The sequence below is a fragment of the Lepidochelys kempii genome, chromosome 25 (assembly GCF_965140285.1).
Source record: "Lepidochelys kempii isolate rLepKem1 chromosome 25, rLepKem1.hap1, whole genome shotgun sequence".
NCBI classification, from domain to species: domain Eukaryota; kingdom Metazoa; phylum Chordata; order Testudines; family Cheloniidae; genus Lepidochelys; species Lepidochelys kempii.
In genome coordinates this window covers 8470259-8757408 of record NC_136404.1, presented here as the reverse complement: position 1 = coordinate 8757408, position 287150 = coordinate 8470259, and the positions used below count along the sequence as shown (strand labels likewise).

Below are 287150 nucleotides of genomic sequence, written 5' to 3'. Positions count from 1 at the left end.
CCCTGGCTGGGATGGCTGGACCGAGCTCTCCAGCACCAGCTGCAACGGCTGCTGCGGCTCCAGCTTCCCTGCGCCAGTCCGGTGACTAATGGGTCCCTCCCTCTGAGGAGGTGTGAACCGTGAATGAGCAGGCCCCAGGGGAATGTGCTGAGGGAGAAGGCTGGCCTGAACTGCCACCCTATCATTTGGGCTCGCAGTAGCATGGTTTAAGTTGACACCCAAGCAGCCAGCCCCTGCTCATCTGGGAGCTGATGGCAGGTCAGGGTCATGTGGCATACCAGTCATGCTCTATTTTTGCGCCCTTTTACTGGCATCGAGGCTGTCGCTTCGTAAAACAGCCACTCTGTCTGGGGTTTGTGAAATGCTGGGCGGGTGGAGGGCTGGGCAGGCCCTGCGATTGGGAGGCAGGACTCCTGGGACTTGGTCCTAACTCTGCCGCTCACTTGCTGTCTGACCCTGGGGCGAGTGGGCAATGGAAACCGTGCCTCAGTTTGCCCCGCTGTAAAGTGGGTAGAAGACTGCCCCCCCCGGGGGTGTTGAGGCTGAACGTAAAGCGCATTGAGATCCTGGCTGACGACAATGGAGCTGGCTGTGCTGTTAGCTGCCTCTGCCAATCCAACGTGGGAGCAGCTGGCTTTGTTCTTACCACAGCTCGGGGAGAACTGTGGATTTCTTCTCTCTGGTTCGGTCCAAACAGCCCCCACCCCCTTTCCGTATTGCCAAGCTCTGGATCAACCAGCCTAACCGTGACTCCAGAGCCTCACCTCAAACAAGTGACCTGCTGGGTGTGCCAGACAGCTACTTCTACTGCTTACAACGATCCTGAGTCACTCCACCGCAGGAACCAGTGACCGGGCACTTCCATCCTGCCTGGGCTTCTGCGCTTAAGCCAGGAAGGGAGGGACAGGGAGCCAGCTTTCTGCTTGGGTTTATCTTAATGAGCAGAGACTGCCAGCTATGCGGGGATGCTCTCCTTGAAGGGCCCATTCTCTGTTCCAGAAACCAGTGTAACTTACCCACCTCAGTTGTCGGGGACCCTGTGCATGTTGCAGCTCTGATTAGTTGGTGTTGGGTATTAAATTGTCCCTCCCGCAAGCTAGCCACTGCCTCTGGGAAGGCTGTTACCAGCCGACCTCAGACTCCAAGGCGATTTTCTCTAGGCCTGCGTGTAAGGGTAGAAAAATGAGCTGGGCCATGGTGGAGGTGAAGGGGACTTGGCGTGACTGCAACTCCCGAGTACGCAGCGAGGTGTGTTGGTGGGATTCCCTTGCTGGGGGACCCAAGCCAGGCTGGTGGAGCCATAACAGTCTCCACGGGACTCATGTTAGCTGGCTGACGGGCTGGGATGAAGATATTCCAGGGGAGCAGAGCAGGATGTCGAGACCTAGGATAAGTGGCATGGAGACCCTCGGCAGCTACCAGCATGTTCGTGTGTGACTCACCCTGTTCTCTTCCATTCTGAACCTCCAGGGCCAGAACCCATTCGACCTGGAATTCTCCCAGTCAAGTCACCTGGATTCTGTCTTCAACTTTGAGTGCCCGGCCCGCCCCGGTGAGCTCTGCAGACTGCGCTTGACTTTAATACACGGGTGGGGGAGGGATGAAGACTGTTGAATGTTGGTTCCTTCTCCCCTCCTCCCTCTTGCAAACAGCCTTCAGATGCCTGGCCAGATGCCAGAAATACCGTCCCCAGCAGCTCTGATGCAGGGCAGTACTTAAGCACGTGTATGATTTTAAGCACGTGATGTGTGTAGCCTCCCTGAAGCCAATGGGGCTGCTTGCTGGCTCAGACGCATGTCTGGAAGATTGACACACCTTCCAAAATCTGTCCCAAGCTTAAGCCTCATCTCCTGCTGTTTGCTAGGATCCCACTTTCCTTCCCAGTAAATCTCACGACCTCCAGGGATCCTCTCCCCAAACTTCTCTGCTCCAATCCCTGAACTGTTCTCTCATATCATTGTCTTGTCCGCCTTGCGGTGAGGGCACCTGGAAGCTAGGGTCATATCTGACCATACAAAGAGTAAACCAAGCGTGCTATATTGGGTCCTGTGTGGCTAGTCAGTACCTGAATCCAGAGGGTGTATACGGGAGATGAGGGCTGCGCTGTATGGATGCTGGTGTGGTGTTAATGCTTTCTGCATGGCTTTGTTTTGGGACAGACATGCCTTCAAGTCAGCCCATCGATATCCCTGATACCAAGAAAAGGAACAAGAAGAAGAAACGATGCAGAGCTACGGACAGCTTCTCTGGGAGGTTTGAAGGTGAGAGGTATAGGAATTCGCGGGTCAGGGTGGTCCTGCTGGCAGTTCAGGGGGGAGCCGTTTGCCCTCAAAATCCTGGAAACCTCCTGCTCAAGCGGGCACTTGGTTTAATGAGCTTCCCACTTGCCCCAGATCAGAGCTGATCCAGTCGTGCGGACTCACCCATGGAGCAGAGAGGAGCAGAGCACGATGTCATTTGATCACAAGCCAGGCTCTGTAGCGGCAGCTGGGATGTGTGGCAAGAACTCTGTGCCCCGTCTGGCCTTGCAGCTGCACATCTGGGACTCTGCCCCGAGCGCTGGGGCAGGAGCTAACTTCTGCAAACCTCCCCACCCCCAGAAACCAAAAAACCAAAACTGTACTGAAGCGAGGTCCATTCTGCTCCCCACAGATGTCTACCAGCTGCAGGAGGAGGTGCTCGGGGAAGGCGCCCATGCTAGAGTCCAGTCCTGCATCAACCTCATCACCAACAAGGAGTACGCCGTGAAGGTATGGGCTCTGAGAGGCCACGTGGTCGAGTGGGTAGGGCACCGGGCTGGCACTGGGGAGAGCGGGGTTCTGTTCCCGGCTCCGGCAGTCACTTCCCTCCTTTGACTTTGCTTTCCACTCCCACCCTTAATTTGTCCTGTCCCTTTAGATGGCATGCTCTTGAGTGCTTAGCACATTTGCGCTCTGATCTCTGGAGGGATCTGTCGGCGCTACTGTGATACACATAATAATGAGGCTGGGAGACTTACCCCACCCCTCAGCCTAGAAGCAGGAGGAGAGGGCAGAGGGAGGTAGCTAAGTCTCTAAACTGTCCATCCACCCCAAACTTGCCTAGGGCTGTTGGTGAGAGGAGGAGACAGACAGTTGGTGTTGGTGGTGCCTAACGCTATGGGGCTGGCTCTGCTTGGCCTGTTTTGATGGGCTTCAGCCGTTAGCCTTCCAAGAGACGGGAGGATCTGAGCCAGCCGGGTGCCCATCAAATGGCCTGGATGGACCAGCGTTGGTGCTGGAACTTGCAGAGCGGGTGGCAGCACTGTGTGCCGAGGGGAGGGGAGACGGCTCTGTAGTAACCGCTTTACTGAGCAAATCAGAGTAGCTGCGGCTAAGCTCAATTAAAAGGGGTCGTCCGAAGATAGCCGGGGAAAGGAAGCTCTTGAGAAGACTGGCTCACTTAGTGTAGGAGATCCTCCTGGTCCAGTCCCTGTGAATTGCTGAGGGTTCGTCCCTTGTGTGCGGTGCCCAAGGCCATCCTGTGTGTGGGAGGGCAGTGCAGTTGGATCTTTACGCAGCCCTGAGTAAAAACCCAGGGCTCAGTGGCCACCCTGGTCCTGAACAGATGCAGCTGAAGATCCTAGATGTGGTCCAACTTAAACAAGAAGCCTGTGTAAGACTAGATCCCCCCGCAGACAGAGATGGGCTCGCTGCCTTTTGACATCGCTCAGCTTGTCGGCCCCGGTGTGGGGGAAGGCGGCCTTATAATTAAGGTGCGGGGTTGGGGGTCACGAGACCTGGCTTCTGCTCTTGGCTGTGCGACAGACAGACCTAAGGCAGGTTTCTTCACTTCTGTAATGTGGGCTTGATCCCTACCAGGCAGGGGAGTCTGGGAGGGTAAATTAGTATTCCCAGAGCACCTGGGGAGGACAGATGAGTGGGAAGGATTATGCTAGTGGGACGGTTAGACTCATTTGTGTGTTGGGCGTCTTGACGCCTCCCAGCAAGCGGGCGGGAAGCAGAACAGGTCCTGGCGAGCCGCCTCCCTGCTGCCTGTGTGATCGCCTGCCGGGCTGTTGGAACTCCAGACGAAACCTGTCGAAGTGCAGTTCTGTCGGGGCTCAGATTACCGCAGCAATGCGGGCTCCTCCGGGCTGGGAGCCATCGTGCCGAGTTCTTTGCAGGACTCCCGGGAAAGAGCGCCGCTGTATGGCAGCGTGCAAAGCTTGCCCACACCCAGCCTGTTCGGTCTGTGCAGCTGAAGCCTCAGCAAGCGGAGTGGGGCCAGCCGGTGCCCCTTTGTACTGAACAGCGATTGGCTCCTTGGCATCAGGCATTGCCATTGCGGTGTGCTGGCATCTGCACGGAAGCGATAGGCTGTGGCTGGATGCCTGTGTGGAGGGGAGGGCTGCGAGAGTGGGGGGCTGCGCGCAGGGTCATGCCCTTCTGAAAAAGGGAAGCGTGTTGGGTTTGGAGGAGAGCAGCTGTTGGCTGTTTGAGCTGCAGTCTCTGGGGAGCGTCTTTGCTTGTGCAGGGGACCGTTGGGCAAGCGGCCCACGGGAGGGGAACAATGCCGCCCTTCTCCAGCAGCTTGGCACGCCTGGTGCCTCAGCAGAGCAACAAGGGCCGTGTGTATCGGACCAGAAATCTGACCCTCCATTTCAGACACCGACGTTTTTTGCTACAATAGAGCAAAGGGGAGAAGCCCTTCTGGGCAGTCTGAGGCCGTTCCATGCGCCAAAGCTAGCAGCCTGGCATGGAACTGCCCTGTACCATATTCATCAGGGTGAGGCTCTCAAAGCACTTTACAAACACCTGAGCCTCAGGCTCTGTGCTGGGGGTCCGGGAAGTAGAATTCCCCATGTCCCCCATGGGGAAACTGAGGCACTGAGAGGGAAGTGACTGCCTGATGTCATGTAGCAAACTGGTGGCAGAGGGAGGCTCAGAACCTAGGAGTCCTGATTGCCAGCCCTGCACTCTGCCCCCTACGCTGTCTTGGGCGCTTCTTAGAACTCCCTGCCCTGAGCCGCCTTTGCAGGAGGCTGTACTCTGACCTCTGCTCTACTGGTGTAAATCCAGAGTGACTCCACTGCAATCAGTGCTTACTCCAGATTTACTCTGCTGTGGCCGACCCCAGCCTGTGGCCCGGCTTATCTTGTATATTTATGGCTGTCTTTGTACAAGCTCTCTCTCCACAGAGCCTGGGGAGGAGGGAGAAGGGGCCCTTATCTCTGCAGCCAAACCCCAGGGCTGCCCTTTGAAGTGTGTAGGGGCCTCTGTTTTGCTTGGCGCATTAGACACGTGACCCGTTGTTTGGCTGTCCCCCTGGAATGAGAGCAGCTCCTCCCCTGCGGAGGGAAGGGTGTGGAGGAGAAGCTGGCATGGCTAATGCTGTCACCTCCCTGAGGGGTGGGGGAAGGAAAGCAGCCTTCTCTGCAGCTGGTTAACCCCTTCAGGGATCTCTGAATGGAGCCACCCTGCCTGGCTTGGTCTCTGGGATCTGTGGACAGGGTGCTGTTTGGCTTGTTAACTGCTCTAGGGGTGTGTTTTGGCTTATGTAGCTAGGACGCTGTAGCAATCCAGTTTGGGATCTGAGCTCTGGCATCGTTCCTACTGGATCCCCTCCCTGTGCCCTGGGACTTTGGGGGGTCCAAGGCCCCCCCTCCTCAAGCAGCCTGTGGGGCCACGGTCAGTCTCCAAACTCCTCTCCCTACTTCTGTTTCAGATCATTGAGAAGAGCCTTGGACACATCCGGAGCCGGGTATTCAGGGAGGTGGAGATGCTCTACCAGTGCCAAGGACACAGGTATGGGGGAGCTCCCTGCTAGGCCACAGGCATACTGGTTCTTGGGATCTCTGTTGCTGGGTGGGTGGGCATTGCTTTAGCTTACGGCCAAGACTTGCCACCCCCCTTCTCTTTGCAGTCCAGGGTAAAGGTGGGAAGATGTGCTTGCTCCCACCTTAACCTTGGCGGGCCATGTGAGCATCTCTGGCCTACATTAACACCTGTTCTATAGCAATGAGTATAGATCTCTTTTTAGCTGCGTTGACCCACCAGTAACCTGCTGAATGCTGGAGATGACTCCGAAGGGCTCTTCCCTCTTGTAGGCCGCGTGCAGGGTTTGGGAAGAGGGGGTTTGTTGCATTTGTGGAGAGTTTAGTCTCACTGCGCAGAATAGTAAGACCAGCTCCCTGGATAAAAAGCTGAGCGATGCTCTTTCTCGATAGCAGCGTGTTGGCCAAGGGAAGCATCTGCTGACAATTAGGGCTGTGGTATAGCTAAGTCTTTGAGCGGGACACTGAGAAAACATCCCCTGGAATGCTGGGAAACCAGCTGTGGGCCCAGGGCCTTCTGGTTCCAATAACTGAAACCCAGTTCTCCTTGGCGCCTGTCCTGCGTCTGCACGCCCATGCACGCTCGTGGCGTGGAGGAGCCAGCTCTGGGAAGGCCCTGTGGCTGGCTGGAGGGGGAGCCTTGTGGGACAAGAGGGCAGAGCTGAGCTGATATCCCCCCCGCCGCTCTCCTTACAGGAACGTCCTGGAGCTGATCGAGTTCTTCGAAGAGGAAGATCGATTCTACCTGGTGTTTGAGAAGATGCGAGGAGGTAAATATCCCTGCAGGAGCACTGCCTCCTCCTCCCTCTTCGTGGCACCGTTCACCTCTGGCTGGCGGGGCGGGGGCTGTGTTTTCTAGGCCAGGACCTCTCAACCGTTTCCTTTCTGAGGTGCGCCCCCCCCCCCCAATATGCTAGAAAAACTCTGCAGCCCACCAGTTTCACAATTGTTTTTTCTGCATATAAAAGCCAGGGCCAGGATTAGGGGGAGCAAGCAGGGCAGTTGCCCAGGGCTCCACGGCACAGGGGGCCCCACAAAGTTGCTTGGGCTTTGGCTTCAGCCCCAGATGGCAGGGCTGGGAGCCCTGTGAAGCTTCAGCTTTCTGCCCTAGGCCCCAGCATGTCTAACGCTGGCCCTGCTTGGTGGCCCCCCTGAAACCTGTTCGCGGTCCCCTAGTTGAGAACCACTGATTTAGGCTCCCCTCTCCCCCCTGAGGCCTGATGGAGATCCCTTCCGCCAGCTGGGAAGCTCGCAGCTTGGCAAGGATGGGTCCCGTCATAGCCCATCACCATTCAGCAGCGCGCAATTCCCTCCAGACTCTCACGGCTGGCTCCTGGCCTGCAAAATCCCTGGTCCCTGCTTCCCGAACGCTTTGGTGGGGAGGCGCTTCGGAGCCAGGGGGTGGGATGCTGAGGAAGAAACGCGGGGATGAGGCCTTGCTAACAGCTGCCCTCTCCCTCTCCTGTGCCCTAGGCTCCATCCTGACCCACATCCACAGGAGGCGTCACTTCAATGAACTGGAGGCCAGTGTGGTGGTGCAAGACATTGCCAGTGCCCTTAACTTCCTGCACAACAAAGGTGAGGAGCAAAGGGCGGGCACTTGCTGGGCTCTGGGGGGAGGGCGTGGGCTGGAGGAGGTTATTCCTCCTTGCACTGGGAGAGCCCATGATCCTAAGGCCTGAGAGTTCATGCCCAGCTCCACCCCTCGGCCACTAGAGACTCTCCGGGAGGACTGTGTGGTGGTGCGAAGGGAGTGGATGGGGGCTCTGCGTAGCCCGTTCCCCAGGTTCCTGGGTGCTCCCTTCCCCAGGCAGACGCGGTGACGGGCTGCACTGGCCTGCCAGAGCTTGCAGGGTGTCTCGGGCCCAAGCACTTCTCTCGCCGTTGCGCTTCCCAGAGCATCCCGTAGCAGGGTGGCTGGGGCTTGCCGATGCGGGGAACCAGCCCCCCTAGTGTTCCCCGACCGTGCAAGCCCTGGGCTGCACAAGAGCCAGGCTCTGAACTGTCCCAGGAAAGCAGCAGCCCCTGTTGACTCTGGGGTTTCTTGTTTTTTAACAGGTATAGCGCACAGGGATTTAAAACCAGAAAATATTCTCTGTGAGAGTCCCGACCAGGTGAGTGGCAGGCTGCCTGGCTAGCAGCACGTCCAGAGACATGCCACTCTTTCATTCCCTGGCTTGGCAGGAGCTGGGGTGGCTTGGAGGAGGGGAGCTCCTCTCCAGCGGGTGGGCTAGCCTCTTGCTGGGACGTGGGTCTGGGCTCCTGGGGAGCCTGGGCCCTGCTTGTGTGGGGAGGGCACTGGTGGGAAGGAGGTAGCACGAGGTGGGGGAGGCAGAGAGTTCAGTGGGCAGCAAGGCTGTGATGTTAACCCTTTGCATGCAGGTTCTCAGAAGGGGCCTACCCCCCAGAGAAGGAAGCCATCTCAGAGCTGGGGAGGGAGCATGGCTGGCTGACTGGGCAGAGTTTTGCTGTTGATAACCTCCGGTGGAGGGCAAAGGCCAGATTTCAATTTGCTAAGAAGTGACTCCCGGGGGGAGATGCTGGGGTGATGCATGTGGGCCATGGACACGTCTAGTGTGTGGGGGATCTCCAGGTCACCTCTGGCCTTGCATGGTGAACTTCACAGGCGCGTCGCAGTTCAATTTAGCGATCGACTTCTTTGCCTCTTCTGTCCTGTCCTAGGTTTCCCCTGTGAAGATCTGTGACTTTGACCTGGGAAGTGGCATCAAATTAAATGGCGATTGTTCTCCTATCTCCACCCCTGAGCTGCTCACACCCGTAAGTATTTCTGCCCCCTCACTAATGTGTGAGGGAGTGGCCTAGTTGGCTTTTGCGGGGAGGATGGGACTGTCATGGAGAGAGAGAGGTCTTGAACCATAGACTGGCTAGCCACCAGCTGGCTTGTGGGAGACTAAGGCTGCTTATAGACGTCTGGGAAGATGACCAGCATTGTGCATTTGTGGCAGGAGTCCTGGCCACTAGGGCTAGACTTCTATCAACGGATGCAGCCCGCTTGGCGCTCTGCTCCCCTTGGAGTACCAGCTGGACTTCTGCAGTTACCTCTGCTCTGGCACCAGTGTCCATAATCTATTGTTTTTAGTCGCTGTTGGACTTTTCAACAAGGCTCCCTTTGCAACTCTGGCCCCCTTAACTACCCTGTACCGCGGCTGGCATCGGCCCAGGGGCATTCCTGTAACTGGTTTCCAGAATAGAAACTGGGGGTTGTAATTCGGCGGGGAGCCTGAGAAGTGTAGGCACAGCCAGGCATGCTGGGAAGGCCGTGGCTGAGGGACATAGAACAGCCGTCCCTGGGCACTGGGGGATTCCTGAAGTAGGCAAGCCTGACACTGGGTCTCTCTAGGCAAAGGGCCTTTGAAGGGGGCTGGGAAACAGACCCTGTGGAAAGTGGGGAGCATTAGGAAACTAGAGGCTGTGGGTGGATGATTGGAGAGAGTAAAGCACTGGGCAGGGTTGTGGGGCGGAGGGGGGTTGTTGCATACACTGGTTTCCGCCCCCTATGGGGATGGGGCGATCGGCTGCCAGGCGCTGCTCTCCCGAGCCTGTCCTTGAGAGGCTCATGCATTATTCATCCCCCTCGGAGAGGGGAGCGAATTTGAGAAAGGGTTACATAATGCGTTTTTTAGCATGCCCGGCTTGCTTTCAGACGGGGGGGGAGGGGGGTGGCGCACCGCCAAGCCAGTGCAGAGAAGTTAAAATCTAGCCTTAGCAACAGCCGGCCCCATTGGCTGCGGGGAAGGAGCCAGAGCGGCTTGGGCGGGGCGGGATCTGCCGTTCCCTGGCGGAAGCTTACAGAAGTGGGTCAGGCGAGATGTGGCTGGGAACGGGATGGCGGGGGAGAGGCGGGGGGGGGGGGGGGGGGGATGTCTCTGACTTGCAGCGTTGGTTGCACTGGGGTGGGGGCGTGGGAGGTAGTTGGGCCCAGTGCTTTAGATTTCAGCACCTCCTTCTACTTTCAAGGCTGGGGGGTGATGACTCCCTGCCCTGCTTTTCATGGAAGTAGGGGCTTTGGCACATAAACTTGCTTTTCTCCCTGCTGCCTGGATTAAGGCCAGGAGGGACTATTATGATCATCTAGCGTGAGCTGGGCCAGAGAATTCCAGCTCCGAACTGACCCCGATCTGCAGCCAGCAGAGTCCTGCAGAAAGGGTCCCACTAACCCATCCTGCAGCCGCCAGAACCCCTGGGGGAGCAGGGCTGTCGCTCACCCGGGATACGCTGCCTGGTTCTGGGAGGCAAGGACTGCCTGGCACATGGGGTCGGGCAGAGGCAGAGCCCCACGCCCTTGTTTACTGGCATCGAGGTCGGCTTGGGTTCACGTGTGCTTCAGAAGGGCAGCGCCGCAGCTGATGCAACGGTGGCATCGGGAACTTCTCCTGAGCTGAAGAGCGCTGCTCCCAGCTGGCCTGGGAACGCTGGGTGGGGGTGGGAATCTGGTGAGACATGCCAAACACGCCTGCCCTCCCGGGGGAACTCTCTCTGCCTATCTGCCCCCGTGTGTTTATCTCTGGGGGCCACTCTGCTTTGCACCTTGCCCCTCCGGTGCCGCTTACAACTCTGGCTGGGGTTTCTGGGGGACAAAGTTCTGCTTTCTGTTTCCTATGCTGTTGTGGGGGGAGGAGAAAAGCTGCTCGGGGCCCCTCGTGCGGGCACCAACCCTGCCTGGGGTTCTCATCTTGCAGAAGGTTTTTCTTTTCTGTGGCATCAGCTGTTCCTGTGCTCGGCTCTCATTATAAGCAATTATCTGATTGCTGTGGGGTTGTTTCCCTCCCCCACCAGGCCTGTGTGGGCTGATCCATCACGTGGGCTGGGGCTGGAAAGCCCCAGACTGCCTAAGGGCGGGAGGGGGAAGGGACAGGACTGTGGAGACATCTGTGGCTCTGGTTACATCAGCTGTTTAACTCCTGCCCTTCCCTTCACTAGCTCACTGAATGCAGGGCCTTCCAGTCCTTGAATTCTGATGTCCATTACTCTCTCCCACGGGGATCAGCTGGGGGCGGGGGATGAGAGGGTGACTCAGCTGGTTTTTGGCTGCTGTTCACATCTGGGGGGCTGTTGATGTAACAGGTGGAGAAGGATTTCCCCCTCCTTTGGTACAGGAGATGGTGGGTGGTTTCCAAACAGCAGCCCTCTCCCCCAGTACGGTGCATTTCTCTGATTACCTCTGGTTTCCTGGAGGGTGGATCAAGGTGGCTGCGTGGCCCAAGGCACTGCACCAGGTTTGCTGCCTTTTCTGGAAGCGCAGGTTCAATACCAGCTTCTGGGAGAGAGTGGAGAATTCAATAGGGAGGGATCTTTTCCTATCCTTAAAGTCTGATTCTTGCGTAAGGGGCACCAGACATTCAGTTCCATTCCTGCTGCTCCCATTTCCAGGAAGCATGTGGGGGCAGAAGCTTCCCTCTCCCCCGGGACCCTTCACTGTAATAAAGAGGGAAGAAGCCTGTATAAAATGAATATGCTGAGTTCAGAGGGAAACCTGCAGAGTGGAAGGGAAGGGCTGGGTGTGGTCGGACGAGATGAGCTGTAACTTCTGTTAAAACAGTGGTCCCCAAACTGTGGGGTACGCCCTGCTAGGGGGGCATGGAGAAACATTCCCGGGGGGGGAGGGAGCACCACCCAGCCCTGCTCCTGGCCCTGGCCGTGGCTCCTAGGGACCAGATTAGGGAGGGAGACACGACCAAAAAAGTTTGGGGACCAGTGTATTAGAAGGTCATGTGCTATCAAGCTAGCGCCCATCAAGGGTAGAGTTGGGACATAGCATTCTGGGTCCATCCTGTGACTTCATCCAGACTGTAACAAACTTAAACGGATTTGAGTGGAGGAGGCAGGATCGTCTTGAGGTTGAGCCACTGAGTTGGTCCAGTGGGCTGAGCTCTAGACTGGGATTCAGGAATCTTGGGTTCTGTTCCTGGTGCTGTCACTGGCCTGCTCCTTGGGCATGTCACTTCTCTGTGCCTCAGTTTCCCCATTAGTAAAATGGGGATAATGATGCTAACCTCTTTTGTTAAAGCACTTTGCAATCTGGTCACGAAAAGTGCTACATGAGCGCTAGGTATTTATTATTAAGCTAGATATTTAGATACAGGATGGGGGACTTATAGAAGATTGCTTTTCTCCAATGATTAGACACTGCTGATTAGACAGAATACAGCCAGGGATGTAACTGATCCGTCTCTGCACGGCCTCTCCTGTGGGGACATCTGGGTGTCTTTACCGTGTGCTTCGTTCCCTGTGGCCCACCTGGTGGTCCCAGAGTCGTATCTAGTTCTTCACTGCTCTTCAGTGGCATGTTAGGACCTCGGGGGATGCTCGTAAGGTGGTTGTGTGCAGCCCTTCCAAGAAAAATGGGTCTGTTTATAGCTTGTGGTCATCTGCTCCTGCCAGAGCAATGCTTGGGAACAATTTCCCAGAGGGACTGTTGTGCATAATTAACCCAGCAGTTCAAGCCAAGCTATGTCTGGGAGCCTGATCTCAAGAGCCCCGGTCAGAAAATCCTGGAAACCCCAGTCAGTTATTTAAAGAACTTCTCATGTCCTCTACCTCCTCCCTCTCTGAATATGGACAGCGGGGCGGCAGGGGCTGACCTGGGGAGCAGAGGGGTGTAGTGGTTTTCTAAACTCGGCCCACAAAATAAGCCCTGCCCTCCTGAGGCGAGGTGCAGACGTTGTTTCCAATGCACTCGTGCAATAGTGCAGTTCCAGCACTCCCTGCTGGTGGAGCTTGGGTGGACAGGGGCACACTGCAGTTCCCAGTGCGGTGGCTGCATCCGCTACCACCCCGTCACCTCTTTGGAGGTTTTCTTTGTAAGCATCGGAGCTTGAGACTCACCCTTAAAAAGAGTGAGATTGGAGGTTCAGGGAAAGATGTCAAGTCCTGGGAGCAGGGTAAATGTACCAGCTGTGACTTTCCATTTGTCTCCGGCTGCTATAACTGGAGTAGAATCCCATTGCATGGCAGAGACGTTTGCAGACCCCGGGAGCTGGTGCTGCCTGCCCTTCCTTGGCCTTCTGTCTCTGCGACGAGCAAATCTCTTAGCTGAGTTATCTCATCTGAGGACAGGGTGGCGTGGCTCAGTTTGTTGCTTCTGCTCCTTGCCTCTGGCACGGCTGTTCCTTTGTCTTTCCCAGGTCCCTTCTGGCTGGAGCAACGCTGCCCACTTGGGCCTCGCTTCATTGCCAGCTCCAATCTAGGTTTTTAGTCTGTGTTTCTATTTGGGTGAATTTGGCGCTCAGGCAACTTGTCCAAACCCTGTGATCAGTGGTGCCAGTTGTAGCAAGGGGAGTTGCTGCACCATCAACAGGCTAACCTCCTGGTTACTGGTTCGTACCTACAGACGCTGCCGATTGCACCATAGTGGTTCTGTGATGGGGCATGAACGACTTGGTGATGCCCATCAGACCCAGGCTCTGCGCTCTCTCACGGCCTGCTTTGTAGGGGTCCTGCCTCCATGTTTGGGCCCGGGCCGGTCATGGATCATAATATTTGGAGTCAAACCTTCAGGGTGAGGGTTGGATCTGGTGTCTTGGTTTACCTGTGTCTCATGATAGCAGCGGACTGAGCATTTGTGATGACCTGTAGCATCTGGGGGCCTCTGTCACGCCTAGTCTTCCCTTCCCCTCCGCGGCATCTCGTCAGATCAGTGCTGGATTCTGGAGGCCCGATTGCCGTCTGAGTAACCCTGCCCTGCTCTCCCTTTCTGCAGTGCGGCTCTGCTGAGTACATGGCCCCCGAGGTGGTGGAGGCCTTCAACGAGGAGGCTTCCATCTACGACAAGCGTTGCGACCTGTGGAGTCTGGGGGTCATCCTGTACATCATGCTGAGCGGCTATCCGCCCTTCGTGGGGCACTGTGGCACTGACTGCGGCTGGGACCGCGGCGAGGCGTGCCATGCCTGCCAGGTGAGCCAGCCCCTCTGCCTGGCAGCCTGGCCCTTGTGTTAAAGGAGATTTTCTCTTAGCTAGGAGCAGTAGTAGGTCCATTATCCTGTCTGGCCCAGCCTCCCACACTGCACAGCCCATCTCCTTCAGCATGCTAAACCCCTGTCTGAAACAGCCACGTTGAAGTCGCCCCGTGTGGCTTCCGGTGCAATGGTTAAAGACGCCTCTCTCTGGCAACTAATTTTTGCTGGCCACATAGAGTGGCTTTGCTGGACATCTGACATCAGCTTTCCCTGCATACAGAGAATGCAGCTGGTAGGGCTGTGAAGGTTGGAGATTCTCTGCTTAGCTTCAAGCCTCCCACTCGCCTTGGGAGGAGCTGCCTCCTAGGTCTAATCAGATTGTGCAGAGGATCACTTTCACTTCTCTAAAAATAAACTTTGCTCGGGTGCCTCTTCTCTTCCAGAACATGCTCTTTGAGAGTATCCAGGAAGGGAAGTATGAATTTCCTGATAAGGACTGGGCCCACATTTCTTTTGGAGCCAAAGATCTAATTTCCAAGCTGCTGGTTAGAGATGCCAAGAATCGGCTCAGCGCGGCCCAGGTCCTCGAACATCCTTGGGTGCAGGGGGTGAGTACTGCTCTGAGGAGGTTTGATTGTTGGCTGCTGAGCTGCAGATCTTGGAAGACATTCTTCTAACTTCATACGATTCTGGACCTGATTGCGTGGGTTCTTGGCACAGCTGTGTAACACGGCTAGGAAGCTATGGCCACGCATAAGATCCATGGGTCGGGCCCAGACTGAGTGACCTGAGAGAAGAGAAAATGGCATTAAAAAATAACTTATCTGGAGCCTCACACTTCCAGAGAGAAGTTGCCTTAAACCAGCATTATGATCCTTCTTAGTACTTCTTTTGAGTCTCCCACCTGGGGTTGACAAACAGCTGAGCTTCATGATTCTGTCCCTCCGCTGCGCCCTGAGAGACGGATGTTTTATTCCCATTTCACAGCAGGGCAAAGTGAGGCACAGGGAAAGGAGAAATGATTTGCTGCAGGTCCTTTTCAGAACCACACTAAAGCTTGGGTCTCCTGATTTCTAGTCCTGTGCTCTAACCACTCAACTGTCTGTCCCTAAAGAAAACCTGGAGTCTTAGAGCCATCGATGCAGGATTTGTTGGTCTTGGGTACTTATCTGGCCCCATTGCTGGTGTATCTGAGTCCCTCATAATCTTTAATGTATTTCTTCTGGGAGGTAGGGCAGTGCTGTTATCCCCATTGTACAGATGGGAAACTGAGGCACCAAGCCACTAAGGCCACAGCGGTATTCAGGCTCCTAGTGACATGTCCAAGGTCACCTAGGAAGTCTTTGGCAGAGCAGGAATTGCACCCAGACTTCCCACAAGCCAAGCTCGCCCTACCCACTGGGGCCTTCTTCCACTAGGACACCCACCGCTTCCACTGGGAGGCGGGTTCACGGATGTTGACTGTAGGTCCCATATCCGCTCCGGAGCGATGAGCTTTGCCACCTGACTCTAAATCTTGCTTCTGTTCTATTCCAGTGTGCTCCAGACAACACTCTTCCAACCCCCATCATCTTACAGAGGTGAGCGAGTCCTTTCTCCTGCACCCTGGCTGTGTACGCGCGGGGGGTGGGGCTGCTGCAGAGGGAGACGGTGTCTCAGCAGCTTCTGCGGTAGTTAGTGCAGCCCTCTCCATAGTAACATGATGAGCTCATCTGCTGGCAGATCTTGCAGACCTGACAATCCAAAGCCAGAGTGCATTGGTATGACGCCTGCACCCCAGGGTGCTAAAAGTCCTCTGCCCCGCTCCCAGGAGTGCTGACGCTCACGCCCTGTCAGCCGAGGGAGGCTACAGGGGCCTTGGTGTGGACCAGGTGACCCACCCGCTCTCCTGGAAGGCGTGCCCCGTTGCCCCGTCACCTCCCTGGCACTTGTAGCCCCTGCTGGCCTGGTGAGGTGGGTCACCTAGACCCAGAACTTGAAGCTGGAGCACCCACGGGGAAAAATTGGAGGGTGCTCTGTGGCCATCGGCAGTTCCCTGCCACAGCTTACCTCCGCCTCCTCCGTGAGCGTGCCGCGTGCCCGCTTTTCCCCCCTCCCAGCGCTTGGCACTGCTAAACAGCTGTTCCGCACAGCAAGCACTGGGAGGGAGGGGGAATGCAGCATGCTCAGGGGAGGGGTCCAATAGGGGCAGGGAGGGAGCGGAGTTGGGGGGGAACTTTGGGGGAGGGGGGCAGGGTGCGAGCACCCACCGGCGCCATGAGAAGTTGGCGCCTGTGGTCCCAAGTCCTAACCAGCTGCAGGAGAACAAGACATTGGGGTGTCTTTCAGCCATCCTGTTCAGGTACCTACTCAGAACTTCAGGCCAGTTGAGGAGACAGACCTGGAATGAGTTCCCTGGGGATCAAACGCTGGGCCCGGTGCATGCTGGGTCAGGATGTCGGTGGGGGCGCTGGGTCAATGCTGTGGCTGCCCGTGCACCATGAACACTGATTAAGCTCGTGTTCCCCACTCGTGAATACTCTGCCTTGGTTCAAGGAGTGACGAGGGGAATGGGAGACCTCCTTCCAGTAGCTGCTGTCCGGGGGCGGGGTCTCATGCTACCTGTCCAGCCCCTGCTCACTGACCTTGGCCTGTCTCCCCTCCAGGAACAGCAGTGCCAAAGAACTCACCTCCTTCGCCGCTGAAGCCATCGCTGTCAACCGTCAGCTGATGCAGCGTGACGAAGACGAGGAGGAGGAGGAGGAGACGCGACCAATCATCATCAAAGCTACCTCACGCTCCATGCAGCTGTCGCCCCCTTCGGAATCCAGGCTGGCCCAACGGAGGCAGAAGAGCAGCATGACGAAGGCGGGGGCTGCGAGCCAGCACCTCGGCGCTCCGTTAGTCCTGGTGGGCGATCACGCGTGATCGCCTGCCCGCTGTGGCCCCCCCCACCACTCCCTGTACATACGTGTGTGCTGTATCCGGGCGTCGTCCTTCTTTCTTTTCTTTTTTTTTTTTTTAATGCCGTTGTTAGCTAGCAACAAGATCAGGACTCTGTCCTATTGGCTGGTTTCCAAGGTTTCACTGATCTTGCAAGTTGCTTTCTTTTGTTTCTGTTTAAACCCCCTTCTCCCCCCCCCCCCCTTTTTTTTTTTTTTTTAAAGGTATTAAATCAAGTGTGAGGTTGCTTCACCCAGGGCACATTTAAGGACATTTAACAGACAACGTATGAACTCTTCCTTGACTCTTCTTCTTTCTTTTTCTTTTTTTTTCCCCTACACCAAAGGACTATTTGTATAAGCAACACTTTTACAACTTCAGCTCATTTCATACTGTGAAAAAACGACGACGACGAAAAAGACCCTCGGTTGTATTTTTAACAACAAAACGTAGCATTTTAACATTTATTTTCCTACCGAGCTGCAGGGTTTTCTTTGAATTGGGGCTGAGATGAGTCAACCGTGGGGAGCTTTTTTTTTTAAAAAAAAACAAAAAAACAAAACAAAAAAACAAAAAAAAAGTGAAGAAAAAAAATTAATCATTCCGGAGCTGGAATTGGCTGATCTAAGCTAAGGTGTTGAAAAGCTAACGTGTCCAGGCATCGCACCTCTCAGAAAAAAAGGGGTGAGGGTGGAGAGGGATAGTCCTGAGCCACCATCCCTCCCAACGCTTCCCTTGCCGTAGGGACTCCAGAATGCAGTGGGATGCTGTAGTGTTGAGGGAGAGTTTGGTTGAAGCTCCGTTTGGGAACTGGATCTTCATCGAATGCCAGGGCTTGGCGTTGGGGCATGGGGGGGTTCCGTGGCATTGGAAGGGGGTGTCATTGTCACCGCAGGTGCCCCTGGTCCTGGAAGCTTAGTGCCCTCTGCTCCCGCTGAAGTCTGTGGAAGTGGGGGGGCGTTCTGCAGCTCATCTGGAGAAAGAACGTGGTGCTGGCAGATGGATTTCTCGCTAGAAGAGAGGGGCGAGCTGTGCTCATGAGGGCAGTTGATCTCCCTGGTTTGGATTGAAACTCAGCTCCCTGCTCTAAGATAAGCTATTTAAACCACTTGAGGGTTTTTGGTTTTGTTTTTCTTTAAACCGCCTAGTTGTGCTTTGCTAAAGCGAACCCTGCTTGAATAGGGCGTTGAGAAGTGTCTTCCTTCGTTCCCCTAGGTTCTGTCCTTCGGACTCGGACTGGGAACTGAGCTGTACTGGCATGGTGCTTCCTAGGGTTAGATGATGTGCCAGGTACAGCTTGGATATGGGGGAGCGGAGGTGGGGACTGGTGGAATCTCCACCAGTGTTCCCAGGTTTTTGAAATGTTCGCAGAGTTAGGAAGTAACTCTGAACGTGTTATAGGGCTGGTCCTGTCCTATGAAAGTCTGTAGGGGCTTTGCCATGGAGCAGGACCCAAGCCTCTTCTGAGGAATGAGTGTGTGCGTGTGTGTGTGTGGAGGGGGTCTCTGCCCCAGTTACCAGCTGCCAGTTTTGTGAGATCACACGAGCAGCTGGGTTCCCAGTAAAGGGCAGGATCAACGCCAAGCTCCTGTCCTTACAGACTGTGGCTGGCGAATCCCCTGCCTTGGAAATAATCTGGTGCTTTTTAAAAAGGAAAAATTTGTTCTTGCTTTCAGTGAGCTTTCTGTCCTAGGGCAACGAACTGAGCATTCAGGGAGAGGATCCGAGCAGCTCTGTCGCCGGGAGGCAGAAGCAAGTGAAAAGGAGTATTGTTTCCGTGGGATCTGTGTCGCTTAAGGGGTTCCATGGTGTATTTCATTTATTTTTTAAATGCAGATATTTTCCCAAGGTTCCCCCTCAAGAGGGAGGAGATGCTTTTTCAAGGTGTGATCAGCCTTCCTTTCAGGTGGGCATAGAAATCCGTCCAGGGCTTGCCCATGACTGTTGCCTGTGGGCTGCTTTCCCTTAGGAAATCCAGTCTCTGGCGTTGGACGGGCAGAGAGCTCCCACAGCGGGGTAGACCGGAGGCGGGTTTCTGGGTCTTCATGCTGAAGCAGAGGTGGACTAGAGGAGGAAGAGCTTTAATAGTCTTTGAGGGAGGCGTGGTCTCGTGGAAGTTGGGTTTTTGGGTTGAGATGCTTGCAGGGGAGCAGATTTAGTCAGCAGGGCCTCTCGGGGAGGTCTGAATTGGAGGGGAGCATGTGCGGTTCGAATGCGCCTTCCGGAGGTTCCATAGAAGTGATTTTTTTTTTTCCCGGAGTTTAATTGTGACACAAGCCTTCCCAACTGGAGGCTGACCAATCAGGACGAGTCTGTCAGTGGGGCTGGGGTCCTAGGTGGGTGGCAGCAATTCTCCTTGCCCAAGGTGTATCTCGTGCTTCCATTTGTTCTGAAGTCTCTTCCCTAGTTTCCTGATCCAACCTGGCGTGTAGCGCCTTCCCTTTGCTTGATTTCCTCTCGAAAAATGAGGGCTCTGGGCCTGATCTTTCAGAAGCGCTGAGTCTTAGATGGGGGCACGCTGGGGCTTGCGTACGCCCAGCTGTTCTGCAAATCAAAACCCCGTATCTCCCTGCGGAATATCGGGTCGGATTTGCCTGCCCTTGCCAGTGGTGCAGATGAAGGGTAGCACCACTGAGCTGAGCCTAGCTGTGCTGGTGCGAAACTGACAGTGAGTGAACTCAGAGGCTTCATTCTGCCTCCCCGGAAGCTCCTCTCTTAAACAAGGCCGACGTGTTTGTCTGAGTCTGTCCAGACTGAGGGAAATGTGCCCCCTGCAAATTACTGGCCTCCCTCGCTCTCTAACTGGACGAGTTACTGGCCTCCCTTGCTCGTCTAACTGGATGCATCAAGCTTTATATTTTAAAAGCCACCTCAAACTTCTCACGTAGGCACAGCTGGGAGGTTTTGGAACCTTTGAGTTGGGAATCCAACCTGCCTCCTCTGAATTTTGGATGCTTTCTCAGACTGCGGACGTTCTGGGTTTTTTCACACCCCCCCCCCCCCCGAAGACTGCTGACAGCAACACTATGCAATATATGTTTAGTTGATTTCAGGGAGGCAATTGTGAATAGCATCAGGGGTTAGCTGATCACTGGGTGTTTGGATCTCGATGAAGCTTTGGGAAGGGACGGGAATGTAAACTGTAACTGTTCCCTACCCTGTTTTGCAGAAACAATTTCAGTTCCATCTGTAAGTAAAACACCTTGATTTCCAAAATCCACACATCATCTTGCTTACAGTGATCAGCACTTGCTTCCCTTGACCGCAGAACTCCAGGGTAGCAAGGAGAATACGGGGGAGCACTGTATTGGAAGCAAGGGGGGTACTGTACCTCGAAAAACAGGCTGCAATACTCCTAGAGACCTCCTTTAAAAAAAAATCCATTATCTTGATTGTACATTGTTACTTTTTTATAGCTTATTTTGTTTTTATCAGTTGTAGATAATTCCTTGTTGTCTTATATTAAGAAATACTTGAATGATGTACAGTATGCGATGCCTCGAGCTGGTATTGTGAAAGCTATTGTAATGCTGCCGGCTGCAGCCTTTTAAAAAACAAACAAACATGGGAAGGGAATTGCAAGGGGGGGATGTTCTGGTTTTCCATGATTTTGTTGGCAAACATCCCCGCCTCCCACCCATGAAACCTTTTTTCCTCCCCTGAAAGGTGGCTTACAAAGGCAAGTGAACTGGGTTGACCTTTCTTTGCTGCTTTGAGTAAAGAAGGTCTGGGGTCTTCTGTCAGACCTCAGAAAAATCAGGGAGGCAGGCCTGGGGTTGCCTGGTTTTTGCTGGAGGACTAGCTGAAGATCTCTGAACAGATCCTCAGTTGGGGTCAGATCTAGTAATTTACACTTGCTGCTGATCTGCCTGCTCACATGTCTTGTGAGCTTTTTCTTCTCTTGGGGGAGAGGTTCAAAGTCACAGATGGCACTTTTAGGGCCATTAGGCTCTTATCTCCTGTCTGTGCCTCTGAAAATTCCCCCCTTTAAAGAGGGGACAGCCTCACTCCGTTGATTATCAGGAGAGCTTTTCTGACGGCTTGCCCGGCAGTTTGTTTTAAATCCACACCGGTTTAACTTGGTGTTTTAAAAGTCCATCCGAATACAGTTCACTTTGTTTCGTTGGCATGGTGCATCTATCTGTCGCAATGCTAGCAGTCCTCCCATCAGCCGAAGTCTTACAGGAAAAGCTGTAGACAAGACCCTGGATTGCTAATGAAGGGGAAACTTTGGAAGAAACACTTCCATGCCATTTAAGAATCAAATAGGCAGCCCAGTTACTCTTTCCTTTTTAGGTTGCCTTTAAGAAGCACACTTGCTCTGAGGAAGTGCACAGAGCAGTGTGTGTTTGGAGGGAATTGTGAAATGCCTTGCACACTTGGGCTCAGAGTTCAGCTTCATTTAGGCACCTCCATGATCAGACTTCATAGTATTTGGCCCCGAGTAGCTGCCATTATTCAGTGGGAGCAGAGGGCTCCATTGAGGGTGTCTAAGTGGGAGATGGATGCTCAGGTCTTTTGAAAAATTTGGTCCTTGGTCTGTAGGTGTTAACAAGACAGAAGAGACGCTAATGCTAGTGCCCAGGGTTGGGCCCGCATCCCACCTCCTTACTGGTTACTTTCCCTTGGTTTTGTTTCCAAAGACAATGCTTGCCCAGAATCTTTCTCTCTAGCACTTACATGGTTCTGTGCCCAGTTTTAACCCTGTCTTGCCAAAGTCCTTTTTTTTTATTTTAAACCCATGTTTTCCTCCTTTATTTTTTTAAAAGCCTTTTTTTCCTCGTAAAGCATCTGTCTTGGAGACTTTTTTTTTCTTTTCAAAAAGTTTCTTGCGAGTTTCAGCAGGAAATTAAAATATATATTTTTTTGCTTATTTCCCTCTTGGTCCTCCTTCAGTCAGTTAACTCAATTTAGAACTGGTTAGAAACTTTTACTGTGAATCAGACTTTTTTTTTATCAATACAGGAGAAAGCCCTTTCTCCACTTTACAATTGATGAAGACTGCCAAAGCTGGGTTTGACATAAAATCACCTTAACGCACTGTTGGTTTGTACAATGGATGCCTCGCGCCAGGGGCTGGTTTAAAAATAAAACTAAAGTAAAAACAAGAAATAAAAACAAAAATAAAAAAACAAGCACTTTATTGTATGTACCAGGTGAACTGATACAGCTCAATCGAAGTTTTCCTTTGTAACAACTGTTGATGCCAGAATTTTGTATTCTGTTTTGTAAGAATTTAATAAATGCGTTGAAACCTACCTGAGAATACTTGGCAGGTTTTTTTCTTATGTCTTGCAGTCGTGTCTAGGAGCCCCAGTCACGGATCAGGGCTCCGTACGTGTTTGTGGAACAGGATCATTATCGGTTCACTTAAACCTAAGGCCCTGCAGGAGATTCTGCGGTTAGGTCTTGTTCCTCTGAGCATCCTCATCAGTGATGTGGAAGGGGGAATGACCCTTTAGTGAAATCTGCAGATGATGGTAAATGGGGTGGGGGGGGGAGATGAGGGCAGTAAACAAGCCCAAGTGGTCAGAGAGATTGTACTTTTCTGCCTGCGATTCTAATGTCGCTAATACATCTAGAGGGAAACCACTCTGCAAAGCAGCCGAGGAGTGGGACGGAGAGGCAGGAAGAGCTGAAAGAAACGTTTGAGCTGCTAGACCAAATAAGACCCAGGTTTGCAACATGACTGGGGCAAGGCAGTTTTAGGCTGCAGATGCCAAAGGATCCTGGCTTGCAGCGGCAAGGTGATAATGGTCCCTCTCTAAGGTGCTGGTGTCAAGCTGTAAACTCTGCCCTCGCAAGGCAGGGCCTTTCCAGCACTGGTCTGGCAGCTGAGCTCAAGGCAGGGTGCTGCTGCTCAGCTTGATCCCCTCTGCCGTGGAGTGCCTGGCAATTGGCTGCTGGCACGCTTGGCTGGTAGCTCTTCTGCTTCTGCCCACCCTGAAAATCTGATCCCTGAGTTGAGAGTGAGGTATGGTGGCGTCGATTCGGCCTGCAGCTGGCGGATTCAGGCTGCAGCATTGGACCCACTCCTTCCCTTTAACAGGTGAGCATGCGGCATGTCACCGTGTGGCTACGCGTACGGGAGCAGGATGCTTGGTTCTGGCCTGACCACGCCTGGCGTGCTGCGTTTAGCTCTGGGTGTCCCGTTCGGAGAAAGGCTGACGGATGGGAGGGAGTTCAGAGAAGTGCAGCAGAGATGGTTGGGGGCTGGAGGGACTGACTTCAGGGGTAAAGGTTAAAAGAGCTAAATACACTTTGCATGGCTCAGAGGAGAAAAAGCTGCCACTTAAGCTAAGCTCTAAGGGGGAGGATTTCATTGGGTCACACAGGGCGACGGGGTGTCAGAGCAATGGGATGAAACTAAGCAAAGGAAGCATCTGGCTGTGTCAGCAAAAAGCTCCCTGCTACCAAGCTGTACTGGGCAGGAGTCACCTTCCCAGGGAGAAGGGGAGCACGGTTGCTTTGGGCTTTTTGGTCTGAACTGCCTCAAATGTGGTCTAGGGGCACAGCCCTGCCTTGGCCGGGGGACTAATTGGATGCTCAATACGTCTTCTCCACTCTAACTGCTGTGATTCCATGATCCAAGTTTACATGGCCAATCTTCTGGCCCCCCCAGCTGGCAGGGACTGGGAGTGTGGTACAGGCAGCATGCTCAGCCCATGTGTGGGCATCCCTCCTGACCTGCCTGGTCCAAAGGTGGGACAGTGTTATGGAGCCCTACAAAGAGCGGGAGACACACATTCATGCAGGAAGCTTACGATGCTGGAGCATTCTTCCCTTGGCGTAAATGATGCCTGCTGTAGCCTTTATTCAGCCAGACTTTATTTCTGATGACCATTTTCAGCAGTAGAAGTGAGAGGGGGCCCGATTTGTGCCGAATGGAGGGGCCTTGGGACTGAAATGGGTGGCGTCCCTTGCAATGAGGGATGTTTGAGAGGGAGGCTTGTGGGAATGTCTCTCATTGCTAAACAGTGTCCCCTGCCGGCCACTTCTGGCAGCACTGTCAAGCATCCCAACTACAGCCCTGCGCCGATGCAAAATTTGAATCTGCACCTGATTCCCCGATCCGCAAAAATGGTCCGTGGATTTGCAGGATGCTAACCCAGACCACCAGAAAGGGAGATAGCTGGGTGTGAATACTGCCATAGTGCTGTATGACTACTAACTAATCCCCACAGCCTCCCTCGCCCCAGAGGTTGTTATCCCCAGTTCACAGATGGGGAAACTGAGGCACAGAGCAGGGAAGCAACTTGTTGTACCCAGGTCCTGCCGTACAGAAGCCGATGAAGTTCAGACAGGCGCTCTGGCTCACTGCATGGCTCACCCAATTGCACAGCGGGGTTTTAATATGTGGGTGGTTTTGATGTGGTCAGAAAAAAGGAGCTAATTTCCTTTTGCAGGTGTGGGGGTAGGCTGTTGTTAAAAATGGAAAAACCTTGCTGGGACTTCCCTACCTGCTGTGCTTTTGTCAGATATGGCAGAGACCAAAAAGCGCTGCCTTGGTTTGTGGGATTTTTTTTAAAAAAATGGCATGAAAATGATGGGATATGGATGGCATTATGGGGGGCGAAAGTTGCATGCCGGAGAACTCCGGGTGAGTTCTCTCTCAAAACATTGCAAAAATGTTCCAAAAGGCATTGCACTGGACAGCTGCACAGGGCACCCTGGGATACCTTCCCATGGCACGGCACTTTACATGGCCACAGGCGCTCCGAGGGGGGTAAGCGCAGTAAGAGTGCCAACAACCAAGCATGCACGCACCTGCGCTAACTTCAGCAACTGTATGTCGACTGCACTTGTGTCAACTTATGATTGTAAGGCAGACAGAGCCTTCGGTTGGAAGCTCTTCGGGGCCGGGCCTGCATTTTTCTTGTACATTTGTGTAGGGCCTAGCGCCTATGGGACCAGGCCCCCATTGTGCTGACTCTGTGTGTGCTCTGGAGCTGGAGCTCTGCACTCACTGGCAGCCAAGCTCCCTGCCTTGCCTCCGCCTCCTCCCCACTCCCTCCCTCCCAGCGCTTGCCACCACCAAACAGCTGTAGCAAGCTCCAGGAGGAGCGGGAATGTGGTCCGCTCAGGGGAGGCGGCAGGGCCGGGGCGGCGATTTGGGGAAGGAGTCAAATGGAGCAGGGAGGGGGCAGAGTTGGGCTGGGGACTTTGGGGAAGGGGTTGGAATGGGGGCAAGCGGGGCGGGGATGGAGTCGGGGCAGGGGCAGGGGGCGGGGGTTGAGCATTAGAAGTCGGCGCCTATGCCTGGTCCATGACCAATAATAATTTGTTTAAGGGGGCCAATGATGTTTTTTTTAAAACAGCTTTTTATTTGTAAAAAAAAAAAGGGACCATTCTAGTTACAACTGTTCTCTGATGTGGGGGCTATTGGGCACCTTCCCCAAAGCCTGTTTTACAGACAGGGAAGCAAAGGGACAGAGAGGGTTAGTGACTGGCCCAAGACCGCAAATGAGTTGGTGTCCAAGAAAGGATTAGAAGCCATGGGGTTTCGAAAGCACACAGCGCTGGGCTAACTCTGCTGCCATCAAGTCAATGGGCAAACGCGCATCGAAGATTTCTGTGGCCTCCTCATTCTTTCCCTTTCAAAATATAACTCTTTGTACGACCTTGGCAAGAGTGTCCTGGGCAAGGCCTGAAATGGTCCCATCAACTCTCCTCCTCTCCCTGCAAAGTTTGAATTCAGCAGCCAAGTCAAACTAACACACTCAGGAGTATAACCAGAGAGACGCCATCTCGTAAACACGTGCTTCCCCATTTACCATTCAGTGATGCCACAGGCCAGGGTGATTAGCCATCAAGGTCATTTTAATGGCTCGAGACAGGTTTTCTCCCCACATCTCTCATTTCTTCCCTCTCCATTTTGTCCTCAATTTGCCACAGCTGCCTTTCTCCTCCAGTTACTTTGGTTATGCCATACCCTTTGCCCCTCTCCTCCTAACCCATTCTCCTTACCACTCAACTCCTCCCAGGTTTCAGTTTCATGCCTTCCAGCCTGGTGTCCTCTACAGGGAGGGTCTTCCAATTCTTGCCCACTGAGTTCTGTCCTTTAAATCACTCCTTAAAATTCTATACTCCCAGAAATCCTTTCTCCCTTGACCTCCTCCCCTACAATCTCTTCAGACTCTCCATGCCCTACATTCTTGCCTTTCTTTATCTCAGTCAGATGTCAGCTATGTTAAAGTCAATGGGAAGTTTGCTGTTGACTCATAGAATATTAGGGTTGGAAGAGACCTCAGGAGGTCATCTAGTCTAATCCCCTGCTCAAAGCAGGGCCAACACCAATCATCCCAATCAGGGCTTTGTCAAGCCGGGCCTTCAAAACATCTAAGGATGGAGATTCCACCACCTCCCTAGGTAACCCATTCCAGTGCATCACCACCCTCCTAGTGAAACAGTGTTTCCTAATATCCAACCTAGACCTCCCCCACTGCAACTTGAGACCAGAACTTCTTGTTCTGTCATCTGCCACCACTGAGAACAGCCAAGCTCCATCCTCTTTGGAACCCCCTTTCAGGTAATTGAAGGCTGCTATCAAATCCCCCCTCACTCTTCTCTTCTGCAGACTGACTAACTGCAGTTCCCTCAGCCTCTCCTCGTAAGTCATGTGCCCCAGCCCCCTAATCATTTTCGTTGCCCTCTGCTGGACTCTCTCTAATTTGTCCATATCCCTTCTGTACTGGGGGGACCAAAACTGGACGTGATAGAATCATAGAATCATAGAATATCAGGGTTGGAAGGGACCCCAGAAGGTCATCTAGTCCAACCCCCTGCTCGAAGCAGGACCAATTCCCAGTTAAATCATCCCAGCCAAGGCTTTGTCAAGCCTGACCTTAAAAACCTCTAAGGAAGGAGATTCTACCACCTCCCTAGGTAACGCATTCCAGTGTTTCACCACCCTCTTAGTGAAAAAGTTTTTCCTAATATCCAATCTAAACCTCCCCCACTGCAACTTGAGACCATTACTCCTCGTTCTGTCATCTGCTACCATTGAGAACAGTCTAGAGCCATCCTCTTTGGAACCCCCTTTCAGGTAGTTGAAAGCAGCTATCAAATCCCCCCTCATTCTTCTCTTCTGCAGGCTAAACAATCCCAGCTCCCTCAGCCTCTCCTCATAACTCATGTGTTCCAGTCCCCTAATCATTTTTGTTGCCCTTCGCTGGACTCTCTCCAATTTATCCACATCCTTCTTGAAGTGTGGGGCCCAAAACTGGACACAGTACTCCAGATGAGGCCTCACCAATGTCGAATAGAGGGGAACGATCACGTCCCTCGATCTGCTCGCTATGCCCCTACTTATACATCCCAAAATGCCATTGGCCTTCTTGGCAACAAGGGCACACTGCTGACTCATATCCAGCTTCTCGTCCACTGTCACCCCTAGGTCCTTTTCTGCAGAACTGCTGCCTAGCCATTCGGTCCCTAGTCTGTAGCTGTGCATTGGGTTCTTCCGTCCTAAGTGCAGGACCCTGCACTTATCCTTATTGAACCTCATCAGATTCCTTTTGGCCCAATCTTCCAATTGGTCTAGGTCCTTCTGTATCCTATCCCTCCCCTCCAGCGTATCTACCACTCCTCCCAGTTTAGTATCATCCGCAAATTTGCTGAGAGTGCAATCCACACCATCCTCCAGATCATTTATGAAGATATTGAATAAAACCGGCCCCAGGACCGACCCCTGGGGCACTCCACTTGATACCGGCTGCCAACTAGACATGGAGCCATTGATCACTACCCGTTGAGCCCGACAATTTAGCCAGCTTTCTACCCACCTTATGGTGCATTCATCCAGCCCATACTTCCTTAACTTGCTGACAAGAATACTATGGGAGACCGTGTCAAAAGCTTTGCTAAAGTCAAGAAACAATACATCCACTGCTTTCCCTTCATCCACAGAACCAGTAATCTCATCATAAAAGGCGATTAGATTAGTCAGGCATGACCTTCCCTTGGTGAATCCATGCTGGCTGTTCCTGATCACTTTCCTCTCATGCAAGTGCTTCAGGATTGATTCTTTGAGGACCTGCTCCATGATTTTTCCAGGGACTGAGGTGAGGCTGACTGGCCTGTAGTTCCCAGGATCTTCCTTCTTCCCTTTTTTAAAGATTGGCACTACATTAGCCTTTTTCCAGTCATCCGGGACTTCCCCGGATACTCCACGTGTGGCCTCATCAGTGCCGAATAGAGGGGAATAATCACTTCCCACAATCTGCTGGCAATGCTCCTACTAATACAGCCCTCAGCCTTCTTGGCAACAAGGGCACACTGCTGACTCATATCCAGCTTCTCATCCACTGTAACCCCCAGGTCCTTTTCCGCAGAACTGCTGCTTCGCCAGTCGGTCCCCAGCCTGTAGCGACGCATGGGATTCTTCCTTCCTAAGTGCAGGACTCTGCACTTATCCTGGTTGAACCTCATCAGATTTCTTTTGGCTCAATCCTCCAATTTGTCTTGGTCACTCTGGACCGTATCCCTACCCTCCAGCGTATCTACCTCTCCCCCCAGCTTAGTGTCATCTGCGAACTTGCTGAGGGTGCAATCCATCCCATCATCCAGATCAGTGGTCCCCAACCTTTCTGTGGGAATAGCATATTCCTATTCCCAGAAGCCTGTGGCGGGCACCGGACACCCGGCAAAGAGCGTCGCTGCCAAAATGCCACCAAGAATGGCAACATTTTGGCGGTTGGTTCTCCAGCGGCATTTTGGTGGCGGCATTTCAGCGGCGTGGTGTCTTGCAGACTGCCCTGGGGGGCGCCATTGCACCCGCGGGCACTGTGTTGGGGACCCCGGATCCAGATCATTAATAAAGATGTTGAACAAAACCAGCCCCAGGACTGACCCCTGGGGCACTCTGCTTGATACCTGCTGCCAACTGGCCATCAAGCCGTTGATCACTACCCGCTGAGCCTGACAATCTAGCCCGCTTTCTATCCACCTTATAGTCCATTCATCCGATCCATACATTTTTAACTTGCTGCCAAGAATACTGTGGGAGACTGTAACAAAAGCTTTGCTAAAGTCAAGAATCCAATGGCAGCAGGGTCACAGAGCTTAAATTGCAAGCTCTTTGGGAAATTCTTTCTTTCTCTTCCCCAAGCTTCCCCTTCCCACCTCCACGAGAGCCTGGAACTTGGAAGCCAGTTCAAAGCATGAGCAGAGGAGGACAGTTCTGAAAATAGCCCGATGCAACATTAAAATAGCTAAAGCAGTCGAATGGCTCGGGCATCACCTCAAAATAAGCTCCCTCAATCCGGGGGAGAGCTATAAATAAGTGTGCAGCAATTCGCATAATAAACTATTCCCCAGCAGGAACCGAGCAGAGCTCAGCCTTATGTAGAACCTGATCTCCTCCCACGCTGGACTGAGTTAGCGCAATGTTGATAACTGGAATTCGCAGGGTTATTTATCACGGTAGCACTGGAGAATGTAACTGCAGCACGGGTCAGTCGCAGGGCATGTGGTGTACAGTTACTTGCTAGATCGGGTGATCTTCGGGTGACCCAGTGGAACATATCACAGCTCTCCGCTCTTCAGTCTTAATCAGGTGCATGAGATCAGAATCCCACCCCAGTGTGTTGCCATTGAGCAGACTCTAAGTGCTAACAGCAAGGAGGAGGTCAGACTTGGCCAAACTGAAATAATTAGCATGCCAGAGAGGAGACAGGTAGCCCTCTGGAATGGGAGGCCATTCCGTCTCCATGCTCATCGCCTCTCACAAGCTAAGTGTGGCCGTTTTGGGGAGTGTTTAGACAGGAGAACTCCAAGGAACACCTGGATACTCAAGCCAGTGGGGCTGCTGTCTGATCCAGCAAAAGGAGGATGGGGGATGCTCTTGCAGCTGAAGGTGCTGCCTTTCTGTTGCGATGTGACACCAAGGTCTTGACCACCCGTGGTTATCAAAGATCCCACTGCACTCCCTGCCCCATGGCCACAGCCACATTCCAGCTCAAAGTTGGAGGTTCTTCTTCATGTTTATTAAGCTCATAGGCACCCAACTTTTAAGGGCCCAGAAAATCTCAGGAACAACACTGCAACCACAAAGTCTGAGTTAGATGCCTCGGCTCCTACACAGTGCATGGGGAGCGATAGGTGCCTATCTGCTAGCAATCCATGAACCAGAGGCAGATATGCATTCAGCTGCCTAAATTGCCTGTGGGACCTGAAACAAAGCAGCTTGGGAGTAGGCCCTCCCTTATAATCTTTAGCCTAGTGGCTAGGGTACTCACCCAGCAAGGGGGAGACCCTTGGCTCAAGTCCCCCCTCCTCCAGGGGAGAGAGAGGATTTGATGTGATGTACAGCAATCTGTCACCTCTCAGGTGGGTGCTCTAATCCATATGGAATATTCCGCTGCGGGGCTCCCTCAATCGTGCCTGTCGAAGTTGTTCCACTTTAATTAAACAATGGAAGATGGGAATGGTCATTGGACCAGAGAGCTGGTTAGCAAAAAGAAAAGGAGGACTTGTGGCACCTCAGAGACTAACAAATTTATTTGAGCATGAGCTTTCGTGAGCTACAGCTCACTTCATCGGATGCTGTAGCTCACGGAAGCTTATGCTCAGATAAATTTGTTAGTCTCTAAGGTGCCACAAATACTCCTTTTCTTTTTGCGAATACAGACTAACACGGCTGTTACTCTGAGAGCTGGTTAGAACGACTTTGCAGCCCAGAGGCTGGGGCTCTCCTCTAAGAGGTGGTAGAGGCTTGTTCAAATCCCATCTCCCCTCCCAGGAGGAAGGGGGACTGAAATGGGGACCAACCACACCCGGGGTGAGTACCCTGATCACTAGGCTAAATTGGGCCCCCCCACCCCCCGGCTGTTTCATGTGAACTCACGGGAGGGGCCTGACCTAGGTGTGCTCAGTAGGCACCTTCCGGATCAGGCCCTGCATGTGCCTTAGTCTGGCTGAACTCCAGACTTTCCGGCTGTGTAAATTGCACATGGGCTCAGGCAGGAGCCAGGCACCTGCTCGGAGGAAAAAACTTCGGCACACTGTTCGTTTAGGTGCCTGTATGGTTTGGTGGCACCTATGCGGGAGTTTTGTGGATCGCAAGAGGCACCTAATGACCTTTGTGGAGCCCACCCAGAGAGAATATAGCCAGGCCCTGCCCCAACACTGCTACAGTCTAAACAAGATGAGCGACAAGGGGCGGGGCTTTCAAAAGTGCCACAGGGAGTTAGGCACCCATTGAAAGTCAAAGGGTGGGAGGTGTCAAACACCCTCAGGTGCTTTTGAACACTGAGGCAGGAAAGTCCAGGAAGGCTGTTTATCATTATTGTTCACTTAGGTCCCAAGACTGTTTCTCCCGTAGATTGAGCTGGATATGCTGGTTTTGGCATTCCTTCCTGCAGTGTTGGTGGCGGAGAATGGCTGTTGTGTTTCCACCCCAGAGATGGCTGCACTTCAGTGACAGGGAGATAGACAAATGGCTGTATAAGGACTACAGATAACATTGACTCAAGAGTGATCACTGAGAAGAGGGGAAGTGGAGAAGGTAAAGTGCAGTAGAATGATGGTGACCGATGTTGTGCAGCTTCCAAGCCCAGCTTGTCCTATCTCTGCTCTGCATTATGGCATAAATGTCACGTACCAGGGAATGGGTAAGCGTCACCGCTGTCTTCCCCTGGACGGAATGTCAGACCTGCTAGTCTGGTTTAGCTCTGGCTTGGGGGCTCGGTAACAGGATAGGGAGGCTCTCTACTCGCTAGGTGACCAGAGTTGAACTTCAGTGCAACGGCGTGGGAGCATGTTCCAAAGATGTTATCGTCGGACCATTTGTTCGGCTGCTTGTGTGAAACGAGTTGGTGGTGATGGGGCACCGCATGGAGCAATCTCCCACAATTCTTTAGTGTGGTCCAGTCAGCCGACAGCACATTCACTGTGAGGTGAGAAGGGATGACCTGCTGGGCTTAGGAGATTCGGTGGCAGCTGGAGATGTGCAGTTGTGATACCTTCGCTGGAACTAGGCAGTTAGCTGGACGAAGATGAAGAACATAAAGTACTCTGATATTAGCAGGAGTGAGAGACACGGAAGAGGCAAGCAGAAGTTAGCAGGGAGACAGGTACAGGGGTCCAGCAGGGCAGACTCAGGGGTGTGAAATGAGGGAAATAAAAGGGAGAATCCAAAAGAAGAAAGCAGCAGTAGCCGGGGAGGAATGGGAACACCCGAAAGCATCAGTGCATTCCTGGTCCTTCTCTCTCACTTTGACCAACTGGAAGGGCTTGGCCTGTCAGCCTTTTGTTTATCGATAATTATTTTTTGTTCTCCAGTGAGTACATTCTTACCTGAGATGAGGAGAAGGGACTAGGCCATGGGGACTTTAGGTAAGGTGCGGTGGAGAGTTGAGCTCACAATCTTGACTAACAAAAATCGGCTCATCCCAGCCCTAATTACAGGTTGAGTCCAGTTCCTGGCAGCAAGGTGTCCACATCACAAAATAGACACCATTGCAGTTGGCCCCTTGGCTGACGGCCTCAGCGGGGCGGCCAAGGATACAATGGGCCAGAGAGACTGAATCGCCTCCAGAGATAGTTCCTCCCATGGCAGCCTTCACTGCTGCTTGTTAGGCTACTCAAAGATCTTGGATCTCCAGAGCACTCAGTCATGCACCTTTCATTAGCATGACAGCCCAGACAATGGTTGTCTTTAGGGTGAGGAACTGCCTTCCTCTCAATTTCTCCTGAGTTTGAGTCTGGTCCCTTTCCTGATGTGGTGGAGGATCATCTCTGGTAATGCTCCTGGTTGGGGCCTCAGGCTGCTCTCCTACACTTGTTGTGCCTAAAAGCTAAGTATTAGGGGCTGAACCACGGGGGAAGCAAGGACAGGGCGGTTCCCTTTGGCCTAATTTGGCAAGTGCTACCCATGCTAGCAGTGTGGCTCTTTGTCCCATCTAACGGCTGGTGGAGGGTATGGTTCAGGCAGAAGTTCATGCTTTTGGATTCAAAGGGGCTGAGTTCAATCACCCCAAACAGCTCAGCTAGGGATGGTGTTTCATGTGTCTTAATAACAATATTTAGCAACTAGGTGCTCTGGTGATGGCTGTGTTACAGGCAATATACATTAGGGACTTTCTGAGTTGGCTGGGGTTTTTTCAGACCCCCTGGAAAGAGACTCCATCTACTTCATTTAGAAGCCCTGCTATGCAACATGCTCCCGATGCCTCACTGTGGCACAACCTGATACCTCTTGTCCCGTCTCACTGAGCAGCTTGGGGAGTGATCACTTTAGATAAGCTATTACCAGCAGGAGAGTGGGGTGGGGGGAGAGAAAACCTTTTGTAGTGGTAAACACCCATTTTTTCATGCTTTGTGTGTATAAAAAGATCTATACTTTCCACAGTATGCATCCGATGAAGTGCGCTGTAGCTCATGAAAGCTTATGCTCAAATAAATTGGTTAGTCTCTAAGGTGCCACAAGTCCTCCTTTTCTTTTTGGGGAGAATGTACACTTATCCCTTCTCTTTTCCTGGCATGTGTCTGTCTGACTTTGGAGGCTCCTCTGCGAATGGAGCTGCCAATAGGCGGTGAGTCATTTTGAACATGCCTGGATCCAGAAGGCATCATGTGGCTGATGATTCATGTGTCTCACTTGTTTGACTGTTTAAATAAACTCTGATTCCAAGGGCATGTAGCTGTAAGAGAGCCATCCTGGGTTTCACTGAATGTGGAATTGCATTTCTACTCGGTTACATAAATTTATTTCTAGTGGGGTGTTTCCATAATGTATTTTGATTACTCTCTAGGTATCTGTGTATATGAGCACTGTACGGTAGTCACACTGCCAACTCAACCATCACCATACCAGGTAATTGTTGTAACCCCTATACTTAGGAGATCCATCAGTACCACGATCACGATGGAGGGACAACTACCGTGTCAATTTTGCAACAGAAAAGCCTTCTAAAACAGACTCCAATGAGAAGCTGCTGAACTTGAATTAATATGCAAACTAGGTTTCAGAGTAACAGCCGTGTTAGTCTGTGTTCGCAAAAAGAAAAGGAGGACTTGTGGCACCTTAGAGACTAACCAATTTATTTGCGCATGAGCTTTCGTGAGCTACAGCTGTCACTTCAAAGTGAGCTGTAGCTCACGAAAGCTCATGCTCAAATAAATTGGTTAGTCTCTAAGGTGCCACAAGTACTCCTTTTCTTTATGCAAACTAGATACCATTAACTTAGGTTTGAATAGAGACTGGAAGTGGCTGGGTCATTACACTAATTGAATCTATTTCCCCATGTTAAGTATCCTCACACCTTCGTGTCAGCTGTCTGAAATGGGCTGAGTCAATGGCGTTATCATAGTGGAAGAAAGATCAGAATCAAGCCTGAAAACTACAAATAAATCTGGACAATAAGTCCTCTGACATATACCCCCCCCCACCTCCAATGCTTTAAGCCTGCGTTTCTTGTGTGCCCCAAAATCCTGATGAAAGCATGTGAGGAAAAAAGATACACATTTTCTGCTGGACAAACGAATATAAGGCATTGTGTATTGATGACTTAGGCTATGTCTACACTAGAGATTTCACAGTGGCACAGCTGTACCACTGCGGCTGCATCGCTGTAAGGTCTCCCGTGTAGCCGATCTATGCCAATGGGAGAGAGCTCCGAGATACCATCATCCACACCAGCTCTTCTGTCGGTGTAACTTATGTTGTTCAGGAGGGTGTTTTTTTCACACCCCGACTGACAAAATTTTACTGACGAAAGTGCTAGTGTAGTCATATCGTTAGAAACAGCTAATTAGTGGTTCGCAAAAAGAAAAGGAGGACTTGTGGCACCTTAGAGACTAACCAATTTATTTGAGCATGAGCTTTTGTGAGCTACAGCTCACTTCATCGGATTTCTCAGTGAGGAAGAATCATTGAATGAGTCAGAGGCAGAGGAGTGGGATGTTAATTACAAAATTCTGTTCTCTCTCACTATTTAATTGTGAGTCTAATGAAAGTTGGTGTTTTTCTTAGAGACCCAGCTCCTGGAGTTCTGTGATGATGTGAGAATCTTATCTGTTATTTAAAAAAAAAACCCCAAGGTAAGTTTTTAGCAGGAAAGCCTGAAAAGATGAAACCTAAAGGCTCAAAAACCAGAAGGCAAATATAAAAGAACCCCAAACTTACTATTTCCAGAAATCTCATTTTTTTTCCGAGCCCATCTCTTTATTTTTGGGGTACCTGACTCACTATTTGTGAATGCTTGGAATTGGTGATATTGTTCTAAGCATTTGAAAAATGGCTTCTGGGCTATGCTGTCACATTTTTTACTAATTGAAATTGCATAACTGCCTGAAGTGCTAATAAGTTGTGCAACTATTGGGCAACTCTATAGCGTGATAGCTAGCGGGGCTGGCTTGCCCTCAGCAAAGCATTCTTTGGGCCACACCCAACAAAATCAAAGAGGGAAGGGCTGGCAAAATAAAAAAGATATACATAATAACTAGGGCTGTCAATTAATCGCAGTTAACTCACGCGATTAACTAAAAAAATTAATTGTAATTAATCGCAGTTTTAATCGCACTGTTAATAGAATACCAATTGAAATGTATTAAATATTTTGGATGGTTTTCTACATTTTCACATCTATTGTATGCTATGTTATAATTGAAATCAAATTGTAGAATCTTTATTTGCACTGTAAAAATGATAAACAAAAGAAACAGTATTTTTCAATTCACCTCATACAAGTACTGTAGTGCAATCTCTTTGTTGTGAAAGTGCAATTTACAGATGTAGATTTTTGTTTGGTTACATGACTGCACTCAGAAACAAAACAATGTAAAACTTCAGCCTACAAATCCACTCAGTCCTACTTCTTGTTCAGACAAACAGGTTTGTTTGCATTTACAGGAGATAATGCTGCTCTCTTATTTACAATATCACCAGAAAGTGAGAACAGGCATTTGCATGGCACTTTTGGAGCTGGCATTGCAAGGTATTTATGTACCAGATATGCTAAACGTTCGTATGCCCCTTCATGCTTCGGCCACCATTCCACAGGACATGCGTCTATGCTCATTAAAAAAATAACGTGTTAATTAAATTTGTGACTGAACTCCTTGGGGGAGAATGGTATGTCCCCTGCTCTGTTTTACCCACATTCTGCCATACACTTCATGTTACAGCAGTCTTGGATGATGACCCAGCACATTTTAAGGACACTTTAACTGCAGATTTCACACAAAACGTGAAGAAGTTTGAGATTTCTAAAGATAGCTACAGCACTTGACCCAAGGTTTAAGAATCTGAATCTGAGAGGGATGAAGTGTGGAGCATGATTTCAGAAGTCTTAAAAGGGGAACACTCCGATGCGGAAACTACAGAACCTGAACCACTGAAAAAGAAAATCAACCTTCTGCTGGTGGCATCTGACTCAGATAATGAAAATGAGCATGTGTCGATCTGCACTGCTTTGGATGGTTATCGAGTAGAACCCGTCATCAGCATGGACGCATGTCCCCTGGAATGCTGGTTGAAGCATGAAGGGACATATGAATCTTTAGCGCATCTGGCATGTAAATATCCTGCAACGCCAGCTACTACAGTGCCTTCAGAACACCTGTTCTCACTTTCAGGTAACATTGTAAACAAGAAGCAGGCAGCATTATCGCCTGAAAATGTAAATAAACTTGTTTGTCTGAGCGATTGGCTGAACAAGAAGTAGGACTGAGTGGACTTGCAGGCTCTAAAGTTTTACATTGTTTTGTTTTTGAATGCAGGTTTTTTGTACATAGTTCTACATTTGTAAGTTGCACTTTCATGATAAAGAGATTGCATTACAGTATTTGTATTAGGTGAATTGAAAAATACTATTTCTTTTGTTTTTTTACAGCGCAAATACTTGTAATCAAAAATAAATATAAAGTGAGTATTGTAGACTTCGTATTCTGTGTTGTAATTGAAATCAATATATTTGAAAATGTAGAAAACATCCCAAAATATTTAAATAAATGGTATTCTATTGTTGTTTAACAGTGCGATTAATCACAATTAATTTTTTTAATCGCTTGACAGCCCTAATAATAAATCACATGCTTGACAGCTGTTCCTAAATAAAACATAAGACTGAATATGCATAAATCCAATTCAAACAACACTGATTAACTCTAAAGTTTCATTTGTTTCCCTTCTTTTTCTTCCCCTTTGCATTTCTTTAGTCCCTCCTTCCCTCTCTCACTTTCTTTTCTTCTTAATTATTTACAATGGTGCCATATGTGCCGACAGCAATTTGCCAACATGTACGAAAACATAAGAACATAGGACCCCCTCCCCAGACTGGATCTGACCAATGATCCATCTAGTCCAGTGTTTTTTCTCCAACACTGCTTAGTACCAGATGTTTCAGAGGAAGCTGCAAGAAACCCCCAAATGGACAATTATGGAATAACCTCCCGCTATGAGGAATTTCTTCCTAATCACTTGGCAATTAGTTACTGGCCACCAACTGACCATATTCTGCTCTTGGTTATTTTGATATAAATCCTGAGTAACTCTGTTGACGTGCAATGTATTGAGTTGAAGGAAAAATAATATTTAATACAAGGGATGAGGCTGTAGTCATTAATTGACTTGATCCTCCAAGTGAAGTCAATGGGAGTATTGCCCAAGTAAGGGCTGCAGGATAGAACTCAGTGTAGGGGATCAACTCTCAGATTTGACATGTGGTGAATACCCCTTCCTACGTGGGATTGGGGGTAGGGACGAGCCACATCTGTGACATCACCGTCTGTCGAGGATGACTGGGTACAGGAACACAATGAGTCTGGGGAACTGCATCTGGGGAAGATGAGTAAACACACATCATCTGAGCAATCAATGGTGAACCCATGCAAAAAGTAAGACAGCCCAAGACACTTAGGGGAAAAAAAGTGGCTCTCCTACATAACTCCACTACCTAGCTTCTAGTCCCCTTTTCAGGACATATATGGCTTGCACTCCACTCGAGTTCATGCTGTCTGCCAGAATGGCTGCCTTGTTGTCTTTCTGTAACTTGACTTTTTTGCCAGGATAGGTTATTGTCCTGTCACTCCACCCCAAACCTGGAAGACCAATGGACTGCTTTCCATCTCATCCCTACCCTTTTGACATGTCTGGCTTGTGTGGTCCTACCAGGAGTTTAAACTTCTTCAGGCCTAGCTCACAGGGTCATTGGAACACACAAGCCTTCCCACCACGTCAAGGTGCAGTCCCTGTGGTTACAACAATGTATATGAATTTTTAACAAATGACAAGATTCATCACAGTGTCCAATAACCCCCATCTCCAACCTAAACAATAATCTGACGGCATGGGAAGGATTCCGATTCGCATTCATGCAGCAGTCTTTAGCTCCCCCTAATGTTCAGCTTCTGCGCGAAACATCCAAAGCCATCATGTGACTGCAGTTGGAAAGCTTGTGTTGATACTTGCAAAGATGCATAAAAACAACACATCATCAAAATGGCCCATCCTGCAAGGTGTAGAGCAAACAGCGTAAAAGCCAGAACATAGATGAGGTTTTAAATCTTATTTTGGTGTTCATTGCTCTGTTATATTAGAATGAGAGAGAACTATATTTTTAAAATAAAAAAGAGTGTCCCTTTAAAGTAATGCTTGTATTCATTTAATTCTCGGACAATCAAATCTCAGTAGCCACCAAACCAAGTACAAAAAAAGAAACAACATATTTGTTAAATGTAACAAACTTAATAATTATAATCCATATAGAGATCATCTATATTAAAGCCAATTCTGCTCTTTGCCATGCGTGTCTCTGAGTGCAGAATTTAGGGTCCGATCCTGCAATCACTAACTTTGATCATATGAAGAAAAGGAGTACTTGTGGCACCTTAGAGACTAACCAATTTATTTGAGCATGAGCTTTCGTGAGCTACAGCTCACTTCATCGGATGCATACCATGGAAACTGCAGCAGACTTTATATACACACAGAGAACATGAAACAATACCTCCTCCCACCCCACTGTCCTGCTGGTAATAGCTTATCTAAAGTGATCATCAAGTTGGGCCATTTCCAGCACAAATCCAGGTTTTCTCACCCTCCATCCCCCCCCCCCCCCCCCAAACTCACTTTCCTGCTGGTAATAGCCCATCCAAAGTGACAACTCTCTACACAATAAGAAAAGGAGGACTTGTGGCACCTTAGAGACTAACCAATTTATTTGAGCATGAGCTTTCGTGAGCTACAGCTCACTTCATCAGATGTTTACCGTGGAAACTGCAGCAGACTTTATATACACACAGAAATCATGAAACAATACCTCCTCCCACCCCACTGTCCTGCTGGTAATAGCTTATCTAAAGTGATCAACAGGTGGGCCATTTCCAGCACAAATCCAGGTTTTCTCACCCTCCACCCCCCCACACAAATTCACTCTCCTGCTGGTGCTAGCCCATCCAAAGTGACAACTCTTTACATAATCAAGTCGGGCTATTTCCTGCATAGATCAAGGTTTTCTCACATCCCCCCCACCCCCATACACACACAAACTCACTCTCCTGCTGGTAATAGCTCATCTAAACTGACCATTCTCCAGGTTTAAATCCAAGTTAAACCAGAACATCTGGGGGGGGGGGGGGTAGGAAAAAACAAGAGGAAACAGGCTACCTTGCATAATGACTTAGCCACTCCCAGTCTCTATTTAAGCCTAAATTAATAGTATCCAATTTGCAAATGAATTCCAATTCAGCAGTTTCTCGCTGGAGTCTGGATTTGAAGTTTTTTTGTTTTAAGATAGCGACCTTCATGTCTGTGATTGCGTGACCAGAGAGATTGAAGTGTTCTCCGACTGGTTTATGAATGTTATAATTCTTGACATCTGATTTGTGTCCATTTATTCTTTTACGTAGAGACTGTCCAGTTTGACCAATGTACATGGCAGAGGGGCATTGCTGGCACATGATGGCATAGATCACATTGGTGGATGTGCAGGTGAACGAGCCTCTGATAGTGTGGCTGATGTTATTAGGCCCTGTGATGGTGTCCCCTGAATAGATATGTGGGCACAATTGGCAACGGGCTTTGTTGCAAGGATAAGTTCCTGGGTTAGTGGTTCTGTTGTGTGGTATGTGGTTGTTGGTGAGTATTTGCTTCAGGTTGCGGGGCTGTCTGTAGGCAAGGACTGGCCTGTCTCCCAAGACTTGTGAGAGTGTTGGGTCATCCTTTAGGATAGGTTGTAGATCCTTAATAATGCGTTGGAGGGGTTATCCTAAAGGATGACCCAACACTCTCACAAGTCTTGGGAGACAGGCCAGTCCTTGCCTACAGACAGCCCCGCAACCTGAAGCAAATACTCACCAACAACCACATACCACACAACAGAACCACTAACCCAGGAACTTATCCTTGCAACAAAGCCCGTTGCCAATTGTGCCCACATATCTATTCAGGGGACACCATCACAGGGCCTAATAACATCAGCCACACTATCAGAGGCTCGTTCACCTGCACATCCACCAATGTGATCTATGCCATCATGTGCCAGCAATGCCCCTCTGCCATGTACATTGGTCAAACTGGACAGTCTCTACGTAAAAGAATAAATGGACACAAATCAGATGTCAAGAATTATAACATTCATAAACCAGTCGGAGAACACTTCAATCTCTCTGGTCACGCAATCACAGACATGAAGGTCGCTATCTTAAAACAAAAAAACTTCAAATCCAGACTCCAGCGAGAAACTGCTGAATTGGAATTCATTTGCAAATTGGATACTATTAATTTAGGCTTAAATAGAGACTGGGAGTGGCTAAGTCATTATGCAAGGTAGCCTGTTTCCTCTTGTTTTTTCCTACCCCCCCCCCCCCCCAGATGTTCTGGTTTAACTTGGATTTAAACCTGGAGAATGGTCAGTTTAGATGAGCTATTACCAGCAGGAGAGTGAGTTTGTGTGTGTATGGGGGTGGGGGGGATGTGAGAAAACCTTGATCTATGCAGGAAATAGCCCGACTTGATTATGTAAAGAGTTGTCACTTTGGATGGGCTAGCACCAGCAGGAGAGTGAATTTGTGTGGGGGGGTGGAGGGTGAGAAAACCTGGATTTGTGCTGGAAATGGCCCACCTGTTGATCACTTTAGATAAGCTATTACCAGCAGGACAGTGGGGTGGGAGGAGGTATTGTTTCATGATTTCTGTGTGTATATAAAGTCTGCTGCAGTTTCCACGGTAAACATCTGATGAAGTGAGCTGTAGCTCACGAAAGCTCATGCTCAAATAAATTGGTTAGTCTCTAAGGTGCCACAAGTCCTCCTTTTCTTTTTGCGAATACAGACTAACACGGCTGTTCCTCTGAAACCTCTCTACACAATGTGCATGATAATCAAGTTGGGCTATTTCCTGCACAAATCCAGGTTCTCTCACCCCCTCACCCCCCTCCAAAAAACACACACACAAACTCACTCTCCTGCTGGTAATAGCTCATCCAAAGTGACCACTCTCCCTACAATGTGCATGGTAATCAAGGTGGGCCATTTCCAGCACAAATCCAGGCTTTCTCACCCCCTCCCTTTCCCCCCCCCCCCGGGGACGGACACACACACACAAACTCACTCTCCTGCTGGCAATAGCTCAATAGCTCATCCAAACTGACCACTCTCCAAGTTTAAATCCAAGTTTAACTTGGAGAGTGGTCAGTTTGGATGAGCTATTGCCAGCAGGAGAGTGAGTTTGTGTGTGTGTGTCCGTCCCCGGGGGGGGGGGGGGAAGAGGAGGGGGTGAGAAAGCCTGGATTTGTGCTGGACATGGCCCACCTTGATTACCATGCACATTGTAGGGAGAGTGGTCACTTTGGATGAGCTATTACCAGCAGGAGAGTGAGTTTGTGTGTGTATGGGGGTGGGGGGGTGAGAAAACCTGGATTTGTGCTGGAAATGGCCCACCTTGATTATTATGCACATTGTAGGGAGAGTGGTCACTTTGGATGGGCTATTACCAGCAGGAAAGTGAGTTTGTGTGGGGGCGGGGGTGGAGGATGAGAAAACCTGGATTTGTGCTGGAAATGGCCCAACTTGATGATCACTTTAGATAAGCTATTACCAGCAGGACAGTGGGTGGGAGGAGGTATTGTTTCATGGTCTCTGTGTGTATATAAAGTCTGCTGCAGTTTCCACGGTATGCATCCGATGAAGTGAGCTGTAGCTCACGAAAGCTCATGCTCAAATAAATTGGTTAGTCTCTAAGGTGCCACAAGTACTCCTTTTCTTTTTGCGAATACAGACTAACACGGCTGTTACTCTGAAACCTGTCATTTGATCATATGAGCAGTTTCCTTTAAGTCAATGGGGACTATGCATGTGAATAACTTACATGTTGTTCACAGTGGTGTTGGAGCCATATCGGTTCCAGGATATTAGAGCAAGGTGGGTGAGGTAATGTCTTTTATCTCCAACCACACAACCCTAGTTGTCACCTGCTATCCCACACTGGCACTTATATGGAGTATCATTAAACAATTACAATCCATACAAGAAATCTTTCATAGACTCATAGAATAACAGAGTTGGAAGGGACCTCTGGAGTCCATCTAGTCCAACCCCCTGCCCAGAGCAGGACCAATCCCAACTAAATCATCCCAGCCAGGGCTTTGTCAAGCCTGACCTTAAAAACTTCTAAGGAAGGGGATTCCACCACCTCCCTAGGTAACGCATTCCAGTGTTTCACCACCCTCCTAGTGAAAAAGTTTTTCCTAATATCCAACCTAAATCTCCCCCACTGCAACTTTCCTCACCCACCTTGTATTTTTACATATATGTGTGTGCTTGCAAGATTGGGTTCTTATCCAGCAGAATTTGTCTATATACCTCATATATATATATACACCTCATTCTTCTTCCTTCAGTGTCAATGTATGTCACGCAGCAGACTCCATATATTTGTTACCAAATGAGCGTGTAAGCTTTTGATACTAAGGGCTTGTCTACACTGGCAACGTTAAAGCGCTGCCGTTGTGTAGTCACAGTACAGCATTGGGAGGGAGTTCTCCCAGCGCTCTAAAAAACCCACCTCCACGAAGGGCGCAGCTCCCAGCCCTGGTGCACTGTCTACGCGGGCGGTTTACAGCGCTGAAACTTGCAGCACTCGGGGGAGTGTTTTTTCACACCCCTGAGTGAGAACGTTGCAGTGCTGTAAAGTGGCAGGGTAGATGAATGCAGTAATCCGGTATTCCTTAGCAATGGCGGATGCAGTGATTTATCTGTGCAACTCCAGCAACACACAAAAGTCTTGGAGCTTTGGACCAATATAAACAGCATGTCATTGTGTATTAAGCAAACGATCATTAAAACCCCAGAAAAACAAGGAAAAGAAAATATACCTCGTGGCTGAGCAGTTACTCAACACGTGGAACCAAGGACGAAAAGTCTGCTCTCAAATGTGTATGCATGCACATCCATGGGCAGAATGTCATCCACAGAACGGATAAGAGATTAGTGGCCTTTCAGGTTCCTCCTGACCTCCTGCCATTTTCTATGTAAGGAATACCAGCTGGCTATGAGATAAAAATCTCTTTATCATGCACATCCTGCTGTGTTATCTTGCAGTGCAGTGTGTGGGAGAACACTAACATTCCCACAGATCTCCATGGCCACAGCAGCATGTAATGGAGCGAGGTGCAAGGCGGGTGTGAAATACACTCTTACACAGCAGACGTTAAGCATGAAGTATCAGTTTATTGGCGGGCAGGACAGCCGGTACATCAGCCACAGACCATCAGTCCCTTGGCCTAAGGATTGTAAGGGATTACAGAGCACTCATCGACCCAGCCTTGAGGTGCCAAGGAAGTTTTGGGTGTCTGGTTTTTAGAAAGGCTTGGTTTGCACGTGTGCAAAGAAGGTTACATTAGGCTTATTCTTCAGGGGATAAACTGAAGTGTTGCTCATCCCCAACAGGCTCCCTAACCTTCCGGAGGAGCTGCCTCCTCCCCATAAGCCATCGACCCCCAGGGTCAGAGGTATTCACCTCATGGGCCCAAACTTGCAAGGTCAATGGCAACCTTCCCGCAGCCCCCCACAGGAGTTGTTTTGTCTCCAAAAGCTTTGATCCCCCCTATTAAAAAAAAAGAAAAAGAAAAAAGAGCCGTGTCCTCCCCAGAGGAGCTGTGACCGTGTCCCCCTAGTTCCCACCTGGAGTCTTCACAGGGGTGGAAACAGCAGGGAGTTCCTCAGGCTCCCCATTGCACGGCTCCCTCCAACCCCTAACTCCTTCCCCCACCCCAGAACACGCCCCCCTCTGTGCACGCCTAGGCCCCCACACCCCTCCCTCTTGCAGGCCTCACAACTGACATACCCCCTCCCTCCTGCTCCCCACACCTCTCCTCATGTCTCCCACACCCTTCCCACCCTACTGCTCCCTCTGCAGTCCTCACACCTGACATACCCCTTTCCCTGCATTCCTTGTGCCCGCCCACCCTCCATCCCCCCTCCTCGTGCCCCCCCACCCCTCCATCCCCCACTCCTCTTGCCCCCCCACCATCCCCCACCCTCCTCATGCCTCCCCCCACCCTCCTGCCCCCATCTCCCACCCTCCTTGTGACTCCCCCCACACCCTCCATTCCGCACCCTCCTCCTGCCCCCACACCCTCTTGCCCCCATCCCCCCGGCTTCTCCTTCCCCCCTCCTCGTGCCCCACACCCTCTTGCCCCCATCACCCCCGCTCCTCCTTCCCCCCTCCTCGTGCCCCCCCACACCCTCCCTCCTGCCTCGCCTCCATTTCCCACCCTCCTCGTGCCTCCCCCATGCCCTCCTGCCCCCCATCCCCCCCACTCCTCCTGCCCCCCATCCCCCACACTCCTCCTGCCCCCCTCCTCATGACCTCCCCCATACCCTCCATCCTCCCCTCCTCCTGCCCCCCCACTCCCTCTTGCCCCCCATCCCCCCACTCCTCCTGCCCCCCTCCTCGTTACCCCCCAACACCCTCCATCCTCCCTTCCTCGTGCCCCCCACTCCTCGTGCCCCCTCCTCGTGCCCCCATCCCCCCTCCTCGTGCCCCCCCACACCTTCCTGCCCCGCCTCCAGTCCCCACCCTCCTCGTGCCTCCCCCACGCCCTCCTGCCCCCCCCACGCCCTCCATCCTCCCCTCCTCGTGCCCCCCCTCCATTCCCCATCCTCGACCCCCCCCCCCAAACTCTACCCTCCCGCTCCCTCCGCAGGCCTCTCCCCTGCCCCCCAACTCCCCCATGCCCCGCCCCCTGCGCGCTCCCCACCCGCGCCGCGCCCCGAGCCCCATGCGCCGCTGCTGCCCGGCCCTGTGTGTCAGCAGCCGCCGCCCCGCCGCCGCCGCGCCCCCCTCGGCGGGCCCCGCCGCCGCCGCCGCCGCCGCCGCCCGCCGGCCGCTCGTGCTGCTGCTGGTGCTGCCGCAGCGCCGCCCACCCCCGCACAAGATGGCGGCCGGTGGCAGCGGCGGGGGCCCCGGGGGCCTCTCCTCCTCCTCCTCCTCCGGCCCGCCGCCGCCGCCGCCGGGCAACGGGGCCGCCGCCGCCGCCTGCACCAACGGCCCGCCCGCCTCCCCGCCGGGCCTCACCTACAACCAGTGCGGGGCCGGGAACCCCGCGGCGGCGGCGGCGGCCGGGGGTCCCGGCTCCGGGGGCGCGGCGGCGGCGCCGGCGGCGGCGGCTCCGGGCGGGGCGGCGGGCGGCCCCCTGCAGCGGGAGCCGGTGTACAACTGGCAGGCCACCAAGCCCACGGTGCAGGAGCGCTTCGCCTTCCTCTTCAACAACGAGGTGCTCAGCGACGTGCACTTCCTGGTGGGCAAGGGCCGCGGCTCGCAGCGCATCCCGGCCCACAGGTGGGCAGCGGCGGCCGGGGCCGGGGGGCCGGGGCGGGGCGGAGCGTCCCGGCCCGCAGGGAGGGGCCGGCCGGAGGAGCGGCCCCGGGGGTGGAGTGGGGAGGCCGGCCGGCCCCGAGGTGGGGCTCGGGCCGAGGGACCCGCCGCTCCTGTCGCGGGCCGGGCCGGGCCGGGCTGGGCTGGCGCGCGGTGGGCCGGCATGTGGGAGGGCCCCCCCCACTCGGCTTCCCCCCCCCACACCACCCCACCACTCTGCCCTTCCCCCCCCACCACACCCCACCCCACCCCACCACCACTCTGCTCGCCCTTCACCCTCTCACAAGGGTGAAGCAAGGGGGAGCAAGAAACGGTAAGACAGGAGGACCCCCCCTTCCCTTCCCTGTCTCCCCCCCCCCCTCTGCTATACCTTGCTGGTACTGTCGCTTGCCCCCCCCCCCGGGCCCTCCACACTAACCCCCCCGGCCCCTCCACACTAACCCCCCCCCACCGACGCAGCCAAGATGTTGGGCCTCCTCCCTTACAGGGACCCAGAGCTGGTTCCCAGGCCTGCTGTGGCTGGGTGAGAGAGACCAGGACGCTGACTAGTTGCCAAATCAGCCTGGGCCCGCAGCCCCCAAGTTGTCTGGCTCTCAGGCCTGCGTTACATGGTGGGGGGGGCTCTGCCCCTTAGCGGGGCGTTTGGAATGGCTGCAGAGCAGTGGTGGGTTAGAGCACACGCAGCCCATTGGGCACCCAGCCTGGTGTGTCCCCCCACGGGCACCTCCAGAGCAGGAAGCCTGTTTCTTTACAGCGGGAGCCGAAGAACCGGGCTCAATAGCTGGGGCTGTAGTTCTGTGTTGACTGGGCACAGAGAGAGACATGTAACCAACTGTTTGTGTCTGAATGGCAGTGGCAGGGGGGTCGTCCTAATGGGGCACAGAACAGAGAATCCTCATAAAAGAAGAGGGTGGGTAGCCACTGACTCAATATTGGTCCATGTATTGGTGGGGATCCATTTTCTTAAAGTGTAAGCCCTCGTGTGTATGTCCCGCCATCTGACTGTTCTGTCCAGTACTTCCTTCTGGGGAGGTAATATGAAAAAATTAGGGTTGCTACCTGGTATTCTTTCATGTAGGCTGGTCTCTCTTGTTCACCTGCCTTGATTTTATTCCTTTCGCTTAGTTATCAGATTACCATCTGATTTTACCTGCAGCTAGGAGGTTACAACACTCGCTCCCAGAATACTAAGAATGTACACAGACAGGGCTTTAAAAACATATGGTTCACCTAAACTACACACATCTGTGGGTGGTATTTACAACTTGTTTGTCTCCTGACAAGGTTAATATGCTGGGGACATGGTGAAGTCCCATCTTGAAGCACTGATAGACTAAACTGCTACAGGCTTGGCCAGAGGAGCATTGTAGCAAGGCATAGTTAACTCTTGTGCACAAGATAGAGCCCTCTTTTAATGATGTTGTGTCCAGTTCTTCCAGCATGGTACAGTGGGGTGGTTATGGTGTAGACATGTTCCAGAGTTAATGCATCTTTTTGCACTGCCTGTTTAAAAAGAAGCATCTCAGAGGATTTCAGTGGAGGTTTTGGTTGGGGGATTTGGTGTAAAACTTCAGCTAAATAAAATTCCACTTATGAAGTAGTGTGTAGTTTTTGCCACTTTTCTTCAACTGCAGAACAGGGCTTAATTCCCACAATTTTATAACTTTTTTCTAAAAGGCTTAGAAATGGGAGAAATCTGTTTTGAATAGACTACAGAAATACAGTAGCATAAAGAATCCATAGATTCTACTTTGAATCAGTTCCAGGAAAAAAAATATTTTGAAAACAGCTTGCTAAGCTAAATCTTTAGTGAAAAATGAAAAAGGAGGTCTGGGCAAAATGTGTAAAATACTAGAAAGATATCCTTTTTATTTTAAAGGGAAACTTTTTAAAAAGAAAATTTTCTTTTCCTGCTAACGTTGGCATAACTTTGTCTATTGAAGTCTTTACTAAAAGCTAGTTGTAGCTGAGTGATATGTCTGTATTTGGTTTATATTGGTTTTGCGATAGTCTGTCGCACTAGCACTGTACAACTAGAAAATAATGTTAAAATCACCCTTTCAACTGGATATGAAAAACAGTCTAGTGAAAAGTAAGCACCTACTCTGCATTGATACTTTTAGGCTGAATAGTAATTTAAGAGCTTGCAGTCCCCAAAATGGTTGTTTGCGGAAGAATTTGAATTTGTCTTGATATTGGATATCTGATTCAGTTAAATAGTAATTGATGCTAGACTTGACTTCTCTGACTTTCCTCCTTTGAAATATAGTGGTGAGTTTACTGGCATTGGTTGCCACCTACTGCTTTGGGAGCAAGTACTCCTGTTCTAATGCGTTTCGTCATTCAAGTGAAGAGTGAGTGCAATTGTCCCTCATTTTAACACTGAACAAAGCAGCCAGGGATCCAGTGAATTCTTACATTATTTTTCTTAAAATTAATGCTTTGCAAGGGAATTCTTCCTACAATACCTTCCCAATTTTTTCTTTTGTCTTAGCTATCTGTGTAAATATATTGTCTAGAAACTTTTTCCCTCAAAAAATATGTCTCTAGTTTTCTATTTTAATCCAGCTTCTATTACATTTGTTGATAGAGTTTAGGAAAAAAAGAACACTCTCTTTTATGTTACAACTAGAAATTATCAAAGTAGACATCCTTAAAGATGAGCTTGAAAGCAAAAGGGAAATTTGAGTTAAGCATATTTCTTTTCTGCATGCTATGCTAACCAGGTTGTGGGAGACTTTCAGCACAGAAATAAGTTGTAAGTAACCTTTGAAAACTTCTTGCCTTGAAACTCTCCTGGCACTTTCTGGTTCCTTGAAGCTCTATCACATAGCATCATGCTGTGACATCACAAGTCTAGATTACATATGTTGCAGTAAGACTTCTGGTGTTTGTGATCTTGCATTCTGGGATACATTGGTGATCCAGGAAGTACCAAGAGGATTTGAGAGGCAATTAGTTTAATTTTTGTTTAAACAACTTCTGTGCTGAATGACCCTGCAACAACCCCTCTGGTAGAGGGCATTCAGCACAGAAACTTATTTAATTCACAGTTACTTCGTGGTTCACCTTTAATTTTGTCAGTTTATTTGAGGGATGTAATGCTTTTCATTCACTAACCTGTTTGTGAAAACAGAGTTCCATGGCTGTGCCAGTTTTTTAAATAAATCTCAGAATTAGGGCTTTCAGACAATGACTAAAGGTTATCCAGACTAGAAGAGATTTTTTTTAATCAATTGATTTACAAACCAAGCCAAGTACAAAAAGTGGGTATGGGAGGGGCATACTCTAGTACATGAAAGTTGACTTGGCTCCTGCCTATCTGTTAAATGTGGCGTTAGCAGAGCTATTCTGTTGTTACTTGCTCCCCCAGAAAGTGCATTGTAGAGGGGATGTATTTGTAGTTTTAACTGGTAAATGGCGCACATACTGAATGATTGTGGTTTGCATTGTTGTGCAGTCCAGAAGTGGTGGGGGAATGCAGAGGGGATTACTGGGAACTGTTTCTTGTTTTGTCCCCATGGCATTTCTGGGACGATAAAGTTGCCAACTATCTATGCATGATACAGTTAAGAAAACTTGACAGAAATTCAAGCTTGAAGTTTCTGTTTTTAATATAGTCGTAGCAAGAAAAATCAATATCAGATGGATCAAAAATGGTAGCCAAACCTTCAACTAAGATCCTTTATTCCTCTGTCAGCTTTTGTGAAATACAAAGCCTGCACCATCTTCCATTATAGGATTTAAACTACCAACTACTAGTATTGTAGAAGGAATGAATCAGGGAGGTAGTATGAAATGATATAATATTCCTGAGTGGTTTGTAGAACAGCTAGGTGATATTGAGTTACAGATATTCTGGCTCCAGGAAAATATTCTTAGAAGCTTCCAGAAACTTCACAGATGGATGGACAAGTTAATTTAGCCTTTCATGAGGTTTCTGTGACTTTCTTTACATAATCTCTTAGCTTTTGGTACATTACATTCCTAAAAATTAGATTCTTGCATCACAAATTTTCAGACTCCCTTAATGTTTCCTATTGACAAAATATCAGGCATTACTATTCACTTTCTAAATCTTTTCATGCTGCTTCTGTCACTTACAGTAAACTCCTACATTTGCTTAATTTATTTTGGCTACTATCTTTGTATGGATTGTTTAAAAAAAAATCTATTTGTGAATTCTAATTGTGTCAAATGATTATTAGTAGTGAGAGATTAGGACACTAGGGACCTTTTGCCCCTTTTAAGAACAGCCACATATGAGTGTGAACGCTTTCTTTGAAGTTAGAAATAGGAAAGACATCTGGATTATACAGCTCATCTTCCTGCCAGCCCTAGTGGTTCGTTTAGTTTGGCTCTAAAGGGACATCAATTTGAAATCTAATCACTCTAAAAAAATGAGTTAAAAATAGTTTCAGGTGTTGCACCTTCCTTTGAGTCTCTGACACTTTATGGTTTTGCAATCACACTTTCCCATTTTTAAAAATCTTTCCAGTTACTGTTTGAAAGACCCACATAAACAGGGGAAATTGACTGACTATACAGGGGAAACAGTGAAACTAACTACATACATTAGACAACAACTGTTTTTCATTTGTTGCTAGTAATCTTGAGTTTTACTTGTAACATTAGTGGTGAGCAATTTTCAGACTGACATGTAATGTTTAAATTGATGGTGTTTCTTTTTGAAGTTCCACCATTCTTCAGATTTACCGTAATAAAGTTCCATTCTTTGAGTCTTGTGCTTCCAATGTGAGATCTGCTGGGACATCCCCTAGCTAAGAATTTGGAGGGCTCTCCACTATAAACTAACCAAAGTGATCTGTCCATTGAGTGAAATGCCAGCAGGAATTATGAAAAGTTTTAAAACTTCAAGTCCTTTCAGAATGGTCTCTGAAGGTTCCTTATCACTTGGGGCTGCATGTGCCATGACCTTGGAACCCTCTCAAGTGCAGCTATAAGCTTGTTATTTTCAATAACAAGTAAGGTATGAAACTTTAATGTGACTGTTCCATTAAGTTTTTTACTGCCACTTTAAATTAAATGAAAGCATTTTTTGTGTGTGATTCTGGTATCATGAATCAAGTCTCTTAAAAATTTGTTCTTGCGGTCCAAAATTATTCAACGAAATACATCCTTATATACATTATTCCTTTTAGTGTACTGCAGTTTGCTGCATTCCTAGCCCTTTGACGAAACCAGAATGCTAGGTAATAATTGGGGAAAACAACTCAGTAGCTAAATTAGTCTTTCTCCTTCCATTAGAGGAAAGGGTTCTTCAATGGTACAGTGACCCCCTTCCCCGCCAGCTGACACAGCTAGCAGAGTGTCATGAAAATTTGCAAGTCAAGGGACAATTTCACTTACCTTCCTAAAAAAAAATTAAAGATTTTCCTGAATCAACTCCTGCTGGTGAGAGGGACATGAGACACGCTTTCGAGTTACACAGAGCTCTTTTTCAGGTCTGGGAAAGGTACTCAATGTCCAATCTCGCTTGTTTTCTGTAATATGAATGACCTAGTCATCAGCAGAACCCTATTTGAACATTGTGAAATTCACAAGCTGACATTGTGTTCTCCAAATGGCAGAGATAAGAACCAGATTGACCATATCATGATCAATGGGAAATGGCGACGCTCATTGACAGATGTGAAAGTGAGGAGGGGTGCAGATGTTGGCAGCAACCACCACCTTGTGACAGCCTCCATCAACCTAAAACTGAGATGTGTGGGTCCACCAAACAAGGGACATAGACGTTATGATATTGACAAGCTAAAGTCCCTTTGAAATACAGAAAGCCTTCCTTCTGCAGTTAAAGAACAGGTTTCAAGCACTTGCAGACCTTGATGAAGAAGAGGGGAATGCAGATGAGGAGATCAACAAGAAGTGGGACAAAGTAACAACAATTTATAAACAGAGCAGTGAAGCCTGTCTAGGCTACAGGCAGAAGAGAAGGAAGGAGTGGATTACACCCAACACATGGAACGCCATGGAAACCAGATGAGCCCGGAAGAAAAAAGTTTGACATAAAATCCTAGAACCTAAAGGACAAATACCACGAGCAGTTCAGCAAGGCACACCCGGAGGTCAAACGCCTTGTGAGAGTGGACAAACGGCATTATATTGATAATCTGGCAACACCAGAAGAGGATGCAGCTGCTTGTCGTGAACAAGGAACCTTCTACAAAATGACGCGGCTTATCAGTGGTAACCGGCAAACATGAACAAACACTCTCATCAGGAACAAACAAGGACACCTACTAACAACCGAAAAAGAACAAGAAATGTGCTGGACAGAGCATTTCAAAGAATTGTCGAACAGGGAGCCACCTAAAAAGGAAGCAAACATCCAGCAGGCAGAAGAAGATCTTGATATCAACACAAACACCCCAACTAAGGAAGAGATCATTCAAGCCATCAGATCCTTAAAAATTGGAAAGCTCCTGGCAAGGATAACTTGAATGCAGAATTGTTCAAGGTAAATCCTACATTAGCAACCTCTGTCCTGGCCCCTCAATTTACATCAATCTGGGAAAGGGAAAAAAGTGCCAGATGTGTGGACCAATGGGGTTATAGTGAAGATACCAAAGAGAGGAATTCTCAGAGATTGTAATTGGTGTGGTATCACACTTTTTTCTGTGATAAGCAAAGTAAGGTCATAGTCCAGCGTATATCAGACGCAGTTGATAGCATTCTCAGAAAAGAGCAAGCTTGTTTTTGGAAAGCGCATGGATGCACAGATCAGAGCTTTTTTCTTTATGGAACATAATAGAACAGTGCTTAGAATGGCGACGGCAACTCGACATAACTTTCATAGATGATGAGAAGGCTTTTGATAGCATTCACAGGACCAGCCTAGGGTACATTCTGTGAGCATATGGAATTCTTTTCCGTATAATCATCATCAAAAGCTTCTATTTCAGCTTTACCTGTAGTGTTGATCATGGTGAGCTCAGTTTTGAAGTCAAAACAGGAGTACGTCAGGGGTGTGTCATGTCCACAATCCTCTTCAACATTGCATTGACTGGTGGCGTACAACAGAAGACATGCCAACAGGCATTAAATGGGCACTCTTCTCATCCCTTGAAGACCTGGACTTTGCAGATGATGTCGCTCTCCTATCATACTCAACACCCTATAGAAGGAAAAACAACTGGACTCAATGCATTCAGCAAGCAAATTGAACCAGAAATCAAGCACAATAAGACAGATCATGATCTTTAATATTGCCTCACCATCACCAGTATGGATAGAGGATTATGTTCTCACCAGTGTAGAAACATTCACATACTTGGGCAGCACCATCAGCCAGGACGGTGGAATAAGCCAGGACATCCGGAACAAAATCAATAAAGCCTTCAAGAGCTTAAATACAGTCTGGAAATCATCAAAATACAACACCAAAACCAAACTCAAGATTTATCAGAGCAGCGTACTTTCTCATTCCTCAGCATTCTGCACTATAAACTAGTGTTGAAAGTATGACATGTCCAAATTGTCTTAATTTCATAAACCTGCCTCAGAAAAATCCTCCGTATTATTTGGCCCAGATCAATCTCAAACCAAGATCTGTTGACACAGTGCAGCCAAGAGGATCTGAGCGCCATCATTGCCAGGAGGCGCTGGAGATGGATTGGCCATGTGCTTTGAATGGAAACTGATTCCATCGCCAGAGTAGCAATAAGATGGACACCTGAAGACAAGCGAAAATGAGGCTGCCTGAAAACAACCTGGCGAAGAGCTGTGGAAGCCAAGCTGAAAAAACTGGGACACAGCTGGGGAACCATTGAAAGACTTGCCAGAAACAGACAGGAGTGGAGGAGCTTCATCACTTCCCTAAACGCCACAGGCGTAATAGGATGATGATGATGACCTTTGCCATACCTAAAGAAGAGCTCTGTGTAGCTCGAAAGTTGTGTCTCTCACCAACAGAAGTTGGTCCAATAGAAGATATTACCTCACCTACCTTGTCTCTATAACATGCTGGGACCGACATGGCTACAACAACTCTGCATGTAAGGATTTTACTAACTTATAAAGTACTCTGCATAAAAGAATTGTTTAATTTGCTGAAAGGAACATCTTTTTTACAAAAAGAGAAATCTTATCGAGGTTGCTGTACAGGGAAAGGGTGTCTTTAAAGCTACCACATACACAGAATTCACACTCTTGTGTCTCATGCCTTCTGTCATACAGAGAAGCCCCATAGGTCTTGAGACTTTTGGACCTTTGATGCACCAGCTGGGTTGAGGGCTCTGTTGTACTGAGCATGCTTCAGCCTTAGGGGCTCCAGAACTTTCCAGCTCGTTCCTTTATGACAACAGTTGGGAAGTGGTTCCAGTACTGTCACAGCTCCAGCTTTGCTGGTACAACAAATTCTTCTGTGGAAAGAAAACTTTGATGAAATACATGCACTTACTTTAGTGGTCCTCACTGTATTTGTGATGCAGAGGCTATTAGTTTGCAACCACTGAGGAAAAAATGCGTGAACTTGTGTCTAAATTTTTGAGTACATTTTTCAGAACTTAGTTTCGCTAATGCATATGGCAGGCATCATAACTTTCATATTTGCATGTTTCCTAATGGACCAAATGCTCTAATTCTTAAATGTCTGTTTAGCTAGACGTGCCTGTCAACAGATGAAGTTGGCTTGCGTTTACGTGAGAAAATTGTAAAGAACAGTTTCTCTAGCATCTAAATCGTTTTGAGACAGCACTCCAAACCGATATCCTTCAGGATAGGGAATGTGGCTTTTTGTGTTAATTGCAGTGTAAACTTATGACAGTATGTAAATGGCTTTTGTGTACCCACCATTACCACTTTGTGCTTGCATTTAAAGGTTACCTATAATATAAAATCTTTATTGGAGTTGTGTGACCAGAAGTAGTAAACATCCCTACAGAAAATGAGTCTGGAGCACTACTTTTTGTTGTTTTTTTTTCCTTTGGAAAGAGTACTAGGAAAGCTTGTTCCTCCCAGAATGCAGCGCGAGCCAGTCAGTGCTCCCCGCTGCTGAATATTTTTGTGGGACGGTTGAGTACAAAACTGTAGGGAGATGAATACATTTCAGACAGCTTGGAGGAGGATCTCTGTCTGGTGTGGAAGGAATTTGCACATTTGCTTTTTAACTTTGCTTCAATCAAAAATAATTTTTAATGTCTCATTGCTAATGGGGAGATAGAAGGATGGAAAACAGTCTTGTTAAGTAAAAACAAGAGTCCTTGTGGCACCGTAGAGCCTAACACATTTATTTGGGCATAAGCTTTCGTGGGATGTACCCAAATAAATGTGTTAGTCTCTAAGGTGCCACAAGGACTCCTCGTTGCTTTTACAGATACAGACTAACCCAGCTACCCATCTGAGTCTTGTTAAGACTCCTTTTGGTTTTCTGGGTGTGATGTGCAGTATTTTAGAACAAAGCAATTAGTCAGGACTTTTAAGGTATGTCTACACTGCAATTAGACCCCTGTGGCTGGCCCGTGCCAACTGACTTGGGCTCAGGCTAAGGGTCTGTTCAATTGTGGAGCCTCAACTTCGGCACTTCAAGTTCAACAGCCACTTAACCCCAGCCCTGTGAGCCCAGTTAGCTGGCATTGCCTGGTGGCGGGTTTTTAACGGCTGTTTAGATATACTCTTAGGTTCTGTTCCCAGCTCCCGTGGGGCACCTTGAGTTATTTACCCTCTTTTATACCTCCATTTCTCAGTCTGTAAAATGGGCCTACCACATAGGGTTATGAAACTGTAAAGTGCTTTGAGGTCCTCCAATGAAAGTTGGTACATAAGTGCAAACAATTGCATTAGCACATGTATTGTCTGTTACAAAATGCATGAACTCTGGCTTTACAAGAGCCATTATGTTTTTTCATTGCATGCTGGGCTGAGGGGGAGGAACTTCCAAATAGTAGTTTGCAACTTTGTCTGGTGTTACTGGTAATATAGTAGTGATAAGGCCTAGAATAGAAGTGGATTGCTTCTGAGCACTTTGTTAGTACTGTCAACAGTAACTGATGGGTAGGGGGAGCAGAAACTAAAATGGGATTTTTTTTTTCAAAAATAGCAAAATGTAGTTTAATGTAGGATTTTTATTTTTAAATGTTAGGTTTGTGTTGGCTGTGGGCAGTGCGGTCTTCGATGCAATGTTTAATGGTGGAATGGCCACAACTTCTACAGAGATTGAACTGCCGGATGTGGAGCCTGCTGCCTTCCTAGCTTTGCTAAAGTAAGCCTCTTTTATTGTACAGTGTAATTAATTTATAACTGGGCACAGGTTATTGTGAACAAGAATATTTCAAATACAAATAATCCATTGTACCTCTTGGTTAAAACGGAGATAGTCAAGTAGCTTACATCAAATTTTTATCTCAATTGTTATCTGATACAACATGGTCTTTAAATACTAATTTTTGTAAATCCTCTATTCCATATCTGATAAACCTTTTTAAAACAGCCATTGTTTATGTAAGACCTACACAAATGTCTTGCACTTCTGCTGGTTCTTCTGCACAGGTTAACTAAGGACATGTCTAAATAGTGTTTATACCTCTTTAACTGTATTGCTTTAGAAGCTGATCTAGCTGAAACAGTGTGGCCCCTGGTATGGGCACCGTTACACTAGGATTGTAGGAATAAGCTATACTGATAAACACCTTCATACCAGGTTTCAGAGTAACAGCCGTGTTAGTCTGTATTCGCAAAAAGAAAAGGAGTACTTGTGGCACCTTAGAGACTAACCAATTTATTTGAGCATGAGCTTTCGTGAGCTACAGCTCACTTCATCGGATGCATACCGTGGAAACCGCAGCAGACTTTATATACACACAGAGAATATGAAACAATACCTCCTCCCACCCCACTGTCCTGCTGGTAATAGCTTATCTAAAGTGATCATCAAGTTGGGCCATTTCCGGCAAAACCTGGATTTGTGCTGGAAATGGCCCAACTTGATGATCACTTTAGATAAGCTATTACCAGCAGGAAAGTGGGGTGGGAGGAGGTATTGTTTCATGGTCTCTGTGTATATAATGTCTTCTGCGGTTTCCACAGTATGCATCCGATGAAGTGAGCTGTAGCTCACGAAAGCTCATGCTCAAATAAATTGGTTAGTCTCTAAGGTGCCACAAGTCCTCCTTTTCTTTTTACCTTCATACCAGTATAACAGTGCAGTTTCTCAGGCCTTGTCTACACTTCCTCTTTATAGCACTGCAACTTTCTTGCTCAGGGGTGTGAAAAAACACCCCCATGAGTGCTGCAAGGTTCAGGGCTGTAAACCGCCAGCGTAGGCAGTGCACCAACGCTGGGAGCTGTTCTCCCCTCGTGGGGGTGGGTTTTTTTACAGCACTGGGAGAGCTCTCTCCCGGCGCTGGTGCTGTGATTGCACAAGCCACATTAAAGCCGCTACAGCAGCACCACCTTAACGTTACCAGTGAAGTCATACCCCCAGTGTTGGAAGATTTAACTATATCTGTCAAATCACACCCTTATCTGAAATAGTTAAATTGGTACTAAACTGTGTTTAGATCAGGCCTAATAAATCCTGTTCCTAGAGCTGGCTTGATATGGATGGTAGTGCTCTTCAAAAGAGGAGGAAAGCATATAGCACTCTTAGCATTGTATGGGTTACAACTGAAGCTCAGTCGGAAACTGGAGGAAAACCTGTTTCCAAATGAAAGGATTTAATGGCTGGGTTTCAGCTGGTCGAATTCTGTTGAAGTCAGTGAAAGCGTGAGAGCTGATGCCAGCTGAGGATCTGGCTCCAGGCCTCTAGTATTGGATAACGAAAGTAAGACAAGAGAATTCAGCAGTTAATGTTTTTAAACTTGTTTCTGATTTGTATCGATTTTAATACATTTTCATAGCAGGGCTGCAGGGGGCTCCTTGCACAGCCGCAGGGCCAGTGTGAGTTTGCGCTTGCAAGGTGGGCTGTAGTCCTTGTAAGGCAGACAGAGACTCCCAGCCAGGACTGCGAGGAGGAGGAGGAAGAGTTCCCAGTATGAGGGAGGACTCCCTACTGCTGGATACGCCTTGCCCCCTTCTCCGCCCTTCCCATGGGGGTACAGATGGCTCCCCACATTTCTGGTACGGGGGAGGCTATTTTTAATGACTGCTGTTATATTTTTTTCATCCATTTCTGTGTCAGGTGAAACTGATGTTTACTGATGACTAACAATTTAAATCAAATTCTGCCAACCCTACCTATAACCTAAAGCCGAGTGTCATTTTTAAAGTTGCCAGAAAACTTGGAAGCTCCTGTGGCTTTCAGGTGCATACTCACAGCTCTCACTAAAGGCAGTGGGAGTGCTTTGTGCTTGTTAAAGGACCACATTTTGCCTGCAAAACTGACGTCTTGGAGCTTGTGTGAGTCCTGGTACCTAAGCAAAATGCTGTCAGATGTCCAAAGGAATAATTTTTCATACATGGGGTAAACATTAAGAACTGATCAAGTTTTTCATGCAATGGGCATACATTTTTTTTTGCTTCCCTTTTCAGAAAAAGTGCTTCTGCCATAGATAAGACATCAAAGAGAAAGCAGAGCCTTAAAGGCTAAAGTGTTTCCCTAGAATGAAGGGTTAGAAATGCTCAGGACCCCCCTTTCAACTGATGCATATGATTTAAGAGAAAGCACCTGGAAACACCCCCCCCCCCAAAAAAAACCCCCAAAACAAAAAACACCAAAACAAACCAGTGCTTCCTGCTTGTGGAACTAAGACCCTTTGATTGGTTCAACTTCAGTTCATATCCAGACGAACAAAGCTGGTGTTTTGTTTTAACATCTGATTTGTAAAAATAAAGCGAAACTCAAATAGCGATTTGAGTTTAAGAAAAGCTGAAATTTGAGGTTATTCAAGGATATCTTCTGAAAGCCTGAGATTTTAGTGTGGTTGCTGAAAGGCCAGTAAAGTGGTCTTTGAAGGGAAGATGATCTGAAATGATCATTCGCCCAATACTTGAGATCAGTCAAATAACAGAAAAGAAAACACACTTTTTTTCGCTATAAAAAAGAAAAATAAGGCTTGGATAATGTAATGACTCTTAACACTTTAATCATCCATACCTTATGACTATAAGTTCATGCTTTACTTGTGTGGTGCAACAGTGTTCTAGATAACTTTAGACATTGACAGGGTTCTTGCCTCAATGGGCTGTCCGTTTAGAAGTACCCAGGAAAGATGGGAGGTATGTTCCCACAATGAGCAGGCTGATTAATGAAGCTTAAGTGCTTTGATTAACAATTTTCTTGGAATTTAGCACTTGTCTTCATGCTAATTTTGATGTGGAAACAAGTGGTCTCCTGGATGTGGTTCAGAGCATGAGCTGATACCATGAGGAGAGGAAGAATTTTTCACCAATGTTCAGGATTGCACTTTCTGCTAGCCTTAAAGTTCAGTTGCAGGTCACTGCCAGGAGCTGGACTCCAAACTTGGCCGACCAATGATCTAATGTATGGTTGTCTCTGCATAGTAGTCCTCCTCTCTTGCTAATATTTTTGTTAACTCAGAATGGGCTCTTGTTTAGGTTTATGTAGCCTCAATCTGCTTTTCCATTTGGATATTGGCTATTTTAAACTTTTCTTGGCTCTTAGCAGTGTAGATACTTGAAGTCAGACTGACTCCTAAATTTTTCTCAAAGCCCATTATATATCCTGGTGTTATTTCCTTGGCTTCATGTATTGTTTCTGGGCTTGGTACTAAAACAAAACAATTAACATAGCCATGGCACTGAATAGCACAGTATTGTAGTACACATAATTGGTCAATTAATTTTTTAAAACTAGCTTGCAATAAAAGGATGCTAGCCTCGTAAAAATAGAAGATTGATGTGAGGGAGAGGGACAAAAATACATAAACCAGTGGCTTGATGGTGTTAACAACAAATACTAATCTCTAGAGCACCTTACAGTAAATTCTCAATGTACTTTACAAACCGCCTCAACCTACTTTAAATTGCTGTCCGGGACCTGATTTCACACAGTAGTTTGAGTTATATTCTTAGAGGAGCCTAGCAAATAAAAGGTCAGCTTAGTGACCTATTCTGAGTTTGAGTGAGGGTTTAGCTGCGGACATCTGCTCTCTGGCTTTCTTCAAGGTGGGAAGGCAGAAGGTGTCCCAAGTTCTGCTAATGGTGGGAGCTGGGAATAGAAATTAGACCTTTTATGGCTGCCATCAAGGATCTTTAGTAGCTTTTTTATAATTGGCCCTTTTAACTAGGCAGACTCAACTTTGGTGGCTGTCTCTTGTGGCTAGAGCTGCGTGCAGGGAGAAGTGTCTTCAGAAGTATTGGCATGAGCATCATATTGGCAATCCAATGGCAGCACAGCATACCGATATCACGGGTTGGGTTCTCTGCCTCTCAGGAAGCTGGGCTGTGGGCATAAGCAATGCCTTACCTTAGTCTACCACCTGCTGTGGTGATGGGCCTTTTTTTTGAGCCATATGCCCCCCACCCTGAGCAGAAGGAGACTGGACTGTAAGTTCCCCAAGGCATGGTCCATATCTGTGCGTTTGTACAGTGCCCGTAGAGGGGCTCTGATACCGAATGGGGCCTCCAGGTGGAACTATAATGTCAGTGGCACCGGATTGCTAGGGGAAGTTTGGAAGACCTGGCAAGAGCACAGTGGAGAGGAGTACTCAAGCATTATAAATGAATTAACTGTAACGTCATGTGCTTGGTGCATATTTGCCACTAAAGACATTCGTGCCGTTGGAATAAATGCAAATAAATTCTGCATTAAACCACTGAAGTTTCAAAAAAATCAGACTGTTTTATTTACTACTCTTCTGTCTTAGGCCCAGTCCTGTGCTAACGTATGCAGGTGGTCTCATTGACTGCAGCAGGACATAACCCTCAAGTGTCTTCAGGATTGGAACCTCTCTTCTGTGCTGTAAACTCCACTAGACTGGAGCCCTACCTCCCTTGAGCAACTTGCTTGGATCAAGAGTGTCCCTGTATGTCTAGGCAATGTGTTTGTGTCTGAGATGAGGGAGGGTCAGGTCAGACCTAAACCTTCATGAAGGCTGTTGGTTTTCCTCCTTGCGAAGGAAAATTACTTTCTCACATCACTAACTCACTTCCCAGTGGAATGGGTTGCTTCCTTTGGCTAGGTTAACTTACCAAGAGAGTCTAAAGCTCAGTGTTCCCAGCCTTTGCTGCTATGAAGAGTGAGACCAAATCTGAGATTTGACCTGGGGGCTTCATTTACTACTAAGCCATCACTTGATTTTTTTCATTGTAATTAACTATTTTGCTTTCTATTTCAACTCAGTTAATTGAGTGATCTGACAATTGATATAATTTGCTAGCTCAGCAATAGTGAAGTGGAACATGAGTTTTCCTACTGAAGAACCATCACAGTAAGGGGGTGTGAGAGTGTGTGTGTAATGCGAAAAATAGGTGAAAGAAATATCACATTGCATTAGGTGTAAATCTTTGAATGTTTCTACCACAGGTTTTACCAATAAAATCATTCTTATCCTCTGAATTTGCCTTGAAACTGTGTACATAGCACCATCTTAACAATTAGTGACTAGTCACGGCATGACTGAAGCTCTGTTCTCATTTAGTCTTTAATTGAACAGTCTGAAACACTTCAGCTAACTCGGCGTGGACAGGCCAAACCCAGGCCAGGCTAGAACAGTTTCTGATTATGCAGCAGGCCAGTGTTTTTTAAACCATTTAGCATGAGACGTGTTATAGTTTAAAATATCTCTCAAATGCTCCATACGTACACGACCTTTAATAGCAGAGTTGTGGTTATTCCAAACTGGAATGGTGGTTTATCATGGTAGCAGAGTGGGGAAGGGTAATAGCTGCTACTAAAAGTAAGAAATTGCACCAGCATGATGAGAACACATAATGGTCTTTGTGAACTAGAGTTCTCTGTCCTGACTCTTACTGCTGTCTTTCAACTAGCTAAAGCAGGCTTACGGAGCAGTACTTGTTTGCGTACTTCCAGATTTCTTTATTCGGACGAGGTTCAGATTGGCCCAGAGACTGTTATGACAACACTTTACACAGCTAAAAAATACGCTGTCCCTGCACTTGAAGCCCACTGCGTGGAGTTCCTAAAGAAAAACCTCAGAGCAGACAACGCATTCATGCTCTTAACACAGGTACGTTCTGAGGCTATTTGCATTTCAAGTCCTTTTAAACAGGTGCAACAGCTTTATATTATCTAGGCTGATGAGGATGTTTTGGACAAAGGAGGTGGCATGGCTTGCAGTGGAATGGGTTACTGTGCTCCGGTGTATTGTTTTAGTCCAGAATTCTCTCATGACTAGCAGGAGTTCTCTTGTTAAAGAAGAATGATGTAGTCCTTTAAATAGTAAAGCATAAATTGGAAGTGCTTATATCAATTGCTGTCACTATTCCAGAAAGAACCTTTTTGGTATGCCAAGTGTCTTGTTAATGCCATGATGGTGAGAACGTAGTAAATTGCTCTGTAACAAGAGAGAACTTTACTGAGCTTCATCCGCCTGGAACAAGTATTATAGCCTGAAGAAGGGAAACTATAAAGTATTCATGTGTTCAAATATAGGGCAACTCCAGGAATAAATATTCACTGTATGGAGCCTACTGGCAGCCATCTAGAAGGCCCCTTTTTTGAGGGACTTCTTTATAATACCAGGATTCCCCCACTTCTGAAGAATGCAGAAAGCCCTCAGCCCTTTTCTCCTTAGGGTAGGAGGTGGGAGGTGAGTAAGATGGGACAGTTATTTGTTGTTGCAAGTAACTGGATGGTGGCCTTTTCCTCAACAAGTGCCAGCTTGGATCTCCACTGCAGGTGATGTGCACAGATGTGGAACCTGTGGATGGGGTGTTGGTTGAGGCTGTGTGACCCTGCCAATGTCCTCTTTTGAGGCTGAGCTGAGGCCGCAGCTGTCATTCTTTTCCTTCTGACTGCTCTAGACAGAAAATCAGCCTTTACTGGGTCCTTCATTACGTCTGCTGATTTATTTTGGGGAAGTTAAGTCTTTCTGCATAGGAAGCTTTTTGTTGTGATAACTGAAAAAGTTAATATTTTGTAAAATTCTATGCCAGTTTTTACCCCCATCAGGAATTTTGCTCTTGTTTAGGGATCCGAGACTTTCCTGGGCCACGAAAGGCCTTTCTAGTCATGGCTGAGGACAAATCCATGAGTTTCAAACCATAGTCCTCCTGTGATGGCACCCTGCGAGTTCTGGATAAACTCACTTCGCTTGTTCGGCTTCAGAGCAGGGCATGTCTGTCTGACTGTTCTGTGCAGGTCTCTTTCCGGTCACATATGCAGTGGGAAAGCTGCCTTAGACTATCGCGATTCTAGAGGAATCAACATTAGTTTCCCTCTGCTGAGTTGGGAGCGGTTATCAAAGGGGATACATGCCTTAAGATAGTCTGGCACTGATGGACTTGACCAGATTGTCCTGTGCAGGAGGCTTTGATGCCAGGAATTGTTAACTTGCTCTGTGATCCTGTTCCCTGAATCTAGCACTTAGTTGGGGGAGGTTTAGGTTGGATATTAGGAAAAACTTTTTCACTAGGAGGGTGGTGAAACACTGGAATGGGTTACCTAGGGAGGTGGTAGAATCTCCTTCTTTAGAAGTTTTTAAGGTCAGGCTTGACAAACCCTGGCTGGGATGATTTAGCTGGGGATTGGTCCTGCTTTGAGCAGGGGGTTGGACTAGATGACCTCCTGAGGTCCCTTCCAATCCTGATATTCTATGATTCTATGACTCTATGAACTATTGCACTTAGGTCCACCTTAATAATAAGTCATGATACTGGCCCACTGAGTCCTTGCGGGGCTCTGCTTCCCAGCATTGCTCTTCAAAGCTACAGAAAAAGAAAGTCATCTTCACTCTGGTCATCTTGGTCACTGCATCAGTGTCTGGCCCTTCATTGGTTCCAGAATCTCTGGTGTTTGCTGTCTCTGGTGCCTCAACATCTGGAGCATCAGTGTGAGTTGCTCTGCCTGGACTGCTTCAAGTTTTGGTTGCCTCTTGGGCCAGATGCTCTGGTTCTGGGATCTCTGGCACTTAATGCTTTGGCTTTTGGTGTCTTTGGTGTCACCACTTAGGTGAACGTCGTTGTCCCTGAGCTTGATTGCTGGGTAATTGCTGCTGCACTCCCTGTTCTGTTCTGTTCTAGGTGCTGGTCATGAATAAGGGCTGTCTTTCTGCATGCCCTCCTAGGTTGGCTCTGTTTTCTTCTTTGAATCAGAGCTTCCTCTTATTACATTTTCCCCATACCACACTCAGGTCAGGTTGGTATTGGGACGTATGGACTGCTAGATTCTACCTCACTGTCTGGGATATGGCCTGGTGTGCACTCTGAGATGCTTTTCTCCTGGTCCCCTCAACTCAGGTTATGTTGTACCTGCATCTTGGCTCCTGTCTGATTCATGGATTCCTCTAGGGATGAAACAGTCATAGAAGTCCTAAGGATTAGCACCCTAGCCCTTTTGGCCATTTGGGCTAAGCTGCCTGAGGTCTCCAAGACCAGAAGTCGTTGCCCTGAGCTGGAAAGAGACTTTTTTGTTAGATCTGTTTCCAGAGACTCCTAGCTTTGTCAGCAGCTGTCACCTCGTTTTCCATTTTTTCAGTGAATGGGAGAAGGAAGAGATTATAAACAGTCCTTCTCAGGAAGACCTCTCATGGTCATCTTCATGCGATGATTTTGTGTTGTCCACATCTGGCTCCACACTGGATGACTGCAGAGATTGCCAGGGCAGGATAAAACTTTGTCCCACAGTAATTTCCTCATTTGGAGTCAGATGTCCCTCTGCAGTACAGGAGGAAGGGGTTCTTGTTGTATTAAAGTCTCAGAAGACAAAAGATATTGAATACCAAAGTGTCCATTGTCTCAGCAATACACTGGTTACTGAAGTTTCAGATGGACACACTGGCTTTCCATGTTCCTTTTTCCATTTCCACAAGATTGGTTCCTGGCTCTTGACTTAAAGCACCCTTCCTATCTTGTGATCTACCTAGGTGATCAGAAACATCTTCCATTCTGTGTGGGAGACAGTAATCACTAGTATCTGTACTTTCCATTCACTCTCCATGGCCCCCCAGCCTCTTAAAATGTCTCGCAGTACTGGCAACCTTTCTGAGAAAAACAGGCATATTTATGTTGAGCTGTATCTCAATGACTAGCTGATGAGAGATTCCTGGCTCCAAGGCCAGGTCCAGTCCTTGAGCCTGGGAATCCACCTCAAAAGTCCATTTTTACCGCAACACAAATAGTTTTGAAATGAGAGTTCCAGACTTTAGATTTGCAAAGGTATGTCTCCCACAAGACTGGTTGCAAATAATTATCTGGTTCTGGAGCCCCACTCATCCTCAGACAACTATGATTTGCATTTGTGACACTCCTGGTCAGATTCTGTTGGAGATCATTGCAGGGCTGGTTGAGATGACCGAGATCAACAGAGGCTTGACAACACTATCAGTGTAGCTGAACCATCTGTTGATGGCTAGCTGTCTTCATTGTTTGTGCTTCATAGTTGACCATAATGTGCTGGTCCAGATGTGCTTGCAAATGTCACTGAGCAGTGAAGAAATGCAGAGTGTGCTTCCAAACACTGAGACTCCTGTAGGTCTCTGATATGAAGCGACCTTGAACGTGTCAGAGTCTAAGATGGCCAGGACTTGTCCACATCATTGAAAGTGCTGGCACTCAGGCTTTCCAGTGTGCTTAGCTCGGTTGCTTCACCACTGAAGAATTTGCTCAATCACCAAGGGTGCTAAAGGAGTTGGCGGATGTGATTGCAGAACCATTGGCCATTAGCTTTGAAAACTCAGGGCGAACGGGGGAGGTCCCAGAAGACTGGAAAAAGGCTAATGTAGTGCCCATCTTTAAAAAAAGGAAGGAGGAGGATCCTGAGAACTACAGGCCAGTCAGCCTCACCTCAGTCCCTGGAAAAATCATGGAGCAGGTCCTCAAGGAATCAATTGTGAAGCACTTAGAGGAGAGGAAAGTGATCAGGAACAGTCAGCATGGATTCACCAAGGGCAAGTCAGGCCTGACTAATCTAATTGCCTTCTATGACGAGATAACTGGCTCTGTGGATGAAGGGAAAGCAGTGGACGTGTTGTTCCTTGACTTTAGCAAAGCTTTTGACATGGTCTCCCACAGTATTGTTGCCAGCAAGTTAAAGAAGTATGGGCTAGATGAATGGACTGATAAGGTGGATAGAATTCTTGCTAGATCATTGGGCTCAACGGGTAGTGATCAATGGCTCCATGTCCAGTTGGCAGCCGGTATCAAGTGGAGTGCCCCAAGGATTGGTCCTGGGGCCAGTTCAATATCTTCATTAATGATCTGGAGGATGCTGAGGGTACAATCCACACCAAGGTTGCAGATGATGCTAAACTAGGAGGAGTGGTAGGTATGCTGGAGGGTAGGGATAGGATACAGAGGGACCTAGACAAATTAGAGGATTGGGCCAAAAGAAATCTGATGAGGGTCAACAAGGACAAGTGCAGAGTCCTGCACTTAGGACAGAAGAATCCCATGCACCGCTACAGACTAGGGACCGAATGGCTAGGCAGCAGTTCTGCAGAAAAGGACCTAGGGGTTACAGTGGATGAGAAGCTGGATATGAGTCAGCAGTGTGCCCTTGTTGCCAAGAAGGCTAATGGCATTTTGGGGCTGTATAAGTAGGGACATTGTCAGCAGATCGAGGGACATGATTGTTCCCCTCTATTCAACATTGGTGAGGCCTCATCTGGAGTACTGTGTCCAGTTTTGGGCCCCACACTACAAGAAGGATGTGGAAAAATTGGAAAGCGTCCAGTGGAGGGCAACAAAAATTATTAGGGGACTGGAGCACGACTTATGAGGAGAGGCTGAGGGAACTGGGATTGTTTAGTCTGCAGAAGAGAAAAATGAGGGGGCATTTGGTAGCTGCTTTCAACTACCTGAAAGGGGGTTCCAAAGAGGATGGCTCTAGACTGTTCTCAGTGGTACCAGATGACAGAACGAGGAGTAATGGTCTGAAGTTACAGTGGGGGAAATTTAGATTGGATGTTAAGGAAAACTTTTTCACTAGGAGGGTGGTGAAATACTGGAATGGGTTACCTAGGGAGGTGGTGGAATCTCCTTCCTTTGAGGTTTTTAAGGTCAGACTTGACAAAGCCCCTGGCTGGGATGATTTAGTTGGGGATTGGTCCTGCTTTGAGCAGGGGGTTGGACTAGATGACCTCCTGAGGTCCCTTCCAACCCTGAGATTCTAGGATTCTGTTAAAGTAGGAAATTCTGCCATATTTCAGTTCTCTGATGCACTTGAGGTCTCAGTATTTGAAGCTGGTGTTACTAAGTTCTGTCTCAGCCTTGCACAAGTCAGAGGCAGGAGGCACCAAGAGAACCAGCAGCTCCGTGAGTGCAACCCTGTCTAAGCTCCTAAGTCAAAACATCTTTTTAGCCATTATTTGTATTACGGTAGTGAATGGAGCCCCCAGCACGTTGTGGCACTGTTGTGCTAGGTGCTGTTTGTGTTTAGTAAGATCCGTGCTCTGAAGAGCTTAATCTAAATAGAAAAGACAAAGCGTGGTGGATAGGAAGTATTCTTCAAGGTGACCTCTGCATATGCCCACGTGTTCTGAATGGCTCCAAGAACCCTGATGGTACTTATGCTAGGCATAGAGATGGTACCAGATGGATTCAGGATGTTGGTGCTACCCATGCTGGGCACAGAACAGCTCTGGTGCTGGGTCCTTGGAATTCAATCTTTTGGCGCCACTTATGCTGCGCATTCAGCCACTCTGAGTGTCTCCAAACTCTGAGGACTCTCGTGTGACCAGACTTAGTCCACTTACACTATTGTGAATTTCCTTACTGTAAGTAAATCGATCTATTTACACCTCTGCAAACCCTCATGTAGACAAAGTGCACTGGCACAAAGCAGAACTTTTATGAGTGCAGCTTGCTTCAGTATGTTACTGGTTTCACTTGCATCAGTGTGGGTTTCACTTTGCATCAATACGCTGTCTACATTTTGGCATTTTCACTTGATGTAATGGCATCGGTGTAGCTGTACAGTGCAAATTTCATTAATGTAGATTGGCCCAATTTACTCAGGCACTATCTTCCCCCTCTTCTGATGTAGCAATCTCAATTACACTTGCTCTCAGACAAAGGAAGCCCTTCTACAAAGGGCTTTCTTACATTTAGTTTGATTCATTTTTTTTTAATGAAAGTTAAGGGTTTACCCCACTATCAGCTGACATGTCAAACCTGACTTGTCCCTGTCTCTGCTGCCTGCAAAGTTCTAGTTAACATAGTGCTAGTTAACAGGACTCTTCAAAGTCTCTTTCTAACTTGATGTAACTCTTGAGTGAAGATGTATTCAGCTAAATTGGAGCCAAGTTTTCTTCCAGTATGTGTATTATTACTCTTCCTTAACTAGCTGTGAAAGGCTAAGCTATGTTGTTTGTGTCATGAATTCACTTGGTTTGCAAACTAGTGGCAAATCCAGTAATTGGAGAAAGATGCTTTAAAATAAAATATCCTTGATTGGCTGCAAATAAGGAACTGAGAACAACTTTTTCTTTGCATTAATGATGGATGCTTCGTTGTTAGGCAAGACTATTTGATGAACCCCAGCTGGCCAGCCTGTGCCTAGAGAACATAGACAAGAACACATCAGATGCCATCAATGCCGAGGGGTTCACAGACATTGATTTAGGTAAGCTTTGTTTCCTTTCTGCAGACTCTTGTTACAAGCTTGACTTTTGGATTACACAAGTTTCTTTACCTGGCAGTTTGTCCTTTTTGGTTTGGCCCTAGCTGTCTAGGGACAACTTCTCAAGGGACTGGAACTGACAGTCCCTGGGCATAAGCATATAGGGGCAGGGGATTCTCAGCAGAACTCTTAGAACTAGACACTGGCATTCACATCCCTTTGCTCTATAGGGCTGTGACACTTTGATCTCTAGGGCATAATACAAAGCCTATCCCTTTTGTTGCTGTTGGCTGGCGAAGGGTGGGTGTAACATACCCTCTGTGGGAGGAGTTGGCAGTGCTTTGACTTGAAATAAGATTCAGGTGTTAAATATTTATGTCCAGAGACATTGTAGTGTGCACGTTTCATAAATGGAACTTAAAAGTCAAAATATTCATTTTCTATTGCTAATGGGCTAAATTGTCAAATTAAGGCATGGATAATACAAACTTTTTGGCTCTTATCCTGTTTATGTTCAAGTTTGACTTGTAGGTAACCAGAAATTCCTTTTACTGTGCAGCAGTAAATGTATCCACTCTGTAGGCACTGCTTGCTGTTGCAGTGACATGCCTACTTGTGGAATTACTCATCAGGTTGTGGGCATACAGCGCTCAGGAGCAGCCCTGCAGTTCTGAATTCCGACGCCTTTCCTCGCCTTGGGATTCTGCATTGGGAACTTTGGCCACTTAAAAATCAGGACATATGGGTCAGTGCCTAAAGTTGTTGCTGTCCTGCCTTACAGACACCCTGGTTGCGGTGCTGGAGCGGGATACCTTGGGGATTCGGGAGGTTCGTTTGTTTAATGCAGTGGTTCGCTGGTCGGAGGCAGAATGTCAGCGGCAGCAACTTCAGGTGATTCCAGAGAACAAGCGGAAAGTACTGGGCAAAGCGCTTTCTCTTATTCGCTTCCCATTGATGACTATTGAGGAGTTTGCAGCAGGTAACTGAATAAAGGCGCTTCTGGGAGACCTGGTCTCCACTTCCAAATCTTAGAGGATCAAGTATATTTTAAAAAAAGGACTTTCATAGAATATCCAAAACTGCTCAAAATACTTGTTAGATATTTGTTGTTGGACATCAAAAGCTACAGGTACATCACACAGTTTATCAGTAATTTAGTTTTAAACATCCCATGGAGAACCTAAGATCAGTAGCTCTCTAAAAGTTAAATCCTGTTGTTTCTGCATATTATCTGTGTTTTTACTACTGACTACATGAAAAAGGAAATAACATGATATCTGAATAGGAATATACTTTTCCTGTTCCCTTGAAAGAGTAGACTGCAAAAAGTACTAACATTTAGTATTGAACTGTGGTGGTAATGGTGGTGTATCCTATTCCGAAAGGTGACTTACAAAGGGAGGAGGAATTGTAAGCCATTCAGGCTTTCATCATAAAGAAACACAAGAATCACTTTTCTGCTTCCCCTTAACCACAGAAGGGTCAGGAATATCTAGTGTTGTCATCCCTGTTTTGCTAATGGACTCTCCAGAGTAGACACCTGGAATGGCAGCTTTCTCAGCCCTCAGTTGAAGGGAGAGAGGTGTTAGTTATTTCACAAATAACACTTTCCCTAAGCCTCCGTCACGAGTGCAAGTTAAAAAGATGTTCCCTTGGTTTAAACAATCTGACTAAAAATGTCTTCCTTTCTCACTTGCCCACTTGTCTCGTGTGATTTCTTATCTCAGAGGTTCTCCAGTCCTCCAGGGAGTAAAGTCAACTTGATGTTTCTTGGGGGGGGAGAAAAAAAGAAAAGAAAAAAAAAAAAAAACCAAGCAGAAGAGCCATTTAGAAACATCGAGAAGTTCCCATTCTACATTATAAAAAGCAGAAGGGGGCACGAACACAACTTTTTTTTTTTTTTTGGTAGGTCCGTTCTAAGGAGGGGGTGACTTCCATTCCTTGATGATGAATTTTGACCTCTGAAAAATAAAGTTGGTAATAACGACAGCCACAATAACCAAAAAAGTGTGTAATGTATATTTAAAGAGATGGGTATACTAAAAATCAGCAGTAACGGCCATGCTGCCTGTCGCAGAAGTGACTTGGACATTGTCTGACATGCTGACCCTTTTGTTGGTCAGAGATTCGGTCCATTCTCACTGAGTGGCTCAATCCTGTTGGTCTGCTGTACATATTTAATGGCTTTCCTCCACCTTGAAGTTGATATCCATGGTCACAATGTGCAGTTTGTTCCTTTATGTTTGAACCACTGCTTAGTTGGGTACAGGATTGTTGCATCAATTCCAGATCTGATGTAGCATCTGGTGTGACTAAAGAAAGCACGTTTCTTCTTGACAGGGTCAAAATTCTCATCAGTAAAAGCAACAGTTTCTGCCTGTTCTGTCTTTTCCGTCTGGAAGGTGCTGGATTTTTCTTCCCCTTCAGACTTTTATGGATGACAAGTTCAGTTATGTAGGAGGCTTGCATGGGTTTTCGGTGTGCCAGGGTGAGAAGTTTGACTCTAGGGAAAGCCAGGATCTCTGTTCTGTGTGGTCTGTTATGAGTGCTTGTTTGAGCTGCGGCCTCTCCAATAGCAGGGAAATCACTGTTGCTGTCTTGTTTTGAGATTACATATAGGAAATGTTCTTCCAGTGTCCATTCCGGTCTTTAAAATATCCTAACAATTTATACTGTCCAGCCCCTCCTTCAATAAGGATGAATAACTTGGATTTGCTGCACTTTTGTCCTCTAAACTAACATTGTCAGAGCAAGGCCTCTTGCGTCTGTGTCAACCACAGTGGAGGTGGGAAAATGGAACTGGTAGCCTATATGAGAGGATTTTGGAAGCTGTTGGTTTCAACTAAACCAGCTTATAATTTAGTATAGAAAGTGGAGATCAAAATAAATGCATCTTGGCTGGCTAGTGGGTCAGTCACACCCCATTCCCTTAGAGCAAGTAATTTGAAACATTCCAGAACCAGGAATTGCGGCAACTGGGTATGTTTAGACATGATCTGTTTGCAGTAATTTTTTGCTGATCAAGGTGTCTGTAAAGCCATTTAAATGGTAACCATACATATTTCTTTAAATTCTATTTCATCCTTGTCTCTTGCAGTCATGTGCCGTCTTACACCTGACTTTCAAGACTATTTAAAGGGGCACAGTTAATTTACAAGTCACTGAATGTAACCAATCATAGTTACAAACAACACTTAGGATGACTAACTGGAAAAGAGGTGGAGATTTTTTGTTTGTGCATTTGACAGCAACTTTGTGTGTAATCAACTTCATTGTTGGGTGTTCTCTCTCTCTCACTCACACACAGAAGTTTCTTTTAAACATAGTACCAGAAAAGCTACTCTGCAAGGAATTAGTCAGGACATGCTATTTAAAGGGTGCTTTCGCAGCAACTGGAACCATTCAATTAAACTTTTTGGAAATTGATTGAGTTCAGTGTCCCTTTAGAAGGCATACCTAAGATGACTGTAACAGAAAGATAAGAGGAATTGTTTGGGTTTATAGTTTATGTAGTACTTTCTGTAGACTGTTTAACTATAGTCAGTTTTCTTTGTCTGTATGAAAGATGCATACTGCAACAGGCAGAGAAATGTGGTGTTTTTTTTAAAGTGGGAACAAAATCCCCCAGAATGGCAGGGAGTTCACAGGTGTAGGTGGTATTACCTGAAACCATGTCCATCTCAACAGTTAAAGTGGGCTACCTTTCACATTGACAGCATATTTTTAATTTCGACATCTCTTCCTGCTGTACTTACCCCATTACATCATCCCATCTAGGGTCTTCACCGCAGTGGTAATAAACTAAATGAGTGTAGATCTTGTAACTGTCGCATAAAATATAAATACTGATCTCTCAAAGGGGTAGGGTTGGGAAATTAGCTGCATGCCCTTGATATTCTTAAATGTTTGTGGTAGAACTTGGGCCAATTGAATAAATAACAGCATGTTGGCTGAATGGAGGTGTGTATTTATAATACATGCCAGACCAGATGCTGATGTGTAGTGTCTCAACATGTTGATGTGCAGGTAGAAAGCGGCCTGGTATACACTGTGTTCTCAGTGAAGCTAGCTTCCTTTCCTGAGGGAATTTAAGCATGTGTGGCATTCCTGGTGTATATTATGTAGGAATCACCTACTCGTATTCTCAGCATAAATTTACCTTCCATTGTAAAACTTGCAGCAATTTTTGCTTTTTTTTTTTTTTTTAATTTTTTTTTAAGTCCTGACAGCGTTGCTCTCTGTCTGCTCCTTTGCAGGGCCTGCCCAGTCAGGAATTCTGACTGACCGGGAAGTGGTTAGCCTGTTTCTCCACTTCACTGTCAATCCAAAACCCCGAGTGGAATTCATTGACAGACCACGCTGCTGCCTGAGAGGGAAGGAGTGCAGCATCAACCGTTTCCAGCAGGTGGAGAGCCGCTGGGGGTACAGTGGGACTAGCGACAGGATCAGGTCAGTTCTGCTGCTCATCTCTTCCTGTTCTGTTGAGCTTTGAGTGGTCTTAGGCCTGGCCTACACTAAAATGTTCTACCAGGATGACTGCTGGTTAGCGTGTGGCCCTAGCATGCATGCAGATATGCTAGTGTTAAGGTGCCCTATACTGGTATAACTTAATTTGCTTCCCAAAATGGAATAAGCTATATGTGTATAAGCTCGTTTATACTTCGTATAATAACTATGCCCATGCTGGGTGGTGGGGAGAGTTTGCTGCTTTAATTACACCTGTGTAGCTTAAAACGGCTCTACTTTCTAGTGTAGACACACCTTAAATGCACCCAGTCGTTCTTTTTGACAGAGTAAGTATCACAGACCCTTGTCTAATTGTTACCTGTAGCCTTATGCCAAATCATGGCTTGTCTTTGGGTGACTAGACAACATGTGATTCACCAGTGCTCTGTTAAATCTGGGCCAGTTCCCTGCTACACTAAGATCATGCACCAGCTTTTTTACTAACATCAAGCTAGCTTCTGTAATCTAACTTGCTGTAGATTCATAGATGCCAGGGCCAGAAGAGGCCATTGTGATCATCTAGTCCGACCTCCTGCATAGCAGAGGTCCGAGAACTGCCCCAGAATGAGAGCATCTCTCTCTGAACCACATCCGGACTTGCTTTAAAAATTGTCTGAAGGAGAATCTATCCCAACCCTTGATAAATTGTTCCAATGGTTAATTTCTTACTGTTATAAATGTATATCTTATTATCAGTCTGAATTTGTCTAGCTTGAACTTCCAACCATTGGATTGTTAGACCTTTCTCTGCTAGGCTGAAGAGCCCATTATTAAATACTTGTTCCCCCGTAGATACTGATGAACTATAATCAAGTCACTCCTTAACCTTCTCTTTGTTAACCTAAATAGATAGACTCAAGGCGCTCAATAGCTGTAAGGCAGGTTTTCTAATCCTTTAATCATTCTATAGATTCATGCAAGGTCATTTTAATGGGTACAGTGAAGTGAAGGCTGTCTCAATTAAAGGCTCCACTTACTGATTGCAGGCATTGTGGCCTAGTGATTAGAGCAAGGCACTGGGAGTCTAGGAGAGCTGGGCTATTCCCTTATTTGCTGCTGACTTGCAGTGACTATAGGAAGGTTGTTTAATTTGTCTGGTTTAGTTTCCCCATCATTAAAGTAGGGTAAAACCTTGTGTTGGAGAGGCTATTACAACAGGAAACTTTTAGAGCAAAGATCTAACATTGAGAAACCTCTTGACACCTCTCTGTCTTTGAGTTAAAGTTGTCTAACTTATTTTAAGTGAAACTGTTTGACAGTGTCAGCTTCGAGGTGCACGTTGAGCCAGGCTGCTGTGTAGTTTTGGTATGCGATATTTTACACTGCTGGCAGATCAACTTTGAATGTGCCCTGGATGTGCATTGCTAACACGCGTTAACATTGCAGCTGTTGTCTGAGGGGGTGAGGAGGTGGTGTTGGAAATGGGGTATCCAATTTTGGTATCCATGGAGGAGAGAAAAGCAATCTAGTGTTTTTGCAATGGGAAGGCAGATGTATTTCCTTTTCCTCCCTGTCTTGGGGGTATGGGGTGGGGGGGTGAAGGTAGTTTTGAATAAGGTGTGGTGTGGGAGTTGTCGGAGTTCTTATTCTCTACCCAGGCAATCTTGACAGCAGCTAGCTGTTCCGCTGCAAATACACCGAGCAATTATGTACAAGTATATTAACTTAATGATTCTGCTTCAGTGATCAGGTGTGAAATATTTAATGTTGACATTTAAAGTATTCTTACTTGGCTTCAAAGTGTTAATCTCATGGAGGTGAGTAAGAGCAGTTCATCTCTCTTGGCTTTATTTTCAACCTCTCCAGATTCCGGCAGACCACTGCATCAGCTTTGACTTGGTTCACATCTTGGAGGCTGACTTTGCAGTCCTAAGGGCTAGAGAGTTCATTGTTTTTTAATGAAAGCTCATATGTGACAATGTACATAGCCACCTAATCCCATTTTGTGTGGGGTCAATCTGAGTGTTAATGGTGCAGTATGAATTGCTTATGCTGTTACTATGGAAGCAGAATACAAAATTCTATTTTCCTTTAGTGCAAATCATTAGCTATCAAGGATCTAAGACCTTATTGAAAAAGCACACTTAAAATACAGTACAGAATTCAGTAAGTCTTAGACCTGAAAACAAATTGTGAGCTAAGGTCACTATGCATCCTCCTTACTTTAGCAGACCAGTTTGCCATTTTTGTGCTGACTCTTCCCTGTTAACCTCTCTCTAAATCTTACAGGTTCTCAGTAAACAAAAGGATATTTGTAGTTGGGTTTGGACTGTATGGATCAATACATGGGCCGACAGACTACCAAGTAAATATACAGGTATTAAACATTCTCTCTTTACTGTACTAAACATGCCCTTTATTTGCTGCCATATAAACCTCGCCAGTGTAGCGCTCAGTGAAATATACACCAAACTTTTCAACTATACAGTTAACTCCTTTTTATAAAAAGGCGTCTTCATGTTTTATAGAAATACTGGTTAGCTGAGCAGAGTAAAGAGACACACGGGGCCTAGGAGGATTAGCTACTTTCATAAGCCTGTTTCTGTTCTGCTATAAATGGCATCCATCGCTGCGGTATCTCAGTGCTGCCATGTTGGGAGTTTAGTGCTCATAAGAATGTATAATCTGACCGCATTGAGGCAATTCAGGTAAACGCTGGGGTTAGGGAAACACATGTTTACACAGGCGTCCTTTGAGTGATTGTGTGTGTCATTCCACTCCCAATGTGCAAGCGCCTTTGCATGCAGTTGTCAGGAAGTTTTTTCCTCTCAAGTAATACCTGTCGTGGCAACTTGTACGCTACTGCGTGGTGTATAAAGGGCCCACCCGCCCCGAGCCCTCTCAGTTCCTTCCTACTCACAGATATGAGTGTTAAAAAAAATATGTTTAGACTTTATGGAATACTTGTAGGATGCTGCCGGTATTAATCTTACTTATATTATAACTATACTATGGGATATAAATATTGAGTGTTTGCATTGCATTGCAATGGTCCTTGGAATTGCTCGGCTTGCCTTAGCAAGTGCTCTGTGTGTTCATTGTAAATTAATTGTAGACAGTTTTCTAGATTCATAGAATTAGTACGTACCTAATGGTGTAGCGAGTGTAGGTGTTTCCTCAGTCCCCAGTTGGGTTTTTTCATGTTGTGTGTGACTGAGGGATGCCTCGGTCCCTGGGCTTCAAGCTCTCTCTCTCGTGGTAGGCTGAGGCCCGTGAGCAACCCACACTCAAGCTGCTGAAAGCGTTTCGGGGAAGCTCATATTCAGGGTTGTTGCCAGATCTACAAAGACTTTAAGCCTTGGATGAGGAAAGACGGAAGCTAGGCTAAAGTTTTGGCTCATGGAGGTGCTCCTTTGGCTCAGCAGTGGTCTCGGGCACTGTTGGGAGGAGCTCCCCCTTGGTCAGCAGAGGGATAATAGACCTCCTCTGAATCAGAGATTTGCTCCTTTGTTTCCCAGTGTGAGCCAGTTTCACTACTCTCCACCAAGGCACTGCTAGGGAACCTTCAACGGGAGTGCCATCAAGTGTGTGGCCAGGGAGTTCCTGGCACCCACCTCTGTCCGGTGGCCTTTTTGAAACCCGTGGGGTTCCCCCCTGGTTTCTAGGTCATATGAGGCATTCCTGCTCTGTGTCATTGGAGAGAGGTGGGGAGTCTATTCGCCAGGCACCGCCTGTTCCTGAGTCCAGTACAAGCAGCAAGAGGCAGTTCACAAAGACCCTTCTGGACAGCTAATGGAGGAGCCTGTGCTGGCCTCTTCTTCGTCCTCTCCTGATAAGGCAGTCTGCTCGGGACGTTTCACCTGCCCCCAGTGACTGAACCAAGAGCTGCGAAAGAGGGTGGCCTTAAGCCTGGAGATCGTGGTGGAGGAGGTTAAAGAATCCTCACACTGCCTTGACGACGTTTTGGCCACAGCAGGGCCTTCATGAGTGGCCTCACCTATTAATAAGGTGATTAAGGACCCTGCTAAGGCTCTCTGGCAGAACCCCTTTATCTCTTCCCTGCCTCAAAAAAGCAACAAACATAAATATTCTGTTCCGTCCCAGGAGTCTGAATGTCTCTATTCTCATCCCCCCACCCTGCCATCCTCTCTGGTGATATCCACAGCCAGTGAAAGGGAACAGGGGCAACCCCTGAATCGAAGGACAGGAAAAAACTAGATCTGTTGAGTAGAAAAGTTTATGCTACTTGGGGATTGCAGCTCAGGACTGCCAATCAGCGAGCGCTTTTGGGCTGGTACGATTTGAGTGTCTCTAAACATTAGAGACTTTTAGAGTACAAAATGATGGGGTCTAAATTAGCTGTTACTCCAAGATCTCTTTCTTGAGTGGTCATTGTGGATAGTTCTCCGAAAACATCGTCTCAGGATGCAGTGGCAGTCAAAAAACTGAACAATGTTAGGAACCATTTGGAAAGGGATCGATAATACGACAGAAAATATCATAATGGTACACCCATATCTTGAATACTGCATGCAGATCTGGTTGCCACATCTCAAAAAAGATACGTTGGAATTGGAAAAGGTACAGAGAAGAGCAACAAAAATGATTACGGGTATTACTTCTGTATGACGAGATTAAGACGACCTGGGACTTTTGAGCTTGGAAAAGAGGTGACGAAAGGTGGGGTGGAATATGATAGGTCTATAAAATCTTGGCTGGTGTGGAAAAAGTGAACAAGGAAATGATATACAAAGGAGTAAATAACACAAGAACTAGGGGTCACCCAATTAAATTAATAGGCAGCAGGTTTAAAATGAACAAAAGGAAGTATTTCTTCACGTAATGCACAGTCAACCTGTGGAACTCATTGCCAGGGGATGTTGTGAAGGGCAAACGAATAACTGAGTTCAAAAGAGAACTAGATAAAATCATGTAAGATAGATCTATCAATGGCTATTAGCCACGATGCACAGGGATGCAACCCCATGCTCTGGGTGTCCCTAGCCTCATTGCCAGAAGCTGGGACTGGATGACGGGATGGAGGACCTCCTGAGGTCCCTTCCAACCCTGATATTCTATGATCACTTGATTGCCTGTTCTCTTCATTCCCTCTGAAGCACCTGGCATTGGCCGCTGTCGGAAGACAGGATACTGGGCTAGACAGACCATTGGTCTAACCCTGCATGGCCTTTCTTATGTTCTTCTGAGTGTGGGACTCTGTTTCAGAGTTCATAGACATGCTTCCAGAGGACATTAGGCAGGAGTTCTTGTTGATGAGAAGAAATATGTAACGAGATCTTTGTTGCAGGCTGTGCTGGGTGCATTGGACTTTGTGGCTAGATCCGTGACTTCTGCAGTGGCAAGGCTGGCGTGCTCAGGCTTCCACAAGAGTCCAATAGACTTTACAAGACCTGCCCTTTGAAATGTCTTTGCTGTTTTCAGAGAAAACTGACTCTAAGCTCCATGGCTTGAAGGACTCTTTAAAGTCTTTGGGGCCGTACGCACCAGCCCCATCCAAAAAGCACTTTCACCTATAAACAGACTCACTGTTGCTCTGCTCCTGCTTCTCAGCAGGGCCTGCAGAGGAAGAAGAGCAGGGGTTATAGACCTAGACACCCCCTCAGTCTGTCTCTGCATCAGTGCCTGCTCCGTCTTGATGCCTAGTGGGTGCTAAACAGCTATTTGGATGGGATGCTCGAGGCTGTCCTGCCAGATTCCATTTTCCCTATATTTGCAAAACCGCTTTTCCCACTTCATCAGTGCTTGGCTCTGGATTACTTCAGACGGCTGGGTATTAAGATCTATGGAAGTAGAATATACAGTTCAGTTTGTTTCTGCTGCTCCCTCTCCCCATCCCTCTTCAGGAGCCACTCTCACAAGGAGCTCTTCTTCCAGCAGGTTCAACCTATCCTTTGGTCATAGAGGAGGTTCCCCAGAGGGAAGTGGTTCTAGTCCGAAAGCAGAGGGAGGTCTCAGATCAGTTTTGGACCTGCATCAGCTCAACAGATCTCTCAAAAAGAAAGTTTAGCTTGGTCACTCGGGCTTCCATTATCTCTCCCTGGATCCTGGTATGCTGTCCTCGATTGAAAAGACGCCTACTTTAATGTGGCAATTTATCAAGGTTACAAAGTGTTTTGGGTTTGTAACAAAGCAGTCCTGTGACCAGTTCACGGTGCTTCCTTTTGGCATGTCAGCAGCTCCCTGGGTTTTCACAAAATGTATGTCTGTGATAACTGTTTTCCTGATGAGGCTAGGAGTACAGGACTGCTCTTACCTGGGCAACTGGCTAGTCAGAGGCTGATCCGGGCTCAGGTACTGTCCAGCGTACATCTCATCCAGTCAACTTTTGAAGCTCTAGGTCTGCCGATCAACTTCGACTAGTCTATGTAGACAGGTCTAAACAGCTTCGTTTGTCAGCCCAGCTGTTCATGGCCATAGCAGACAGAATGGAGAGTCTCAAGGTCTCCTTGCAAAGAATTTCATCTTGCATAACTTCCTGCCTTCGTGTGCGTTATGACGTGGCAGGCGTTTCCCTGGTGAGCACCACAGTATCGCAAGAGGCCTCTGCGGTGTTCCTTGCACAAGTCCCTATCCTGGCCATTTGTAGGGCGGCAACCTGGTCTTCAGTTTACACCTTTGCACCCCAGTGTGCCATCGCTCGGTACTGCAGAGACTCTGCTAAATTTCGACAAGCTATACTCCAGTCTGTGCGCATGAACTTGGATCCCTCCTCCTACTTTATGGCCAGTGAGTGGCCAAGAGGGGAATGCAATCATGCGAAGAAGAAGAAATGGTTACTAACAGTCTGTAACTCTTGTTTTTCAAGATGTGTTGAATGTTTCAATTCCACAGCTGCCCTACTGCCCCTTTGCCTTGGGGTTGTCCAGCAGGAAGGAACTGAGGGGGCTCAGGTGTGGCTGGGCCCTTTCCGCCAGCGCACAGTGGTGTGCAGCAGCAGAAAGCACTTGAGCTGCCCCAACGGGTACCACGGAGGGAAAAATTGATGGTGAGTGTGCATGGGGCACGCTCACGTGGGATGGACACGCGCAACACCTCTTGAGACCAACGCTTGCTGAAGGTTAGTAACCATAGGGACCGAATGGCTCGGCAGCAGTTCTGCAGAAAAGGACCTGGGGTGACAGTGGACGAGAAGCTGGATACGAGTCAGCAGTGTGCCCTTGTTGCCAAGAAGGCTAACGGCATTTTGGGATGTATAAGTAGAGGCATTGCCCGCAGATCAAGGGACGTGATCCTTCCCCTCCATTCGACATTGGTGAGGCCTCATCTGGAGTGCTGTGTCCAGTTTTGGGCCCCACACCACAAGAAGGATGTGGAAAAATTGGAAAGTGTCCAGCAGAGGGCAACAAAAATAATTAGGGTACTGGAACACGTGACTTTTATGAGGAGAGGCTGAGGGAACTGGGATTGTTTAGTTTGCAGAAGAGAAGAATGAGGGGGGATTTGATAGCTGCTTTCAACTACCTGAAAGGGGGTTCCAAAGAAGATGGAGCTCGGCTGTTCTCAGTGGTGGCAGATGACAGAACGAGGAGTAATGGTCTCAAGTTGCAGTGGGGGAGGTTTAGGTTGGATATTAGGAAAAACTTTTTCACTAGGAGGGTGGCGAAGCACTGGAATGGGTTACCTAGGGAGGTGGTGGAATCTCCTTCCTTTGAGGTTTTTAAGGTCAGGCTTGACAACCCTGGCTAGGATGATTTAGTTGGGGATTGGTCCTGCTTTGAGCAGGGGCTTGGACTAGATGACCTTCTGAGGTCCCTTCCAACCCTGATATTCTATGAAAGATTCCCTTAAAATGTGGTATAAACCAAAACAATGAGAGGGTGGGGTGATGTGGTGGCAATGCACAGATGGGCACTTGTTGGACTGAGCAGCGTTATCTGTGGTTTTACCACAATCAGTCCTGGCATTGTTCCAGAACAGTACCAGTAGACAGTTGGCTCATCACCTAGTCTGTTCTTTCAGTGCAATCACTTTGCAAAGTGCTCTAGGATCCATTTGGAAGAAGTGAGTTGGAATGGCACATTAATACCTGGCTCAGGAAAGTTGAACACTGCTTATCCTCTGGGGGTGGGTAGCTCAGCTTCAAATCAAACCATAGCAATCAAAAGAGCAATTGTACAAAAACGTATCTCCAGTTCCATTGCCAAAAGGACAGGAAGTACATAAGCTCCATCTGACCAGCGAAGAAAGCATTTGCATTGAAGGGTCTCTTACTGAGAACACTGTCCTCAGTCCCCCGTCTCCCCCCAGCTCCAGACTAGAGACCTAAGCAAGAATATCCCAGCTGAAATCAACTATCAAGTTGCAGTGTAAGGGGAGAGAAGGTATCAAAGATTGCTGGGATCCAAACCTGTGCGACTGTGTAGATCCATATCTGTATTTAAATTGGACCCAGAAATAACTGGAAACCAGTGCAGGCTACCTAGCACTGTGGAGTCTCATACGTCACTAAATCACCTAGTCCCAATGACCCCCGTTTTGTTCTGATTAAACAGTTCTTTGCGAGGCATATTCAATCTCGTCAAGTACTGTTTGTCCCTGTCTACGAGTTCACTCTAACTTGACTCTAACAAAAGGCCCCTTAAATCTGAGTATGGAAGGCATTGTGAGGGCTCCTCTTCAGAATCTTGTTCCCTGTCGTTTCCCTGTACTGACTTGTGTTGATGCGTTTGCATTTCAGTGTCGTTGTATTTTTCTAAAAGGTCTGACTGGTGGAGTCGGCAGACTTAACGCAGCTAACAAATCTGTACCAAAGAAGCCTGTGTAAAGCTACCTTATCTCTCTTCACCAGTCCAGAGAAGCGTTTCGATAATGAAGATCTCCGCTAATGGGCCTAATGTGCAACTCAGAGAGGAAATAACTAAATTAAATGCCAATCCCATCTTTTTTTTTTAAATAAGTTTACTTTTCTTATCCATCTTCCAGATCATCCACACAGACAGCAATACAGTACTGGGTCAAAATGACACTGGGTTCAGCTGTGATGGATCCTCCAGCACTTTCCGGGTCATGTTTAAAGAGCCTGTTGAGATTTTACCTAACGTCAGCTATACAGCCTGTGCGACACTAAAGGTACTGTAATGGGGCTCTAGCTGCAGTATGTGTATGGGAGGGAGAATTAATGGGTTTGCTGGTCTCGTGGGAAGTAACGTTGATCCTATTTTTAGACCTCCAGGGTCTCTTCCTGTTCTTTGAAATTTCGCACTTATTGTTTAGCTCCTTACCAGTAAGCAAGTGGCACGTCAGGGGTTAACATTCAGAGTTAGTTTTGTTTAGTAAATGTTTGCTAGGCAAGCTAACTGTGCTGGCTGCATTAGTGCTGAAATTGTGTTTTTCTGGCCAGTGTAGATAGTCTTGGTTTTGTGAATTTATTTATAGTTATGCGCATTCTACACTAAAGAAGCAATATCCGTACATACTGTCAAGAACCGATAACATCGTTATATGGGTTAAACGATGCAACAATGGCCCTGTATACACTAGAGTTCAAACGTAAAAGCAGTTTTTGAAATGGGAAAGGGGCCTTCATTCTACCTTAGATCTTATGAAAGGCTTGTTCAAAATCTTCCTGTAGCTACTTTCACCTTTAGTCTTTCTATTTAGTTTGTAAACTCTTCAAGGCAGGTGGCTTTTCATGTGTGTCTGCACAGCCCTTAGCATAGTGGGCCCCTGATCTTGGGTGGGGCTTCATGGTGTTACTGGAATACAGTTGTATGCAAGGTCTTTATTGTCTCAGTGCTAGGAATACTTAGGTGCAGCTAGTTTTCAACCTGAGAATCCTCTTTGCATGTGAGTATTTTTGTGTATGCATACATACTGACAGAACACATGGGAAAGCCTCAAAAACTTGACTCTGGTCCTAACAGTGCCCCAATTCCCTGTGGGAACATAGAAATGTAAATCTAGCCATGTGCTTCAGATGAGACCAATTAAGCGTGGTCATAATGGGTCAGTAGTTGGATGGGTGATGAAAAATCCGGTATTGCATGAAATTATTTAATAGTGTGGACATTGACTAGTGTTTGAATACTGTTAATGGGCAACATGGCTCTTGGAGGTCTCTTTCAGATGAGAATACCAGGGTTGTGAGCATTTGTCATACAGCGCTTGGAACTTTTTACAAGACTACCTAATTCTGAGTTCTTTTCAACTGGAAGCCTATGGCAGAGGGGATGTACAGTAGTGCTACTCAAAGTGGTGGTCCATGGACCGGTGCCGGTCCGCGAGCCATCGGTTGCCAGTCTGCGCGCACACTGGGAAAAAAACCAAAAGTTGCCAGTCCCCCACATCAGATAGCTTGCGAAGCACTGCTGTACCCGAAGAAGTGACAAGACTTCACAATAGCGAGAGAGAGTAGGGGGAGGGAATGGAAGATATAAGAGAGGTTGAATATGGGGTACAGGACGGATAGTGGAGTTGATGGAAGGCAGGGAGAGAAAAGCTGGACGAGCACAAGTCCATGGGGCCGGATGTGCTGCATCTGAGAGCGCTAAAGGAGTTGACGGATGTTATTGCAGAGCCATTGGCCATTATCTTTGAAAACTCATGGCGATCGGGGGAGGTCCTAGATGACTGGAAAAAGGCTAATGTAGTGCCCATCTTAAAAAAGGGAAGGAGGAGGATCCTGAGAACTACAGGCCAGTCAGCCTCACCTCAGTCCCTGGAAAAATCATGGAGCAGGTCCTCAAGGAATCAATTGTGAAGCACTTAGAGGAGAGGAAAGTGATCAGGAACAGTCAGCATGGATTCACCAAGGGCAAGTCAGGTCTGACTAATCTAATTGCCTTCTATGATGAGATAACTGGCTCTGTGGATGAAGGGAAAGAGGTGGACGTGTTGTTCCTTGACTTTAGCAAAGCTTTTGACACGGTCTCCCACAGTATTCTTGCCAGCAAGTTAAAGAAGTATGGGCTAGATGAATGGACTATAAGGTGGATAGAAAGTTGGCTAGATTGTCGGGCTCAACGGGTAGTGATCAATGGCTCCATGTCTAGCTGGCAGCCGGTATCAAGGGAGTGCCCCAGGGGTCAGTCCTCAGGCCGATTTTGTTCAATATCTTCATAAATGATCTGGAGGATGGTGTGGATTCCACTCTGAGCAAGTTTGCAGATGACACTAAACTGGGAGGAGAGGTAGATAGGTTACAGAGGGACCTAGACAAATTAGAGGATTGGGCCAAAAGAAATCTGATCAGGTTCAACAAGGACAAGTACAGAGTCCTGCACTTAGGACGGAAGAATCCCATGCACCGCTACAGACTAGGAACCGAATGGCTCAGCAGCAGTTTGCAGAAAAGGACTTAGGGGTGACAGTGGATGAGAAGCTGGATATGAGTCAACAGTGTGCCCTTGTTGCCAAGAAGGCCAATGGCATTTTGGGATGTATAAGTAGGGGCATAGCGAGCAGATCGAGGGACGTGATCGTTCCCCTCTATTCGACATTGGTGAGGCCTCATCTGGAGTACTGTGTCCAGTTTTGGGCCCCACACTACAAGAAGGATGTGGATAAATTGGAGAGCGTCCAGTGGAGGGCAACAAAAGTGATTAGGGGACTGGAACACATGATTTATGAGGAGAGGCTGAGGGAACTGGGATTGTTTAGTCTGCAGAAGAGAAGAATGAGGGGGGATTTGATAGCTGCTTTCAACTACCTGAAAGGGAGTTCCGAAGAGGATGGATCTAGACTGTTCTCAAGGGTAGCAGATGACAGAACAAGGAGTAATGGTCTCAAGTTGCAGTGGGGGAGGTTTAGGTTGGATATTAGGAAAAACTTTTTCACTAGGAGGGTGGTGAAGCACTGGAATGCGTTACCTAGGGAGGTGGTGGAATCTCCTTCCTTAGAAATTTTTAAGGTCAGGCTTGACAAAGCCCTGGCTGGGGTGATTTAGTTGGGGATCGGTCCTGCTTTGAGCCGGGGGTTGGACTAGATACCTCCTGGGGTCCCTTCCAACCCTGAGATTCTCTGATTCTATGACGGGGGGGGGTTGGGTGCAAAGAAGTAATGAATAAAATGAGTAGCTGCCCAGTGAGTGTGTGAATTAGCGGTGGAGGTCTGTGCTTGGCTTTTTTTGAGCCTTCCCCTTGGAAAAGGAAAACCATCTCCGAAGCAAGTCAGCGTCAAAACCTTGGACTGCAGAAAATAGCTGCTTGCTGTTGGTGTCTTAAAATATTTGAGATTTAGTAGCAGTGAGTTGCCGAGCGTCCTCAGCCCTGAGCACTTCGCAGAGCTGTAGGGATGCTCGTCACCCGGCAAGATCAGACCCTGAGTTCGTGACGGAGCTGCTGTAAGCAGCCTGGTTTCGCTCTGGCCTGGCTGTATTCCCTCTTACTAACGGGCTTGCCCCCTATTTTCTGTCACTAATGCAGGGTCCAGATTCTCACTACGGAACCAAAGGACTGCGTAAAGTGATCCATGAATCACCAACAACAGGAGCCAAAACATGCTTTACGTTCTGTTATGCGGCTGGGAATAACAACGGCACGTCTGTGGAGGATGGACAGATCCCAGAGATTATCTTCTATACATAGTGCAGCTGTTGGAATCAGATGTGTTGGAGGAACTTTTGTCTCCCCTTCTCCCTCTCTCCCACGCCCTTCCAAACAAAATCTCTGGCTGAATTCAGCCATGCCAGTGGGAGCCACGCTAGCCAAAGGTCTCAGTAAAATAATTGTAAAGCTCATGTTTTGCCTTGTGCTAGTGAAGCTGCTGCTGCTGCCACCCCCATGTACAGACTAACTGGTTTATCGGTGTCATTTATAGGTTGCCTGTGGCTAGTAACTCTTCATTTTACTGATAACCCTCTCTGATTTCATGGGTTTTTTATTGTCATGAATGTAGATGCTTTTACATCAGTTGGAAGCATGGAAACAAGTGGCTCTGATTGTGGTTAAATTCTCCACTAGGTGACAATCCTGCAAAAAGAAAATTCATATTGAGGATCATATTGACTTTTTCTTCCTCTGCCCTACTTGGGATTGGGATGAGAGGGTTTGCCAGGTCGATTCAGCTGTGCTGCCAAAATGGGGAGGTTTCTCTGAGAGAGGTTTCACTAAAACGTGCCTGCCATACTGCCAGGCTGTACATACCTTTGCTCTTTTCAGAAAATTAAGGAAACGGGTGTTAATGGAGGTTTTCCTATTTCAGCACTACGTATTGTGGGAGACCTCAGAACGGCCTCCCAGCTCCAGGAGAGAACTTCTGCAGAGATCAACCAGAGTTTTACATGGGCATTTTTGCTAATTTGAGACAATCCTTCAAGTTGGACAGTTAGTACAACCCCACGGAAACGCCCTGGGGCTAGATGACCCTGTACGTAGGTGGAGAGGCCCAGTAGATCAGCACTTAGCAGAGCACCTTTGCTACCTACATGCAGGCTCCCCTGCTTTGGCCTGGGGGTGCTTTTGCAGTTTTGTCTGTATGCTATTTAAACAAATGGGGGATGTTAAATATCCCCTGTGCAGCGTTTAGCAGCAGGGAATCCATACTGGTAGCTGCCACGCTAACTGAATCCCTTCCACTTCGAGGTAGCAGTTGTCGGTGGCTGCTTCTACCTGACAATGTGCCTCGCTTGGCTCCAGTGTAAAGTATATGGCTGCGGTCTTCAGGCAAGTTGCAGCATGGCTCTTCTACTGTCTTGTTTTCTTTGCTTCACTAACTGTTCATACTGGGTCAGAGCTCTGCTGCCAAAGAGGAAGGGGGTTTGGTGTTCAAGTGTCACTTCTTTAACCATCAGCAGATGGAGTGGGATTCATGAAACAGAATAGAAAACGACTGAAGAGTTTCTGCTTGTCCATGCACATTTGTCTGTCCCCTCACAGCTAGAGCCTGTTCAGTGGGTGTTTGGACAGACTGTCTCAGCATGACGCTCTTACTGGAGACTCCTGGTTGACTTAAACAAAAGCTTTAACACCAGACATCGATGGGGGTGCTTTGATGGCAAAAGAGCCTCCTCCTCTCCCCTTATCTCTGTTCAAAACTGGTTGCCTCTCGCCATAAACAGATGCGATTTCAGCTGAGCATGATGCTGCTTTGATGGGAAGTAGCTGTGTGACTTTGTTTTGTAACTGCCTGAATGGTCCCACCCTTGCCCTGACTAGCGAAGACTAAAGGGATTTTTACTTCCCAGCAGCCTGCCGAGGAGGAGGGTATTTGAAATAAAGGCTGCCTTCGTAAGCATGGGTGGCCAAACCATTCAGAGGTGTTGGTGTGGAATTAATTAGTGCATGATTGTGTTGTCTCTGATAAGTTGAGGTTCATTAAAAAGTCTTTGTGTGTGTGTCTCTCTCTCTCTCCACTGCTCCAGACATGGTCTTATGACAGGGCTCCCTTGTTGCATTTGTGATAGCAGTCCCTGAGCAAAGCATTACATGCTGGTCATCCTCTACTGCAATGGATGATTTGGTGCCTGTTGCCAGTTGGGAAATAGTATCCCATTCTGACACCACCACATCCCCCGGGCATGCCAGAGTAACCGGGTCTAGGTTCTGTGGCTGGCTGGCTGGGTAACTTTCCACCAGCCAGACAGCAAAAATAAAGATCAGGAATTAATGTCACCCAGAAATAATCCGTGTAGGTGTTAGATACTGTTGTCAGTGTGTTCTGTTCTTTAGGAAGACATTGTGAGATGTATATTGTGATCCTGCTTGAGAGTAGGCAGTTTTTAAAATACGGCCAGTACTGAAAATGGTGGGTCCACTACTCAAGTTATTGAACCTGATTCTGTGCAATGCAAACATATTCTGAAATGGATTAACAGAATGGAGATGCTCCTTCCTCCAAGAGGGAAACTGCCTTCTGTTGGAATGTACATAGCTGACCTGCCTGCTTTTGTGCTCCCGTTTTTCCCCTCTTCTTGTCAAAGGTTGTGGGAATACGTCCATCAGGGTTCAGGGCTTCTTTGCCCATTTTATTACTTTCGGTGTAACCTCTTTGCTGTGGATATAGCACTCCCTGAGCATTTCTGTATAAAGTGGTAATAGCAGAAATGATTGGACCCTGGAAGAAACAAATCTGCACACTGGTCCATGAAAATAGCAGGACACGTAAGGCATTTAGCCTCAAGATGTGGTTGAGGTGTAGACCTACCTGGTGGCTTTTTCCTTTTAAGGCTTATGTTTTTAATACTCCCTCCTTGCAGTCTTGCTTTCAAGCCACAAGGCAGGTAGGTCGCTTTAGACTATCCTGCTGAAAAATGTTTTAAAAAGAAAAATTAAACTCTGAATAACATCTGAGCAATTTTTGTTCTTAGGGCTTTATGCGGTTTGAGGCGATTTTGTCTTTTGTAGATTCATTGTGGAACATGCCTGTCTCCAAAGTATAAGAAGTTTCTATTGTATCATGTCACCTCAAACAGAGCTGGCAACGTCTAGACTCTAGTGCTATATTAATGAATGTATCAAATGCTCATTCAGTGTTCACGCTCTCTGCTTTTTGCCAGCTTTGTGATTTTTGTAAATAGGAAATCAATAAAGACATTGAGATTGTCTTTAATACAAAGTTTCATGAGTGGAAGAGAGCAGCTAGCAAAACAGAACCTGGCAACTTCCAGGAGTCTGTCTTCAACCAGTGTGGGAAGAGAACTGAGGTAGCTGATGCTGGCAGGGTCCTTAATTTATTTTCCCTGGGTGCTCTAAATGGCTGTGTAAATTGCTGTAAAAGTTCAACCCTTGGAGCAATGTACAAGTATATTTTCCTTTGTTCCCCTGGACATTCTGTCTTGAAAAGTGTTCAGTGGAAGAAGTTAATGCAGGGAGGTGGTGGTCTGAGAAATATGTGGGTATATACAAGAGAGAGAAAGTGAGTTGCCTTAAGTTTTCCTTTCCACCTCCCCCTCGTCTCTTTTATTTAAACCCAAGAAGGTAATGATGAAGCAGCAGCTAAACGGTCTTCAATTCCTCTCTTCAAACTATTTGACTAAAGCCAGGTTTTATTACTGGCTCTGCCATGAACCCAGAGGGGAGGAAACAGGGCCCCCCCAAGGGATGGGGGTGGGGGGGGGGGAAGGGAGAAGAGAAGCCAGTGTTGGGCAGGCCTAGCTGAATAAACAAAAGGCAGCTGTAAGTGTCTCTCTTCTGGACACACCAATCCTGTAGTGAGCAGGTTTTGTTTAAGGGAATTGTATGCTCCAGGTGAGTGTGCCCAGCCCTGGACTGTTAGTGGAGGGCTTTACCTAATCAAAGCACTGTGCAGCCATCTCTTCCCTCCAGGCCTGGGAGGCAGCTGACAAAGGCAGACTGACTTCTCCATGCTCATAAGCCTATTCAGAGCAGTAGTCAGCTTAGACCTCCTTGATTCATTCCTCCAGCATCCACAGCTGGGCAAGACCAGTCAAACCCCAGCACCAGCCTGGGCTGTCACTGATCAGCCTTAATGCCCTCGCAATCACTCAGTCCGAGCTGGTTTGAGTCTGACTGCAGACGTCCCTGCCACATCTATTTAGACCAGGCTACTCAGACCTCAGTGGTTCAAGAGCCAAAACTAGCAATCAAAAGAGCTCCTGCACTGTGAGTGAAGGGCTTCATTTACTACAGTAAATTCTATATACTCATAGTTAAACAGTATGAGGGGAAATATTTAGTTTATATATTCTCACAGCAAATAAATTTAACAGTGCACATGGATAACTTAATTGGGTAATAATTAAAGCAGTGTTTTAATAGGTGCTGCCACCAGCAGCGTGTGACACAAAAGAACCCCTTGCAGGCCTGAGCCCAGGCTGTGTATCCCTGAGCCCAGGATGGGTCCCACAAAGGTGCAGCAAATGCCCCACCTGACCATCAATGCTAGTGCCTGTTTACACAACTGTCTAATGAAGGAATTACTCCTGCCACAGTGAGATGAGATAGTAGCATCCCTGGAACACCCCCCTGGCCTTTCCTTAAAGCTAGCCTATCCCCACCTTGGGCTTGTATTCCTTATGCTAGACTGACTAAAACTCCCCACTCAGTCTGTATGTAAAATGCCCTTGTGTCTGTCCAGTGGGGATAATGTAAATCAGCTGCCATGACTAGCATCTCCCAGCAAGCCCCTGTCTGAGCTGGGCAATCACCCACCTCTTGGCCTGCTCTTTCACTCATGCCCCATCCCTGCCATTGCTTCACATGGAGGAGGAGGCATTATTGTCAAAGGCAACTCAGCACCCTGAACTCCCCCTCCCCCTGCAGCTCATGCTCTAAATTCATACTTTGCTCTGCTCTTGTCAGTCCTGCAGGGGCTGGTCTGCCTCCAGCTGGTAGATGTATGAGAACAGTACACCCAGGGCTTGGGGTGTTCGGCTAAGCCTCGATGCAAATTTCTATATGCTGGTTCAATCTGTTAATGGTCCCACAGGCCATCGCCTTCTCACAGCATCACCCCAAAATAAATCCTGATGGAAACTGGGGGGGTTGGATTTTTTTTTTATTTTTTTTTTTAAAAAAGCCCCTAAATTCTGTGGCTTCCAGGACGCAGCAGAGAAATGTAAATACGAGGTCTGTATGCTTTTATTTAAAGCCATAACTAAACTTGCACTGGAACCACTGCCCTTCTGCTTTGGAGCTACACAAATACAGACCATAGACCATGTGAGTACAGTGTCCCACTGCTCCCTCCAGCTCAGCCAGCCTTAGGGCCTGACCATTCCCTGGGGCAGGAAGAGAGTCAGAAGACAGAGTTGGGCAAAGGCCCTGGCCTCTTTCCCTTTTATTTCCTCGTAAGCCTGCAGGAGGTTTGTCTGAAAAGACAGATGGCAAATGGCAGTCCAAGTACGCACATGCACCCACTCACATACATACTTTTATTTTACACCTTCGGGGACTGGAAGAACAGTTCCAGTGAAGATTTAAGGCGGTTTCATTTGCATTGTTTGGGAAACAAGGTCAAACATTGCACATAACTAAATACCATACAAAGGTCCTGATTTGGTGGAATTCATTGAGTTGTCAAGAACCAAGCGCTCTCTAGCAGCTGGCTGTGCACTCCTTGTGTAGCTCCCGGTGCAGCTGTCCCTCCCCACCACCTTGGTTCTCTTGAGCACGACAGAGGCACTGCTGTTGAAGTAAAACTGCAGACAAGAATACGAGGCTGCGTCTGATTCACAGTCCCTAGGATCTTTAAAGGGGCACCGACCTTACAGCTTAGGGTGGATGCTGGGGAAGGAGGAAGCCACTTGAACTAGCTTAAGCCTGTTTTTAGGCATTCAGGGCTGATTTAAATGAAAGGAATTTGGCTGGAAGAGAGACAAAGCCGCTGTACTCCAGCAGGAATGGGAGAGAAATGGGCCAGGCTCCCCCTGCCTGTGGGCCCTAGTCCCCTCCCCTACAGCCATATATTCCTACCCCCAGCCGCCCACGTGCTGCAGCAACAGGATAGAGTAGCCCGTATGGCTCGCTGGCGAATCAGCCCAGGACCCCATTCCGAGGGCCTCTGCAGAAGAGTAAAGCAGGACGTACCTAGCACAAGTGGCGTTTGAGGACTTCCCACACGCTCCCCCTTTGCGCCTGCGAAGGATGGCAGTGTTTATTTCAGACAAAGGCTTTGATCCTCCTCCTGCACAACCTCAGAGCAGCTTCCAGCTCCTACAGCTCAAACATTACAAGTGTCATAATTACACAGAAAATAAAAAAAAACCCACATGCTACTCCCCCCCCCCCCCGCCCTGTAAAAAAACAACCCTAAAGTCAAATTTTGTTGCCGTGGTAAATACGCACAACCGAACACACATTCTCAGTCGTTTCACACTGAATTAAGGTTGGCTGTTGTGCCCCTTGTGGCTGTTTAAAGGTTTGTGTGTGTGTGTGTGTGTTTAAAAAAAAACCCCACAACTAGGAACTGCCACATGTGATCAGCTAAGGAGTAAGCACATGGGCCTCTGATTGTTGGATGAGCTGAGTGGGCCAGCCTAGGGCTCCAGCCCCATGACTGTACTGGCAAGCAGGCAGGGAGGGTTTCAACCTTCATAAGGTTCGCTCCAGCCCTTCCAGAAAGGAGAGTCAGTGGACAAACAGAATGGCCTAGCTGGGTCTATCCTAGTGGGGGTTGCTATTTCCCAGCAAGCTACAAATCTGATTCACTCCATGCTGCCCCTTTTGAGTGGGACATGGAACCCCAGGGAGTTTTAACCATTCCTCCCCAACTGGCCTCTCATCCTCCCCTTCTTCCCCCAGGGAACATGCACACTGCTTCCTTACTGCACTGGCTTGGTTTTGGTTCATTTAGGAGGCTCTTGGTCCTCCCGGGAGGTCCCTGCTGATCAGAATGTCAGTTGTGGGGAGATTCACTGGGTTGGGGGCTTGGACAACAGGAAAGTCTTTTTTAAAAAAAAGTCCAGTTAAGCAACTTCACATAAAACGAGGACACTGAACTCTCATGCCAGGAGTATAAGCAGGACTCAGCTATCCCCTGTGCTTAATAAAAACATCCTAAGCTGTCCTGTGCACCAGGAAGCAGTCCCCACCCCAAGGCTCATTGCAGGGACCATTAAGACATCCTTTTTCTACCTTGCTCTTCAACATCAAGTTTCCCTTTGGTCTTGGCCAGGTGCCCCCAAAATAGGCTGCCCATTTCAAATGGCTGAGGGCGTGGCTTCAGGGTTCTGATAAGCTCCCAACCATTCCTGAGACCCTAAATTTGGCTTCCCCCCCCACCTGCTTTCCCCTGTTAATTACTAAACTGTTAATTTCAAGACCAAACATCGCTTGTATTGCTAGCAAAAGTGCATCGTAAAACGAAAGTGTAAACGAGTCCCTCCTCCACGCATCACCGTACCAGAGACTCGGCTAACACAGCGATCAATCGCCACCACAAGGAAAGAGTTTTAACCAAATGGCGGAAGGGGAGCTTACAGGGAAAACACAATCTTTAAAAGAAAAGCAGAATTTCGTAACACTAAAAAGAGGAAGGTCAAAGACTGACAACTCAGCACTCTGCACCGAGACTTAAATTAACTTCAGAGACAAAGAAGCGACAGGGAAAAAAAAAATTCTCCATAGCCCACCGCTCTTGAAATTGTCTTCGGCTTCTTCTATGCCAGCAATGTTTTTCGAGTCTGTAGAGTTGATCCCCGTTTTCAAACTAGTTAATAGAATCAAAAGAAATTCACGTCGTGGGTTTGGTTGGTTGGTTTCCTTTTTTAAATAGCTTAATGCTCTCCGTGGACTGCACGATAGACGGGTGTGGGAACGTCGGCAAAGTCTGACTTGGTTTGAGTAAACGATCATTGGGTGGATGTGGTGGTGGTGGAGGAAAAGTAAAGCAGTTTGGGAACTTCCCTCCCCCCCTCCCCATCCACACGTGGTGCCAGGCGGTGAAGTCATGACGGCTCTTCCCCCACCCCCATCAAAATCAGAGGGAGGGAAGGCCTTGCAGATCTGATCAGGAATCTAGACCCATCCATAGCCAGAGTTAGAGGCGATACTGCACAAACTGATCCGTGCTGTCCCTGGCAGATCACTTGTGGCGCTGGATGGTTTTTCTCTTCCTCCTCTTGAAGAAACAGCAGCATCTGTGGAGACAGGCAGACTGTCATGCCCCTAGACTGCACTTGTCCTCTCTAAGGCCAACAGCAGGTTCCTCCCGATTCCAGAAGGGATTGGACATTGCAAGGGGGAATGAGAATATCTGGAATCGTGGCAGTTCATGACAACATGGTTTTTTGGTTTTTGGTTTTGTTTTTTTTTTGGGGGGGGGGGTGGCCTTAAGCTGATCTCTATTAGCGACCAGGAGGTGGCCTGTGTGGGGGCAGATTCTCCCACATCTGCTGCTGGGAGGTTCCGACACCTTGCCTCCAAAGCAGCTGGTGCTGGCCACTATCAGAGAGGGGATATTGGACGAGATGGACCATGAGTCTGAACTCATCTGGCAAGCCTCACACTTCTAAAGACCAGCGAGAAGTGGGTTTGGGTCCCATCTCTCTCTCGTTCCCTGGTCACTGAAAAGCCCAGACCTCAAGTCACTGGACGCTGGGGGTGGGGACAGTGTTTTTCACAGGAGTTAGGGGGGCACGAGTGAGATCGCGACCCTTCGGAAACAGACGCGTGCTCAGGCAGATGAAGATGCAATGCTGGTCAGCGCGAGAGCCCACGATCCCGCCCATGGCTGCAGCGCCCAGGCTGGGGTTTAGGGGAGAGCCTGCGTGGCCACGCAGCCTGCGTTCCTGGGAACTAGAATGAACCCCAGGGTCTGTCTCTGGCCAGGAACCTCAGCCCAGCATCCCCGGCAGATTTAAAATAGACAAATCCTGGCTCTTGGGAGACACCACGTGGTGACATTAGGCAGAGCAGGCTGCGAGCTAGAGAGAACGGCAGGGTGTGTCCGCGTCCAGCCGCCTCGGTACGGAATCCCCTGTCGATTCATTACAACTCAGTCCCCTCGATCCTCTACACAGGGGAGAAGGATACAACTGCTGCAGCCAAACACAGCAGCAAATAAACCCCAACAACCCATCCAGTGTGGCCAGTGCAGCAGCTGCCAACCCCCCACCCCCCCACCCAAAAAAAGCAAACGGCAGGCGCAGCCGGGTCCTTACTTTGTATCATCCGCTACCTCCACCTCAGCGGGCGCTGTGATCGGGGCATTCGAATGTCCCGCGGTCGGGTCGTCTGTGTTCAGTTCTCCGTTGGTGGAACTCATCACCTGGGAGGAAAAGTTGGACAGTCAGAGACTGGAGAGCCGAGAGCCTGTTCATTGGCCCTGCCCTGTCTGACACTGAATCCCTGCATGGAGTAGGGAAACAGGTACAGCCCAACAATGCCCAAACTGCCTTCCCCACAGGGCGCATTATATACGGCAGGGGGCAGGTCAAAGCAGCACCCCTGTAGAGAAACTGCCACAATGTAAGAGAGCCAAGTTTCCTTCCGAGCATCCGGCCTGGGAGGCGACCTAGAGCTACCAGCGGTTGGGGGGAGGGACATGCCAGTACCTGGGACTGCTTTGCCTGGGGTGGCAGCACTGCTGAATCATACCTGCCCCTGGCCAAGCTGGCAACGAGTGCCATAGGTGCTGGACTAGCTAGAGGGGCCGGGCCTCAGCCTCCCAGCACTCTGCCATTGAGCGAGCTTGCATCGCTTGCGGAGAGGAACGCCCTCCTGTCTCCTTGCAGCAGAGGAGGGGTTTTCAGGAAGGCTATTCGGCAGGGCCTGCCACACAACACGCCTGGGAAGGGCCCAGATTTCATTTTTGTAGCACGTTTTCAAACCCGGCTCTTCCTATGTGATCTGACCCAAAATCTGCTAGCCTCAGAAACTGCCTCCCAATGGCAACCCAGCGAGCCGGGCAGCGCTTCACTCCATGGCCATTCACATCCCAGAGAACGACCAGGCCAGTGGGGCAGCAGTGCACCAAGGTGGTGGTCATGGTGGTGAGGGGGGTTCTGTTCTGCTCCCAGTACCGGTTTTGTTCCTGAGCAGTAAAAACAAGTAGGGGAAGGCTAAAGCTCCTGGGCCCGCCCTGAGGTTTGAGCTATTCACATGCTCTGGATGCCCACTAACTTCCACTGTCCCAGACACGTTGGCCCGCCTTGGACCCTCGCCCTAGCGCTGTATCCTGTGCTCACACGCCGTTGGTGACCATCCTCAGTGCCGGCCCTTCCCCTTGCAGCCGCTGACGCCGGCTCACGCAGCAGACAGAACAGAGCAGTGCCACCAACGGCTGCCATGCACCAGGGCCAAGCCCCTCGCCCGCTGGCAGGTCCTGCGACCTCACCACACACCGCTACCAAAAGGAAACCGGCAGCTGCTTCCCAGCAGCTACAATCTCTAGGGAGCCACCGTCCCTGGGCGGGGATCGCTTCCGGTTTCGCTGCCCGTGCTCCTGGGAGACGGAATCGAAGTGGCAAGAGGAGGGGACGGGCCAGCACTGCAGTCCCTGAGCAACTCTGTTTGATCCCCTCCTCCCCTCTTCACACTGCCCTCTGGGCAAGGCCAAGTTACCTGGCTGATGTCCAGGCCTAGTACTTGAACTCGGCAGTCCCCACCTTGCCCAGCACTCGGGGAAGCAGCACTATGCAAGCTCACGCCCAGCCGCAGTGACACAGGCTGCGCCTTCAGGGCAGCGCCGTACGGTCGGGTCAGCGGCCAGGCCACACGTGAACAGCGCAGAGCGGCCGCCACATTGCGCCAGCCTCCACCCCCACTGGGGCCAGCCCCCTGGTGTTAGCAGCACCCCCACATTGGAGCTATAACTCCAGTTAACTGCGGTGAAGAGAAACCCCGAGACTAGAGAGCACGCTGAGGGGGGAGAGCACGTTTCTAGCGGCCATTGCCACAGGAAGCAGAGCTGTGCAGCGAGAACGGCGGGGGATAGTCTGGGTGTCCCTTGCCCACTCACGAAGGCCAGTGGTAGGAGCAGGAGCCAGGGAGAACACACACGACTCAAAGCTCTGCTTGGGAGAGTTAGGCAAGCTTTGCCCCAGGAGCCCCGTGGCAGGGGAACAAATCAAGTGAGGAGAGACAGACAAGCACAGGGACTAGTGAGGAACGAGGACAGTTGTGGGAAGAGTTATATGGAACGAGGGTGAAATTCACCGAGGCCCAGCACACAGTCCAGGGCCCAGCTAAGCCCGTGAATTTCTCCCTTTCACCACGAGACACACGAAGCAGAGGTGCCCCTGTTTGTGGCAGGGGGATTCTTGACCCTAGCGGAGACGTGCTTCAACACACACCCAGGACCATCTGCAAGGGGCTGGGGTCACAGAAAGCAGGAGAGGACGACGACTATGGGGCAGGATTAAGCACTGCCTGCAGATCTGAGAGCGGACATGGTTTCAAGCTCAGCTGATGCTGGAAGTGGAAGAGGGGAGACAGAGGAGCGGAGGGGTGAACCTGAGCACCAGAAAGGGAAGGAGAACCGTGGGATGGGCTTAAGGGACAAAGCCAGAGATTCCACATTCACAGATGGAAACAAAAGGTTGCAAAGCCCCAATCTTGGGGATAAGCACAAATCGCGCCCAAAGGATGCTGCTGCAGCCGGAGTTTTGTGGGACGGGGCCTTTCCCCGGTGGCCTGTCCCCCACTTTGGGAATACCCCCTCCACTCCCACTCAGCACACTGCATGTACCTGCACGGAACCCCCAAGCCTGCTGGTCGCTAGGTGAGTTCCTAGAGGTTCCTCGGCAGGCTGCTGACTAGCCTGAGGATCACACAACTCGTTCCCCTCGGGCGACTGCTAGTGACCGGCAGGACAGGAAACAAAACAGAAGAAGAAGAAGGATGGAGACGAAGGGGCAGGAACGGTGGGGGAGAGGAGTCAAGAAAATAAGACATGCAAAAGCAAAAATATAAACAGAGAAGCACTAGTGTGTTAAGGCAAATAAACCAGCGTGGTCCCCAGTGAAATCCCATCCGACTGGAATGGTCTGGGACTCAGAGCCCTTTGACCGGCTGCTGGTCCGTTGATTGGGTTCACGCTTTACTCACACCTTTGCTTGTGCACGTGGGCACGTTCACCCCCCCCCCCCCCCGCCGCCCTAACGTGTAAAGATCTCTTGGGGTCTCTGGAGCACTAGTTCAGAAAGATAAGGCACTTGATCTGCTGCCCTCCGCTTTGGCTAATGCTGAGACGTGCTGCTAGCTTTTGGAGAACGCTAGCGGTGGAAGCTGTTTCGCCATGCAGAGGGGACAAGCCGTGTTTTAAAAAGAGGTGGGGGAGCTGACGCTGCCTGAGGTTTGATCTTGCAGAGTGAAGACTGACAGAAATTAAAGCTACGGGTCTATCTTCCCGTCCCTGCAGGGTTTAAAGCTGGAGGATTCAGGAAAGATCAGGGCTTAGAGTAAACTGGGTGATCATTAGGAATCTAGATACAGCGAAGAACTGGCACCTCCTGTGTATCAGATCCTCTGGGATTGCACTGGGCCTCTCGTTCAGTAAAGAGCCTGGTGTAGTTACCACACTGTGGACAGCCTTCCACTGGGGATGTTACCAGTCTCCCTTCTTCCCACCACTGCTGGTGGCCCATCAGAGAGAGAGAAGGTCCCATGGATAACAGACTAGGGGATGAGCCAAGAGTCCTGGAGAATATTCCCTCTCCATAAAAGCGGTGGGACTGCTGGGTCGCCTGTGCCACCCGCACCCAGCTGGTTCGGATGTCTGCACCGGGTCCAAAAGCCAAACCCAGCTCCATTTGGCCAAGGTAGTGGTGACTTGAGGTCCCACCACTGCTCCTGAGCACCAGGCTTCAAGAGGATTTATTTGGTAAGTTAAGGCAAAGGGAACCCAGTTCTCTCCAGCTGCTGGCTGAGGAGGCTGAACCCTGACAAAGGCTGGATGTGAAACCCGCTGGTCCCCCCATACTCGGGGACGAGCAGTTTTTAAACTAAGTCCTGAGCATGCAGCATCGCCTGGAATCAAACCCCCTTTGTCAGGGCATGAGACCAAGTCACAAGAGAGCGTTGATTACTTGGAGCTCAGCCCGGTCACACTAATGTCCTCCCCACTCCATGGGTTTCCTTGGCTGTCCCATCTTCTGGGAGCATCACAGCAGGAGGCCAGTTAGCTAGGACTCTACCCTGCTTTCCTAGAAGCTAAGCCAGGCCAAGTTCCCTCCCCACCCCAACGCAGAGCCAGCAAGGGCACCCTCTCCACGTGGCCATTCCTCACTGGCCCCTGGGAAGAGCCGCCTCAGCAAAGTGCGCTCCTGGTTCCTAGGGCGAGGCTGCCACGTGCTGTTCTCTTGCCAGCAGCAAAGTTGGGCTCCACCGAACTGATTCCAACTCAGCCCAGCGGTGTCTCCCAGACCTGAGCTGTCTTCACCCATGTCTCTACCCCGCCTTCCCCCCCCAGAGAGAGAGACAGAGGCTGGGTCTCCTCCACATAGTGGTGACTGCTGAGATCAAATCACCTGCGGCTCTCCCCATGGGGCAGTATGGAGAGACTCAAATTGGCCGGCCAGCCCAGCTCCCATCAGAAGGGCTGGTTTAACTCAGCTGAGCACTCCCACAGTCCCCTTCATGGTCACCCAGGTGGGGTGACAGAATCAGGCTGCCCAGCTGATTCCAGTGTGGCAGGCTGCACCAGCGATCCCAACACAGCCCCATTCCCTTCGCCCACCACAGGGGGTTGTAGGACTCTGCCAAGGCAGCCTCAACACCAGATCAGGGCCTCTGGACTCACCAGCAGGGCCTTTCCACCGTCACCCCAAGGACCTGGGCATGCACTGGGGCAGGGATGTCACATGGGAGTCTGTCCTGGAAGCCACAGCTCTCCGGACGCTGCTCAAGGAACTGGACTGGGATCGCGTGACACCAGCACTGGGACAGACCCAAGAGGTGGTTCTGAGACTGGCCTGAAGGCCCGTCAGCAGTGAGCTGGTCTCACCCATGCGCTGGGCTCTAGTCAGTGCCGAACCCAAGGAGGACAAGGTCCCGACTGATCCCCAGCCAGGGCTCCATGACGCACATGGTCCCACCTTGCCGTCCACGCCCCCTGGTGCCTTGACAGCAGGTCAGCCATGTACCAACTGCCCTGGGGCCTCCAACACCCTGTCCTCCCAAAGCACCCAGGCCTCCCATGAGCCAGCCCAGTACCGAGAGCACTGGCCCAGCAGCGCTTGCAGGGCTGCGACAGGGATGCAGAGGCAAGAAACCTTATGGACTTGCACTTTTCATGGGGCTATGCCCCACCTCTCTGAAGAATCCTCCATATCCCTCCTAAGGGCTTTCCATTTCCCCCGCACCTCCACACCACCACCTTCCCTCTGGCCACAGAGAAAGGGACTGGCCAGCCGATGTCTCTCCTGGATCGGGCAGAGGAGATGCCGGCCTGCCTTTCAGCCTTCCAGTCCCCACAGGAATGGCTAATGATGTCTGGACCCCTCCTCCCCACAGCTTCCCCTATGAATCGGTTTGCTCCACCCCACCATGGCCAAGCTGCTCTGTCGCTGGGACCTGGCCCGGCCAGCGTGGCCGGGGGCAGGCAGGCGGGCGGGCGGCTCACCTGGTGTTTGGTGTGTGGCTGTGCTTTGTCTCTGTTTGGAGGCTGCACCTGGACGTCGCTGTGGATTGTGCCGATTGGAGTTGGCTGCAGATCAAGACACCAGGAGGAAAAATCATCAAGAAAGGCCCATAATCTCCATGCAGGCCATGTGTGCCTTGGGCTTTCACTACCATCCGGTGGGGAGAGGGCCCGGGAGCTGGGGGAGGGCCCAGGCTGACTATGTGGAGGGCAGGACTGTGGCTCATGTTATGAGGGGAGAGATCTCACTCCTGGGGGCTGGGATGGGACTGGTTTGGGCTGGCGCCACTAGAATGAAAATAAAGCCTGGGGTCCAAGTGGCTGAGACAATGTGTGTGTTCTGGGTGGGGGGCAGACAAGGGACTGAGCCGTGGAAAGGAACTAACAGGAGGATGGCGGGGAGCTAACCTCTCAGGAGCCAGAGGGGAACTAAGCAGCTGTAATCACACCCAGTCAAGCGCTGCCTGCTGCTCCCATGTACTTCGAGCCAGAGGCAGCCATCCAGCCCCTCCCCACAAGGGGCACTCGGGATCTTCCCCCTGCCCCACCTCCATTCAGCAGCACTTACTAGCGGCTTCCCGGCCCAGTCGTACTCGTAGTCAAAGACGTAGCCGCTCCGGTCGAACAGGTCCGTGAAGAGCTTGCGCAGATAGTCGTAATCCGGCTTCTCGAAGAAATCCAGCCGCCGCACGTAGCGCAGGTAGGTCGCCATCTCCTCTGCGGAGGCACAGCGGACTCAGTGTGGCCCGCAAGCTGTGCGGAGGGAGCACCCGGCGCAGGGGAGGAACGAGGCAGCAGGGAAATACCCAAAGAGGCTGGAGGGTGTTGGACCGAACTGCACAAATGCAGCCCTGAGACGGCTGTAAGGAACAGCCACAGGGAGAGATCCTACCCCACTCCGTCCCCCCACCCCACTGTGGCAGCAGACAAAGGCTGGGGGAGAAGTCCAGCAAGCCCAGGTTTCAGAGGTGGGGCAGGAGGGGGCGAGGCGGCAGTGAACGGTGTTGCAGGGGACCGAGCTGTGCAGTAACCCATAGGTGGCAGTGTAGCTTAGTATATAGTACACCAGACTGGGATTCAGGAGACCTGGGTGCTAATCCCAGCTCTGCCACTGACCTGCTGGGTGTCCTTGGGCAAGTCCTGTCCCCCATCCGTGCCTCAGTTTCCCCTCCCAGCTTCTGGCTGTCAGGTCTATTTAATGCGGGCACGACTGCCGGCCCCTCGCTGCTCTCCCAACTTGAGCAGTGCTCTTACCTGGGAAGTTTTCACACAGAACTTCGACGGGGGTAGCTCTTTTGGTATCTCCGATCTTCTGATACCGCTCCTTCAGTGTGTCAGCCTAGAACGGGGAGCATGGGCGAGAGCTCAGCAGGGCACCGTGGACAAGCGTCACGCCCGCCCGGATGGCCTGGCAGGAGCACACTGGCCAAAACCCTAAGCCAGGGTTTAGGAGCTGACTGGGCTTTTATTCAATATCTTCATAAATGATCTGGAGGATGGTGTGGATTGCACTCTCAGCAAATTTGCGGATGATACTAAACTGGGAGGAGTGGTAGATACGCTGGAGGGGAGGGATAGGATACAGAAGGACCTAGACCAATTGGAAGATTGGGCCAAAAGGAATCTGATGAGGTTCAATAAGGATAAGTGCAGGGTCCTGCACTTAGGACGGAAGAACCCAATGCACAGCTACAGACTAGGGACCGAATGGCTAGGCAGCAGTTCTGCGGAAAAGGACCTAGGGGTGACAGTGGACGAGAAGCTGGATATGAGTCAGCAGTGTGCCCTTGTTGCCAAGAAGGCCAATGGCATTTTGGGATGTATAAGTAGGGGCATAGCGAGCAGATCGAGGGACGTGATCGTTCCCCTCTATTCGACATTGGTGAGGCCTCATCTGGAGTACTGTGTCCAGTTTTGGGCCCCACACTTCAAGAAGGATGTGGATAAATTGGAGAGAGTCCAGCGAAGGGCAACAAAAATGATTAGGGGACTGGAACACATGAGTTATGAGGAGAGGCTGAGGGAGCTGGGATTGTTTAGCCTGCAGAAGAGAAGAATGAGGGGGGATTTGATAGCTGCTTTCAACTACCTGAAAGGGGGTTCCAAAGAGGATGGCTCTAGACTGTTCTCAATGGTAGCAGATGACAGAACGAGGAGTAATGGTCTCAAGTTGCAGTGGGGGAGGTTTAGATTGGATATTAGGAAAAACTTTTTCACTAAGAGGGTGGTGAAACACTGGAATGTGTTACCTAGGGAGGTGGTTGAATCTCCTTCCTTAGAGGTTTTTAAGGTCAGGCTTGACAAAGCCCTGGCTGGGATGATTTAACTGGGAATTGGTCCTGCTTTGAGCAGGGGGTTGGACTAGATGACCTTCTGGGGTCCCTTCCAACCCTGATATTCTATGATTCTATGATTCTATTCCCACCCCCACCATCCGGCTACCCCGCTGAGCCATCGCAGGTTTCAGGAGAGGCGGGGAGACTGGGCAGCAGGACAGTCATGCCCAGAGCAGCAGCGATACCAGCCAGAGAGGGGGTGCATATTCCACTCCCCTGACTACCATATGGCATGAGGCGGGAGAGCCTGGCTGGCGGCAATCAGGGACTGACAGGGCCGAGCTCTCAGAGACACAGCCGTGCAGACCTCGCTGGGCACAGCCAGGGACACAGCGTAGGAGAGTGAGGAGGGGAACAGCGGCGACTGGCTTGTTACCAGGGCCTCTTTGGAAACCAAACCCGCCTGGTAGCCCAACAGGCCGAAGGGCCAGCCACCAGGCGGGTTGGTAAGTCACCAGCCTGAGGCCCAGCACTGCAGGCCCTGACCGTGGCCGGAGCGGGATTCGTCGGAGAAAGGCTAACACAATGCATGTAACGATCTGCGCTGCAATACAGCCACCTCTCCGGCACAGCCTCAGCTCCCCACTGTGGACAAGACAATAACTCAGCAGCCACCCGGCCCCCGGGGAACGTGGGGACAGACCGAGCAAGTGGCTGGTCCAAGGCCACGGAGAAACAGCGACAGTGAAGGAAACAGACCTGGAAATCCCCACCCCTCGGCCAGCGCATCTCAGCCTCCGTCTCACCCCTGGGAGAGCAGCGGCCCTAAGGGCTTGGACTGCTTCGGGAGGCTGACCAACACCAAGCACTTCTGAGCCTCCCCCGCCAAGTCTCCCATGAGCCACAAGCTCCCCGCCCCCCCCGCACCTCCAGTAGGAATTTCCACACAGAAGGAAATTTAAAATACGAATGGTTCCTTGTTGCAGATTTAAGGAACCCGGGAGCTGGGGCTGGTAACCGATGAGTGAACTCAGCACTACGCTGCTTGGTGACTGACGGATGGACTGAGTTTGGGAAACCTTCGGGTTCCTATCCTGCAAACACCCATGCGAGGAACAGACTGGCATGCGTAAGTGTTGGCAGGATCGGGGCCCTGCTGTCTGTGATCCATACTACAGCGCCCAGCCAGCCAGGCACCTGGGCTCAAAGCAGAGCACCCACGCGAGTGTGTGTTGATGCTGTCAGGCCCCTGTTAACTTTACTCCATCCACCCTCGCAAACTCAGGGTGGGATCCGCGCCCCCCTGCCAGCCATGTGAGAGAGACAGGTAGGGCCTTGTGCTCGCTCAGCACCCAGCAAGGATGGCGGCCAGATGGCACTTACCTTGAGCCCTTGCCAAGGGAGGCTGCCCCGCAGGAAGTACATGAACATGTGCCCTAGCGCTTCCAGGTCATCCCTACGGCTTTGCTCTGGGCAGAAGAGGGAAACAGTAAGTGCCATGGGCAGATCCCTCAGAGGGCAGAGCTGCCCCGCGCCACACCCTGCCCCCGGCACCACCACCCCGTCGCGCCCTAAGGCAGCTCCTTCAGTGCAAGGAGCCCAGGGCAGCTCACGAGAGCGAGCGAGGCCCAGACTATTGCGGCATCTGGGCTCCCGGGGGGGCCCAGGGCTGGCACAGAATGAGACCAGGCTCTGGGGAGCTCGCTCGCTCCACCAGGACCAGGAGACGGGCGCTAGAGGCAGCCAGACTTGGGTGCATGGCATTAGCGGCTGGGTTTCACTGGGGTGAATGAAGTGAGCGACAGCAGGCTGAGCGCCTCATGGACTCTCCTGCCCTGGTCCTGGAGAGGCTGCGACCCGCGTGGACTTGCACAGAGGCACCCCCTGTCCTGCCCACGGCAGCGCAGATCTGAGCGGCGGTAGGGCCCAGCAGCCAGCGGCCTGAGCTCACTGGTGCTCGGGCGCTAGTGCTCCCCAGCATCGTGCTCGGCTGCAGACCTAGCCACCCCGGCCCATGACACCTCACTGTCAGAAGCAAATGCCCCCCTAGCTGCAGGCATCTCTCTCGCAGGGGCCCTTTATCCAGAGCAATACAGGGGGACAGGAACATTCCTGGGGCAGACACCCGCAAAGGCAAGACCCCGGTGGAGCAGGACAGGCTCCCCCACAGACCTGCCTCCCCTCCAGCTGCCCCTCGGCACAGAGCCAGGGAAACACGGGGCTGGAGCAGTGCGGGAGCCACTGAATTATCCACCCCCCAGTCTCACTCTCCCTTGGGCAGTGCCAGTGATAGCCGGGCACGGTACCTTTCCCAAGGTGCGTGTTGATGCTCATGTATCGCGCCGTCCCCGTCAGGCTCTTGTGCTCTCGGTAGGGGATGTGTTTTTTGGTCTCGGGGTCTATGTACTCCTTGGCCAGGCCAAAGTCAATGATGTGGATGGTGTGCTGACGCTTGCTGCCCGGCCGCCCCACCAGGAAGTTCTCCGGCTTGACATCTCTGTAGATCAGGCTTTTGGTGTGAACGTACTCCATTCGCGTGATCTGTGGGGGGAGGGGCTGGCGTCAGCGGGAAGTCGTGAGCGGGCTTGCTCTGCCGGCATGGACAATGCCCGGCCTTTCACTCCAGACCTGCTGGGCCCCGTTCTGTTCTCACCCCATCTCAAGCCGAGGTAACTCTGCTAAAGCCAGCAGCCACTCTGCTTGGCTCTCAGAATCAGGCCCGGTGGATCCCCACCCACCCAGCCAGCTCCAGGCGAGGAAGGACGGTCAGGGCACTAGCTAAGCCTGCGGGGCCCGGGATCCAATTCCCTGCTTTTCCACAGCCTTCCCAAGCGACCTTGGACGAGCGGCTGTGTGCCTCAGTTCTCCACTTAACAGCCCTGCCAGGGCCAGGAGGACAAACACACACACCCTGAAGCGCTTTGGGACCTAACCATGAAAGGTGCTGCATAAGAGCTTGGCCTTATTATATTTTAAAGCCCAAGCAAGGTATTGTTTTTAGGGGTGGAGCCTTACAGACTCCAGGAAACACCTCCAGCGAACCCAGGGCCAAGCTGGCAGGTCACCAGAAGGCCACATGCTGCACCTAGTGTGCCTAAACCAGAACCAGCTGCAGCCTGCCAGGACTCTGGTTCCCATGCCATGCTCCATCCTGAGCTGGAGGCTGCCCCCATGGAGCAGTGCAGGCTGGGAGGTGTAGTCTCCGTGGACTGTAGCTCCCCACAAAGGGCAGGCAGGACCAGGTCTGTCAGACACATGGGTTCTGAGCCTGGATTTGCTGCAGACTCCTGCCAACACCTGGGATTTTTGAGCAACATGAACCTACCTCCAGTTCCCAGAGAAATAAAGTGCCACTATCCCTGGAAACTGAGGCACGGAGAGATATGACTTGCCCACGGTCGCCCAACAGGCCAGCGGTGGAACCAGGAATAAAACCCAGGCCTCCCGAGTCACGGTGCAGCGCTCTACCCACTAGGCTACACTGTCTCCAATTCAACACAGGCATCCTGTGAGGGAAGACTTCCTGAGATGGGGCTCCCCAGCAGGAGTTTCCAGTCAGCCCACCTGTCTCCTAAGGATTCCCTCCTGCTCTTGGATCCCCACAGTCGCTCCCCTCCCTCCAGGGCTGTTCGGTTTGGTGCAGAACATGCAGCCTACTGATCTCCTGCCCGGAAGCCGCCTGCCAAACCCTGACTGCACCCCCAATAAGAACGTTACACACTGGGTGCTTTTGCCTCTTTCTTCCTTCCCCCCGCCTAAGCCCCCCACAGTACATTCTGGCTGGGCCCCCGAGGCATCTCCTCTGGGGGCAAACTGGTCACTGGGGATTGGACGGCAGGGCGTGCCATGCTTCCCAGCTGCATCGCGGGCACCATGCTTACCAACTGGATCGCTATCATCAGGACGGTTTTGAGCGTGAAGGTCCGATCGCACAGGTCAAACAGGTCTTCCAGGCTGGGTCCCAGCAGCTCCAACACCATGGCGTTGTACTTCCCACAGGGCCCAAAGTAATACACCTGAGGAATTCCTTCTGCAAGAGCGAGTGTGGAGGAGTCAGCGCCGAGCTGCAGCAGAGACGGGAAAATCCCTTCCCTCCCAGCGGCCACACCCCGGCCAGACGGCATCTAAGGCCAGACGCAGGGGGCTGGAGGAATCCAGGGCGTGGACGCTGCTGGGTAACCTCGGTACCAGGGAGATGCGGCTAGTACTGGAATAGCAGCCAATGCCGGGGGTTACCGAGGCAACAAATGCTTCCCCCCCCCTCCCTGGGCAGGACATTAATTGGGAATCGTTAGCAAGGGGGAGTTTGCCCCTCCCTTGCACCCCCAGAACTACTCTGCTGCATTATTCCTGAGCAGGGTTGGGTTCTCCCCACGCTCTCACCCTGCCGGAGAGGCACAAGCTGCCCTGTTCAGGGAGGAGGGGAAGAGGCTGGTCTCAGCTGCGGGTGAAACCTGGGCCGGGATGGATGTTGGCACCCCTGGCACTCACTAGGGACCCTCATGCCATTTTTACAAGCGGGTTAACAGGACTTGGCCCTCTGCCCCAAGGTGTCGGCGGGAAGTTTGTTTCTGTGAAAAACAGCCTGACAAGGTAGAACCAGAAAGACAGCAGCCAGGCACTGAGCAATGCACCTTGTGCATAATGACAACGCCCTGACTTCTGACCCACAGCCCCTGCTATTCCAGCCCTGAGCCCCCCCTCCCCCCCAGCTCTGCGATGCCCCTCACTCCCAACCCACAACCAATCCCTTCTACTCCAGTGCTGGAAGACTTGGGGACGCGAGGGGTGGGGGGGGGACGAACGACAAGTTCAGTTTCTGGATCCTGTGTGGCAGGGAGATGGAAGCACATCTGATGCACACCGGGTTCCTGAGGTTTGTTTTGGGGGAAGGAGATGACCCTTCCCAGTGACCCGTCTGACAATCCAAACACCATCCAGCCCTCTGGCGCTGGCCGGAAGGAGCTGGGACATGGCAAAAGGGTGTTAGCAGGATCTGAACCCCACAGGACTCCACCCATGGACCAGGAACAGAGGCTGCTGGCACTCAGTGGCCACCATTCTCCTCCTGGCTGAGATACTTTCCCACCTTCCCCTGCACCAGGAGTCCCAGGGTCAGTCCCAGCTTGGAGGGGTGACACCCCCCACCCAGCCCCATCACCTGGGGAGCAGGACACCCTGCTCTTTGGGAGGGGGGGTGCAGGGGAAGGAGGGTCCCAGATGACCCGAGGCAGCTCAGCAGCATCCCCGACACTAGCACAGAAATGAAAACAAAGGGGATCAAAGATGAGAAGCGTATGGAAAACCTGCTTTTGTCAGCCGAGCAGATGGGCCTCAGCAGCTTAGGCTGGGGATGGAGGGCAAAGCTGCAGCGTCATGGTTACAATGAGAGCTGCACACACACACCCACTCCTGTCCTTCCAGGCCAGCTGGGCCCCTCCCCAGCGCTTGGCACACACAGCTGCTCCTTACCTGCATTTCCAAGCTGTTTGTAAAACCGATATTCCAGATGCAGCTGTGGGGCTCGTGATTTTATCGGTTCCTTGAGGGAAGTGAGAGAAAGAGAGAGGAGATGAGCAAATGAGGCGGCCATGCAGGGTCTCAGGAAGGGTTGCTTGCTTCAGACGCCCCGACTTCAGGCAAGGCAAATGGCTGGGGCACATTTCACAGCTCACCCAAACGTTCATTACAGAGCAGAGAAGGGGTCTGGTCTATGGGAAGTTGGCATGAAATGGAGACCAACCCTCAGGGGTGGACATCTGATCCATTGGGCAATTTTCTTAATTTACAGGAAATGAAACAAAACCATAGAATGACACAGGGGAGAGAACGTAGGTCCCTACGTGAGAGAGAATGGACATGGCAGGAAATCATCCCAACGAGGGACCGGCATCACCACAAAGCAGAAGGCCTCAGTTACGCGAAAGCCAGGGTGGTGCAAAGGGGCCGTGGTTAATGGAGACTCCAGGCTGGAGATGATGATCTCTCTCCTCCGACTTTGTTTCTGCTCAGTCACTTTTGGGGCAGGGAGGGAGGGGAAAGGCTGGAGAATCTGTACCTTGGCAATCCCACTCACTTCTGGCACCATGGGCCAAGAGGCAGAATAACTAAGCAGGAAACCTGCCCCTGGGACCCTCCTTCCGACAGAATCTCTTTTAGCACCAGGAACCTCAGGGATACTGTATTCTGTCCAGCCTTTCATTTAAGGCCTCTCTGGGATACATCTGGCTCACGCTGGGCACGCGACTGGTCTGTGGCAAACTGCGCCGTACAGTCGCTTCCTTCCCAAAGCCCTGAGCTGAGTGGCAAGTCCACGTGGCTGCTCGAAGCCAGTGTGTTCGATGCCCAAACGGTTTTACTGCAATGCACTCCCCAAAGTGGGGGCCGGGCACATGGGGATTTGCCACCGGACAGCTCGGGCACATGGGGTGAGAGTTCCTAAAACCCTCGGGGTCAGCTGGTGCTTTGGGGAGTTTCACCAGCAGTTGCCTCGGGAGGAGAATTAGGTCAATGCCCCATGCTTTAGCCATCCCCTCCAGGGAACCCTGGAAGTGCCACGCAGAGAGAGCACAGCCAATTACACCGGACGAGGGGGAAGGCTCAGATTAGGATGCAGTGAGGGGCAATGTCTGTGCAGCTAGGACTGCACCGGCTCAGAGGCTGGAGCGCCTCACACAGGAGCAGTTCCATGAGCTCCGCAAACAGGTGGGGTTTTCATCCCCCACCCCAGTCTCCCACTCACTCACAAACCTGAGCTACAAAGGGACACTTGAGTTACTGCTGCTGAGTGGAAGGCTCTGCCATGCCTGGTTTCTCTACCCTTCTCAGCACATCTACCCCATGATACCAGTTCTGGGGTATGTGGACTTGGGCCCATTCCCCCCACCCTTCCTGGACTGCACTCCAGATACAGGCTGGCACCAGCCCCAACAGTGGAGTGCTGCTCCAAGCAGAGAAATGCAGCTTCCACAGGTGAGTTTGTTAGACACCTTGTGATGGGAGGAGACTGCAGGAAGGGAGACAGCATCAGGCTGCCTGCTCCCTCTGCTGCTACGCCAATGCAAGGGGAGGCTGAGCAGGAGGTGGCCTTGTCCCAGGTGGCATGGCAAGAAATGCAGTGCTGGTGAAAGGTGCCGATGGGAACCTAGGAGAGGATACTGAAGCTCTCTGGGTGTGTCTCATCCTGACCTTTCACTCTTGGTCTCTCTGCTGAGACTCCCTGTTGGTACCAATTGTAGAGATGGCTAGTGTATCATGGACAGACACTAGGAAAGTTCTGGAGTTGCCATGTTCAAGCTGATCCCGACTCAGAGCCACATGCTTCTCACGCCCAAACTTCATGGCTTGGTAACTGCATTAATTGCTTTGCATGCACTAGGTTCTCAAACACCACTTAACGCATCTTACATAGCCTCTATGTAACAACTGGCTCAGCTAGAGCTGTTTTAACTGATTAGTCAAAGGCCAGGCTCTGCAACACTAGCTAACCTGGACAGCACAGTGAGAGGGAAGGAAAAGAAACTTACCAATTTTATAGCTACGTATTCATTCGTGTAGAGATTCTTTCCTGTAGAAAGAGATGAGAGAAATAACATTGGGAGTGAGTGAAACTTACAAACAACCCCCATGTGTCAAACACAGGAGGCTGGGAACAAGCCAAATTCTCTAGCAAGCTCTTATTTTTAAAAGCAACCCCAGCGGGTCAGGTGGTTGACAGAGCAAGTGAACGGGGAGATCTTTGTTTCCTCGGCCCGTAACAAGGAACTGTCTCTGTACAGTTAGTGACAGGGCATGCTGCAGTTCTTTATCCCCAAGGCAGAGCACTCGGATTCACTTGCTATTTGGAAGCTACATGTTTTTCAGGTGACCAGTAAGGCGCTGGGAACTGAGAGGGCCCCATGTCCAATGTTCTCTCGGGATGGAAGCAATGCATGCTGGGACCTGTAGTCTTTCCAGGCCACATCTCTCCAACAAGTACGTGAAGGTACTTTCAATCTACTGCATTTCATGGAAGTTGGCGGGGTCCCCAGCAAGTTATCAAGGTGCCCTGCGCAGCTGACAAAGTCTGGGCATGGCCGTTAGCTCACCGGGAACTAGCGACGCGCGACTGCAAACATCTGTAGCAGGGAGGGAGGGGGGTTTCCTGCTCCTCCAGCAGCAGAGGGTCTTGTACAATAGCAGATGAGCCTTGGCCGACCTCACATCTCTGTCTCAAAATGGGACACAAGCCCCAAAGCCAGGACACCGCAAACAGCAGCCCAAGATGAGAACGGAGCAGGGCATCTTCCTTAAAGCACATCTGCTGCTCTGTGTTTGTACAGCACCTGGCACAACAGGGCCCTCAGGCACTGCTGTAATTACCACATTACTACTACTAATGAACCATCGCTTCTCTGGAGCCCCGGGGCCCAGTGGGAGCAGAATGGCTACTTGCTATGGTAACGGAGCTCCTCTGGGGAGACAGCCTGCACAGACCCACACTGCAGGTGCACCCACACACGAGCTTGGAGCCCCATGGGGCTACCCCCTGGCTTCATTCCCACCCCAGGAAACTCCGAGGGGCATGGGAACAAAGGGACTGCTAGGCTCTGCAGAACTCTGGCTTGCTGCCTGCGGCAGTCAGCACAAAACAAGCAGCAATTGGGATGTCCGCCCTTAGATAGCCCCAGGGCAAGGTTCCCCAAGAGACCGCTCCATTTAGAAAGCCCAAGCACAATAGCCTCCCTTATGGCCAAGCCATTGGGGATGGAACCGGGCACCTCCAGAACCGAACGCAGGAGTCTCTGCACCTGCAGCTAAAAAGCTGGACTCCATAGCTGGTGCTGTAACAGACCCGTACCCTCTGTGTACTGGGGACATGCAATACACTGAGCAGTGGGTCTCACAAGTTTACATGCAGCCCCTGCGAGGCAGATCCCGAGACCTCAGAGAGCATAAGGGAGCTCCTTTGAACACCCCAGTCCCTTTATTTACCTCAAGGCTCCAGTTACACCAGAGGATTAGTTTTTGCTTGATGTTACACTAAGGATGGCCAACGCTGCCCCCAGGGGTCTGTCTAGTCCCATCGCACTGGGGTCTTTTCCTGGTTTGTAACATCTGACAGCAAACAACCTTCATAGAATCATAGCATAGAATCATAGCATATCAGAGTTGGAAGGGACCTCAGGAGGTCATCTAGTCCAACCCCCTGCTCAAAGCAGGACCAATCCCCAACTAAATCATCCCAGCCAGGGCTTTGTCAAGCCTGACCTTAAACTTCTAAGGAAGGAGATTCCACCACTTCCTTAGGGAACGCATTCCAGTGTTTCACCACCCACCTAGTGAAAAAGTTTTTCCTAATATCCAACCTAAACCTCCCCCACTGCAACTTGAGACCATTGAGCCACAGCCTCCCCCTCCCATGCCTCAAAGGAACAACACCCTAGGGAGGGAGCAGTTCTCCTGCTGCTGCTGCCTCTAGGACTGAGCTGGATTTGATTGCAAATCTCAGGGAGCAGTAAGGGCATGACCCTAGTCTCCCCACATCAATACAGGGCCCTTACAGAGCCCCGAGACGGTGCCCAATGGTAGATAATGCACAAAATGGATTTAGTTACAATTCCAACGCGAGCAACCGAGTGGCTAGAGCACAGGATTCCTGGGCTCCATTCCAGCCTGACCCATTTGTGTCACCTCAGGCAAGTCACTTTTCCTGCTTCGTGCCTCAGTTTCCCCATCCATACAATGGAGATAACAATTCTTCAATCTCAAACAGCTCCTTTCATCCATAAATCTCAAGTAATAATGTTTTCATCCCGCAGAGGAGGAGGAAGGGTGAATCAGCGATGGCTTGTGATGTACTCCGAGATGGAAAGCTAAGATATGGGAAACTTGCCTGCTGGCCTACAGCTGGGGAAGGGGATGCTGCACAGCTGGGGCTGCTGGTGGAACCTTCACCATCAACAGGACTTGGAAATTCATTTATTTGAAGGGCAGCAGATTCTCAGTCCAAGTTCTAGATTTGCTACAGTTCTGATGGCGAAATTTCCTCTGTTTTTCCTGAATGGGGGTCAGGGATGTTCACACACATCACTCCCAAGCCCTGGCACCGATCTGGTTTATAACAACTGTAGTGCGGCATAATGCTCATGTGTGACCAGCCTAGCAGGCTCTGCCCGTTTCCAGGCTGCTCAAAAGGAGTTCTCACACTGCCCTGGCTTGGGACAATTCGGAGTCACACTGCCCCTGAAGGAGGCAGAACTCCTCACCTGCTACTAGCAACCTCCCCACAGCTCTGTGTGGTCCCAGGCCATGGCCTACCTCCTTCCCACCTCAGCTGGGGTGTCTGGTACCCTAAAGGTTGTAAGGAGGAAGCAATCCCTGTTGTCCAGAGATCTCCCTCTCAGGGTGCACTGTTATTTACATCACTCAGTTATCTGTAACAGCTGGACACAGAATACTGGGTGCCCTCTATCTCAGCCCAACCCACGCCCCATGAAGCATGGATGACAGACCCGTACGTGACCTTGACCTCCCCAGGGCAGACACGCAGTTAGGCGTCTCCTGGCTAGTAACCATTAGAGCAAGAGGGAAGTTGTCAATAAACAACGTCTTTATTGAGCGAGAGAAGGGACAGATGGGAACACACAGCAGCGCGGACCCTTGCGCTGCCTACGGCAACAGGGAGTAGCAATATTCACACATGACTAGCCGCAGCCAAGGGTTTCCCAAGTGACTAGTGATTTTAGCAAAAACAGGAGGACTTGTGGCACCTTAGAGACTCACAAATTTATCCGAGCACAAGCTTTCGTCAGCTACAGCTCACTTCATCGGATGCATGCAGTGGAAAATACAGTGGGGAGATTTATATACACAGAGAACATGAAACAATGGGTGTTACCATACACACTGTAGCGAGAGTGATCAGGTAAGGTGAACTATTACCAGCAGGAGAGGAAAAAAAAAAAAAAAAAACCTTTTGTAGCGATAATCAAGGTGGGCCATTTCCAGCAGTTGACAAGAACGTGTGAGGAACAGTGGGGGGGGGGGGGGAGGGGCGGAATAAACATGGGGAAATAGTTTTACTTTGTGTAAGAACACATCCACTCCCAGTCTTTATTCAAGCCTAATTTAATGGTGTCCAGTTTGAAAATTACTTCCAATTCAGCAGTCTCTCATTGGAGTCTGTTTTTGAAGGTTTTTTGTTGAAGAATTGTGACTTTTAGGTCTGTAATCGAGTGACCAGAGAGACTGAAGTGTTCTCCGACTGGTTTTTGAATGTTATAATTGTTGACGTCTGATTTGTGTCCACTTATTCTTTTACATAGAGACCGTCCGGTCTGGCCAATGTACATGGCAGAGGGGCATTGCTGGCACATGATGGCATATATCACATTGGTGGATGTGCAGGTGAACGTGCCTCTGATAGTGTGGCTGATGTTATTAGGCCCTGTGATGGTGTCCCCTGAATAGATATGTGGGCACAGTTGGCAACGGGCTTTGTTGCAAGGATAGGTTCCTGGGTTAGTGGTTCTGTTGTGTGGTATGTGGTTGTTGGTGAGTATTTGCTTCAGGTTGGGGGGCTGTCTGTAGGCAAGGACTGGCCCGTCTCCCAGGATTTGTGAGAGTGTTGGGTCATCCTTCAGGATAGGTTGTAGATCCTTAATGCGTTGGAGGGGTTTTAGTTGGGGCTGAAGGTGACGGCTAGTGGCGTTCTGTTATTTTCTTTGTTAGGCCTGTCCTGTAGTAGGTGACTTCTGGGAACTCTTCTGGCTCTGTCAATCTGTTTCTTCACTTCCGCAGGTGGGTATTGTAGTTGTAAGAATGCTTGACAGAGATCTTGTAGGTGTTTGTCTCTGTCTGAGGGGTTGGAGCAAATGCAGTTGTATCGCAGAGCTTGGCTGTAGACGATGGATCGTGTGTATAAAAGATCTTCTACACTTTCCACAGTATGCATCCGATGAAGTGAGCTGTAGCTCACGAAAGCTTATGCTCAAATAAATTGGTTAGTCTCTAAGGTGCCACAAGTACTCTGTTCCTGGGTTAGTGCTTTTGTTGTGTGGTTGCTGGTGAGTATTTGCTTCAGGTTGGGGGGCTGTCTGTAAGCAACGACTGGCCTGTCTCCCAAGATCTGTGAGAGTGATGGGTCATCCTTCAGGATAGGTTGTAGGTCCTTGATGATGTGCTGGAGAGGTTTTAGTTGGGGGCTAAAGGTGACAGCTAGTGGTGTTCTGTTGTTTTCTTTGTTGGGCTTGTCCTGTAGTAGGTAACTTCCGGGTACTCTTCTAGCTCTGTCAATCTGTTTCTTCACTTCAGCAAGTGGGTACTGTAGTTGTCAAAACGCTTGAGAGAGATCTTGTAGGTGTTTGTCTCTGTCTGAGGGGTTGGAGCAAATGTGGTTGTATCGTGGAGCTTGGTGGTAGACAACGGAATGTGGTGTGGATGGAAGCTGGAGGCATGTAGATAGTGGTCAGTAGGTTTCCGGTGTAGGGTGGTGTTTATGTGACCATCGCTTATTAGTGCCATAGTGTCCAGGAAGTGGATCTCTTGTGTGGACTGGTCCAGGCTGAGGTTGATGGTGGGATTTTAGGTGTCCAGCAAGAAAAGCCTGAAAGGGGCCTGATTAGAGGGCTCTCAGCATATTTTGGAAGACACCTTTAAGGCGTCTCCAGTAGGCTCCCAAAATCGCCCGTCACTTTGGAAAATCGTGGCCAGTGTCCTCAGTTTATAGTTGCTTCTTGCTAGTCACGGCCTCCCTGGCATTGGGCTGGAAGTCCAGGTCCCCTCCGCCTCCTGTCCCACAGAGCTGAGCTCAGTGCCTGCAGATGTCAGCCATAAGAAGCCAGGGCTGCCTCTAGCCTCCTCCCCTCTGGGGACATCAAAGAGTTTTTTAAAAATCCGGTTAACTGATTGCTCATTAACAGAAGTCACCCAGGCCACTCCACAATCGCTTGTTCTGGGCTCCCACACACCAGATGAGCAGGTACAAATGTGAGAGAGGTAACTCAAGTTACCAGGCAAATTGGTTCACTCCAGTTAAAAAGCCACTAGCATAAACAACCCCTTTTTCAGCTAGTGGGCATGGGCAACATTCAGATTCCAAGGCCACAAGGGATCATCTAGTCTGACCTCCTGCATGTTGCAAGCCAGAGATCCACCCCCTATAATCTCTGCATCAAGTCCATACCTTCTGGCTGAGCTAGAGCATCTCTCTTACAAGATAGCCAGTCTTTAAATCCAGATCGCAAGTGATGGAGAATGCCCCACAGCCAATTGGTCTAACGGTTAATTACGCTCACTGTTAAAAAATTGTGCCTTATTTTAGGTAAGTCACGAAGATTCTACATGGAGCGTCAGAAACAGACTCATCAACCCCATACCGAAATAGGAACCTCTCCCCTTCGAAAGCCAGCGACTCTAGCAACGCTGGTACTGGTTATTTTTATAGTGCCTTTTACTGGATATGCATATGTATACAGTATTGTGTCCATACACTGCGAGAGCGCCCACTTGCTGCTAGGGAGATGGTCCGAGACAGCGAACACAAGATGCAATATTCCCCGACAGCATTTTCTTCCTAACTCTGTCCCCCTATTGCCATTAGAACTCACAGACTGGAACTTCTGAAGAAGTTGGCCTGCGTTCCTTTGCAATGAACAACAGAAACAGCAGAAGGCACCTCCAGGCTGAGAGCACAGTACCTCCTGGTGCTTGGCTGGCAGGTGACCAGGGTAGGAGGTAGGGGAAAATGCCTTGTCCCTCTCCACCTGTTTAAAGGAGGAAGGGCCACAGTGGAAACCGAAGCAGTGAGATTACCTAAAATCTGTGTGTTGGGAGAGAATTAGAGTCACGTTAAAGCTGTGTATTTATCCTGCACGAGCAGGAAATGTGAATCATTATCATCCAGCTCAGCAGGACCACTGGAGTGTGCATGTCATACACCTGCAGTCTAGGGAAAGGAAAACCTAGGGATTATTATTACAGCCTAAAGCATCTCTGACTTTAAAAGCCAAAACACGCTTTTTGCACAAGCCTATCACCCTTCTCTCTGCCCCTTACTGCTCTGCACAACCTCTCTGGCAGAAGGCATGGATTTGTGAGCCAGTCCGAAAAGGTTCTCCTCAGCACGGTGCTTGATGCACACAGCTGAGCAAGAGGAGGCTGCTGTTCACAGAGCCATGAACTGGAGCTGGGAAGGGGAACCGTCCTTCAGAATATAAATTACAAGGAGGCTTATTTACTCAAGGAAATTTCAGCCAAAGCTGGGTACCTCACATTTAGCACCTCACTAAGTGGCCTGAATATCAAAGATGCAGCACACAGCCAACACCCAGAGGCTTTTAAAGGAAGCTGCATCATAATACAGGGTTTATATTACCACAGCCAGTGCCAAGCAGGCATACACCTTAGAAATGTGTTAAAGGATTCATATGGTATCACCCCTGAGCCTGGTTAGGCAGAGAATTCAGTGAGGTCTGTTTCCAAAAAGATCTAAACTCCCATTTCACCCATCTCCTTCCAGAATAAACATTTAGCTCTCTGAATGTATTGGAGCTAATTGTTTCAGTTTGCCTTTAAGAGGCAGACAACTGAACAGAAAGCCATGAGATTCAGGCACAGCTAAGCAGCGTGGGTATCCGATATTAGGTGCACAGGTCTCATTTCTGACTCGTTGTGACTGAATTACTCAGACACAGCTCTTGGTGCCCACCAGAGGTAGCAATAACCCTCTCCTTGTGACAGCTGCTGTGAAACTGTGTCCCCAGTAGAATGACGAGGAGAGGAATGCAGGGGAGATATGAGCACAATTGCTCCTACCGGGTATAATTTTCCATGAGGTGTTGGCTGGCCTTTCGAGGAGCAGAACCCTGCCCCATGACAGAGCAATGCTGCATTTCAAACCACTCCACCTCCACCACAGTAATAGTAGGAAGGATGGTTTAATGGACAGAGCGCTGGGCCTCAGGATATCTGGGCTCAATTCCCAGCTCAGCCACAGACTCCCTGCACAATCTTGGGCAGGATACACCACCAATGCTATGCCTCAATTGTCCATCTGTAAAGTGAGAATAATACTTCCCCTTACAGGAATGTGGAGAGTGATGCTGAACTGCTCAGATATTATGGTGAGGGCTAGATAAGTATCAGTTATCTATTCTAGACAGATGACATGAGACAGTACAGGAAGATGTGTGCACCAGCTACAGAATGGGAGCCAGGACTCATGGGGTCTAGTCCTAACTTTCACCAACACCAATTTTACAGCTGGGGAAAAAAAACCTGTCAAGGGGCCAAATGCTTGAACAGTGCTCCGAGGAGAGAGAGAGAGAGAGCGCGTGCGAGCGAGCACTCTGTAATGACCAATGCATGGACAGAAGGTACTAAAGCAAGGCAAAGGATTATGGGTATCAGCATTTGGAAGGGCCCCTCAGTGTGCATGAATTCTCTCATGAGCTAGCACTTGCCCCACAACTCTTAGGAGAAACTCAGTGGTTCTGCATAAGGTGAGAGCCCCTGGCCCAGTGAACACGTGGGCTGGATAGGAGGGGCCTTTGTGCAATCCTGAAATGCTTGATCTCTTCAAACTCTCCCCCCTCACTCCCCAGCTCTAAGCTCCTTTACAGTGGCTGCTGTCTCCCGATACACAGTACATGGAAACAGTCCAGTAAACAGAGGAACACAGGGAGGATTAACACGCCCAGGGAGCTTCTCTTTCATTCAGCATAACCTCAGCATTTTGCAGACGCCACAAGGGGGGTGGGGGGGCAGAGAAGTAAAAAAGTAAAAGGGGAGCCAGTGGCAGAAGCTTCTCTCCCCTTACTCCCTGGTTCAGGTGCTGGAACTAGGGGTGTGGCCGCACCCTCTGAATTGAAGTGGCTTCCATAATATACAGGGTTTACAGTTTGGTTCAATGGCTCTCAGCACCATCACTATACAAATTATTTCTGCACCACTGCCCTGGGTTGGACTGTGGGAATCCTTAAGTGCTATCAGGGGCAAGGCGGGGGCTGGCATCCCACCCCATCCTGGGATTGACTCTGGCTGAGCCAACACTGGGACTTGCAGCAGGTACAAAAGGTTCTGTAATGTAACAGAGTTCTTGAGTGCTCCATGGTATCATTCATACAATCATAGAATATTAGGGTTGGAAGAGACCTCAGGAGGTCATCTAGTCCAACCCCCTGCTCAAAGCAGGACCAACACCAACTAAATCATCCCAGCCAGGGCTTTGTCAAGCAGGCCCTTAGAAACCTCTGAGGATGGAGATTCCACCACCTCCCTAGGTAACCCATTCCAGTGCTTCACCACCCTCCTAGTGAAATAAATAGTGTTTCTTAATATCCAACCTAGACCTCCCCCACTGCAACTTGAGATCATTGCTTCTTGTTCTGTCAGGACCACCATAACTGCTGGACATGTAAAGTGGGGGCATCACCGTGACACTGAAGGGTGAGTTAAGTGGTAGTGGCAGGAACTGCCCTGGTCCTCAAGGCTCACTGCCATTTATGGGGGGTTACAGTCCCATTCAAAGGAGCTTTTCTCTCACCCGTTGCTGCGTGACAGGCCCACAGAAAACAGACCATCCCAGGGATCAGTGAAGCCAGCCATCTACACCAGGCTCTCACACAACAGGTCTTGGCCTCTCACCTCATTCTGTTTTAGTTCTCCCAGTCCCAGGGATTACCTGTAGTGAACAAAGCCCCCTTGAACCTGCTTAGAACCAATGCAAACTACTGTCTCCAGCATGCTGGATCACTCCACCCACCCCTGAAACGCAGCCATCTCTAGTGTGGAACGCAGCAGATTTTTAACAGCTATGTGATAATTGAGGACAGAAAGTGAAGGATCCACTTGACACTGCAAAGAGAATGTAGACATGGACAAAATCACCAACCCTAGACTTTTGCTGGATGATAGGGACTACAGCCTAGACCTTCAAAGGCCTAGAAATCAATGAGAGTTAGGTGCCGAAACACCTCTGAAGATAGAGGCCTAACATCCTCCCTCTTTCGCAAAGGCTCATGGTGAACAGGACCCTTCTGCTAACCTCTCCTCTGCTGGACTGGGGCATTTGGGCAGTACTGGCTCAACCCGAAAGACACCACTGCCTGGTTTTCCCCAGGCAATTTTCCATTCCACTACTGCCCAAGCCAAAGGCTGCTGAAGCTTTGAGGTCTCAGCTGAAGGGAGAGGCCCCAGTATATGACTAACAATGTTCAAATACAAACTCCACTCAGACTTTTCCAGGCTTGAATAAATGCCATGAAAAGGCTCTTGCAGCTCTTCTCAGCTCAGCACTAAGCCTGTGGGGCATTCAACCCTTCAGCGACCCCACGAGCACTTGGAGACAACAGCTCATGTGATGGGGATCACTATCCTCAACCTGCATATGCTGACTTCAGGTCACATCTTGCAGTTCAGCTGCTGCCGCCCTAGTTGCCTCGAGTCAGGACAACCAGCTGATTGTCAAAACCAGGGGTCTCAAAGTCCCGGCCCACGGGCCATCAGCGGCCCAAGAACCTCCCCACTGCGGCCCACAGAGGAGAGATGCATGCACACATGCTGCTGGCAAGGTCTGCTGCAGGTGCCGCCCCCCACTGCTCCCACTGGCTGGGGGAGAGGGACAGAGCTACCATCACTAGTTGCCGGGCAGAGTCAGCCACAGAGGCAGTATGGCTGCCCCCCACAATGAATATAAACAAGTCAAAATGCCGAACGCAACTATCATAGACTGTGTGTATCATAGAATATCAAGGTTGGAAGGGACCTCAGGAGGTCATCTAGTCCAAACCCATACTCAAAGCAGGACCAGTTCCCAATTTTTGCCCCAGGTCCCTAAATGGCCCCCTCAAGGATTGAACTCAAAACCCTGGGTTTAGCAGGCCAATGTTCAAACCACTGAGCTATCTGATGCACATCTTGCTGCAATCCTGAAGGTTTCAACTGCTCAGTCACGGAGGCCAAACATCCACAAACTGACAGAACTGAAGCGTTGCCAGGTGTCTGGCAAACAACAAAAAACTCTCTGGCAGGTGAAGAATTGTATGAGAAGTTGCATGACAGTTTTATTGTTTCTAAGAAATTCGAAATAAAATACACAATATAAACGTTCTCTTTTCTGAAGACTATCTTCAGTGACATTATTGGCCCACTGGGAGGACTTAAGGACTGGAACTGGCCCTAAGGTAAATTGAATTTGAGACCCCTGGGCCAAAACGATACAATTATGTCCTACTGGGGAGGGGGAGACCTGAGGTGGCCAATGCAAGGGGATTTGCCCCCTGCTTACACAAGACTGCAGAGGGAGGAGAGTGTAGGACATATCTTGACGGACACCCGACGGGGATGACAGGACCAGCACTCAGGATAAGTGACAGCAATATAACTGATGCAGCGCAGCATCCAGCACATGCAGGCAAATGCCCTGCTGGTGGGGTAGGGGTGTTGGAGGGAATGTAACTGTTCTAAATGAGAACAAGTTAGTGTGGATGGATAGGGATGCAAGTGGGAGATGTACCATCACTGCCCCCCGCTGGCTGAGTTTGTCAGTTGCCCAGTCTGTATCAGCCCCCTCGATAGGGTGTTATAATACACCAGTATAGAGCACCACCCTCAGCCAGGTGCTATGCTGGTGCACAGAGTTACATGGCACCGTGCTTACACTTCTGATCCTGGGACTGAATCACGTAATCCGCATGCAGGTCCGGAAAGGGCAGGTAAATTGTACCATAACCCAGCCAATCAGGACTAGTTCTGTGCCTCCAACAAAACAGCTAGAGAGGGGTGGGAGCATGGGGAAGGGTTTGATTATTAACTGTTGATCTAGCCCCCCAGAGCGTGCTAGGTGCTTAAAGACGGAGGCCTGCCCTATGGAGTTTGCAGTCTAAAGAAGAGTGGGAGGGCTGGGAGTCAGGCCTCCTGGGGTCTTTCTCCCCAGAAACTGCATCCACAATGTGGGAACCCCTCCTTGAGCTGTCTGCTGGAAGGGAGTTAGAATCACCCTGAAAAATGGTTCTGGTGGTTTGCTATTTTCCCTCCCCTCCTCTGCATGTTTCACAAAGAGAGAACTTTATTATAACCGTCCACAGGCAACCATAGGGGGAACCACACGTCTGCTAGTGACATGTCAGGAAGCGCCAGAGAATCTGCATGAGTGAATGTGGTTTTTAGAAAAAAAAACGTGGAGATGAGAGCTGCTGAAAAACAAAAATATTTTGGTTTGTGGCACTGGCTGATGCAAGGCGTTGCTTGTGCTGCACAGAAGCAAGACACTTGGAGGAAACGTCTACAGCCGGAGGAAGGTTACGCTGGGGTAGGACTACACCACAGAGGCATAACTAGGCACAAGAGCATTTAAACCCTCCCTGTTTGTAACAATATCACTGGTAAAAGCTAGGGTGTGTATTTCTCTGAACCCCTTAAATAATTTTCCCACCTGCCCCTCTCCCTTCCAAAATAAGTTTGGAAGTGCTATTTTGACACCTGCTTCTGTACGTCACACCAGCCTTCCTCTGACCTTTTATCACACATGCTGCAAGCATGAGGAGAGAAATGGGGGTCTTGAGGCTAAGTCAGTGGCCTGGGGACAAGGGCACAATTCCCAGCTCTGCCACAGACCCCGAGGGACCCTCTGTGCCAGTTTCCCATCCCACCCCTTGTCTGTTTAGATCATCAGCTCTCTGGGGCAGTGACCGTCTCTCATTATGCATACAGACAGTACAGAGCAAGACAGCCCTGATCTCAGGCAGTGCCTCTAGGTATACTAAAAAATTACACTTCCTCTTTCCTCACCGCACTGGTTGCATGAAAGAAACCAGCATAGCAGTGCGTAAAGGCAGGCACATGGATTTGCAATGAATTTGAAGAGGACAACTTAAAATTGGCCCCAAATGTAAATAATACACAATGGCTCCTCCAGACCTACAGAAAATGGTTTCCATAATTAAAAAAATAAACAGATCCCAATGAAAACAGCTTTCTTAAAACAACTCCCTCCCCTGCAGTGTCTGAAACCCAATCAGCACCAAGAACCTGAACATGAAACTGGTTTTCATTGCTTTTCAAGACAATTAAGTCCAAAGCAGACTACAAAGAGTTAAAAAGGGATCTCACAAAACTGGGTGACTGGGAAACAAAATGGAAGATGAAATTCAATGTTGATAAATGCCAAATAATGCATATTGGCAAACAAACCCAACTATTCATACAAACGGATGGGGTCTAAATTAACTGTTATCACTCAAGAAAGATCTTGGAGTCACTGTGGACGGTTCTGAAAACATTCACTCAGTGTGCAGCGGCAGTCAAAAAAAAAGCTAACAATGTTAGGAACCATTAGGAAAGGAATAGATAATAGGCAGAAAATCCCATGCACCGCTACAGCCTAGGGACCGAATGGCTCGGCAGCAATTCTGCAGAAAAGGACCTAGGGGTTACAGTGGACGAGAAGCTGGATATGAGTCAACAGTGTGCCCTTGTTGCCAAGAAGGCCAATGGCATTTTGGGATGTATATGTAGGGGCATTGCCAGCAGATCGAGGGACGTGATCATTCCCCTCTATTCGACATTGGTGAGGCCTCATCTGGAGTACTGTGTCCAGTTTTGGGCCCCACACTACAAGAAGGATGTGGAAAAATTGGAAAGAGTCCAGCAGAGGGCAATAAAAATGATTAGGGGACTGGAACACATGACTTATGAGGAGAGGCTGAGGGAACTGGGTTTAGTCTGCAGAAGAGAAGAATGAGGGGGGATTTGATAGCTGCTTTCAACTACCTGAAAGGGGGTTCCAAAGAGGATGGATCTAGACTGTTCTCAGTGGTAGCTGATGACAGAACAAGGAGTAATGGTCTCAAGTTGCAGTGGGGGAGGTTTAGGTTGGATATTAGGAAAAACTTTTTCACTAGGAGGGTGGTGAAGCACTGGAATGCGTTACCTAGGGAGGTGGTGGAATCTTCTTCCTGAGATATTTTTTAAGGTCAGGCTTGACAAAGCCCTGGCTGGGATGATTTAGTTGGGGACTGGTCCTGCTTTGAGCAGGGGGTTGGACTAGATGTGCTCCTGAGGTCCCTTCAAACCCTGATATTCTATGATTCTATGATCATAATGCCACTCTATAAATCCATGGCACACCCTCACCATGAATACTGCATGCAGTTCTGGTCACCCCATCTCAAAAAACAGATACTCGAATTGGAAAAGGTACAGAAAAAGGGCAACACAAATGATTTGGGGTATGGAACAGCTTCCATCTGAGCAGAGATTAAAAAGACTGGCACTGTTCAGCTTGGAAAAGAGACGACTAAGGGGGATATGACAGAGGTCTATAAAATAATGAATGGTGTAGAGAAAGTAAATAAGGAAGTGTTATTTACCCCCTTCACATAAGAACCAGGGGTCACCCAATTAAATTAATAGGCAGCAGGTTGAAAACAAACAAAAGGAAGCACAGGTTGAAGTGAGCTGTAGCTCACGAAAGCTTATGCTCTAATAAATTTGTTAGTCTCTAAAGTGCCACAAGTACTCCTGTTTGGTTTTTTTTTGGTTTTTATTTATTTAAAGGAAGCACTTCACTCAACACACCATCAACCTGTGGAGCTCGTTGCCAGAGGATGTTGTGAAGGGCAAAAGAATAACTGGGTTCAAAAAAAGAATTACGTAAGTTCTTGGAGGATCGGTCCATCAATGGCTGTTAGCCCCATGCTCTGGGTGTCCCTAAACCTCTGACTGCCAGATGCAGGGAATGGATGAGAGGGGATGGATCACTTGATAATTGCCCTGATCTGTTCATTCCCTCTGAACCAGCGATGGCTAATGCCAGGTGCAAGTCAAGATACTGCATGGCCATTCTTATTTTCTTATGCTTCAACCAAGAGAAATGCACAAAGTAAACAGGCCATAACTGGCATAGATCAGTGAAATGGATTAATGCGCTACAGTGTAATCAAGGGAAAGGGACCGGTTTGTAAGCAACATGTGGATTTTTTTTCCAGTCATCTTTTAAAAAATGAATTAAGTGCTTTTGAAAAAAAAGCATATACGTAAACTATAAATGCAGCGAAGAGCCCAATTCCCAGGGACACTGAAGGGTCTATGATGTTAACAGGATACCAAGGCAGCCTTCAAAATGACAGCCAGGTACGTTTTAAAGCAAACAGGAAAGTTTGTAGCTATCACAACCACTTTTCTGACTTTCTGCTGCTGAAACTGATGCACGTAGGGTATGTCTACACAGCTGGCGGCTGGCCCATGCCAGCTGACTCAGGCTCATGGGGCTTAGGCCGTTTCATTGCTGCGTAGACTTCCAGGGTCGGGCTGGAGCTCTGGGACCCTCCCACCTCGCAGGGTCCTAGGGCCTGGGGTGAGTCTGCACTGGCCTTGCCCCTGTTGCTATCACTAGGTCAGTTCCATCGCTGGTAGCAAAGGCATTACCATGAAGTGTGGACAAGGCACTGGACAGCTGCTGGGGCCTTACCTGTGCTATGTAAGCGTGCTCAGAATGGGTACGGATGTCACTGCCGCACCCCTCTGGTGGAACCAAGCTGGTACTGGCAGAGCAGGGACATTTTAGGAAAAAGGGCTTGGTCTAGCCAGGGCAGGCATTTCACTGGAGCTCTCTGCCCTGCTTCAGAGATGTCAGAGCTTTACCGGAGATGCAGATCAAGGCACGAACCAGGGTCGGGTTGGACCAAGAAAATTCTGGCTCATGTTTTGAAGTGCACCACGTTGTCAGTTTAAGGCTGCTACAACTGACTGAAACATCGCCGCAGGGAGACATTTTCAGCCAGGGACCTATGAAAGAAAGGTTTAACTTGAAATTTTTTAAAGCAAAAATCACCCCTTCCCTTCTCCCATCCTGCCACCCAGCGAGGGGCATGGGGGAGGGGAGAATTAAACGTTCACAGAAAATTTTTTGGGGAAAAAAACATTTCCAAGATTTATCACAAAATATAATTCCCATTTTTCAACTGGCTCTAAATCCCCAGCCAGTATTCTGTGGGGGCAAAGTCCCCTCTGTGCAGGCGACCAGCAGAAGGTTGATGTGAGGCCGCTAAGGGAAAATGCGGCTGCAAAGTACTTTGAACAGGCACTTGGGGAGTTTCAGTCCCAGCTGGGATCAACTTATTTATTCTCTGCCCTCCCCACCAGTATTTCTTTTATCAACCAGCTGAGAAGCAGGGGGCATTCTGGGCTCAGGAAGCAGGGCAGCATGCCCACTCCCCCAAAAGAACAGTACAGGACACCCTAAAAGGAGATAAGCCTATGAATCAGTCTGAGGTGAGCACACATCCCCTCCTCCTTCCTCTTAGGTCTCTTCAATAGACACTGTGACAAAGCTCTGTCCTTGCCTCCGTGGGTCCCGCGTTTCCTGGCGGATTTCGCTAGCCTCAGAGGCTCACTGTGACCCTCCACGTAACCCTTCTTTCTCTAGAGACAAGGGTCACAGTCTACTGAGTCATTTTCATCATAAGCCAGCAAGGGAGGTGAGGAGAAGTTATCCTTCCTTGCAGTGTCTCTGTTGTCTCCCAGTCTCAGTGATTGATCAGGGGGCAAAGGTGGGGGGTGAGCCCAGGCCCACCCTCTACTCCGGGCTCCAGCCCAGGGACCCTAATAGTATCAGCTATGGTAGCTGACCTTTTAGAAACATGACTTGTATAATTCCCTGGGCTACTTCCCCCACAGCAGCCCTCACTTCCTCAAGCTCCACTTCACCCTTACCTCAGGGCCTCCTTCCTTGTGCCTGATATGGTGTGTACTACTCAGCCTCTCCAACAGCGCAACTTCCTCCCACAGCTCCTGACATGCACACCCACCTGACTGACTGGGAGGCTTTTAACTAGTTTCAGCCAGCCCCTGATTGGCTTCTGAAAAGTTCTTAATTGGCCCCAGGTGTCTTAATTCACCTGGAGCAGCTTCCATTTCACTTAACCTGGTACCAGGGATTTGTTTAGCCTGGAGCTAATATATCTATCTCCCACTACTTTTCTATAGCCATCTGGCCTTGTCCCATCACAACACCCAATGGACAATACCCTACATGCACCTGGGCTTTCCCAGCAAGATCACCCCATGAGACTGAGCCCAGACATACAGCCACCGCATCTGGGGCCCAGACCCTCTGAAAGGCTGGATCCCAAATGCAGTAACATAGGTCAATGGGCAGCACCCTAAGCCCGAGCTGTGCTAGATCACGCCCTTAAAGCCTCTAGCACGAGGTCATTATCATATACATAAGATGGAAGGGGTGCAAAGGCTGGGAGGACACAGGGCAGAGTTAAGGTTCTTTGGGCAACCTTAACTTTGCAAAGCCACTTTTAAAAAAGTTTACTATTAACTTTGGACTTTCCAGACTAACTTTTTTTTAACAGACTCCTACAACACCCTCAGTAAAATGCCAATCCCTCCATCATGGATGGTTCCACAACAGATCCTGGGAGCGGCAGACACAAGTATCTCGCTCAGATGACAAAAACGTGTTTTAAAGTTATCCACACTTGCACTGCAAGGCCACTGCAGGAAATGCACAGACGAGTGAAGTCCTGTGCAAGTGGTTACCCAGAACCACTGATGGAGAGACACCCAGCTGGATAAAGGCTCAGCTAGAAAATAGACAAGCTGAATACCTGGGAACATGAGAGCACTTTGAGGCCGCACTCAAGGTCAATGGCCCAACATGAAGAAGACTCATTGCTGACCCTCCCAGCTTGATATCCCAGGATTTACATGATTGCTAACAGATTGGTCCTCATGCCCTTTGCCTGGACAGGAGGACACAGCCATGCACAGACACTGGGTCCTTGCAAAGGAGCGCTTGGTTAAAGTACTGCATGTGGTTTGTAACATTTCTACACTCAGAGAGCAGGGTAACCACCCTCCTGTGAAGGCAGAAGCCTCACTCCAGGGACTCAGGCTTCCATTCAGAGTCATGTGAGATACTCCCCTAGATTCCAAGGTGGGGAAGAGAATCAGGCCTTGATGCTCAGTATCCTACACAGCCATTGCAAACCAGGGCTCATAGCTGCCTGTCTTCCTAGCTGCTGCTCCTTGGCTAGCACTCTGTCATGCATGTCAGTGCTTTTCCTCTCTTCCCTTTGGGCACAAGCCACCCTGGTAACAAGCCAGTCTCCCAGCTCTCATCCTTAACTTGTGGCAGCCAGAGAAAGCAGATGGCTGCACACTTCACAACCTCTCTGCAGAGTATGCCGCTGGGCCAGAGCCCGGTGCCAGGGCCGCTTTGGAAGAGGTGGCACATGGCCCATTGGCCACCCCTGCTCTAAACAGCTTCCTCCTGTTTCAAATTTCAAAAGGCAGCAGCATTGGTCTCTGCCGTGGAAGCAGCCTGGTCAAGGCACCAGGCAGATTGTAGCCCTGGCCCTTGGTAACTAGCTGGAAGGGGGTAAGCAGTGGGGGATGTAGGGTGTTCCTGCAGTTCCCACCATACTCTCCAGCTGCAGCTGCTGCATTTTGAAACATGCCTAAGGGCAGGAGGTGGCCTCAAGTTTCCAGCAAAGCAATTAAACTGGTGGGATGGGGGAGGCGCTCGGATAGTGATGTGGGTGGGGTGCGCAGGGACGAGGAAGGCCACTGCTGCTGGCTGGCCTGGATGAGCAGGCAAGTCACCATGGTTGGATCTTTATCCAAGAGGAAACGGCGCAACCTCCTAGGCAGCCAAAGGATACCAGTGCTGGACACCTGGGAGCAACAAGACCCGGAGACTGTTTAAGCCCTGGACAGTAAGAGTGCGGACGTCCTCTGGAGACTAGATAGTTGTGTCTCCTGTCAGTTCCTCAGATGACCTCTGCTTTTCTACCAGCCTCGCTCACACAGAGTTTGAGGTGGTTGCTCTCCACCCAAGCCCTGGAGTCCCTCCAACATGAGGCCAGCAGAGCGACATCACTGTGGGCGGGCTGAGAAAGGCAACTGGAAGCACATTGGTGGCACTGCAGCAGCTTCTTGGTCAGTCTCATAAACCCAGCTCTCCGGAAGGACTGTTCATTTTCCTGCTGTCCTGGTTTCAATGTTTACATGGTTATAAGCCAGTGAAGAAGTTCTGTCTGTAAAGCCTGTAAGTTTTTTGGGGCTCTCTCAGTATGTGTCTGTACAACACCAAGCAAAAAAGGGACCTGATCTCAACTGGGGCCTTGAAGTGTTACTGTTACATACCTAGACCAGTGGTTTTCCACCTCTAGGTCCACAGACTATGTTTAAGATTTCCAAAGGGGTTCACACTTCCATTCAAAATGTTTTAGGGGTCCACAGATGAAAAAAGGTTGAAAACCCCTGCCCTAGACAATAAGAGACATTGGGAGCCAGAAACTCCTGTTGTCTGGCTTTCATTCCCCTTCTGGCTTTCAGCATATCCCTTAAGCTAACATTTTCAGAAGTGGCTTCTGATTTTCAGCACCTCCCCCAAGCGGGGCAATCAAGATCTAAGGCGCCTCTCTTCCCAAATAAAAAGTACCACCAGCTTTTAAAAGTCACATGGTAAAGCTGGTCAATGTTATAAACAAGGAAGTTGTGTGTGGAAAATTTTCCTTTTTGAAATGGACCATTTTCCTATGTTTTCTCCTCCCCCCAAACTGAAACTGTTCTCAAAACACCCAAGACAATTTAATTTTGGTCATGAAAAGTTTCTATAATGTTTTCAAAAGCAGCAAGTTTCCCTTGCAACTGGAAACATGTCCAAAAATCTGTTTTTTAAAATCCAAAAATAATTTTGGATTTTGCAACCAGTTCTGCTTTGGGTGCTTCATTTCCCCCAGGACAAATCTTACCAACTCTGCTACCAAGGACTGCTGCGGGGATTAGTGTGTGCACAAAGAGCACTAGATAGTCTCATTTACATTTGACACTGACTACATTGGTCTCTGTCCTAGGTCCTTCACCACGGCTGAAACAAAGATGAACTGAGCTGTAGCTCACAAAAGCTTATGCTCAAATAAATTGGTTAGTCTCTAAGGTGCCACAAGTCCTCCTTTTCTTTTTGCGAATACAGACTAACACGGCTGCTACTCTGAAACCTGTCAAAGATCTTTGCCATGATCTGCTGGCTTCTCCCACCTTGTCCCCCAAACCTTCCCCAAAGAGGGTGGCATTATTTGATTTCTCTCTGGGCAGGCAGCATTTTCTCCAATCATTTGGTTCCTTCACACATGCTCCGGCATGCACATGGATCAAGGCTTGCATTTTTGATGAGTGACTACTTTTATTTGGCTCCTGAAAGCGTTCTTGAGCCTTGAAATAAGTTAATGGCGTATCTGAGAAGGAAGTAAATTGGATTTTAGGAGCAAGCAGAGCAAATTGTACTGGGACACTCCCCATCCAGCCCAATGGCCTGTTTTATCATGCCATTTTACAGACAAGCATTAATGTATTACAGGATGCGTGGGCCTCCTAGAATAACTCCATGCAGGGACTTTAATGTCAATGGCAAGTAGAAATCCACACAACAAGCACCAACCTCTGCAGAATCCCAAATTCCAGTGGAAGAAGAAAACTTCCTTTTCTAGCCCTCATGGTTTCAAGCATAACCATGCATCTAGGAACCAATGCAGTGCCGTCTTCCTAAGTCTGCAAGCAGCTTGCTCCTGGGCCTCTACTGCTGCTCAGACCTTGCCAACCTGCAGCAAAGTGACTGCAGGCCAGGGCTTTACCCATTTCTACTGCTGCTATCACAGCTGCTTACAAGGCTCTGAAAACTGACAAATCTGGTCAATTTCTTTCTGCTGCATCTTGAGAAGTCTCTGATGGGCAGCAGATGCAGGAATTGAAGCTATTTACTGGGGAAGTGATCCTAAAGAAAGAGAGGCTGGGGAAGGGGCCCAATAGCAAAGACACTCACACTGGAGCAGCCAGAGGGTTGAGAGAAAGCAGACTGGAGACCCCTCCTCAATTGCAACAGACGGCGGGAGTGGAACAGTCGCAGAGCCAGTCCCATACAAATCAACCCCAGGCCTCTCAGCAATCATTTGGCTGGGAGGTGGGTAGAAGAGAAATCCAAGAGAGATAGTTCTTCTCACTCCCAGCAGGCAGAAGTGGTTTGTGGGTTGGAGTGGGAGGCTTCCCCTTTATCTCGCATATACTGGCTGAAGATTGACACACCAGCAAGTCTAGAAATCACTACCTGGCAAGGAAGTACATTTTACTACAGAAATTTGTACCAGACAAGTGATGTTCCAGGTGGAGCATATCAAGCCAGCAGGAGGGGGAGTCGGCAGGATTTCTCCACAGCTGGGGATCTTCAGCAGTCAGATTTCTTGCTTCATCTCAGCCACTGATTCCATTCAGTGCAGAAGCTGCAGGGCTGGGGTAGCTCCCTGCACTGGGGCTGTCTCACTCCATGCACTGGGAGCAGCAGGTGAGGGAATGGAGGATTTGGCCATGACACTCCCTGTTCCCTCATGACACTGTAAGGTGCTGCGTGCAGCCTGCCACAGCTAGTCTGATTTTGGGAGGAGGGATCTGAGCTGCTCCCCAAGATTCAGGGAGACAGACTTCCCACTTCCCCGAAGGCAGGAACCGCTTGGCTTGGTTTTAAACACAGCCTTTTCCCAAGCTTGGCAATTAAGCTGCAAGCACATCAGGGAGTTTGGGAGCTTGCTGGTTTGCCAAGCACCACCAAGTCTGTCGTGCTAGGCAGAGCTAGCATGAACTCAACGCACCCAGAGTCAACGTGTTGAACGCAGGGAGGTAGGTATGTTCTGTCCCTCCCTCCAGTCATACTGCCTCACAGGCTGCAGAACTTCAGACACCATCCCGCTTGCTGGTTCTTCCCACAGGCAGATGGTGTGAAGCGAAGCCCACATCTAGCTTTAGGCTCAGTCTGGAGAGATACAGGTTGGGGCAACAGGTGCCACTGGCGTCCCTGAGACTGCCAGCTCTCTCTTGGGAATGAGCTACATCAGTTCTCCCTCCAACGCAGTTAATTTTCCAAATATTCTCCGCCTGGGCCAAAATCTTTGCCTAGCAAATACTTGTTCAACACACTGAAGTCCAATTCACATTCCTAGAGGCACTGTAGAGCAACACCAGACTGCAAAGAGCCTTTCACAGCCGCAGGACACCAGTGCAGCGTGCGCCAAGCCAAGAGTTACAGCTTGGCGAAAACCTGCCAGTGAGGTTATTTTTTTTTTTGCTTTTTTGACAAGCAATGGCCCTCTCCACCTCCTTCACACTCTGAAAATTTTTTGCTTTGTTCAAAGTTTCCTGTTTTTTTTTTTTTTAAGACATGCCCCTCCCCCAAAAAGGAAGGTACCCAAGGATATTTAAAAAAAAATATATTTTTCAAAATCTCTCTCAGAAAATACTGTTTTCCAACCATCTCTATTGAGAGATGAACGCTTTTGGCTACTGCAGCTGTATGTTCTGTCTGATGGCAAATATTCATTCCCACCCTCTTCCCCATGTGCTGTTAGCAGATGCTCTCTGTCTCACACCTTGCCCCCACTCCATTCTCCCTCTGACCTCTCCTCCCTTCGAGGGCCTGCCCTTATAGGAAGCCACCTGGTAGTCAAGAGACTTCTGTCCAAACTCTTTCTTCTCCGCTGGGGAAGAACGATAAGCCGTACGCTGCAACCCATGAGTAACAGACATTTGCTGGAGTTTAGTGGCGCACATGATATAGATTCACAGATTCCAAAGCCAGAAGGGACCATGGTGATCATCCAGTCTGACCTCCTGTATAACACAGGCCACAGAACTTTCCCAGTACAAATGCATCTTTGTAGATACCTTGTGAAACCCATTCAAATTGGCATTGCCTCCAGGACTGAAAACGCTGGGACGAAAGGGATCAATTTCATTATCAGATCTTCCCTACTGATCACAAAGAGGGTGATCAGAAACCCCTTCTGTGACCATCAGCCCTTCTGCTTTAGAATGGGCTTAGAAATGTTTTAACTCACACCTTTCAGGCAGGGCTTCTGTGGTCAGGGAGTCCAGAGCAAGGACACTGGGGAGAAGACACCAGGGAGAAAGGAGTATTTCTGGGAGAGAGATTTTATGCAAATGAGGCAATACATATTTGTGAAATGCAAATCAGGGCATTACCTCTTGCATAAAAGAGCCAATTTTCTGGGCCTGCAGCCTTAATGCTGTCTGACACGGCTCCCTGTAAAGATCTATAGCAGGAGGGTGGGGAATGGTTCCTCCTGTTATTCTCATAAAGGAGGACGGCACTGATATGGATCACCCCTCAGCATTCCCAGTGGGGAAAGGGAAGAGCTGGATGGATTTCACAGTAGCACCACAGTGTGCAATCACAGCAAGGATGAAAATAAAACAGGCCCATCTCACCTAGACGGAGCTCCCCGAAATTGCCGCATCCAATCTTCTTCCCGACACGGAAGTTGGGGCCCACCATTAAGACTCCAGAGTTTGTCCCTGCGCTCCGGCTCCCATGGCTGCTCCTTCCTCCACCTGCCTTGGACATTCTTTTGCCTTCCTCTGTCTCCCCTTTCCCTCCTCTCTTATCAAAATCCATAAGTTTGTGATACCCCGGCCTCTCCACGGTTACGCTGCTGCCATACAAATCCCAAAGCCACCAAAACTTGAGGGGGGAGGGAGGGGAAGGAAAAATAAAAAAAAGCAGGGCTCTTCTCGGTCAATACACCATCACGGTCTGAGATGGAGGGGAGGGGGCTGAGGGGGTCACTGCCACCCACAGGCGCCGGGCTACTGCAATGTTAGTGCTTCTGAAGGTCCCGCCGGGATTCTCATCTTCGCCTGCTTTGGCCCGCTCTTTGGTGAAGAGCACATTCTGCGGAGAGGATCCTGCCAGCTTAGATCCTTCGGCTCCCAACTGTAAAAGACAGGAGGACAAAATTAGTGTGCATGCTTCCATAAAGTAGGGGGAGTTATAAATTATGTAGAGCTTTTACAGAGGAACACAGGGCGGGGGAAGGTACTGAAGTGGAAAAGAGCAAAAAGTGTTTGGCAGTCAGGAGTACTGGGTTCTACTCCCAGCTCAACAGAATGACCCCAGGAAACTCATCTGACTGACCCCTCTTCCTGCCTCAGTTTATCCTCCTCATTTCACAGATGGACATGTACCTGGCAGGGGGTGACTGAGGGTTAACTAGTTAACCATTAGGATGTGTGTTCAAATCCTGAGATGGCAGAGGCTAATGAAGCAGGGTTCCTTAGGGTAGCACCCAAAGAAACCCACTTTGGTCGACAAATGCCCTCAGATGCAGATTAAACAGCCTCCTGTTCGCTCTTAGCAAGAGAGGGGTGTTCGCGTATGTGTGTTTCTCCTGTCCAGAGGTCCTTCGGAAGACGTTTTTATTTTGCAGTGGGGGTTGAGGGTAGGGAAAGACAGCCAGACAAAACTATCCAGGCTGCTCTGAGGCCCCAGGTGCATTCTGGGCTCCTTCCCATGGCAATAGTGCAATGGCAGGCTCGCACTGCTTGGGGAAGACAGCCCCACACTACTGATCCTAGGGTCTCCAGCAGACAGATAAACACCCCATCCGGATAGCAGAGGGTTAACTAGAGGGATAGTATTTTGTATCAGACTTCCAAACCTTTGTCATCTTTCTACAGAGAAGCTCACTGGGGTGGTTTGGGGGCACAATGCCTAGTGAGCATTCCTGGAGGAGTCGGCAGGGGAAACAAAGAATGATGGACTGAAAGGGAGCCACCAGAGAGATGCTGCTTATTGGCCATACCTGATGGGACAGATGCAGCCCCAGAGAGGCAGCAGAAGAGGACATGAGTCACTAGACTACTTGGAACTATGGTGAAACAAAAGGACCCTGGGATTTACTATGCAGTCAAAAGGGGATCTTCCCTTCCACACTCCAGCACAGGAATTTCCTGGGTCTGAAGACATCCACTCTCAAGCTAACTCAGTCAGAGAACTTTTTGCTGTGCACAAGCTGCAATCCTGTAGTCTGTGTTCTGCCTAGCACTGTCTACACCCTATATCAGTTAGGGGTGGAATTATTATTATTTTTAAAAACAGTCTATAGATTAGTGCCTATAGGGGTAGTTACAGTGGTACTACCCCCCTACCCCCAAGTGTAGATGCATTTCATTGGTATAAAACAGGGCTTGGACTGGTTTACAACACAAACACATCACACTACTGTGAGCTCCTTTTCACACCAATGTGGTGCATCTGGGGATTTGCACTATCATGGCTACATTGGTGCAAAACCAGCCCCATCTGCGCAGACAGGGCCTGGGATTCTCTCTACTTCCTACAAGTTGTTAACAAGCCTTGTTTTTATTTTAAAAGCTGCAATAAGGCAGGGTGACTGCCAGGGCTAATCACTGCTGGGGCCTTTGATCAGAGTGAGGAACAGACAGCTGGGGTGCTGGGCCCGGGGACAAAGATTCTACTGCTTCAATTGAAAGCCCCTGAGGGCAGAAACTGCCTTTTTGCTGTGGGATTGTACAGCACTTGCACAGTGAAGTCCTGATCTGTGACTGGGGCCCCTAGATGCTACTGCAGTCTAAATAAATGCTGCCAGCTAAAGAATGGCACTATAGGACTGCCAAGAGGTTCCTGTGTAGCATTCAGAGGGAGGCAAAGCACGACGGAATCCCCAAGGATAGCTTCTTAGGGAGGGAAGACCACGCTCCACGTTCCCCATCCTGTGGAAGTGAAGGGAAGAAATACAGCTAGCGAGCGCAGGAGAAAGGGCAGCACAGGGCAGAGACCTGGAGTGGCAGGGACAGTGCTAATGGATTGCAGCCTGCTCTGCCAGACCCTTCGACCCCACAGGGTCCCAGTACTCGGGCTCCAGCCTGAGCCCGGAAATCTATACAGCCTGAGCTCCACAAGCTGGGTCAGCTGGTGCAGGCCAGGCGCAGGTTCTTCATTGTGTAGACATACACATAGAATCAAGGTATCCCATCTTGGGGGCAGCAAGCAGCCTTTAGCTACCCTGGGAACAAAGGAGGCAAGAGAGAGGCCCATGAAAAGACAGGTACAAGGATCATTGCAGCGAGGTAACTGGATGCAAAGTTAATTGGCAAGCACTGGGATGTGGCAAGGGGGTTCCTAGGGCTAGAGAGAGACAGCTGCAGGCAGTAGGTATACAACTAGTTCTATTGTTCTGGGATGGAAGCAGCTGCAGAGGAGCAATAAACTCAGCAACTTTCACTGGGGAGAGGCAGGTGGGGCGCGACTACCATGTGGGGCAGGCTGCCAGGGCAGGGGTGAGACAAGTGAGCGTCAGGATGAGCTGGCAGCTACAGTGCTGGACTGGGATGCAGGGCTGGGTTCTATGGCAGAGCAGGGAACTAATTCCCTCCTGGAAGACCTTGGGCAAATCACTGAAGGTGAAGTTTTCAGAAGGACCTATGTGACTTAGGAGCCCAAGTCTCAGAAAGCCAATGGGATATATGCTCCTAAGTCACTTGACAACAGTACTGAGGAGCCTAAGTCACTTCAAGGGTGAAATTTTCAAAAAGCACTTCAGTATCATTTTAAAGTGATTTTAGGCACTTGATCCTAAATCCTATTGACTTCCTATAAGACAGGCTCCCAAATCACATAGGCATGTTTGAAAATTTGACGGTCAAGGTGTCTGCGCTTCAGTCCCCACCAGTAAAATGGGGATAACAGTCCCTGCCACCCACCTTATGCCTGTTGTCTGTTTAGTCTGAGCTTTTTGGGGCTTGGTCTAATCTCTCACCATGACTGTCTACACTAACGGTAGCGTATAGAATACAGGCACTATATGGACAGCTACGTGCTCTAGTGAGAGGCTCCAGAAGGTGGACAGAGTAAGGAAAAAACTCTGGCAGGTCCCTGCTGTTTCCCCATAACGATCCTTTTCCAGCTGTCTCCTGGCAACCAGAGCCTTTCCCGTGGCAGGCACTACTTGGGCATACAGACAGCCATGTAGGGTACATACTCTGAGGGTTCAGGCATGTAGGGCACCCTACTCACAAATTCTGGCTCCTTCTCGGGCGCAAGTTGCCCACTCCTGGCGTAGATGGTGAGGCATGGTTTATCAATCTGCATTGCCGAAGAGCCACAGTAACATATCAGCAGCCCCATCAGCTCCCCCCCCAGCCCCCAGTGTCTCCCACCCGCCAGCAGCACTGCTGATCAGCACCTAACCCTCCATCCCTGCGCCTCCCATGCTCAGCTGTTTTATGGTGTGCAGGAGGCGGGGGGGGGGAGGGGGGGGGAGGAAAGGGGAGGATCAAGGGCATGGCAGGCTCAGGGGAGGGGGTGGGAAGGGGTGGAGTGGGGGCAGGGCCTGTGGCAGAGCCAGGGGTTGAGCAGTGAGCACCCCCCGGCACATTGGAAAGTTGGCGCCTGTAGCTCCAGCCCCGGAGTTGGTGCCTAGACAAGGAGCCGCATCTTAACCTCTGAAGAGCCACATGCGGCTCTGGAGCCACAGGTTGGCCACCCCTGGTGTAGGCGTATCTTATATGTACGTACAGCACCGACCACAATTGGGCCTCGATCTTGGCTGGGCCTTTAAGGTGCTACCTTAATACAAACAATGAATAACTAGACACCCTTCCCTTGAGTTTCCTTCCCGGGGAGATGGGGACACACAGAGTTCTCATCTCATTGCACAACGAATCAAAATGTTTTATTTCGTGGCCACCTCTCAGCTCCTCTTTCTCTACAACACAGCTCCAAAGGGAATAATTATCAAGCTTGCTAGTGGGCAGAGTAAAATTTTTCTGCTCACAAAAAGGTAGGCAGCAGAGCACATTAGTTTTGCGTGCTGGATGTTCAGCCTGGATGTGGAGTATAAGCTGGGAAAACTCGTGTCTCAGCCTGTTACAGCACAGATTGCTCAGATCAGTGATGGGAAGGAAAAAGTCAAGGGGTGAAAAGACAAGAGCATGTGTGGTGTAGAAGTTGGAGCAAGGCAATAGGGATCCAGATCTTTGCCAGGTATGTACCCTCAAGCAAGTCACACTCCTTCTGTGCCTCAGTTTCCCCATCTAAGTGGCGCTGTAAGGCTCAATTAAGTTGTTCTTAGAACCATCCTCTAATGAGAGATGCTTTAGAGAGCAAAGAGATCAGTACTAAAAACATTTTTCTTAAATACATTTGTAAAAAAATGCCCAGGGAGGCAGTGAAGCCCAGTGGACAGGGCAACAGACTGCGAGGACACCTGGGGTCTGCCACCGAATCAGTAAGTAGCTTTGGGCAAGTAATTTCATTGTTCTCTGCCTCAGTTTCTCCTGCTGTGAAATGGGGACTGAGATACTTACCCATCACTGTACAGCACTAGGTGATCTATGGACAGACAGAGCTAGATGGCACAAAAGAGCTAGACAGGAGTAAAAGGTCGTTATGTATCCTAACGACAGTTAATCCATTGTTGAGGAATGTTTGTCTGCAGGGGGCAACCTCACGACCATACCAAGAAAAAGCACCAAATCAGACAAGTAGGAGCAGGGTACTAGCATCTTAGAGGATTTTCCTTGAACAGGCATCCTCCCTGCCTTTGCCAGGCTGGCTAGGTTGTATTTCAGCAAACTTGGCTACACGGTGTAGGTTTCACACAGGGATCCTGCCTTCAGGTTAAGTTTCCAGGGCAGAAGTCTTATCTGTAGTACATCTGGCATCACTGCTTGGCCCAAATCCCTGTGTCACTTTTACAACTCTAAAAACACACAAGCTGCCAGACTGGATCAGTTCAGGGGTCCTGCCACCAATAACGGCCAGCACCAGCTGCTTTAGCGGAAGGTGCAGTGATGTGCTCACCTGCCCCCAGAGCAAGTTCCCTCCTGACCCCCAAGCGTCAAGGCTTGCTCATCCCCTGAAGCAAGGTCTCTCAGTGTTTACTCTGGATACCGGTACAGTGCAACCCTGTTGCAGTGCAATTCAAGCCCAAATCCTTGCCTCCCTCCCCTCCCAGAAAAAAAACAAAAAAAAACCCAAAACACAATCAGTTTACATGCTCTGGAAGCTGGACTCTGTCCCAGAAGGTGCACGCTCCATTCATCCGAGACACCCATCTTCACTCCACAGCGCAAAACTCCTACTGCTTCCTGGACAAAGGTCTGGGCTTGTTCCTTCATTAACCGAAACCACCACCTTAGAAATTCCAGGAAGCTAAATACAGTCTCAGAAGTGCAGAGGGTCAGCAGAAGCCAAATGCATTCTGGGACACGCTTTCCACCAATGTTAACCACCTCTGCTTTGTCCCAGCTCAGCCCTCTGGATTTAAACCAAACAGATCTGGAAAGTAAACTCCTCCACTAGCCCCTCCCCTGGCCCTGGGTTCCCTTCCCCAGCTCTGCAAGCTCCAATCACACCCACCTAAGCCCTGGCTCCATTTTCATATATTAAGCCGCTGCATTACCTATGGGTTAAACAAGCAAACCCACACCTTTCCAGTGCACAACCTCCAGGAAATGAGCACACTGCAAACCCTGAGGTTTAGCCAAGGCTCATAAAACTTTTTATAGCATCTCAATAGCTATTAATAATAAAAAGGGCTTTTTATGCTAAAGAATGTGCGAGGGGGAGGGAGGATACAGAAATACAGTGGAGGGAAAGAACTATAGGGGTCCCAGTGGTGTCAGGGAGGAGGCTGCTTAGCACCCAAACACTCAGTATCACTCAGGGCAGGGTTAGATTTGCAGAAGGAGGGGCATGATCTGACAGAAGCTTCTGGCTCCCCCTGCTCAGACTGATTCCCACTCTGACCATGGACATGTAACTCAGCTTGTCTTTGCACTGCACAAATTCATGGCCTCTCAGGTCAACTGCAGGGATAGAACCCAGATCGTCCTGCCCCAAAAGCTCAGGGTCCCGCCTCCTGCACTAAAGGAGAATCTCTAGAAACTGTTTCATAGAGTTGAAGACCAGAAGGGACCATTGAATCATCTTGTCTGATCTCCTGTATAATCACATGTCATTAAATTTCACCCACTACCCCTACAAGCAGGGCCATCCCTAGGCATTCTGGTGTCTGGTGTCCAAGCAGGCCCCAGGCCTCCGCAGGAGGGGGGGGGGGAAGAAGGAGCAGGTTTGGGGGGAACCGCCCCCCAGCATGAGCCAGCGGAGCGGATTGGGGCTGGGTCACTCCACTTCCTGCTGCCCAGTGAGTGTAAGGTGGGGGAAAGTGGAGTGACCCGGCCCCAGCCCGCTCCGCTCTGCTCCCCGGCTCCCAGCGTTGGGGGGCGGGGGGAACGCCCCCCAGCACTTGCCAGTGGTGTGGCTGGGTCGCTGCACTTCCCGCAGCTGGTGAGTGCAGGTCCGACCCCTGCTGCAGTCCTCAGGGGAGTGGGGGTGGGGCTGGGACGGGAAGAGGCAGGGTGGGGGCAGAGCTGGAGTGGAGTGGCGCTGGGGCGCAGCAGGGGGGCAGGGGCTTTGGGGAAGGGGTGGACCGGGGGCGGGGCTGGAGCAGCATGCAAATGTCCTGGTGCCCTACGCAGCTGTGTACTTTGCGTATAGGTAAGGATGGCGCTGCTTACAAGGAGCACACCCACTTCAGTCCTCAGGAGACTAAACTGTGTTCGACTAGCAGAAAACAGAAGAAATTAAGGGGCCACCAATGCCTGATGCCCCCTGCAACAGCAGGGAAGTGATGAGGTGAGATGGGCCCAAATGATCCCAGCAGGTGACTTGTATGCCATGCTGTAGAGGAAGATGGAAAAAACCAACAAGGTTCCTGCCAATCTGACCTGGAGAATATTCCTTCCTGACCCCAAATCGGGCTAATCAGTTACATCCTCGCCATCTGAGCAAGACACCAACCAAGCATCTAAGACAGGACTTTCTATATCACCTCAAACCATTAGCCCATTCCACCTGCCTCTAGCTGATTTGCTACTTCAGAGGAAGAAGAAAAGTCCAGATTACAACTGTGCACTGGGGGTGGGGGTTGGCGGGTGGAATTCCTTCCTGACCCCTTCAGGCAACCAGTTGAAGCCCTGAAGCATGAGATTAAAGTCCTCATAAAACAGAGCTACAAGTGTTCACCTTACAGAGCCTATGACACACTAATGAGCAGTTTTCAGTAGAAGGTAGTGGTGCACACACAACTCAGTTCTACTGCCCTTTACTACCTCATCTTCAGCACCCTCCTCACCCCACAACGCAGGCACCTCCGCTGACTCTTTCCTGCTGTCCTTTGCGCTCGGTACACCCTCCCCCAAACCCATCCACCTACCTTCCTCCCTCTCCGCTTTCAAATCTCTGCTCAGTCCATGTTCCTGTTCTCTCACGTATGGGGAGTGTATGGGGGCAGGGGGGAGAGGGGCAGGCAGAGAGCCAGGAGTTGCACAGAGCCATCCAGAGGTGCCCATGTCTTACTGAGTAGCCATGTGATCCTATTACAGTCCCCCTCCCCATCTGTATATGGCCCCCGCTGTTGCTTTGCAAGGGATTGCGACTGCTTCCTCTTCAGGGCTGGAATTCAAGCTGCCCAGCTCATGCTCCGACACTAGAACTACTCATCCCTGAACAAGGATGCTGCAAGGGTTAATGTCTGAAGATGAAAAATGCTATGCAAGCACGGGGTGTTGTTAGCCTTTGTTGCTGTCCCTCTGGGCGGGGCTGGGAGCCAGACGCGTCAGAGAGTCACAGCATTCTACAAGGCACCTCTGCTCTGAACCAGTCCCTGGCAGGCGGCCGTTCTGGAAGGGGAGCCAGAAGACAGTGGTTGATCTGTGTCACTCAGTGCTCCCTGTGTAGTACGAAGACCTGCCTGGCTCTGCCCACCGGGCTGAAGCCCTGGCACCGCAGTGGCCCGGCCCGATACTACGTCACACCTAGCTATAGCCGCAGACTGCAAGGCACAAGTCGGGCCTGCAGGTGATCTGGGATGCCTCTGGCAGCGTGAGAAGCAGCAGCCCAAGTTTTGCAGGACGGTGCGAAGGCAGCAGGGCAGGGGTCAGCAGAAGTGCTGTTCCGGTCACGGATGCATCTGGGCTCCTCTGCACGCTTGCTCTGCGCTGCACACACCACGGCTTGTAAACACAGGAAAGTCAGTCGCACATCCCCATGGCTCCTATTCACAGGCACTACACACTGACTACTGCCCTACATCCATGGGGGCTGGGGACGTGCTGATCTCCATGTCTCAGGTGGGGAAACTGAGGCACAGAGCAACCCGATTTGCCTAAGGACACCAAGTGAGTTAGCAGCAGAGCTGAGAACAGAGCCCATCTCTCCTGCTCTGCCCAGACTGCCGCCTCCCATCTCAGCAAAGCAGAAAACAGGGTGGGAAAAGTGGACCAGAGCAGGGCTTCCCTGAGCTTTGTTCTCTAAGCCTTGAGCATGCACACAGCGAGCACATGATGTCCTGTTCATTCTTCTCTTGCTTGAGAATTTCCTCTTCAGATTCAGCACCTGGAGTTGCCCCCTCTGCCCACCCCTCAGGCTATCTTTCTACTCCCCTCCCTTGCTTGCTTCTACCTTGTGCCTCCACAACGGACAAGAGAACCTTCTCCTCTGTAATTCCTGACATCCGGAACAGCCTCCCTGTTCTTCTCTGCTGCCACCTCCTCTTATGTCCCTCTGCCCCCATTAACGCTTGTCTCCTATGGAGCAGCGCATACTTCAAACTGGGGGAAGTGAGCAGGCGATGTGTGAACCATGCTGCTTCATACCCAGTTTGCATTTTGAATCAGACCTTTATGCTCAGCCCTGTGGAATTCCAGCGTCAGACTGTTTGCACAGAGCCAGGCAGACGACAGCCAGATTCTGCGAAAGGAATTCCAGCCCCCGGGTTTTTTTCACTTTTAAAAAGGGAGCCATAGGCCAGGCTGCGTAAGGGAATTTTAGACAATGAAACCAGACAGCATGTCCTACCAGAAGGGAAAAAATAAGTTTGTAGTCTTAATAAATAGGGCTTCCTGCGAAGCGCTCGGGGACTGCCAGGCTGTGGGAGGGCGGACGTGGGGGAAGAGCTGCACACACAAAGTAGCAGTGATTCTATAGCTCTCGCTCACCAGAACTCTGGTCTGGGCCCACGTGAGACCATGCATCCAGAGCTTGGAAATAACACTTCCACAACTGTCTTCCAATCCTGCCAGACAGATGCTCATGACTACAGTTCAGGGATTGTCTGCCCAGGGAAACTGACCAGCAGAACTACAGCTGTGTAATTATATCAATATAGCTCTTCATCTGGGCATACCATTCTGGAATAAATTGCCACCCTCCGAATTATGCTGGAATAAAGTCACTTATTCTGGAACAGTGTCTCTACATGAGAAGTTTTACTGGCATAACTATAGCAGGATATTTATCCCAGTATAGTTCTGCTGATCTTTTATGTGGATAAGGCTTAACTTTCTGACTGTGTGGCGGAACCTTGGATCTATGGCTGAACAACACCAAAGAGTTGGTGTTTTTGGACTTTGATGCTGTATGGTACTAGATGAACAAGGCTGATATCCAGGTGTGGTTTTTACTTATGCTATGCATTAGGGACATCCAGAGCAAGTTTTATATATTGCGGTGTGGGGAATGGGAAGAGTGGGGTACAGTTCTTACAGCTGTGAACAGGGACTCTGTTAGAAGCAGAGAGGTACTGGGTAATTTGGGGTTTCTGACTGCTTTAACGAAAAACCTTGCTGGACACTTTGGAGTTGAAGGTAGTAAGAACATAAGAACATCCATACTGCACCAGATGACTATTCTGTCTTCCGACAGCGGTCAGAGCCAAATGCTTCAGAGGGAATGAAGAGAACAGGGCAATTATCGGTGATCCATCTTTGTTGCCCAATCCCAGCTTCTGGCAGTCAGAGGTTTAGAGACACCCAGAGTACGGGGTTAAATCCCTGATCATCTTGGCTAATAGCCATTGATAGACCTATCTTCCATGAACTTATCTAATTCTTTTTTGAACCCAGTTATACTTTTGGCCTTTACAACATCCCCTGGCAATGAGTTCCACAGTTTGACTGTGCGTTGGATGAAGTAGTACCTCAGACCCCGCATCCCTCAGTACATGCTTTCCTCTTGTTGAGCAGTAAAGGCTTATACTGACCAACAATGTCACTATGATGTAGCCATTCCCCCCAGAGACGCACATAGTGACCTCTATACTAAACTCTTACAACAGATCATCCTCATCATAACCACCATATAAACTGCTGTCGAGGCAGGATTTTTTTTTTAAACCTTTACAGAGACCGACTTGATTCAAATTTGGATTTAAAAAAAAAAAATCTAGACATGGAGGTGGAGGGGACTTAAATCCAATTATTTTAAAGTTTGGTCGAAGAAATTCCAAGTGATCCATGGTCTTAAAACAACCAACCATCTCCTTGCAGTGTTTGCAACCTAAGTTCTATGATCCAGAGAAGCTAAAAGTGAAATAAATGAGAGAGACAAGTGTAAGTGACTGCAGCAGCCCAGCGAAGGGAAATGCTAAAAAGGAAAAACTTCAAACATTCAAAAGTATCATGAAACAGGTCAGAAAAAAAATGGAAAAATTGTTTTAAAAAATAAAAGCGTTGGATTATTTCTTTTTGCCAGCTGGGCTTCAAGCTTTTCTCCACCAGGAAGAGAGCTAGAGACATAAGGTGTTTTTTTGGTGGAAAGGAAAAGCAGCGATTCCCACATGATCACATGCCTCCATGAATTGAGGATTTAAGTATGACACCAAATAGGAAGAGAGACTAATAATAAAATTTAGAAACTGCATAAATATTCAAGAGTAAACTAAAATTTTAAAATTCTTTCCATTGCAGTAAAGCACCAACGTTAAAGATAGGAAAGAAGCCATTATTTTTCTTACAGTAACTCCTCAAAGCTCCAGCAGAGATCGGGGCTCCATTGTTCTAGATGCTATACATACACACAGTCCCTGCCCCAAGGAACTTACAAGTAAAATGGGCAAAACAAAGGGGAGGGGATAGGAAATAGACGAGGCACAGAGAGGAGAAATGACTTGCCCAGGGTCACACCACAAATCAGTGGCAGAGCTGAGAATCGAACCCAAGAGTTCTGACTACTAGCCAAGTGCCCTACCCACTGCCTCATGAGAAGGGTGTTTGTTTACAATCTAATTATTGTTAAGTATTAAAAAAATCATCTCTACTAAGCACCTGATCCCTGCACTTCACTGTCTACATTACACTTTGCAAGAAAAGGAACAGCTGCATCCAGAGGAAGAGTCTCAACAAGACTTAAAAAAAACCCACAAAGCAAAATCTCTTGGCATTAGCTAACCCATTGGGATAGATCACTGCAAATTAAAAGGCTAAAGTATTCACAACCACCCCCTCCTGGCCCCAAATAAACCAACCACCAAAGAGCAACTGGTACACTTACCTGGCTGGACAAGAGTAAATAGCTCAGGACGGGAAGAAGGGGTGGGAAATCAAGTGCAGTTAAAAGTCAGACTCATAAGCAGTTTTCAAAAGTCAAAAGAGTTTTTAGTTTACAACAGATAAACATCTGCTGGTTTTAAAACAAAGGAAGATCCAGCATGTTTTAAAATAACCTGCAGACAGTCCCAGACGACATCTAGGGAGGTTCATAGTTAAAATCTATTCCAGTCTTGAGGGCCGGCAGGAAACCCCTGTCACTACAACACAGGGAAAGGTGGCATTTGGTTCAGAGGCTTCCCAAAATGATTGTTCATGGAAGTTGCATATGGGATTTTTTGAGCATGTTTGCTCTTCTCCAGAGGAGACCATTTTAAATGGTTAGAACCAAGCACCAGGTTTAGAATGGGACCCTTGAGTTCTACTGTCAGCTGAGTTAGTGAATGGTGAGTGGCCCAAGGTGAGATCGCCTCTCAGAGTCATCTCAATTGTGCCATGGAAGAGAAAGGAGGAGCAGAGCACCAAAAACCAGCTGCATCAGAGTCTGCAAGTGAACAGGTTAGTTCAGCTGTTTAAAAGGCCTCTTGCTTGTGAACACTCCAGCCCAAGCAGGCCACGAACTCAAGTCTGCCGTCATGATCCCAGTGCTGACACAGATAGTCCGCCCCAGCTCAGTGCTCTCTTGCTTCTGCCTCACTGCAATTACGAAGTTGTGTGGTAGAGTGAAATTGTACCCTTCCTAAAATACACCCACATGAACAGCAGGAAAGGTGGAAGGGCTGAAGGTTACTAGTGCCTGAAATCATAGGAAGTCAAATCACCAGCGTAACACCTGCCCCATTCTACAGAGCACAACCCTCCCCATAGTCTGTGTGGGTCTCCAGCTCCACCTATCATTCTCCTATGGAGCCATCTACAGAGGAGCATCTCCCGACAGGCTTGGCTCTCCAAATGTTCAGCTACTTGTGCTTGGAACCACAGCTAGAGGAGGGGGGAAAATGCCAACAATTCCTGCTCACGTTTGAGTAGGGAAATGGCCTTACTTCTGTCCCCGCCTTGAAGAGACCATTCTTGAAATACAGAATCCCGTTCGGGGGCACACCCTTCAAAAAGGATGTTGACAAACTGAGAAGGATTCAGAAAAGAGCTAGAAGAACTATTTGAGCTCTGGAAAACCTGCTCTCTCTGATCTCAATCTGTTTAACTTATTAAAGAGAAGGTTAAGAGGAGACTTGCTCACGGTCCCCTAAATACCTACATGGGGAGACAATTTCCGAGAGAGGGCTTTCTAACCCAGCAGACAAAGACCTGAAGAGTCAATGGTTAGAAGGTGAAATGAGGCAAATTCAGACTTGAAATAAAGTGTGCTGTGTTTTGTTTTTCTCTCTTAAAAGATACATGGGTAAGAAACTATTGCAACAACTCACTAAGGGACATGGTGAATCCTTCGCCACTTGATGTCTTTCCATGAAGGGTGGATGTCTTTCTGAAAGGTAGGTTCTAGCTCAACCAGAAGTTATATGCTTGATGCAGGAATCACTGAATTACTGCGTTGTGCAGGTCAGACTAGATGGTAACACTGATCCCCGCTGGCCCTAAAATCCATAGCCCAAGAAGTTCCTTCCCACTAGCACCTTTACCCTCTGCATTTTGAGCAAGAGTGACTGCATCTCCTGTCCCATTTATACACCATGATGGCATCCATGTTCTTGTGCTTGGGTCTTCAGAAGGCTGATTCCATCAGCATCTCTGCAGGCATGCAAAGATTATTTTCAGAGGTTAAAAAGGCACATGGGCCTGATTCTGGGGTTAGAATCATAGAATATCAGGGTTGGAAGGGACCCCAGAAGGTCATCTAGTCCAACCCCCTGCTCGAAGCAGGACCAATTCCCAGTTAAATCATCCCAGCCAGGGCTTTGTCAAGCCTGACCTTAAAAACCTCTAAGAAAGGAGATTCTACCACCTCCCTAGGTAACGCATTCCAGTGTTTCACCACCCTCTTAGTGAAAAAGTTTTTCCTAATATCCAACCTAAACCTTCCCCACTGCAACTTGAGACCATTACTCCTCATTCTGTCATCTGCTACCATTGAGAACAGTCTAGAGCCATCCTCTTTGGAACCCCCTTTCAGGTAGTTGAAAGCAGCTATCAAATCCCCCCTCATTCTTCTCTTCTGCAGGCTAAACAATCCCAGCTCCCTCAGCCTCTCCTCATAACTCATGTGTTCCAGTCCCCTAATCATTTTTGTTGCCCTTCGCTGGACTCTCTCCAATTTATCCACATCCTTCTTGAAGGCCCAAAACTGGACACAGTACTCCAGATGAGGCCTCACCAATGTCGAATAGAGGGGAACGATCACGTCCCTTGATCTGCTCGCTATGCCCCTACTTATACATCCCAAAATGCCATTGGCCTTCTTGGCAACAAGGGCACACTGCTGACTCATATCCAGCTTCTCGTCCACTGTCACCCCTAGGTCCTTTTCCGCAGAACTGCTGCCTAGCCATTCGGTCCCTAGTCTGTAGCTGTGCATTGGGTTCTTCCGTCCTAAGTGCAGGACCCTGCACTTATCCTTATTGAACCTCATCAGATTTCTTTTGGCCCAATCCTCCAATTTGTCTAGGTCTTTCTGTATCCTATCCCTCCCCTCCAGCGTATCTACCACTCCTCCCAGTTTAGTATCAACTTGTTTTATACAGCTGTAATTCCACTCATTTTGATCGCTTCCGATTTATGTTTGAGTGAAATCATGATCACAGTTAGGTCCTGTATATAGGTGTTTCAGCTTCAGTTCAGTTTCCAGGGAGTTTCTCCTTGTTGCTGTTTAGTTCATACATCGATCCTGGCCCAAATCATTGCTATTCTATTGCACTTTCCAAAAATCTCTCCTCTCCGAACTGTGCAGTCTTCTATCCTCCCTGTTATCCAGCTAATTAAGATGTTCAGTTTAGAAGTATGCGGCTTCGCCTATAGAATCTGCACTTTCTTCAGGCAGCTATACTAACTTATCCAAAACCAGATGCAATAATCTCATGTCGGGCCTTGTACAAGAGCACACAAAACCATGGCCCTGCTTAGAACATCCCTTGTGATACGCTTTGGGTCTTCATTGCAATTAAAATTGAATCAATGGAAACTAGACATTTCAAACGGTCAGCAGAAAATTGTGGTTTTGACAAAATGAAGGGATTTTTGGTAACTAGCATCTGCTTTCCACTGAAATTTTCAATTTTCTCTGAAAAATCTGTGTCGGAAAACCAAAATGTTTTAAAAAAATGAAATACTTTGATTATGTCGAGAAACCCCTTTTGGTGAGGGACGGTGCTGTGTTCGTTGGAGTCCCACATGGGAGTTGTAGTTCAGATGCCTCACACTCTCATTCTTCTCTATGGGCTGGACTTCCCTGCCAACTACATCTCCCATGATGCACCAGTACTACCTTCCCTCAATGAAAAGGGGAACCATGGTGCATCATGGGAGATGCAGTCTGACCAAGGAGCCCAGCCCACAAAGAAGAGTAGGAGTATGAGGCACCTGAACTGCAACTCCCAGGAGCCATTGTGGCACAACTATTTCAATTTTCAGACAGGCTATTTAGATTGTGATTTTTGCCAGAAAGAAGCCCCCCCACATCCCCTCATTTTCTGACCACCTCTAGTCACAATTAAACAAAAAGTTTTCCCATCATCTTGTTCAAAACACAAACTGCTGAGTTGCTGCTATAGGAACTTTTGGGTTTGATTCATGATGTGCCCCTTTGTATTTCATCAAGTTAAAACTCATCGCTCGTTTCACAAAACACTCTGCTCAGCTATTTAAACTGATCTACTTCTCCATTAGCTAGGTTACTCTACCGACAAAACCCCTGAAGCAGGTAATCAGCAGAGCGAGTGTGCAGCACCAACCTCCCACTTTACTTCCAAATGCCAATGGATTGCAGTGAAGGGGTCTTTCGCTCATGATCATTTAGCCAATTTATGAATCTGCAATACACGCCCAGCATGGTGAGCGTAAGTATTGAGTGAGAGCTTGCCAAGCACCCACAATGCCAAGTGAAGCTGCTCAGCACCCTTGAAAATCCAGTCCTAGAGTTTTTCACTAGGAAATCCAGACCACACTTGCAAAGTTGTATTTGCCCAAGGCCAAGGAATTTAGACAGGTCTGGGGGGGTGAGAAGAATGTATGTCTGAGCAGATAGGTTTTCATGATCATTTTGCAAGGCTGGTGTAGGAAGTTGTCATACTTTCCAAACTCTCTGTATCGGATCAATAGGGGGAACTAGAGGCCAGGAAGGTATAGCTGGGTTCACAAGTTAAGGGCAGGTAGTTGGTAGCCCCATCTCCCACCCGCTCTGCATTGAAACTTTCCTTAAACCTCTAACTGGAATATACAGTTGTTTCACCAGGGAGCCTTGCCTCAGAGCCTCATAATTTAATGACCATTTGCACCGGGGGGAAATTATTTTGCAGAATTTCCAGAGGATATTGTAACACTGTTTCTTTAAATGCATACATTTCAACCTCATGGAGCATAATCATTTGCAATTTTGTGCTAGTTAAAAGCCAGCATGTGAAAATCTCAGTCAAAACTTGATCCAGTTTTATTTCCATCCACCACCAACTCCTACTCAGAGAGGTATTTTTGTGCGTTGCTTACTTTGCCACTAAGTAAGCTGGCATTGTTGACCTTAAAGTGGGGCAGGGAGAGAGAAAAGAGCTATCTTATTTAGTGAAAGAGATGGAGTGCAGTGGAGCATTGGGAACACCTTGTGAAAAGGAATATACTAGAGAGACTGTTTGGGGGAAAAGAGCTGGGTCTCTGGAAATGGAAAATAAAGACATCAAAAACACTGAGAATTCCAAGAGAGAGAGGCATGTTAACAACAAGTCTGTCACATCAATGCCAGGCTTTTATACGGCCCAGTCTCCAAAATGCTGTACAAGCTACACTAATCAGGCTTCCTAACATCCGAGGTGAGACAGGTGGATTCTTGGCTCCCATGATGGGGCTCTGAAGACCTCTTTCTCAGATCCGTAAAATAGAGTAACAAAATGTTTTTCTGGTGCACATGGGGAGCTATGGAATGTTAACAATAGGCTTCACGCAGAGTGAAAAGATATCTGCCATTCTAACACTGTGGTCCCTTCTGTAGCATAGGGACCCCTGCACCACACACAGGCATGCTTGGGGTCCAAGCTCGCTTTCCTGATGCACCCAAAACTCCCACTGCAGCCCATGGGAGTTTTGGGTGTGTGACGAAGGCAGGGTTGGGCTGTGCAGGAAGAGTCATTCTAGTCAAAACTGCAATCACTGCTGTGGTGCATGGATAAACAGGGAGAGACTTTCTGAGATTGTCAGAGCTGCCTAAAATTTATGGTAATTTGGAATGGAAAAGCCAACCTTCCTCTTCCTCACTCTGGAATGAGGTAGAAGGGTGGCCAAACCTTTTAGTTAATATTCTCCACTTTGGAATTTCCTGATGTCACAGAAATATTTCACCCCTGCATCTCGTGGCAATTTCACCACCCCAGTACTGACTGACAGGATACAGGCGAAGGAAAACTCTGCACTAAGCTTCTGCATTTTTTTTGCACTCGTCATTTTCCCAGAGAGTTATCCATTGGGTTGAAGTTTCTCAGGTCTGTTCTCACTACCGCTGAAAGCTTTTTTGAGAACAAGAAAGATTCCATATGGCTCCACTGGAGGAGGAAAGAAAATACTGCATTTTCCAATCTCTTTCTTGTGCTTGGAGAAATTCAGTTTTGGTTTAAAAAGCTCAGCCTTGGCAGGTACCTCAAGCTGATCTCCATGAGAAAGTTGCACTGGTATAGCCAAAAGTGGGACTATAAACCAGTGGAAAAGGCTACGTGGGCATGCTCTTATTTCATCAGGGTACATCTACGCTAGAAATGCACTAGTGGCAAAGCTGCAGTGCTATAGCATAGATGCTTCCTAGAGCGACAGAAGGGATTCTTTTGTCACTGTAGTAAATTAACCTCTCTGAGAGGCGGTAACAAGGTTGATGAAAGAATTTGTCCATAGACTTAGCGATATCTACATCAGGGCTTTGGTTACCTTAACTACATTGCACAAGACATGAAATTTTTCAGAGCCCTGAGCAAAGTAGTTAAGCTGACCTAACTTTGTAGTGTATACCAGGCCTCAACTTAAAGCAGATTTAAGTCTGTTATGAACAGGTTTAACCATGCCATAATGAGTTACACCTAGCAAGGGACATAAAAGTAAATAAGAAGCAGTTCTTTAAATACATTAGAAGCAAGAGAAATATGAAGGAAAGTTTAGGTCCTCTACTTAGTGAGGAAGGAGAGCAAGTTACTAACATCATCATCATCAAGACAGCCAAGGTGTTTAATACTTACTTTGCTTGAGTCTTCACTAAAAAGGTTAATGGTGACCAGATACTCAACATAATTAATGTTAACAACAAGGGGGAAAGAATGCAAGCCAAAACAGGGAAAGAACAGGTTAAAGAATATTTAGATAAGTTAGATGTATTCAAGTCAGCAGGGCCTGATGAAATTCATCCCAGTGTACTTAAGGAACTAACTGAAGAAATCTCGGAACTATTAGCAATTATCTTGGAGAACTCCTGGAGAACAGGTGGTATTCCAGAGGGTTGGAGAAGGTCAAACATAGGACCTGCCTTTAAAAAGGGGAACAAAGAGGACCCGGGGAGTAATAGACCAGTCAGCCTCACTGATACCTGGAAAGATACTAGAACAAATTATTAAACTATCCATTTTAAGCACCTAGAAGATAATAGCATTATAAGGAATAGCCAGCATGGACGTGTCAAGAACAAGTTACGCCAAGCCAACCTAACTTTCTTCTTCGGCACAGTTATTGGACTAATGGATTGGGGGGAAAACAGTAGATGCGATACATCTGCAGTTTAGCAAGGCTTCTGACACAGTCCCACATGACATTCTCATAAACAAACTATGGATATGTAGTCTAAATGAAATTACCATCAGGTGAGCGTACAACTGGTTGAAAGACCATACCCAAAAAGAGTAGTTAACAAATGAGAAGGCGTATTTAGTGGGGTTCCGCAGGGGTCAGTCCTGGATCCAATACTATTCAATATTTCCATTAATGACTTTATTAATACTTATAAAATTTGCAGACACCAAGGTGGGAGGGGTTATAAGCACTTTGGTGGGCAGGATTAGAATTTACAATGACCTTGACAATTTGGAGGATTTGGACAATTCAACGGGATGAAATTCAATAAAGACAAGTACTTTATTTAGGAAGGAAAATTAAATGCACAACTACAAATTGGGGAATAACTGGTTACATAATAGTACTGCTGAAAAGGATCTAGGGGTAAGAGTAGGTCACAAATTGAATGCGAGTCAACACTGTGATGCAGCCGTAAAATGGTTAATATCTTTCTGGGGTGCATTAACAGGAGTTTCATATGTAAAAGATGGAAGGTAGTTGTCACACTCTGCTTGACACTGATGAAGCTTCAGCTGGAGTACTTGTCCAATTCTGGGCATCACACTTTAGGAAAGATGGGGACAAACTGGAGAGAGTCCAGAGGACAGCAACAAAAATGATAAAAAGTTTTGAAAAACTGACCTCTGAGGAAAGGCTAAAATAACTGGGCATGTTTAGTCTTGAGAAAAGAAGATGGAGTAGGGAGCCCTGCGACTTCAAATATGTTAGAAGGGCTGTTATAAAGAGGATGGTGATCAACTGTTCTCCACGTCCACTGAAGGTTGGAAAAGTAGTAATAGGCTTAATCCGCAGCAAAGAAGATTTAGGTTCCCACGGTCCCTTCCAGCCCTACATTTCCTGGATTATATTTTCTAAAGTAAGCCACTTACACAAATAAGAGCATTTACACAGCTGAGGTAGAAGCGAAACTTGAACAGCTTAATGGGACTAAATCGGGGGGCCCAGATAATCTTCATCCAAGAATATTAAAGGAATTGGCACCCAAAATTGCAAGCCCATTAGCAAGAATTTTTAATGAATCTGTAAACTCAGGGGTTGTACCGTATGATTGGAGAATTGCTAACATAGTTCCTATTTTTAAGAAAGGAAAAAAAAAAGTAATCCGGGTAACTACAGGCCTGTCAGTTTGACATCTGTAGTACGCAAGGTCTTGGAAAAAATTTTGAAGGAAAAAGTAGTTAAGGATTTTGAGGTCAATGGTAAATGGGACAAAATACAGCATGGTTTTACAAAAGGTAGATCGTGCCAAACCAAGCTGATCTCCTTTGAGAAAGTAACAGATTTTTTTAGACAAAGGAAACGCAGCGGATCTAATTTACCTAGATTTCAGTAAGGCGTTTGATACTGTGCCACATGGGGAATTATTAAATTGGAAAAAATGGGGATCAATATGAAAATTGAAAGGTGGATAAGGAATTGGTTAACAGGGATACTACAGCGGGTCATACTGAAAGGTAAACTGTCAGGCTGGAGGGAGGTTACCAGTGGAGTTCCTCAGGGATCGGTTTTGGAACCAATCTTATTTAATCTTTTTATTACTGACCTTGGCACAAAAAGTGGGAGTGTGCTAAAGTCTGTGGACAATACAAAGCTGGGAGGTATTGCCAATTTAGAGAGAGACCAGGATATTATACAGGAAGATCTGGATGACCTTGTAAACTGGAGTAATAGTAATAGGATGAAATTTAACAGTAAGAAGTGTAAGGTCATGCATTTAGGGATTAACAACAAGAATTTTAGTCATAAGCTGGGGACGCATCAATTAGAAGTAACAGAAAGAGGAGAAGGACCTTGGAGTATTGGTTGATCACAGGATGACTATGAGCCGCCAACGTGATATGGCCGTGAAAAAAGCCAATGCGGTCTTGGGATGCATTAGGCGAGGTATTTCCAGTAGAGATAAGGAGGTTTTACTACCGTTATACAAGGCATTGGTGAGACCTCACCTGGAATATGGTGTGCAGCTCTGGTCTCCCATGTTTAAGGAGGATGAATTCAAACTGGAACAGGTATAGAGAAGGGCTACTAGGATGATCCGAGGAATGGAACACCTGTCTTATAAAAGGAGACTCAAGGAGCTTGACTTGTTTAGCCTAACCAAAAGAAGGCTGAGGTGAGATACGATTGTTCTCTATAAATATATCAGAGGGATAAATACTGGAGAGGGAGAGGAATTATTTAAATTCAGTACCAATGTGGACACAAGAACAAATGGATATAAACTGGTTATCGGGAAGTTTAGACTTGAAATTAGACAAAGGTTTCTAACTATCAGAGGAGTGAAGTTTTGGAATAGCCTTCCAAGGGAAGCAGTGGGGGCAAAAGACCTATCTGGCTTTAAGATTAAACTCTATAAGTTTATGGAAGAGATGGTATGATGGGATAATATGATTTTGGCAATTAATTGATCTTTAAATATTCATGGTAAATAGGCCCAATGGCCTGTGATGGTATGTTAGATGGGGTGGGATCTGAGTTACTACAGAGAATTCTTTCCTGGGTATCTGGCTGGTGAATCTTGCCCATATGCTCAGGGTTCAGCTATTGCCATATTTGCGGTCGGGAAGGAATTTTCCTCCAGGGCAGATTGGAAGAGGCCCTGGAGGTTTTTCACCTTCCTCTGTAGCATGGGGCATAGGTCACTTGCTGGAGGATTCTCTGCTCCTTGAAGTCTTTAAACCACGATTTGAGGACTTCAATAGCTCAGACATAGGTGAGAGGTCTATTGCAGGAGTGGGTGGGTGAGATTCTGTGGCCTGCATTGTGCAGGAGGTCAGACTAGATGATCATAATGGTCCCTTCTGACCTTAATATCTACGAAAGCCTTTTCCACTAGTTTGCCCACATAGGTTTCAAAATTAGTTCTCTTGTATAAGCAAGCCCAGTCCTCAATATAGAATGCAACTTTCTGGAGAGTAAACCCATTAACAGATAAGTGATCAAAAACAGCTCAGTGTGTCATTTCTTAGTTTTCCTGCACATACACAGCAAACCTCACACAAAGACACGCAACTGAGCTTGTTGCAATGGTCACATCATATATTATTGCAGTGTGTTATCCCGTATGCACTCAAGAATATTGAAACAAACAGTCCTGCTTTCCCCATCTCTCTTGCAGAGGTGGCACAGAGCTCCACGACCTGCTGCCAAGTCTCCCGTGACTCAAGACTTAACATCTATAGGAGTGGAGAGCTGGATGCGTTTGAGGAAATAAGACGCTCAGTGAAATAGAGCTTTTAACGCAAAGTGTCTTTCCAAGAACTGTGTTCAAATGATTTCAAATGACCTGTTCCTTAGGCAACAGGAAAGGTTTTAATTTGGTAAGCCCTTCTCGCTCACTGCTAAGCATATGCCTGTGACATGCACAACCAGTACATATGGCTTCAGTCTGAGTTTGCTAGCTACCCCCTCCCCAAACACTGCCCCAGCACAGGCCAGCACAGTCCATTGACTTCATCCTACCTACCCCCCCACACCCCGGTATGCAGTGGCACAGTCTATCCTACCTACAACAGATATAGGAGACACCAGCCCGAATCACACCAACTGTCCACACCAACTAACCCATCACCAACAGCGGCCAGCATAGCTGCTTCAGAGGAAGACGCAAGAAACCCTGCAGTGTTGGGGTAACCTGTGCTCAAGGACGCTTATTCTATAAGATCCAACAATTTAGAGGCTAGCTTAAGCCTGTAATGCTTTATGTTTGCTCGGCAACCACTGTGCATGCTACGATCACTCAGATCTCTAATAGCAACCACAACGGTTGGATTAGAAAAAGGCCAGACGAATTCCCATACGAACACACCAGTCGCTACGCTATTCACAGACTAAGGCCAGAGGGACTGCTTATGGCCTCCAGTGCAAAAGGATTATCCCCACTGGGTGAGCTGAAACCCCAAGGTCACCAGGGAGTCTGGCAGAGCAAGGAATCAAAAGTTTCTCAGACAGGATGGCCACTGGAACTCCCAGTGACACAAACTGGAACAGCTACTCAAATGGAAGTGGGGGAATTCACAGCCAGACAGAACCTCCTCCCCGCTGCCCCAGCACACAGCAATATCAGGGTTAAGTACAGCCCATGCCCATTACAGTTTGCAATCTATTGACATTTCCCCCTGGTGTTTACAATGTAGCGGGTGCCAACCTGGCCCCGTTTAGTCTGTTTCCTCCTCGTGTGATAGTACCAACTGCAGCCCCAGCAGAACAGGAAGCTCTTGTTAAACAGTCTGTTACTTAACTACCGATGCAGAGCCATCAGGGGAACACAGGTGCAAAACAATGCTTCTGAAAAACACAAATGGGCTTGGGACTCTGGAGACCTGGATTCAAGCCCCAACTTTGTCAAAGACTCCCTGCGAGATCTTGGTGAAAACACTTCATCTCTGGGTCTCCAACCCCCAATATGTAAAACTGGGATAATTCTCCCTCACTTTTTCTGTCTGGTTGATTTAGATTGTAAACTCTTTGGGGCAGGGATGATTATCTCTTGCTGTTTTTGTACTGACTGTACAAACAGAATGGGGCTGAGATCTCAGCAGCCCAGCAAAAAAACATATTCTCAGGAAAGAGAGACAATTCAGTTACAAGGCTGATTGAGGAAACTCACTTATCAGACAAATTACACCCCAATCTGTCTGTCATGTTTGCTGCATGTAGATTCAGAGAGAGTTTAAGGCCAGATGGGACCATTAGATCTAGTCTGACATTTTGTATATCACAGGCCCTTAAATATCACCGTATTACCTCTGTATTGAGCCCAATAACTTGTGTTGACTACAGCACATCTTCTAGAAAGGCAGCTAGCCTTGAACTGAAGAAATCAGAAACAGAGAATCCACCTGTACTTGGCAGAGTGCTCCAATGGTTAATCACCCTCACTGTTAAAAACGTGTGTCTAATTTCTAATTTGACTTTGTCTAGCTTCAGTAGCAGTAGTAGCTGCCCTGTAGTACCTGATATTTACTCCCTATGATGGTACTTAGACACTATAGCAAGTCCCCCTCAATCTTTTTTGATAAACTGAACAGATTGATCTTGTAAAGTTTCTCCCTTTAAGGCGTTTTCTCCAGCCCTCAAATCATTATTATGTCTCTTTGTTGTCGCTTCTCCAATTTTTCCATCATCTTGTTTAAAATGTGAATACCAGAACCTCTACATTATTTTCTGTCTCTGAGGGTAAGAAAAGGAGAATTTAAAATACCTGAATGGAGGGTTCATGTGGCTTGGGATATTTAAAGGGAGGTTAAACTCAACCTTTAGATTTTGAAAAAAAGATACCCCAAACTTTTTACAAAACCAAAACACCAAACAGAAACGTCCGCAGACGTTTAGGGGGGTTAAAGACACATCTTCCATTAAAATTAATAGACAATGTCTCTAAATCCCTCTAGTCTGCTTTGAAAAAAAAAAATCTTCTTAAATTCCAGTGGAAACAGCTGTTTTAAAAACATTTGTTTTGTTGTTGCCCTTAGGAACCTGCATCATGGACCAAGACCCCATTGTGTCAGATGCTGTACAAACAGAACAAAAAGACAGTCCTTGTCCCAAACAACTTATGCAATGTTGGCGACTCAAGTGCTGCAACAAATGACAGCTTGAACAAGAAACTGGACAAAAACAAAAGGAAAAGTGACTAACTTGCATTTCTCTCTGCTTGGACATTGAACAGCAATAAGTAAACAGGTACAACAGTGAAAAGCAGTACGTACTTTAATATTTTCACTTTTACTAGTGGAGCCCAGATGCTGCAGTGATGGTCGCAGGAGAGAGTGCCTAATGGGTTAATGGTAACATAAAGGAAAGAAATATAATTTGTTTACAGTACGTTGATTTTTTCAAAATGAGCAGGACAGAGCACTAAAAAGAATAATCCTGATTTGGCAGAAGGGCACAGACTTGACAGCTTAATACTGTCAGTGTTAGCCACCTCTAACTTCTATGGCTCTGTGCTGAGAAGGCCAATTTCCTGCCTAGTGCTGGGCAGGTATTTACCTATGTATAATATATACAGTCAGCTTTACTGAAAGTCAGCATTTTGGCAGTAATTCAGCAGTAATTATTTTGCCCCCAAAAATATCTAACAAGGAAACAGATCCAACGCTAAGCGATAGAACTGGGACAGTTCTGATTCATGTTTGCTCTTTGCTTGCATGAGCAGAAATGGAAATCAATGTGCTTGAGACATAGCCACAACCCAGCACTGCAAGACGGCGTGGAGTCTTATTTTTAAACACAAAAGAGCTTGCGTAGTTAATGGAACTTAAAGGGCAACACCTAAATGCTCTCCTGTTAAAAGCAACCATGTAGAAAAAGTTCATGAAGTAATTCTCTGTGCTGCTAATGCTAGTGATCTGCCACCAGCCTTCCCTGCCAAGGGTAGGATTTGACTCCCCTCCCTTGATCCCGTCTCAAGTCGGTCACACCTGGGTGGAAAATATTAACTGTGCAATACCAAAGGGACCGGAAATGCCACGATGGAAATTTTGGCAGCAGCACAGGGACTGAGCAGCAGGAGCTAAAAATACTTTTGGGAAAAAAAAAACCCACAAACTACACCTGCTAAAATAAGACCAGCTTTGAAAACCAGACTAGCAAGATCAAAGGCAGTACTAGTCTAAGACAAATACCCAAGCCATGTGATAAGAAATTCTATTGATCTATTTCAGTTCAAGGGCCACTGGCAGGTAGTTTAAACTCCAAATCATACTGATACAGACAGCTTTATGAAACCAAACCAAACAGAAAATGCAGTAAAGTTCTGTTTTAAAAAGTTTAATGAAAACAGCTTTTTGGTTAGCTTTAAGGGCTTTTCTGCAGCGTCATGAAGCCAAGCATGGGTTCACCATGCTAGTGTATTAAGCAGTGCATGCCTCAGTTTCCCCCATTTGTAAAATATGGATCATATTCAGTTACAGAGTACTAGGCAGTAACACTGGTGCCTGAAAATAGACAGGAAGAACCAACCAGTGGCCAGGATGCTGTGCTGAGCCAGTAACCTTGGGGAAGTTACCATGGCCTGGATTTACATAAGGAAATTAGGTTGGTATAAACTATGTTGCTCAGAGGTGTGAAAAATCCACATCCCTGAGTGACACAGTTAAGCCAACCTAACACCCCTGGGTTAGACACCGTAGGTCAACCAGACACTTCTCCTGTTGACCCAGCGACCGCCACTCAAGGATGTGGATTACCTATGCCAATGGGAGAACCCCTCCTGTTGCTGTAGGTAGACAAGCCTCAAGTCTCTCTGGATGTCAGCTCCTCTGTAAAAGGGGGATAACATTTCCCTACATCAAAGACTGCAAGGTGTTCTATTACTACAGCAATGGGGCCCCCTTAAACATCCAAGAGAGAACCATTGAAAGTGACTAGAAACAAAGGTGAAACTGACTACTCTCCTTTCACTGTGTTAATTGAAATGTACCATTGCAGTGATTCAGCAAAGCACTCAAATCTATCCTGGCTAATCAGGCCGCTTGAGCATGCGCTTAAGTGCTTTGCTGAATCAGGACTTACCAGCAGAGAGAGAGAGAAAAAAATTAGAATGTTAAAGTGGTTTCCTTTTAATAATCTAAACAACAAGACTAATAACAAGAGGGAAAGAAGTTTACTTGTCCCTTGGATGGTTACCAGTCAAATACCGTTCAAATGAAGTAGACAATTAAAGTGATTACTGGTTCTTTACCTAACTCAATGCAAATATTCCAGCTGCAATTAAGCTCCCATTTAGCACCTCAAGACCTGTATTCAGCAAGGCATTTCATACATGCTAACTGAGTCACTTAAGCAAGCGGTCTCAGCTGTCAATCCCCTTTTGTGCTGTGGATTGCATGGCTATGCTTGTGGATTTTGATTGAAACCAGACCAAAGCACAGCTAGTTCCAAGAGCTGGGTTCAGTGGTACCACACACTAAAGAGATATACTCACAAATCAATAAGAAAAGGAGGACTTGTGGCACCTTAGAGACTAACCAATTTATTTGAGCATAAGCTTTCGTGAGCTACAGCTCACTTCATCGGATGCATACTGTGGAAACTGCAGAAGATGTTTTTATACACACAAACCATGGAAAAATGGGTGATTATCATACACATTGTAAGGAGAGTGATCACTTTACATAAGCTATTACCAGCTGGAGAGTGGGGTGGGGGGAGAGAAAACCTTTTGTAGTGATAATCACCCATTTTTCCATGGTTTGTGTGTATAAAAACGTCTTCTGTACTTTCCACAGTATGCATCCGATGAAGTGAGCTGTAGCTCACGAAAGCTTAGGCTCAAATAAATTGGTTAGTCTCTAAGGTGCCACAAGCACTCCTTTTCTTTTTGCAAATACAGACTAACACGGCTGTTACTCTGAAACCTGTCACAAATCAATGCTACTGTTACTGAGGGGATTGGGGAAGGACAGCCATTAAGGAGTCCAAAGTATTCTAAAAGTCTGAAAGAGCCAGCCAGCAAGAGCCCATTTACCAGTCATGTTCTTTTTAGCTTCTCATTTGCTGGAAAGACTCATGTAAAAGCAGAACTACCTCTTTCCTGGTCAGCCTCCTCCTACCCAGCTCATGAGGTGATTTCATCATCACTCAGCGAGTGATCTCACAGAGGGCTTGGCTTCACTGCTATTCCTTGGGTATTGCCCCTTAGCTTGAGTCCTGTCCACACAAAAACATCTTCACTCAAGCATGGTGGCGCTTTTAACTCAAGTCGACTGCTCCAAGAAGGGGTACAGACTGAAACTCAAGAGAATGCAGCTCAGCTGCTAACATGAGCACTCTAATGTGGATACAGGCTAGCATCACATGAATACTCCAATGCTTCCCAATTTCCCCAGCTTATTTTTTCTTGCCATCTTCTTATTCCCTGCTGCCAGACCAAATATCATCTACCAATTCATAAAGGCTGGTTCAGTGTCTGAAACCCATCTTAGCACTTCTCCAGCTCCAGTACAGAGATCAGGCTGACCGGAATGGCAACCAGGACATCTTCCCAGCATGGCGCCAGCTTGCCAGAGATGACACCAATGTCCTGGTGGACCCCCAGTGCTAGACCAGCAAAGACCACAATTTTGGCACCAAGACCCAGAATTCAAAGCGTGCAGTGCAAGTAATCCACCAGGTGGGATCTTAAGGCTGGGAGAAGGAGTCCACAAGAGCCACCTAGTGCAAGTCAAAGACCATAACTCCAGTCCAGTAACTTCCTGTGGCTGTGCCTGTTCTACAATAAAATGAGCCAGGTGACTAGATGCACTCCCAAACACAGAGTCCAATTTTATCCTGGATGGGTTAAGGACTCTGGGTAGGGTTGTCACTGAACTGTGCATTGAGGACCCCAAATCTGAGCATGAGGATCGGAAGTTCACAGCTTCAGGGCACCGCTCTCTGGACTGTGGCCGGACTCACGGAATTTCTTAGGGAGGACATGGAAGCAGAAGAACAGGCTGGGACGGAGGAACTGGTATCTTAAACTGGTAAGACGCATGGTATCGTGTGTTCCTGTCATGGGAGCTACCACATCAAAAAGACACTCTCACCGTTATGGGGGAAGTTACATGACTGGGATGGGGAGATTATGTAATGCCAGTTTCAGCTTCAGTACCTTCATTTTCCCTGCCACCTCCTTTAATTCCCCCCAACCTTGCCTGGACATGTGTGATCCAAGATGGCATCCACGCAGGGAGAAAAACAATCCAAACATGCTATTGGTGATTTATTGCAGCATGCACAGATGCAAAGCAGGGGATAATGAGTATAAGCCAAGCAATGCCTTGAAATCAGGAACAGCAGTAGGACAAGAATGCTTGTTCGGGGCATATACACCAGTGTGCTTCTCCTCCACCCACCCCCATACTGGTATGAGCATTTGGGGTTTTGTAAGGCAGCTAGAACTTTAAAGAACAGCAGCAGCCTAGGTATTAAGTCCACTGCAGCAGTGTTAAGTGCACAGCACTTGAAGTCTCTTGGTGCAACAGATCCTGCATTTGACTCTCATGGAGAGAATGGAGATGCGTTACTACAGCACCCCAACGGTGGTTCTAACCTGCTACATTCTAGATCAGAATCCTGTTTATGTTACCATGGGTTTTAGTCCACTCTTGGGGAATGACACCAGAGAACTTTTCATTCCCCAGGAACTCCAGAAGACCAGTCAGGTTTCTGAGCAATGCAGGCTCAGCACATACACACCTCCAGCTCACTAGTCCCCTCCAGTCACTAATCTGCCCATCAGTTAGGAGCTGACAAAACTGCTCCATAGCATCAATGGATGGTTTTCTACCAGAGGCCTGAGACACCTGTTGTTCTTCCCACTCTAAGATTTCAAGCAAGTTCACATCCTCTTGTACCACTTCAAGACCATCACAAGCAACGTGCTGCTTCCCTGGGCTGGCCCTGTACATACCCGTGCTCTCAAAAGCCAAATTAAAAAAAGATATGGAAAGCACTTGCTGTTTTCTTGATGGGAGAAGGACCCTGGTACTCAGTAGGCCGTGAGCAGAGAAGTGTAGGCGGGATGACCCCCCAACTCCTCTTCCAGGAGGCCACTGAGAGCAAGCCAGAGGCTGCTGAACTGCAGCAAAAAGAAGAAAACTCAGGATGACCTGCTGCAGGAAATGTGGAAGGACTTTGCCACCATGCCAAGCCAGCTCTATAAACTAGCTGATAAACCAGGCAGCAACAGAGAAGATGCTAGAGAGGGAGGAAAAAATGGTGTCAGTACACCCAGCATGACTGGGGATGAAGGAGGAGGACTGCCAACTGCAGAGTGACATGTTGGAGCAACTGCTTGGCATCAAGGCCAGCAGGACCAAGAATGCATCTACACGGACTCCTACCCCAGTCCGGGACCTGCCTGCTCCAGTCACCACGTTCTGAAGCCAACGGAGAATGTCAGGCAGGGGCAGAGACAGTCACAACAGCAGTCCATGCATGGACATACACGTGGTCAACAGTAGCTGACACACTCCACCCCATGCTTGCACAGGGGCAGGAGAACAGGTACCCATGACACCTGATGGGCTCAAAGTGCACTGATGATGTGCTCACACTGGTTCACTTCCCCTTCCAAAGCAAGATAGACACACCTTGTGTTCCTCACTCCCCGCCCCACACACCCCATTCCCCTGGGAGCACTTTCAGGTTGCCTGTACAGGGCTGTCATAAATATAAAGGGAAGGGTAAACCCCTTTGAAATCCCTCCTGGCCAGGGGAAAGCTCCTCTCACCTGTAAAGGTTAAGAAGCTAAAGGTAACCTCGCTGGCACCTGACCAAAATGACCAATGAGGAGACAAGATACTTTCAAAAGCTGGGAGGAGGGAGAGAAACAAAGGGTCTGTGGGTCTGTCTATAGTCTGTCTTTGTCGCGGATAGACCAGGAATGGAGTCTTAGAACTTTTAGTAAGTAATCTAGCTAGGTATGTGTTAGATTATGATTTCTTTAAATGGCTGAGAAAAGAATTGTGCTGAATAGAATAACTATTTCTGTCTGTGTATCTTTTTTGTAACTTAAGGTTTTGCCTAGAGGGGTTCTCTATGTTTTTGAATCTAATCACCCTGTAAGATATCTACCATCCTGATTTTACCGGGGGGATTTCTTCATTTCTATTTACTTCTATTTTTATTAAAAGTCTTCCTGTAAGAAACTGAATGCTTTTTCATTGTTCTCAGATCCAAGGGCTTGGGTCTGTGGTCACCTATGCAAATTGGTGAGGCTTTTTATCCAACATTTCCCAGGAAAGGGGGGGGTGCAAGTGTTGGGAGGATTGTTCATTGTTCTTAAGATTCAAGGGTCTGGGTCTGTAGTCACCTAGGCAAATTGGTGAGGCTTTTTACCAAACCTTGTCCAGGAAGTGGGGTGCAAGGTTTTGGGAAGTATTTTGGGGGGAAGGACGCGTCCAAACAGCTCTTCCCCAGTAACCAGTATTATTTTGGTGGTGGTAGCAGTCAGTCCAAGGACAACGGGTGGAATATTTTGTACCTTGGGGAAGTTTTGACCTAAGCTGGTAAAGATAAGCTTAGGAGGTTTTTCATGCAGGTCCCCACATCTGTACCCTAGAGTTCAGAGTGGGGGGAGGAACCTTGACAAGGGCCTATACACCAGTACTATTATCAGTCCATTCCCAGCCAAAGTACTGCCCCTTCTCTCACGGGCTGTGCAGTGAGGCTCAGATCAGCCACTGCATAATAAACGCTGCCGTCCACATCACTTTACAGGCAGCATGTTTCCAGCAAACCATCCTGCACCTGCTCAGTGTTCAGTTCAACCTGCTTCTGCCAGGTGCTCTCGCACCAGGGTAGGGCTTCATAAACCAGGGAACAGAGGACAGACTGGGTCTCCCAAAGCAGTAGGCACATACACCAGATCGATAGCCACATTACTGGGCAGGACCAAAGCCCCAGCACTTTGTCGATGCTTCCCATCTAGGTGTCCATGAACCTCCTCTATGGTTACGTCTACACTACAAACTAGGTCTGAGGCGGGTGTGTACTCGGCATGCCGCCGCTGCCCATGCTACAGCAGCTGTACTGTTATTTCTACTTGCATGAGCTCAATCGAGTCAGTGAGAGTATGCACACATGAGTGGAGAGAATCACCCCACCACCAGCTAGCGCGCAGATGTAGCCTATGGTCCTCTAAGGCCTGTGTACTGAGGGAGTAAAACCCTTTCCCATTTGGGTAATCATGCGATTGGGGGAGGGTGGAACAACACTGGGCACACATGGGACATCAATGGCCCTACCAGTGTGAGAAGCCCCATTTGCTAAATTTCAGAGAGAACTACCACCTTCACTACCCACAGGTGAACCAAAGCAATAACTGCATGGCAAACCTTTGCCACAACTGAGCCAATGATTAACTTGCCAATGCTGAACTGATTAGCCACAGATCTGTAACAATACAGGGTAACCATCTTCCAGGCAGCAACTGCAACCCACTTCAGCCCCTCTCACGTGTCTCTTGGCACTGAAGGAAGTGGCCTTCTTCATGTGGAGGTTCTGGGTCCACTGCTAGTCATCCCTGGTGGGCATGGCCACTCTGTTTGTGGGCCTGACCCACAACTGCCAGCCAGCACAGGGGGATTCATCAGTCATTAAACTATCAATTGTCCCCACTCCTCTGTCTCAGCCTGGCCCTCCTTTGAAAAGCACACTGCTGTGTTCTCATGGTGCCAAGCAGCTGCTGCAATGCCCTCCCCACTGCACTGCATGCCCTGGGTCAGCCTTCTTTTTCACAAAGGACAGCTGTATGGGTTGCACTAATGCCAACATATTGCACAGGCCACTGCTCAGAGTACAGGTTTCAGCGTAGCAGCCGTGTTAGTCTGTATTCGCAAAAAGAAAAGGAGTACTTGTGGCACCTTAGAGACAAACCAATTTATTTGAGCATAAGCTTTCGTGAGCTACAGCTCACTTCATCTGATGCAGTGAGCTGTAGCTCACGAAAGCTTATGCTCAAATAAATTGGTTCGTCTCTAAGGTGCCACAAGTCCTCCTTTTCTTTTTGCTCAGAGTAGGAGCCATCCCTTGCCACTGGCTGGAATGAAGGCCGGGGGCAGAAATCTGGAACACGTCAAGGCATAAGGGGTTGAGCTAGCGGACTATAAATGCTTCCACTATGTGCCCAGAGGACTGACAGGACCTCCCACAGTTCACTGCAGAAGAATTCAGAGCAGCTCATCTTACCACCGTGCAAAGAACCAGCAGACATGCCCCCAGAAGCCCTGGCATCACACATGGGTGAGTGCAGCAGCAGTGTGCACACAGCAATTTGCCTGTTGCTTCCAGAGAGGCTGCTGTCACTCTGGAGTAGCAGCACTCAAGTTAACTCTGCAGCCAAGATACAGCCAGAAGAGGGACATCAATCAAGGGAACCTCCATGCCCTTCAGGCACGGCAAACTGCAGCTGCCATGTGCAGACTGGATTAATGGATGCTCCTAGAGGAGGCTTTTCACAACCCATTTCCTAAGACGAGCCACAGAAGGTACAGCAACAGGACTCCTCCAGGTATCACAATTGGACACTGGATCACAGTCCTGGAGCCTTTCTATTCCAACTGTAGGAGGCTTCCTGCCCCACCGAGTTAATTCCATTTGATAGCAATGAGACCCCGAGTAGGAAAACTCGATCACTTCCACCCTGTGGGGCAGGTGGGATTCCAGAGCCCCCAGCCTGTACCCTCCACCTTATTGTGTGTGTGATGCTCTCAGAAGAAACACACAGACTCTCAAACAGTCCCAAGAATCACAGAAGACTAAAACACAGACCATTGACTCTTATTCTAAATATGCTGCCTGAAGCCCTCTGAAATAAAAAGGGTTTGAAACTTGTTGGGAAGGGGCTGGTTCCATGGCCTACCAGGTTAGGTGGGTGGATGTTTTATAGCACCCTGCCTGCCCCAGATTCCAACAATCCCATCCCCTGTGACCGGAAGCAGACAGCACAGAGGGAACGGAGCTGTTCAGAGAGGTAGTGAGGAAGCAGGCCATTAACTCCACGTCCACACTGGCAGCCAGCCAAGTGGCACTAGGTAGACAGAATCCCCACACCCCAACAGTACCCATGCTGCCCCTGCATGTGCTTGCTGCAGGGAATAGACGAGCAGCCAAGTGCCACAGTGGCACTGCGACTTTGCCTAGGATGGGGAGAAGCCGCCTTTCCCTTCCTTGGAAGGGCACTCAGACCAAGGGATGAGTAGTTCTAAACCAGTCTTATCACATAGCTGCCACCTGGCTGCATTCTTGCAATGGAATGAATCTGCTCTGTCCACGAGACACCCAAGTATTCTCACTGCAGCCAGCCACCGACCCAGAGCTGCTCCTCTCCCACTGAAGGGACTCCTGAGAGAGAGGATGGTCTCATGACTTAGGCCCTGTTCTGGGAGTCAAAAGAGCTGGGTTCTACTGCTGGCTCTTCCATTGGCCCCCTGGATGTGGCTTCCCCATGCTCATAATCTCTCTGGTGCCTCAGTCCCCATCAGTCGGACAGGAACACCACACCATTCCTCCCACCCATCATCTCACCTATTTATACTCTCAAATCAGCGAGCCAAGGACTGTCTTGCTACGTGGGCCTTTCACATCAAAAGGCGGACCTCTAGATCATAGAATCATAGCATATCAGAGTTGGAAGGGACCTCAGGAGGTCATCTAGTCCAACCCCCTGCTCAAAGCAGGACCAATCCCCAACTAAATCATCCCAGCCAGGGCTTTGTCAAGCCTGACCTTAAACTTCTAAGGAAGGAGATTCCACCACTTCCTTAGGGAACGCATTCCAGTGTTTCACCACCCACCTAGTGAAAAAGTTTTTCCTAATATCCAACCTAAACCTCCCCCACTGCAACTTGAGACCATTACTCCTTGTTCTGTCATCAGCTACCACTGAGAACAGTCTAGATCCATCCTCTTTGGAACCCCATTTCAGGTAGTTGAAAGCAGCTATCAAATCCCCCCTCATTCTTCTCTTCCGCAGACTAAACAATCCCAGTTCCCTCAGCCTCTCCTCATACGTCACATGCCCCAGTCCCCTAATCATTTTTGTTGCCCTCTGCTGGACTCTTTCCAATTTTTCCACATCCTTCTTGTAGTGTGGAGCCCAAAACTGGACACAATGCTACCATAACAGTGTCAACAGATGATCCAACCACTTCCAGATTTCCACCCATGGCCACCACAGTGTAAAAAGTGCAGGTTCGCCTGTTTTACCTTATGTGAACTCTCAGGAGGGCCAGAAGAACGTTCCATGGAGAATTCGCACTGTGCCTATTAACCCACCATCTCTCGATCATATGCTCAAGAGACTGAGTCAATAACTATCTCCCTCTTCCCGCCTCCCTTCCCCCACAGTGACCCATGTGAGAAAGCTTCTAGAGGCTACTGCGTAGATGGGCTATTACACCACCTCACCAGTCTAACATGACTCGTGGGTTTCAGGGCATCTCCACCAGAGGGCTGACACTGCTGAGGAATGCCTTTCCTGAGGCACCCAGGTTTGCATGAGCACTTCAGGCAACACAGCCCTGACCCATTGCGGTTCTCTCCTGGTCTGGGGAAAAGAACATTTTCTCCCATCTGTATTGCAATTTTACGGCAGGCCTAGATGCCTGGGCAAGGAGGAGAGAGTGATTTTTACACATTTGCAGATAACATTCATTCAGAGACTTTCCCCCTTCCCACGTTAAAGTCACATCACGCAGATGCCACATCCTAACAGCCATCGACTTTCTGTCAGGGGAACATGGAGAAAGGCAGTCGGTCATTTCTCTCCCCCTTGCTCCTTGGCTCTCCACCGCTTCAGTGCTCTAGCCTGTTAGATGCCAGCTGACAGCCCAGCCCTGTCCAGTGGGAGAAGCCAGAACAGAAAATGGACCAAAGAGGAGAAAAGGTTTTGCAGCCTAACATGAAATCAATAGAGCTGTCTAGCAGGAGAAAGTACATGCAGGGCAACCTGAAAACATGGACAACCATCTCCCAGGAATAAAAACCTGTGGTCTGGCTGAAGCCACTGCTTCGAGATTGCTGGGGCAAGTACGGCGGCCATCTTCTCCACTACCCGGGGCAACCTGCGTGCCAGGAAGGGGGTGGGCAATAGCTTCTACAAGAATGGTACGAAAACATGCCCATTACCATCTCTTCTAGGCAATGACTGTCTTGTTATGTTTGCACAGCCCCAAGCACAATAGGGCCCTGGCCTCCAGGTATGCAACAGTACAAAGAGCAAATCATAGTGTAAAAAATTACGATGCTCAAATAGCAGTAGCCACTGAGTCCTTTGGTTCCACCTCCCACCCAGAAGAGCAATTCTGCTTTCCCTTGTTTCCTCTAACTGCCCAGAATGTGCCCCAGCAGCGCTGGCTAACAAGGAGGCACAGCACAGGGAGTCCCGAACTGTAATCTCAGCTTTGACACCGACTCACTCTGATGTTGGACAAAGATTGCCCTCTCTCTATGCCTCTATTTCCTCCCACCAGTAAAATGAGGTGGGATTTATCCACTGCCCAGGGGGGTTAGGGTTACTTGGTTATGTAGTGCTTTGAGACCCTCAGATGGAAGGTGCAGAGTATTTATGCTGTACTGCAGTAGGTCTAAGACAGAGGCTCCACTGTGCTGAGTGTTGTACACACAACAACAGAACCCCGCCCCAAAGAGATTACAATCTAAACTGATCTGTATAATTCCCCTTTAGGGATTGGCAGAGGAGACCCAGAAAGACCATGGCTCCAAACCAGCCATGTACCTTCAAGTTATGCATATGCTTCAGCGCCAGCCTTGATCAGGGTTTAAGAGATGTGCCCATGGTCACGCAGGGAAGATGCAGCAGAGCCAGACCTACCGAGTCCCAGACCTAGCATCTCTTTCTATAAAGAGGATGGATGCAACTTGAGACGTCTTTGGTGGCAGGGGGAGACTTGACATTTCCACCAGGTGACCAGGTCTGTTTTTACATCATTAACTGCGGAAGGTTGGGGCAGCTTCACTTTGCTGAGACACAAGCTTCATTCTGAAAGTATGCATGATCACCTCCCTTCCTTGTTAACAGTTAGCTGCTTGGAGATCTGCCTATTTCCCTACCTCCCCTTCAACTGCTTTGAGGTCTACAAGCAAGGAAAAACTTGGAGCTGGGAGTGTGGAGAGAAGGAATCTCTCCCCTTTAGGTATGCTGAATTCCTCATTCTGGGAGCTCTGGAATTACTTCCTTCCTGGAAATGGTTTGTATGGGAACAGATTCCACTCCTGTCCCCAGCTCACACATTACTGTTCCTTCTCCCAATCAAATAGGGGGAGGGATAGCTCCGTGGTTTGAGCATTGGCCTGCTAAACCCAGGGTTGTGAGTTCAATCCTTGAGGGGGCTATTTAGGGATCTGGGGCAAAAATTGAGGATTGGTCCTGCTTTGAGCAGGGAGTTGGACTAGATGACCTCCTGAGGTCCCTTCCAACCCTGATATTCTATGAAAAAGGTATCTCCACCACCACAGCCCTTCTCAGAGTAGCCAAATCTCAGGTCACAAACAAGGAGCTACAAGGATAAATAAGCAGAAAGCCACCAAACAATTGCCCTTTGGAATAAAGGAAAAGGTGAAGAGAGGCACTCTGTGGCACTGAAGGACTATCTTCAGAGTTTACATGCAGCTGTCAGTGCATCTTCAGAGAGGCAGTGAATGACATGCATCTGCCTCCTTCCCCATTACCAGAGTACCCCAGTGCCTCGCAACACCCATGTGGTAGGGCCATGCTCTCATCCTGATCTTACAGCTAGGGAACCGTGGCACAGACAGGCTAAGAGAGTTGCCTAAGATCACACAGGAAGTCTACATCGGGCGTGGACTTGAACCCCGACTAATGCTCTAATCATTGGGCCATCCTTCCCAGTTATGGAGGGAAGAAAGCTGGTCTATGGTTAAACTACAGGGGTTCCATCTCTGGTTTTGACACAAATGTGAAGTAGCCCCTTCACTTCGCTAGCTTCAGTTTCTACATATAGTGGAACAGGTATCCCAACGGTGGTGAGACACGCGAACATGCTGAGATCCTCAAACAGACGCATTAGGAGTGCTGCACACTATGTACCTTTTTTTTGTTTTTTGTTTTTAAAAACAATGCTTTACATTGTTTGCAATCAGCTCTTCCAATATTTGCCCATACAGTGCTGTAGCCATGTTAGTCTGAGGATATTAGAGAGGGGAGGTAATAGCTCAAAATTGGTCCAATAAAAGATTACACAGAACTCTTCTTCAGGTCTGGGAAACATATGTACCCAGAATATCCAAGATAAATACAAGGTGGAACAGATCATTCAGCATAAGTAGACATTTTAAGGGACCATATTTCAATGGACCCCCAGACCAGGACACCCCAATTCAAAGCAGCACCAGACCATGCCAGAATCTGCAGACATATCTCCATTGCTACAACGTTCAACAGGTCCCACAACATGCCTTTCAAGATCCACAGGTCCTACACATGCCTATCATAACATGTGGTGTACCTCAGCCAGTGCACCAAATACTCAACTGTGCCGGTGAAATGAGACAGTCACCAACCATATTCTCGAATGAGCTCATACAAAAAAAAGGATGAGACAAAAACACCATGTCACCCTTTTCATGACACAATCACGCCACATATGACCTCTCAGTCCTCATCCTCAATGGACACCTGCACAACACCTTCAAAAGGCGAGCCTGAGATCTTAAAGTCATAATTTTGCTAGACACTAAAAATCATGGACTGAACAGAGACACTATATTTATGGCTTATTACAATAATCTACAACCCACTACCACATCCCCATGACTGGAGAGATGTTAATGGGCCTCTTTACCTTGAATGGTCCCTTGAAATGTGTGTGAACTACTTATGCGAAACAATCTGTTCCACCTTATAATAGCTGTGACAATCTGAGTACATTTCCCAGACCGGAAGAAGAATCATAGAATATCAGGGTTGGAAGGGACCTCAAGAGGTCATCTAGTCCAACCCCCTGCTCAAAGCAGGACCAATCCCCAATTTTTGACCCAAATGGCCCCCTCAAGGATTGAACTCACAACCCTGGGTTTCGCAGGCCAATGCTCAAACCACTGAGCTATCCCTCCCCCCAGTGTGGATCCCTCCCCTCTGTGTAAGCTCAAAAGCTTCTCTCTCTCACCAACAGAATAAAGATATTACGTCACCCATCTTGCCTCTCTAATATTTGCCCAGATATCAGGAGGGTATTTTTCAGTCAATACATGTTCAGCTGGAAAGTCCAGTTTTCCAGCTATTTTTTTCCTGCCCTTTACATTTTTTGTATTGGGTTACATGTTACTTTGAGAGTGAAACTGAGTCGGAGCAGGACAAAGTCAGCCAACAGAAGCAAACCAATCAGGAGAGCAGCGAGTGTTTACACTGTCCACCTTATGGTTAATGTTTCCACAAGCCCTGGCAGCGGATCTAGGGTATCCCCATTTGTTTCTCCATATACCTTCAATTACTTGGGGCCAAATCCTGATGACCTTATATACAAGTCATCTCTTTGAAGTCAGTGGGACTACTTGTGTGAATGAAATGCACAGAAGTCAGCCCATGGTGTACAGATCAATTCTTATTTTACTAATCACTTACATACTGATAATAGACAAATTTACAACCTATACCCCTCTATTTCCTAGGTCCTTACTCTTCCGGTCTTGTCATCCAAGTGACTTCAACCAATACATACCAACCTTCCACTAGTAAACAGAAATAAATCTGAAACATGGGTTTTTTGGCTCAGTTACTCATGTTTTTAGTTCAGTCTATATCTTCTGCCCCTGCGAACAGGATGCAACTCCCTTGGCTTCCTCTTTCATTACACATCCGATTTAAGGGCTTGAACTCACCAACACTCATTACAGATACAGACCAAGATTACACAAAGTGACTCATGATTTTGGGTGCCCAACAAGACAAACCTTAAAGGGGCCCCAATTTTTAACAACGTGCTGAGCTACCTGCCACTGGGAAATCAAGGTCTTTCAGGCTGGGAACCCTCCAAGGACTGAAGTACTTAAACTGGGCTGCAGCGCTTAGTACCATGAGAAATCCCTTTGGTTAATGGATGCTATGTGTGGTACTGAGCACCACACCTGGTTTTAGGAGTCCGAGTGTAGAGCATGACCCTGATTTTCTTCTCTGTGGTTTGCTCTCTTATCTACACATGTGCCCTCTCAATCTCCATTCTGTTTCTGGTTTCAATACCTGCATTCAGTCCTCTACCAATTCCAAGCAGCAGTAAAGTCCTTTAATTCACAAGGGGAATGCTGAGCAGTCAACGAGAACAGGAGTTACACTTGCAGCTTCTGCCATACTTCCCTTCCTGCATCACAATTTCAGAAAGATTTAGGGCCGGCTATGACCCTTTGTTAAACTGGCAAAAGTTCCACACGTTTCAATGATGTGCTTAACTCAGCAGGCTCAGCGCAAAGAAGTCTGACCTCTTTTCTGTGGTTTGGTTCACATATGTTTGCATGCCCTCAATTTTGCTTTAAATGAACCCCCCAAAATACAGTCCTAGCACAAAACTCAGCAGAAACTGCGGGGCAGGGGGTGGGGGAGATAGCTCAGTGGTTTGAGCATTGGCCTGCTAAACCCAGGGTTGTGAGTTCAATCCTTAAGGAGGCCATTTAGGGATCTGGGGCAAAAATTGGGGATTGGCCCTGCTTTGAGCAGGGGGTTGTACTAGATGACCTCCTGAGGTCCCTTCCAACCCTGATATTCTAGGATTCTATGGTCACCAAATAAAGAAAGATTAGAAGTCGAGTCAGCTAGGCCCCAGAGGCTCATGAATCTAAACAGGTTCTTCTATGGCCCTCATCATTAGCATCTAAGCACCTAAACATCCTTGCATTATCCCTATTTTACAGATTATCCCTGCATTACGGATAGGAAACTGAGGTTTACTTGATTACGTGATTTGCCCAAGGTCACACAGGAAGACAGAGAGCCAGGAATTGAACCCACGGTTAATTTTATTTTATTTACGCACACACAGACCTTGCCCACAGTCACACAAAGGATTCTATGACACAGCTGGGAACTGAACCCGGTTTCCAGTCCAGCACCCTATCAACTAAACCATCCTTCCCCATTTGTCATGAACAGCTGTAATCTTCAATTCAGAGAGGCACTAGTAAATCCCGTATGCAGTGTTGTTATAGCCGTATCGATCCAAAGATATGAGAGCGACTAAGTGGGTAAGGCAATGTCTTTTATTGGACCAACTTCTGTTGGTGAGACACGCTTTCGAGCTTACACGGAGCTCTTCTTCACATCTCGGAAAGGTCCGAGCATCACAGCTAAATGCTAGGTGGAACAGATTGTTTTGCATAGGTAGTTACCATATATGCTAACAGACCATTCAAGATGGAGTGGTCCATTAACACTTCTGCAGTCATATAGGACAATAAAGGGGGAATTAGTGAGTTACAGATTGTTATAATAAGCCATAAATCCAGTGTCTCTATTCAGCCTGTGATTTTTACTGTCTAGCAGAGTTATTTAGGGCTTGTCTACACTGCCACTTTACAGATCTGCAACTTTCTCACTCTGGGGTGTGAAAACACCCCCACGAGTGCTTCAAATTTCAGTGCTGTAAAGTGCCAGTGTAGACAGTGCATAAGGGATGTTTGCTGTATAATGGGATTTTACCACTTTATTTGCAGCATTCCCTACATGGAAGATGAAGGAGGCAATCCTGCAAATACCACGGCAAATATATCTGCTGGGAACGGTACATAGTGTGATTCTAACAGGGCCCTATGTACAGGGTTCAGTTGCTAATAATCGCCAGTGAGCTATCAATGAGTAGAGTACAAGCAAATATAGTGGAGCATTTATTTTGTAATAAGCTGCTTTTACTGGGAAGTTTATGTGCAACTCAGGGATGGTCTTCTGGATCCTGGCACACTGGCAGCATGGCTTTTAGCATCCCAAAATATGGGATCCCCTAATTTAAGAGAAACCCCAAATCTGAATCTTTAAATCCCTCCTTGATGATTAGAAAAGGAGAAAACTCCCGTTACACTACAGCAGATACACACCGCACTGGGCTGCCTTGTAGAGCCTCTGAAATAGACATGTTTTGTTGGCTTCCTTCTAGCTGCACCCACTTTACAGCTCATTAGTTACCTGCTGTATCAGAGCCAAGTTGTTTAACGGACTCTGAAAATACAGTGGCTTCACATTTGTTCTCTCTCCACTCTCCTTCAGCGATGGAAGTTCCTCCCTCAGACTTTCCCCTTAAAACAAACAGCTAGAATCTGGAAAACATTCTCCACCAACTTACAATCATCTTAGGAACATGTTAAATATTGGCTCTCATGTGACAGTGAATACCTTTAAATTACTCTGTCCTGAGAAGAAAAGGAGTACTTGTGGCACCTTAGAGACTAACCAATTTATTTGAGCATAAGCTTTCATGAGCTACAGCTCACTTCATGCATCCAATGAAGTGAGCTGTAGCTCACGAAAGCTTATGCTCAAATAAATTGGTTAGTCTCTAAGGTGCCACAAGTACTCCTTTTCTTTTTGCGAATATAGACTAACACGGCTGCTACTCTGAAATCTGTCCGGAGAACCACTGCTCTGGACTTTTATTTCTGGCATTGAATAAAGACAGACTTAGACATCTGTTCCCATGTTGTACTGTACTACATAACTGCTCAAACTTCAGTACCCTCCACTGTCCCAGCCCGGCCCGTAACAAAAAAGATCAGGAACTGTTTCTTGCTACTGTGTTTTATTTACCATACCTAGGTTGCTGGGGGGGTCTCCAAGCCAAGACACTGCAGCATCTCACTGCATCTGCTCCATACAATAGAGAAGATTTTTGGTGTCTGTTCTCCTTGTCCAGAGCACCTCTCTAATAATATGCAACTTCCACTGAATATAACTTAGGACAAGACCCTCCCAATAGCAAGGCAAAATGAGGGAGGTGGGTATTCAGGCTGCACCAGGAGAAAAGCCTCCTCAGAGCCCTACTTCACTAGCCTGTAATTGTCAGGATGTGCTTTGGGCCCCTCCACTGCAGGTTAGACCCATAACACAACTTTCATTCTAGAAGACACCCAACTCCCTGTTCCAAGTCCCAGATTCAGAACGTAATCTGGGATGCACTTGCTGAGGAAGCACATACTATTTGGGCAGAATGGCCAGCAGAAACAGACATGCTGGATCCCACAAGGAAGCTCTCAGAAAGGTAAGAGCCATGGAGAGGTCAGCTCGGCCCACAAGAATACAGGGAGAAATAAACACCCCCAGAACCCAACGTATATGGCACTAAGGTGCATGCATGTCTCTTGCATGTAGGCCTTGTGATGCTGTGATTAGCTTATGAATGGGATAGCTGAGCAGTGCTTCAGCTGGAAGTCTGTCCAGTTGCTCCTGAGTGGCCATCAGGATCTCTGCAAAGAGACAGAGCCTACCCTACCTGAGTCTCCTGCATGGCAGTGCCTAAAACTAAATATAGGACAACACACCAGCCAGACACCTCCAGCTGAAGACAGGACTCCCTGTAGGTCCTACAATCAAATCAACAAGGTGCAAGCACAGGAATTAACCTGATGTTTTACTGCACTTCCAGAAAAAGGGCTCATTGAAGATGACAGAAGTTTGTCCACCATGTCTCAAAAGCAAACACTGCTACAGATTTTCTAGTAGGCTTTAGCTTGAGAGGTTACTGCAATGCAATGTGCATCTCCAGTTAAGAGCATTTGTTCTGTATCAGGCTAAATTTAGCTGGCATGAGCCTTAATTGCTCTTCCCTTTCACTTTTCTGAACTCATCACCTGAAAGCTGTTGGAGTGCTTCATGTCCTGGGGGGGTATCCTCTCCTCCCCAGTGTTGGTGTGGAGGACAGAGCTCAATACACCAAGCCTAGGAATGAGAAGCCCTCAGCAACCGAGATTCTGCTGCCCAGTTTCAGTGCTCCTTATCTTGCTCCAGCACACACATGCACACTACATAGCCATGCTTTCGGCTGGGGCTCAGCATGTCATTGGCTCCTCCACCACGTGATGACAGAGATCATCAAGGATTGTCCTCAAGAATCACTTCCAATTCCCTCCTCTCCGACTTGCCTACATGCAGCATGACGTCTATCACTACACTCCAGCTCTGTGCTGAAGCCTAGTACAGTGATCTGTTCAAAGCTCCAGAGATCTCTTATTGGGACCTCCCAATCAGATACACAACTCTCTGGAGTATGTGCAATAGGGAAGGCCCAAGAGAGTGCACACATACTCTGGAGAGAACATTATTCTTGGGCCTGAAAAGCATTAGCCACTCAATATGCTTGGCAGCTGGCAGAAGGGCTAGGAAGCAACAGACCTGCTTCCATAACCATGGGGCTCACACACAAATTCCACACCTCTGCAGTTACTTCACTGGTAGGTCTGAAGGAGAAGTCTTAGGCCAGGTCTACACAACAAGTTTTGTCGGCATAGTTATGTCAGTCAAAGGTGTGGTACATCCCCCAGCTAACAAAGTTTTGCCAGCAAAGCCCCCAGAGTAGACATGGCTATGCCAACATAAGAGTGCTTCTGTCAACATAGCTAATGTTGTTCAGAGACATGGTATTACTATGCCAACAGAAAACGTCCTTTGTCCATAGACTGTGCTGGCATAGCTACACTGGCAAAGTGCCGTAGCTTTGTAGTGTAGACAATGCCTTAGCCTAGATTCTGTTAGTCCACATCAACATCTCTCTGCTGCCCCTCCATGCACCAAAACAAAATGGCAGTCACTGCTCCAAAGCACAGAGCTAAAGAAAGGAGTATTAAGTACGTGTACCATATCATCTTCCATTAGCACCCACCCTGTTAGTGAGCACAAAAACTAGAATACCCATGTCCCCTTTAGGATAAGGGAGCTCAAAAGGGTTGGGAGAAGACCATATATCCTAATGATCATGTAGTGCATAATTCTATATTACACATCCGTGTGACATGGAAGGTGCTATAAAGCATTCTGTCTAACCCCTGTGAGAAACTAAACTAGAGAAGTTATGCAAAGAAAGAGCCACTACAAACATCCCACTCCAACGAACTTATAGAGCAGGGCTTCTCATTTTGCTGTTTGCACCTAAAAAGAGAAGTGCTGCTGCGAGGATTTACGTTTTGACTTCTATGAAGACTGAGCTCACTTCATACCACTAACTGTCACTCAACAGGTTCTAGCCGGCAGTCAAAATGCCACACTTCTGGCCTTTTGTTTTTCTCCTGAATGAATGTTCAGCTTCCAGCATCTTATGAACCAAAATGTCTTGGCACAAGTGGTTGTTAATGACTTTCCAGGGTCGTTAGGAATGGGTACAAGTCCATCCAGAGCTGATGATGACAATGATTCCAGTGCTCCAGAGAAATCTCTGTCACATCCAGGAGCTGATCCTTCAAGTTGTCAACAGAAAAGGGTTCTCACTCTGGGTGGGTGTGACTCTCTTCACTCCCATGCTGTCATTATCTGAAGACTCACACCTGTGACACAGCAGGGCTGTGAAGCTTTTTCAAAGGGCAGTTTTATAAGATCAACAAGCACCAGAGGAACATTAACTCCATGTTAAGTAAGTTAGCAGAGTATTGCCATCTGATGAAGCCCAAGCATCATCTGCCAGCAGCTTTATCCACAGTGTGGAAATTCAGCTCTGGGCCTTCTTTATTTCCTTATGACTTGAATGGCTCCAGAAGACATATCGTTTGATTGGTGAATGTAAAAAAAAAAAAAAACCCCGAAGTTTCTTACCATCCCTACTCTCAAAGTATCTGAAAGTCTTCATTCCAAAGACCTGTGCTGTTATGTTGGCAGCCATCACTAATGCTAATATTGCACTTCCACCAGTTTTCTTCTCTACCCCACATTCAGCAGAACATGGGACTGTCTACTTCCCCTTTTAACAGCCATAGTTACCACCACACTGGATCATCCAACCCATGCCCAGCCTCCAGTAACTGATGCTACAGAGGAAGCAGAGAATCTCTGTCGTGCATTAGCCAATGGTGCACACTGGAGAGAATTTCTTCCTAACCTGTTTTGTGCCATCTGCCATGAGAGTCCAGGTTCCCCTCAAGGTATCATCTTGTCACCAGATCTGAGGCAAATTCTTCCAACGAAAGAAATTTTCAGATTGCTTCATTTTACTACGCAGGTGAACTAGCCTCAAGACATCAAAACACATGTATTTCCTGGAAAGGACCGTGCTGACATTGGATCTTAGGTGATCTAAGGTGTAGATCTTAGGTGTAATCAGGCCAATGGCAGCAAAGAAACTAGGTGTCAGCAGATACGTATGCCCAGAGATTTCTTTGCAAAAGAGGAACTATTACTTTCCTTCACAATTTGAGACTACAAAATCTTTGGACGTTTAGGAATCATAGCAGACATGTATCAACCTGCTTACCACGATCTTCAGAATGAAGGAAATCAGTGGTGAAGTTTTCCCCAATTACAAAGCTATGCCCCAGCAATGTCCGCTCTTTCCTACAAATCTCTAAAGAAATCTGTACCCATCTTGTTCAGTGTGAAATTCTGAAAATGCTACATGTAAGTAGTTTTACACGCATCTTTCAGGTTAATGAAAAGAGCCATTTACCAAACTAGTTACCAGTTGAGCCTCATCTTGACATCTACCCACCTTGCTGTAAAATTACCTTCTCAATAGCAACAACAGACAGCAGCTGTCTCCCTATGGGTTTCCTCAACAGTACCATTATTTTGCCACATGCTCCATTTATAACGTGTTTGTTCCCTGACACTGAACCTAACCATTTACCCAAACCAAAGGCAGCTTGGATGATTCTCAGCCTCTCAGAAACCAGTGAAGTCTTGCCTCCTCTGAAAAACAGATATGTGGTTTTACCATATGCGGTGGTAGCCTTTGGAGTGTCACCCAACAGCCGATTTTGTAGCATAGACACGATTGATAATATTTTAACTAGATACATGCTCTGCATTAAAGTTTTTCCCCCACTTCTCAGACAGTGGTAAGAAAATGTGAATATAACCTGCATGAGTGGGTCTGCGATTTAGCTGGTAATCCATTCCATGACTACACACTCCAAACAGAGTGGGGATGGCTAGGTAGCGTCAGTCAGTCTGGGAGCTAGAGACAAAGAACCACAGTGGCGATCTGTGTCCAGCAGCCTCAAGAGAAAGTCGCCTTCGTCTTTTCACCACAACTGAACCCTGTCTCTTCTATGTGACGATGGATTCTATAAGGAAGAGTTACTCACTCCCAACAGGAAGCATAGAAATAAAACTTTTAATTCAAAAAACTATTTATAAATTTACAGTTTCTCTGAGTGCAAGAGATCCAATCTGCAGACAGGATTCCAGAGTCACAAAGAACTTGTCTCCTCCACAGCTCCCAACATTACCAAGCTAGCCCAATCAACCCTACCTCCTGTGGCAGAGAAGGAAAGACAGATTATTATTAGCAGTATTACCACAACTCCTAGGAGCCACGGCCATGGACGAGGGCCCCACTGTGCTAGGAGTGGACGGTTACCATTTTGTCAAGGCCAACCCGATGCTATCTAGTCGGCATTTCATTATACAATAATATTTAGTAGTGCCCATTGGTTCTGAGCAGGACACTATTTTAGGTACTGATTATACCCTCATTACTGCAGTACCTGAGCTTCTCACAATTTCTAATGTATTTATCCTCTGACACCCCACTGTGGCAGGGCTGGGTTATTACCCCATTTACAGACAAGAACTGAGCAGTAGCATGCAGAACCAACTGTGCCCTTGGGATGATTCCATCTGGCCCCTGAACAAAATGGCATCCTCTGCACAGCGTGACCTTGCATGCGCCATACGTGGAGGTCAGACCACGTGGAGGATGCCTGGCTAAAAATGTCAGCGCCTGCCACTGGAAGTGAGGTGTGGAGAGAGGATGCGACGTCACACAAGAATTCTGTGTCAGATTAGGGAACTGAACCCATGTATCCAAGTCCCAGGCTAGTGCCCTAACCACTGGACTACCCTTCCTTAACAGGCACTATACAGACAGAGGTATGTACTGTCCCTGCCACAAGACACACACGAGTTTTGTTTGTCAGATACTTTAGGTAAACCTAGCAGGCAGAAATGGGAGACTAGCAAATATGGCTTTAAGGATATGATGCTAACTAAAACTCACAAGACCTGGGTTTGGTTCCCAGCTCAGACACAGACTTCTTAAGGACTTTGGATAAGTCACTTAATTCATCCTGTGCCTCAGTTCCCCCATCTATAAAATGGGGTAAAGCTTCCCTATCTCCCAGGATTTTGCAAGGATAAATCCTTTAGTGATGGCATGGTGCTCAGACATTACAAGGATCAAATACATATCTAGACAGATTGACCAAGGCTAAGAACGGCTAGACAGATGCTGTAACACAACCTTGTGTTCACTGATCAATCCTAGCCATGGAAACTAGCAAGACCGCTGTTGGTGGACAGCACAGGTCACGGGTAGAGAGAAGGCTACAGAATGTGATTAGGCCCAGGTCCAGTAAACAAATTTCTTGGCAGCTGCTATAGGACGACATTGCCTCTGTTAGCCTGGCTGGAAAAAGAGATACTGATTGTCCATAAACGCAACCCCTCATATTGTTTTCATTGATCTGCTGAGTCACACTCAAATATATTTGACACTTTTGACGATACTTGGGCTGCTGGGGAATGGAGCGGTAGCATACAGACTAAGATCAAAGCAGTGCAAAGCCTCCCTACTGTGCTATGACAACAGGCAGCTTTTGGGGGGAAAGTCAGAAACCTGCCAAAATGTGACCTCTGCTTCCACCTCTCCACTCATTCCTAAAAAGAATGTAGCAAGAATAAAGCCCAATGCAAGCCACAAAATAAGGGAAGCAACATCACGATCGTCACACCTCAAAAGAAACCGCTCTACAGTAATTTCCCCTGTTAAGTTAGCCATGCAAAATGCTAGCTATTATTCCCTAATCCATTTTGATGCAAGGATAAATAAAGCGGAGGCATCTATTTTACACAGAATAAGATGAGATTGCTACTTTTGCAAACTAATTACAGGGCTTATCAAATCCCAAGACTCTTTTACTCCATACAGCAACGGTTACTAGATCACAACTAGACAAGATGATGAATAGCCCCTTTAAACAAAAAGCAGAGGGATGGGGCGGGTGGAATTCAGGTCTAGCTAAGTGGGTACAACTCCACTGACTTAAGCTGCATCCAGTTACACATCAGATCTGAATTTGGACCAAGTCTTGCTTGCATCTCAAGACCTCTGCCTATTCAGGGCCTGATACTGAAAAGTACTGAGCATGGATCAAGCCGTTTTAAAGGGATGCCTCTATCTGAAATACGCTGAATATCAACTTTGGCAAGTTATTTATGGACTTGTAAGTCTATGCTGCCACAAAAGGCAGCCTTCCCACACTATCTCAATGTAGGCCTCCTGCCTTCATTTACAGTGATTCTCTTTCAGACATATTGGCAAACACTAAACCTTGTTTCAACCTGTTACACAAGGCCTGATTTTTAAATCTCTCTCTTCTGGTGGTCAGCGCCCGGAGGAGGTGGGGGAAAGAGAGAGCAGCCTGTGTGTGGCATTGTGGATGGGTAATGTTGCTGCCAGGCAAACTTATACACCCCTTTTAGTTCACATCCAGAAATCCATCCACTTGTTGTATGGAGGGAAGACAAATGGACTAGTTAATGCAAGGTTTCAGAGTAGCAGCCATGTTAGTCTGTATCCGTAAAAAGGAGTACTTGTAGCACCTTAGAGACTAACAAATTTATTAGAGCACAAGCTTTCGTGAGCTACAGCTCACTTGCTCACGAAAGCTTATGCTCTAATAAATTAGTTAATGCAATAATTTCCAAATATACCTGTGCAAGAGATTTACTCCTCTATAGTTTGCATGCAGCTTGACCAGCATCCTACTTACCTCCAATTTGTTTATAATTTATCACTTTCATGACAACCTGAAAGGTTTAACAATTTAATTTTTGTTTTAAAATGACACACAATATGGCAGGCCCCCAATTTGTTCAGACTGTGGAACCCTTCGTAAGAGCAAGACCCTTTTCTCCCAAGTCCACGATCCCCACTGAACAGCTTGACTCTCCATAGATTCTATTCTACAAGCCACCAGGCAGGCGTCAGAGCCCACTGGTGGGCTCAACACCACACTTTTAGAACCACTGTGATGAGATATTGGGGTTCCTTTTTTGAAGTCTTCTCTCTTGGCTGCTTAGGAAATGTTTAAAAGTTCATCCTCTTTTGGGTGGGGCCTTTATTCTTTCTGTATCTCAAACCAATTCATTCCGATTCACGAGCTTTTTATTTTAAGCTAGATCTTTCCTCACCCGTCTCCCTCAATTAAACACTTTCCGATCCCTCTGGGGGAGTAAAAAACCCCACAAAACACCCCTTACCACCCCAACAGAGCCCTGCTTCATAACACCATGGGCCAATATTGTTGGTGTGGGGCAGTAGGTGTATGTGTGTTGGGGGAAAGGGGGGGGGGGGCAGAGAAGAGAAGCGAAAAAACCAAACGAAAACCACCCAGGCAACTTAGTAAGGATCACTCTAAGCCTCAAAGCCCAGGCAGAAAAATAGCAGCAGCTGGGCCTAAAAAATAAAGCGAGTGAAACACAGCCCCAGGGAGGTGGGTTTTGTTGTTGTTGTTGTTGTTGTTGTTTTTTAAAAAAACCACAAAATATCCATTGCACATAATTATTGTAGCAACAACTTCCCCCCCCCCCCCCGCACCGCTCCCAACATCTGTTTCTCTCTCTCACACACACACACACACCCCCCCACGTCGGTGGGTTGCTCTTTTTCAACCCTTCGAGGGTACCATCCCCACGTCCCCAGCCCCCCTCCCTGGTCACAGGGGCCCACGAGCCCCCCCCCACCCCAGGCGGGAGCCCCGCTCCGAAGTGCCGGCTGCCCACAATACCCCCCCCCGCCCAGGGCTTCACCCCCACCGAAAAGGGCCGCCTCAGGGGGGCGGTGGGGGGCAGCCCCCCGCTGCCGACGCCCCGGGACGCCCCGTGCGCGGGCTATTTACCTCCTCGGGGCCCCTCAGAGGCGGGGGCCAGCCCCCCGGGCCCCCGCCAGCCGCTCCATCGTGGGCTTCCTCCCGCGGCTGTTGTCTCTTTAAGCCTCTTTTCCTCCCCCCCCCAGCCCCCCCTTCCTCCTCCACCACCACACACTCCGCGGGCAGCGGGCACAGCGCGGCGCCTCTACTCCAGCGGCGTACGGCTCCGCGGCGGCCTCTGCAGCGCGCGCCACGCCGGCGGCGCAAAAGCCCTCCGTGAATAGGAGGAAGGCTCGGGTTTACAGGGGCCCGGCGCAAGCGCGGTGGAAGGGAGGGTGGCGGCGGAGCGCCGTGGGCGTAAAGCGCGCTCGAGACGAGGTAGCCGAGAAGGGCGGGAGGGGGCGGGGAGGAGGGGCTTTGCGACAATGGCGGTGCGCTTTGCGGCTTGCCCTGGTTCCCGCCCCCTTAAGCCCGCCCCCTCTTTAACTCTTTCTCTCGCGCGCGCCAGGAGGCCGGTGTGCGCATGTGCGCGCTGAGCGTTGTCCCGTCAGCGGCCGGCAGGGCAGCCCCCTCCTCTGTCCCCCGCCCTCCTCCAGGGCACGGTCCGCCCAGCGCCCACGTAGAGGGCAGGCCCCCCATGCACGCACCCCGAGAACCCTCCCCACCGTGCACGCCCCCCCAGACCCCTTTCGGGCCCCTGTCACCTTCATACCCATCCACAGGGCAGCCCCCCTCAATGGCTGCCCCCAGGACTCCCCCAGAACCCTCCCCACCGTGCACCCACCCCCCAGTCCCCTTTCGGGCCACCGTCACCTTCATACCCACCCAGGACTCCCCCAGAACCCTCCCCACCGTGCACCCACCCCGAGAACCCTCCCCACCGTGCACCCACCCCCCAGACCCCTTTCGGGCCCCTGTCACCTTCATACCCACCCAGGACTCCCCCAGAACCCTCCCCACCGTGCACCCACCCCCCAGTCCCCTTTCGGGCCCCTGTCACCTTCATACCCACCCACAGGGCAGCCCCCCTCAATGGCTGCCCCCATGCCTCCCCCAGAACCCTCCCCACCGTGCACCCACCCCGAGAACCCTCCCCACCGTGCACCCACCCCCCAGTCCCCTTTCGGGCCCCTGTCACCTTCATACCCACCCAGGACTCCCCCAGAACCCTCCCCACCGTGCACCCACCCCGAGAACCCTCCCCACCGTGCACCCACCCCCCAGACCCCTTTCGGGCCACCGTCACCTTCATACCCATCCACAGGGCAGCCCCCCTCAATGGCTGCCCCCATGCCTCCCCCAGAACCCTCCCCACCGTGCACCCACCCCGAGAACCCTCCCCACCGTGCACCCACCCCCCAGTCCCCTTTCGGGCCACCGTCACCTTCATACCCACCCATGCCTCCCCCAGAACCCTCCCCACCGTGCACCCACCCCGAGAACCCTCCCCACCGTGCACCCACCCCCCAGTCCCCTTTCGGGCCACCGTCACCTTCATACCCACCCAGGACTCCCCCAGAACCCTCCCCACCGTGCACCCACCCCGAGAACCCTCCCCACCGTGCACCCACCCCCCAGACCCCTTTCGGGCCCCTGTCACCTTCATACCCACCCAGGACTCCCCCAGAACCCTCCCCACCGTGCACCCACCCCCCAGTCCCCTTTCGGGCCCCTGTCACCTTCATACCCACCCACAGGGCAGCCCCCCTCAATGGCTGCCCCCATGACTCCCCCAGAACCCTCCCCACCGTGCATCCACCCCGAGAACCCTCCCCACCGTGCATCCACCCCCCAGACCCCTTTCGGGCCACCGTCACCTTCATACCCATCCACAGGGCAGCCCCCCTCAATGGCTGCCCCCATGACTCCCCCAGAACCCTCCCCACCGTGGATCAACCCCGAGAACCCTCCCCACCGTGCACCCACCCCCCAGTCCCCTTTCGGGCCACCGTCACCTTCATACCCACCCACAGGGCAGCCCCCCTCAATGGCTGCCCCCATGACTCCCCCAGAACCCTCCCCACCGTGCACCCACCCCGAGAACCCTCCCCACCGTGCACCCACCCCCCAGTCCCCTTTCGGGCCACCGTCACCTTCATACCCACCCAGGACTCCCCCAGAACCCTCCCCACCGTGCACCCACCCTGAGAACCCTCCCCACCGTGCATGCCCCCCCAGTCCCCTTTCGGGCCACCGTCACCTTCATACCCACCCACAGGGCAGCCCCCCTCAATGGCTGCCCCCATGACTCCCCCAGAACCCTCCCCACCGTGCATCCACCCCGAGAACCCTCCCCACCGTGCATCCACCCCCCAGACCCCTTTCGGGCCACCGTCACCTTCATACCCATCCACAGGGCAGCCCCCCTCAATGGCTGCCCCCAGGACTCCCCTAGAACCCTCCCCACCGTGCACCCACCCCGAGAACCCTCCCCACCGTGCACCCACCCCCCAGTCCCCTTTCGGGCCACCGTCACCTTCATACCCACCCAGGACTCCCCCAGAACCCTCCCCACCGTGCACCCACCCCCCAGTCCCCTTTCGGGCCACCGTCACCTTCATACCCACCCACAGGGCAGCCCCCCTCAATGGCTGCCCCCATGACTCCCCCAGAACCCTCCCCACCGTGCACCCACCCCGAGAACCCTCCCCACCGTGCACCCACCCCCCAGACCCCTTTCGGGCCCCTGTCACCTTCATACCCATCCACAGGGCAGCCCCCCTCAATGGCTGCCCCCATGCCTCCCCCAGAACCCTCCCCACCGTGCACCCACCCCGAGAACCCTCCCCACCGTGCACCCACCCCCCAGTCCCCTTTCGGGCCACCGTCACCTTCATACCCATCCACAGGGCAGCCCCCCTCAATGGCTGCCCCCATGCCTCCCCCAGAACCCTCCCCACCGTGCACCCACCCCCCAGTCCCCTTTCGGGCCCCTGTCACCTTCATACCCACCCAGGACTCCCCCAGAACCCTCCCCACCGTGCACCCACCCCGAGAACCCTCCCCACCGTGCACCCACCCCCCAGACCCCTTTCGGGCCACCGTCACCTTCATACCCATCCACAGGGCAGCCCCCCTCAATGGCTGCCCCCATGCCTCCCCCAGAACCCTCCCCACCGTGCACCCACCCCGAGAACCCTCCCCACCGTGCACCCACCCCCCAGACCCCTTTCGGGCCCCTGTCACCTTCATACCCACCCAGGACTCCCCCAGAACCCTCCCCACCGTGCACCCACCCCCCAGTCCCCTTTCGGGCCACCGTCACCTTCATACCCACCCAGGACTCCCCCAGAACCCTCCCCACCGTGCACCCACCCCGAGAACCCTCCCCACCGTGCACGCCCCCCAGACCCCTTTCGGGCCCCTGTCACCTTCATACCCACCCAGGACTCCCCCAGAACCCTCCCCACCGTGCACCCACCCCCCAGTCCCCTTTCGGGCCACCGTCACCTTCATACCCACCCACAGGGCAGCCCCCCTCAATGGCTGCCCCCAGGACTCCCCCAGAACCCTCCCCACCGTGGATCCACCCCGAGAACCCTCCCCACCGTGCACCCACCCCCCAGTCCCCTTTCGGGCCACCGTCACCTTCATACCCACCCACAGGGCAGCCCCCCTCAATGGCTGCCCCCATGACTCCCCCAGAACCCTCCCCACCGTGCATCCACCCCGAGAACCCTCCCCACCGTGCACCCACCCCCCAGTCCCCTTTCGGGCCACCGTCACCTTCATACCCACCCACAGGGCAGCCCCCCTCAATGGCTGCCCCCAGGACTCCCCCAGAACCCTCCCCACCGTGCACCCACCCTGAGAACCCTCCCCACCGTGCACCCACCCCCCAGTCCCCTTTCGGGCCCCTGTCACCTTCATACCCACCCACAGGGCAGCCCCCCTCAATGGCTGCCCCCATGACTCCCCCAGAACCCTCCCCACCGTGCATCCACCCCGAGATCCCTCCCCACCGTGCATCCACCCCCCAGACCCCTTTCGGGCCACCGTCACCTTCATACCCATCCACAGGGCAGCCCCCCTCAATGGCTGCCCCCATGACTCCCCCAGAACGCTCCCCACCGTGGATCCACCCCGAGAACCCTCCCCACCGTGCATCCACCCCCCAGACCCCTTTCGGGCCACCGTCACCTTCATACCCATCCACAGGGCAGCCCCCCTCAATGGCTGCCCCCATGACTCCCCCAGAACCCTCCCCACCGTGCACCCCCCCCCAGACCCCTTTCGGGCCACCGTCACCTTCATACCCACCCACAGGGCAGCCCCCCTCAATGGCTGCCCCCAGGACTCCCCCTAGAACCCTCCCCACCGTGCATCCACCCCGAGAACCCTCCCCACCGTGCACCCCCCCCAGTCCCTTTTCGGGCCACCGTCACCTTCATACCCACCCAGGACTCCCCCAGAACCCTCCCCACCGTGCACCCACCCCGAGAACCCTCCCCACCGTGCACCCACCCCCCAGTCCCCTTTCGGGCCACCGTCACCTTCATACCCACCCACAGGGCAGCCCCCCTCAATGGCTGCCCCCAGGACTCCCCCAGAACCCTCCCCACCGTGCACCCACCCCGAGAACCCTCCCCACCGTGCACGCACCCCCCAGTCCCCTTTCGGGCCACCGTCACCTTCATACCCATCCACAGGGCAGCCCCCCTCAATGGCTGCCCCCAGGACTCCCCCAGAACCCTCCCCACCGTGCACCCACCCCGAGAACCCTCCCCACCGTGCACCCACCCCCCAGTCCCCTTTCGGGCCACCGTCACCTTCATACCCATCCACAGGGCAGCCCCCCTCAATGGCTGCCCCCATGACTCCCCCAGAACCCTCCCCACTGTGCATGCCCCCCCAGTCTCCTTTCAGGCCACTGTCACCTTCATACCCATCCACAGGGCAGCCCCTCTCAATGGCTGCCCCCATGACTCCCCCAGAACCCTCCCCACCGTGGACGCACCCCCGCAGACCCCTTTCAGGCCACCGTCACCTTAGCACCCAATCACCTCCAGGGCCCACTCAGGCTAACACCTAATAGCCCAGGCGTGAGTGGTGCTGGTTCCTGTGGGGCTGCCCAGCAAGGCTGCCCAGGCTGAGCCAGAGCCCTCACCTCACCAGTTTGCCTCCACCCCCATAATCCCAGCCTGCCTATCCACCCCGCCATCCATCATTTTAGCCATCTATCACCATACGTACCCTGCCTCTAGCCATCTCTCCCTCTCTTAGGAAGTTGTAAAGCACTTGCCAAAGTGTCTAGGTTCCTGCATACGTTGGCAATGAAATGGAAGAACCCACAGAACCTCTGGGCTCAAACAATCAATGTTTCCCTACCTGCTGTCCCTTTACCCCGCTGCTACAATAACCAACCCCACAGGGTAAATTGTCACGCCATGTTTAGGTAGGGTGCCCGTTTTTATAATTGCAGTATTGCCAACCCCAAGTATTCAAAAACCACGATTTAGGCTCCAAAAAGTTATGAGAGTGGCTTAAAAATCAGGAGATATTAACAAACAATAAATGGCGGGTTCTATTTATTGGCCTTTGGGTTTTTGAGCCTTTAGGATTTACATTTTCAAGCTTTCTCAGGAGCCATGAGGGCTAGAAGCTTACTGTATCTAAACAATGGAAGCTGGGATGCTCACGTAATAACGTGGCTTTGGGATCCAGGGCTTTAAGAAAACTACCAGCGATCACGACATTGTGAGATTCTGTAGAGTGCTGTGAGTGCACTGGGCATTTCTCAGGAGAAGCACGGAAGGCAGATCTTTAACAATTTTACCATCAAAGGCCTGATCCTAACTTCAGTAGGGCTCCATGGGTACACCCGTGCAGATCAGTCTGCAGGATGATGGATTTGGGAGAGGCAGCGTGGTCTAGTGGATACTGGGTACTGGAGTGGAACTGCAGTGGAGTGAAAACCTGAGTTTTGCCACTGAATTGCTTGTTCACCTTCTGGTCTCTGTCCCTGTGTTTTCCTTCCTTCCCTAATCTAGTTTTTTTCGAGATTATAAACTTTTCAGGGAAAGGATTGTGTCTCACTGTGTGTTTGTACAGCCCCAAGTACAATAGGGCTGCAATCTTGATTAGGGTCTCCAAGCATCAGTGCAACAAATATTTATAATAAAATACACCAAAAATATGGAATAAGGGGAGGAGATGGATTCCAGAAAGAAGAGTGTGCAGTTACTCTTTAGAGTGTCTTAATGGTTTCAAATGCTCTAGGTTTCATTTCTGTTGTGTAGTGTTTTGTCCTGTGACCCTTCTGCAATAAAGAGCTTTTTAAAAGCATTAGATCAAATAAAAAACAAGCTGGCAAGCAGTCCTCATGCAGAGGATCACAAGCTGTGCTACAAATGCAGATTTCATAGTGTGACTTCAAACAAAGTGGGAAAAAATATGAACAAGAAAACACAGTGGGGGAAAAACTTTGTCCTGGTTGTTTTCATGGAGTTATCTTTTATGTCTGCAAGCTTTTGGGGTCAGATTCTGTATATTTTATTTGTTTTACAATGTGCCCTATGTATGTTTATGGCACCATATTAATAACAACAATTCATAATAAATTGTTTGGGGCTCAGTAAAAATAAAAAAAGCAGAATAAAAGCTGTTGTCTTCTCTGAGCAAACCATTTGCTGACTGTTTTAACCCTCACGAAGAGTCCTATGGAATTTAATGGCGATTACACTGATAGGATTCTATAGACATTAATCTAAAACCTTACAGAATTTAATAGAGAACAGTATCCTTGCTCTAGCTTTGCAGAACCACCCTATAGAATTCTATAGCAGGGATGGGATTTCCTGTCATATTCTATAGGATGATCCAAAAAATCTATAGGAAAGTGATAATTTCCTGTGAAACGCCGTTGGATTTTCCCAAAAGGAAGGTAGCAAAGGAAGCGAGATGGTTGTGCTGTGAACTGTGAGTGACTTAAAAGTGGCCTTTTCCAAAGCACTTGGCTTAACTCTGCGTTGCCTTAACTCTGCCCTCATTGCAGCCAGTGGCTGCTTTACCAGAGACTTCCAAGGGAGCAGAGCTAGGCCACTGCAGAGTGCTTTTGAAAAGGCCGCCTTAAATGAAAATGTCCTACCTTTAGGGCCTGATCCTGCATTCCACGCTCTCCCATCGGAGTCCGTGGGGCAAAGCATGTCATGCCCATTGAAATCGATGGGTATCTGATGCCTAAATACCTTTAAGGATCTGGGCCAGAGGAACTAATAAACTGTATCAGACCAGTGGTCCATCTACTCCAGCATCTCAGACACTGAGAGTGGCCCACACCAGCTGCCTCAGAGGAAAGAGGCAGAAGCCTACAGCAATGGGATCACCTTCCCCATGGGAAGTTCCTTTCTGACCACCATAGTTAGAGGTCAACTTATGCCCTAAAGCTGGAGGTCTTATCTCCATGCCAGACTCCTATTTTATAGTCCTTGCAGTTGTCACTTTGAAAGTTCTCACAATCTATACAAATGTCTAATCTGTTTTTGCATTTTGTTATGCTCTTGTGGCAATGAGTTCCAAAGACTAACTGCTTTTGTATTTCCTTTTGGCAGTTTTAAGTAGAGTGTTTCACGGTGGATGGAGTGGGCAGTCAGAGGAAGACACTTGTAAATGTTTAGTAATTAACCTAATAGGCAATTGAGGTTAATCTGGAAAGGACAGTTTAAAACTGAGTTAAAAAACAACTAGAGGGCATCCATACACATTTATTTACATACCCAGTGACACAGCTGAGAAATACATTCTGGATCTATTAACTAGGCCGAGTTATGTTCAATGACCGTAGCCCTCCTGAATCAATGAAAACCTGAGCGGGTTGCAGCAAAATAAGCAATACGAATAAGAATTAGACCTGGGATTTTTGAGCTGGCGGGTTCATGACTTTGTTGTGGGTCAGTTACATGGTAGCAACGAAACCTCAGATGAAACCCAACAAAAGCTTCAGAGAAATCAAATGAACCTTCAAACAGGGAACGAAATCAAACGGACCTTGAGCTATTTGCATCACCCCATGAATATGCAACCCGTTGAACAGACCAGAAGCAGAGAGAAGGATGCTGCTGCCTAGCCCTGGCCCCAGGACATTGTGTAGGAGTGATGCAAACAGCTCGCAGAGGGCCAGGAGAGACTATCCTCAGTACACGTCTTCCATGAAGCTGCTCCTCACCTGCCAGCCTCAGGGCAGGTCTACACTTAGCTGCACGGATGCTGCCGTGCCACTCTAGCACTTCTACACTGACCGGGGAGCTTAGTTAATGCGAGGTGGCAGCTCTGTAGACAGGAGACTACACTGGGGTTTAGGTCAGCCTATGTGGATTTTTCACGCCCCCCGAGCGACCTAGTTATATACCAGTGTACGTTTCTAGTGCAGAGCTGGCCTGCATAGAGGCTGTGCTCTGGGTGGAGCCAGGGATGGAGGAGTGGGGCCATAGTGCATCGGCTACCACCAGACTGGCTTGCACCACAAGCCATAGGAGCCCCCGGGAGGGTGATGTAACTTACAGCAATCCCATCTCAGGCTGCCTAAGTTAAAGGGGGCGTCCGGGAGGAGTGATTTGAGCTATGGGAAACATGCCATACAGTGAGAGACTTAAGCAGCTGTCTATTTAATTTAGCCAAGACATGGTTGAGAGACGACTTGATCAGCGTCTACAAGCACCCACATAGGGAGGAGATTTCTCATAGAAGATGGCACTTTGATCTGGCTGAAAAAGGCAAGCCACGATCCAGCAGCTGGACACTGAAGCAAGACGGATTCTGACTAGAAGTAAGGTGTAGCACATGTTTAACCTGGAGGGAAATTAACCATTGGAAGGACTTACCCAAGATCATGGTGGACTCTCCATTCCTTGCAGTCTTTACATCACAACTGGATGTCTTTCTAAGCGATCTGTGGTAGCTCAAATAGAATGATGGGCTTGAGGCAGGAATCATTGGTGAGGGCCTCAGGCCTGTGCTATGCAGGAGACCCAACTAGATGGTCTCTTCTGGCTTTCAGGTCTATGACTGTAGAAATGTCAGCTTCTGAAGCAGACCAGAATCAGGAGGGAAGAACAGTGGTGTAGAGCCACCTTTGCCTCCTTCTTCTGGAGATTTAACACAGTCTCTGCCCCAAAGAGTTTACAATTGAAGGGTGTGTCAGCGTTGGAGCTGGAGCTGTAATTTCCAGCTCGGGCAGACATACCTGCGCTAGTTTTGATTGAGCTGATGTGCTAAAAATGGCCCTGTAGCTGCCGTGGTGCAAGCAGTGGGAGAGGCTACTTGCATGCCTAGGGTCTTGGAGGGGACTGTACTCAGGGCAGGTAGCCTGTGCCACCACCCATGCTGCCATGGCCACACTTCTACTTTTAGTGGGCTAGCTCAATCGAACCTGGTGCATGTCAGTCTACCTGAGCTGGAAGTGACACCTCAGATCAGGTATAAACATACCCGAAGAGTTTGATACAATGGCCACTGAAGCTAATAGGAGACTTTCCATGGGACCTGGATCAGGCTCTGGAGCCCCGATTCTGCAGACACTTGATTGTATACGTCACATGACTCCCGCAAGGAATCCCACTGATTTCAATGGGGTTAATCCTGGCCGGGCCATTGTGTGTCTGTAGGGCCCAGGCCTATGTTAGGGTTAGAGCTGAGCAAATAATTCACCACAAATCATTGAAGTGACAATTTTTTCCTGTTCGAAGGTTGTTCCTGTTTGCAGTTTCCAATTTTCTGGAATGTATTCATGGGTCCAAGTTACTCACCAGGTTATTTGCATGAATAATACTGGGTCCGGGCATCAGTGCCAAGCTGCTTGTGCCAAACGTCTGACATCTGGAATTCAGACTTTGGGAGGTGTCAGTTAGTTTTGCTGGGACACGGATGACCTGCCTCGTGTCCTATTACCTGACTGGTTGAGCAAAACTCTTAGACTCAGGTTTCCTGGGTGAATTTTCACCCTGTAAGTGAAAAACTCATTTCCTGTAATGACTGGCTCAAACTTAGACTTCCATTTCTGTGAGCGAATGCCTTCATTCGAATATTTGTGGGCAGAATAAAAGGCTGGATTGGTGACTGAAACACTGGATTAGGGTTTGTGAGATCCACTCTCAGTTCCCTGCTCTACTGTGGACTCCCCGTCTGAGCCTGGACAAACCACTAAAACCTCCCTGTCCCTCAGCTCCCCATCTGCAATATGGGGGTGACAGCATTTCCTTGTCTCTAGAGGTTATAAGCTCTTTGGAGCAGTGCTTTCCTAAAGGAGATGTACAATGCCCAGGATAATGAGGCCCTGATCTCAGTTGGAGTGTCTAGGCACTGCCGTAAAACAAATGATCATCATTATAATGACTATTGTATTACTTATGACCCTGAGAGAAGTCACTATGAAATGTGCTGTGGCAAAATTCAGGCATATGCCAGGGAAATTGAAAGTCACGTGGATTCAACACCCTGTCCCTGCTATTCGAAGCAGGCACACTATTGACATGTTGTGGGGCAAGAGAATACGGGGAAAAGGGGTCACAGTTGGCAGATCTTCACGATCAGCTGGAGCCTGTCCCACCGCACTGAGAATGGCACTTTGGGCTTGGGCTGCATTCACTTGAGTTGACACCTGCACAGAGCTATGATTAGAAGCTTCAGAAAGCCGCCAGGGAGTTTCACTCCCATCTGTGTTCTGTTTATTGAGCAGAGAAATCCAGAAGATACGTTCTGTGCTTAAAGCTCATCTGTCTTTCCCTCCCAACCACGCCGCAGCCCTAGCTGGCACGCATGGACACTGCCTTCCTGGGGACAGCCCCAGCTTTAAGACAGCTGTTGTTCAATGAAATGAGGATGTGGGGTTCCCTCGCAGCCCCAGATCTGGATGTGCAGCTGTCCCACATACTGGAGCAGCAGATGCCGTGGGCGTTGCCTTGTCCAGCATTGTCCAGATTGCAACAGCACAATTTAAATGCCGGAGGCTAGAGGCACATCCGCTGTATTACTTTCAGTATTCTAACAGGCTTAGCGGCTATGTGCTGGTTTAAAAGTCCAGCGGCCCTTTAAGAATGCTAACTCCTTAGGGTTGCAATTTTAGGGGTCCCTTCTTCCCCTAACCCACACACATCACTCCCTTAATGTTAGGAGTTGCACTGTTAAATAGCTGCTACATTCCACTCCAGAGGTGGCTGTATTCTGTGATTTTTGTGCATGCAAGACCCTGCTGCTTTTTGCCATAGAAGGGTTGTCTTGAGTGGCCAACTCATGAGAGAAAGCACGAACTTGTGATTAAGGTACTGGCTGAGGATTCAGGAATTTGCAGTCAGTTCGTGGCTCTGCCACAGACTCCGTGTGTGACCTTGGGCAAGTCCTTTTGCTTGTTCTGTGCCTCAGTTTCAACAGCTGTAAAATGGGAATCATGATGCTTCTTTCCCACATCCTTTGTCTATATAGGCTGCAAGCTCTTTGGGGCAGGGACTGTCACTTACTCTGCTGTACAGCACCTAGCATAGTGGGGGCCCCAGTTTTGATGCTATTGTAGTTTATCAATAAACAATCATTACAGTGCCCAGAAGGGCAGCATGATCATGATCACTCACATTTTACAGATGGGGAAGCTGAGGGCCAGAGAAATTAAGTGATTTGACTAGGATTACATCAGCAGGGCTGGGAGGAGTGGCCAATAGCCTACACTCCCTTGCTGAAACCACTAGACCACAGTGTTAGACTGTGGATCCTCCAATAACACCCTACAGGCACAAGACTCCCAGCTCCCAGTGAACACCAATGGATGTTGGCACCTAACTGCCTTAGGCCCCTTTGAAAAGCCAAGCCTTCATGGGCAGTGTTTCCAACTTTCATGAGTCTCCTGATATTTGGCGTTTTTATTCAAGCACCAGTTCCTGGAGTCATGTGATTATGTCAGACTCTCACCTTTCATTTCAAATAATAAGAAAGTTTCTGTCCCTTGTTGTTGGGGAGCAAAGCCTGAAAAAGTGACCCCCGAAAGGCTTAAAAACCAGACAGCGAATAAAAAAAGAGCCAAACATTTATGATTTGTTAAAATCACATGATTTGTTAAGCCAATCTCCTGATTTTAGAGGGGGCAACCTCCTGTTTTTTGAACACCTGGCGTTGGCAACATTGGGATGTGTGCGCATTACCTTATAAGATTAAACAGTTCTACATCTGCTGCAGAGTCTGGGAACTCTTTAAGCACCGTGGGTTGGGAAAAGGGCAGTTTATTTCTGGCAGGAGCCATTTTCACCACCTCAGCAAAAATAACCAACCAACCAAAACAACCCCATTTGTTGACACAGTCTCTCCCCCTGCCCTTTGTCTGATGGGGGTGAAGTCAAAGGCAAAATGGGTTTGCAAAACAACAGGATCTTCCATCCTATTTAGGAAACCACAAAAGCCCTTACTCCTGGGACTTATCAGTTCTCACGATTCTTTACCATGGACTGGAACGACAGAGCTTTAAACTGGGAGAGGATTTCTGCTGATGCAGCAAAATTCTTTACTGCTCGGGTGTGTGTGGGTGGGGAGGTGTTGGGTTTTTCTGTATGTGCGATAATCTTATCACACAGTCCCCAGACATCAGGCTACTCCCTGCAACCTACACAGCATCAGTAGCATCAAAACGGGAACTTGGAAATAATGAATTAATCTGAGTTGCATGAGCCTTTGGCCTAGCAAGGGACACTGGCCCGGATGGACTTTGCAGCTGAGATGTAAAGCCCCCAAGTTTCTAGTCATTAAAGATCCACGGTGTGCAGCCCCACAGGGTCCTGATGCCAAGCTGGGGACACCATCTCCCTCTCCTGCGGAGTGAGAAGGATGCTATGCCAGGATCCTCTTCAGGATCCATCTTTGGGCATGGGCGACAGTTCTGTCCCCAACCCTCACTGATCTTCCCCAAAGCCATAAGAGACCAAAGCCATCCCCACCTCCATCCCAGCCCAACCCTTTCCTAGCTATGGAGCAGTGAATCCGGAGGTTTCTCCACAGGGTCTGGACTGGTGCTGTGGAAGCAGGTGACCCACCCCGCCTAAGACAGGGTGGTCAATGCTGAGGGGATAAGTGTGCTGATGGCCATCTTGGTTTTGAGCATCCATTGAACTGAGGATCTGTCTTGTGGCAATGGGTAGAGGCTCAGTCATGGCACTATACACACCCAGTTGTAGAGCTGGGTGGGAATTCTTTGATGAACTCTTTTTTTTTTTTTTTTTTTAGCAAATGCCAAATTTGTAGGGCTGTGTCAGTTTCAACAAAACTTTCATTAGGAAGGTCCAGGGAGGAATTTCTGGTCAAAACCAGTTTTTGGTATCAGCCTCTTCACAGGGAGAAAATACTGGTACAAAGTGGTCTGTAATTTAGCGGAGAAAGGCAGAACACGAACCAATGGCTGGAAGCTGACGCCAGACACATTCCAATGAGAAATCGGGCACAGATGCTTGACAGGGACTGTGATTAACCACTGGAGCAAGCTACCAAGGGCAGTGGTGGACTGGCTGTCTTGTGGTCTCTTCAGCTCAAGACCGGCTGCCTTTTGGAAAGAGATTCTTTAGCCAAACATAAGTTACTGGGTTTAAAGGGGGAGACAGGGCAAAATGTAACAGCCTGTGTTATACAGGTCAGAGTAGATGAGCCAATGGTCCCTTCAAGTTAATCTAAGAACTCCCCAGCCCATTGAATGGGAGGAGAAGCCATTTCCAGCTGCTCTTTAGTCTGAAGCTGGATTGAGTCAGTGGTGATTAGAGCTGGAGCTGTTGAAACCCTCCCACATCATATCACACACACGCAGCACCCAGTCACGCGGACACACACGCACACACAGCACCCAGTCACGCACACACACACACACGCAGCACCCAGTCACGCAGCACCCAGTCACGCACACACACACACATGCAGCACCCAGTCACGCACACGCGCACACAGCACCCAGTCACACGGACACACACGCACACACACACACACACACACAGCACCCAGTCACGCACACGCGCACACACACACAGCACCCAGTCAGGCGGACACACACGCACACACACACACACACACACAGCACCCAGTCACGCACACGCGCACACACACACAGCACCCAGTCAGGCGGACACACACGCACACACACACGCACACACAGCACCCAGTCACACACACGCACACACAATACCCAGTCGTGCACATACACACCACACACACACACACTCAGAGCACTCAGTCATGTGCACACTCACACACCCACACACCCAAACACACCCATTGCACGCACACACACACGTACACAGCATCCAGCCACACACACACAACACCCAGTCGCGCTTGTGTGCGCGCGCACACACACACACACAGAGCCCCCATCTCTCTCTCTCTCTCTCTCTCTCTCTCTCACACACACACACAGAGCCCCCATCTCTCTCTCTCTCTCTCACACACACACACAGAGCCCCCATCTCTCTCTCTCTCTCTCTCTCTCTCTCTCTCTCACACACACACACAGAGCCCCCATCTCTCTCTCTCTCTCTCACACACACACACAGAGCCCCCATCTCTCTCTCTCTCTCTCTCTCTCTCTCTCTCTCACACACACACACAGAGCCCCCATCTCTCTCTCTCTCTCTCACACACACACACAGAGCCCCCATCTCTCTCTCTCTCTCTCTCTCTCTCTCTCTCTCTCACACACACACACAGAGCCCCCATCTCTCTCTCTCTCTCTCACACACACACACAGAGCCCCCATCTCTCTCTCTCTCTCACACACACACACAGACACACACACACACAGAGCCCCCATCTCTCTCTCTCTCTCTCTCACACACACAGACACACACACACAGAGCCCCCATCTCTCTCTCTGTCTCTCTCTCATACACACACACAGAGCCCACATCTCTCTCTCTCTCTGTCTCTCTCTCACACACACAGACACACACACACACAGAGCCCCCATCTCTCTCTCTGTCTCTCTTTCACACACACACACACAGAGCCCACATCTCTCTCTCTCTCTCTCTCTCTCTCACACACACACACAGAGCCCCCATCTCTCTCTCTCTCACACACACACACACACACACGTACATCTTGTGTTCCCAGCAGCAGACCCTGGCATAGCCCCCACCTTAGCCCTACGGAAGCAGAGCCACCCCCTCGCTTTGCAAACTGTTCCTATGATTTACAGCTTGTGGACAAATGTTGCTCTCAGTGACCCTTCCGGGCGCCTTGCTGCAGCGGCGGGGCCTGGGAGTTTGTACCGCGGCCGTTCGCGGTAACGCAGCTCCACGCAGCAGGAAAGCTCGAATGTCATCTGTGCTGCACATAGGAAGCCAGGGGGATAGAGAGGCTTTGGGACCAGAAATAGCTGGGGGGTGGGGGGGTGCGACGGCCCCTTTTGGACGGCGGGGAATCACCGTCATAACTGTATAACTTGAATGGGGCGGTGGGATATTTTTGGTGGGGAAAGGGAAGTATCACAGTCACTGCCCTTAGGTCAAGGGGCTCAGTGCTCCCTCCTCCCCTCCCTGCTGTCTTTTCGTAATAAAGCTCTTTGCATTGGGAGGCCTAGTGGATGGAGCTCTGGTCTGGAACTCTAGAGACCTTGTGCCCTAAGTCCCAGCTCCGCCGGGTGACCTCGGGCAACTCCCCTCCCCTCTCTGAGCCTCTCTTTCCTCTCCTGCCCTTCAGTCGGCCTTGTCTGTTCCAACTGTACGTTCTGTGCCTCTCACTCTGTGTCTGGACAGCATCTACGGGCACAGAGGAGCCTGCCTCCCCACGGTGCAGCACTCCTTTAGGAATGAACAACACCTGTGTATAGAGTGGTTTTCACCTGTAGAGCTCAAAGCACCGTATCACTATCCTCATTTTGCAGTTGGGGAAGCTGAGGCACGGAGCAGGGAAAGCAATTTGCCCAAGGGGACGCAGTGAGTCAACGGCAGAGGGGAGAAACAGAACCCAGGTCTTGAGTCCCTGTCCTGTGCTTTAATCGCTAGGCAACGCTGTCCCTTTGCTGGCCCTCGCGTCCAGGCCAGTCAGGCTGCAGAGCATACAGAGGTGGTAAAGGTCCCTTAGCTGCCAGGGGAGGACTTCTCTTGGAGCAGGCCTGGTGTAGCACTGCCCTGGGCTGCCTGGCACAGTGCCCCTTACAAACACCAATGAGAGGGCCAGGGCTGACCATCCCAGAGGTGAAGCATGGAGTCTCAACTGAAGTCTGCCTCAAAGGTGCTGACCAACCTTGGTAGGACTCAGATCTGGAAACATTGTCATCCGTCGCCCCCTGCTGCCCACGGGCTTTGGAGCAGATCGGTGCAGGCTTTGATCCGGGCTGGGGAGGGCGTTGTGGTGGAAACGAACCATCCAACACCTCTTTTGAGTGCCCATGAAAGCGGGATTAATGCCATGGTGCAGTCCTGAGCACAGCCAGCTGCCTTTATGACCAGGCAGATGAGCTGCAGCCGACAAAAGATGGAGGCTGGGAGCGTTTCCTGGGAGGATGGCCAAGGTCCTGACTGGTGTCGTCAGCAACAAGCACCATCCATGTTAATAAGCAATCCCAAGGAGAAGTGAGAGGAAAGTCTCATTCCCAGGCAATGTGCTGAGCCTGCACATGGTGCATAAAGGGCTCTGATCCAGCGTAGCCAGCAGAAGAACCTGGGAAGGCAGTGGGTGTACGGATGCCCTGCTCCGAGGAGAGTCAGCACTCCACCTGCCTTTGGGGATGGCTCCATTGCGATCCCAGGGGGTCGACACACCTGAGTTAGCTTTGATCTAGCTAGCTTGGGTACTGGGGCAGTGAAGCAGCAGCTGCGGGGGCTGAACAAGCCATCCCGGAACAAGCAATTACTCCTAGGGTTGGACTTCGCTGCCACGGCTTCACTGCTCCGATACTGCAGCGAGCTCTGTAAAGCTAGCTCGGGTACGTCTACACTAGCTGCAATCACACCCCGAGACTGCAGTGTAGAGTCACTCTTTGCAACTGGCCCAAGGTCACAGAGCAGCTGGGAGGCAAGAACTAGGGCCAGGATACAGGCGCCCCGGCCATCTGGGCCCCACTCGGAACACTCCCACCTGGCAGACAGTGAGAACCACCTCGGTGCCCTTGATGCCATAGGGAGCTGCGTGAGGAGGGCAAAGGGAGGGGAACTCTCAGGTGCCAGCTGCCCTGATCTGGCATGCAGGGCCTGATCCCGCTGGCCTTCTACACCTAAAATTCCCCCTGCAGCCAGTGGGAGTTGGAGGCAGAATTAGGGGCCCCAGCCCAGATGTAGTGTGACCTGGGGCATTTATTGAAACTGTAAATTCAGGCTTGTCAAAAATTAAAGGGACTGTGCTTCTGTCCCCAGTAAATATCCCAGTAAAGCAATCTAGCTAACCCTATAGACACCCATCTGTCTGTCCATCTATCCACCCATCCCCATACACACCATCTATCTATCCGGTGCCACTCATGGTAGTATCTCGGCATATTTATGCAACATCCATAAATAACCAGAAATAATCTCAGAACCAGGTGCTTCTCATGCATCTTTTTCTCTTCTTGGATCAGTTGCTTTTAGATCTGAAGGGCCCAAACCCCGAGGTCCATCCTGAACAAGCCAAGTGTCCCAAGAGAGTTGGGATCTATTCTAGGCCCTTACTTTTCCATTTGCTCTAGGCCTGGTTCAATGGGCTGGAGTGGTGTCACTTTGCATTACAGACTCTGGTTTCACAGCCTCCCCGCAGTTTCCTTGTCTGGACTCCTTTAAGCTGAAAATCCCCCTAGACCCGAGCTCGCTGAAAAAGCCTCCCTGCCTTATTCATTATGAAGTGAGTTTGTTAGAGCCCCAGACACGAGCCTAGCGTTGTGATTGACTGCCAGGATCGTCACACCAGGGTCAGCGCGGGTAAGGAGTAAGCCCTGCTCTCAGAGCTGCACTGCGGAGATAGGGTTTATAGGAGTGCTAGGGGCAGGGGGGATAATCGAGAGTCCACAGCGCAGAGGGCTCATAGGAATCCAGACGGCCCCTGGCTTAGAGCTGGGGTTTGCCCCTCCATGTGGAAATACAAGTCTCCCCTCACAAGCCCTTCTTTTTATTTTATTTATAAGTTCCATTTCACAATCACACTAAATCACTCCGTACCGTGAACATGCCAGGCACTTTAGGGAAGATGTGCAGAAACTGGAGAGAGCCCAGAGGAGACCAAGAAAAAACGATAAAAGGTTTAGAAAAGCTGATCTCTGAGGAATGGTTAAAAAAACAGGGCCTGTTTAGTCTTGAGAAAAGCAGACTGAGGGAGGCACCTGATAGTCTTCCAATATGTTAAGAGCTGTTATAAAGGTTGGAGGTTTTTAAGAACAGGTGTCAGGGATGGTCTAGGTTTTCTTGGTCCTGCCTCAATGCAGCGGGATTGATGACCTCTTTGAGTCCCTTCCAACTGTACATTTCTACGATTCTATACGTAGGGCACTTCCCATGTGGTAGAAGCGACACAGAGCCTTCAGCCTCACATCTCATCACAGCTCCCCTGTGCATCCTCAAGGTATGCAGCGGTCACCCAGGAATGCACTGCCTTGCAGCCGATTGCCAGTCTCTGTGTCCCCAGTTTCCACAGGGCAGAGGCTCCCCAGATTCTCAGGCTGAAGAGCTGAGAGAGGATATCGTGTGCATGATCTGGGATTGGGGGGTGGGTTGTCCAAGAGGATTGCAGTCTGGGATGTTCTTGCACCCATAGCCACTCATGGAAATCTGAAGTGGCCAGAAGAATCTTTCCTTTTGGACTCAGACCTACAGCTATCCATGTTACCCTGAAGAAGCAGTATGGTCTAGTGGCCCAGGCATTGGAGTGGCAATCAGGAGACCTTGGTTTTATTCCTGGTTCTGCTGTGCGACCTTGGACAAGCTGTTTCCATTCCCACTTTTTGTCTGTCTTGTCCATTTAGACTGTAAGCTCCTAGGAGCAGGGGCTGGCTCTTACTAGGCTTAGCAGTGTGGAGCCTGCATGTGCTACTGTAATATGAATTTCCCCCACAAGGTAGATGAAGTGACTGGCTAGAGCTGGCCAAGAAGTGGTTTTCCTGCCCCGTAAAAATTGCTCGGGGTATGTGTTCTGCACTCATATAGGATGGAGGCTCCCTAAGTCCCACCCCCTGCCTGGTCATCAGTCCTTTGGGAACCACGTTGGTGGACACTACACTAGAGTATTGACAGCAAGGATGCAACAGCAGTGATGGGCAGGAGGAGAATAAAAATGGTCCAGGGGGCTAGGGCTCTAGCCTGGGCAACCCTGGTTCAGTTCCCTGCTCTGCTACAGCCTTCCTGTGTGACCTTGGGCCAGTCACTTAGTCTCTCTGTGACTCAGTTCGCCAGTTGTACAGTGGGGGTAATAGCACTGCCCTGCCATACAGGAGATTGGGAGAATAAATACATTAAAGATGGCATGGAGCTCAGGTAATAGAATCATGGGGGCCAGATAAGCACCGAAGATGGATACAAGACTCCCTCAGATCCATGGGCAGAAATTGGTTTTCAGATACAGATCCCTGAGACGAAGGAGGGTTTGGTGATTAAGGTGCCGGCTTGGGTTCCATTGCCAGCTTTGCCACAGGCTCCCTGTGTGACCTTGACCAAGTCACTTCCCTTCTCCGGGCCTCAGTTTCCCCATCTGTAAAATGGGAACAATAAACCTTTGTCTTTCTTCTTTATTTAGATTGCAAACTCTCTGGGGTCAGGGAGTGTCTCTTCCTGTGTGCACCGACAGTACCCGGCTCTGGGCTCTGCAGCTGCCACTGTGATGCCATTAATAGCAAGAGCAACCACAGAGATTGACAGTGGAGCCAGACCCACGGGCTTCAATCACATCGGCGTTGTGGCTGGAGCAGAGAGGAGATCCCTTCACGAGCCAGCACTCTTGGTTAAGCACCCAATACTCCTCTGCCATTGGGGGAGGCAAAACCTTGTCCAACAGCAGCACAGATCAGAATAGCCCCACTGTCCCCCAGAGCCTGCTCCACAATGGGAAATTGCTGATGCATAATATATTTTAGTGTCCTGAGCTGCTAGCTGATATTAAGAGAGGCTGCAGAACAGCTGGCCAGTTTTCAAATCCACAATCCAATAATTTACTGTACACGAGCAGCTGAAGCCGGCCAGCTTTTGGGACAAAATACTGCCAAGAGGTCCGTGTGGCTGAGTGAGCTCCATTCATAGATATAGCTATGTAATCTGTAGCTGCTGGCACCCATAGGAAAGGTGCTAATGGCAAAGCTGTCTATACCCTTCGCAGGCTGAGGGAGCTATGCAAGCTCACTGAGTATGTAGGTTATCGCTGTCAAATGCTGAGCTGGTTCCTAAATAGACTAAAGGATTCCTTCAGTCGAAGCTGCTGTAGTCATAAACCTCTTTAGGAGCAAGTCAAAGGGGTGGCTTACAGCTGGGGTTTACATTTGTCTCCGCTCTGCTCTCCTCTCCGTTCTAGTATGTACCTCTGCATTAGGGAGAGGACCCTGTCTTCAGATATTCTGGGAGGGAAAAGGATTTGTTACAAATTTGATGAAAACAAGTTCCTTACGTGTGTGAGAGAGTGTGACAGACAGTGTGTGGGTGTATGAGTGGCAGAGAGCATAGAAGCACTTCGTGTAAGTCAAACATAAATATTGCGTCGGATCTTCCTCAGATGAGTAAACAGAGAAGATTCCCCCCCACCCCTCCCAAAAGACCAGTGTTATAAAAGCAAGTTGGAGTATCAAAGCAGAGAGAGGGAGAGGAGGGAGCAGGGGTATAAGAAACACTAAATGGCAGTTGCAGAGCTAGGACAGGGGACAGCAGGAGGCTTTAATGTCTGGCTTCATGCTCAATAGAACTGTAACCCTAGAAGCTTCCATTTTCAGTTAGCCTGCCTCAGCTTTGTGGGAACTCAGCTGTGCAGGGTTAGGATTTTAAAAGAATCAACAAACAACAAAACTTTTACATTCCAGACACAGTGAGAGAAGGTCCCTCAGTCTAAAACATGCATTAGCTTCCTCTCATTCGATAGGACAGACCCTGTCAAGATGAAAATCCAGCACAGCCACCACTGAGCCGCTTTATCAATAATCTCAGACTCGTTGGTGTTTTGCTCCAGCACCCGGAGGCATAGTCAGAGAGTTTAAGATCATAAAGCACCACCAGATTGTCTAATCTGACCCTCTGTATATCCCAGGCCACCCCCTCCCCACCGCACAGTCATATGATTAAAAATCTTTTTTTTTTTTTTAAATGAAAGCGAAGTCATTTTCTAGCCTTCTTGGCTGCAGAGAAAAGCTTGAAAATGTGGCTCTCTAAAGGCCCAGAAACTATAAAAGACAAATAAAAAAAAAAGCTATTTTTTTTTAAATCTTGTAATTTTTTAGGCCTGACTCATGAATTTTTAACACTTGGGGTTGGCCATATCCTGAATCAGCTCGACACTTTTAAGAGTGATCGACAGCATAAGTGACAAGTTAGTTTATCAACGTGGAAGAAAATCTAATTTGCTTTTTGATGTTTGATTAATTTTTGATGTTTGATTAATTTAATTGATTGATGTTGATTGCTCAACTTGAACCATCATTGATTATAATTGGGCTGTTGATTAATCACAGTTAACTCAAGCGATTAACTCAAAAAAATTATTTGTGATTGAAAAAATTAATTGTGCTTAATCGCACTGTTAAACAATGGAATACCAATTAAAATTTATTAAATATTTTTGGATGTTTTTCTACATTTTCAAATATATTGATTTCTGTTACAACACAGAATACAAAGTGTACAGTGCTCACTTTATGTTATTATTTTTATTACAAATATTTGCACTGTAAAAATTATAAACAAAAGAAATACTATTTTTCAATTCACCTCATGCAAATACTGTAGTGCAATCTCTTTATCCTGAAAGTGTAACTTACAAATGTAGATTTTTTTTTGTTACATAACTGCACTCGAAACCAAAACAATGTAAAACTTTAGAGCCTACAAATCCACTCAGTCCTACCTCTTCTTCAGCCAATCGCTAAGACAAACAAGTTTGTTTCAATTAACGGGAGATAATGCTGCCTGTTTCTTATTTACAATGTCACCAGAAAGTGAGAACAGGCATTTGCATGGCACTTTTGTAGTCAGCGTTGCAAGGTATTTACATGCCAGATATGCTAAACATTTGTATACCCCTTCACGCTTCGGCCACCACTCCAGAAGACATGCTTCCATGCTGATGATGCTCGTTAAAAAAATAATGCACTAATTTAATTTGTGACTGAACTCCTTGGGGGAGAATAGTATGTCTCCTGTTCTGTTTTACCTGCATTCTGCCATATATTTCATGTTACAGCAGTCTCGGATGATGACCCAGCACATGTTTGTTTTAAGAACACTTTCACAGCAGATTTGACAAAACACAAAGAAGGTACCAATGTGAGATTTCTAAAGATAGCTACAGCACGCAACCCAAGATTTAAGAATCTGAAGTGCTGTACAAAATCTGAGAGGGACGGGGTGTGGAGCATGATTTCAGAAGTCTTAAAAGAGCAACACTCCGATGGGGAATCTACAGAACCCGAGCCACCAAAAAAGAAAGTCAACCTTCTGCTGGTGGCATCTGACTCAGATAATGAACATGAACATGCATCGGTCCACACTGCTTTGGATGGTTATCGAGCAGAACCCGTCATCAGCATGGACGCATGTCCCCTGGAATGGTGGTTGAAGCATGAAGGGACATATGAATCTTTAGCGCATCTGGCATGTAAATATCTTCCGACGCCGGTTACAACAGTTTTCAGAGTAACAGCCGTGTTAGTCTGTATTCGCAAAAAGAAAAGGAGTACTTGTGGCACCTTAGCGACTAACCAATTTATTAGAGCATAAGCTTTCGTGAGCTACAGCTCACTTCCTCAGATGCAACAGTGTCATGCGAACGCCTGTTCTCACTTTTAGGTGACACTGTAAACAAGTAGAGGGCAGCGTTATCTCCTGCAAATTGTAGCCAAACTTGTTTGAGAGATTAGGTGAAGTAGGAATGAGTGGACTTATAGGCTCAAAAGTTTTACATTTTTATGCCGGTTTTTTTTGTACTTAATTCTACATTTGTAAGTTCAACTGTCATGATAAAGAGATTGCACTACAGTACTTGTAATAGGGGAATTGAAAAATACTATTTCTTGTTTTTTTACAGTGCAAATACTTGTAATCAAAAATAAAGTGATCATTGTACACTTTGTATGCTGTGTTGTAATTGAATTCAATATATTTGAAAATGTAGAAAACATCCAAAAATATTTAAATAAACGGTATTCTAGTATTAACAGTGCGATTAATTGTAATTCATTTTTTTTACTTGCTTAACAGCCCTAATTATTATCTGTCTTGTGGTTGGGGCTAGAGATCCCAACAAGCAGGGCCACCCAGAGGATTCAGGGGGCCTGGGGTCTTCGATGGCAGGGGTCCTTCCGCTCCGGGTCTTCGGGGCACTTCGAGGAAGAATGGAGTGGAAGGACCCCCGGGGCTGAAGTGCCGCCGAAAACGCTCCTGGGGGCCCCTGCGGGGCCTGGGGCAAATTGCCCCACTTGCGCCCCCGCCCCAGGCGGCCCTGCAACAAGGTGAGGACTCCACTGTGCTAGGCACTATCCAGACATGTAGTAAGTGACAGTCACAGCCCCAAAGAGCTTCCAGAACACAGCACAAATAGCTGGGTGTACTAAGATCCAGCAGAAACTTTTTAGACATCCTCATGGAAATTCACTGCTGGTCAATTTTGTAGTTTGTTTCTAGTCAGTTTCAAGAACCATTTCTCATGCACAAACCCTCTCTTATCTGGGTTTTCAACGCTGCAGGCATCATTTAACCTCCCACAACACTGCTGTCACTGTCTATTTTACATTTAGTAGAGAAGATTTCTGTTCATATTTGGGTCAGCAAAACATTTGGCTTTTCAAAATCTAATTTTGTGACCTAAGCCACTTGACATTGTCCCTGCAAGCTTGAATATTTAAACTACTGCTACTTTGCACGTGTAGATTTCAAAGCAGCTTCCCCAGGTGGGTCAGCACTATTACCTCTGTTGTGTAGATGGGAAAAACAAAGGTACCGAGAGCTTAAATGACCTGCTCATTATTATATATTATTCGTGTTACAGTTGCATCTAGAAGCCTCAGCCAAGATCAGATCCCCACTCTGCTAGGTGGTGTACAGACACATACACCTCTACCTCGATATAACGCAACCCGATATAACACGAATTCAGATATAACGTGGTAAAGCAGCGCTCTGGGGGCAGGGCTGCCCGCTCTGGCGGATCAGCATCAGCGTGACACGTGTCTGGCTCAGACACACTGCCCTGAGCGGCGTGTTAAGGGTGCCGGGCCAGGGCCGAGGGGTTTGATAAGGGGCAGAGGGTCTCGGGGGGCGGTCAGGGGACAGGGAGCAGGAGGGGTTGGATAGTTCAGAGGTTCTGGGGGCAGGGCAGTCAGAGGATGGGAGTTTGATAGGGCGTGGGAGTCCAGGGGGGGTCTGTCAGGGGGTGGGGCTGTGGATAGGAGTCAGGGCAGTCAGGGGACAGGGGGTGGGGTTCTGGGGGTGATTAGGGATGGGGGGGTCTCTGGAGGGGGCGTCAGAGGACAAGGAGCAGGGGGGCTTAGATAGGGGATGGGGTCTTCGGAGGGGTGGTTGGGGCGGGGGGTCTCTGGAGGGAGTAGTTAGGGGACAAGGAATGGGGGGGGTTGGATGGGTCAGGAGTTCTGAGGGGTCACTCAGCGGGCGGGAAGTAGGTGGGGGTTGGATAGGAGGCAGGGCCAGGCTGTTTGGGGAGGTACAGCCTTCCTTACCCGCCAAGTTTGATATAATGCGGTTTCACCTATAACGCGGTAAGATGTTTTGGCTCCCGAGGACCGCGTTATATCGGGATAGAGGTATAGTATGAGACAGTCCCTACCCCAAAGAATGAACAATATAAATCGGCAAAGCTTGCAAAGGACAGAGGGGAAACAGGAAGGAAGGGACTTGCCCAAGGTCAAACAGACGGTCAATGATGGAGTCGTGGGAAAGAAAATGTCGCCCCAATTAGATTATTATACACTCCACCACCCTGACTGTATTTGGCCCCATCACACGTGCTGAAGGTCAGGAAGGCCTGAAAAATATTAGAGCCACAACCTGTTAAGCAGATGCTGGACCCTGTTGGCAGTAAAAGCCAGTGAAGAACAGTCCTCCCTTACCACTGATATGGTCAATGCCCCCTTCAGAGAAACACACCTACCAAACTCCTTGGATGAGGCGATAGTTTGCCCAGTCCTCAAGAAGCCAACACTCCACCCAGAGGATCTGTCCAATTACTGTCCCGTCTCCAACTTCCTACTCCCGAGTGAAATAACTGAGAAAATAGTCACCACCAAACTCAACATCCTGGACACCTCATGATCAGGTTTCAGACAAGAGCCAACTCTAGTGCCAGTAAACACGACGTCCTCATGGCCGTGGACACCGTTAAGACCTCCATGCTCGCACAGTTGGAGCTCTCTGCAGCCTTTGACAGTGCATCGAAGGTGCTGCTAAACATGACGTAGCAGGGGCAGGCAGCCCAGCACTGCAGACTCCATTCGTCCCTCTCCAGCATAACTGATGTGGTGACGGGTGACCGCTCCTCCTCTCCAAAGGGATCCAGCAGGGATCCAAACTATCCCCGATTCTCTTTGATATCTGTATGAGATCACTGGGAGAAACAGTGAGCCATGGGCCTAGCTGACAACAGGTTTCTGATGACACTCCACTGTCTCATTCTTACCTGATGCAACCACCGCCACTGGTAAAATGTTGGAAAGACCAGAGGAGATCAGGTCTTGGATGAAGAGCAGCTAGCTCAAGCTGAACCCAGGCAAAACCAAAGCAATGCTGGTTAGAAAGGGGGAACACTTCAATGAACTGGTGACAACGTTGTCTCCACCTTCCACTGAAGGGGCACAGCCCCCATTTGTCAAAGTGGGGTGAAGTCTCAGGGTCCTGTAGGTCTCATTGCTAAGCTTGGATGACTAGGCAGCATCAAATACCTTCTTTCAAGTCCAGCATGTTAGGAAACCTCATCCCTTTCTCCCAGCTGAGGGCCTGCCCACGCTGATCCATGGATTCGTTACCTCCAGGCTCCAACAGGTACAGAATGTGGCTACCTGCCTTCTACATGACTCCGGCTGCCACGAGCACATCAGGCCTCTGCTCTGGTCCCTCCATTGGCTCTCAGTCAGTTTCTGATGCCAGTTTAAGGCCTTGGTCCTAATCTTCAAAGCGATTAATGGATCAAGCCCCAGCCACCTCAGAGACAGAATTTAGTCCTATTAACCACTGTGACAGCTGCGCTCTTCTGGGATAATGCGGATCTCAAAGCCCAGAGGACGCATGTGAGAGTTGGGGACCTGGACTCCAGAGTCGGATTAGCTTTAGGAACCAAGGGTATCCTCTGAGAGAGTCTTTCCACCATCAGTGACGCTCACAATTTGGACACCCCTTTTATTCCTAAAACCCTCCCGACTCTTCCCTGGGGGAAAAACACCCGATCCCAAGCAGAGTTTTGATCTTGAAAAGTTGCCAGAGCCTACGGCTCCATGAAGTCTGCTAGAGACTTCTCTATTGCTATTGATTTTACATGGAAGGTGCTCACCCACTATGGGGACGGGTGGCAGTAGAAAACCCTAAAATGAACAGACAGAAACAGAACCCAAGTCTCCTAAATCCCAGGCCACTGCTCTATCCACTAGGCTGCCCTACCTCGGGCTCATAGACTGTGTCAGTGGCAGAGCTGGGAAATAGAAGGCAGAACTCATGACTCCAGTCTTGTGTACAGTCCAGTTGATCACAAATACTCCTGTTTTATTGTGTAATCAAGACATTTGTGCCTGTTTTATTATGTAACTCACACACTCTGACTCTCTCTTATACACGCATAAATCAGTTTCAGAGTTTACTCTTGATGGAGGTCATCAACTATTATGCAAAATATCCAGTTTATGGAAGGAATACTTTAGGGACATAAACATGGCTACTAAGAAATATCCTACTGAAGACTCACCCGAGGCCATGCCAAGCTGTTAGAGAATTCTGAATGTTCTGGGTGCTTCTGTAGTTCATTAACTGTTAACATGTTGCAAGTGGGATCAGTAATCTATTTGTGAAATTCCTACAGGGGGTGGAAGCCACACAGAGGACTGAGGTCAATCGTGTAATATATTTAGCGAATGATCATAATGCAAATGGAAAAATAGAGAAGAGGAGGAGGAAGAAAATCCATTCCCTGTCTAGGAAGTTTATAGACGCTTTAGAGCCAGGGAACAGACAGCAGAGTTGGGTGTGGGGTTGAAAGGCGTTTTTATCATTATTTTCCATTTGATGCAGATACTATGCTCAGTGAATAAAAGTCTGTAGGGAACTCTGATGAAGGTAGGTGTGAAGGACTGGGGCAGTAGGCAGAGGAAAGAAGACAAAAGGATCTGGTCCATACATCACTGAAAAGCCAGATACAGCTTCCAGGCCATACAGTCATAGTGCTGTCTCCCTGAACACTGATTTAAAAAAATGCTGATTCATGAGAGCGAGGATCAAAAACAACAATTAAAAGATGCCAATTCCTGAAAATGAGGCTCCAGAATGCAAAGGGCTGATTCACGAGAGCGAGGGTATAAACAGCTGATCCATTCCAATGGAGACTCCAGAACAAAAACCACAACAAATTGTTCAAAATTAGGTTCTGGAACAAATAACACTGATTCATTAAAGGAGGGTCCGGAATACAAAATGATGAATCACTTGGAATTGCCTTTGGTTCACCTGGAAGACCAGAAGCCACAGATAACGTCAGTTCTCCCCCTGCCCTTCCCTGCTGGGTATCTTGTCTCCTGTTTTGGCCTTTTCAGTCCCTGCACCTTGCTGCGGCCGCCCAGCAAATGGATTTGGAATGGAGACCTGGAGCGGACGAGAGCTCTAAGCAGCAGGTTCAGAATACTCTGAATGCTGGCGGGACTGACTCGGAACGTCATCCGTCTAAGGGAAATTAGCTGAGTTCCAGGCAGTTTAAAGATCCCATGGCACCTTTTGACCCACAAGCCTTAGCTAAATTCGCCCCTCCCACTCATGCTGGTTGTTTGGAGGAGTAGATGCAAAGTGATCTCTTTGTGCATACAGTCTGTAAGGTCCCACTGGAAGGAACTATGGAGTTAATCCAACTCCTGCTGAAGTCTAATTATCAGTTATTCTATTACTGTAGAACCTAGGAACCCAGCCACGGACTTGGACCTTACTGTGCCAGGGGCTGTACTAAGACAGAAAACAGGAGTCTTTCCACTCACTTCAGGGAGAGCTAGTTCAGGCCCTGTAGTGCTATATATTAAAGGTGGAATCTCCACATACCTCAGCATCCTGGATTACTTTCAATGGGAGGTATGTTCCTAAATTCTTTAGGTGCTTTTGAAAGTCCCACCCTGAAATACCCACTGTTAATGAGGTTGTGTCCTGGATAACAGGTACATTTTGTACACAGCCCCACAAGGGTGCTGCAGTGGTGAGAGATGCCCAGATTAGGCAGGATGGCATTTTCCTGTTTGAAAGGGCTTGCTCAGAAGGATGAGATGTTTTCATATCCTTTGTCCCTATAAATAATTCCATGTGTGCCCACCATTACAGCAAAACCCGCTTGCACTGCAATAAGGCACGGACGGGATATTTCCATTATTTCCTCGGCTTTGCAAGGGGATTATAACAGGAAGGAAGGAGAGGCTTGTGGATAATGCCCAGGACAGGCAGTTAGATGAGGAGTTTATCCCTGATGCTCCCGCAAACTGGCTGCGTGACTTGGCGAGTCTTTTCACCTCACTGACTCTCACATTCACAGCAGATCAGGAAATTATTTTTGTTCCCAAGAAAGAAACTGAAAAAGTTCTCTTAAGTTTTTGATTTAATCAGAAATGTTCACTGAAAAACCTAAAACCTGACAATGGAAATTTCACTTTCAGCAACTGGAATAAAGATGCTGAAATCCGGTATTTCCATTTGGCCATAAAAGACTTTATTTTTTGTAACAAAGTTCCAAATGAAGCCTTTCAACCAGCTCTCCCCTGTTTTCCCATCTGCACAACGGGCCTGGCAGCCCTCATCACTGGGAACTTCTGAGGCTTAACTCAGGTCTGCTAGAGATGAACACTATGGAAATGACAACACACAAATAAATAATTCAGCCATAAAAACTCCCTCCTTATGCTAACTTTGTAAATGAGGTCACAGACTAGAGGAATGTTTCCTGTTTACCAAATGATGCAAGAATCACTGCAGGCCTGTCATTTTAAAGTTGTATTTTGTACATTAACAGATTTCCAAGGCCAGAAGGGACCATTATGATCATCTAGTCTGATCAAGGACAGAATCATCAAGGAAAATTTTCAGTCAGTCCCACATTTAAAACATAACCACCCGATTTACTTGCTTTGATTTAAAAAACAGAACCAGCTTCTCCCCCAAAACTAATCTTTCCAAAGGTCACTCTACTCATTGTTGATTAATTTTAATAAATTAATTCTTCAAAGGAAAATTGGGTTTTCTGTTAACTGAGTCTTTTCATGAAAAGTGTCTGCTTTTGAAAGAAAATTTCCATTTTTTGTGGAAAAATCAAAATATTCAGGTTTGGCTATTCTGCTGCAGTGCCTTATGTGATTTGTAGTTCGGCCACCTCACGTTCCCATTCTCCTCTATGGTTCCAGATCCCCAGTCATACTCTCTCCTGCATGAGACACCATGGCCAGGATCTCCCAGGATGCAATGGTGTCCCTCCCCATGAGGGCAGATCATGGTACATCATGGAAGGTGCAGTCTGACTAGTCAGATGTAATTAGGCTCACATGAGGCACCATAGCCGCATTCTCAAACAGAAATACTTTGGGTTTTTTGTTTTTTTTTTCCCAGAAAGTTACAATTTTTTATGGGGTCTAGCACACATATTAAGCACTTACTTTTTCAGAGATTCTTTTTGTAAGAACAATAATCAGCTCACATAAAGGGTCTTTTATCCAATGATCTCAAACCATTTTACAAAGGGCAGTAAATATCTGCATTGTCCAGTTGGCAGAACTGAGGTCTAGAGAGGGGAAGGGACTTGCACGGGGGCCCTCAGCAGATCTGTAGCAGGGCCAGAAATAGAACCCAGAGGTCCTGTGCCCCAGCCCAGTGATATGCCTGCTGGGTCATGCCCCCTTTAGTACAAATTTGCCCAAATACGTAGTCTCAAAATGGAGCTTTAAGGCTCCAAATGACAGTTACAAGTATATAGACCTTCTTAAACTGATGGAACTGGCCAACAGCTCTGCCACGGCACTTCCCTTGCCACTTGCAATAGTACCTGTTTCTCTGCTCCCTGGACTTGTCTTGAGCAGAATTTGCCACAAGCCTTAAATCACCTCAGACCTGGTTATGGTTTCCAGCTGGGGACAACTGTCTAGCAGGGACCGGGCTGAGAGGCCAAACTCATTCTTGTGTTTCTTGACACTGCAAGCCTGCAGTCCTCAGACAGCCAACACTCCCACTGACATGAGTCTTGCCTGCATAAGGGCTGCAGGAGCAGATGTGTAGGGTATGTCTACACTGCAGTTAAACACCTGCCCCTGGCCTGTGTCAGCTGACTGGGGACTTGGGCTACAGGGCTGTTTAACTGCAGCGAAGACCCATAGAATGGGCTCCAGCCTGAGCCTGAATGGTCTACACCAGTTAAACAGCCCCTGAGCTTGTCAGCTGATACAGCCTAGCTGTGGCTTTTAACTGCCATGTGGACACACCCCTAATCATCACCTGCTCCAGAGATCAACAGGGGAAAGGCCAGCCTGAGACACTGTGTGAACGCCTCTCTCACCCACAAATTAGGGGAGGCCCATTGGGGTTGCCTGGTGGGTGGGAACATCTACCCAATTTTTAGCTGAACCCGGACAGCCTAATTCCCCGGCTCAGGCCTCCACCAAGCCAGCCTTCCCCACTTTTAGCAGGTGCCCACCCCTGGGCCTTCACCCATGGGCTTCAGCTGACAGATTCCTCCCCCTGCTTCCACCAGAGCACCTGCCAGATAAGGCCACCACTCTCTCATGCTGTGGACTCTCTTGAGTGTGAGTGGTAGCCTGACCCACTCCACCACACGTGATACAAGGGTGGCCAGTCCCAGTTGTTCGGGTAGCCTAGGGTGCAGGGCACATATCCAGGGCAGAGTTTTTTCATAGAGGTAGGGGCATGTAGCTGACTCTGCTCCCTTCCCTGGCTCCAGGGTCTTGGGAGGAGGGTGATAGGTTTATTCTCATATCGAATCTCCTCTGCTCTTCAGCAGCATCTCTCCAAAGTGGGACAGATGCTGCTCCTTCTGTTCTCCTCCCCAGTTCTTGGAAGCAAATGCAACATGTGACAGGGCCAGGGGATGTCTAAGCAGAAGCCAGCGAGGTAGGTCTGCAGGGGAGACTGCACTCTGATGTCTCAGCCTGGCCTGCTTGAATAGGGGACTCCTGTTTTCCACAGGGCTTTGTTCATTCTGCCCCAGGAGATAGTTTCTGCAGCCATTTCTGTAGCCAAGCAAGCCCAGTCCCTGTTTAATTTATTATTATAGATATGCATGCTGAGTAATCAAATCTCATCCCACAGGGCATAAGCAGATTGCTGCAGGGTGTGGAAAGGATGTCCCTCTGTCCCTGTACAGTACTGCACAACCAGCCCTCTCCCTGCTCCCAGTTCCTTTGAGTATCATGACACCCCAGAATACTACTGCAAGCACCTCCCATCCCAGCCAGAATGTCCACTGTCTTCAGCAGGAGTTCCTGCAAGCTCCTTCTGTGCAGATCCGGCCCCCGCCCACGGCACTAGAGGAGATGGGCCAGTGCTCTGAGCCAATACCACAAGACACCCACCCCTTTCAGACACTTGGCTCGAGAGCTTAGACTGCTCATTAGAGTTGAAGACAGGAAAAGCAACACAGTTTGACTTTTATTTCACTAGAATGCTCCAGCATGCTGTAATTCAGCATCAAATACAGTGGCGTGAAAGGGCAGCACACAGACACGTAGTGGAGAGATCAATACAATTCATGCTCTACATCCAGCATAGCATTAGTAAGCTAGTTATAAAAGCTACTGTATTACTGTCAGAAAACATACATCTGCTAACCCTCCACTCATCGCGGGGTGGGGAGAACTAAGTAGGGCTAGTTCATAAGCAGAGAATACAAAATCCACCAATTTAAAAGCAGAGGGAAAAGCAAACTGCTCAGCCAAGTTTAATCTTTCTGTTACAAAGCATTCACGTTCTGGGCTCAAGGAAGATGCACACAGGCATTGGGAATGTGGCAGCAGCGAGGCAAACAAGCAGGTACACATTTTCACATGGGCCAGGCCCACACAGAGAGGGCTTGATCTTCCCCAGCTGTAGGGGCATGAGTGTAATGTAACCACTGCTGAGAGGGAGAGTTAGTTGGGAATCCTGATCCCACAGGCAAGCTCCTTGGGGCAGGGACTTTTAGTTCTCCGTTTGTACACCACCTAGCACAGTGGGGTCCTGGCCCATGCCTAGAAGTCCTAGGCATAACTGCACACAAATAACAGGAGCATGACTGGGTAGGTACCAAGTCACACCTGCCCCAGCTGGAAAGAGACCTGAAGAGGGAGCATCTGAGTTCCTCAGTAGCACAATGAAGGCCATGGTCATGCCTGCATCTCAAGACACTGCCATCTTCTGCCCACACGCGACCCTCTGCTCTTGTGTACTAGGGAGTGAGTGCACAGCGGTGCCTGCCGCAACACCACTCATTGCAAAGTACTATGACGATCTACGCTTGGCTTGGGGAGCGGCGCCCTTGTGACACTTGTGTTCCACGCAAGGACTTGCAAGATGGATGCCTGAGAGGAGAGTTTATCCCTGTGCATTGAACCGAGACCTGGGGATGAAAGTCCACCTCACAGCAGCAAACCACCATATGAAGCAGCTGCCATTTACTACCATTAACAAATTGCTAACAGTGCAGAGAAGTGCCTTAGGAGTGATATCCCCAACACCCCCATGCAGGTAGTCAGCACAAGGCCCTGCATGCTATTTACACCCTGCTTAAATGGTGCCTAGGGCCTTGTGCGAGTCCCCCAGACTACAGTGAATTTCACCCTGGGGCCAAATCCTGCTTCCACTAAGTCAACTGGAATTGCAAAGCTGTCCCTGACCTCCTGAGGCCAAAATGTAGGCCTAGGTGAACACACCAAATGGGTCTGCACCGTTGACAGAAGACATCCACTTTCATCTGCTCTGCTAAGTGCTTTTCTGGCTCTGAGTGAAATGGCTAAAAGTTAAGCAATCTTGAGGAGGCGCCATTCATTTCAGGATAACGTTAAGAGGTGTGTGTAGGGAAACTTGACTGAATTCAGCATACAGCATGAGCCTGTTTAACCCAAGGCTTATCAATCCCCCCCCCCGCCACCCCCAGCCATAACTCATACCAGGTAAAATTCATCTACGTGCAGAGGACCAACTTGAATCCTAGGTGCTACATAGGAAAGGCAGTGCTATCCAGTGGATAGAGCACTGGACTGGGGCTCAGGAGATCTTGGTTCTATTCCTAGCTATGCCACCGGCCTTCTGGGTGATCCAGGTACAGAGAGAAGTGGCTTGCCCAGTTTCCCCATCTGCACAATGGGGATAACAATACCTCCTTTGTAATGGACTTTGCTCAGATCTAGAGTTGAAAAGCGCTAAAAGAGGATAAATTAAATAGTGAATATGCCTTGCACTAGCTCCCAGCAAAGGGGTGAATTTCACCCACAATGCACTGTTCCTTTACTTGTCCAAAACCCCCATTTCCCAGAAGCTTTGGAGTTTTCTAAGAGGAAAATACTTAACTGGGATAACTAGATCTTGCTATTTTCTTCCAACCCTCATGACTACACACACACCTCCAAGGTAGCCAGGCTCTTCTCATTGAGCATAGAATGAGGATTTATTTGACCCCTGCAAGGAAAACAACAAAGAACCCCACAGACGACACAAAGCACCCCACATAACATGATGCAGAACAAAAATTAAAAGTTGGCTAAGTCCAGGTTAACAATTCTCCAAAACATTGGTAGTTCCTTAGAAATCTAATGTAAACATTACATTTATAAAAATATAGCTATGATTCCAAAAATAAGCCACAACAGTTCTGGCAGCACATTGAGTCAACTTTCTGGAATTACGACTCACCTGCAGTCACCCCATATTGAAAAGAATGGCCAAGAGGAGCAGAAGATACCCACACCTCCAAGGATGAGGTTAGGCAGACACGCTATGTTTAGGCTTCCCGATGTGGCAAATTACAGGCAGGACTCCAGTTTCCGTTAACAGGATCCAAGCACTGGGAATTTTGACCCATCCCCTGGGCAGCATGTTCGTATTTCCAGGGAGTTAAATGACAGGCAGTTCTCTTTCACCACCCTTTCGATGGCAAGCATGCAAAGAAAATCCACACAACACATTACGCAAGATGAAGGCAACTAAAAGTTCGGTAACATGATTGGACCGTATTCTGTTAGCAAAGCTCCAAGCATCTGTCCTTGTGTTTATGAGCAAATCACACACACACACACACCCCACTGCGTTAGGAATGTGTTAGAAAGATATTTGAGAGGCCCAGCAAAGGGCTGGCTTTGCAGCAATGGGAAATGTTGCTTTTAAACTGAAGTTCAAGGAGGCTTTGGCCTCCAGTGTTAATTAGTTGCTTTGGTCCATCTGATAAAGATGTCACACAAATCCCATGGTAATGCATTTCACTTACTTAATATTCACAATATATACAATATAGGGAAAAAATTAAGACTAAACAAAATGGGGAATGGGGCACTGGGGGAAGGAGAACTCTCCCCTAGGAGCTAATTTATTATTGAATAAGGCACTTGTATATTGAGACCATTTTCAAAAGATCATTTGCAAATGGATTCCATCCAGCTTGGAGACCTTTTCAAAGCCTTTCAGGAGCAGATTCTGTTTCCAGTTACTCAGTGTAAATTTGGCATAACTCCACTGTTAGCTATGGAGTTACTCTGGATTCACATCAACACGACAGAGCAGAATCCAGCACTAGAGTGCAGTCTGAACAAACAACAAACCTCCTTCATGTCTTTCTGAAGTTGAAGGCTTTTAGCACCTCACAGGATCTTTAGCAGAGACTTTCAAAGCTGCTGAAGGGTTTTGAAGGCTCAGCTCTCATAAAAATTAACGGAAATCGGGCATCCAAATCTCACAGGCTGATTGGAAAAATCTCAACATTGAGTAGCAGATTTTTTAAGGAGAAATGAGAAACTGTAGCTTGTACTGCGTGGGCTGACATAGTACAAAATGGAAAGGAATTAGACTGCTCTGTCTACAGATTCCAGTACTTGTGACATGAGAAATCGATAAAAGGATGTGAAGTCAGCACTGACACATACTATGGCCAGGTCTACACTACAAAGTTTTGCCAGCATAGCTAAGCTGATGGAGGTGTGAAACAAAAAACAAATCAACATCCCCCCTAGCCAACATAGCTATGTCAGCAAACCCCCGCCCAATACAGACGCAGCTCAGCAGGCATAACAGTGCTTCCTTCTGTCGATATAGCTAATGTCATTCAGTGAGGTGGTGTTACTGGCCAACTACAAAACTTCTGTCATATGCTACGTCTATACTTGGGTGCTCTGGTTGTTACAGCTATACTAGAAAGCATTTGTAGTGTAGACAAAGCCTAGTTCTCAGCAAGAAAAGACCCTCTCAACAGAACCTCTCTCTTCCCCTCAACCAACTTCTTAGGGAAAGACAATACCGCCTCTCTCTGCCTGCATGCTGAAGTAGAGAGAAGAGCTGTACAGCTGGCTGTATATCAGGGGAGTGGTCCTGCATGACTAAATAAAGGATCGTTCACAAGACTGTTAAGCATTTTGTAGTATAACGGGTGACATATTGGAGTAGAACAATTCACAAGCATAAGAAACTTGATCAGATTCGGATCTAACCTATGTCAGAATAAATCAGGGATTAATCCATCCATTTTAACGGAGTTACTCCCAAATTATTCTTAGTGTTCATTCATGTACAAGTCATTCTTGGTACTCAGATTTACAGTTATCTACCACCTGGCTACAGAACTGTAGCTGGAAGATTATTTACATTTTTAGGGTTTGTCAATGGGGTGAGATTCAATCAGGAGGGAGAGGATACGTGGGGCCAGCACAAAATCTAGACACTGCGTAAGCGGGACTTAAGTGATGCCTAGGTCCTGTGTTGGCTGTCTGCATAAGAGTGAATATAACTGATGCAGTCTGAGCCAAAGCCCACTGAAGTCAGTGATTCCACTGGGCTTTCAATCAGGCCATTAGCAAGCAAGGGTTATAGACAAGTGAGATGAAGTGGTACTTTCAAAGCATGTAGATCCTATCATAAGAAAAAACTTTTTTTTTTTGGGGGGGGGGGGGGGGGGATATGACGAATTGTAACAGTATAATACCTCACCAGCTGAGTGGAGGTTCTGCTAATCAGATGCAATGTCCCCAGCAATCCCTCACTGTGAGCAGTTATCTAAAGCATTTTCTCACTACAGAGAACTCAAGAGAAGGTTTAGACCTTCAAGGGCTTTATGAACAAAAAGGGAGCCCTGGCCACCAATTTCAATCTTACAAGGAACAAAATAAAATAGATGAGACATTTCCCTTCGAGAAACAGAAATTCTAGAAAACTCATCAGGAGATACCCGTTGATGCCCATTTCCAATTGCGTCCCCTGCTCAGTAACAGGAAGATGGCTGTGGTGTACTGTGCATCTGATATGAATGAAGAGGGAAGGGGAAAGAGCATCTTAAAGTGTTCTTTGCAGAGGGAAAATCAGCCTTTTCCATGTACTGATCATTGGAGGATTCCCCCAAGCAAGGGCAGCGAATAGTTCCTCGGTCTGCAGCAAGGCAAATACTGGCATCTGTGCACAAAATAAAACATTCCAACAGAGATGGGCAAATCCCTGGAGGCAGTACACGCCGAGTGCACAGATTTTCTGCAGTCATGGGGGAGGAGGGAATTAAAAAACCCCAAAGATGATGGGAAAAAAAACAAGTGATATTTTCAAATAATAAAAATAATAATGATGAGACCAAAAAAAGATAATCCAGGCAGTTTGACAGCTGTTGCTGCTTAAGGCCACTGATTTCCCGTGGGATAGTTGGGCACCGTGGGATACTGTGGCAGACTGTTTCCAGAAAAGTTATTGTACTGAGCTTCCCTGCTCGGGGGGTCCCTCCATGAGCCGCTGTTCCATTCATCCTGGGCTTTCTGAAAGCTTCCGCCAGCCCCTCGGTAAATTTTATGTACCTAATAGGTAATCAAGAGAGCAAGGGAAGAATCAGCAGCAAGTATCTAGTTCCCTTTCCAACAAGAGCTATGGTCACTTTGTTAATGCCTAATACACTAGACACTTCCTAGTGCTGTCCCATGTATCTGGTAACATCTCTGTTCAAGTGTCCACATTCCAAAGGAACAAGGGCGCTATAAACAGAACAGCGCAGCAGATGGCAACAGAGAAGCAGCTAGATAAGATCTACATAGAGTCTTTTAACCCACTGCAGCATTATGACGAACTCAGGTTGGGGAATTGCACAGTAATGATGTTAGAAGCAATTCATCCAAACTAGGTCAGTTTACCTGTAATTCACTATTACTGAAATTGCTGCATCCCAGACTGGCAAAGCTTGGGTACAAGATAGGAGAACTATATAGCTGGGTGTATAGAGGTGCAGGAGGAGGAGTGACTTTCTTCAGCCACCCTACCACACAGATGCCAACCAACGTGTGATCTCAAAGAAGGCAGTATGCTCTCACATTCCAGAGGTTAACTGTCCTGATGGCAGCTGCTTTGGGGTAGAGAACACTTTGCTGGACTGGTCAGCTTTGGCATCACCTTGCGTGACAGATGAAGTGCAACAGAAATACTATGGTGAAGTGTCTCCTGTTGTATTCCCTAGGACAGTGGCTCTCCAGCTTTTTCTTTTTGCAGACCACTTTAAGGAGAAAGATCCTCCCATGAATCTCCCTCTCACCACCCCCATCTGTCATTGTGTGGGTCTCAACAGGCTTAATTCTCCGAATCAATGGTTGTCCATGGAGTCATGCTGGGAGGGACACGGTTGCATTGCATGGAGGGAACCCTCAATTGCGCACTCAACCTTTCATCTAGATGTGCCTTGGAGGGGGATCAGGCTTGGCAGGGGGACAACCCCCTCACGGTTTATACTCTCAACTTTATAGGATGCGAGTGGTTACAGCGACCACCGAGCTGATGATTCACTTTGCTTTGATGCACAGAACTGACAGATACTTCATGTCAGAAAGGCAACTGAGGCACTTACCCTTAGGAGATAGAAGGACATCGCAACTGCCGAAACCGTAAACAGTATGGCTGGGAACAGCATGAACACAGCTGCGGCAACACTGGTACTGAAAAAAGTAGTGGCTGCCAACCATCCGCTGGAAGAAAGCGAAATACAGAGACGGTCGTTTGTTGTGACCGCCAACCTGAAAATATTTGCAAGGGAGTTGTAAAGTTCCAAGATATGCATGGAAAAAACAAACGAACTAGGGCAAGAACCAGCTGCAGTACAGGTAGGCACCCCCCCCCCCCCCCCCAGCACATCTCTGTCAAGGCACCTCAAGTCCTAACCTGCAACATCCCCTGCTAGGTGAATTTCTCTAGGGGCCTGGAAGCCAGTTGAATGGTGAGGATTTAGGAGGTAAACAAACATCCATCAGGGAACCAAATTTATTTTCACTTGTGCAGAGGCAGTATGGGGGCTAGTGGAATAAAGCTGGGGTTAAGAACCAGGAACCTGAGAGTCCTTGACCTAGCGCTGAGTCTCCATTTCCCACAGGTCTTCACACTGTGCCTCATGGGCACCCTGAGGAGCAGCGTTTAAACACAGCACTCTGCGTAGCACTTTCCCCCCGTTATTCTAGCTTCAGCAGGATTTGCATCCAGGATTTGCATCCAGGCTCTAAAGATGGCAGGTTAAATTATCAACCTTCTGTGACTTAAACAGGGAAGGTCAAGAACATACCCTCCAATTATTATTTAAGGATGAACGTTGGGACTCTAGCTTTGTAGACTGGAGATGAAGTGAAATTTATGTGCACGGGGAAGATGGGAAGAAAGGATAAGATGTCTTGATCTCCTCACTCTCACGCCCAAGAAGCTGGGTTGGAACCTTGCTGCAAACTCACAGGTGGCTTCTCCGCGGCAATGGTGTGGTCATATGGAGGGAGAAATGGTTATTTATTGGTAGGGCCCTACCAAATTCACGGTCCATTTTGGTCAAATTTCACGGTCATAGGACTTAAAAAAATAATAAATTTAACAATTTCAGCTATTTAAATCTGAAATTTCACAGTGGTGTAATTGTTGGGGTCCTGACCCAAAAAGGAGTTGTGGGGGTCACAAGGTTATTGTAGGGGGGGCTGCAGTTCTGCTACCCTTACTTCTGGGCTGCTGCCGGCGGTGGAACTTCCTTCAGAGCTGGGCGGCTGGAGAGCAGCAGCTGCTGGTTGGGAGCCCAGCTCTGAAGGCAGTTTGCTGCCAGCAGCAGCTTAGAAGTAAGGGTGGCCTGGTATGGTCTTGCCACCCTGACTTCTGCGCTGCTGCTGGCAGGGTGCTGCCTTGAGACCTGGGTGCCCAGCCAACAGCTGCCGTCCTGCAGCCACCCAGCTCCGAAGGCAGTGCAGAAGTAAGGATGTCAATATTGTGACCCCTCTCCCCCCCGCCCCTCTAATAACCTTGCGACTCCCATGCAACTCCCTTTTGGGTCAGGACCCCCAATTTGAGAAACGCTCGTCTCCCCCGTGAAATCTGTATAGTGTAGGGTAAAAAGCATACAAAAGACCAGATTTCACAGTCCTATTTATTAGGGTGGGGGAAAACACGTAGCCCTGAAAGAACAGACCGGATGAAAATCCTATGCTGGCTCAAATCATGTAACATATTCTGTCATTACCTTAGTGAGGTGAGGAGCTGAGACCATGCCCTCACTCTAACCAGGACCCTTTCTTCATCAAACCCCTTCCCCTATCATCTCCCCCAACTCTTCCCCACCCCCAAACATCAGCATTTAATGAGTGGAAATGTGGAACATAGATTCAGCCTATGGGACAAAAATCTCTGCAGCTAGATGGAGAGAAGACATGGACTGAGTGCTCCATTCAAAGACAATGGGAGCATCCTGCTTACCATGCACCCCAGCCGGAGAAACCGATTGCTTGTATGACAGTCAGAATAAACTGGGCACCAAAGATGAAGAAAAAAGCCATAAAATTAAAAGAGCTGTCAGACCTGTGAAATGAGAGAGGATATTAGGGAGAATGCATGGGGTTTATCACCTTGTACTATACCATGTTACTGTGTCCCCACTCCCTGCATACACACTTTATCATGAAGCAATGGATCCCCACTCAGTTTTGTACCTTGAAGACGAATATTCCCCACCCCCCTTTCTCGAGTGCTGGAAACACACAGGTCTCTGCATCATCAGGACTTAATCTCCCTCAATAAACCTAGCTCCTGAAATTGATCTAAAACTAATTAGATGTATGACCACCTTCAGAGAGGCATGTTTCCCACCAATACCTCAGCAGTCTCTTGCAGAAGAGAAAGCACCTGCTGCGTTATCCTGACTGCATGTCTAGACCCAATGCAGTTTGACACCTGTGCTTTTCATAATGCAACCCATCCATTTGTGAGCAGGCACAAAGCCATGGGAACACATGGGTACAAGTGCTGGCAGCCAGAGAGATCCTGTATGTGCATTACATGCAATTATCGAGAACAAGAATCCTAGCTGGGAATATCCCAGTGGCTGTTTGTCATCAGTTTACACACCTGTGGTTAAGGAAGTGGGCCACTGATAACCCAGCTCTGGGATGGATTAGGAAGAAAAACAGCTCTGACAGCCATGTACAGAGTGCATTTGAGCCTCATGAGCTGGGTGGAACACTGCCTGGGGAAAGCAGTTGTGTTCAGAGGCAACGCTGCTTTTTGTAACTCCACAGCACCTCTGTCTTTTGGCTGGATAGGTCAGGCAGGTGCCAAACTACTGAACGAGGTCAGCAGAGTTTATGTTTGTGGTCCAGGTACGCATGGTGGCTACCAAAACTAGGTGTGCTCAATGGCCTCTCCATCACAAGATGTACCGGGGGTCAGCATAGCTCTACCAGAGCCCTAGCCGTACCATCCAGCAACAGTAGCACAGATGGTACCATCAGAGGCAGTGTCTTCATCTACCACCCCCCATATTAGTCAGCCGTTCTTTGGCAAGGAATACTGCTAGTTTAAATGGAAGTTCAGCTCTGGACCCACTCATACCTGATGACATCTAATAGAGCAAATTATTGACATCAAATCCATTGAACCACAGAAACAGGGAGGTGGTGTGTTCTAGGCCAGATGTACAAAGGTATTTAGGCACCTAAAGATGCACAGAGGAGCTTTTTAAAATCCCCCAGGTGCCTAAGCATGATAGGTACCTAACTCGCACTGAAAGTCAACTAAATGAGTTAGGTTCTTAACTCCCCTTGAGTATGTAATTCCTCTTAGGTGCCTATCTGCACATTTAAGCACCTAAATACTGTTGTAAATCTGGTACTTAATGACGAGAGCAAATGAACGGGGCTGACCTTGGGCAAGTTGGAAACCCTCAGGACTTGATTCTCTCTTGCCCTACACCTTATGCAGTCATTTACACCAGTGCAAAGTGAGTGTAAAGTTGCATGAATACCTCCACAAAAGGCAGGTCAATAGAAGATGTGGCCTCTGTGTCCAATAGTATTGTTGCCTCACAGGTGGTTGTGAAAGAGACTGGACATCCTGGGTTGGACAATGCTACAGAATAGCAAAATGCTACCATCAAGGCATTCTCCTTTTGAATACTGGATCTGAGCATCGCACATTTACGGTGATAGTCCATGGTTAAGGTAATTCTATTTGTCTCAGTACTGAAACCAAATCACAGTGAAAGAACAACTTTCCAGGCAGGACCTTTAAATGGACTCTCATGACAATGACCTGGCAATAGTGAAGAAATCTCAATTTGAAGGGGTGTATGGGAATCAGCTAGAGCAGTGGTTTTCAGCCTGTGGTCTGAGGACCCCTGGGGATCTGCAGACTATATGATTTCCAAAGGGGTCTACACCTCCATTTGAAATTGGTTTAGGGATCCGCAAATGAAAAAAGGTTGAATACCACTGAGCTAGAACATGTGGAAAAGGTGAATTCTGATCCACCTTTCTGCTGGAAATTTGCCACATCTCTGCTCTCATGCCAAGGCTCTGCACCTAATTTAACTTTGGACGTGGACATATGGTGAATGTTTCACAAAAACATCCATGGAGTATGCTATCCCAATATCTACCATGGCTGTAACATCTAGGAATAAGCCTAGCAAGTGGGTCTAACCTGACTCTCTAGAAGAGAGACTGGCTGTAATGAATCTGGCTACAATATTCCTTTCTCATAAAAAGATTTCCCCGATTACACCGCTATTTTCTTTAAAGTCTCCTCCAAACTAACTGCTCTGTGACTTGCTGGCCTGTCCCTTGGGTATTGATTTTATAGAGAAGTATTTACACAGGATAATCACAAGGGCCTTTCAGCATTCAGTTGCACAAACACATACAAACAGCATTAAAGAAATAATTAGAATCTTAGTCCACAAAGCCAAGAGGAAAGCATTGTGGAGGAGTAATTTTCCCCAGACTTTGGAATAGAAAGTGCTCTTTGAACAGAGTTCCGCTAGTGACTTGGAAACCCCAGGGACTTCTGAATTAGGAAAGGGGAAGGGAAAAAAAACAAAAAACCCACAGCCCAATAGAGTAACACTTCTCAGATTTCATTTTTCACTTCCTTTAAGAATTTCAGATGATTCAATTGCTTTGCTTTTCATATCCTTTTAGAAGTTATTTCCTTTGAATTCTATAACGTAATTAATTTAGTTGCTATGGTTTTAATCATCTCCAGTACATTAGCACACATTTTGTTAGTATTTGAGGTGAGCATTTAGATGCAGATTCAGGAAAGCATTTGAGCACATGCTTAGAGTTAAGCACTTGCGTAAGTCCCACCGGCACACGCTTAAAATTTAGCATATACTTGAGTGCTTTCTAGAATCAGGGCCTTAGTCTGTCTGCTTCTATTCCTGTCAGCTGCTTATGCTTTTTTCTAAATTAACTTCTTACCATAGAATTTGATGATTAACCAATTTAAAAAAAAAAAAAACACACTGGTCATGAAGGAAGGGAGAGAAGGTTTCTAGGAAACTGGAATGACAGACTCCTGTCAGCTCTGCTAGTGACTTGCTGCAGGACCTTGGGAAAATAACTTCCCCTCTCCACGCCTCAGTTTCCCTATGCAAAATGGAGATTAAACACAAGTCCCTCAAAGAGATGCGAGTCTCAATACACTAATGATTGCAAAGTTCTTTGCAATTCCCAGCAGGCACTAGAGACATGCAAATGATTATTAATTTAAAAAAAAAAAAGTAGGATTTTAAATAGATTTGTGCAGTTTGAGAAGAGACCTGGTCTTTGTATGCTGCTTTTATTTAAATACCCCCTCCCAATATGCGTAACTACATGCTGTGCCTAGAGACAAAAAACAGAACAGTTCTTAGCAAGCTGTTTTTATACAGTTTTCCCATAAAGAACTGAGAAACCAAAAATCTCAAACAAGCTTTTTGAAGAATGTCTCCCATACCATTAGTGATGTGAATGCTTAGGTAACCCCAGGGATATTTAATAATCACAATATATTAACAATTTTAAATTTTTAAAATATGGATTTCATGCTTGTGAAAGTGCCAAACCAAACAATGCTGCAATGACCACAGAACAGGTCAAACTGCATGGTCATCAGCAATGCAAGATCTTGTTGCGAGCCCCCCTTCACCAATGTGAATCAGCCCGGTTCTGAAGGAACCCTTCATGGGGACAAGAGAGAAACTAAGTTTCTGTGGCCTTTTCAGGCCTGGACCTCTCTGCCAACAAGGGGCCACTCTGTGCCAAGGGTGGTGTTTTGTGGGCATGGATACTTCTCGCTAATCATAGTATTCTTCACCGAGCTCATACGTAGCTTGTAGACTGTATCCTTCCCCACTACCTCCACCCTTTGTCCATCTTGTCTATTTCAACTGTAAGCTCTCTAGGGCAGAGACTAGCTCTTAGTCCATATCTGTATAGCATTAGAACAATCGGATCCCTTTAACCACTATCATAATACAAACAAGCAGCTACCAAACCACCAACAGACAGCAGCAACTTTGAGTCACTCTCTACCTGGGCTGGATTCAAACCAGCCATCCAGAGATGGGAAGCCCTATAGCTTCATCTATAAGCTCCTGAGCTGGCCAAACTTTCTTAACCAAATATTGTTGTAACTGAATATTCCATTTACTTTCTCCTTAATCTTTGCCCTGACAGATAACAGCTTGCGGGCACTGTCTTCTTGATCAACATTTACTGAACGAACCTCTCAGAGGAAACCCTTTGATCAAAGGAAGAAGATGAGTGTCTACTTACCGAAAACCTTTGTATGCAGGCCGGAACCAGCATATGTAACTGCAGGGGCTGAAGAGAAAAAGCCAAAGGATGGCCAAGCCAAAATTAACGCCATAACCACCACCAATCCACCAGGCCAGGCAGCCAATTAGATTCACCACTAGTGTGATGCAGTAAACTATAAAGAGAGAACAGGAGAGGGCATAAGTAGTGCTGTTTGCTGCCTTCAGAAAAAAAGCAAATGGTTTGTATTATAATACAAGGAGACCTTGTTATGGGAGGAATTGTTAGCACAAGGAAGTGATTGGGGTGGAAGTTATCAACACGCTGACCACAAGGCATGGCTTCTGCTGTAACTTGGAAGAACTGCTGCTAGGGAGGGTCAGTTTTGGAATGGGGCAGATACCAGTAGAGAAATCAAGGGACTCATTTGTGAGCATATGTTAATGGAAGGAAAACTGGGTGGATAATTCTGCAAGTGAAGGGATCAGTGGAAGATCAGGATTTGGACCTCTATTGTTACAAAGTAAAACTGAGTTGCCAGATTTTTAGTTACATCAAGGTCCCTTTATGCCCCAAGCATGGTACAGAAGGGTCTTTAAAGGAGTGGAATCATCCCATTGAAAAAACACCCCCTGCACAAGTAGCTTCCCTGGCTAGCACATGGAGTCCAAGTAAGGGCTCTGTGGTGGGTTTCCCCCACACCACTGTCCCCCATCCTGCCAGGGGCTCTGGGCACCCTATTCTCCTATACCAGGATCTCCCAATTGCCCTCCATGGAAGGGACTCTGTGTGTCCCTATTTCCCCCAACTCCCGTAACAGGATTCCACATCCCTCAATGCCAGGGTCTGCACAGGTCCACTCCCCCCGCCCCAAACATTATTTTACTTCTTCCTGCCTGGGAGATGCATCATTCAAGGTTTCAACATGTTTAACTCTATTGGGAGGATGAGCAGAGATGAGACAGGGTGTTATGCTGGAAAGTTTTAATAGCTTCCATCAAGTGGCTCTTCAATCTAAAGACAATTACAGAGGGCTTGAAGCTGTGGCTATGCTAAACTGATGCCAGGAGCTCAGTGTGATGCCATTTTCCACCTTCCCGCTTTCTGATTCCCCCCCACAATATCAATTGAGTTCTGCCCATTGATACCTGGAAAATTCCCAGAAATTTTAGAACAGATAGGATGGAGCATTAAAAAGTTATATAGAATCATAGGACTGGAAGGGACCTAGAGAGGTCATCTAGTCCAGTCCCCTGCACTCATGGCAGGACTAAGTATTATCTAGACCTCCCTGGGCAATTCATTCCAATGCTTAACCATCCAAACAGAGATGCCTTATACCATCAAGTTGAGTGTCTCGCAAGCTCAGCCAATTATATGTCCCCTCCCAACCGACTTTGGGGACACTGAGTAATTAATAAATGATTGTGTACCAACACATCATACTGGGAAGATACACAGCTGAATCTTTAATACAAGAAGTTTCTAACTGATTATTCAGGCATTTAAGTTAAATGGGAGTTAACATCATCAAAAAAACAGTTTTAATTAAAAAAATCCTTCGCTCAGTTATGCAGGTTTCACTTCCGTGGTATAAGTTAACTGTAAAAGTTTAACAAAAGACTTGCTTTAAATGCCCTGGTTTGCAGATGCCTTAAGATTTAGCAAAGGGAAAACTCACTTTTAAGTTAAATCCTATTTAAAGTGAATAACTGGAGAGTCTAGAATTTTTAGTTTGATAACTCGTGGGCTATAAAAACAAGCAAATAATAAAAACCCTTTAAATCAATGGTGCCTATAAAGCTGTAACGCAAAATGTGATTTACACAGGCATTTGTTCTCCAGCAGTAGGAGCTCTGGGACAGGATTCCCCAAATCTCACTACACCATGTGTTATTAAATGTTCAAATCCAATTAAAATAATGACCCCTCAGCTTTCTAGTATGTATTTATTTTAAATGTTTCTGTCTTCTCTTTGGATCTGTTTCTCTCACCTTTATGCCGCACCCACCCCAGAAACCCAGAATGACCCAAACAGAAAACGTGCAGCAGATGGAAATCTAAAATGCACAGAGGAAAGCCCAGGTCTGCTCAGACATACATGTGGCCCAGTTGCCTAAATGGCTGGCACCTTTCCATTTTTCCACTAAATTGAATGAGGGATGCTTTGTTTAAAAAACAAAAAACAACCCATCCACACACAAAGGCAGCTTTACTGCATGCAACATTTAACTAGTCAGTCTGGAGGAGACAAGCAGTTTCTTCAGGCAAGAAAATTAGAGCTTTTTTCAGCATCTCTGAATAACAAAAGAACAATGAAGTGACAGATCATCCTATTGTTTACACACACACCTCTCTCTCTCTCTCACACAACATTTGGAATAAAACCCACAGCATCAAGTGTGTATTGTGTCCCTCAGTGAGAAAGTTATTTCTGTAACCAGAAGGGAAGCTGGGATGACAGGTATTTTGGGAGGAAAGGGTTGGCAGGGCAAAAGGATTTTTTTCATCTTCAGGAGCAGGGTTTCTCAAAGTGGGGGTCCTGACCCAAAACGGGGTGGGGGTTGGTTGTTGTGCGTCCTTCAAGTTCGAAGATCACTATGATATCACTGATTGGTTTGTTTTCTGTGAACACCTGAGTGGCTGATCAGGCCAATTTGAGTTTCGAACCATCTGTGGCACACTAAATCTCTTTGTCATGAAATTGCAACTTACAAATGTAGTGTTTTTTTTTTTGTTACATAACTGCACTCAAAAACAAAACAATGTGACACTTCAGAGCCTACAAGTCCACTCAGTCCTAATACTTGTTCAGCCAATCGCTCAAACAAACAAGTTTGTTTACATTTACAGGAGATACCGCTGCCTCCTTATTTACAATGTCACCAGAAAGTGAGAACAGGTATTCGCATGGCACTTTTGTAGCTGGCATTGCAAGGTTTTGACATGCCAGATACGCTAAACATTCGAATGCCCCTTCATGCTTCGGCCACCATTCCAGAGGACATGCTTCCATGCTGATGATGCTCGTTAAAAAAAAATAATGCGTTAATTAAATTTGTGACTGAACTCCTTGGGGGGAGAATTTTTTGTCCCCTGGTTGGTTTTACCCACATTCTGCCTTATATTCCATGTTATAGCAGTCTCAGATGATGACCCAGCACACGTTCATTTTAAAAACACTTTCACTACAGATTTCACAAAACACAAAGACACAAAGAAGGTACCACTGTGAGATTTCTAAAGATAGCTACAGCACTGGACCCAAGGTTTAAGAATCTGAAGTGCTGTACAAAATCTGAGAGGGACGGGGTGTGGAGCATGATTTCAGAAGTCTTAAAAGAGCAACACTCCGATGGGGAATCTACAGAACCCGAGCCACCAAAAAAGAAAGTCAACCTTCTGCTGGTGGCATCTGACTCAGATAATGAACATGAACATGCATCGGTCCACACTGCTTTGGATGGTTATCGAGCAGAACCCGTCATCAGCATGGACGCATGTCCCCTGGAATGGTGGTTGAAGCATAAAGGGACATATGAATCTTTAGCGCATTTGGCACGTAAATATCTTGCCATGCAGGCTACAACATTGCCATGAGAAAGCCTGTTCTCACATTCAGGTGACATTGTAAACAAGTAGTGGGCAGCATTATGTCCCGCAAATGTAAACAAACTCGTTTGTCTGAGCGATTGGCTGAACAAAAAATAGGACTGAGTGGATTTGCAGGCTCTAAACTTTTACATTGTTTTATTTTTGAATGCAGTTTTAATTTTAACATAATTCTACACTTGAGAGTTCAACTTTCATAATAAAGAGATTGCACTGCAGTACTTGTAAAAGGGGAATTGAAAAATACTCTCTCTCTTTTTTTTTTTACAGTGCAAATACTTGTAATCAAAAATATAAAGTAAGCACTGTACACTTTGTATTCTGTGTTGTAATTGAAATCAATACATTTGAAAATGTAGAAAACATCCAAAAATATTTAAATAAATGGTATTCTATTATTAACAGTGCGATTAATTGCTTGACTGCCCTAGTTACTTTTGAAGTAAGCTTCATGGGACAACAGGTTAAAATTCAGGCACAAACTGCACCACAGCATCCTAGAAGGAAGATTTTGTTCTTGATAAGTGAACAGAAGTGAAACTCTAAAATGTGTAATACATGGGGATCTACCTCTTTATAGCTGTTGAGCCCAATATGTACAATTTCTCAAAAAATTTCATAATTTCACTTACAGATCCATAAATGGTAAATTCTCTTCACCAAACTCTGATAGTCTATGGGAATTTCATCAGCAAAGTTCTGGTAGAAGCACGGTTTCAGAGGAATAAACTTGGGGAGCGGAGGGAAGTTATTCACTTTCTCTACAAAAACAAAAACATACACAGTTTAGCTAACTCAGACATATTCTCTTAAATTAATGAATCATCATAATGACATGCCCCCTCACCCGCACTTTCCCAGCATGGAAATACTCAGAGGAAGCACAGAGAAGAGTGTGGAAGCTTGGAACTATCCTGAAAAACATGCCCACCATTAGGAGAGAAGAGGATGCCTAGTTCATGGTATCCAGTTTATTTACTCAAATGGGCCAATATCAGCACTTATCTTCACCCTAGATATTTAGGGCTCATTCTCTGTTGTTTTGTAGCCTGTGTAGTCATTTACCCCAGTGCAAACCAGGGGAAAAGCACCACCATTCTGATTCAGTTGTGTTTCACTGGCATAAATGACCACAAAAGGTGCAGTGAAACAGACTCCAGACTCAGCTCACAAGCACAGTAGCTTAGATAGGGTGAGAGAGGCCAGCTAAGCAGGTCACTAGCTGCATCTAGTGGTGGCAGCCCTTGCAAGAGGGTTTTATCTAATCCATTAGGGCACAAAAGCAGTGGTGGATATTGGTTTCCCAGACCAAACAAATCAGATGAAAAGCAGGGATTCTCCCCTCCCACAGGCAGAGACAAATGGAGGTTTGCTTGCAGAAGAGCCTACATTCCCAGTGGAGTTCTTTCTGGCTACAGCAATCAGGCCTTGTGGCCTGCAGCCAATATGGTTTCATGACAATGAAAGGGGTGACTTTAGGAGAACAGTCCTCTACAAATAGGTTATACATAGGTTATATATAGGGGTCGGTTTTGTTCAATATCTTCATAAATGATCTGGAGGATGGTATGGATTGCACTCTCAGCAAATTTGCGGATGATACTAAACTGGGAGGAGTGGTAGATACGCTGGAGGGCAGGGATAGGATACAGAGGGACCTAGACAAATTGGAGGATTGGGCCAAAAGAAATCTGATGAGGTTCAATAAGGATAAGTGCAGGGTCCTGCACTTAGGACGGAAGAACCCAATGCACAGCTACAGACTAAGGACCAAATGGCTCAGCAGCAGTTCTGCGGAAAAGGACCTAGGGGTGACAGTGGACGAGAAGCTGGATAGGAGTCAGCAGTGTCCCCTTGTTGCCAAGAAGGCCAATGGCATTTTGGGATGTATAAGTAGGGGCATAGCGAGCAGATCGAGGGACATGATCGTCCCCCTCTATTCGACATTGAGGAGGCCTCATTTGGAGTACTGTGTCCAGTTTTGGGCCCCACACTACAAGAAGGATGTGGAGAAATTGGAGAGAGTCCAGCGAAGGGCAACAAAAATGATTAGGGGTCTGGAACACATGACTTATGAGGAGAGGCTGAGGGAACTGGGATTGTTTAGTCTGCAGAAGAGAAGAATGAGGGGGGATTTGATAGCTGCTTTCAACTACCTGAGAGGTGGTTCCAGAGAGGATGGTTCTAGACTATTCTCAGTGGTAGAAGAGGACAGGACAAGGAGTAATGGTCTCAAGTTGCAGTGCGGGAGGTTTAGGTTGGATATTAGGAAAAACTTTTTCACTAGGAGGGTGGTGAAACACTGGAATGCGTTACCTAGGGAGGTGGTAGAATCTCCTTCCTTAGAAGTTTTTAAGGTCAGGCTTGACAAAGCCCTGGCTGGGATGATTTAATTGGGGATTGGTCCTGCTTTGAGTAGGGGGTTGGACTAGATGACCTCCTGAGGTCCCTTCCAACTCTGATATTCTATGATTCTATGATACTAAAAGGATGCCATCCAGTCAAAGGGGAAAATGAGTCACACTAACTCTTCATGGACCATCTGCCCTGCAGATATCAGGGATGTTTTTACTGTTATGAAATTCATAAATCATGGCCTTCTTGCCTTCCAAATCCAACATTTCTATTCTCATTCAGCCTTGCCCTAGCAAACCAAGCCATAAATTCAGACACCATTATACAGACAGTAGGGACAGCCACACAAGGAGCAGAGAGATATCTACCTTCTTATATGCATTTTATTTTTTAAACCTCTGATTTTTAAAAAAGTAATAGGAGTCCTTAAATTGTGTAATCCAAACTGCTGTTAGCTGCTGGGAAGATACGTATGTATGAATATCTAATATAACCATGTGTGCATTTCTACATATTTGGGAATATTTGTTCTTGCCTTTGAGTGCTGATTAAAAGTTTGATTCCAGGGCACTGTGACTAATTGTTTCAAGTCCTCAATTTCAGTAAAACAGAATTAAAAACAATCAGAGGAAGAGAAGAAAAATGTCCTGGGAAAACTTCCAAATGGCACAGAAGACAAGACAAGTGTCTTAACATGACCTTTCAGGCCCAGAGAGTTCCCCCCTCTTGCCATCATCTCTGTGTGAGAAGATAAAAAGCTGCTCTGGCAAAATGAACTGCTCTCTATAGAAACACCAGCAATAAGAGCAGCCTCACTGTGATGCTAAAGGAACAGTCTGCCCACAGCCTCTTTATCAGGGTGCTGCTAGCCCCTTCTCTATCCCCCCTCCCAAAATGTAGTTGCAGCTACTTTAGGTTACTGCAGATCCCTCTCTCCTTCCCTCCCCGCAAGGGGGTCTCATTCACCGGCATTTCCGTGACGGCAAGCCACCAGTGCATCTGGCCCATAGATTTCCTTGAAGCACAGGTTCAAACCCTGGCACATTCAGATAAGCCCTCCAGCTCTCTAAGGTAGATACATTTAGTACCATAATGTTTACTTTGCATTTTGCACTGCCTGGAAATTAATGATCCCATGGTAATTGGCTAGAGGCGTTTGTCAGTGGCCAAAATTTTCCTCTATTATTCTCTATTGTTGTGTACCACGCTGTGTGCCAGTTGGCTGCTAACCGCCCACCCCAGAGTTGGCTACATTTTAGGGCTGCTGTGCATATACAATTTTAAACTGTTTGCGGTTTCTTCAGCGGAACAACAGGAATGTAAGAAAATATTCTCTCTCAGATCTGATCACGTGCCCCAGAGATTTCTACAATACTCGCTTTTGCTGTAGGACAAGACTTTTAGACTACAGCAAGCACAATGTTTGCTAAAAAACACTGTCAATTTTAGAGGATGTATAAACTCAGGACTCGTTCCAGCTTGCAGTGAAGTCAATGGGAGTTTTGCTATTGTTTTCAATGGGAGCAGAATTAAGCCCTTGGTTAAAGTTCATAATGCAGCTAGTGGAAGCAGACGTTTAATTTCTGTAGGAAGGGACTGCAGTGACCAATTTCCTCCACACAAGCATCTAAGTCACATCCAGCCTTCTATGGCCAGGATGGGGACCTCAGTTAATGACCTTGAGGACAAACAGTGTAAAATAGGAGTATGCGGAAGGGAGGAAAAGGGGAGCAGCCAGAAGGCTCTACAAGGGATGTGAAGGGCCTATGGAGAGAAGAAGAAAAGCTTATCATGCCTAATCCACTATGCTGATCACTGTACACTGCTGAAACATTATCTGCCATCGTTTTTATTTCTCCGTATTTAGTACTGCTCTTTACCTGCCATTTCTGCTAGAAATGTTCCTTGGAGAAATTTTGAAATCAGACAGCAATGAATCTATTAAAGAAAGAAAGAAATCAGATCAATCGCATATAATTGTAACCCACATTCACAGAAACCCCAATTTTAAAGGCATTTTAAAATTTTCAACGAAGTCCACATTTTTTCAAAAATTCGTTATTCTAGCTCTTGACTGCCAGCATAGCGTTTCCAGTGCACACTGTTTGTTTCTAACTGTACAGAGTGGGCAGGCTCAAACAGTATCACTAAGAGAAATATGAATTACCCCATTTGTATTAATGGGATGCTACATTTGAAGGCTTAATTAATTACAACCTCACGGTCAACAACTTTAGCAGCTTTATTGCTAAATGTACCTGGCACAGTCAGAGGTTGCACAGGAAACTGCTGCCAGAACACATGCACATTCCAGCTGAAGGCAGACAAGTTGAAACAAACGAGCCTGGTTTGGACTCAGGTCCAAGCAAACAAAAACTCAGAGGGGAAGAAACTGGTGCCAGACCAGCAGACATGATTTGACTGTTCCCCAGCTCACCATGGCACTTTCATAACTGTTAGAGTATGAGTACGCTTAAAACGCTACAGCAGCAGCTTCGCCGCCATAGTGCTTTGATGTAGACACCGCCTATGTCTATGGGAGAGGTTCTCCCATTGGAATAGGTAGTCCACCTCCCCAAGAAGCGGTAGCTAGGTTGATGGAAGAATTCTTCCGTTGATCTAGCAATATCTACACCGGGGGGTTAGGTCGGTATACCTACCTCTCTTGGAGGCATGAAAATTACGCGGAGAGAGGTAGTAGTTATACTGATAAAATTTCCCACTGCAGACCAGGCCTCAATTATTAACCCATTGTTTGCTAAGAAAAACATCTCTCCCCTCCCCCAAAAAATCACAGATGCAACACAGAAACTGACAACATAGTTTATCTTCACAGAGAATTCTTTTACATAACAGTTTGGCAAGGAACCAGACTGCAGTACAGAACTCCCAGAGAAGTCACACATTCCATCATTAATTTTTTTTAAAAAAAATCATGCAAAAATATTCAGAGACTTTACAAATAAAGATTTAATGGGGAGAGGGTGGGGAACCATTCTTATTATTGCAATTCTTGGAGGACTCAATCATGCAACCCTTATTCTGCTCAGCAATTCCACTGACTTCAGTGGAATTAACTGTGTGAGTAAAAGCTGCAGGTTTGGATCCTGAACCACAGATAGCTGATTCTATCTACTTGATATTTAAAGAACAGAAAACGTGTGCCAATGCTTTCAGTAAATCCCAGTTGAAAACAAAGAATCCTTTAAAAAACAAAAACAAAAAAAACCCTCTTTGTTTTGGCCACAGTTCTAAACCAGAATTTTAAGTACCAACAAAAATAACTAGTAAAATGAAAGAAAAAAGTCAGCCCTTACTTTAATATGACAAACAACAGACACATACAAAGTTCCACCTCACACCGCAGTGTGATCTTGAGACCAGGAAACTGAACTTGAGAGTAAGAAGAACAGCCACTGAATTGTTGTGACTTGAAGCAATTCACTTTACATCTCTGACCCTCTGTTTCTTCTCTCACCCTTTGTCTTGTCTATCACTTGGTCTGCACACATTTTGCACCAAAAACAACGAGGAGTCCTTGTGGCACCTTAGAGACTAAGAAGTTCATTTGAGCATAAGCTTTCGTGGGCTAAAACCCACTTCATCAGATACATGGAGTGGAAAATACAGTAGCAAGTATATATACATAGTACATGAAAAGATGGGAGGTACCTTACGAAGTGGCAGGGCGGGGTGGGTGTCAGTCCAATGAGACAATTCAATTAACAGTAGACTACCAAGGGAGGAAAAATCACTTTTGCAGTGGTAATGAGGGTGGCCCATTTCAAACAATTGACAAGGAGGTGTGAGTAATAGTAGGGGGAAATTCAGTTTTGTAATGTCCTGGTCATTACAAAATGTAATTTCCCTATATTAAGGTGCCACAAGGACTCCTCGTTGTTTTTGCTGACACAGGCTATCATGGCTACCACTCTGAAACCTGTCATTTTGCACCAGTATATCTATTTTGCTTAGTGATATGATTTTTTTTTTGGGAACACTGATCTAGTTATACTGGTACAATCCTTAGGCTATGTCTACAGTAGACACCTTACAGTAACGATGCAGCTGCACTGCAGTAAGATCTCCCATGTAGCCACTCTATGCTGGCGGGAGAGAGCTCTCCCTTTGACATAATTAAACCATCCCAACCCCCATCTCCTGCCAACAGAGCGCTGTCCACACCAGCGCTTCTGTCGGTGTAATTTATGTCGGTTGGGGTCACACCTGAGCGACATAAGTGTTAACAGCAAAAGTTAAAGCTAGTGCTGACATAGCTTTAATGTGGACAGTTATACTGGTACAAAGATGACTCATACTGGTATAGATAATTCCTCTTCCCATCCAGGAAGAGAGATATGGGGTATAAGGCATCTTTATACTGATGTAACTGCATCCTCCCTAGGGAGGTTGCATCACTAACTATACTAGTTAAATTTAGCGTAGACAAGACCTATGTAAATTGTAAGTCTTTTGAGGCCTGACCTGTCCCTTACTATGTGTTTGCATAGTGCCTGGCACAATGGGACCCCAATCTCAGTTGGGGCCCTAAGGACTATCAGAATACAAACAACCAGCCACCACCGCCTCTTCACGCTCCGACAGGCATTTTAAACTTAAAACATGGATTCATAAATTGAGGCTTATTTTTTTGCTTTGCCTTGTTCCTTTTGTATTGTGTAAACAGGAAATAAAGCACGAAGACAGAAGTTCAAATTAAATTTGGCCCTACCACACGCAGCTGCTTTTGACAAAACATAACATTTTTTGGAAAGAACAAGTCACATAATTCAACCAATTACATTAAAATGTCAATAGAAAGAAAAATCTATTACCGAAAGAAAGATCAGTAAACAAATGAGGTCATTTTTTCAGGCCGGAGGGATGCAGATAGTGTGCTACCACGCTAATCAGTCCTTAAAGTCCTAACGGGAGGGGGAACAGTATAGTGCTTAGAGCATGCAACCGAGGAGAATTCCTGGATTATATCCTTGGCATTGCAGAGAGCCATGTCACAACATCCCAGAGTTTCAGTTTCCCCATATGTTGTTTTCACTAAAAAGTGTTATAATTAATTAAAAGCATCTTAGAGAAGATAACTCTTCATCCTCATTAACCTTCCTAGGGTATATCTGCACTATGGGGACTATACCAGCATAGCTATGTCATTATAGCTATGCCAGCATAACCCCTTAGTGTACACACTGTACACTGATGGATGGGATTTTACCATTAGTATAGAGTAGACCACCACCTCCCTGAGCGAGGTCAACAGAAGCAGTCTTCTGTCAACACAGCAGCATCTACACTGGGTATTAGGTCGGCACAGCTATGACGCTCAAGGGGTGGGAATTTTTCATACCCCTGATTGAGGTAGCTATGTCAATCTAAATTTTAAGTGTAGACCAGGCTCAAACTCTTACTAAATTTCACATATGATTTTATACCACTGCACATGAATGAATACAGCAGCCTGCCCTGTTCTGCAACCCTTACTTACTTGAGTAAGGTCACTGAAGTCAGCGTTTTCACTCCAAAAAAGGTGTTTTTTTGAAATAGCAATTTCAATATAAAAAAAACAAAACAAAACCAAAAAACCTCCACCTTTTTGCAAGGAAGACAAAGCCAATGAGCAAGTTAAGTGTTGCAGGACCAGGTTCCACAATTTATTTAGATTCCTCTCATTTGTTCGCTTTGCCATGGACTTCAGTAGAAGCAAGCTCAAACTCTTCGTATGAGGATATGCACTCACATTGTTGGCTTGGACCTTGAAGTACTTTTCTTTAGTGCTCTGAAATGGCTTGGTAATTGAGTCGTTATTACACACTCCCAACTTGTCATTTATTTTGCCAGGGACTCCTGCAAATACATGACTGCGTGTTCGAGGAGAAGACACCTTAGATTTATGATAAAACAGAAGAAAGATCCTGCTCCTGCAAGGTGACAACGTTACTCAGTTCTCACTGACTTGAGCATATATAGCTCATACAATGCTATATTTCTATTTGAAGAAGTCTTAGCCATCAGTGAACTCCAGCTGCAAGATACAAGTGTAGTGAAACAGCTGAACTGCAAATATTGATAAGCAGTTAAGCAAGAAGACATATGGATGAGCATTTACATCTGCACACAGATACCGTAACTGACTTATGTCTTGTGATACAGTTGTATGAAAGATACTAACAGAAACGTAAGTTCTATTGTACATTCATATAGAAACTTTAAGTCAACTGAAAAGAACAGATTAAAAATGCATCACCCCACCACTCTCTGCAGCCAAGACTTTTCAATTAAAATCCATCTTGCTGGGGGGAAACTAAAGGAAACCTGGATGTAAAATGCTCTTCCCTTTTTCACTATGCTCCTAAGCAAACATGAATAACTCAAAGTTTACAGTCCAATTCACATGACTCACAAAACCAAGATGGGGTTCAATGAAAGCTGCTACTGTCTCCATTTCAAAAATACAAAATGCCCTTGTATCCTGTTGAGGGTAACATTTTCTGTTTTAAAAATGCAAGAAACAGGACACTGTTGTCTGCACAGGAAGCAGGCAACAAACTACATTAAAGGGATACATCATGTTTAAAGTCATATGTAATAAATACATGTATTTCTTTACCTATGTTGTAATATCTTAGCTTGTCAGAAGGGAAGGTTTTAAATTGGATTTATTTTTCGCTGTTTGTGCCTTTCATTGATCTTTTGAATTTCTCTTAGCTTGGAGAAGGGACAGTCCGGCTGTTAGGATGCTAACCTGAGACTTTTAGATTCATAATCATAGACAATAAGGCCAGAAGGGACCACTATGATCATCTAGTCTTACCTCCTGGATAACACGTTATAGCACTTCCATCCATTAATTCCTGTTTGAACTAGAGCAGATCTTTTAGAAAAATAGTTAATCTTGCTTTAAAAATGGTCTGTGATGTAGAATCTACCACAATCCTGGGTGAATTGTTCCATGGCTAATTACTCTCACTATTAAAAACTTGCACCTTATTTCCAGTCTGAATTTTTCTAGCTTCAACTTCTAGCCATTAGTTCTTGTTCTAACTAGGTCTGCTAGATTGAAGAACCCGTTATCAATATTTTGTTCCCCATGTAGCTATTGCTTGCCCCAAGATAAGACTCCCCGACAACCTGCAAGTATGGCCTATGCGCTTTGTTCCTAGATTAGAGAGTTACTTGGGAGAGGCAGGTTCAATTCCCTGCTCTGTCAGAAACTGCCTGTGAGACCTTCAGCAAGCCACTTAAGGCCAGATTTTTAAAAAGTATCTAGGCACCACCTAAATCACACTGAAGTCAATGGGAGTTAGGCACCTAACTACTTCTAAATATCTGCCCCTTAGTCTCTCTATGCCTCAGCTTCCCATCTGTACAATGGGGATAAAAGCACAGCCCTACTTCACAGGGCTGCTGTGTGGATAAATACATTAAAGATTGTGAGGCACTCAGATAATGGAGGCCATATGAGTACCTAGAAGAGAAACAGAAAGATGGATAATCAAAATAAATGAATTCAATTTCACTTTTGTTTATAGCCAGTTTCACTGTCAGGCTAGAGAGGGAGCATAGTCTTAACTGACAGGCTTTCACCTTTGCACCCTCCTAATCCTGAGTTGCTGGAAAGATGGGACAAAAACACCCTCTGTCTTCTGTCAATTAGACAGCCTTGAGACTGCTCTATGTTAATTAGATTTCCAAGGATGTCTACGGCTTACAGTCAGGCTCGGAAGGATGTGGTTTTTACTGATAAGTGTCAATTTCACCACACACAGCCAAACTGACAAAAAAATATTTCCATCAAGAATAAGCAAAATTTACAGATCAGAAAGAAAGAAAAACGGTGCTTGAGAATTTATTAGAATTTGATTGAAGGATATTTATTTTGACATGTGATGCTGACAATTTGTGTTTTAATAGTTATAAAACTTCAACTTTTTGAATCTTGATGTTTACTGTCATTAATTATTGCCTGCCCCCCATAATTTCCTGCAACTGTAAAAATTTAAATTGATACAAAGATTTAAAATGCTTAAAATAGACATTAATATTATCTGTCAAAATTATAAAAAAATAAAAACCAAGTTTTGCCAAGCCTACTTACAACATATGCTACTGCTATGCTCCCTCTCAACGCCTATCTGGCACTTGCAGAAGGCAGTTTATGGAAGCCCAACACAACACCTGTTCTGGAGGAATTTACAGCCCCATATCCTACCGCAGTAGATCGAGCAAGATCCCACACTACAAAAACATGACAGACAGACACTGGCTTCAATGGGATTACTCCTGTGAATAAGCCTTACTCACAGGAGTAAGAGATTGCAGCAGAGGGCCCCAGAGGAGAGAAAGACTTGCTTTTCCAACTTGTGTGTTTCTGTGCTCTCACACTGCATTATAACTACTACTCCTGGGGGAACTCTGTGTTAAAAAATTAAAAATTTTATGCACAATATTTTAAAATTCTGCATATTTTATTTGTCAAAACAACGCAATATAATCATGTTGGTTTCAATTATTTAGGTAATTTATTTAAAGTACAACACAGTGGATGGAGCATGGGAGGAAATCCCCAAACCTCCTTGCCTAACAGTAATGTAGCTAGGTTTGACCCTTTATTTCTAGTTATTAGTCAACAAATATATGCAGCCATATGCTCAGTGTTACATCATAGGCAACTGAAGAGCAAGTGAGGGCTGGGGAATCAAACTCACAATTTGTACTGGCTACTAACCATCTCCAGAGAAGTCAGTAGCAAGCAGTTCATAGAGCACATTTTGATAAGAATTCTTTTCAGTCCAATAATTTAGACCAGTTGTAATCAGTAAAGCACCATATGCACTTATAAGGCCATACTGTCCTTTACACCACTCTGACCATATAAAGAAGCCTTAAAACTTTTACACCTGTTTTATACTCCTGGGGGAATTCACAAAGGCAACGGGAACAATTCACTAAGCGGGCAGGCTGCTACGTTCTGCTCTTTCTGAGGGGACAGTCTGCGCCACGCCTGCCGCCTCAGACACACCCTGAAGCCTTGCCCCTCCAAGCCAAGAGTGCCGCAATAGGGAGTGAGAAGGACAGTGTCTCTCTCACAACTTCCCACCCCTTCACACACACCCGGTGGTGATTTTACATCTCTATTGGCTGCTCTAGGCGCTGAACCGACCTGCTTGTGCTGCCAGGAAGGTGTGCGTGGCTGCTCTTGTGGCTTCCCTTTGCTCCCTCATCAGAAGTCATTTTTCTGCAGGAAAGAAAAGAAATCTGCAGGGGGCGGGAACATGAATTCTGTGCACACACAGTGATGCAGAATTCCCCCAAGAGTAAACTACTCAGATTGGCCTAGCTACAAATGGGACCTCTGCAGCAGACAAACACTAACACCCAAAGTAAAATTAAAAACACACACAAAAATAAATCATCAATTATTTACATGTCAAATGTCTACAGCACAGATAAAAACCACAAAGGTCTCATCACTACAGCATGAGAGAAATACTTTTTGCTAAATATATTCTGAAAGTGTTTCGCAGTCAAGAACAAAAAGGGGGAAGGGGGAGGAAAACCATTCCTCTTAGAACTACTAGAGCCCAAGGATACGCTTTGAAAAAACTTCCACCCTTCTTGCAATCACCACACGTGCAAAACCCCCAGGCATTACAGATGTGACTTTCCCTTACGTTCCCTGTACAACCAGCCTCTCCTTGCACCTGCACCACATACAAGACAGCACTCCCACCCTTACTTGCTGTACATTCATAATACAGAATTACCCCAACTGTCATACATGCAAACTGGTCGTTTTCATCCACAAACCAGGAAGTTACACACCCAACTCACCACAAATCACAATGCAACAAGGTGCAAAACTTGGCAGAGAAAATATGGGCGGGAACCTGCCACTGACAGATGGTTGCTGAACAGTCAGACTTGGGGGACAGATCATGGGGGGGCACAGAAGTGTTTCCAATCCAATCAGTCCCCAGTGCCGAGAGGGGGAGAAGAGGTCTGCCTGGTTACACCCCCATTAATTGCTCACTTGGGCTGAGAGGGGGACTGGCCTGGCTACAGCCCCTCCTCCATTAATTGCTCATCTGGGCTGAGGAGGGGGGGTGGCCTGGCTGCACCCCCCTCCCCCATTAATTGCTCGCCTGGGCTGAGGAGGGGGGGCTGGCCTGGCTGCACCCCCCTCCCCCACTAATTGCTCGCCTGGGCTGGGGGGGGGGCTGGCCTGGCTGCACCCCCCTCCCCCATTAATTGCTCGCCTGGGCTGAGGAGGGGGGGCTGGCCTGGCTGCACCCCCCCTCCCCCACTAATTGCTGGCCTAGGCTGGGGGGGGGGCTGGCCTGGCTGCACCCCCCTCCCCCATTAATTGCTCGCCTGGGCTGAGGAGGGGGGGCTGGCCTGGCTGCACCCCCCTCCCCCATTAATTGCTGGCCTGGGCTGGGGCTACCCTGGCTGCACCCCCCTCCCCCATTAATTGCTCGCCTGGGCTGAGGAGGGGGGGCTACCCTGGCTGCACCCCCCCTCCCCCATTAATTGCTCGCCTGGGCTGAGGGGGGGGCTGGCCTGGCTGCACCCCCCCTCCCCCATTAATTGCTCGCCTGGGCTGAGGGGGGGGCTGGCCTGGCTGCACCCCCCATTAATTGCTCGGCAGCGGGGGGTCCTGGTTCCTAACCGGGGCGAGGGGCCGCTCCCGGGCCGCCAAGCCATTCCCCGCAGGGGGTAGCCACCCGCTCGGCTGTTTATCGCCCTCACCTCCGCACCAGCCGCCGAAGCCCTCCGCTCCCTCCCGGCCTTAGCAGCAGCCGCGGGGCACGCCGGGAGTTGCAGTTCCAGGACGGCTTATAGCCGCCCCCGCCAGCCGCGAGGATGACTACCTCTCCCAACATGCCCCTCGGCGGCCACGGCGTCATGTGACCAAGGAGCGGGCCAAGGGGCGCGGCCTGAAGTCAGAGGGCGTGGCCTGAAGCCGGGGGGGCGTGGCAGGCGGATATTGGCCTACGGCGGCCGGCGGGGGACAATTTTATAAGGGAGGGGAGGCGCGGGGGTGCGAACGGCGGAGCCAGGGCTGGCCTTACGCTGGGAGCGGGGGGGGGGGGGGGGGGGGTAATAGGAGCCTGTGTAAGAAAAAGACCCAAAAATCGGGACTGTCCCTATAAAACCGGGACATCTGGTCACCCTAGGTGCCAGACTGGGGGGGGGGGGGGCGCCACTAGGCCCCAGAGTTTAAAAGTTTTGGCCCAAGCCAGGGGACGTGGGGGCGGGGCCGCCGGGGGGGGGCAAGTGGGGCAATTTGCCCCGGGGCCCCCAGGGGAGCTTTCGGCAGCACTTTGGCGACGGGTCCTTCCGTGCCGCCAAACGCACCCAGAGCGAAGGACCCGCCGGGTGCAGCCGGGTCTTCGGCGGCGGGGGCCCTTCCGCTCCCGGTGTTCGGCCAAGTGCCCCGACGACCCGGGGCGGAAGGACCCCCGCCGCCGAAGACCCCAGACCCCCTGAATCCTCTGGGCAGCCCTGCGTGGGGGCGTCACTTGAGCTCCCTGTCTCAGGTGCTGGCCCTGCCTGGGGTCACTGATGGGGCTGGCGTCTGCACCCCCCACCCCCTTTAGGCCTCTGCTCCTTAGCACCCCCACCTGGTCTTCAAAAAAAAGAAAAGGAGGACTTTTGTGGCACCTTAGAGACTAACAAATGTATTGGAGCACCTGGTCTTGGCAGCCTGCCGCTCCGGGGCCGCCACACCCCTGAGCCAACAAGTCAGAGCGCTATAAAATGTAAGTGTAGCCAAGCCCTGAGTTTATGAAAGGAGCTGTTGACACTGAGGGAAATAACTTGGCAGTATTTCAGGTTTCCTGTGTACCCTCGGTTGTGGGGCTTTGGCACATGCTGTGTCTCACATTTGGGTCTTGGTAGACGGACAGGCTTGGGCTGGCCGGATCTCACTGCCCTTTGGCAGCAGTAGGCAATGCACCAACTCCCCTCTGGCACCATGAAAGGAAGGTCTGGCAATTAGCGGCCACTTAAGATCCCTTTTCTTCTCCAGCAATGGCACCTGCCCAGAGCCAGCCATAGGCTTGTTCTTAATTCGGGTTAGCTAACTCAGGTTAAAATAGCAGTGAAAACACTGCAACTTGCCCTTTAACTCAGGTTAGCTGCTCAAGCTGCCAACCCAAATTGCAGTGTCTTCACTGCTGTTTTATCTGAGTTAACTAACACAGGTTAGCTAACCTGAATTAAGAATACACCTTTTTTTGTAGTGTAAAAATACCCAATGAAGCTACTCCAAGCTTAACAAGTACGCAAGGCACAGGAGAATCAGGTCCAATGTCTCACGTCCCTGTGTGAGAATGGCTGAAGCAAAGTCAGGATTTCAGCTCTAAGCCAGCAGAGCTCATTCTGTCTCTAGTACAGAGGTCCCCAAACTGTGGGGATGTGCCCCCCTGGGGGGCATGGCAGGGCCTAGGCCACCCCCAGCTCTGCTCTGGTCCTGCCTACAGCCACGTCCCTGGCTTTCGGCCCCACACCTGTCCCTGTCCCCGTCCCCAGCCTCGGCGTGGCTCCACTTCTGGCCCTGCACCAGCCGCGGCCCCAGCCCCAACGCCCAGCTGCGGCCCCAGCCTCAACCCCCTTATCCCTGTCCGCTTTCCCCCTCCTTCCACGGAGCTGTAGCCCTGATCCTGCCCTGGCTCCGGGGAGGTGTGACCCTCAAAAGTTTGGGGACTGCTGTTCTAGTGAAGCATCCGAAAACCCAGAAGGCTGGAAGCTTGACTGGGCTGCACTGGGGAAGAAGGAGAGTTACATTGCACAAAACCTATCGCTACCTTTTAATGTGTCCCTGTTTATTGAGGAGCACTTCCACTATAATTAAATTTTTAGCCAGTTTACACACATCTGTGGATATTAAACATTCATAATGGATTTCCAGCTTGTTATATGTAGGGCTGGCTGGCAAGAAAAATTTTCAGCACTTCTTTTTTGATGAAAAAGGTTATTTCAAATGGGAATGAAGATTTTCTGATTTTGAATGTATTGAAATTTCCTGACAGTGTCCATGAAAAATCAGAAACTGAGCAATTTCGATATAAAGTTTCAGTTTTGTAAAACTGAACATTTTTACTGAAAGCATTTTGTACAAAAAAAACCCCCAAAACAAACAAACCCCAAACAAACACACAAGAATGAGAGTCGCTTACTGTTTAAAAGATGGCTTAGTCTAAGTGCTCTAAAATCCATGTGCCAACTCAGAGTGTCTCAAAACGTGCTGGGCTTCATGTGGGCATAAGGTAGAGGAAGTGGTCCAAATTTGGGGTTATTTGAGCCAGGTGTTTGTGAGGTATAGCCCCCTAAAAAGCACATGTACAAAAATCGCCTGGTGTGGAGGGAGGTATTGTTCAAAGAGGGCACAGTTAAGGCTGTGTTGCAGGGGTGAAACGATGTGCTAGGAGTTTTGGGCTGACCCAAGACAGACAAATCCCAGCTCAGACCCTGTCCCTGGACAGCCCCTGCTTGAGCACCCTCCAGCCCCACAGCAGACATGCCTGCCTTAGCTCCTCTTTGATTCTCCTCTCTAAGGAATATTGTCTCTCAGTAGGAAATTCAAACCCTTTTTATTCATGGGAAGTACCACAGCCTGCAGATCCCTCATAGGAAAACAGTTCCTCCCCAAAACAAAGTGACAAGGCAGCAGCTCCTCAATCCCATTCAAAGGTCACTTTTCCCAGGTCACCCACCTTACAGTCGTTAATCACTCTGTCCTCGTTCCTTTAGCCCCTGTTCCAGGGCCCCACTCTCCAGGGCATCCACCTGAGAGTTCCCAGACTTGCTTCTCTCCCACAAGTCTTCTCCTGTAAAGTCCTGAATCAGGTCTCCCATGAGAGGGCTCCCTGCAATATTTCACTCCCCCAGGCCTCCTCCCCTTTGATTGCTAGCCCCTGCTCAGGGGAACCTCCCACAACCCTGCACTCAGGTCTTCTGCCAGAGGGTTCCTTGCAGTGTTTATACTCCCCAGATCTCCAAACCTGACAATCCTCCTACCCCTGCTCGTAGGTCTCTCCCTCTGGAGTCAACCCCTTGCTTCTGGGCCTGCCTTACACTGACCATGCAGGTTCTTCCGCTCATTCCTAGGGGACCTGCACAAGCTTCCCTACCATCTGGCAGGGTTCCCCAGCTCTATCCAGGCCTCCTTGCAGGTTTCCTCAGATCTCAGCAGCAGCTCACGTTTCCCTAGATTCATAGATTCTAAGGAAGGATTGTAATCATCTAAGTCTGACTTCCTGCGTAGCCCAGGCCAGAGCACTGCCCCCAAATCATTCCTAGAGCAGATCTGTTAGAAAAACAGCCACTCTTGATTTTCAGCGATGGAGACCATGACTCTTGGTAGATTGCTAATTAAAAACATACACGTTATTTCCTGTCTAATTTGTCTGGCTTTCAACTTCCAGCCCTTGGATTGTATTGGACCTATCTCTGAAAGATTGAAGAGCCCATTATTAAATATTTATTCCCCAGGCAGGTACTTAGGACGGTAATCAAGTCACTCCTTAGCCTTCTCTTTGTTAAGCTAAATACGTTGAGCTCCTTGCGTGTGTCACTCTAAGGCAGGTTTTCTAGTCCTTTAATCTTTCTCATGGCTCTTCTTTGAACCTTCTCCAATTTATCAAAATTCTTCTTGAATTGTGGGTACCAGAACTGGACAGTAACTCACCACGTACAACTTCCCTTCAGCACTTTCCCTCAGGCAATTTGCCAATTCAACCAGGCACGTAAGCATATGCCCAACTGTAAGGATGTGAATAGTACCATCGGTGCTTAAAGTCAGGCATTGAGTACCTTGTGAATGGGGTTTCAGTGACAGCCTGTCCCAAAAAGCCCCTTGAAATCCATGAAAAGACTCTCCCTGGATTCAAGTGGGCTTTCTGCTAAGAAACAGGAGTCAAATTCAATACTTCCAACACATTTTCCTCCTGTAAAACAGACTTTATTTTTCTTTCCATAAATCTTGTGCAATATACATCTATATCTCTATAGAATCCACCTCATTAAAAGGTCGCCCCCATACATTATAGTACTTTTATGAAAAATCCAAACAAAGCCCCCTCCCCCGCGCCTTAAATGAACATTTCCCCTCCCCCACCCGCCCCTTCCTAGCTGGCCAATTCATAAGAGGAAGTTTAATTATTTTCTAAGGTTTTTTTTTTTCCTTTAAAAAAATAGAAATTACAATCTTACAAGATTCAGAGTAGCAGCCGTGTTAGTCTGTATTCGCAAAAAGAAAAGGAGGACTTGTGGCACCTTAGAGACTAACAAATTTATTTGAGCATAAGCCTTCGTGAGCTACAGCTCACTTCATCGGATGCATCTTACAAGACAGGACATTCAATGAGAACAGAAGTGTTTTCCTAAGTCTAAAAAGTAAAACATTTCCATAAAACCTGTCTGTACCTACAGGTGGTGGTGGTGGGGGTGTGTGTGTTGTGTTAGATGGAAAAATGCTTTGCATTTCTTCCTTTCATTCATATAGATAAAAAATAACATAAAACTGACTGCAATGTTCTATATTTTCTCTTTTGCACCAACATTCACAAGAATATATATTAGCCATTTCTTCTTTTTATACACAGTGTGAGGGGTCTAGAGGTGGAAAAACACACTCAGCTAAATGTTCATATAAAACAATATATTAGATCTTCATCTGGGAAATAGTGAGCTCTCACTTTTTGTTTGGTTCCACAATTCAACTTTTTTTTTTTTTTTTTAAATAAAAAAGGAAAGCAAATGAAAGAAACTCATCCAACTATCTAAAGCCTGCTCAGCCTGGAGCTATGAGTCAGAGATATTTGGTGTGAAATTTTCGAAAGCACCTGACTTAGGCTCTTAAGAGTCATTGGCCAAAATGACGTGGAAGCCTAAGACTCATTGAAAGTTAGAGGCTCCTAAGTACCCAAGTTTCTTTTGAAAACAGCACTTAGGTTCCTAGGCCCCCATTCTCAAAGGGATGTAGACGTCTGACTTCCACCAAAATCTGTAGTATTCAGACCAAGAGCCTCAAAGGTGTTTAAGTGCCTAAGTCACATAGGCACTTTTGAAAATGTTACCTGTGATCTTACCTTTGTATCGCTTGGTGTGTGTGTATGGGCATGTATCCACCAGGTCTGATTCCCACTTACACTGAGCCTCATTTAATCCACTCTGACAGCATAAAGGGGCCTTAAACTGTGTGTAATTGCACTTTAAGTCCACTTCATATTGCCAGAGTGGTGTAAAAAGGCCTTAATCTCATTTACACTAAGGCCCACCATGTATACTGGCATATAAACTGAGAAATGTGTGTATACCCCATTGGTGCAGCATATGTTACAGGCCTTGCCTCTAATCTCTTACCCACATAAGTGGATAAGAGCCATTATTGCTACCAGCCTGTGGAGTTACTCCTTTAGCTCAAGCAATAGAGGTCCCTACTTTCAGCCCTGCAAGTCCCAGTTTCCTTCCCGTATGGGGGAAGGGGCACATTCATTACATTTGTTAGAATGCCAAGACATTAATTTGCGAGGCAGGTGGGTGAAACACTCCTATGCCACTCTAGTACGGTGATTATGATAACCCAGTGACTGAACCTGGGGCCCGATCCCGCAAGGTGCAGAGCACCGTCAAGTGGCATACAAGTCAGTGGGAGATGAGGGTGCTCAGCAGCTAGGTGTATCAGGTCCCACCGGCAAAACTATCCTTGACTACACTGGGAATAACATTGAACAGAAAGGGCAAAGGTGAGAGAAGCAGAGGGAAAGGTGTATAAGGTTCGGAAAGCTGGGGGGTGGGGTGGGGGTGGAAGTAGACAGTGCAGCCAGAACAAGAGTATAGGGAAACTGGCCTACGTGGGACACTGAGCTTTGCAGTGCTAAATTAGGGGGTGATTTATACAAGGGGTTAGCTTATATGCAAGTATATACGGTACACATGTAGGTGGAGATTTGCAATAGCGCCTAGAGGAGTTAGATGTCCAACTCCCATTCATTTCAACATGCCTAAATCCCCTAGGTGGCTTTGAAGATCTCAGCTGTAACAGGTTGTTTAAAATAATCACTCATGCCCTACTCTCGTTCAGCTGTTGGAGGTTGATGTCACTTGTGGAAAGGGCCAAAACTCTATGAGTTTTGACAAACTGGTTTATGTATTAAAAAAAAAAAAATTCATTTCACCAACAATTCAGTGCCTTGAAAAAGAAAAAAGTCCTGCTTCCTGCACGTTGGCAGGTTGGGTTACAATGTCTTATGCTTCCAGTCTCTTGCTTAAATTTCCCTGTGGGCTTTTATTGCTCAGAATCCAAAATGTCTCCCCCTTTGACATATGCTGTGTCGCAAGCAGGGAAATTGCCATTTCAGCGGCGAGGGCTCAGTCTTTCCAGATTTAAGGTGCTCTCTTGGCCTCTTCGCTGATGAAATGAAAATGGCGACTTTCAACCTAGTGCACATTGTCCGGAGAACATCAAAGACACAAGGGGGGGGAGGGGGTTGTGCCTTTTTTTCCAAACATTTCGGAACAGCTGTGGCTATTGCCTTTAAGAAAGGGACTTCTGTCCTCTCGCAGAAACTGACAAAACCTCTTTAACAAAGCACCTCGCTCTGCTTGCCCCCTAAGGTCTGCCTTCCATCAAGAAAGATAGCCGATAAGCAACTGGTGCTGTGGGAAATGAGTTTTAAAAAGGCACAACCCGATGTATGAAAAAGGCAATACTGACTTTTCAAGTCCACAAAGCTCTGGGATCGGAGGGTATAGCAAAAAAAGGAATATTACGTCCCCACCCCGGCTAACACTGCCTTGGAGAACAATATATGGCACTCGATACTGCAAGGGGCTACTGGGAAAGCCAGCAGCCTTCTTCTGAAAGATGAGTGAATTTGGGAACATGCCATCAGTGGAGAAAAATGCCATGATAATAAACGGAGGTGGAGAATTCTGATATGCCCCATGAAAGACATCTAACAGTGGTTAACGAGAAAAGAAATAATGCTCAGCTTTATTTTGTGTATGGTGACTTTAAGGGAAAATAAAGCCCCAAGTTCTGACGCCATTTTTACTCCACCTTTAGTCCGGCAGAGTTTCCACTGACTCCATGGGGAGGTTTGCCTGAATAAGTGCCAAGCATGTTCCTCTCCAGGAGCTGGGCCACACGCAGAAGAAAAACCAGTGACTAGTGCTCGCTAATGGAATTACTTGCTCACCTGAGGAGATGGAGCGGGCTGGACTATAGATATGAAGATAGTAGGTTCAAACCTTCCTGGTGACTTATAGGATGGGGGAGGTTAATTACGTAAGGAATAAGTACGAAAAAGGGCAAGGAGTTGGAACTTTGATTATTTATCAGTAGGAACCACTGTTCCTCTGGCAACCAGGTTTTCTCCTCGTACGATTTGGCATTGACAACAATGGGAGCAGGAGCAGGAACTAAAAAATAATCCACAGCAGGTGACTGTTTAATCTCTCCCGCAGTATAAGCAACCTCTGGGCTGTGTGTGGAAGGAGACGGTATCCCTCCACCCAAATGATTGCACAAGTATAGTCCCTCTTCTTTTTCCTCAGAGGCATCACCTTCTTCCAAAACTGCAACTCTGGGGAGGGGAAGATGCTAGAGGGGGGAATAATAACCTCTGCCCCCATCCCCGCCTAGTAACTTTGCTGTTACTAAAAAGATCCACTGAGAGAGAACCCTGCTTTCTGTTCAACTCAGAGAGCGAATCCTAAAAGCTAGGATCCGAAAAGCTAAAAGCTCCTGAAAAATGGGGTCAAGGATGATTCAACCTCCAGGAACAGAGCAGGCAGAGCCTCCGCTCACTGCTTTTTCCTAATCCTGTTACACTTGGCAGGTACTGCGCTGTGCAGCATATGTTGCCTGGAGAACGAGAACATTAACCGCCCTTACAGGGAGGTACAAGGCTTTGTGTGGGAACCAGCACCGAAGGAGGCCCGGCATGCCTTGGTAACACTGCTTTCCCAGCTGAGTGGTTTGCACTGAGTGGGTTACACCTCTGGGAGAAGAAGGCTTAACATGGCAGCGCTGGATGCAGTTAGGGAGAAGAAAAAGTCACCGGACGTGATCTGAGACGGGGAATTTCATGGGAGAGCGTTAAAAGGGGACTCTATACAAATAAATAAATACGGCAGCCGTGGCTGGAACAAATGACTGCTTACAATGCCAACAGTAAGTGTGGTGCTTGGCACCCCAAAGCACAGACGCTATGTACACACAGCACCTCTAAAATGCAGCTGCCTCTGGGAAGGACAACGCACAGCAGCACTGTACAGGAGCCAGAGAGCGGTATTTGGCCACAGGTCGAGCGGCAAACCCCTTCTCTTAGAGAAAGTGCCTGGGATTGTACAGGGCAGAGAGGGACTTCCCTGAAAGTCTCACATGTATGGCATTCGGAGGGGTGAGAGGAACAGCTGACCCTGCATTCAAACCACTGATCACAGGGAGTCCACCCCTGTGCAGACCCCACTAAAGCATTCCTTCTGGTTAGGTTTGGACACTTACCCTGCTAGGTTCTTCAGAAGGGGATACGACGTTGAATTTCTACTTCCCTGTTTTCCACAGAGCGGCCCAGTCATTACAGGCCTGGTTCTGTCCCCCTTCTCCTTGGGTAGTCATTAACCCCAGGGCACATTAAAAGTAAAATGCTATTTTTGTCTTCTTTTCCCCCACGCTGCAGTCCAATTCAACTCCGGCCTTTATTTCTCCTCAACCCCTGCCTGTTTTTGGTGAGCCACCTATCCCACCAAGTCTGTATTGCCCCTTTTTCATTCCATCTTTCTGGTGTTTATTTCATTTAAAACGAACAAATACATATGAAACAAGAGGAGAACAAGGGCTGGTCCTGGGATGAGTGCTGGCGGCTGGGCTCCTTTGCTGTATTGCATGAGCGTGTGTGTGCCCCATGGTGGTTCATGCATTAAGGAAAGGTATTGATACGGTACTGGAGTGTCTCCTCGAGGGAGTGGAGATTTCACATTCATTTCACCGGTATGGCAAAGTCAGTTCACTTGTCCTTCAAGGTGCATTACATTCAAGAGCTATTGCAAACCACAGTGAGGAGGCGGGGCAGAGGGGCAGATCACCTCACCCCGTAGGGTCTCTCGGGTTTGGTTATTTGAGTTAAATGAACCTCCTCATGGCCCCCAATGTTTCTGTTCCTCTCCAGGCTTTGGGAAATGAAACAGGGTCTGGCGGCTCCAAGCCTTAGCTCTCTCGCGGGTCGCTGTACTGGAGCTCCGAGTTGAATACTTCCTTGTACAGGGGCGGAAAGTTCATGACTGTCTCCGGATGCAGGATCCGGAAAAACTCCAACTTGTCCAAGTGCAGGTTGCAGATGGTTTTCATCAAGGGCAGCTTGGAAATCAACTACAGGGGAGAGAAGCAGGGGAAGGAAGTGAGACTTGGGCTTGCGGTCAGCATTGCTGTGCACCAGTCACGCCCAAGCTTTGCGGTCACTGGATGGGGCTTTGCTAGCCGTGGCGTGGTGTCATGACAGTGATGCGGCGACAGCGGTGTGAAACCCTGAAGATGGCGTGCTGCGTCTGGGTGACTGCCCCTGGGAATGGACCAGGACTGAGAGGCACCAGGTCAAGCCCCGTTTTGAACTGGTGCAATGCATCTATCCTAGGGGCTTGCTGTTTTCAGGGGGAAATGATTTGGCTCCCCCTGGATAACCATGCCTGGGAGAATAAAGGGAGCAGCTGGGCTGGTTTTCAACACCCTGAAAATTCAAGGCTGAGGTTTCCCCCTCTTGCTCACTGTCACGCCTGCCCAATGGTACCATAATCCCTCGATCCTGAGAGTAACAAACGAGCCTTTGCGCTACAGAGGGCTGATACATAAACCTCACCCACACCTGGTACTCGAACCGTAACCCCTCCGTTCTTAACACACAGGCCTCTTGCACTTGAGTGAGAGGAGAACTTCCTTGGCTGGTTCCTGCAGCAGGTTCCACTATAATTAAGCAACAAAGCTCATCCCAGGCTGTGGGAGAAGAACTCTGTGGTGATGCTCTGCCCCCTCCCAGCCCACGCTGTATGTCATGCCAGAATAAAGCCTCGATGAAGCACCGTTAGCCCTTTCACTCAATGCTAGAGGCCTTGTGCTATGCAGGAAGTCAGGTTAGAAAATTCTAATGGCCTTAACATTTATGGAGTGAGACCTATTCCCGTAGGACCTAGTGAATCCAGCCAATGCAGGAGGATCCCTACGGTCTATCCATGAGGGGCTTTGTCCAGTTTAGTTGTAAATGTCCCCAGGAGTAAGGCTACCCTCCCCCACTGAGAGCCAATCCCACAATACAATGGTCCTGGGTATCAGGACCATTTTCCCTTGACGTTCAGCCCTTGTTTTTCCTTAGTGCAATTCCACCCCTGTTCCGCCTGGCTGCTCCCAGTCAGCTCCATTACCTTCGAGAGCTTATCCTCGCTGGAGTGTTTCTTCTGGATCTCGTGCTGCAGGGCTATGTAGATCTTGTCCTGGAGCTTCTGCACCTTCTTGGATTCTGTGAGCCAAGGGCGATCTGCGAATCGATAGCCAAAGCTCACGTCAGCCCTGGGAAATGGATCTGAATCCTGCATAGCATGGCAATGCTGCGGGGGAGGGGGTATTTCCTTAACTGATTTTCTGGCCCTTCGTATGCAGGGAGCTACAGGTCAACGCTTTGCTTTGTGATCATTTGCCACCCCCAGTGATGTGTCTTGGCTGGAGAGGGCTCCAAATTCCAGAGCCGGATCTGGTGGGAAGTGGAGAAAAGGGGTTGCAGGGGGGGGTGGGGGGGATGGGACGCTCAGTACAGCATTTAAGGTTACAAGGATTTTCCACTGGGACGTTGGTCTGACATGCTGCCTCTGTTGGTGGCGAATGCCTGATGCTTGAGAACAGTTTAGCCCCCACTAGTGCCCAATTGTGTACAGGGGCAGTTCTTTCCTGACCCCAGCCGCCATTAGTTTTACACCCTGACGCATGAGAGTTAATTACCCTTGTATACCAGGCTTTGAGGCTTGAAAGAGGAGAGCAAAGTTGGAGAAGGTCAGGATTTTGGAGTGGGATTTCTGTTTAGTACAAGCCTCTTCAACTAAAGGGCTCAGTCCCTCCAGCAAAGAGCTGAACGATATGCAACATGCAAGCAACTTCCCAAGCAACTGCTTTGCCCCTTGAGGGCAACCTCAAGCAGAAGCTCACGCTTCAGTCTTGCTCTCCCTGGGGAGTTTTGCCATGGACTCCATCAGCAGCCAGTTCAGCTCCATGCGCTTAATTTGTTCCACCTGACAATGATCTAGTGGGTCTTCAATTTCTTTAATAAGGTTTCGGGTTAACTCTCCCCAGAATCACAGCCAAAACCCTCTTTCCTGGAGCTCGTGGCTCTGCGAGCTCCTTGAATGGAGAACAGACATTGCCATTTGCCTGTCCCCCTCTGCACCTACCTGGAGCGAGCAGGACGGCTGCAGTGAACAGCGCAATCTCCTCGTCCGAGAGCTGTAGCCGGCACAGGTTCCTCCCCAGCTCAAAGACAGCATTGATAAGGTCGTCACAGCCTAAAGAGAAGACATGGGAATGAGAAGCACATTACGTCCCAGTGCCACAGACCCCTTCACTGCAAGAAATTTGCATCTGTCCACACAGGGCAACTCCTGCTCACAACGACAGCCAAGTCTCCGGGCTCCTCTCCTGAAGCAGGAGGGGGAAGGGAGTCACTTAGAAGGTTCCCGGAGACTAAGCAGGCAAATGGGGAGGAACCCAGCCAGTCTCCAGTAAAAGAATCCCTTCATCACAAGCCAAAGGCACTGGGGTGAATGCCACCTCCACATGGCTGGAGCTCATACCCCAGCCCATCCTCTTTGTTAGTAGAAATAAGACAAGAAGCGTTCTTCCCCATGCAAGCCGCAAACGCCCTTCTGACAGCAGCCCAAGCAGCCAGCAAGCTTCCATCCAAGTTCTGGCCCAGCCTAGCTCAGGAAAGCCAGGAAGAGCTCAGCCCCACATAGGACACGTCTTCGGCAGGACTAGCTCTTCTGAGAATTCAGCCTTTCAAAACCCACCCACCCCTCCACCAGGCGTGCAAGAAGCGCACAGCACCCTGCAGGGCCACTGAGACCAGCATGGGAAAAGCGCCCCCTAGTGGGCCCCAGTGCCACTTTCTGGAGCACCCTGGAGGTCTCCCCCTCTCCCCCTGGGGATTATAGCCCAAAGATGTACGGCTGCAGGCTTTCTGCACCATTGCCCAGGACAGCTCATAATCTGCCTCCCCGCTCCTATTTGCTATGACCCTGTGAATTCCCCCAAGTTAAGCAGGTGCAGGCTAGATCAGTAGCTGGCGGGGAGACCTGCAAGGACACTGAATGGCTGGTGCTCCAGCAAGTGATATTGCCCCATTTGCTCCAGTACAGAACTAGCAGCCCAGGGGGAAGCTGTGCTCTACTTTGAATGAGTCTAACTCCGTGGGCCTGCCTAGCACTAGTCGTTTAACGATCCCCTGGCCCTTTTTGCAAGAATTGGGGTATCAATGCTGACTTGGTCGAAGTCCAACGGTAGTAATTTTGCTCGGCCTCCCTAACCTCTCCTGTGGGTTCAGGCAGAGCCAGCGCTGTTCACTGCCTGCTCTAAGATGTTGTGTAGCATTGCTGGGGGTTGTTCTACCTCAGAGGGAGTGGCACTGCAGTGGTGGGTTAAATAATCCCTAGATATCTGAACCTCGTAAGGGTGTCTAAGGGATCAGAGAACTAGGGCCCGATCTGTCATTGCCCTACATCAGATCAGAACGGTAGCATTTTAAACCCCCTCTCCACGGGTATAACTGACCATCCAGGCTGGGGTTTGCATAGACACATAAGGGAGCTCGATGTCCAACTCCCAGTAACTGAACTCCCCGATGCATCGTCAAAAATCCCAGCCAGAGTGTGCAGGGGAATGGGGAATCAGGCCTGGCTGTCTGCAAAGTACTTGGAGATCCACAGATGGAAGATGCTAGAGGACGACTTTGAGCAGGGGGTTGGACTAGATGACCTCCTGAGGTCTCTTCCAACCCTCATCTTCTAGGATTCTATGACTGCAAAAGAGCTTGTTTCATTTGCTCTTGGGACTTTGCAGGTAGGTGCGGAGCCACAAACTGAACATTACGGGGCACGTGAGAGAGAAGCGGCAGGTGAACGTGAAGTAACCAATGTTGTGGTTTATCTCCAACCTCCCCGCCAGTAAAGAATGGGAGAGAAGGGGAAGATCCCAGGAAGCAGACATGACCTAGGGGCAGTACAGAAGCAGTTACCATGGGTGAGAGGACTCAGGGCTCTTTGGGTTGTGCCTTCTCCTTCTGCCCCATCCGTCGGACCAGGTGCTGCCCAGGAGCCATGCTGCTGCTGACGTCAGTGGGAGATCCTGGGGGTGAGTCAAGGCCAAAGTGTGGCCCATGGGCAATATTTCCCCTTAACTGTGTTTAGTGCACCGAGCTGTCAGCCCTGGAGGACAAAGGGCTCCTTCCCCAGCACGCTGCAGCATGGGCAGCAGCAGATGGATTTTTCCGGACACTGCTCCACTGATGTACCTGAAGGGACTGCCTCTCAGGGCTGCGGGGTTTGGCCTCTGCCACCTGTTTGTGAGATTGCCAACAAGGGAAGCCAGCATGGCTCCCGACCCTGCAATTGCATATGCCCAGGCGGAAGCCCTGCACCGCTGCCAATGCCCATTGAAATCACTACACTTTGTTAGCACACGTCCACTAGGACCCAGACTGAGACCCATCAGCTTGTGGCACAAAGAACAACCAGCCATTAGCTGGAGGCACCCAATCTAGGCTGGGGTCAGAATACAGCCTAGAGCCCATTAGCCATTGTCCCATATGCTAGCCAGTCTCCGAGAATATATACCATGGGATTCTGCAAGAAGAAGCACTAGACAGTTATGGGGAGACAGGAGGACAAGACTCAGTGACTTGCATTGTGTTCCTAAATCCCCTAGGTGCTTCTGATGCTCTCCCCCTTACGCCTTGCCATGAAGTTAATGCAGTGACTGGGACCCTTCCTGTAGGATTCACTGCTGGGTGTTCACCATAAGAAGCTTTAAAGAAGAGTCATAAATCCACCCCCATCACCCCGCGAGGACAAAAGCAAACAAACCAGCTCTTACCAAGCGACTTGAATATCTGCATGCCACCGTATTTCCCCTCGAAGAGCACCGTGTTATTTAAAGGGTTGAATGCCCGAATCATTCGGATCAGAAGCACTTCCAGGCAACCTAATGCAGGCAGAAAGATAACAGACCATGAGGAGGAGGAGGGAAAGGAGGAGGGTAAGGGAGCATTTCCGTCATCCAAGGACAAAAAAAAAAAGAAAAAAAATCCAGACCAACAACCCCACCATCCGCAATTCAAGTGTAAATTCCAAATGATTTTTTAAAAAGAGTTTAAAAAATCCCAATTTTGTTTTTTTAAAGAGCAATTTGTGACCATGATATTTCAACATTTCAGAGATCAAATGGTCAATGTAATGGTGGATTACAAAGAAAGGAGAAGGTAAAAAAAAATTTAAAAAATGGAAGGAAGAAATGAAGAGGTTGGTTAGATTCCATGCACTAAGACATATAAACTAGGCAGCATTTGGTTTTAAGTGAAGCAACCTGCATGGAACTTGGAGGGAGAAGCATGGGTTGCAGGAGGGAAGACATTGGTGGAGGAACCAATGCAGGTTGCTATATAAACAGATGTAGCCAGGAGGTGCCCAGTTATCTGTATTATCTCTCTCAGCCATGCGCAGCGGCAGGGTGGACGTGGGGTGTGCAGTGTGCAGTACTAGATAGTGTGGCCATGCTCTAGGAAGTTGGGTTCCTGTGGGATGACTAACCCAAGATTGCACAGCTTGCAGGTAGCCTGCACTGAAGACACGGCCTGATTCTCCATCACGCCTCCATCACCTTGTGTGGTGGTTTATATTTGGGCAAAATGGACGGATGCTTTTCCCTGGTGTAAATGGCAGTGCAATTGAGAATCAGACCCGGGGGAGCTTAACACCAAATTTTGGCTCCCCAATCCCACAGTCTGATCTGCTAGCATGGACCTGACTGTAGGATCGGGGCCTTCATGTGTGAAAATCTACCAGGAAGGGAGTGTCGGAGACAGTACACGTGGTGCGAGCTCTCAGTGGTAAGTGACCATCAGCATGCAATCAGAAAGCACACAGAAAGCCAGTGAGTACCATCCACTCTCTTAAGTGCACCAAGGGGTTGTTAGAAACCTAGGGGATTTGTTTCTCTGTTTGCTGGTTCTTAAAAAGAACAACTTTTAACCTGGCACTTTCCCGGTAAGATTCACTGCCCTTAAAACAAAACAACAACAAAACAATGGACAGCTGGATGTAAGCTAGCATCCAGCCATAAGGAAGCGCCCCCACCAATTCAAATCGGCTGCTAAGAGTCCATCAACAGTTTTTGTGTGCCACATGGGACCTGTAACATTGGCTGAATGAACAACTGCAGCTTCCTCATTTGGACCTGATCCCATTCGAGTCAATGGCAAAACTCTCCTTGACTTCAGTGGGTGCAGGACTTTCCTTCAAGGGAGTGACCTTGCTGATGCAAAGCAGACCAGGGCCAGCTTTGTGATCTGAGAACCTGAAGGCTTGGAGACAATCACTGTGGCACTTTTGCTACTTGGACCTCTGCCTCTTTGGGGCAGGACAACATCTTGCACAGGGGGAGCCGATCTGTGAGTGGGGCTCGAAGGCCCTCCTGCCACCCACATCAGAAATAATAATAATAAAAGTGGTTTCTCGACTTGGCTCTGGCTGCTGGGATATTTCTAGAGGGGAGAAGGTCAGAGCAGTCGCTTTAGAGTTCAGAGTGGACCAGTAGTTGTAGTAATGGGAAATTTGACCCACCAGCGTGGGGTTAGTGTCTGAGCCGGTCAGGAAAGGAGTCTTAATTCCCAGGGAAACGTAGACAAGAACAAAGAACGTGTCATTTTCGCTGATATTTTTCTTCAAAAGTTTTCTGGGTGTTCAATTAAAAATTTCAGTAACATTCGACAATTCCTAGGGAAATTTCCACTTTGACAAAAAAGCCATTTTTTGTTCGCAACACCCCCTTCCACCATTGCAAAGGAAAAATTCCAACCAGCTTTCGTTAGTGCCTGAGAACTGGAAGGTGAAACTGACTAGAAACCCAGGGCCTGATTCTTTAGTACTTCTGGACAGTTATTTACACCAGTGCCAAGTGCTGCCGGATCACAGTGGGATCATTTTATACCCGCTGTGCGCTGGCAAGAGAGAATCTGTGCTATGCAGGCCTAAAAGTGTATAAAGCAGCCAGCATTGTCACTACAACATTTATACAGTGCTGCAGATGTGTAGGGCACTGCTCGGACGTTCACTAAGTTACCCTCACAACACCCCTGGGAGGTAGGTATGGGAAACTGAGGCACGGAGAGGGGACGCGATTTGCCCCATGAGTCATTGGCTGAATCAGTATTAGAACTCAGGTCCTTTCAGACTCTATGAGGGCAAAGATACCAAAGAGACGGATGCTGTGAGAACGAGCTAGATTCACAGGGGTTTTCAGAAGGGCTGAGGATCTTCAGCACCCACTGACACAGCTCGAGTTGGAGCACTGCTGAAGATCAGGGCCCTAGGAGGCAGAGATGGAAGAGACTTATCAGGTCTCATCCAGGATTATCGGGGCAGGATCGTTCCCTTCTGTCTATTCCTCGGTGGTCGTGGGGTGCGAGGGAGATCCCCAGGGGTTAAGAGGTTTGAGCTGGAAGCTGCAGTGAGACAAACCTGGTGCCCCCCAAGATCCCAACACCCCTGTACTTGTGGGGAGTGGGAGGGCATTGAAAACCAGACCTGGATCCAAAATCTGCCACTTTCTCTGAGCTTCCTAATGAGCCAAAGCGAAACTCTGGATCTGAACCCCTCCAAACCTGGTGGGGCTGAACTCCAGACCTGGACATTAATAGTTAAGCCCATCTACATGCAGGACCTTTAATAAAGGTGGGCCTGGGAAGGGGGAAGCTTGGTGAGCAGGGGGGAATGTGCTTTCCCCTGACTCTGCTAATCCCGGAGCATTCCCAGCCTGGCACCCTGGGGCGCGTTACCTCTGGAGGTTAAGGACCATCAAGGCTGTGGCTCTATAAGATCCTTCACGTTTCCTGTTCTCTCTCCCTTACCCAGCACCACCAGCTTCTGGTTGTGATCAGGAAGAGGCCAGGCAGGAAGATGTGTCTCCAAGCTGCCCAGGCCACCAGGCTGACGGCAGAGAGGCTGCTCACGGCATGGCCCACTCTATGTGTGCGAGACACATCTCGGGGATACCTCCTTCTCTCCAGGAAGGGGAGGGTGCTGGGAGGTGCCCCTACTCCGTAGCTCCTCCCAAGCAGGAGAGCCAGTGAGGAGGCTCTTGAGCTGGGTGCCCCACGCTGTGAGATACCCCCTGGGCCTCCCACTATTACCAGTGGGATCTGAGGGACTCTCCCATTGGCTCTGGGCTCCAGCTCGTGCCAGTTCTTTGGATCCTCCTCCCCATCCACTCCACCTGCCCACAGTGGGAAGTGGGACCTGCATGCGTCATGGGGTGGGAGATTCGGAGGGGCAGCGGGGCTCAGTGTGTGCTAAGAAGATGAGCCATACCCACCTCAGCCCGGAGATAAGAGTGAGGAAGAAGGAGGGATGCAGACGGCAGGGGAAGGAGGAGGGTGGGGGTGAGTAAGAGGGAGAAGTGTTGGTGAGGGACAGAGAGAACGGAGGAAGGGAAAGGCAGAGCAGAGAAGGGAAGGAACGAGGAAGTGGCCCTGTGGACACCCCCATGTTGAAATCCCAGGCTGAGCCTCCAGAAGGTTGGACTAGAAGACCTCCTGAGGTCTCTTCCAACCCTAATCTTCTATGAGGCGCAGCACGGTGGGGAGAAGGCAGCTTTCAGCCATTCTTCAATGTGGGCTGCTCTGGGAATGGCCAGGATGTAAATCAGAGCAGCCCCAAGGGGCTCGAACGTACAGCAGCCTCTGGAGAGCAGCTTATGGGCTTCTCCATAGACCAGAGCAGCCCAGAGTCTCCATAGTGCCCTGTGCTAAATGGCCCTGAAGCCTCCCACACTGGCTCCACCCCCTCCCAACCTAGCCCCGCCCCCACGCAGCACTGAGGTTCCGATGGGGGCATGTAAGAGGACCTGTGCTTCCTGGGAACAAGGCCAGGGGCCAGACTGTCTATCAGTGCCTAGAAGTCTGGGGGGGATTTTGCCACCCCAGCAGGGCGCAGGGAGGAGGAACCTGTCTGCGCGGTGGGGTCCATCTCCCCGCTCTCTCACCTGCTTTGAGGAGGATGATCTGGTCGTTCTGGCAGAGCTCCATGAAGCCGTCGATGCGCTTGGCGAACTCCACCACGTACTGAATGGCGTTGGAGATCTGCAGGGAGCACTGCTGCCACATGGTCTCGCAGCTCTGCGAGCACAACGGGGGAGCATCAGGCACAGCCCGCTCCCTTCCATGCATCACCCCCGCCCAGGCCACAGGGGACCAAGCACGGGGGCTCCTTTTTGTACAGTGCCATCCTGCGGGGTGCGCTGCATGGGGTTCGGCACCCCGCCCCCCAGAATGCACACCTCCACCTGCAAATCTTCATGCATCTCCCTTCCCATGGTGTTCAACTCCCGCTGAAATCCAAGGCGTCCCTGGGCCATTTGCTCCATCCCAAGACAGAATCGAAGCGGGGGTGGGGAAAATAAGCAGTGGTTGTCTCCCAGGTGCCACTCACTAACTAAGCTCCGCCCACTGGTCACCAAAATGAGACTCCACTCGCAGTGGATCTTCATAATATGATGGATCTGCCTCTTTTTTGCTTTGATCAGCCATTTAAATTGGCCATCATTAAACTTCAGAGCGAACGACCCTTTGAAATAGACAGGGGCTTCATGGAGCCCTTAAAGGCAGTCTTTCACGCAGCCTGCAGACTCAAGCAGACATGGCTTCAGCCGTGACACTCGGTTCTGGGACATTACGTCTATTTCACAATATTAAGTGTAAAGGCATCTGGTTCCCTCCCCTCCGCAAAATGTTAGCTTGGATTTTGGAGCTCAAGGAGATAGCTTCCGGAAAGAGTCCTGCCTTGCTGTGACCCAATCTGGTTCATCCCTGTCTCCACTCTCCTGCCCCGCTTGGTGATGGTCTGGAACGCCAGGGTACGTAGTCTGGGGATTCTGCCCCACCAACCCTAGGGCATGTGTACCCTCAGCCACAAATCTGTGCTCCTCCACCCGCAGATTCACGCCAGGGGGTTCTGCCCCTAACCGCAGGGCGTGCTCAGCCCCATGAGGCAGTGACAGCATCCTCATCACAGCCGATATCCCTTCCCCAACCCCATCCCCATCCCCCTCCCGGGGCACCACGTATGATGCAGCTGGCACCATGACGAGCTCCCGTACGTGTGCCCTGACCCGGGAGAGATTAGTGCCGGGGATTGGGTATCTAGAGCAGCCTGTTGTGTGGGGCAGTGAGGCACGGACCCCGGGGACTGGTAGGAAGCAAGGGGAAGTTACCTTGTTCTGCAAGCTCCTGATCTCCTCCTGGGTGTACAGCATCCACGCTAGCGTCTTGAGCTCCTCCGTCGTGTACTGGCAGGTCTCCAGGTGGGACTTGACTACGTTCTGGGCGATGCGGTCTGCCGAAGCAAGCACAAAGCGCAGCTGAGACTCAGGGCCTGGGAGACGGGGCATTGCCTGCTACCGGGGCAGACAGGCTTCCTCGAAGACAGAGCAGCCCCAGGGCTCCTGGTGCGTTGCCAGCATGGCCTCTCAGCTACGGACGTGTTGTGATGAACTGTCACATGTCTATATGTGCCACTGCCTTCTCTTGGGTGGAGTCAGAACTGATCAAGCTGTGTGCCTTAGGCCCTATAGTGACAGCGGGGATTCTCCTTAGCTCAGGTGCAAGGAGCCTTGTGCTTTCAGAGCAGGAGGATCTGGGGTCTACCCTTCTACAAAGTTCTTAGCCGCCTGGGGTTTGTTACAGGATTTGTGTGTTGTGAGTGACTGGAATTCAGGCAGTTGGCTGACCGGGGGGTACGGGCTGGACTGCAGCTTAGCAGGGTGTGGGGCATGTTCTGGGTCTCAAGAACACTACGAGCTGAGTTTGGGGGGACTATTTTCCTCCTGCCGCTGCTCAGTTCTGGTGGGAGTGGGAGAGGACAGTTCCTGCCACAGCTGCCCTATCCCCCCCAAGGGCTTTCCTGCCTCTTGGGAGGACAGGGAAAGGGGTTGAGGGGCTGCAGACCAGTCTTAGAGCTTCTTCTCCATCCTTGTAGCTGGGGCTGCACTAGTCCTGCATGGACACACACTCCCAGAGTGGGGCACTTTAGGTGGCTGGGTGCCAGACTCACGGGGAGGGGACTGCAGGAGGCTCCAGGAGAGAGCAGGACCAGAGACTGGGAGTCCCCACTTTATCTTCCGCTATCAGCATGTAGCCCCCTGTTTAGGGCAGGCCCACATGACATGATAGCCTACTACTGTTCCCCACTAGAAGAAATGCTCCTTTAGCTGAAGCAGTAGAGACCTGCGCTTTCAGTGCTGAAGGTCTGGGGGTCAGCCCTACCTATGGGTGGTTGCTCTGAGCCCTGCAAAATTCAGCTCATGCCTTCTCTTATGACTGGGGTTGCGGGGGGGGTGGGGGGGTGGTACTGACCGATCTCGAGCATCGAAATGTCCGAGGCAAGCTGGCTGCCCTCCAGGGTGCTGTGGGCAAAGAGGCCGGGCTCCAGCATCAGCTCGTAGATGGACTCCTGCTTGATGAGCTTGGCATCGCTCACGTCCACGCTGGACTGGTCGGGCGAGGGCTGGGCCGAGGTCAGGAGGTCGAGATTGTAGTAAGCGCTGCCTCCCTCGGGGGTGAGGGGGAAGTCGAAGAGGAGCCCGTCCGACAGCGGGGAGATGTCGTCCAGGTCCGAGACCCCGCTGCTCACGCTGGTGGGGTAGACCCGGGCCAGGGCCTCGGAGTCGTCCTTGGAGACGCCGTTCTGCTCCTGGCTCTGCTGGTGCTTTTGCACCTCGGCATACAAGCTGTCCCGCTGCTTCTTGGACATGCGGCCGAACTTCACCGCTGGGGAGAAGGAAGCAGGGCCAGTGGGCTTGGGCGAATGGATGGGGCCCAGTGGCCAATGAAGGGTTAACAACAACGCCACTTCCCGCAGGCAGGGGCCAAAGGAGTAGGGGGGGGGGCAGGGCAATGCCCCTGAGGCTCCAGGGCTGGGGTGGTTATTTTGGTTCATTCTGATGATGGGATTCTTCCCTCCTTTGGTAAGCAGCAGCGAGCAGAGCCCCCAGCTGGGATCAGGGCCCCCACCTTGGTAGGCGCTGAGCACACAGACTGGGGGACAGTCCCTGCTCCAAGGAGCTTACAGCTGAAACTGACGAGACTTACCGCAGGTCCCTGGCACTGCCAGGGATCCAGGAGTCCTGGCTCACAGCCCTATTACTATTTCCCACTGAGTGGCCCAGCCCGCAACTCCCCGGTCCCCCAGGGGCCCCGCTGCCCCCCAGGCCTTGGGAGCAGACTCACCATCACGCGACATGCCCAGTGCAAGACATTTCTGTAGGCGGCAATGTTGGCACCGGTTCCGGTTGGTCCGGTCTATCAGGCAGTTCCTCTGGCGCGAGCAGGAGTAGCTGGCGTTATTCTGCTGGCTTCTCCGGAAGAAGCCCTGCGTGGGAAGGAGGACGGTTCAAAACTGGGGGAGGGGGCGGGGAATCCCCCACATGGTCTCCACCTGCCTGGGGAGTGATTGGAGGAGGGGGTCTTCCAAGGGTAGGGATGGAAAAAGCCCAGCGGGGGCACCTGGCCCAGCCCAAGCTCGTTCCTGGGGTGACGGTCTCTTGCGCTTTGTCCAGCCATGGCCCACGCAGAGGGAACCAGGGGCTGTCACAGAGTGCGGAGGGAGCAATGCCGGACCCAGGGAAGGGGCGAATGGGTGGGGGAGGGCACTAGGCCAGCAATGGTGCTGGTAGGATGGTGACCAGAGCCAGGGAGGTGCCATGAGATTTGTCCCCAAGCAGCTCAACCAGGGTATCCAGCTCCTGCCCGTCAATGCGCCTAGGCTGGGACCTTCAATGGGAGCTGGCGTCTAGCCGGCATAGGCGCTTTTGGAAACCTCTGCCCCGGCACTGGGCGTGCAGACGGCTCACGCCAAAGAGGTGTGTAAACCAAGGCCACCATCCCCTGAATCACTGGGCTGAGAATGCCCAACTCATTACACTTGCTGAATGCCAGGGCCGGACATAACCCATCGCTTACCTTACAGCCTTCGCAGGTGATGACACCATAGTGAATCCCTGAAGACTTGTCTCCGCAGATCTTACATGGGATCACTTCGATTTGGGCTGCAGCAGGGAGGGGAACAAAACAGACAAGCCCAGGTCAGTTCACTGTGGCCTCTCTCTCTAGGGACCAGAGCAGTTAAGACACTTGGCCCCTGTGTGGAGACAGGGTCCTCACAGAGCTTTACAAACAGACATTGACGAAACCTTCTGGGAGGTGGGTAGCATCATCCCCATCTTGAGGGAAACTGAGGCACACAGCAGGGCTGTGACTTGCCCAAGGTCACCCAGCAGGCCAGTAATGGAGCTGGGAACAGAACCCAGGTCTGCCAACGCTGTGCTCTAGTCAGTAGATCCCACTGTCTACACCAGGGGTGGCCAACCTGGGGCTCCGGAGCCACACGCGGCTCTTCAGAGGTTAATATGCGGCTCCTCGTCTAGGCACCGACTCTGGGGCTGGAGCTACAGGCGCCAACTTTCCAATGTGCTCAACCCCTGGCTCTGCCCCAGGCCCTGCCCCCACTCCCCCCCTTCCTACCCCGTCCCCTGAGCCTGCCGTGCCCTCGCTCCTCCCCCCAGAGCCTCCTGCACGCCACAAAACAGCTGATCAGGAGATGCAGGGAGGAGGGGCAGGCGCAGATCAGCGGGGCTGCCGGTGGGCGGGAGGCGCTGGGAGGTGGAGCTGATGGGGGGCTGCTGACGTGTTACTGTGGCTCTTTGGCAATGTCCATTGGTAAATTCTGGCTCCTTCTCAGGCTCAGGTTGGCCACCCCTGGTTTAAACCCTCCGAAATGATCCTCTTAAGAGTCCAGCCCTCCTGCTCCGCGCTCCTGGGAAACGAGCAACACCATCTACTCAGCTGAGCAAGGAGCCGCTCTCTTCCCAGCCTCACGCCAAGCACCGCAAGACCCCGCCTAGGCCCCGTTCCAAGTGGCCACAGAATCCCCTCCAGGTTTTCCTCTTCCTTATTCCTGATGGTGAGTGAGGAGGCTGAGGGACTCATTGACACTTGGCTTGATTCTGTACCTGTACTGGCCGCACTTATAGTCACGGGTGGATCTGAGCACTCAGAAGGAACGGATCTCTGCCTGCCTGGATCCCACACACCTGCCCTGGCTGGGTCTCTTTGCAGGGACTGAACCCTGGAACCTCTGGATCCAAAAGCCCATATTAAACATCCAGACCTGCTCCACCCCATAGTGGGAGACAAAGCCACGCACTGTGCTAGCTTGAGGTACACACCCAGGTGCTGTCTGTCTGCAGCACTTAAATGGCCACTTTTCTCCATCTTTTTTATGGCAGGCTGGCAGCCTTTCAAGTATTTGGAGACCTCTTAATCTCCTCTTTTCCAAACTAAACATACCCAGTTCCTTCAGCCTTTGCTCATATGGTTTGCATTCCATCCCTTTGATCATCTTGGTTGTTCACCTCTGGATCCTCTCCCGTTTCTCTAAGTCCTTTCTATACCCTGCTGACCAAAACTGGACACTCTTCTCCAGCTGCGACCTAACCCGTGCCAATTAGAGTGGTACTATCACCTCCCGTGGCTTGCATGCTCTGCCTCTGGTAATGCAACCTAAAATTGCATTTGCTTTTTTTGCAACAGCATCGCATGTCTGGCTCCGGTTGAGGTGGTGATCCACCCCAACTCCCAGGGCCTTGTGCAGCTCTTGCCCTCAACAGCATGGGAGTCTTGAGTGGTACAGATGGACAAGCATTACAGACTGTTGGGGCAGCGTTCTCGGTAGCGGGGACTGCAGGGGATCCAGAACCTGGGTGACCTGCCTATGCAGGATATAATACAAGAGCAGAGGACGAATCAGTACAGTGAAGAGGGCTGCAATTCCCCACATGCTCAGGGGATGGCAGTGAAGTGCTGTTCCCAGCCATTAGGAGCTCTAGGGTGGATTACAGCTGGGTGGGCATGTGAGGGGAGAGGTCTCTTACAGCAAGGCAAAGACAAGGATTTCACAGCTCAGCTGCACAGAGACTCTCTGTCCCCTGACGCCCAACACCCACCCCTCCAGAGCCACATCTGCCTGTGCTGAAACTGGTTCCCCAACCCTCCCCATAGCTACCAGTTCCTGGCACAGGGCTGCCTTGCATGTCCCGGACACGGGCTAGCATGCTAGGTGTGCCAGCAAGCCCTGGTGGTGCTTCAAACCCTAGGCCTCCTTATCCTGGCTGGGCCCCCATTGTGTGCACACGCAGCTAGCAGGGAAGGGTCTGGCAGGGGAAAAAGGGGGCAGGTCCCAGAGGCCATGAGTGTAGTTAGTTGGAGGCACCCAGGGACTGGATATCATCAGTCAAAGGCAACAGAGAATGCAGCAGGGTGGCCCCGTGGAGCAGGAATTCCCACGTCCCCTGTAAGCGTCCCCAGTGTGGCAAGAGGGAGGGCTGGGCTGGGCTGGATCTAAAAGAGCTTGGCTTGTTTAGCCTAAGTAAAAGCAGGCCGAGGGGAGAGCTGATTGCTCTCTATAAATACATCAGAGGGATAAATACCACACAGGGAGAGGATTATTTAAGTTAAGCGCCAATGTGGACACAAGAATAAATGGAGATAAACTGGCCATCAACAAGTTTAGGCTCGAAATCACGTGAAGGTTTCTAACCATCAGAGGAGTGAAGTCCTGGAACAGCCTTCCCAGGGGGGCAGTGGGGGAAAAAAACCCCTAACTGGCTTCAAGCGTGAGATTGATAAGTTTCTGGAGGGGATGGTCTGAAGGGACTGCCTACAATGGCGTGTGGCCCATCGGCGACGGCCAGTAGCAAAAATCCCCAACGGCTGGAGATGGGACACTAGATGGGGAGGGCTCTGAGTTACTGCAGATAATTCTCTCCCAGGTGTCTGCCTGGCAGGTCTTGCCCACATGCTCAGGGTTTAACCGATCGCCATATGTGGGGTTGGGAAGGAATTTCCCCCCAGGTCAGACTGGCAGAGACCCTGGGGGTTTTTCGCCTTCCTTTGCACTATGGGGCCCCGGTCACTTGCAGGTTTAAACTAGTGTAAGTGGTAGATTCTCTGTAACTTGAAGTCATTTAACCATGATTTGAAGATGTCAGTAACTCAGCCAGAGGCTGGGGGTCTCTTCCAGGAGGTTCTATAGTCTGCAATGTGCAGGAGATCAGACTAGGTGATCATGATCGTCCCTCTGACCTACAGGGGAGCCTGGACTGAGGCTGCTGGACACAGACAGACCCTGTGGTCCTCTCTGCCTGTCCAGCAGGCAGCCTAGAGTCACTACACAGGGCAGCCCTAAGGCCCAGCCTGGATTTGGCAGCCACGGATTGGGATTGCTGACTGCACTGTCGTTCCGGGGGCACTGCCAGCGAGCCTGGTCCCCACCGTATGTCAAACTACCCCTTCAAGCCCTTTCTACCTGCAGCCCTTAGTGTCCTGGGGTGCCACCTGGTGTTTGTGGGGGTGGCGCCTTTCATGCCATCTCTGCTGGTTTGCTCGTCACGTGGGTAGAGCACTCGGACTCCAGTGACCTGGGTTCTAGCCCCAGCTCTGCTGCTGGGTGACCTTGGGCAAGCCATCTCCCCTCCTCCTGCCTCAGTTTCCTCATGTGCAAAATGGGGAGAATGATACTGCCCTCCTTGGTAAAGCGCTTTTAGATCTAGAGATGAGAAGTGCTATGCGGTATTTATTTGCACTACAGTAGCACCAGGGACCCTAGTCACAGACCAGGATTCCACCGTGCTAGGCGCTGTACAAACACAAGGAAAAGATGGTCCCTGCCCCAAAGAGCTTCTGGTTGAAATATAAGACAAGAGACAACACATTCAGACAGACAGACAGACGGGGAGCACAAGGAAACAATGAGCCAACAACAATGAGTCATCTCTGCAGCAGCTGGAGTCATTCGCATTTCCCTGGTGAGGTTACTGGCCTGCCCATCGGATGAGCATCGGGATGGGGACTGGTTGCAAAGGTGATGCCGAACAGGCCTGATTCTGCTTTGTACCTTCTGCGCTGATTACCATGGCACTCTTCAGGATTGGGGCCCGCCGCAGTGGGGCTGCATGTCGACCCGCCAAGGCTTTGGTTGTGTGGTTTTAAAACCAAAAGCCCAGGCAGGAGGCGACACGAGGCAGGTATCAAGGCAGCCAGTCAGCAGACTGGCCCAGCTGGGCAGGCCCAGGGCACCACAATCATGACAATAATGGCTGGAGGGGTAGAGGCAGGGATCTGGCATGCAGGAAAGACACCTGGAACTCCCAGTGCCGGGGTCAGTGGGGCCCAGCTGTGTCTAGGGCAGGCCTGGGCTTGTTGCCAGGATACTGTATGGGAGGGGGCTGGGAGTCTTCAGCCAGAACGACTGGGCCAGATTCTGACCTCACACTGGTGTTAAATCCAAAGTATGGTCAACAGAGTCCCACCAGTGTGAGACTCAGGGTGTCTGTGGGCTCGGCCTGTCTACAGCATGTCTGTGTCCCGGGCCCCGCAGCATCATGTGGGGTCATGGAGCGGGGAGGGAATGGAGTGTCCTGTCTGCACATCTCCTCTGCACTCATTCCCCGGCCCCCAAAACTGCCAGGGTGGAGGGCACCCCTGATGAGGGACATCGGGGGTTTGGAAACATTCCTTTCACACAGCTCTGTCTTTGCAAACATCCATGCACTGGGAGAGGGGGCAGAAACAGGCCTCCAGATGGGCTTATCAGAACCTGATTAACAGCTGCATAATAACCAGGCTTTTCATTAGAGCTAAGGCATTGCTGTAGGGAACAGCTGTGTGTAGAGAGGACGGCTGCCTTCAAAGTGTCCTGTGCCTTGGAATAAACCTCTCAGCAAATGCTCAGCTTTGCTCCCTCCTTCCCTTCAGCGCAAAGTAACATCCTCTGTTCCTGGTGTACTAGCGGGATTTCTGAATGCTTTACATGCCACTAGAAAAGCGATCTCTTCACCCAGCACTGCAATGCAGCCAGCTCTGTGACAGAACATGGCAGCTGTTTAACAATGCACAGCACTGGTTTAGCACAGGAAGTAAAGAAAAGCACTGAATCCACCAAAGGGAATGTCTAGAGGGAGACTGAATGGAATGAGCCAAGCTGGCATCTGGCCACAACAGCGGGGTTGTCTCGAGCAGAAAGAGCCATGGGATCCTGAGAGATTATAGTGGTTAGAACCTGGGTTTTACACCTCACTTGTGCAAATGCCTGGCAGAGAAAGGAGCCATGGCAGAGGGAGTGCAAAGAGAAATCCAGTCCAGAGCTTGCTTACAACTGTCCCAGGTGGCACAAGTGAGCTCCAGCCCAGTTTAGAACAGAATAAATAACTGGGGGTGGATTCCCCTGCCCATGTGCAATGGCCTTGAGAGGGAAAATACCCTGGAGTGGCTCTCTCTTCTCCCCTGGGCCCTGATCCAGTGGAAAGTCTCTCACTGACATCAGTGGCCTTTGGAACCAGCCCCTCAAATGGCTCTCTGCCACTAAAGCCCCATGCAGCAGCATGGACGTGCTGAGTCTGGGGCTAGAGAGTGCCTCCCAGCAGCCAGAGCATGGCCCTCTTCCCTGCGGCTGCTGCAGTGGCTGGGTGCCCAACCACGGAAACAACTTGCCAGTTGGATTCTCCATCCCTGCAAATCTGGCAGCATTGCTAGGAGAGCCGCTGTAGTTCACACAGGACAGAACACAGGGAAGCCACATTGGTCCCTTCTGGCTTGGAAACGATGACCCTAAGGGGTCTGCTTGCAGCCCCTTCCCTGTAGCAGGCAGCCACCTGGGACCGATATGGAAAACCGCCTTGGCATTAGGCCCCCCAGAAGCACTGCCCTGCATCCGCTCTCCCAGCCCGGGGGAGGGCTTGGCAGCCATTCCCTGCTCTGCTTGAGCTGAGCTGCTAACAGTCTTCAGCCCCTCCTTCTTCCAGGCTGCCCCAGATCCGGGGGGTGATCTCCAGCCCCCTAACCCAGGCAGCCCTTGGCCTTCTTGGCAGGCATTACACGGGTCCTGGTGCCTGGGAAATAGTACATGCCATTCGGATCAGGCCTTGCTCATTAAATTGCTAGTGACTCAACATCCTGTTGTGGCACTAGGGGGCGCTAGGTCGCCATCTTTTACATGAGACTTAAAACCAAGGTCCTGGTCATTCACTGTCATTACAGATCCCAGGGTGCTTTGGGCTCCACCATGGTCATGCTTAAATCCCCAGCTCCAGTAATTCCATTCTGCCTCCCTACATTCCCCTCAGCATTTCCAGTGGATTCTTCTTTGCCAGCTGTTGCATGGTGCTGCCTCGAGCTGTGTTCCACCCCAGAGGAGGCTGCATTTCAGCGGCAGGGTCAGCGCTGTGTATCGTTATCCCGGGTGTTTTGGGGTCTGTTGAGATGAACGACGTGAGGGAAATCATCACCTTTATTGTTATTGTTATTCTCTGGCTCCAGAGGCTGATTTTGTACAGCTATTTGTTCTCACTCATCTAACCCATGTTTTCATAGCACCTTTCACCTTAGAGGACCCCAAAACAATTCAGAAACTAGAAGTGCTGAGCACCCCCCAGTCCACTTGAAGTCAATGGGCGCTGTGGGGGCTCAGCACCTCCCAAAAATCAGATATTATATCCAGGGATTCCTTCATCCACTGCTGACATGCAGCCACCTCTGGGGTGGAATGAAGCAGCCATCCTGCTCAGCGGGTGGAAGTGAGTCCAAGTAGGAAGAAGGGGTGGGACAGAAGGGGGGGAATACAGCAGGCAAGGAAGCAGAATGGGGGCGGGGCAGGTGATGACATACCAAGGAGATGGGCGTGTTATAAACACAAGGCATTGGGTGGGTGGAAGGGTGTGTAGAGGGCGAGAGAGAAGAGTTGTACACTACGTAACAATCCTGCAATTGTGGGTTGTCGCAGCTCTATTTTCTATATGAATACAGCCCAACAACTGCAAACCAATCAATAAGAATTCACCCAGCACGGGATCTCAGGGCAACTTGCCAACCATCATCGACCAAGTCACACAACCGCAACATTTGACGGAGGGGAAACTGAGGCACATGCTCACGTGCAGCCAGGGCCTCAAGTGTCAGCAGTGGAAATGGGTCCCTGGAGTCTGACCTCCCTCTCACCGTGTGTGCGGAGCTCCTGTTATTTAAAGCCCCGGCAGCAGGGGGCCCTGGCACAAAAGCCCAGCGGTAGGCCTCTTGGTGCAGTTAGTCACACAGTGATATCAGTGAGTGGAGAATCTCCCTCACAGTAACAGTATGGGGAGAATGATCTTTTTCCCTCAGAAAGATCGAGTGACTTACCCCAGGCGCCCGGCCTTGAACCCAGATCTCCTGAGTCACTGGCCCAGGCCCCACTCACAAGAGCATCCTTCCTCCCTACAGCACAGCATTAACCTTGTCCCTTTCTCACGAGTGGCCGACAAGAAGCTTTGGAGACTTCCCCTCATAAAAAGAACACAGCTAGTATGGTGCAGCGGAGGGGTGCCTGGCTTATTATACTAACCTCTGGCTCTTCCACTGCACTTTCCACCAGGAGATCTGAAAGCACGTTACCCAGGAGCCCAGTATCATTATCCCCATTTCACAGATGGGGAAACTGAGGCACAGAGAGGCACAATGACTTGCCCAAGGTCCCCCAGCAAGCTAGTAGCAGAGGCAGGACTAGACCCCAGGGCTCCCCAGTGCAAGGCTCCACTCACCAGGATACCTGCGCCTCTGAGGCCAGCCCCAAGCAAAGATAACACAGCACCGCAAAAGGCAGAGCAGTCCACCGCAAGGCTCATGTCCCACCGCAGGGGGCCCCCATTCCCAGAATGCAATGCTCCTATCATCTGTGTCTCCCGTCACCCCGATTCTCACCTCACCTCTCATTTCCGATGACCAGAAAGATTCTCTTCTCACGTGCACGTGCGTGAGTGTTTGTGTGTGTCCATGCATTTGTGCACGTGTGCGAGCACACGGACTTGTGCATGTGCACTGGTGTGTGTCCATGCATTTGTCTGTGTTTGTGCACACGCGTCGGTGTGTGTCCACGCGTTTGCGATGTGTTGGTGCACGCCCCTGCTTTTAGGCGTGGGTTGTTTTGGGCGAGGACGGGGTGGACTGGCTATGGGCAGGAAGTGGCACAGGGGTGCCAGCTGGGCACGACAACAGTGGGATGGGAATGCTGCGGGAGGGATGCACATTTGAACCTCGCTCCCTACCTCAGCCCCTATAAAGGGGGTGCATCCCTCCCACCCCCAGCCTCCCCTCCCCTCCCCTTCCCTTCCACCAGCAATTCAGAAGGAATTGAGTTTGTCTGAGGACCAAGGTGGGAGACCTGGAAGAGCACCCTGGGCCCAGCTGTGCGATGAGCCAGGGCACCTCTGAATGGAAGGGGTTGGCAGTCAGGCTGGGAACTCGGAGAGGGACAGACCCTGTGTACTTGTGTGAGCACACGTGGGAGTGCGCAGCTGGAGCTGGGGGGCTCTCTGTCAGCCTGGGGGTGCTGGCAGGAAGAACATGCTGGACAACAGCTGAGACTCGGTGCGTATAAGCCATGAAGGAGTTATTGGGGGAGCATTTCATTCCCTTTTATATCTCTTCTCTTCCCCCATGCCTGGCCCTGCCCCACTGGCAGGTCAGTCAGTAGATCACAGAGCTTGCTTCCAAAGCATCGCCCATTCATACGTGACCCAGGCCCTGATCCTGAGCCCACGCCTCCCACTGGGCCCAGCTTGGCAGGTTCGGTACCTCCAGGGCCCAAAGTAAGCGGAGCCAAAGAACAACAAAACCCACCTCTGCCAAGCTGAACACTGTCAGATCTTTTGCCTTCTAGATTTGCTGTGATGGCATGGCAGGAAACCCAACAACTGGAACAGATGCCAGCAGGCCCAGCCTGTGACATCACAGCCCCACTGCCATGGAGACAGGTATGACTGCACAGGTAAACGTGGATACAGTTACGACAGTACGTCGATACAGTAGCACGTAAGTTCAGCCATCTGCAACAGATCAGACTCTGAAGGCACTTTAATTTCATGGTGTAACACACGGTCAGCAAAGAAGGAGCTATATTGTCCAAAAAGACCTATAAATAATCCACTTCCCGGAAGAAATGGGGACGGAAACACTAGGTCAGAGTTAAGGTTATTGAGGGAATTATACATTTCCAGACTTGCAATCTTTTTTTAAACTTGAATCTTAGCTGAGAATTTTTTGCCTTTCGAGCAGCTATGAAGGAAAAACAAATCAAATGTATTTGTATCACGGTAGCTTCTTCGAGTCCTAATCAGGATCGCAGCCCCATTGCGCTAGGACACACGGGGACAGTCTAATGAGATACTCTTCTTCGGTAACCGACCTAGAGATACATGCTCAACTCAAACTTTGTGGCGCTTGAGAGTGGAAATGGCCTTTAATTGCAATCCTGTTTGCAACTTATCGCGGAATCATTTTAATGCAATCCAGAGCAGAACTCGTCCCAGTTATCCCCACGTATCCTGTTAACCCACACTTGAGAGTAAACAAAAGGAGGGAATGAAACCAACAGCTGGAGCTGGTGACTTCTTGGAAAGGAAAGGGCTCATTTTTAGTATAAATATCAAATCCGACTTTCCTGCAGTGTCAGTTCTGCTGTAGGGGCTACAGCCGTGGGAGAGGTTAGCGTGACCAACGGGCCCGATCCACGACAGTGGGAGCTGGATCGGTGCATTCTCCTGTGGATGTTTAGAGCTCCACTGTGCTCTGAGCCCCTCTCCAGTTGTCAGGTCTTGTCTCCTAATGAGGCACAGAGGAAAATTGTTCTTTGGTCTTTACCTCCCCTCTCCTTACTCCCTCCCCAAGCTCTTTGCTTTCAAATCAACAGAGACATTTGGCAAATTTCACTCCGCAAGGAAAGAGAAGGCAGCGAGGAAGGCTGGCATCGCACGGAGACAGAGTGTGTGGCCTCATACACAGCTCTGCAGTGCTGGACAACAACGAGACTCGTGACTCTGCTGTACGGAGGCAAGGAGCCCTCCAACGCAAGACGGCCCAGTGGGTAGGGTGCTAGCCAAGGACTCAGGAAAGCTGGGTTGAGTTCCTGGCTCTGCCACCCTGGGCAAATCCTTTAGCTTTTTTGTGCGTCTGTTCTCCACGTGTGAACTGGGCGTAGTGGCCCTGCCTGACCTCATCGGGACACTGGGAGGAGAAATACATCATGTTCAGACCGTGATGGCAGCCAGTGGCTAAACCAAGGGGTTTTATGTAACGCAGAGCAGATAGGCGACACCTGGCACCCATCACACTGGCTGTCCTCCCCAGCCCTGGCAGTGAATGAGAGGGCAGGTGCCCATGAAGTGGGTCCCATTAGCCCCTGAGAGGTAGAGAAATTTTACCCCCTTTCATAGACGGTGATCTGAGACTCACAGGGGCTGTGGATCAAGGCCAGCACCCTACCCACCTAACTGGTCAAGGAGGGAATCTGATGGCTACAATAGAGACTGGTGCATCCTCTGGGTCAGTTGCCTGCTCTGCCACAGACATCTCGGGTGACCTTGGGAAAGTTACTTAGAACCAGATCCTCAAAGCATTAGGGACCTAAATATCCCTGCGGAGCTGATCCTTAGCCTCTCTGCGCCTCAGTTCCCCCTCTGTGCCATGGGGAAAATAGCCCACCCCTGCCTGCCAGGGAGCGGTGAGGATCAACACGCTGATGATCAGGAAGCACTCGGAGATGGGGGCCAGAGAGGTGCCTAGGACTGACAGCTGGAGCCTCTTCCAAACACCCAACTGGTGGCGTGTCGACACAATGAATTATCCTGGTTCTTAACCAAGTGTTTATAGGACAGCAGGCCCTACCCCATCAGTGGGGAAAGAAGGGATCAGAATTAAAAATAAAAGAAACAAAGCCAGCAATTAAAATGTCCCAGCCCTGGGATTTGCTCCTTCCCACTGTCAACACCTCTTGCCTAACTCCCCGCCCCACTGGCATCGTGGGCCTGAAACCGCAGGGGTTATATAACCAGCCTGAGCTCAACGTAACGCTGACGACACCAGCCAGGACCTGCCCCACTTCCGCACGCCCGCTGGGCCAAGAGCCTTGTTTGTTGACTCTGTGCGGGCCGCGGTTGGTCCCTGGACCTGTCAGTCAGGCTTGTGCCAAGCTCATGAAGTCATGCTGTCCTACTAACACACTTTCAGCTTCTAATACCACTTAACAATGTGCTTGTATAAGCAGGGCCGCTCTGGATTAACCCTTCTGAAGCCAGGGGCGCTTTCACTGCTTCCTGCTCGCCTTGCCTTGGCGGACTGGGTCTCTTTCCAGCCTGCCCCTTGCACCAGGGCTGAGCCGTGGAGAATCAGAGTTATTTGGGGACTGGGAATCTCTGGCACCCGACTGCTCCCTGGCAAGGAACTGGAAATCAGTGTCTTTCAGGCCTGGTCCACCTCCAGTGGCTTCTGCAGGGCGACTCCTGATTTACAGTGGCGTAGCATAGGGGAGAAGCAGGCCCTGCCTGTTGTTGCCCGCTCACACCTTGTTCCTATCATTTCCTATCCCCCAAGTGAGAGTGCCAGAATCTGATCTCACCTGCACCAGTGTAAATTGGGAGTCACTCCACTGACACATAGGGAGTTACTCCAGGTTCACACCAGTGTGTGACCCAGACCAGACTCTGTCCCAGAGTCTATATGCCTAACAGGGAAGCAGCCCCAGAGGAGCGTACACATGGCTGAATGCAAAGCGGGGTCCCTGCTACGGTGCAGACGGGCTGGGATCTCCTGGGTGCCTTCCTCTAGGGAAGGGATGTAGAAAAGGTGGATATAGGGTTGCCAACAGTCCCTTATTACAAGGGACGTCCCTTATTTTTTCATCTCTACAACAAGATCGGGAGTTGCCAAGTGTTACAAAAAGCAGCAAGAAAAACCCCAGCAAATCTCACCGAACTGGGTGATTGGACAACAAAATGGCAGATGAAATTCAAAGTAACGCACATTGGAAATGATAATCCCAACTATACATATAAAACGATGGGGTCTAAATTAGCTGTTACCACTCAAGAAAGAGATCTTGGAGTCATTGTGGAGAGTTCTCTGAACACATCCACTCAGCGTGCAGCAGCAGTCAAAAAAGCGAACAGAGTGTTAAGAAAGGGATAGATGATGAGACAGAAAATATGCTCTTGCCTCTATAGAACTCCAAGGTTTGCCCACATCTTAAATACTGCGTGCAGATGTGATCGTCCCAACTCAAAAAAGATATTTTGGAATTGGAAAAGGTTCAGAAAAAGGCAACAAAAATGATTAGGGGTATGGAGCGGCTGCCATATTAGAGGAGATTAATAAGACTGAGACTTTTCAGCTTGGAAAAGAAACGACTGAGGGGGGATATGATAGAGGTCTATAAAATCATGACTGGTGTGGAGAAAGTAAATAAGGAAGTGTTATTTACTCCTTCTCATAACACAAGAATGAGGGGTCAGCAAATGAAATTAATAGGCAGCAGGTTTAAAACAAACAAAAGGAAGTATTTTTTCACACAACGCACAGTCAACCTGTGGAACCCCTTGCCAGAGGATGTTGTGAAGGCCAAGACTATAACAGGGTTCAAAAACAAAGTAGATAAAATCATGGAGGATAGATCCATCAATGGCTATTAGCCAGGATGGACAGGGATGGTGTCCCAGGCCTCTGTTTGCCAGAAGCCGGGAATGGGCAACACTTGATTACCTGTTCTGTTTATTCCCTCTGGGGCACCTGGCATTGGCCACTGTTGGAAGACAGGACACTGGGCTAGATAGACCTTTGGTCTGACCTAGTATGCCGTTCTTATGTTAAATGTAGGTGAATACTGGTTATTATTATTAATAATAATTAATAATATAAGAAGGTGGGGTGGGTGTGTTAAGAAAACAGTCCCTTATTTTGGAAGTACAATGGTGGTAATCCTGTGTGGATACTTTTGCAGGCTAGGAAACACAACGAAGTGTCTACACAACAGGCCCAAGGCCTAGCTAGGAAAGAACCTTTCCTTTCCTGTCTGGAAGAGGTCCCCAGTCTAGGTAACTCTCCCCACAGCACGCACACATGGCATTTCTCCCTGCACTTCCCAAAACCCTGAAGCCAAGAAATCGCCACCCTTCCCAGTCCTGGATGAGGCCCCACTGAATGGGGACGCGCTGCTCGCAGGAGACAACTCCCAAGGTTTTAGCAGAGCGGGCAACGCCCTCATCCAGGCAGGAATTGGCACCGGCACGGGCGACCCAACTGCATTCCTCCCAGGCTGGCAAAGGTAGCAGGGCGTGCCCTCCACCTCATCCTCTTCCTCCCCCCGCTCCCGCCCCCCCGGCTAAACGTCCCCACTCATTGCTGGGATACTGCTATAAACAAACAGGGCGGGGGCCTCTCTCTCCGTGGTGCCCAACCAGAAGTCCCAGAGCCCCACCCTTGGAGCAGCCGTGATGCTCACACATGCCAGTGCTTTGCTACCCAGCAGGGAACACTTGCCTCCCTGGAAGCGGTGAGCTAGTCCTTGCTTGTCTCACTGTCACAGGGAACAGGAACGGAGACACGGCCCCATGGAGAAGGGCAAAGTTCCCTCCAGGAGTTCCAAAGAGTCATCTCCTTGGCGTCGGGACTGTGCTGGAGGAACAAATACAGCCTGGCCTACTGTGTCCCTGAGGGTGACAGATAATGTGGGCGACCAGCCTTCATGCTTCAGGGCATGAGCTGATGGCGGGCTGGGGTCAGGAAGGAACTCCCTCTGCCCAATGTACAGAACAATGGAGTGTAGCACAGAGGTCATCCTGTAGCAGTGTCCAAGGCAGGATACTGGGCGCAATGGAGTATCAGTGTGTTATGCTACATGGAACTTGCCTGGGGGAGGCCATGGTAGAGGGTCCATTGATTTCTGCTGGCAAGATAGGAGGGGCTCCTCATAATTAATCTTACATTACTGAAGTACACGCACATTGGGAGACACAGTCCCTGCCCCCAGGAGCTTACAATCGCTACCGGCCCAAGGGTTGGAGGGGAAACACAAAGAGAGAAAGGGCTCTGCAGACAATCTGGGCTGGAGCTGGGACAAGGCTCCCTGGCAAAGCCTGTGGCCCAGCTCCTCAAAGAGGATTAGGCACCTTTGATTTCACTGGGAGTTCGGCGCCGAGATCTCCACGAGGAGGAGCTGGGCCTGTAATTCCTTCCTGGGCCCTGTGCATTCCCGCTCTCTGGGCTGAAGTAGCACCTCCTGCTGTCATGGCATCCTGCTCTGAGCAGCGTGGCTGGCAAGGGGCTGCGATTGTGTGAGGATGGAGGGTGGGGAACCAGAGAGGAAAGAAGGGGAGGGAGAGCGCCCATTCCCTTCCTGCTTGGGGGGCTGCATTGCCGAGCGGTCAAAGCAGGGGGTTAGGAATCAGGGCTCCCAGCTCGACCACTGATTCACAGCGGGACTGGGGACAAGTTGCTTCCCTGCCTCAGTTTCCCCTTTGACCTGTGTGCATTGTGCTATTGCCTCTCCCTGTGCCCCTGCATCCCCTCCCTTCTGCCCCCTGCCCCGCTGTGGGCCCAGGACACCTCAACTCAAGCACTGCAGCTCCCTGCATCCTCCAACAGAGGTGGAGCGAGAACCAGAAATCCCCCAAAGGAAATCCCCCACGGGCTGGCTGGCCAAACTTCCCACAGACGTTGCGGGAGCTGCTTTGCCATTGCAGGGCTGGCTGGGGAATCAGATGAGTGGGAGACAATCCCAGCAGCTGGGCCCCAGCTGGCTCCCTTTCCCATTTAAATCCCAGCAGAAGTAAAGATTTGTAAAGATTTGGGTCCCCCTGCCTCTCCCCCCGTCACCTCTCCATGTCCCCCATATTTTGTCACTGCCCCACCAGGAATCAATCTCATAAATCCCAGCCACCCGCATGAGGCTTAGACAACCCCAGCGGTCCCGTGGCCACATGAGACCCTTTCAAATTGAATCCCGACTCTCTGTTGTTATTTCATAACTGAACGCCCAGATTGCATGGAGCGGGGCTGGGGTTAATTAAATCAGATGGTGTCTCCGGGGATGATGTAATTACGAAACATCTGGTGGGTGAACAGAAAGGAGGAAAGTTTGTAATCTAGCCCCAGACTCCCTATTGGTTATGAGACACGCATGCAGCGGAGGGGTGCTGGAGGCAACGGCTGTGTGGTCTAGTGGTTGCAGAAGGTGACAGGGAGGCTGGAGGTCTGGTTTATTGTCCTAGCTCTGCCACGGGGATGCTCTGGGATTATGGGGGAGGGAAGCAGAAATCAGGACTCCTGGGTTCTACCCCCAGCGCAGGATCCTCAGCCAGTGCAGTGCTGAGGAGCCAGCCCCTGGGACGCGTCACTGCCCTGTTCTGTGCCTCATCTTCCCCGTCTGTAAAATAGAAAGTTTTTCGCCTTTCAAAAGCGCTTTGAGAGCCTCGGATGGAAGGTGCTAATAATACCACCAGAGCCTCCAGCGTGGGGGATCCCCACTGCTCTCTGATCGCAGGCAGGCCCTACGGGCCCTGCCCTCACCGCTAGACCACTCAGCTGCCCCTTTGCACAGGATCGGTTGCCCTCGGCCCAGCTCCCCCCTTTGCAAGTGCAGTGCCCCGCGCGGATGCGGGGTTTCTCTCAGCTATGGGATGCATCATTGCGGGGGCTTTGAGCAGCACGGAGCGGACACTGCCATTATCAGACCCTGACCCTCCCTGGCCCCGTTTCCTACTGGAGGAGTCTGGTTAGGGCGTCATGAGCCAACCACGCCACAGGGCTGAGGTACCTGCTCCAGTCCTGGGGGAGCCGGTGCCCAGGCCCCCCGGGAAGCGTTATCCTTCCACCCACCGTGGGGGCAAGCAGCTTTGTGGCTCTGCAGCTAATTACCCAGCAGGCCTGTGGGGAAAGTAGGTCCCTGCCCCATCCTGCTGCGGGGAATCAATGCCTCCGAACAGGGCAGGGGAAGCGAGTGGCAATTAGTGTCTGTTCCCCCCTTGCCTTCATGGATCCCACTGCTGCATAACGGGGCACAGCTCCGGCCAAGGAGACAGCGGGGGCGGGGGAGAAATTGGCTTTAATGAGGAAGACGATGGAGCAGCTCAGTGAGCTCCCTGGGGACGAAGGCTGTTCCGTGGAGGATGCTGTCAGCTTTAGCCCCACGGAAGCCCCACGAGGGAGCTTTGCTCCCTGGAGGAGGACGGGTCTGGGATGTTGGGTACAAGAGGCCGTGACCAGCCTCCTCTGCTGGCTGGCTCCTCCAGGGTAAATCTTGGAGGCTTAGGTGCGTGGGAAGATGGCTGGTTGGGTTTCCCCGCTGGAGAGCCCAGCCGAGATTCCCCATGTCCCAAGAGGTAACTTCCTCGGCTTCCCTGCTGCCAAGCAGGAGCCCCTGGCTCTTTGCAATCCCACCAGCCAGCCTGGGGAATGCAAATCTGGCTCAGCTCATGCCAAGAGGAAACGGGCCAGGGTCGTGGTGGTGGAGGGCGGGGAGAGAGAGCAAGTTCGTTAGCGAGAGATTGGGGGGGGGGAGGGGGATTCCAAGCCACCACTTCGAACCACTGGAAATCAGGACAGGTGAGGAGTCCTGGCTCCCAGCCCCCTCTGCTATAAGTACTAGACCCACCTCTTACCCAGAGCTGGAAACAGCACCCAGTATCCTGACTCCCACCCAACCACTACACCATACTGCCCTCCCAGGGCTGGGGCTGCTACCTAGGAGTTGTGTTTCCCAGTCCCCTTCTTTATCCACTAGACCCTCCCAGAATTGGTGTTAGAACCCAGGCAGCCTGACTCCCAGGTCTAACCACAGCACTCACATCCCTAATGTGCACGTTGACAGCCATGGGTCCTGCCCTTCGCTGGCAACTGCACCCCAAGAAAATGGGGAGAGTCTGAAACCAGCCCTTAATTCTCTGCTCTTTGCTCCTCCTTAGATCACGTGGGCCTTTTTCGCTGCAATTATTGTTTATCATCATTTGCTGAGGAGCTCAGTGGCCTCAGGGCACAGACGTCCAAGAAAAAATTAAAGTGCTCTGATTAAATATGTTGTTGTTTGTATCTTCTAGGAACCCGATATAGGGGAACTCTGTGATCCCCCATCGACTCCTCTACACTGCATTCCCTATGGTCTCTGAGCATCTGCCTCTGGCGGCTTTCAAGGCTCAGCTGCCCACCCGAGATATCCAATTACATACCAAGAGCAGGCTAATGTGTACATGCCCCACTGCCTTCTGTTGGGTGGGGACTGGACTTCTCAGATGTGTGTCATAGCCCCTACACTGCTACCCCTGCCCTAAGATTCTCCTTTAGCTCAAGTAGTAGGGCCCTGGGCCTTTGGATCAGCAGGATCTGGGTTCTACCCCTACTGTTGCTGGGAAGTTCTGTGTAACAGCCACAAAGTTACTGCTGTAGGTGGGCAGGGCTCTGTAGACCCCTTGGCCTGTATCTCCTCTATCCCACCGCACCAGTGGCCAGATATGGGGCCATCCAGAGATTAGGCTACAGTGCAGCAAGGTAGGGGGCATCTTTCCCCCCAAAGGCTGGTAGTCACCCACCACGTTCCTGGGGTCCCACCTTCATGCTCAGAGCGAGCAAATTCGCCCCCAGTGGCTCCGTCCCTCCCCGGTTCTACACGTATCTTTGAGCTGAGATGTTCCAGGCCGTTACAGATCAATGGGCCATCTACTTCAGCACCCTGCTCCAGGCCAGATGTTCCCTCTGGGAGAGCTCTTGATACACCTAAGTGCTTGGTTAATTTTTAATAGCTGGGTCACGGGGGAAGAGCGACGCTGCACCCCAGTGGAACGCCACTGCCTTCCACTGGGGATGGATCAGGCTGTTTGGGGACTCTTCGCTTGCCATTCAAACTTCAGGCATGGTTAACAATGAAGGCCCGTCCCAGCTGGTTGGGTGGCTGGGGTGGTCGTCATCAACCTGACAAAGTGCAGGAGGAAAACAAAACCTCGAAGAGATGTGGGGGCTGATTCTGAGATGTGCTGCTGCACACCCCCAGCGACTTGAGCACCCCCCAGTGCAGGCTGGGACCCCGCCAGCCAACGGGAGCCTCCCAATCCAAGGGTGCCTCATGCATTCAGGAGCAGCAGAGGCTTGGGGCTTGATGTATGATCCCCCTGCTCCAGGCCCATCTCCCTGCTCCACGAGACTGGACTGAGCCGCTGCTCACGGACCTGTGGCAGGTGCTTCTTCTCTGCCTTGAACAGCTCTTCAGTCCAGGTCAGAATCAGGGGGGTGCTACCCAAAGCAGGCAAGAGCAGCTCGTTTGCACTGCAGCAGTGACCTCCCTAAGTGGTTTACCTAAGTCTGGTTAGAAACCGATTTAATCAGTGCCACCTCTCTGTGTGCGCGCGGTTTCCGAGCGCCCAATACCGATTTAGCATCAGTTGGTTTCTTCCCAGCTTACGTGAGGTATATCTCAGGTGTTCTTCAATCCCTAGAAGACCTCCCTGCTCTGGTGATGCATTCGATGTAGCTAAGTCAGTTTCTAAGTCAGTTTAGTCACATTGGTACCGTTTTCTCGTGTAGACAAGGCCTTCGATTGGAAGCTCCTGGGGGCAGGGACCGTCTTTTCAACACACACGTCTGTGCAGCACCTGGCACACCTGGCTCACGGCTGAAGGACAAGACTTGGAGAGTTGTGTCTGTCCATGTGAGGACAGAACTGAGCCCAGCTGATGTAAATTCACAGCAGAGGGAATCTTTCCCCCTCCCTACTCGGGGTGCCAAGAGGACTGGCTGCCTGGGAATCATCAGTTCATGTTGCCACCGTACTGAAGCTCTGACGCAGTTTGTGAGTCGCGCCCTGCAGCGGGATTGTCAGCTTTTCCCATCTGTTTGACTGGTGTCGCTCCAACTTCCTTGACACCTTGAGTGGAGTTTGGGAGGGACTCTGGAGAGAGTGAGGCTCAGAGGCTAAAGCAGGGAGGACTGGTGATCAGGACTCCTGGGTTCAATTCCAATGACTCGCGCCATGACATTGGACAAGCCTCTTCCCTTCTCTCTGCCTCAGTTCCTCCCTGGGGATGAAGGACCCAGGTCACCTCTCGCACTGGCGAGGAGCCACTCTGCTGAAGTTAACAGAGCTACACTGGCATAAGGGAGCTGATATGAGGCTCAACAGGTCTGACCAAGGGGTAGCCAGGGTTCAAGAATGTGCTTGGAGATCCTCGGCTAAATGTGCTAGAACAGTGGTTCTCAATCAAGGGTACACATACCCCAGGGGTACGCAGAGCTCTTCCGGGGGTCCATCAGCTCATCTAGAGATTTGCCTAGTTTTACAACAGGCTACATGAAAAGCACTAGCCGAGCCGGTACAGACTAAAATTTCACACAGACAATGACTTGTTCATACTGCTCTATGTACTATCCACTGAACTGTAAGGACAGTATTTATATCCTGATGAATTTATTTTATAATTACATGGTAAAAATGAGAAAGAAGCAACTGTTCAGAGCCTAGTGCGTTGTGACACTTGTCCGTTTACGTCTGAGTTTATGAGCAAGTTGTTTTTAAGTGAGGGGAAACTTGTGCGGGACACAAGACGAATCAGACTCCTGAACGGGGGACAGCGGTCTGGAAAGGGTGAGAGCCACAGGGCTAGAACAGAGTCCAGCCGCTGACAGCAGCTCAGACGGGGCTCATTCGTCTCCTGAGCTCACTAAGCAACTGGCTCTCCTTTAGTAACAGAACGGCGCAGCTGTCTCCCATCAGGGCTCACAGTGCTGGGGCAATCGCTGCAGTACAAGGTGTGACCCTCCCTCCATGCAGTATCCCCCCATCTCAGTTAGCCATATGGGAAGGGCAGGGTGGCTGTGACTCCCTGACAGCTGTTTGTGATGACCAGGTGGAGGGGCCCTGGGATAACGGACAGCAGCTCCCTCCTGATGAGCCTCTGCTGGGAAGGGCCTGTGCAGCTCGCCGAGCAAACCTGTGCTCAGCTAACAGTGCCAGAGGTTCGGGGCGGAGGGTGGGGGACATCGGCTCCGATGTTCCATAAGGCACCTGGGTGCAGGTGCCCTGGTGCTGGCTCCCTGACATGTTTCCAGCGAGGCGGTGCCCGGCCAGAACGAAGACCACGATGCCGTGCCTGACTTGCGGATAGGTGGGTGGAAAAACCACTTGTGGTGGCAGGAACTCTGCACAGGGGGCTGGCCAACGCGCATCCAGGCATCGCCATGTGGGGGGCTGGGTAAGGCAGGCCTCACATCAGGTGCAGCAGCCTGGCTCTGAGCACAGCTTCCCCACCTGTCGGCCGCTCAGAGGTCCCCTGCACGGTGCTAGCCAGGGCATGAGTCACTCTGCCCATTAGAGGCCGGCTGTGGGGGTCAGACCCTGTGGGCCTGGGTCACCAGCGCCAACATTTTCCCCGCTCTAGACGACGGGGATCTGAGGCAAAGGGAAGCCCCAGGGTGCAACACACAGAAATGGTCTGTCCTCTGCATCGCGACTTCAGAGGGAAGCGAACCAGCAGGCGGTTTGCTTTAGATAACCGCATCAGTTAGATCCCCGGCACGGGGCTATCGGCTGGAGAGGGACGCACGGTCCTGTTTATTTTGATGCAGCGCAACCTGCTGTTACATTAGGCCCAGATCCAAATTCACCGCAGGGCGAGAGTGAAGCGCATGGAAGCCTTTTCACCACGTCCCAGATTTTACATAAGAGAATCAAGAGGGTGTGTTCAGCTAGGCAGCGTCTCCAGCGCCAGGTGTGCTTACGTACAGTGCACGTGGCTATAAAATGACTCCCACAGAACTGCAAGGGCCCGCACATACCAGCCAGCGCTCAGAGATACTGACAAGGTGCCATCCTTGCGTGGACAGACACGCAGTCCGTATCAGATACCAGCTGGCTGCCAAGGTCAGCCAGCTACATTTCAACCGGGGCCACTGAAACCTTAAATCTGGAGTCCGTTTTCCCAGTGGCTCAGCATTAGCCAAGGAGATATAAACTGC

The 287150-nt window shown here is 49.0% G+C and overlaps 5 protein-coding genes across 14 annotated transcripts; 2 read left to right on the top strand and 3 right to left on the bottom strand.

Annotated features, from left to right (window-relative positions):
• The first annotated feature begins 444 nt into the window (after positions 1–444).
• MKNK2 (MAPK interacting serine/threonine kinase 2) lies at positions 445–21891 on the top strand. The gene is made up of 12 exons (XM_073324518.2): positions 445–1552; positions 2160–2261; positions 2653–2750; positions 5686–5765; positions 6491–6564; positions 7268–7372; positions 7853–7908; positions 8477–8572; positions 13515–13709; positions 14155–14319; positions 15248–15291; positions 16357–21891. Exons 2-12 carry the CDS (start codon positions 2162–2164, stop codon positions 16616–16618), a joined length of 1275 nt encoding a protein of 424 aa, XP_073180619.2. The 5' UTR covers positions 445–1552; positions 2160–2161; the 3' UTR covers positions 16619–21891.
• A 23089-nt stretch (positions 21892–44980) lies between these two features.
• BTBD2 (BTB domain containing 2) lies at positions 44981–91205 on the top strand. 5 transcript variants are annotated; one of them, XM_073323834.2, is made up of 9 exons: positions 44992–45416; positions 55555–55674; positions 61405–61561; positions 68010–68115; positions 68894–69091; positions 72369–72561; positions 74848–74935; positions 81502–81648; positions 84942–91205. In XM_073323834.2, the coding sequence occupies exons 1-9, from the start codon at positions 45013–45015 to the stop codon at positions 85101–85103; spliced, it is 1575 nt and encodes a 524-aa protein (XP_073179935.2). In that variant the 5' UTR covers positions 44992–45012; the 3' UTR covers positions 85104–91205. The 5 variants fall into 5 exon arrangements, with proteins under 5 accessions (XP_073179939.2, XP_073179937.2, XP_073179936.2 ...); XM_073323838.2 differs by lacking the exon at positions 74848–74935 and having other exon boundaries at positions 44981–45416; positions 84942–85031; XM_073323836.2 differs by lacking the exon at positions 81502–81648 and having other exon boundaries at positions 44983–45416.
• Positions 87065–182779, bottom strand: CSNK1G2 (casein kinase 1 gamma 2). 6 transcript variants are annotated; one of them, XM_073323841.2, is made up of 13 exons: positions 182505–182779; positions 156665–156728; positions 132045–132549; positions 109301–109341; positions 107247–107316; positions 105656–105804; positions 104081–104315; positions 103158–103243; positions 100753–100837; positions 100067–100215; positions 99481–99564; positions 94079–94185; positions 87065–93055 (listed from the first exon to the last, which is right to left on the bottom strand). In XM_073323841.2, exons 3-13 carry the CDS (start codon positions 132229–132231, stop codon positions 93001–93003), a joined length of 1248 nt encoding a protein of 415 aa, XP_073179942.1. In that variant the 5' UTR covers positions 132232–132549; positions 156665–156728; positions 182505–182779; the 3' UTR covers positions 87065–93000. The 6 variants fall into 6 exon arrangements, with proteins under 6 accessions (XP_073179942.1, XP_073179941.1, XP_073179940.1 ...); XM_073323840.2 differs by lacking the exon at positions 182505–182779 and adding an exon at positions 158147–158167; XM_073323839.2 differs by lacking the exon at positions 156665–156728.
• Positions 182780–214404: 31625 nt separating this feature from the next.
• SCAMP4 (secretory carrier membrane protein 4) lies at positions 214405–243893 on the bottom strand. The gene is given in 9 exon segments (XM_073324463.2): positions 214405–219783; positions 220818–220983; positions 222686–222787; positions 227023–227179; positions 231249–231377; positions 234852–234909; positions 238724–238830; positions 243736–243757; positions 243759–243893. Coding segments are annotated over 9 exon segments (1053 nt in total). The 3' UTR covers positions 214405–219606.
• Positions 243894–252784: 8891 nt separating this feature from the next.
• On the bottom strand, positions 252785–266369 carry LOC140903328 (nuclear receptor ROR-beta; the record flags this gene model as incomplete). The annotated part of the gene is made up of 9 exons (XM_073324462.2): positions 252785–253366; positions 254410–254522; positions 255427–255537; positions 258122–258229; positions 262286–262418; positions 263513–263634; positions 264654–265067; positions 265527–265668; positions 266259–266369. Coding segments are annotated over 9 exons (1416 nt in total), but the record flags the coding sequence as incomplete, so codon positions are not given.
• Positions 266370–287150: the final 20781 nt, after the last annotated feature.

Coding starts and splice junctions, on each gene's coding strand:
- CSNK1G2 (XM_073323841.2), bottom strand. CDS start 132,231: ATGGATTTTGATAAGAGAGGAGGGAAAGGGGAGACAGAGGAAGGCAAA. Junction 105,805..107,246: donor CAAACAGCTTGGAAATGCAG/GTAAGGAGCAGC, acceptor TCGCTCTTGCAG/AAGGAATTCCTCAGGTGTAT. Junction 93,056..94,078: donor GAGGTAGCGGATGATACAAA/GTAAGGACCCGG, acceptor CTGTCTCCACAG/ATGCTGCTGTTTCTTCAAGA.
- BTBD2 (XM_073323834.2), top strand. CDS start 45,013: ATGGCGGCCGGTGGCAGCGGCGGGGGCCCCGGGGGCCTCTCCTCCTCC. Junction 69,092..72,368: donor TATTGAGGAGTTTGCAGCAG/GTAACTGAATAA, acceptor GCTCCTTTGCAG/GGCCTGCCCAGTCAGGAATT. Junction 72,562..74,847: donor GGGACTAGCGACAGGATCAG/GTCAGTTCTGCT, acceptor TAAATCTTACAG/GTTCTCAGTAAACAAAAGGA.
- MKNK2 (XM_073324518.2), top strand. CDS start 2,162: ATGCCTTCAAGTCAGCCCATCGATATCCCTGATACCAAGAAAAGGAAC. Junction 8,573..13,514: donor CCCCTGAGCTGCTCACACCC/GTAAGTATTTCT, acceptor CCCTTTCTGCAG/TGCGGCTCTGCTGAGTACAT. Junction 15,292..16,356: donor ACCCCCATCATCTTACAGAG/GTGAGCGAGTCC, acceptor TCTCCCCTCCAG/GAACAGCAGTGCCAAAGAAC.